At 41.7% G+C, this 288,358-nt stretch overlaps 2 protein-coding genes and 1 pseudogene across 8 annotated transcripts; 2 read left to right on the forward strand and 1 right to left on the reverse strand.

The window, feature by feature from the left end:
• The first annotated feature begins 8,052 nt into the window (after nucleotides 1-8,052).
• Nucleotides 8,053-8,403, forward strand: LOC307224405 (elongin-B pseudogene; annotated as a pseudogene). Its single transcript has one exon. The product of its transcript is annotated as an elongin-B pseudogene (transcript).
• Nucleotides 8,404-81,286: 72,883 nt separating this feature from the next.
• On the reverse strand, nucleotides 81,287-121,472 carry KIF18A (kinesin family member 18A). 3 transcript variants are annotated; one of them, XM_079965938.1, is made up of 17 exons: nucleotides 121,342-121,472; nucleotides 118,457-118,847; nucleotides 117,316-117,473; nucleotides 116,463-116,567; nucleotides 113,840-113,950; nucleotides 112,458-112,655; nucleotides 111,063-111,239; nucleotides 110,121-110,195; nucleotides 109,393-109,487; nucleotides 106,723-106,885; nucleotides 104,220-104,384; nucleotides 102,648-102,769; nucleotides 100,971-101,209; nucleotides 87,664-88,141; nucleotides 85,534-85,638; nucleotides 84,240-84,349; nucleotides 81,287-81,435 (listed from the first exon to the last, which is right to left on the reverse strand). In XM_079965938.1, the coding sequence occupies exons 2-17, from the start codon at nucleotides 118,782-118,784 to the stop codon at nucleotides 81,320-81,322; spliced, it is 2,745 nt and encodes a 914-aa protein (XP_079822064.1). In that variant the 5' UTR covers nucleotides 118,785-118,847; nucleotides 121,342-121,472; the 3' UTR covers nucleotides 81,287-81,319. The 3 variants fall into 3 exon arrangements, 2 of the variants coding, with proteins under 2 accessions (XP_079822064.1, XP_079822065.1); XM_079965939.1 differs by having other exon boundaries at nucleotides 118,457-118,844; nucleotides 121,342-121,446; XR_013835933.1 differs by lacking the exon at nucleotides 81,287-81,435 and having other exon boundaries at nucleotides 87,696-88,141.
• A 133-nt stretch (nucleotides 121,473-121,605) lies between these two features.
• Nucleotides 121,606-207,487, forward strand: METTL15 (methyltransferase 15, mitochondrial 12S rRNA N4-cytidine). 4 transcript variants are annotated; one of them, XM_079969567.1, is made up of 7 exons: nucleotides 121,606-122,032; nucleotides 130,610-130,929; nucleotides 131,171-131,254; nucleotides 164,650-164,786; nucleotides 192,216-192,407; nucleotides 194,581-194,759; nucleotides 205,585-206,443. In XM_079969567.1, the coding sequence occupies exons 2-7, from the start codon at nucleotides 130,669-130,671 to the stop codon at nucleotides 206,028-206,030; spliced, it is 1,299 nt and encodes a 432-aa protein (XP_079825693.1). In that variant the 5' UTR covers nucleotides 121,606-122,032; nucleotides 130,610-130,668; the 3' UTR covers nucleotides 206,031-206,443. The 4 variants fall into 4 exon arrangements, with proteins under 4 accessions (XP_079825693.1, XP_079825691.1, XP_079825694.1 ...); XM_079969565.1 differs by lacking the exon at nucleotides 121,606-122,032 and adding an exon at nucleotides 123,597-123,728 and having other exon boundaries at nucleotides 205,585-207,487; XM_079969566.1 differs by lacking the exon at nucleotides 121,606-122,032 and adding an exon at nucleotides 123,742-123,935.
• Nucleotides 207,488-288,358: the final 80,871 nt, after the last annotated feature.

Below are 288,358 nucleotides of genomic sequence, written 5' to 3' on the forward strand. Positions count from 1 at the left end.
GCTGTATCAGTTACTCAGTTGGATTAGAGCTGGATAAAAGCAACACAGAGAAGAAAAAAAATGTGTTGTGGTCTTTTCCCCATGTGATCTTCCCCTCAGTCCAATAAAGCACATCAACAACCATGTGTGGTGGTTTCTCCAGATGGTTCTGATAGCTGAGGAAGAAGAACCTACCTCAAAACAAGGCCTGGTTTCAGACTTGTAAAGTAGCCACATGGGTTCTCCAACTGTTGCCCAAAGAACATTGAAACCCGCACAGATATAATCACCTCACCAAGCAGCCTGGATACTTCTGTCAAAAACATTCCTGAAACTTCCAGTGATCCATTTGGGCCCTTGTCACCTATGAGATGCAACTTTAAGGCATTCACAGCATGTACACCTGTGCAAAGCATTGCTCCCAGTGACTTTTTAAACATGGAATGACTTCTCAGCGGTGGTAATCAGCCTCACATGTCAAAACTGTCTGTCATCTGTTGTTTACTAGATTCAAGTTTCACACCGATAGATAATCTTCAAAGGAAGATTACCCTTCTTTCCTTTCTATAAGTAATAAGCACTGATGAATTGGCCATTCTTTGCCTTTGATCCATCAGGGCCATATTCCATTGTCAGGAGGACTTTGAAGTGGCATTAAGCATACATTAGGAACTGCAGAAAAGATTGCAATGTATATGTTTATTACTGCATATATACACCAGGGAACAGATGGGGAAGGTAATATCCCTTCAATCCCAAACCAGTGAGATGTCCAGCTGAAAAGGCATCAGTCATTGCTGCTTCAGGATTATTATTATTTTTTTAAAAAGAACTGCCTTCTCTTTATTACAAAATACAACATAAGCTCCAAAGCGATTAAGGGATATGTACTTAAAATTCATTCCAGACTCAACTCGAGTCCATTCGACTCAGTTGCTTGTTTTGGGGAAAAATCATTAGCATCTAAAGTTTCAGTAACTTGGGAATGTTCCTTGGTTTTCTAAATGAATGTGTTTACCGCACAAGAGTCCATCATGAACAATTACTACAATTTTATATGAAGTTCCTATTAAATTGAAAAGCAAGATGTAAGGGTTCAGAATTCTTAATGGAATGAATGGTAATCAACAGTCTCTACGTTTGTCTTGTAATTGGACCTGCCAGAAAAGCTATCATGTTATTCAAACATTTGGGTGTTTCCCTCCCTCCGACATAATTTGATCCATAAGGATGTCTAGCTCAGTCAGCTTTCTGTACACAAAGGAACATTTAATAAATGGGCTAACTGAAGTGGACTGCAATGTGGGTTAGAGTCAGAATTACACATATTACGGCAATGTGCAGTTTCAGCACCTAGAATTACCAATAGGTGGCAGAAAGTCAAAAAAATGTAAAAATCCCAGATTTTAATAATGATCAAATATACAAGAATCCCCCTCTGTATCCCTTCCACATCTGCACAGAATTAGAAGGTAAGGGGAAAATATTTGTCAAACAGAGGGATTACTTGCTAGGATTTACCATATTTTTTAATAATTTCAGCAACTTCCCAGGAGCGTGTGAAAAACCCAGTAGTGCAAATGAACTGATCCTTGTTAGATTTCCCTCGCCTGACAGCCACCTACAAATATATATGAGATTAAGCATTTCCAAATCCTTATTGTTATCCTTTCCCTTGCTGTTCAAAGATAACACGATTTCCCACGGATTTAGTCACCTTTATCCTTCTTTAAACTTGGACAAAGCTATAAATTGAAAGCAATTAGCTGCACAGGGCTGCTTTTGATTCAAAATGGGATGATCAGATAACCAACACATTTTCTGAAGCAGTTGCTAAAGCCTGAGAGCAGAGCATGATAGAAACTGTTCCACTGTGAAGTGGTTCAAACTGAGTCCATCCAAAGTTATGTACTAGAGCGTGGGCCTCCAATAGGACTCCCAAAGGCACACAGGTGCCCACAGAGGCCTTCTCTGGCACATGCAGTGTCTCCTCACCTTGCTAATACTAGGTTTGAAATAAGCATTGTATTTTAGCTAATATAAATAAATAAGCTGTATTATTCTTGATGGTTCTCTCTCTCTCTCTCTCTCCCTCTCCCTCTCCCTCTCCCTCTCTCTCTCTCTCTCTCTCTCTCTCTCTGTGTGTGTGTGTGTGTGTGTTACCAACAACAATTCATCCACTTCGCAAATGTGCTGGTTGGTGACTCCCTACACGAGAAAAACGTGGAAAATGTTTATTGCATATTTACAGAAGCATTGTAAAGAAGTTAACACAATAGCAGGGGTCTGGTTCTTTTTAACCACTTATAATATTAAGGACAATGTTTGGAAATATTTAAAGATATTAAGAAAATTATAGACACATACAACATAAGAAAATATAAAAGAATCGGGTGAGGGAAAGGAGGGAAGTCAAGGGATCGGAGGAATCCCAAAATACAATGGTACCTCGGGTTAAGTATTTAATTCGTACCGGAGGTCCATTCTTAACCTGAACTGTTCTTAACGTGAAGCACCACTTTAGCTAATGGGGCCTCCTGCTGCTGCTGCTGCGTGATTTGTTTTCATCCTGAAGCAAAGTTCTTAACCCGAGGTACTATTTCTGGGTCAGTGGAGTCTGTAAGCTGAAGTGTATGTAACCTGAAGCATATTTAACCTGAGGTACCATTGTACGGATTTAATATGGTATGAAAATGTTTTATTTTCTATTTTTATTGTATTTGTTTATTATGGTATGTGAAGACAATGTCTGATTGTGAAAAATAATAAAAGAATTATAGAAAAAGAAACAACCCTCCCCCAACATTTTGGGAGGGCAATTCAGGGCACCCCACCACCACTCCGCTGACCTCGCCCCATCCCTATAGCCAACCCCTTCCTGATTTTCTTTCATTTTTTAAAAAAAGCTGTGTATGTTTGCTTGTTTTACTACTGTGAGAACAGTATGCTAGACTAGATAGCCCTTTGGCTTAATCCAGCCAAAAACTTTTACTGTGGTGATGGTACAACGTACTGTTTATACAAAGGATACCTCTCGTGCGATCACCCAATTAAATAAATACAGAGGTTCCTCTTTGGTGAGGCAGGTGTGCTCAGTGCATGATCGTGCCATTTATTTTTTGAGGCTTATAGTTACTAGAAATGTGTCTTCCATGAGGGGAGGCTGTAGTTTTCAGGTAGGAGGTGGCGATGCCAATCATTAAACCCCATAGGCTGCATCAGCCTTTGATTGGGTAGAATATTGTCTGCACTGTTAGCTAATTGGCAAGAGCATCCTTGTCTTCATGCCTTTAAAAAGCAAGCACACCACAATATCTGGAGACTTAACTTAAAGACCCTCCTCTCTGTTACTGGCTCATTATGTGGTGTTGGGAATGTTTTGCTGATATCCTTTCAACCAAAAGGGTAAGGTAGCTAGTCATGGCTTACAGCAGAAATGAAACAATAGTCAAGTACCATTTCAGAGACTAGCAAATGTATGATTGGATTGCGAAGAGTGATGCATCTGATTAGGTGGGCTTTAGTCCTCAAAAGCTTACGCCATGATAAATTTGTTAGTCTTTAAGATACTGGTGTTGTTCTTTTTGTTGTTTTGCTAACATTGCACCATAATTTACTTTATGGGGTTGTTGCGAGGATAAAAAGGCCATAAAACACTTTGGCAATGCTATTACAAAAAAGTAGAATGGCACAGAGGATGGTTCAGATGAGAACTCAGTGTGCAGAGCCTATATATAGTTCAGGATCATGGATTGCACTTTGCCTGCTCACCGCACCCAGGCAAACTTCTCTTAGCAGACAACCACACATTGGATTTGCGAATAACATGTGGGATCCAATGATTGTAGGCTGGAATATCCTGACTCTATCCGAAATACTTTTTTTATTTTTAGGTTAGGCTTTTTTAATGATTCTAAACCTGCCCCTAGGGACCACCCACCCCTCTGGATCTGTTCCTGAGGAAACTCAAGGGACAGGTCTAAGGTATTCCCCCCCCCCAATTTGATCATAATATAAGATTAGGGTTTAAAAGTATAGCCAGGAGGGGCACCAAGCATGACTGGACTCTTCTGTTTACCAGCTAGTAAGCTGAAGGATCTGATCCTGTGTGGTGTTTAGGAGCCAGTGTGGTGTAGTGGTTAAGAGGGGTAGTCTCGTAATCTGGTGAACCGGGTTCGCGTCTCCGCTCCTCCACATGCAGCTGCTGGGTGACCTTGGGCCAGTCACACTTCTCTGAAGTCTCTCAGGCCCACTTACCTCACAGAGTGTTTGTTGTGGGGGAGGAAGGTAAAGGAGAATGCTAGCCGCTTTGAGACTCCTTCGGGTAGTGATAAAGTGGGATATCAAATCCAAACTCTTCTTCTGCTCCTTTTCAAGGAGCACACAAGGGAAGCAAGCTGCTGACGAAGGAGCACATGATTTTCCTGCAAGAAAGCTGCTTGTGAAGCAGCACTGGCAGCCCACAGGAACAATGCCTCCACTCAGCGGCCGTTGAGCAAAGGAAGTGATCCTGCAGAGTGGGGCATAAGGCAGGAAGAAGAACCACGACGTCAGGCTTACTTCTTCCTAGGAAGAAGTAATCATTGGTTAGATAGGGCTTGGCCTATTTGTGTGGTTTCCCTGCTCTGCCTGCCTTGCTTTCCTGCCTGATGCCCCACCCACTAAGAGCCATGAATTACTCTGGGCTGTCCAACCTAACTTGCAGTCATCCATCGCTGTCCAACATCCGAAGCTCTCTGATTGGGCTCAGGCCTCAGTCAAATCCAGTGCACAACCCTAATGCACACCCTTGGCTGGCTCTGCCTGTCATTGGATGTGGTTGCACCTGCCAGTGACCCTGGCTGCACCTACAGTGTGTTTCCCTGCATTCCTCCCCACCAGTTACAAATGGGCACTATCTATCACTAGAGGTGGGGCAAGGAAGAAACAAATCTCTGTCGTGTCATTGGACAATCTGTGCGCTCATGGCTGCTGTATTCTTGTTCAGGGAAGAAACATGCTACAAATGTTTTTAAATGGCTTATTTGCTATATATATAATATTATTCATTGGTTTGCTTAGCTGTCTGTTTCCAGACCAGTGACCTCATTCTAGTATCTGAAATAAAACATATTTCATAAGGCAAACATTACACGAAGCACATTTATTTTTGTGCTACCCTGCATTTTTTTGTTGTTCAAACATGTGTGAAGTTTGTGAACTGTACCAAATTGAGCTACGTGAAAACCATAAATTTAAATGAATAAAACATTGGATTTTACATCTGGAGGACTGTGTTCTAAAAGCTGGAGCTGATTTAAAGTTGCATCAGGGCAGAAAGCAAACCAGATCTTTAAATTTTGTTTCATGTTAGCCAAAAATAATTTTTCAGTGCCCTTCTTTTGCGGGAGCTCTCAATGTAACACGAGCAATGGAGGGTATTAACAATTAAACAATAATCTTAAGCAATAATCTCAGCTGCTGTTGCCTGTGGCAAAAACACTGGAGACAAAACATAGATATTAAATGAGTTGAAGATGTTATGAGAGGGACATTTTCTGTGAAGGACACACACGTTTGTTCTATCCTGCTGTCTCTGTCCAAACAGGTTCACCAAGGTTCTGAAGCCCTACAGACCCCTCTACCATTTCTGAATTGTGCCAGTAGTGGCAGGTAGCAGTGCCTCTGTTTCCTGCTTCAGCTGGCACATAAGCAGAGCAGCAGAGACTTAGGAGCAGCAGTCCCAGAATTGGAACCTTACAGCAGCCCAGGGTCTGAATGAAGGAGGAGCCCAAGAAGCAAGGGCAAGAAGCAGTCCAAGGTCAAATCTCAAGAGCAACACAAGAAGTATGGTTTGCAAACATAGACCCAAATGCCCAACAAGGGTTTCTTTTTTCTAATGACCAGTTAGGTGATAGGAACCCACGAGTCAGAAATCTAGTGGGAAGATGCTCCAGCATACTGTCCCTCTATGTGTGTGTGGAGGGAGGGCATTCTTGTTTCCTTTGTTATTATGCCATGTTTTTTGGTGTTTTTATACCATAAACCATCCTGTGATCTTCCAGTGAAGGGCAGTGTATAAATATAATAAATAGTTCTACTACAAATACTGAATGATTTGCAACCTAAACCTTCAGTGTATCATGCAAAAGTTCACAGCTGCAAGCCATCCCTGTTGCTAGCAGATTTGCTCTGCATGTGATGACCAGCTTACTCATAAGTATTTATTTACTCTTGAGGAGCCCTTGCTCCTCTGTGTGATATTGATGGTGTTGGCAGCAATGCACCTCCCCTCTTGGCTTATTTTAAAAATAATTTAACATTTTTGTGAATTGTTCCCAATATATACATTTATGTATGCAATTTTGCCTAACATACATATTTTGCCATCTTTCTTAATAGAATGCATTTTTGTATATTATTTTAAACAATATGTTGATTTCTATGCACACTTTTTCATAATAAATGCATTTTTGTAGACACAACTTGGCTGGAAAAATGTACTACCAAATTCGGAGAAGTGTGAATTTTGGAGGATGGCAATATTTTGCTTTGTATATTGTTTCTGAAACTATGAATTAGGTGGCATTACCTTTAAATGTGAACTGAAGTGAAGTTGCCGCCCATCCCTAGTATCTGTGTGTAAAACATAGTGCTATTTTCTTCTTTGAACTGCACCACAGCTTTCTATGTTGCCAGGGAAAGTCTGGAGATCAGAGGAACTCTCCTGCCTGGCTGCTCTTTGTCTCTCTGCTGCAGCTCAGCCAGATACAACACAGAGATATATTTTCCTTTGTCAAACAGCTGTTTTGTGCAAAACTGGCAAATGGAAAAAACATGTATTTTGAAAATAAAATTAATTGGCAGCTTTACCCACTCGGAAACATGCTTGAAACATTTGCCTTTACGGAAGTTTTTTCTCGTTAAATTCCATAGATGACACAATTTTTATAAAGACGTGTGTACACAGGAAAACAAAGAACCATGTATGTGTCTGCAAAAGACCTTGTACTTCCAGGACTTTGTGAAGGGGAGGGGAAATAGTAACTGAAGGGAGAGGCATAAAATTGCAAGTGCTCATGTATGGATAAAAGTGCGCAAAAGCACACAGAGGAAAATCAACCCACATAAACATTAAAGGCTTAGCATAGCCCAACCTTTAAAATGACTCAGGTAATGTAAGCCTCTTGTTTTTTAACAACTATTTTAAATTTTGGAGGAGTGGCTCTTTTTGTTTTGTTTTGTGTAGCCTCCCTCCCACACCCCTTTAATGGATTTATGATTTACTCCATAAAGCTTTATGTTTTGGGGTGGCATACATTTATCATAGATAAATACATTAATAAATAAATAAATTAAACAAATACATTTATCATAGATAAATGAATCAAACAAATAACCACATTGCAAAGCCTAATTCTACACATATTGATGTGCCCTCCCGGATACCCCACCAAGATATATTTGTGCTTTTACTCTAGATCTTGGGACAGTTTCACCCATTCCTCTCTGTTCTGCTACTCAGCTTTACCCTTCTTCCCCTCTTCCTCTAGGACAAGAGCTCACATCATCCCTCCTCTTTGGGTTTTCTCCCTTTCCCTGTCAGTTCTTGGGTAATCTGTCTGTGCCTCTAGATGCCCTTGCTGCCCATACCTTTTGTGAAATGTATCCTGCCAAACTGCTTCCCTTCCATGGTGCTGTTTTTCCATGTACTTCAGTGGCCAGGCAGCTGGGTGATCTACTCCTACAAATTGGGACCCGGGGCAAATGTTCCAGTGAAAGGAATGGTTCTGTGCCTACACTATTAAGTGGTACTTGTTGAATGAAAAAAAAAAAGAAGGTTCTTCTTTTCACTGTATATTCCTTGTCATTTTGTTTTTAATGCAGTTACTTGTCATTGACTAGCCAGATATTATTCAACTGAAAATTTGCCAAAGCCCACCTCTTTCTCATCACATATTGCCTAGATTACAGAGAAAGAACAGGGGGGGGGGGACATTCAAAAGTGCCAGAAAGGAGGTGCATGTTGGGATACTGAGGATTCTGATGCTTTTTCCTCTCTGAGGGGTCTGGGCTGAGGTTGCAGCTACAGAGATGGATGCCTTTCTACTGATCCGACGTAGCAACACGACCATCTTCACAGACACCAAGTAGTCCAGTACGCTGTATGAACTGAAAAGAGTTGTTGAGGGGATTCTCAAGAGACCCCCCCAGAAGAACAAAGTCTATACAAGGATGGCCAGCTTTTGATGACAGCAGAGACCATGGCTTCACCAGCCAGCCAGAACGAGCTCAGGCCCCAGCAACAGTTGGCTTGGCCTTCAGAGCCAGTGGTGCCTTTGAACCCCTCCACATTGATCCCTTCTCCAGCCCACCCCCATGCTCCCAGACGTGATGAAGCCCCAGGACTCTGGCAGCAGCGCCAATGAGCAAGTGGTGCAGTGAGAGCCAGAGGGCGATGGAGCAAGCTGCTCCTCCCTTCCCCAACCCTCCAGTGTGGAGAGAGGTATCCAATCCAGGTTCCCCTTCTATTCTGCCCCTCTCCAAACAAGACCACACCTCCTTCCAAGCCCCTCCCCACTCATCAAACAGAGCAATGTTTTCATTTTTGGTTTTGGAAACAATAAAAGCTCAGCTGGTTTTTTTTTATAAAAAAAAAGTGCCAGAAAGGATATGATGAAGGTTATATTTCACTGCACTGTAGGTATGCCCTTGTATCAAATGAACAGGATCAACCATCTACCTAAGAGAAGATAGAGCCTATGTCAATCCAGCTGCTGCAAAACACTTTTTGCTTGGCTGAAGGCTCATTGCAAAAGTCCCATTTTTGACAAATGCAAGAACTCTCCCTGAGCATTACCTGCCACCGTCAAAGAGGGAAAGTGTTACCGATGATTTATTCATAGTGACACCGAGAAAATCCTGCACCCTCCAGCAGATTTTGTAGCCTACAGTAGCCTTCACAGCTAAATCCCAGTTTAGTCTTCTGCTTTCCTGGAAATAAATGCAGGGTATTCCCTCTTTGAACGCTGCAAAGGCGTTTATTTTTTTTTAGAAAAGAAAGAAAAGATGTGATATGGAAGAAATGAAAGAAAGATTTCCATGACTTCAAGCAAATAGAAGTCAAGGCAAATATTGTGGGGAAAATATTTGCATCTATGGATCTATGCATTTCCATGTCTATAGCCTATACTCTTGCCTTTGAAAATTGAAGGGTTGATTTTGGTGCCCTCCCTGCAATGTGTCGTGTAGATTATTGATTTAGAGGTTATGGGTAGGGTTGCTTTTATCATTTTTATTTATGTTTTCATTTGCTGTAACTTGCCCTGGGGCCTTGTGGTGAAGGGTGACAGGAAATACAATGATTGTCATCATCAATGGCAGAAGTTAAGCAGCAATTAAAACCACAGATCAAGAATTAAAAGTGTGGTATCCTTCTAGCACAAAAAAAGACTTTGCAGTCCCTAGGTGGGTTCACCTGGTGCTGACTTCATTCTGTGAGCAGGGCACCAAACAGCCATTGCTCCAGTGGCCAATGCCTGCCTTCACGGGCAGGATTGCAAAAACAACCCAAGCTTAGTACTGGGGAGTAGACTCTTGGAGAGACATTGTTTGTTGGCCAGGGATCTGTTTTATTTTGTTTTTAAAGAGTCTGTGATCACCTAATAAAATCTGAGTGAGTGACAAACCGGTTTAAAATAACTGTTCAAATATTTCAAGCCTCTTGTTATATATAATATGTGAAGCTTCCTTATATTTCACCAGTCATTAAAAAAAAAACTTTGATAAAAGAGGGTTTCCTCCCCACTTTGATATACATGCCTTTGCATGCTGCCATAATGCTGCACCTCAGGATGGTGGTTGTTTAGCTCTGACCCCTATTGCTAAGCTGGTGTAACACCCTGGGAGTGCAGTGATCCTAGCTTGCGCTTGAGATGGTTGGCAATGAAGTAGCTTAGGAGTTTGAAGGAAAGAAGCGTTAGTATGTTACAATACAGTAAGCAAACACAGTTCCACAGCAGGCCAGAGATCCTCACGATAAATGTCTAAAACACAAATTATTGTAATTCACCAAACACATTTGACTGCACTTTCTATTCATTTCCCTAGAGTCTACATAGACATTCTGTGTAAGGTGTATTGAAATTGATGGAAGCTGTACTTCAGCCACAGAGCTTAATTTGATTGTGCCCACAGTTGGACTGTGAACACAATGTGTTGGGTCCAGACTAACTTAGGTCCTACTGAAATCAATGCAACCAGTTATTTACAACTTAAGTCCCATTGATTTCAGTGGGGACTATGTTCAACTAGTCTGGGCTGCAATTTAACCCTGTTTACCTGGGAGTAAGCCCCATTAAATTCACTAGGGCTTACTTCTGAGTAGACATGGCTAGCGTTGCACTGCAGCCAGCCTATCATTTTCGCAGACAACAAAGAGCTGATTCGGATATTTCAGCCCGTTCACTCTTGCAAAACCAGAGTGAATACTGTCATAAGGCAACTCTAAGATGCAAATGATAAGAAATGTGATAGGAATTACTATTTTCTATATTATAACGTCCCACGCAGAAAAGAGTTATATACCCCAAATATCTTATCATAATTTTGTACACTTCAAAATAGGTTCCCTGTTGGACCGATATGAATACTTTCAGAACCAGTCTAATGAAATTCAAAGTAAGTCCATATAGCCAAAGATGGTGATTGGTTGGTGAGTGGCTGTGCTCCATCCTGATACGTTAAAAAGTCCCATGACTGAAAGTGGTGGGGCTTCTCATCTCCAAGAATTAAGGGTTGTTTTGTAGGCTGTATTGGGAAGGAGCAATTTTTCATTTGAGAGGCAACAGCTGTGAGGTGGAGGGCTTGACTGCCGCCCCCACCAGGCATAGGCAGATACAGAGATTGTGCTGGGTGTGTTCAGTCAACTCCTAACTTTAAAAAAAAACTACAACTGGGGGCCAAGGAATAAGGACATAAGGATTAAGGCGGAGGGGGGAAGAGCCAGTGTGGTGTAGTGTTTAAGAGCGGTGTACTCGTAATCTGATGAACCGGGTTCACATCCTCACTCCTCCACATGCAGCTGCTAGGTGACCCTGGGCTAGTCACACCTCTCTGAAGTTTCTCAGCCTCATTCACCTCACAGAGTGTTTGTTGTGGGAGAGGAAGGGAAAGGAGATTGTTAGCCACTTTGAGTCTCCTTAGGGTAGTGATAAAGCGGGATATCAAATCCAAACTACTACTACTACTACTACTACTACTACTACTCTTCTTCTTCTTCTTCTTCTTCTTCTTCTTCTTCTTCTTCTTCTTCTTCTTCACAGGCAGATGCTGCATGTCCATTCCAGCCTTTTTCTTCTGCCTGCATTGTGTCACTGTCTCACGGCTCTGCCTTCATCTGAGCTCTGTTCACTACTGTTTGTGGAGAGAACTGTGGGGGGTGAAAGGCCATGTTTCCTCTGGATCTGCCCTGCCTCTTGTTAGCTTGGTGCAGGTCTTTTTTCTCAGCAGGAAAAATTAGCCTGTTTAGGTTTCCTGACCATTCTTGTTGTGGTGGTTTTGTTGCCTTTTGGCCCCTTCCCCTCTTCCTTTTCCTCATCTGTCAGTCTTGTCATTTCTCCTCTTCCCTTTTTTCCTTGGTTGAAATAAACAAATAAGCAAAAAATCCCTGGCCACGCGCCCTAATAAAATGTGCTGCGCATGCCTATGGCCCCAGGGATTCCAGACCCATGTTTGTGACTTCTGTGCAGAACATGTGCTACAAATATGCAAAAATGTTGTGCATGATAGGAATCGCCTGGTAAATGTCAGAATTTTCTACTACGCTGCTAAATCATGGGTGGTCAATCCATGGCCTGCCAAGGCCTGGGGAGCAAACCTCTCAATTCACGAGCTATCTGACATTTATTATAGCAAACATATGGGGATGCATGATGCATGTTACAGGAAATATCAGAAGCACAACAACAATGAATGTCAGCATCTGTAGGTCATTCTTAAAATTTTAGAAGGCCAAGAGCAATTACTAGAAGATTCTAGTGTGTGCAGCATTCTCACTGAAGAACCTAATGCTAAATATGAAGAACAGTGCCCTGAAGTGTTCTTGAACAAAAAGCTTTATACATTTACTTTTTAAAATGCAGCCAGCTGTGTGCACCTGTGTCTGTTATAGACCTGACTCCATAGCTCTTGTGTATTCAAGCACACATTAATAAAAATCTATCATTATTTTAAGAGACTGGCAGTGGCAGGAGCAAGACAAATGAGCGTGCATATCACCATTGTGTGCATTGGGGGTTACCTTTACAGGAATTTCCTGCAACCCTTTCCTATGCAGAATTTATTGTAAGGTAGAGAAGTATGTTAATTATGATATAGCTGATAATTAATCATAGAAATCTATATTATACTAGAGCCATTCATTTTCAGGTAGTGCTAAAGGCTGGAAGCATTAGAAGCCAGCTGAAGTTTGAGAAATGCAAAGCTAATACACTCTGCTTTTCCCTTCAGACCTAGGCTTGGACAGAACTTTAAATTCAATTAATTTGCTGGATTCCATATTTTGATTGGAAGCAAAGTCCCACACTTGCCAAATTTATCACTAGGATTATGCTTCAGTATTTGGATCACAGGAAAGTGTTATTTTGAAAAATGGGTAACACCAAACTATTGGATCAAAGCACACCTGCAGATAAGCGTCTAAGGGCCATCCTGGATGTGTTAAAAGCAACAAAGAGTCTTGTGGCATTTTCAAGGCTGACCTTTTTTTTAAAGCAGGCTTTCATTGACTGCAGCCCACTTAATCAGATGTGTGGCGTATACAGTGGTACCTCGGGTTACAGACGCTTCAGGTTACAGACTCCGCTAACCCAGAAATAGTACCTCGGGTTAAGAACTTTGCTTCTGGGTGAGAATAGAAATTGCACGGCAGCAGCGCGCCAGGAGAAGGCCCCATCAGCTAAAGTGGTGCTTCAGGTTAAGAACAGTTTCAGGTTAAGAACAGACCTCCGGAACGAATTAAGTTCTTAACCCGAGGTACCACTGTACTATGATCTTCAGGTGCCAGGTATATATGGGTGCGGAGGATGTAAAGTACTGAGTTAAATGGGAATTGATTGCAAAAGTACAGTCTGTGACAATTCAATTAGAGCTTAAATGTATGCAAATTGACCCTTAAGTGCAGCAGTAATTGGTGATGATGTAACCAACTTAAAAGTGCTGGATAAACTAACACATGTCTGTAAAATGAGCACAGTGTCCATTCACAGCTGCAGTGCTTGATGATAATGATGCCATCCTAACTTTACCAAGTAAATGCTAGATGACCCTTGGGGTCCCTTCCAAGTCTGCGATTCTATGATTCCAGGACCTGTAATGGGACAGGAAACTATTGGCCTTATTCAAACCCATACAAACAGTTGCAATTCAATATTGTCATGCGGGTGTTACTATTTTAAAGTTCTTTTGTTCTGGAATGGCTATCTTAAGAGAAGGAACAGAGGGCCCTGATCAGTTTAAATGTTCTACTGTTGATATCTGAAGAGTGTCATTTCAAATGTCAGAGGTGTGTGCACATGTTCATTTGCCTGGAGATGGCCTGTTTGTCCTGTGCAGAATTCAGAAATGATCTCGCTTTTAAAAAGAAATGTTAATGGCAGGTATGTGTGTGTGTGCTGAGAGAGAATGGAAGGTAGGAGCTGTGGAACTGGAGGACTGGGAGATTAGAGGACGTGGTTTGCTAGTTGGTGTGGAGCCACTAGTTTAACTTCTCAGCAGGTGAGTCTCTGTTGCTCACTGAAAGGGTGAGGTGGCATGGTGCAGAAACGGCAGCAGAGCTGATCCAGGGCTTCTGCTGGTGCATTTGCACCATGCTGACCTCCCTGCCACCTTTTCCACTCTGTCCCAGTAAGCAATAGTAACTCCCCGGCTGGGAAGCTAGCATAGCAACCCTGCTCCAGATGGTGCCAGTGGGAACCCAAAAGCAGAGTGGGGCAGCCTCCTCAACAAATGGGGGGGGAGATTTTAAAAGGGTGGTAGCAGATTGTCAGTTACTCCATTTGTTGTTGTATTTTTACTGCCAGGAAGGGTGTGAGGTGCTTATGGGATCTTATTGCTCAAATAACTTGATAAGCTATGGGTACTCCGCACCTAGACTTGTGTTTGCTGCCTCACGTCAGGCAGCAAAATGTCTTGGGCTGGCTCGGCCTCTTTGCCAATGACCACAACTGGTTTTTGAGGATGCATAAGACAGCCCAGTATGATCCATTCACTCCCAGTGATTTTATTCCTGTTGCTATTGTTCTCTTATTACTTCTCATTCTCTTCTTCTCACCAAGATTGTGTACAGAGCAAATTGTCATTGTAATGTGATTGACGTGTTGATCTATACGCTCTGCATTCATATGTAATTTTTTAAAAACAACAACGAACAGATTCTGGCACTGTAGCAATACATTTGCTGTATTTCCACTGTAGTATTTATCCCATTAGAGTAGAATACATCTACTACCTACAGATGCATTAGCAGTATTGTTACCATGGGAATAAAGATGACCTACAACACCATACATGATTCATACCTGAATAGCAATATTGATACTACCTCAGGCTCCTGTTTTCTTGATTACAGTTTCAGTGGCACAAGTAAGTACATAATGACATGCCTGTAATTTTTATATTATTGAAGACTTTATCATGTCAGGAGTCATACTAACATTTACTCATGTGCTTCTAATGGGAAGATAACTGGCTGTAAGGCAGATTATCAGCCTTTTTTAAAAAAAAGCTTTCCTGTGACAGTCACTTTATTTCAGAAAAAGAGCCTTATGAAGGAGCAATTACCCGGAGTAAATGGATTTCTAAGTTGACAAAGATAACAGGCAGAGAGTGGTACATCTATGAAATAAACCTAAAATCAAATCAGGATCAGAGAATGTTGAATGATGTTCAAATAATGCAGTCTTGTTGCTGCCTAATTTAAAAAATGGTTTTCAGACTCCAGAGGCTGGATTGCACGACATCTTAGCTGTTGCCAATTGCAGCTCAGAACAGAAAAGTGGTTCTGGATTTCCTTGCAAAAATCTAGAACCTGTTAAACAGAGTTGTGAAAGATGCTTTTATGTTCTAAAACAACACACACAGAAATGGGAAATATGACATATTGGGTTGTATGCAACTAAGTCTTTTTCAGAATAATCCCAATGAAATCAAGTAATGATAACTAATATGTAAATCAGGTTTAAATAATTCAGACTTTAGTACACACTGGCTTTGGAAGTTTATATTCATATTGCAAGAAGTTTGCTAAATATTTCCCAGCGGGTTGCATTCCAATGAAGTCATACTCAGAGTAAACCCATTCAAATCAACTATCATTACCAAATGCTAGCTACAATTAGCTTTTAATCTACCATTCAAGATACATAACAAATTAACAGGTTTGTATGACAACATTCCAGTAGTGATGTACGGAAGTGAGAGCTGGACCATAAAGAAGGCTGATCGCCAAAGAATTGATGCTTTTGAATTATGGTGCTGGAGGAGACTCTTGAGAGTCCCATGGACTGCAAGAAGATCAAACCTCTCCATTCTTAAGGAAATCAGCCCTGGGTGCTCACTGGAAGGACAGATCCTGAAGCTGAGACTCCAGTACTTTGGCCACCTCATGAGAAGAGAAGACTCCCTGGAAAAGACCCTGATGTTGGGAAAGATGGAGGGCACAAGGAGAAGGGGACGACAGAGGACGAGATGGCTGGATAGTGTTCTCAAAGCTACCAGCATGAGTTTGACTAAACTGTGGGAGGCAGTGGAAGACAGAAGTGCCTGGTGTGCTCTGGTCCATGGGGTTACGAAGAGTCGGACATGACTAAACAACAACATGACAACATTATACTTATTCAAAGGGATCAGGGTTTTAAGATTTTATGTATAAGGAACCTGATGCTTACATTTTTTGTTGGGGTGGGGAGTGGATACTTTGAATGCAAACAGCTTTCTCAGTACAGCGGGGGGGGGGGGGGAATGCTCCTGCAGGGGCTTCAGATGGACTCCTTCTAATTGACTATGAGTTGAGCATCAGTTGAAAAGAGACTCTTTGATGGTGCTCTCCCAGTGCCAATGAGCTGATTGAAAGCAGGTTGTTCTAACTCACTATCATCTGATCACTGGTTACAGAAGGGGATTGAAAAATTCTGCCGATGAAGTTGGCCTATGAAGGCAGGTGAGATAAGGATCTGGCCCTTTATGGCTGCAACCTTTTACATTTCAGTGGGGCTTAAGAAGCCTAACGGAAAACAGGTTAGCAATTGTCCCTTACAGCTCTACTGCTCTTCAGTTCTAAGCATATGGATATTTATTTACAGTATCGTTTTTACTCAGTTTCTGAAAAGAAAAAAAAAATGCAATAAAAACAGTCAGATTGAGAATTATAATTGAAAAATGTAAAAATTTAAGGTTTTTTTACTGAAGTGAGAATTGAGTGATATAATGGGTGCAATGAGCTTGTTGAGTGACAATTGCATAAGTGGGGATGTGATTAGTTTTGTGTGTTATGTGTTCTCGTAACATTAGATTTTAAAGATGGTATCTTGCCATTATGTTGCATTTCGATGTATCTTAATGTTCTATATGTGGTTTTTTGTGTGGTTCTTAGTTGTTTTACTTAGGTACATTACAAGTAATATAATTACACTACCTAAAACATGGAATTATTAGTACTACCAGTAGTATGGATACGTGTTTGGTTTTGAATGTGGAATTTGAATTGCAATTCTTACATTGATTCCACTTGGGATTTGTACAAGACTGAAATCTGAAGCACTTTATAACTTAACTAAGAAAATTGAGACGAAATAAAATAAACCTCCCTAACAAATCAATTATTATGGCTTTCTTTAAGATTACAATAAAAGGTAAAGGTAAAGGTAAAGGTACCCCTGCCCGTACGGGCCAGTCTTGACAGACTCTAGGGTTGTGCGCTCATCTCACTCTAGAGGCTGGGAGCCAGCGCTGTGCGCAGACACTTCCAGGTCACGTGGCCAGCGTGACGAAGCTGCTCCGGCGAACCAGCACCAGAGCAGCACATGGAACGCTGTTTACCTTCCCACTAGAAGCGGTACCTATTTATCTACTTGCACTTAAGGGTGCTTTCGAACTGCTAGGTGGGCAGGAGCTGGGACCGAATGACAGGAGCTCACCCCGCCGCGGGGATTCGAACCACCAACCATGCAATCGGCAAGTCCTAGGTGCTGAGGTTTTACCCACAGCGCCACCCACGTCCCCTAAGATTACAATAGACTTTCAAATGTGCCGTGAGTAGAAACCGTTTGGGGATGAATGTCTCTGAGATACATGGTGGATATTTTTAGGCTTTTTTTTAAATGGATAATCTAGAGATGGACAATTGCAAAATCTAGGCTGACTGAGTATGCATATTTTAAGGAAACGCTTCAGTTTATATTGATAAATTAAGAACAGTGCCTTCTGTAATTTAGGCCCTCTTGTACTTTGACCAGCAGACAGACTGACATTCTATCCTCCTCATTAAGTTTGCATACAGTATATATTACCATAAGGGAGAGGGGGATGGGAAGCACCCAACAATAAAGGATGCAGTCATCCACATGTAAGCAACATACACTGCAGCTGAATGAGACATGCCCTATATAGGAATAGAATCATTTTGGCTGCTGAAACTCATCACCTGTGTTCTGTCCTTCAACTGCTTGGCCAAAGAATGCAGTGTGTATTTTTCATGTTCCAAATCAACTAGGCTCAAGAACTTACTGGTGTTTCTTTCCCTAACAAACATGTCTCGGTGACAGCAGACGGTGTGGTGGAGCGGCGCCACTCACCTGACCTTGGGTCAGTCGCATCACTGCTGCTTACTGGGAGGTAGAGAGGGAAGGAATGAGGTGGCAGCCAGGTCAACACGCAGCAAATGTACTGGCAGGAGCACTGGATTGGCTCTACCTGAGAATTTGTATTGCACCAATCTTGCTGCTGCCTCCCCACTTCCTGACTACCTCCCAGTAAGCAGCAGCAGCACAACCAATAGGAGGTCACGTGAGCTGTGGCGGCCACCACACCATCAGCTACAGTGTCTCGGGCTTCTTACGTAGAACTGGAGGTGTGCCTTTTTCTCTTTCAGCAATATTTATTGAACTCTATTAGCATAGCTGTCAACCTTCCCTTTTTTGCGGGAAATTCCCTTATTCCAGAGCTGATTCCCGCTGCTTCCCGCTGCTATCCCGGATTGTTAGATATCCCGCAGACTGTCCCTGGAACAGGTGAGGCTGCTGATCCCTTATTTTCGAGGCTGCTGATCCCTTATTTTCAAATCTGAAAGTTGACAGCTATGTCTATTAGCATGATATCCAATAGGGTTTTAATAACGTGTCGCTGGGGCTTTTTATGCAAAGATGTTGACGCCGACATGTTAGCTCTTAAAAAAAAGCTCCTTGCTTCTGTTTGACAAATTAAAAACTCATTGATCCCAAAAGACGCTGTTAGGTGAGGCTTAGGGCTCACAGTCACTGCCATTGATCCAAAGAAATGCCTATTAGGAACTTGCCTTTTTCCTATGATGATGATTCTCCCAGGCTACAACGGAGAGGGCATCTTGTAAAAATGGCAGATAAACGGACTCTTCCCTCTTCCCTCCCTACTCTATGTTCAGCCCTTTCTCAAATTCCATTTATAGTGTTGTTCACGTTTCTTAAATAAATAAATAAATGCTGCCATGTTTAGAGACGTCTTAGCACTATGCTCAGCACTATGTTAACTGATTGAACCTTTGGAAAGAAAGAAAGAAAGAAAGAAAGAAAGAAAGAAAGAAAGAAAGAAAGAAACTTATTTTGAGCACTAATTTCTCCATGTTTTACCATTTATCTTAGAGAACTTTCTCTAGTAATGAGTTATTGATTCATTGTGCTAGGATCACCTCCTGGTATCAGATGAAACATCTAGAAGCTGTTCTTCCCCTTACACCATTGGGGTTATAGTAGGTATCTATGAAATGAAAATTACCAGAAGCTTCATCATGTGCAACAATATGATTATTATTTTAATTCATTTACCCAGTTTTTATTTATTGAATTTCTTTACCACTGTTCAGTACAACTGTTACGAAGATAGTTTAAGGTAAATGCACAACATCATTCTGGTTCAATAAAAAGCACACAGATCATACATAAATATGATTATTAGAAGCAACATTATTATGATCATGATCACAGTCCATTAAAATAGAGCCATCCATGCGCATGGATTAACCAGTGCAAAAAAAGAGAAGTCTCTTCCTTGGAGGATTTTGCAGTCCAAATTCTGACAGTGGAGAAGATAACAGAGGGGGAGAAAGTATGAGGGAAACAGGAAATGCTTTATTTCTGCTGTGGGCATTTATATATTATTTTTTAAAAGCTTTATTATTTTTGCCTATCGTATTTCACATGCACTTTCAAAACTAGGTAAAATCTACTGAAAGACCTTTAAAACATCACTACATCATAATGTTCTGTTTATATCATGGGATTAGAACCACTATAATCCTGCATTAACAAAGCTACACAAGATCTTTCAAATGTTCATCAGTTTATCATGTGATACTTCTGCAATGGATTATCAAAAGAGCACCCATGTTACAGAATTAATTTGAAGATCCAGGTGGTGTTTAGAAACTGGTCTCTTTTTTGAAATGCCAGAACTAGTGAATATAATAGGATCATTCAATGCAGTAACCTGGATGGCTGGTAATAATATATTTATAGAGTCAAGCCCCACGAGATGATAAACAAGGATGAACCAGCAACTCAGATAAAACCGTCTATGACACAATTTTGCTAAACATGAGTTGAATTTGACAACAGCTGAAAGGAACCAAGATCCCCTAGCTCAGATTCAACCTATCTGTCTATCACTAGCTACTGTTGACAGGGTTAGGGATCTTCTCCCACACATCCTGATCTCGTTCTCCTGGTTTTATATCTAGAGCCTTGCTTCCGATTCCACCCCCACAGTAGGGATCCTGTGACTCAGAGCTTAAACAGACAATTAAAAGCTCCATGTGATGTATCTGCTGCTCAGACGTACCATTTCATTTTACAGGTGCGGGGACTGAATGTTTGAATGGTCTCTTTTGTAAAAATGCATTCCTTGCCACACGTACAAAACTAGTGAGGACAAGGTTCTAGGTTCGCCTTTTCTGTGGCATACTCTGTGTATGTGTGAGGGGAAGTTCTATGTGGAGGGGAGCATTCAGACATTTGATCCCCCACCTTCAATACGAAATGGTACAGCCCAGAAATGGATACATCACATGGAACATCTGCTCATAATTCTTAGGTAGACACATGCAGGACCTACCACAAAATGTTTGGCTAGCCACACCCTTCCCCAAGATACTCCATTCGTGGCTCAACCACACTTCATTTTGTGCCACGTTTCTAGGCACAAATTCAGGCTTTGCACATCTGTGTACAAGTGGTGGTTTTGGTACCAGTGTTTTCCCAGGAAATCCCATGTTCATTTGAAAGAGCAAATGGCACTTGGGTTTTCTGCAGACTACCAGTTGCTCTGTTTCAGCAGCAAAAGATATATGTCAAGGAACTGTCAAGCAAGCCCAGGTCAACAGAGGGCAGGGAAGCATGGGAGGCACAGAATGCAATTAGCCTTTTATTAACAGAAAATAAAAACATAGGTTCATCTTAATCCAGCTGAGACATTGCTGAAACTGACCACTACCCTGTCCTCACCCCTCCAGCCTCTCACTCTGGATCCCTCCCAAGCAGACAAGGGCTGTGTTAAGGGGGACGAGCTTCTCCTCTGGGCCTGTCTGGCCCATTGCTCAGCAACATGCAGGACTTTCCTTGACCTGGGAGTCAGAGGGGGAGGAGAGCCCCCTCTAAGACTGTCCTGCTATTGTGTAGCAGGGGCAACCTGTGACTCCTCTCCGTCGTGAGTCTGCACTCACACGGTGACTGTCAGCCTCTAGCCCTCCTGTCCTGGAAGGCCCTCCTTCTCCCGACCCTCCTTGATCGCTCAGCCCCCCTGCTTCTAGCACCTCCCAGCTCATCCCTTCTGCAGACTGCTCTTCTGTGTTCCGCTACCATGATGTGGGATCAAAGTCATTGTCTTCTGTGTTCCCACCACTCTTCCTCATCCAGCCAGCCCCTGAAAAAGGCTTTCTGGGGGAAAGCATTGGGGGGGGGAGCACTCAGACATGGACCTGGAAAGCCTGGAGCTGTGCCCAGAGTTGCTGTTGTTGCTTAGTCGTTTAGTCGTGTTTGACTCTTTGTGACCCCATGGACCAGAGCACGCCAGGCACTCCTGTCTTCCACTTCCTCCTGCAGTTTGGTCAAACTCATGCTGGTAGCTTCGAGAACACTGTCCAACCATCTCATCCTCTGTCGTCCCCTTCTCCTTGTGCCCTCCATCTTTCCCAGCATCAGGGTCTTTTCCAGGGAGTCTTCTCTTCTCATGAGGTGGCCAAAGTACTGGAGCCTCAGCTTCACGATCTGTCCTTCCAGTGAGCACTCAGGGCTGATTTCCTTCAGAATGGAGAGGTTTGATCTTCTTGCAGTCCATGGGACTCTCAAGAGTCTCCTCTAGCACCATAATTCAAAAGCATCAATTCTTTGGCGATCAGCCTTCTTTATGGTCCAGCTCTCACTTCCATACATTGCTACTGAGAAAACCATAGTTTTTACTATACGGACCTTTGTTGGCAAGGTGATGTCTCTGCTTTTTAAGATGCTGTCTAGGTTTGTCATTGCTTTTCTCCCAAGAAGCAGGCGTCTTTTAATTTCGTGACTGCTGTCACCATCTGCAGTGATCATGGAGCCCAAGAAAGTAAAATCTCTCGAGCAAAGGAAAGTGTGGCTGAGCCCTCAGTCCTCTTTCCTATCCAGTCTTCCTGCTCAAGGCAGTTAGCATTCCATGTCCACTAAGCATATAGAGAGAGATTCCACACTGGCTATTTATTGGGTATTCATACTGATATGATCACACAAAATTTTCACAAAAGATATAAGATGTTGCCTGTTTGTTGAGCACTCGGTGTGATGTATATGATGCTTTAAATGAATTCAAATCTCTGAGGCCTAATGAAATCTATCCAAGGGCACTGAAGGAGCTTGTGAACGTAATCTCAGAGCTGTCTATAATATTTGAGAATTATTGGAGAAACAAATGTTGTCACCATCTTCAAAAAGTTTTTTTTGTGGGGGAGGGCGCAAGCAAGTAGTGACCGGTCAGATTGACATTGACACCAGAACAGATAATAAACATTTGGTCTGTGAGCACTTGAAAAGGATGCTGTGATTACTAAGAGCTGGCATGGGTTTCTCAAAAATAAGTCATGCCAGACTGATCTTATTTATTTTTTAAATAGAGTTACAAGCTTGGAGGATCAGTGAATGTATAGTATCCTGATCTCAGTAAGGTTTTGACAAGATCCCCCTTTATATTCTCATGGAATAGAAAGCTGGCAAAATGTGGGCTAGACAATGTTACTGTTAGGTTTATTTTTAGCTGGTTGACTGACCAAACCCAAAGAGTGCTCACTAATGGCTTGTCACCATCCTTGAAAAAAGTGACAAGGGCTGTAAGGTTCTGACCTGGACCCAATGTTGTTCAACATCTGTATAAATGACTTGGATGAAGTAATTGAGGGACACTATACTTCTGTATAGACACTATACAGTGGTACCTCAGGTTACATATGCTTCAGGTTACATATGCTTCAGGTTACAGACTCCTCTAACCCAGAAATAGTACCTCGGGTTAAGAACTTTGCTTCAGAATGAGAACAGAAATCGTGCTCCGGCGGCGTGGCAGCAGTGGGAGGCCTCATTAGGTAAAGTGGTGCTTCAGGTTAAGAACAGTTTCAGGTTAAGAACAGACCTCCAGAACGAATTAAGTACTTAACCCAAGGTACCACTGTACAGAAGTATAATGTCCAGATGAAGCGAAGTAATTATTCTACTCTATTTTGCCTTGGTCAGACCACAGCTGGAGTACTGTGTCCAGTTCTGGGCACCACAATTTAAGAAGGATGTTGACAAGCTGAAACAGGTGCAGAGGACCCAAGATGATCAAGGGTCTGGAAACCAAATCTCCTGAGGAATGGTTGAAGGAGTTGGGTATGCTTAGCCCTGAGAAGAGATAAGAACCGTCTTTAGATCTCTAAAGGGCTATCACATGAAAGATGGAGCAAGCTTGTTTTGTCCTGCTTTGGTGGGTAGGATCTGAATCCATGATTTCAAGTTACAAGAAAGGAGATTCAGCAAACCATCGGGAAGAACTTTCTGATGGTTAAGGCAGTGGAATGGACTCCCTTGGAAGGTGGTGGACTCATTTCATTGGAGATTATGCAAACGAGGTTGGATGGCCATTGTCAAGGATTCTTTAGCTGAGATTCCTGCATTGCAGGGATTGGACCAGATGCCCCTTGGAGGTACCGTATCTTCTAACCCCACAGTTCTATGATTTTATGATTCCAAGATCTGGAAGGGTACAAGTTCCTCATCCCTGTGTTAGAATAACATAGACTGCATCCTAACCTAGCACAGCAGATTCTAGATGGCTGTAGAAAACTTGCTATGTCACTATGTGACACTTCATTTAATGTATAAGGCCCCCAAAGGGGGGTGGTATAGAGCTTTAATAGAACATTATGTATTATTTTTATGTAGGGGTATAAACTTGCTTAGGATTAAAGCAAAAGATATAACCTTTGGGGGCAGGCTATTGTATAATCCTGTTGCTGGGGAGAGACAATTAAAAGCCTTTTTAAATGAAGAGAGTGCTTTTTCTTCCGGCGTGTGTGCAAAGGCAAGTTTTAAAAGTGTGATTTGTTTCACTATGAGTCATCTCTTGAACATTTGATGGATATGAATCAGATGACCTTCCTCTGGCAGCATTTGCTGAAAAGAAACAAATGTTTCTGATTGTTTAGAAGTCTTCAAAGACAGTTCTTATAGGCAGCATGATCGTCTTTACCATTTATTGCTTTCACTTTGCTTCCCCATCAACTGCAGTGAAAAAGTAATACTCCCTTGTCTTATCCCTCTGGACTGGAGCAAGGTAGCTTCTTAGGAGGTTTTTGTTTTCATCCTGGCCTGCAAGTTGAAAAATGGAGAGAAAAATTCAGCTGAGTGGGTTGGTGGTTGGTGCAATGACAACTCTGATAAGAGAATAGGTAAAGGTAAAGGTACCCCTGCCCGTATGGGCCAGTCTTGACAGACTCTAGGGTTGTGCGCTCATCTCACTCTATAGGCCGGGAGCCAGCGCTGTCCGCAGACACTTCTGGGTCACGTGGCCAGCGTGACAAGCTGCATCTGGCGAGCCAGCGCAGCACACGGAACGCCGTTTACCTTCCCGCTAGTAAGCGGTCCCTATTTATCTACTTGCACCCGAGGGTGCTTTCGAACTGCTAGGTTGGCAGGCGCTGGGACCGAGTGACGGGAGCGCACCCTGCCGCGGGGATTCGAACCGCTGACCTTTCGATCGGCAAGTCCTACGCGCTGAGGCTTTAACCCAAGAGAATAGTTGGGAACAAAGAGTCGTTTTGAGCAAAGATACATGACCCAAGACCAAGTTGACTGAAGACCATCCAATGGCATGACCCAGCCATATCAACATGAAATTTTAGGCATTCAGGATTTGTCATCTGATGATAAAATGGAAAAAAAGCCCCAGATCTTCCAAATCCCAACATCTTAGGGTTGGAATAGGGCAACTTGAAGGCTTCAGCAAAAGGATTTTCAGACATCCAGCCACTTGAATCAGATTACTTCCATAGTGATAAAGTTGAATGACAAAGGTTAAATATATTTGCAGTTGATATAGCATTTATTGCTCTAAAGCCAGATAATACGTTTACCAGGTATTGAGAACAGTAGTTGAGTGTCCCAGGATAGCAGGTAATAAGAGGAATACTTTAAAACAGATTTCTTGTCTTTCCCCTTTTTAATAAAATAAAATGTTGAACAGTAAAAACAAATGGTGATTAGCAATGAGCCTGGACACTATCTGGGAATAAATTTTCAAACAAATAATGAAGATTTATATCAATTTTTGTTAAATTGAAAGGAGAATGCAAAGGTGGAATTAAGCAGATGAACAAAATTTAAATCATCATGGTATGGAAGAAATAGCTATAGAAATGAACACTTTGTCTAAAATCAACTCTCTCCTTCAAAATATTGCAACAACAATAATAGAGATAAAACCAGGAAGTGGAAATAATTGACGAACTCATTCCTTTGAGAAGAGAAGAAAGTGAAAGTTAGCTTTGATATAATGAGGAAAATGGAAACATGAAGATTATTAGATGTGTGTGTGTGTGTGTGTGCGCACACACACACACACACACACACTATTATATTATTAAATCTGGGATCAGGAGTTCCAGTTTTAGTTTTGAAATATTATGCAAACTGCCTCAACTGGATAATATGATAATCTGAAGAATGGACTCATGGAGTAAAAACTGTATATCAGGCTTGCAGTGTAACACCTTGAAGATGCTTTACCAAGGACAGAAAGATATTGGTGGAGGGTGAAGCACAATATTTCATGGAATATGGACTTCTTGGGAGAAATACAGGGAAGCTTTGTCTCCATTACAGTCATCTATATTCCCAGTTCTCTTTGACCCTACATTCAATAAATAATGGTATTTGGGATATTTTGATCAATGGGTATCTCATGGTTTAAAATTCTATAAAGGCTACATAAAAGGATAATGAAAATTCTCTCCACAGGCTCCGTGAGAATCTGCCACTATTTGAATATTTACAGTGAATTTTACAAGAAGCAACATTTAGAAGTAATGGGATAAAAGCAATGACTGAGGAGTAAACATGTTCTGACTACACCCTGCACAATAAGCAATGAAAGGACTTTCCCTATACAGTATATAAAAAAGAATAATCCAGTGTATGTGGAAAAGCTGGCAACAAAGTAATAAAGGAAAGTTTCAAGGGAAGAATGGGATTGTAGATTGGGAAATCTGACTGTGACAATGTTGATGTTCTAACAAAAATATGCATGTCACTCAAGTCAGCTTTGTTACCGGAAGATTGGAAGTAGCTGTTGCTGTTGTTTTATAAGGGGATACAGGAGACATAAGGAAACAATTGTCTTGCTTGGCTAAGTACCTTGCTGGGATGCAGTGGTGAGAAGACCCTCAGAGCAAAGGTTTTGATGGAAGCATTCCTTGCAATTGACCAAAAAGAAAGAAACTGAGGAAAGGTACAGGAAACACGTTCTCCTAAACACACCGGCATCGCATCTTCAGGGAAGAAATGGAATCACCACCACATGGGACTGTCAGGATGAAATTGGACAAAACGTATTGATGGTAACCATGCTGTACGGAACAATCGTGCATGTGTGTGCCTGAGAGAGGTGGACAAGAAAACAACGCTCATCTCTAAATGGGGAAGAAGGCAGAGATGCTTCAGGGGAAGAGACATGGGAGTGGTAACATTTACCCGAAATGCCAAGGAGTGAGAAATGCCAGCTCTAGTGTTATTGTAAGGAAATTGCCAGAAATGTTCATCTGCCTGCCGGACCTGCAAGGTAACATCATTGACTATTCATCGACGACAGCACTCTGGCAAATCCCATACTGCCACTCTGTTACTTTCCCTCCTCTCCTTTAAGACAGATTCTAGCAGAGTCCCAACATGTTCCTAGTCACTTATGAGGTCTCACAGGAAGCCAAGAAACTGAGCTCCACAAAGGAAAAGGGATGGGGAACGTATATACATAATTTATAGCCCAAATAACACAAAAGAGATCTCTTGGATTAAGATTCAGGAAATTCAGAAGAAACAATCTAGGCCATCAAGATAATAGATGAGACAATTGGCTTCATCCATGTTTCAGGCCCCTGAGTCCACTTTGCACATTGTTAGCCTCCTTCTCCCTCCCTTAGCAGCGTTGAATCACGCAGCACAAGAGACGAGCTTTTCTCATAACCACCACTTAAATCACAGCTATTGACTTCATAAATAACAGGATTTGTCCTGTTAAGAAGTATAAAGTGTGGTTTATATTAAACGGAAGCATCAATCTTTCCTGCAGAACTGACAGGATTGTTGGGGAATGTAGCATTTTCTTATTCCAATAATGTAAAACAAAACCACACTGACAGCAGGCCAAAGATAAATCTTCATCATCGTCAAAGAATGCCCAGTGTGGGCAAAATGGTGTTCCCTAAGACATGACTGTCAGGCAGGTGTGGGGAACTTTTGGCCCTTCTGGTGTTGCTGAACTACAACTTCTATCAGCCTCTGCCTCAGCAAGTGTGGAACTGCTATGCCTGGGAAAGACAGGAAGATTCATATCCTGTCAAACAGCTCATCCCCTTTTCCGGTCATCTGCTGCAGTCTTTATTTGGCTTCTTCTTCTTCTGTCATGACTCCAGTCAGTGTGGTGTAGTGGTTAAGAATGGTGTAACCACTGTGTGTTAAGAACACACAGTCTTTACCATTCCTCCTCAGTCCAGTCCCTGACACTAGCCTTGTTTACAAGGTAGCTTTATCTTCCATTTTAATGTGATGCTTAATCACTGTTGTACCAGTTGGGGGAGGACAGAGGATTGGAAGCACAAGGGGACGGAGGATGAGGGGATTCTTTAGCTGTGATTCCTGCACTGCAGGGGGCAGTGGCAAAGCTTGGGAGCCAGTGTGGTGTAGTGGTTAAGAGTGGTGGACTCGTAATCTGGGGAACCGGGTTCGCGTCCCCCCTCCTCCACATGCAGCTGCTGGGGGACCTTGGGCTAGTCACACTTCTTTGAAGTCTCTCAGCCCCACTCACCTCACAGAGTGTTTGTTGTGGGGGAGGAAAGGAAAGGAGAATGTTAGCCGCTTTGAGATGCCTTAGGGTAGTGATAAAGCGGGATATCAAATCCAAACTCCGCCGCCTCCTTCTTCTTCCAGCAGTGAATAAAACTCAAGGGTCAGAGGCTGCAGAGTTCCCAGCTAAAGAGCTGGACAAAGAGGCAGACCCAGATCAGGGCTCTGAGCCTTCTGATGGAGAATGGAGGCTGCGTAGACACCATTAAAGCACTCACCCCACACAAACTATCCTAGGAACTATAGCTTGTTAAAGGTGCAAGGATTTGTGAGGAATAAACTGCAGTTCCCAGGATTCTTTGGGAGAAAAAATGTGTTTTAAATGTATACTGTATAAGCAGCTTGAGCCTGATGGACAGAACCTTCTTGTTGGCCAGAGTCAGGACCCTCATGGAAACTGCCACCTGATGAACCAAATGCCTCCTATTGTACCTCACCAGTCCAGAGCCACAGGGAGCACACTTGGTAGGAGGCTATGGAACAAAGGTGGAGGCACCCAACTTCAGGCCCTTTCAGGTTGGCCCTTTAAGAACCTGAAGTGGGTGGAGCTTAGGAGCCAACAACAACAACAACAACAGCCTCTTTGGAACAAGGATCTCCCATGTAGAATAGCCTGGCTTAGAGTGCTTCACATTCTAAGAATGCAAGTCACTGGCAAGATAGTTAGGAAGTACAACAAATTTAACAAAATTTATATGCCACTTAGTTGGGGGGGGGGAGATCTCTAAGCTATTTTCAAAAATATAAAACAGAACATTAAAAATATTGTTAAAAACAGGTATTTAGAAATATTCAAAAGGTGACTGAAATCAACAATAAAAAGGTAAAGGGACCCCTGACCATTAGGTCCAGTCATGGCCGACTCTGGGGTTGTGGCGCTCATCTCGCTTTATTGGCCGAGGGAGCCGGCATGCAGCTTCTGGGTCATGAGGCCATCATGACTAAGCTGCTTCTGGCAAACCAGAGCAGCACACGGAAATGCCGTTTGCCTTCCCACTGGAGTGGTACCTATTCATCTACTTGCACTTTTGACATGCTTTCGAACTGCTAGGTTGGCAGGAGCAGGGACCAAGCAACGGGAGCTCACCCTGTCGCGGGAATTCGAACCGCCAACCTTCTGATTGGCAAGTCCTAGGCTCTGTGGTTTAGACCACAGCGCCACCCGTGTCCCTGAAATCAACAATACTTATGTATTTAATGCAGTGGTTTTTAACCAGGGTGCCATAGCACCCTGGGGTGCCTTCAATGATGATCAGGGGTGCTGCAGGCAATATTGGCCTCCACCCCTCTTTTCTTCCCTCCCTCCTCTGAAACCCTCTCGCATCTCTGCCTCCCAAAGGCTTGCACACCTGCTTGTTGCAGTAGCCCTGGCTACAAGCTCCAGGTGAATGGTGCCTCTTAGGCTGGCTAAGGAGTGCCAGTTGGCAGGAGCTCAGAGTAAGCAAGCAAGTGGGCGAGGGAGCCCAGCCAGCCGTTCCACCAGCCTTTTCTGTTGGGAATGAATGGACAAGTGGGAGGCTGGGCAGGCAGGCACTGTGCTGGCCTTCCTTTTACTTGGTGTGTTGCAATGCCTGTCTGGGAGCTGAGTGTCTGGCACCGAAGCGGAGCCTTCTGAGGCTCGGAGCACATTTCCCCACAGGGGAACCACAGAAAGAATGCAGTTGGTCAAGGGAGCCGTGGGCTCAAAAAGATTTAACGGTATTTCAGAAATCTGTATTTTTTATTTTCAAAAAATGTTTTGTATCTCTCTCTAAGCCACTAGTAAAGACCAAGTTGATTAAGTGGTGACCTAAGCAGTGAGTGAACTCCCTACATAGCATCTTACTTTGACGAAGCATTGCATTTTATGTGACATGATTCATGCTTCTACAGGATAAATCCATCCTTTTTTTTTATACATATTTATAAAAGTTTTTTGAATACAAATGCATAAATAATAAACAACATTACTTATATCATAACATAATTTCGTCACTTCTTTGGACTCCCTCACGTCTCCCGCTCGCACTTACATCGTTACAAAAAAAAATTTTCCAAGCAAATTACCCTCTTGTTTGCAATCTTATCTCCGCTCATTTAAATAAAAACCTAGCAATTCTCCAAAAAGTTTGTATTTTCCTTAATCTCACTTATCGTCAAATTCAGATCTAATTCAATGGTGGGCAATTATTTATGATCTAGCATCCTTCTTAACATTCAACCAAATTACAATATTTTTGTAAATAAATCTTGAATTTCCTCCAGTCTTCCTCAACCCTCTCCTGTCCCAGGTCTCGGATTCTGCCAGTCATCTCGGCCAGTTGCATATAGTCCATCAGCTGCTTCTGCCACTCTTCCAGTGTGGGTAGATCTTGAGTTTTCCAGCTCTTAGCGATGAGTATCCTTGCTGCCGTTGTTGCATACATAAAAAATGTTCGGTCCTCCTTTAACACCTTCTGGCCGACAATACCCAGAAGGAAGGCCTCTGGTTTCTTAGTGAAGGTATACTTAAATACCTTTTTCAACTCATTATATATCATTTCCCAGAAGGCCTTCACTTTAGGGCAGGTCCACCAGAGGTGAAAGAATGTTCCTTCATGTTCTTTACATTTCCAACATTTATTATCAGACAAATGGTATATTTTGGCAAGTTTAACTGGGGTCATGTACCATCTATATATCATTTTCATTACATTTTCCTTCAGAGCATTACATGCAGTGAAGTTCAGCCCAGTGGTCCACAACCTTTCCCAGTCCTCAAACATAATATTATACCCAATGTCCTGAGCCCACTTTATCATAACCGATTTAACCATTTCGTCTTGTGTATTCCATTTTGACAGCAAGTTATACATTCTTGATAATACCTTAGTCTTTGGTTCTAACAATTCTGTTTCCAACTTCGATTTCTCCACCTGGAACCCTACCTTTTTATCGTTTTTAAAGACTTCTTTAATCTGAGCGTAGTGTAACCAGTCTCACACTTTATCCTTCATTTTCTCCAAACTCTGCAATTTCCAATTGTCTCCGTCTTTTTCTAATATTTCCCAATATTTTGGCCATTTGGCCTCCATATTGGGTCTTTTTCGGGCCTTAGCTTCCAGAGGTGAAAGCCACCTCGGAGTTTTGTTTTCCAATAAGTCTTTGTACTTTGTCCAGACATTAAATACTGCTTTCCTGACAATATGGTTCTTAAAGACCTTATTGATCTTAACCTTGTCATACCATAAGTATGCATGCCAACCAAAAGCGTTGTTAAAACCTTCCAGGTCCAGTACATCAGTGTCTTCGAGAAGTAGCCAGTCTTTTAGCCAGCAGAAAGCTGCGGCTTCATAGTACAGCTTTAAGTCTGGCAGGGCAAAGCCCCCTCTTTCTTTCACATCAGTTAGTATCTTAAACCTAATTCTGGGCTTTTTGCCCTGCCAGACAAATTTAGATATATCTCTCTGCCACTTCCGGAAGCACTCCGTCTTGTCCACAATCTGCAATGTTTGGAACAAAAACAACATCCTTGGCAATACATTCATCTTAACAGCAGCAATTCGGCCTAACAAGGAAAGCTTCAATTTTGTCCAACTATCCAAGTCTCTCTTAATTTCAGACCAACATTTTTCATAGTTATCCTTAAATAGACTCAGATTCTTTGCTGTTATATTTACCCCTAGGTACTTTACTTTTTTAACCACAGTTAGTTCTGTTTCTCTCTGAAACCGTTCCGACTCTGTCAGATTTTTCCCCAGCACCTTAGTTTTCTGTTTATTTAGTTTGAATCCCGCCCCCCGACCAAAATCTTGAATCAATTGTAATACTCTTATTGTACTAGATTCTGGCTCCTGCAAAGTCAGAACTAGGTCACAGGATAAATCCATCCTTGAGGCTCACCCCATAAAGCAATCACTTAGCAACTTATGAATGGCTCTATCTGATGGGAAACCAGACTAGTAGATTCTAGCGTAGCTGTTTCCCTACAGAAAAGAAACCAATTTTAAGTGAAAACAGTTACAGTACCTGGCGTTTCCGCCTCTGAGCTAGATTAGTAGAACAGTTTTGACAGCTTTGGTACTCAGCATGGCTAAGCACACCAGCTTTATCAATTGACACAAGGGTTACAAGTGAATTAGTTCCCCACTCCTTCCAAGGATAAATCACCAGAAACACGGAGTGTGAAACCTCACCTTCCTACAGGCCTTGAGATTATGTGCCGTCCATGTTCTTATTTGGTGGTGAACTGACATTCCACTGGAGTCAAGTGATGAAAATTTAAGCAAGGCCAAAGGAAAAAGAGCAGGAAAGCCGAATGATTTCCCCACAGGCTCCCACTGGAAAAGTGAGAAAGTGGCCTGCTCCTTTTTTCAGCAGGCGGCAGAGATGACAATTACCACAAGAGAGTCACAAGGATCAGGAAGCTGGTCAGTTGCGTTGGTGTGTTTATTTGATTCACCTAATCAATTTTGAATTATCTAGGTGTAAAAAAGCTCTGAAGATGTCCTCAAGCTAATTTTGTGCCTGGTTAGTGAATACAATCGGAGTAGGAGAGTGAACCTATGAAAGCTTGTGGCAAAATCAACTAGTTTGCCTTTGTGGTGATGCGAGGACTTTTTTGTGGTTATTAACTTATGTAACATAAATCAAACAAGAGTTGTGTGGAACTCAACAATCTCAATCCATATTTTTTTTTTACCTACAGGTGGCCCATTAAAAAGGAGGACAGATCCACACCATACTTTTAAAGCACATTCAGCACACATTCAAAGCATATTTACCCCTAAATAATCATGGGAACTGTAGTTTGTTAAGAGTGATGGGAAATGTAGCTCTGTGAGGGGCAGACTGCAGCTCCCAGGCTTCTTTAAATATACTCTACATGTACATTGTATATACTTTAAGCATGTGGTGTGGATCTACATAGATAATCCATATAATAAATTCAGATTCACACATACCTCCTTACACAACATCCTATTCCCACAGTGGTATCTAAGGGGAGCCCACTAGCAGGGCTTGAGCACAACACTCATGATTGCCAGCCACTGGTAAACAGAGGTGTACTAGAGATACATGCAGCTTTCATGACTAGTAGACATTGTTACTATGGATGTGCCTAATTGCCTTTGGAAGCCGCCTGGGTTAGTGGTCATCATTACACCTTGTCATCATTACACCTTGTTATCTTTATTTATGTAATAAAATGTATCCACCATTTTATTACATAAAATTATGTAATAAAATGTATCCACTGTTTGATTGTATTGAAGAAGAGGAAATCCTCAAAGTCAGGCATCCCCAAACTCAGCCCTCCAGATGTTTTCCCATCATCCTTGACCACTGATGAGGTTCCCATCATCCCTGACCACTGGTCCTGTTAGCTAGGGATGATGGGAGTTGTAGTCCCAAAACATCTGGAGGGCCGAGTTTGGGGGTGCCTGCGCAAAGTGGTCTATAAAAAAGATAAAACAAGAAATCAAGAAACATTTAACATTTATCACGTGTAGGGTTTTTTTGTCAGCATCATGTGGATGAGTCCTTTATTTATACATTTATTTATTTAAGTTGGCATTTGTGAGAGAATGGAACGTCCAGAGCTTGGTTGGCTGTGTGAGCAGGGGTGGGGTGGAGGGGTTGTTGGGGCAAATTAGCCATTTGCAATAGAACAAAATATCAACGGAACTGTGAAAAAGATTCTATGAATTGAAAGTGGAGGTGCTATATGTACTTTTCTTTGTTTCTTTCTTTGTTTATTACACCAGAAAATCTTTACTAAAAACTAATTTATAAAACCTATATCCTGTGTGAAAAAGTGCTTCTTTTTGTCTGCCCTGAACCTCCCAACATCCAGCTTCATTGGATGACCTCTGCTTCTAGTATTATGTAAAAATGTCTTCAAGAATTCAAATTATTTTTTTAAAAAAGAAAAGGAGCTGAGTGAAGGGATTTTGAGCAAAGAGGTGGTGAAGGACAACACTTCATCTTCCCCCTGCCTATAGCTTCTCTACTTCAAATCACACTTTAGCATTTTTCTCTTATGTGAAGTGTCCCGCAATGCGGTTCCATCTTTAATGCTACTGAGGAGAAACCATATATGGACAGTATGTGTCTGTGTATGAGATGGAGCAAGAAATACCACCGGTATTAAATTTACTGCATGTAATGCCTTAAAAGAAAATATTATGAAAATGATCTACCGGTGGTACATGACCCCAGTCAAGCTCGCAAAAATTTATCATTTGCCTAATAATAAGTGTTGGAAATGTAATGAGACTGAAGGCACTTTCTACCACCTTTGGTGGACCTGCCCAAAGGTGAAAGCTTTCTGGGAAATGATCTATAATGAAATTAAGAAGGTCCTTAAGTGGACTTTTCCTAAGAAACCAGAGGCTTTCCTCTTGGGCATGGTGGGCCAAGTGGTGCTAAAGAAGGATAGGATTTTCTTTATGTATGCCACTACAGCAGCAAGAATTCTACTGGCAAAGTATTGGAAGACGCAAGAACTACCTACTCTGGAAGAATGGCAAACAAAGGTGATTGACTTTATGGGACTGGCTGAGATGACGGGCAGAATCCGGGACCAGGGGAAAGAGACAGTGGAAGAGGACTGGAAGAAATTCAAAATATATCTTAAAAGTAATTGCAAAATTGAGGAATGTTAAGATGTCAGGGGGTAAGAAGTAAAGAATTGCAGCAGTAAACAAAAAAACTTAAGAAATTTTTATGAAAGGGAATTAAGACAATGGACCTAAGGGTTGCTAAAGAATTATTAAACAAGGATGCAGGGATGGGGAGGTATGGGGGAGTCAAAGAAAAAAGGGTATGAACTGATGAGCTTGAAGTCATATTGTTTTATACTGTTCTTATTATTTGTTTGGAAAATTAATAAAAATTATTATAAAAAAAAATAAAAAAAAAGAGATGGAGCAAGAAATGGCAAGTGGAGAAAGGATTAACCCTCCCCACTGGTTTTGCTTCCCCACTCAAAATCCCCTCCTTAATGCTTCTTTCCTTGTACAAAAATCAGCATCACCATCACCATCCAATTACACAGTTTTAGACACAGTTGCTCCCTGAAACAATGGTGGTACTGATTCGTCAGATAATTTTACTTCCCTAGTGGCCTCTACTGCAGTGTGGATGCTAAGTTCCCAACACCTGTAGCACAACTTGATAAGAAGTGCCTCTGACAATAACAACCTCTCAAAATATGAACATCTGTACAAGTTGTAACCCACCTGGACTCTCAGGAACCAATGCTACAGAAGGAATAGTAAGGTGAACCTGTATGCAGTTTCTCAGACCCTCCAAATTTCCCTATTTTCTAAGCACTGTCCCGGATTTACAGAAACTGTACGACTTTTCCTTAAAGGTAAAGGTAAAGGTACCCCTGCCCGTACGGGCCAGTCTTGACAGACTGGGGTTGTGCGCCCATCTCACTTAAGAGGCCAGGGGCCAGCGCTGTCCGGAGACACTTCCGGGTCACGTGGCCAGCGTGACATCGCTGCTCTGGCCAGAGCCAGAGCCAGAGCCAGAGCCGCACACGGAAACGCCATTTACCTTCCCGCTGGTAAGCGGTCCCTATTTATCTACTTGCACCCGGAGGTGCTTTCGAACTGCTAGGTTGGCAGGCGCTGGGACCGAGCAGCAGGAGCGCACCCCGCCGCAGGGATTCAAACCGCCGACCTTTCGATCGGCAAGCCCTAGGCGCTGAGGCTTTAACCCACAGCGCCACCTGCGTCCCCACGACTTTTCCTTAGGAGGTCCTTATTTTCATTGGAGAAATGTTAGAGGGTATGGTTTCTGCATATATATTATCAACTGGAGATTGTACATAAAGTATACAAGGAGTCACGATCGTGAATGTTTCAAAACGTTCCGCCTATATATTATCCAACAGTTATATAAACCATTTTGTGTGACTAAAGCTCCTAAGTGCACTTCTCTCTGCATGTTTTAGTTTAGAAAAAAATATCGTTTCAATATATTGTTGAATCTGTCAAGCCAGGAATAGATTTCTATATGGCTTTCTTTTTCGTGCAATGAAGAGTTAACATCCAGAATGCAAACGGCCAAAAAGAAACATAATATAGAATACAGTGAAGGAAGCGACACTGGAGATTGTATCAAATGCACTTAAGAGAAGGTTAGATCAGAGGACCCATCATGTTCCACAGTGCTGAATGTTTAATAACGTGAGCCTGAAACTTTGAAAGCATGAAGCAATCACAGCAAGCATCTTCCGGAGGTCAAGTAGTCAATGTTTATGTCCTAGCTAGCTCTGGAGGGCTTTGGTCATCACTCTGCTCTTCAGGCCAAGGACCTGGTTTCTTGAGTCAATGACGTCTGTCAGGGACTCAGTGGGAGCGCAGGGAGGAGAAGAGATGGAGAGCGAGGGGGAGCAATCCGAGGGCAGCGTAGGAGAATATGACAGCAGCCCGAGAGATTCCATGAGCCTCTCCAGCGAATCGGAAGATTCACAGAAGGGGGCGCCGATGGGCAGGGCAAGGGGCGAGCCAAGGGGGACACCCCAGAAGCAAGGGGCCAGCGGGGACTCCCAGAGCAGCAGTTGGAAATCAGGACCAGCTTCCCCACCAGAGCGCAGTGGGGGGGAGGAGTTCCAGGTGTCAGAGCCCACATATGCACCACCAGCGAGAGAAGATGAGTCAGGGTTGACCACGCCTCCATCGGAGAGCGAGTTAACGGTCAAGAGGAAAGTTGCAGGCTGGGCGCGCGCGCCAAGTTCAAAGGTACAGGCGAGCGGCACAGAAGGTAGCCCGGATAGGGAACCAGGTCCTAAAGCCCGCCGGAAGGAGGGGCAAGAATCGTCAGGGTCAGCGTCAGAGGAGTCCAGGAAGGATGAGACCCTAGCGGGCAGGAGGGCCCAGAGGAGAAAGGAACTTAGAAAGAGGTGGAGCAAAGCGAGAGTCTTAAACTGGTGTGGAAGGGGAGGAGACTCAGACGGGACTTCACCGGTCTAAGGTCGAGACGTAGAGCTGCACGCTGCGGCTTTAAAATGGAAACTGAATCTCAATAATGACTTTTGTACATAACTACAGCCTAGCGTTGGTCCTCTGTGAGCTGGGACCTGGAGGCAGCTCTGACAACGTCTTTGAATTGTCCATGTTCTACAAACTAATGAGAAAATAGCGTTACAGATTCCCGTTCTTTTTCTTTGGAAAATGGCTGGCTCCTGTGGCTCTCATCCATTTCATTAGCTATAGAAAGCCAACTTCGAATGTGACTCTCTGAAGCAGAGATTCTGTTGCACTTGTGAAGACACACACACCCATTTTGGAACCCTGGAAGAACCCCACTTCATACTTGCCAACCAAGTCACGTGAATGACAGAGGGTGCAGCTAGCATACTCATCCCCATGCCTCTTCCCCAGGTAATTACTCTAACCGGCATCAGAACACCTATTATAATGCTGACAAGTGGGATCTGCAATAAAATATATTCCTGTTTAGAGTTCTAGCCAGCTATGCCCTCTCCCAAAACACTCCATTCCATTACTCTCCAGCCAGGTTTACATTCTGGCCCCACTGACCACAGTAGTAATCATTCAGTGCCCACTGAACATGCTCACTTCTCACTGAGCTGTTTTTGGAGTTTTTCAGCATTTAAGGTTTTTTACTAAAAATCTGTTGTGGTTCTGCATGCCTTGGGGCTCCCAATGGACTGTTATGTCTAGATGCTGCCATTTTGTTCACAGGCTCATCCAAACCTACCTTTGCTCTGCATTTCTAGACCCAGGTTCTAGACCTATTGTTTAAGTTTTCCAGGTCTGTGCCTGAATGGTTCCTCCACACCTTTTGGCCATTTCCCATGGATTGCCATATGCTTCGATTCAACAGTAAAATGTGGGTTTTCCTGGGGAAAGTGCCAGGCCAATAAACCCACATGCTCAGACCTGGAAAGCCCAGACCTGGGTCTAGAAAAAGGCAATGGACTTCGATGTGCAAATACCAAATGAGAAATGGATGTCTTTTTGGTCTGGGAGACCATTGAAATCAGTTTCTGCAAAAATAAGGTGGCATTATACACCAGTGAGGCTATCCTGAATATGTAAGGATGTCAATCCCAATTGTTGGAGGGGATGCACAGTCAAAGGTACATATTTCCATATGTGGTGGTGTTGTGACATCATCAAACCCTTCTGGAATGCTGTCTTCAAATGAATAGATTTGATATACAGTCATACATTGGAAGTCAAATGGAATTCATTCCGGAAGTCTGTTCGACTTCCAAAACATTCAGGAACCGAGGCGCGGCTTCCAATTGGCTGCAGCCAATTGGAAGCCGAGGAAGCTGTGACAGATGTTCGGGTTCCAAAGAACGTTTGCAAACCAGAACAATCAGGGAGCCAAAACGTTCATCTCACAAGGTGTTCGACTTCCAAGGTACAACTGTACAACAAGACAATTGAAACTTTCCCTGCACTAGCACTACTTGGGCTTAGGATCTCATTTGCTCATGATTATCCTAAAAATGACCTCCTAAGCTTTCTATTGACTTCTGCCTGTATGGAGATAGCCAGATGTTGGAAAACCAGTGTTGGGCTGAACATTGATTTGTAGTATAACACAGTATGGTCAATAGCATTGGCTGAGAAACTAACATGCCAGGTGAGAGGGGCAAAGGGCACACACAATCCATATTCCTTTTATAACGAATGGCAAATGTTTACTGAATACATAAATTGCTCAGACTGTGGCAGAAATCCACCCAGCACTCATGGGAAAATGTGGTGTGATCTTTCCGAGTAATCAAATTAAACTTTAAGACATGACATGATAAATGATCATGGTAAAAGTCTGTAATTTTATCAGGAAAAGTTATTTGTTGTTTACTCGTGTAATAATTGTTTTGTCAAAATTTATCTTCTTTACCCTGAAAATAAATAAAAACTTTATTTATTTATTTTTTCAAAAGGAAATGTGGATGATCCCAAAATGTTTTTTCAAAAGGAATATTTGAAGATATGATGTGGTGATTAACAGCATGATCTGTGATCCAAGAAGCCCCTGGTTCAATAATTTCAGTAAGAATGGAGTTGGGGCAATTTGGTTCATTTTGTATTCCCTAATTCGAACTTCCTGAAACAATGCACAAACTGAAACACAGCTATCTCTTGAAATTCATACTTTCCCAGCAAAAGCAATTTATACAAAAAAGTGTATATTGTGGGGAAATGTGCCTAGAAATGCCTGTATTCGTGAAAAGAGCATACAGAAATGCATTATAATTAGGGAAAACTGCATGCATAAATGTATCTGTGAGGCAAGCTTGCATTCAAATATGTGTATATTGGGATGAATGTGCATTAAAACGGTGAAGAATTTCCCTGGGGAATTTCTTTTACAAATTGCAAAGTGATGTAGAAATGTGCAAACTGATTTTCATACTGTAAAAATGAGAAACCAGGAACCCCTGGAATTTCACACTGCTCAAAGTTTGGGGTAGCCTGCAACAATATAAACATACTGAATCATGCATTTGTAGCTGAGTGCCACAACATTAAAGCAGCAATATGGCCATCTCTAAGGGATGACAACTCCTGGCAGACTGAAAATCATTTATTAAAGAATTATAATATATATTTTTTTGTCATGGCACTACCACGTGTGCATTTTTGCTTACACGGTGAACTATTTACGTATCTACAGACCATTTTGGCAGGTAGCCTGAAGAGGGCCATACAAAATGTTGTTGGAGCTCCCTCTTTTTTGCATCCTTGTCATTTATCACTATCTGTGCACATGCTACATTATAGCACAATATAGGACAAAGCCTTATGCTGCACAGCTTGCAGGACAAGGCCCTTATAGGTACCCTTGCAGGTGCTGGAAAAAACTGGCACAAAAAATCAGTGGCACCCCTTTTCTTTCTCCTACCCACGCATGGGGCTCCTGTGCATACAGGTTACGCACAAGTCAATGCTTTCAGTGTGAAGCCTGGCAGAAGAGAAACGTGTGTATATTTGAGGCAGGTGTGGACTTTCCATTGAAAGGAATGGCTGATATGTTACCGCATTCAGAGCTCTGGGCTCTGGGTGACTCTAAAACTAAAACTAATCCAGAATGCGGCAGCAAGACTGGTGACTGTGAGTGGCCGCTGGGGCCATATAACACCAGTCCTAAAGGATCTTCACTGGCTCCCAGTATGTTTCCAAGCACAATTCAAAGTGTTGGTGTTAACCTTGAAAGCCCTAAACAGCCTCGGCCCAGTATACCTGAAGGAGCATCTCCACCCCCATTGTTCAGCCTGGACACTGAGGTCCTTCTCTGAGGGTCTTCTGGTGGTTCCCTCACTGCAAGAAGTGAATTTACAGGGAACCAGGCAGAAGGCCTTCTCGGTAGTGGCACCTTCCTTTCAGGTGTCAAGGAGATAAAGAACTATATAACTTTTAGAAGACATCTGAAGGCAGCCCTGTATTGGGAAGTTTTTAATGTTAGATGTTTTCCTACATTTTATATATGCTGTAAGCCAACCAGAGTGGCTGCGGAAACCCAGCCACATGTGCAGAGTATAAATAATAAAATTATTATTATTAAATTATTATTAGTCATGTAAAGAGGAAAGATGTGTCCATTCATCCCTATGCTGATCACTTCCCTGTGCCCAAGAAGAAGTTCAGGCATTATAGGGAGGAGAAAGGCAATGCAAAAAGAGCTGACCAGTAGTTAATGCAGTAGCATTTTCACAATGGAATTGCTTAATGTAACATGGGAGGGGTGGTGTGTGGAAGGATAAAAGAGTTTTGACAAAGGCAATTTACTCCTGGTACCTGCAGTGTGGTTAAAGTGGCTACCCTGTGTGGCCTACATGGGACATATAACTCTCATAAAGTTAAACAAAAACGAACATTTAAAGAAGTGTTGCGCACCCAGTTGCTGCCCAGAAACGGTGTCCATTCCTGCCCAGACACACACACACAGGAGTATCAAGCGGTGATAACGTAACCAGATCCATTGCCCTGGCATTGTCCCACTCCGCTTGTGGCACTGCAGGGAGGCGCCGAGCCAAAAGCTAAAATCAAGAGCGGGGACAAGAGCAGCTTTTGAGAAAAAGGAAACAAACAAAAAGGCTGTAAGGTAAAACTGATCATACAGGCAAGGCTAGGCGAGTTGGGAACAGAAACACCCAAGAATGAAAGCCAGAGGGAGGGAGGGAGGAAGAAAAGGCAACGGCGAAGCAGCTGCCATGAAGAAGGGGGGAAAGGAAGTTAAGGAAACAAGTAACTGGAGAGGTGCTGAATGCGGTGTGATGACAGGCAAAGTGGTATTGCTTACTGTCACCCTGGTGCAGATTGCAGACCTAACAAGCAACTGTATACAGGGAGTACATACGGCTTTGTTCAGTAATCTTTGCCTTTTGAGGGCCTTGAAGGGAAGGTGCTAAAATACCTCAACCTATCTGGCAATTGCTACTCAAAGGGACGAGCTCCAGATTATAAGATTCACATTTTATTCATTTTCCTCCCTCCCTTCTTGACATGAAATTGCTTGGGGATGTTCTCTCAGGAAACAAGGGAGTCTCAAAGACTTCTGGTGTGGCCCAGTCTAGTGAATGGAACATCATAGGTCCGTCTGAGAGACCTGGGTTCAAATCTCTGCCTCTTTGATGGATTTGCTATGTGACGAGTCACTATTCCTCTGAGCTTCAGTCCCCAATTTGTAAAAGAGGAATAATGCTGGGTGATGGAATTCTGCTGAGCCTTTTGCAAATGGAAAGCAGTAATTAACTAGTGGTTGGTTGGCCTAGTTCTCACAGAGAAGAACCTGTATCTGAACTATACCACTTCTGATTGCATGATGTGTATGAATATTACTCCATACAAAATATTACCACCAATAAGTTACACGTCAGGGATAAGGCTAACCTGAAACCCATCTCTTTGACATGCTGGGTTTTGTTTTTTGATATGGAGGAAACAGAAAGAGTTAGCTCTCCTGTTTGTTGGTTATTGGAGGGGTTCTCTGCTTGCTGGTCATGCAACAGATGGACATTCATCCAGCACCTCCAGTTGTAGTGTGGCAGACAGAAGTAACAGAAAGCTCATCCCCCACCAGGCTTTCAATGTGTTTCCCCCTTTCTACAGATTCCCTTAGTGATTTCCATCACCATGTTCCAGGACTGTACTCCACTATAGAAATCAAGCAGGAGGGATTGTGCAGAACCAATGGAATACCAAAGGGGTTAAAACCAATATTCAGCCAGTATAGTGCCCATTAAAGTAAGGAAGCTGAAAGTCTCAATGGAAGTAGCTTAATAATAACAACACATATTTTTTGTAATTGAATGGTGCAGTGAAAAAGATTTTGACAAAAAGATTTATACACAACAAACAATAAACAATCAGTGTAGGGTGGTTTTTTCCTTTCATTTTTTCCCTTCTTATTTAATCAATTTATTGCATAATATCTATATCCTATAAGCAGTGTTTGTGTTCTGGACACTGGGTTGCAACGATCCAAAATAAAACCAAATAAAAATGTGGTAGACAGTCACTAAGAATCTGGAAGTAGTAAAAAGGGGGGGAAAGCAAACCCGTACACATAGCTTGGTTTTCATCGTCTAAAAATCAGCTACACAATGAAATCAAATTCTAACCTACATTGTATGCTCTTAGGGTCATAAAAACCTCACTGAGGCATCATAGGATTGTTAAACAAAGAGAAAATATGTTGGAAATGAGGATGGACATAAAGCACCAAATTCAAAGCTGAAGAAAGGAATCTGAGTTACATTATGATTGACTTGCTGTCTGGAAAATATAATGTGGAAAACTGCTCCAGTGTTAAAAGATACTGTGATGTGGGAAATTTTCTGAAATTTCTACAAGTTATGACATTAAATTTCAGCACAAAATGTTAAGGGGCAAATTTCATTTTGGTCCAACAAGAGCAACAGCGTGTGATGTTCTTTCACTTGCAATCATGTGGAGTATAATAAACCTGAAATATGTTGTTGCATAAACATATGCATCCGTATTTTGAGGAAACCCCAAGGTTCTCTATTGTTTTGTTAGTGGAATTGTAAGGTACCTACAGGTTCAATATTGAGAAAATAGAAGCAAGACTCAGGAGCTTGGGTCTCTGTCTCACCAGGACAGTTTACAGGTGGAGAGAACAGCTGGCCTGAGCCTTGCTGCTCCACCATTGACACCCTTGACAGTGACAGAGATACTGCAGCTGGCCAGCCCAGATTATCAGGGGACTTGGAGAGCCAATAGAGATCCTGCTGACCTTCTATAGCAACTGTCCTAAGCTTGCCTTCTTATCTGAGTAACTCAGATAAGCAGCCAGTATTTTACCACCTTATAGAATCTAACATTCTGCCCATATTAGTCTGTGGCCCTTATCTCTCTGGTTCATCTGCTCTTTGCCTGCTTGCCCTCATCTTCACCACTATCTATAGTTTCCAGCAGGTCTTGTTCTTGTGCCTAATCTCTACTTTTGTGTCAAGCCCACTCCCCATGTTACTTCTCAGTTGCCTTTTCATGCCTGGCCATCCTTTCCTCACACATTGGTTCCTTAGCTCTCTCAGCCTTAGCCTGGCCCTTCCTTGTTTCCGTCATCCTGCCTGCTAATGTTGGCATTGGACTAGCCCTTTTCAGACACCCTGTGAATTCCCTAACAATCTACCTGAAAAACTTGCAGCCAAAGTGTTGTAAAGGCACCTCTACACTACAGTTCTGAACCCGCTCAAAACCTTTCTCAATACTGTGGATTTGATCCAGACCCATTATGGGTAGAACTCTTCATTAAGGAGTGGCCACAGGTATTTTTCCTCCCCCTACAGACCCCTGAAAAGCTACTCTAGATAGTCATCTGAGTGTGCAGTGGTGCTAGTCACTGTAGGGGGAAGGAGAAATTGGCAAAAGTCACCTCTTCCCTTCCTGCAGCAAGAACCTCCCCTGTCCTTTTCAGCTTGTGGGCTTCCCCTATACATCTGGCTGTAAGAACAGGACGCTGGCTGAAATTGGCCTTTGGCAATCTTCTTACCCCCAGTTATCTTCTCAAAATGACAATGTTCTCCAATCCTTGACTGGGGTCATGACAGTTTGCAACTGATGTGTAGACAGCCTATTTAAAAAGTACCCACCCCTATGCTTTCAGGGTCTATTTTCTACTATTTTTCATCATGAAAAATGCAAGTCATTTGGAATAAAGGCCTATGTTTGCTCTGACCAAAGGAATATACTTCATCTTCTGGTTATTGACTGGGGAAATGACACGAAGCAAAAATCCCTTTCCCTAACAAAGATGAGGAAAGAAGGGAAAAATACTGAATATAAAAAATGAACTTTCCTGCTCTTCTGCTTGTTTAAATATTCACAGAGCTTTAAGAACACCTTTGGAGGACCAACATTTAAAGAGAAGATCTCTTAATACCTTACCAAAGGCAACAAAAGGGTTAAACTTACTGTGTTGTTTGCAATATGCAAGAAAATAAATTTGCGTTGGAGTGCTAACTGCAAAAGAAATGAGATAGTGCCTATTTAGCTATCTGGATGGTATCAAATGGTAAGGTGTAGTAACTGGCAATCAATACCTGTAATTTGATGAGTGTGTAACTGTATCTTCCAGTCTGAATCTGATCAATTTTTTTCAATGTAGTTTAGTGGATTTTTTTTCAACCCAAAGCAAAGTTTTCATGTCTGTACGAGTACAATGGATTAACCAGCTAATCAATAGAAAAGCATGCCACAGTTAATGAGTTTAGGCAGTGCAATTTGGAAAGAAATGAAGACTTTGAAAACATTTAAGTAACAGCTGAACAGCTCCAGATTGTTCCTTGTTTGTTGGTTTTTTACACGCTAGTTCCCTTCACCAAAAGGCAACTGAAAGCAATATGGAGACAGGGAAACTATGGCCCTGCAGATGTTGGTGGACTGCAACTCCCATCATGCCTAGCCATTGGTCAACTGGCTGGGCTGATAGGAATTTGAGTCCAACAGTCTTCAGAGGACCACAGGTGGCCCATCCATGGGAGAGACAGCTGGAGAACACAGAATTGCTATGAAATAGTAACACTACTTGCAACTTCATATATCCACCCAGCAGAGGACCACCTTTGCATGACAGAATAGCAGGTTTCTTGTGCAGTTAATGCAGGGCCAGCCACCCATGAGGCAGATTGAGGCAGCTGCCTCGGGTGGTGGAATCCCAAGGGACAGTACCCCCACAGGCACCCCTGCCACCGCCACCAGAGAAGCAAAGAGAAGCAGCTGTGGCTTCCAGGTTCTAGTGAGATCTCACAGAATTCAGCATGGTTCTTTCTTTCTTTCTTTCTTTCTTTCTTTCTTTCTCTCTCTCTCTCTCTCTCTCTCTCTCTCTCTTTCTGTCTTTTTGTCTTTCTTGATACAACACTCACATTTGTACAGCAGGCTACATCCCAACTAAGCAAGTGGTTTCTACATACACACCCTTCTCCATCCTCTAACTAAGCAAGCCAGAGGCATTACCACTGTTCAAGCATCCAGTACAGCCAGGCATAAGCATTCAAGAAGGGCTAGTAGTACTAAAAAGATAAAGGCAAATGACCCCTAGATGGTTAAGTCCAGTCAAAGGCGATTCTGGGGTTGCAGCACTCATCTCGCTTTCAGGCCGAGGGAGCCGGTGTTTGTCCACAGACAACTTTCCGGGTCATGTGGGGAGTATGACTAAACCGCTTCTGGTGCAACGGAACACCGTGACGGAAACCAGAGCGCACAGAAATGCCATTTGCCTTCCCGCCACAGCGGTAACTATTTATCTACTTACACTGACATGCTTTCGAACTGTTAGGTTGGCAGGAACTGGGACAGAGCAATGGGAGCTCACCCCGTTGAGAGGATTCGAACTGCCAACCTTCTGATCAGCAAGCCCAAGAGGCTCAGTGGTTTAGACCACAGCGCCACCTACGTCCCTGCCATGTGTGGCATACATTCATGTATGGCTTCATGAAGGAAAAGGGCACCATTGCTTACCAGTCAGTATTATTATTATTATTAAAATAAATTTCTATACTGCCCTTCTTTCAAAGTTCACAGGGTGGTTTACAATACAAAACCACAAAGGTACATGCCATAATAACAAACAATAGTTATCTACACCCAGCATCATGTGCAGTATCCCTGTGATCCAGTTGCTGTGGAACACAAATGAGGGCGTGTTATTGCGTTCATATCTGGCTTGTGGGCTTTCCGTAGACATCTGGTTGGCCACTCTTCAGTCTGATCAAAGAGGCTCATGTTCATTTGCTTTTTTTACCATGAGTAGAGGAATCTGACAGCCTCCATATATTTCAGCTGCAAATACAATTATTTGCAGCAGATTTTTTTTTCTTTTTAAAAATCATGCATTACGGTATGCACACATTCTAAAATTCTAATGTGTTTTGTACAATAAAATTGCTGTCTAACATGTAGCAATTGGCTTTGTTTTAATGTTGAATGCTGATGAATATTGGTATTTAAATAAATCTAGAATCTAGCCATAATTTATGGCATGACCCTTAAATTGCAAATGAAAGCATTTGCAACAATTACCTTTATATTCCATTATAGAAAAAGGAAAAAAAGAAAAACCCAAGGTGATGGCATGATGCCTAGTAACTAAAAACCACATTCCTTTCAATTACCATATATGTCCTTTCCAGAACAAAATCAATACAAATAATTCACCTCAGGCTAATAAGTTGCTTAATTTAGATGATCATTTATGCTATAATGAGAAAACCATTTGCAGTAAAATCTTTTACATTTCTCAACATTTACTTGCTCTGGGCCAGGCAGTCTTGACCTCTGAATCTTGACATTGCATGCATTATACCTCCCTTGCCAAGTCCCTTATTAGCACTGAAATACATGGTGGCTTCCCCTCTTTTTCGAGAACTGTTCTGATGTTACATTTGATGGTTGTAGAACATAGGAAGCTACCTCATACTGAGTCAGATCTTAGATCTATCTAACTCAGCATTATCTATTGGGGTAGCCAATAGGATGTGCTTCAGACGGATGTTGATAGATTACAACTTTCATCGTCCCTCTTCATTTGCCATGTTGGTTGGGGCTGATTTGAAGGGCACCATATTGGCTACCTTTCATCTTCAGACCGGAAGCGGATCTCCACCTTTCCCAGCAGGAGTGTTTCCCCACCCTATCTCGAGATGCTGGCGACCTTTTGCATGAAAAACAGGTGCTCTGCCATTCATCAAAGGCCTTTCCACATGTTCTAAACATCATGGGTACAATACCTAGATATGAGAATTGATACACCAATGGTTTAGAGCACGATATCCTCAGCTATCCCAGAATCCTCAAGCAAGCCACATCTTCAGTCTCCAGCACCTTGTATTTCATACAGAAATAACCTTTAAATACGTTAAAGGATAGCTGTAAGGCTTACCAGGGCAATGTAAGACATGCTTTGAGGACTCAGGAGGTTTCTATTACTACTAAGCATTAATTTTGTTAATTAATACATTTCTGAATAGTTGAAAGTGAATAAAGTACTTCTCTGCTCACAGATCTTATGCTTTCACATGTACATTCTGACGTGACATGAGTAGCAGGGTTTTGTTTTGGTTTCGCTTTTTACTAGAAGAGGGCTCGTCCACTCTTCTGCTTGCCGCATGCCTAGAAAACAGTGGTCTGAGCGGATTTCCCCTTTCCCTAAATTGTTGTTTGCTGTGACTGTGCACTAAAGAGATGTTTTCTTGGGGTGGGGTGGGAGCATGAGACAATAAGTGTGGGTGGGCCCAGATTTAAGGTTTCTGCCTTTTGTCTTCAGCAATTACAACTACCATCAACTCAAATGATCGGCATTAGTTCAGGTACCAGCCACTATGGCTATGTTCTGTCTCCACAATCAGAGGCAGTAACGCTTCTGAATACTAGTTGTAGGAAATCACAGGAGGAGAGAGGGCTCTCATGCAACAGCGTAGCTAGCCACTCAGGTGCCTGGTGCGGTGCACATGTCCTGCAGTCAGGGGCGGGGGGAGTTGCTCATGGGGGCGGGGCAAGCCACCCATGGGGGCGGGGTGCACTGCGTGGAGCCTCTCCAGCGCCTTCCCCTCAGCTGTAGGGTGGCTGAGGGAGAGGCGGTGAGCAGACGCAAGCCCCACACTGCCATTTCATGCAACGCAGAGCCTGCAGGCGCCCAAGCCACAACATCACTCCCAGGAGAAATGCATGGCTCAGGCACACTGCAGGCCCCGCAGTAAGTGCCAGCGCCCGCAGTGTGGCGCCCAGTGCCAGTCACATTCCATTGCGTTTGTTGACTGACCTAAACAGTTTCGTGAGCCCATTTGAAAACACACACCCACACCCACATTTGTTTCTCATTTTGTCACCCCCTCCCAGTGATGACACCCAGGACGGCCCACACACCCGCACCCCCTTCCTCCATGCTTGAGAGTTTCTGTAGGCATCTGGGTGGTCACTGTGAGAACAGAATGCTGGACTAAATGGGCCATTGGCTTGATCCAGCAGGCTTGTCTTATGTTCTTAGGAATCATACACACACACACACACACACACACACACACACACACAGTAGGTAGTATTCAACTAAGTTTTACCCAGAGTAGACCCATTAAAATAAATTGGTCTAACTTAGAGCATGTTCACTCTGAGAAAAAAACTTAGTTGAATATCACCCAATATAGATCTTTGAAAAACATGTCTGCCTTAACTGTATAATTTGTCTGGAAGTACGCCAGGCTCAGTTATATATTTTTGAGGTTTTTCCCCCCAACTGTACTTTTTTCACAGTATTTTTTAAAGGAAGAATGCTTCTGAGAACTCAGGTGCTGTGAATGTGAAAATACATAATTGGTGATTAAAATGTGGTTAAGAATTTCTGGGAAAAGCTACTTATTGGTCAGCAAGTGCAGATCCACACTACAACTTTTATTTTATTTATGCTTTCTTTATACTACCTACCTAGGGCCTTACTTCTAAGTAGATATTAACTTGCTTCCTGGCAGTGCTGCAGGTGTTTTCCCTCATCCCAATTCCAAACGTTCAGTACAGCTGACTTTATGAGCCTTCCTCTTGTGTCACCTCGAACTAGGACATTTAGATGCTTGTAATTCAGTCGCTGCACTGGGGGTCCCAAAGACTGTGAAAAAGAGTCACAAGAACATCTGCTCTGTGGGTTAGGTGAGCTTTCAGGTTCACAGGGGGCTCTTCTTCCGTTCTAGAAAAGCTGAGGCAAATTTCAAAGCAGTATCATGTTTAATGCATTTGTTATGGCACTGAAGACTTAAACATGGTAGAACCTCAGTGCTTCTATAGTAAGGTTAGAGAAGATGCAGGAATAAGGTACAAAGGATGTGGATGTGGTACAAGGCAACAGGAAAAAGTCTTGTGAGTCTTGTGCCACCTTTTAAGAGCCACCTATTTAGAGAGCAGTCATAATGCTGGCATCTGGTCGGTTGAAGAGTCAGAGTTTCCTGTGAGAGCAGATTGATTGTTAAACCACACTGGGAACTGTCACTCTGTGAGGGGACTAGGGGTCTCCTAACAACTTTCAGCACCCATAACAGTTCCCAGTACTCTTTGGAAGAAGTCATGACTGACCAAAGATGGTGCCTCTCTCTCTCCCCCATTCTGTTGTCTTGTCCATTATTAAAATTTAGGTTGCAAGACCCTTGAGATGGGGATATATCTTTGTTAAGTATATTGTTAAGGACCTTGATGGCTCTTTGGGTGGAAACCAATGTTGCCCTAGTGGATTTCCATCCATACAATAGGACTTCTGCTTCCTCTACTCCTCCCTACTGTACTCCCCTGCCTTGCATATCCCCAATATCTTCTCCAGAGGGTGACTGCCATGGGAAAGAGAGAGAGAAAAAGCCCAATTGCATGAGCAGAAGTCTGTTTTGCTTGTGCATGGGTAGCATTGGATACAATCCTATAACATGATCACTGTCATCATTATAATTTCAGTAAATAAATTTCATCAGTAAATAGGTGTTAAGCAACGAGCATAACTGTGACGATTCCTTTGATTTGTTTCATTGTCTTTCAAGGGATTAACTATTAGAATTAAAGCAGCCCTCTTCAAACCGCTTTGAATAACCTTACTTAGGTCAAATGCATTACTTGGAAGTAAATTGTTTCATTGCTCTGTTTTCTTCCCCTCTGACAAGTATAATAGCAGAGTCATGCAAAACATTCCATGAACAAGATAAGCAGCAATTTATATTTAAATAAATAATACAAACCACTACAGTGGTTCTTAGTGCCCAGATATTTAATTAAATTGAACAACCTGGGACTTCTACAGCATTAACAAGCCATTAATCACAAACACAGCATACATGCTGATTAGTATACGTATTATTTATGCAAATGCATTCAGCAGGAGAGAAGCCCTCGAAACAACGAGGTAATCTTAATTACTAGCATATTTGTAACTGGATGAATGTATTTAAGAAGAATGCTCCCTTTAAAACAAACACACACACACACACACACACACACACACACACTACCACATACATAAAAGATGCCAGGCAAGGAGATTCCAGGTTGGCCTAATTCCATGATACAGTCAGTCGGGTTCTTCTACTTTTCACCCTGAAATGGAAAACAGCAAGCCATCATGATTTGTAGACGAATATAATAATCAGAACTGTCTTCTGATTAAATAAATTTTACGTCATCAATCACTTGCCTTTTACCCAATTAATCATTTCAATTTGAATATATCTGCATCTCACCAAAATCTCACTAGAAGTGCAATTTTGGGGAAGTTATAATTCAATAAATAAAGCTAACTTAATTTTAGGCCCTTTTTAACCTTTTTCTTGCTCCCCAATAGAAGAAGAAGAAGAGTTTGGATTTGATACCCCGCCTTTCACTCCCTTTTAAGGAGTCTCAAAGCGGCTAACATTCTCCTTTCCCTTCCTCCCCCACAACAAACACTCTGTGAGGTGAGTGGGGCTGAGAGACTTCAAAGAAGTGTGACTGGCCCAAGGTCACCCAGCAGCTGCATGTGGAGGAGTGGAGACGCGAACCCGGTTCCCCAGATTAGGAGACTACCGCTCTTAACAACTACACCACACTGAGAACCAAAATTGTCTCATAAATAAGCACTAGCTCTCAGCTTCACCAATTAATCAACTCAAGCTTTGTGTTGATAAAGCTATCATCTAAACTGATTAAAATGTGAAGTCCTAACAAATAAGACAATTATGAATTATGAACCTGCTGTTATGGAAAAGCAATTACTGAGTGATGATTATCTCTAATTCTATATCACACACCCCATCTGTTGAGGGGGGAGAGACTTTGTGCCTCATATTGGACTTTATGATGGTCAGTTACTGCATCTTTTCCCCTTCATGCCTTCCTTCCGGATGGTCTTAAACTGGAAACCTTGTTGGATGCATTTGCTATAGCACACTCTCCAACATTTCACAGATGGAAACAAGCAATACCAAAATTCCCAAACCAAGAATTACTGATTGAGCCAACCCCACCACCCTGAAATTACACATTGCTATTCATTCGGTTACATATGCTGTATGCTTGTCATCTGTAATACATTAATTGTAAAGCTAAGAGGGTGTAGAATCATTTGTTGAAAGATATACCAGGAAAAGAAAATTGTCCTCCAATACCAACTGTTCAAAACCTACCTCTGCAGCTGCAGTAAATAAAACAACAGGCTTTGCACTGCGTAGTGCCTTTGTGTTGTAGCATGAAGCTGCATGGTTCAGAATATAGGGAGCTGCTTTATGCCGAATCAGGCTATTGATCCATTTAAGTCAATATTGTCCACACTGGCTGACAGCAGCTCTCCAGGATTTCAGACTGGAGTCCCTCCCAGCCCTAACTAGAGATGCCAGCAATTGAATCTGGGACCTTCTGTATGCAAAGCGTGTTCTCCTTCATGGAGAGCATGTGCTGCGGTGGGGGCCGCCAGGACACTCCAAAGTTGGGGGCGGGCTAATTGATCGTTGGCCACTGATGCGATTGGGGCTTCCCTTGCCGCTGGGAAGAAGTTAATGTTGCCATTTGTTGACTGACAGCCAGAAATGCTAAAACTCCCTGCACAAGGCGTAGAGCTTCCTCTTTTCGCTCCATGCATCGGATTGCCCATCCCCCCCCCCTAGAATTAGGGTTGTTCACTTTGACCTTGCTATGCCTGTCATGGGGTTGTCTGCTCTTGGGGCAGGGGCCTGGTAGGAATTTTGTCCATCTGGCTGATTGGCTGGGGTCATTTGGTTTTTGCCTACTACGTAGCAAATCGTCACAACTTGTAAGGTTGCGGATAGGCACTGGTTTATGGTTTGGTTGGTTGAGGGGCATGGAATGGCTGTGCCTGCCCCTCTAATGCTGCTGCTGCAAGGGATTCTGTTAAAGGAATCAGGGGCTAACTATTGCTTGTCCACTCTGTCAAGGGGGCTCGGGCCATAGCAATGAGCTCCTGTTTGCATTTGGGGAGGGCTGAGGGCAGGTTCCCTGCTCCATCGCTACCCCCAAGTGTATTCCCCTTTTCTGACTTTCGCATCGTGCAGAATGTCAGTCTGTCCCCCATGGTGGGGGCAGATAGTCGCAACCTAAGCAACCACTCACATATTTGTATTTTAATAAAGTTGTGACCAAAATTATGCCAAAAACCTTAAACAAAAATTCTGTGTGATGTGTGAGTTATTGGGGTGGCCCTGGGGACCTCGATATGCAAAGTCCATGCCCTATGATCAAGCATCGACCCTTCAGTGTTGAGTGCTGATGCCACAGAGAAACCATGCATCCATTCCCCAACCATTATGACTGAACACTCTAGCAGCTCATGACAAGAAAGGACCCCAAAAGGGACAAAATAGGGATCAGGCAGAAGTATGAGCAAATAAGGACTGTACCCAAATTCTGCAGTATGCTTTCTCCTGTCAGCAGTGCTGTGGTCTTAGAGAAGCAAATGCAAGCAAGCTGTACCAATGTACACACAAACATTCCCATACGAAATCAGGGGCTTCAGTTCCTTTGCATCAATTATTGCTGGAAGTTATACATTTATCACATTTTTCAAAAAAATCCTGCAAGACCCTGAAAGCCAGAAAAGTTCTAAGCTTTCTGTTGTTCCAAGGGAAGAAAAATAAAGTGGGGAAGTTTTGGATAAAAGCATACACAATTGATTCCTCCTTCCCTATTTACTGTTTTCCTATAATCATTCACAAAAGCTAGTCATTCAGTAATGCATTATTCCAAATGTCCAACAGCAGCGATAGCAATCTCTCAAGACTTAAGAGTTGAGATAGAAGAAAACATAATTACCATACTGTTTAGCAGGAAATGGTAGGGCTAAGAAGTTCAGACTGCAGTCCTAAACATATGTACCTTGGAGCAAATCTCATAATATTTAATGAAACTTATTCCTAAGTAGACACACTAAGAATTGTGCTTTAAGCATCTGCTAAATTTCTGCTATCTTAAAAAAATATATATAATAAAACTTTCCGTTATATCTGCTTTTTTTACAGGTAGAAAGGAATAATCCAAACTAGTAGTTTATTTATAATTTTAATGTGATTTACTATATAACTTCAATGCAATCTTATTCCAAATAATTAAAATCAGCTGGATATTGTGACTTAATTTCATCTATATGTGTTTGTGTATAAATTGTTTGATCATTGCAGGATAATGTCAAGATGACTCACTTTGAAAGTACACAGAAAGTAAGAGGAATCATCCACAACCCTAATGCCATTGTAAGTGAGAAATGAAAAATACACTGAAAAGTCGTTGAGAAGGTGAGGAAGTGAATGAAGTGAATCATTTGATTTTTTTTTGGGGGGGGGTTATATTTGGTTCCTCTTAACCTGATTTTATGACATCTTTCTATCTATATATCAATGAAGACTTCAGCCCAATTTATTTCTTCTGTTGTTCAAGGAACTGTGACTAAGGCCTAATGAGCTATTGTGAAGCAGCATGAATCTTCAACTCGCCCTCAGGTCACAATTAAACAAATGTTATGAAAACACCATTAATTGGAAGCAAATCAAGCACATCTCATTGCACATGTATGAAGGGAGGCTTTTTAAAACTCTCTGACGACAATTGGTAACGGATGTTGGTTTCCAAAATTGATGGAAGAAAACACCCCTTCACTCTCATGGGTCAACTACCAAGGCTACTTGAAGTTGTGTTGAAGGTCCAGTGAGGATGTCTTACTAGCTTCTGCAGACCATAGTTTGGAAACTGAGATTCAGCTTCACATGGACTTCCTTTTCCTCCCTCTTCTCCCATCCAGAGCAATTTCCCCATCCCCTTCCCTTCCCTACCCAACGCTAACCATAATTTCTTATTGCATGTCCATTATCATTATTTCAAAAACTAGAGCTTGTAATCATGGTTTGAAGTTGGTTTGCAAATTATGGCTATAAGAGAACCACTTGGAATAATGCACATGTAAGAACAAACCATGGTCTATCAAAGCCAGTCGTAAGACATTTTCTTCCCTGAGGCAGAACAGCAAATGCCAACCACCCACTCTCCTCAGTCAAGGTGCTTAGTACCAAAGGCTTATCAAGTTATTTTGGCATCTGAGACAGAAAATCTCACAGACGTCTTTCCTTGGGTTATAATAAATTAAACAATCGGCAATTTCCTTTCTTTTCCATGAGGCCCCCAAATCAGTTGCCCAAAGTAACTGACAAAGTAACTGACTCCGAATTTGGAAATGATGGTTTTCTAGAAGCCAGTGTCATAACTGCACTGGGCCGTTCAATTATTTGGGTTAGAGAACTGCAGGTTGTTGAGACTCCTGCACGATGATTTTTGCCATGTCCTATTCTTACTCTTAAGTCTGATCCAGAATGACAATGCTTATGTACGTAATTCTATGTGCTGTCCCTTTATGTCCCCTATTACAACTGTGAGGTCCATATGGCTGTGAAGAAAAACTTGAAAAAAGAAGGACAATCTTGGGGAGAAATCAGAACTGCTGGGTATTCAGTAGCCAGTGCTTCTGTGTGCTCATTAGGTCCTTGACCTTCTTGGTGGCTAGTAGAAGTAGATGTATGAATGGGGCAGCCACCTCCCTGTCACCCAGGGTCCTGTGCTGTATGAGGGAGGGGAGTTCCTGTTGCACACAGAGTGCGCCCTTCCCCCTTGAGGGACTTATTGCCCCCAGGCAAGAGGTTAATTATTTGCACAAAGCTGCCCCTTATCAGCCATTCTCCAAATTCCCCTGAGGTCTCCTTGAGCCTCTTAAGGTAGTGTGATGCCATATTTTAACTTCTAGTGTGAGGTCAGAAAAAATAATGTTATGCAATGCCAAAGTTACAGAAAACCAGTATATTCCCTTTGGAGCAAGCTGAAGCATATTAAAATGCCATCCACTTTCTCTGGACTAAACAGTCCCTCAACTTGCCTACCTCTCACAAGACTCTTACTCTCAAGTAGCAGCATTTTGCTTGCCTATTTTCCTAGGGTTGCCATATTTCAAAATGCCAAAAAAAGGGAATTTTTTGATTGACTTGTCTAAGATCCAGGGCAAAGCAGCGCCTTTGGGAAATTCCCCCCAGACATCAATCCCACCTTTGAAATCCCGGTAATGTCCGGGAAAATCCAAACGCATGGCAGCCCTAATTTTCCAGGTTTGCAAAGCTGGAAATTCACTTTGGGAAAAAAATTCACTTTGAATTTCCTCCCTCATTGCTGTCTACTTGTTCACACAGATCCCCCTGTTCCAGCACATGCTCCTCCCATTGGGTTACAAGGAAGTTTGGCTTTCTAACTTTCCTGCCATCCGACAGAAATGTGCCACGTAGGTTAATGGAGTTTCACTACCTTGATATTTGAGCCTCCGGGAATTTGCTAGGTCTCCAAGTGAAGGCTGTAATGGACAAACAACGGACAAACAAGATAGACATGTGAAAGACAGGGAAAAATATGGACGCCTCTAAGATATGCAACAGTCCACACAAGCAGCACAGGACAACAAAGTCCAATTCCTTCCCAATAAGAAATATATAAACACAAAAATACGCAATGTTGTATATGGAACTTTGCTTATACTGCTATGGAGTATGCACTCATGCAAAGGGTTTGGAGTTCGCTTCCAAATTATGGACTGAAATAATAAGTGTACTTTCATAGTAAACTTAATAGCCTCCTTTAGTTTGCTTTGGTCTCCTATACCGCACAGCTGAATGTGGGCAGGGGAGAGTCTACCATACACGCAGTGATGTAATTGTGCAGGGTTCTTTTCTAAAGAAATCTAATTGCATATAATTAAACTGATTGCATGAAATAGCTCATGATTTTATGGAACAGTTAAACAAACCTGTGAAAACAGCAGTTATAAAGTGAACTCACAAAACCTAACACAATCTGTAGTAAAAGACAAAATTGTATAAACATATTAGGTAGAATTCAACACTGCACTATCACAAAGGTTCTGTCTGCACAATAACTGCAGCTTGCCAGATGGAATGCTGGTCTGGGAGTTCACCCCTCAGCCAATTTCAGGGCAAGAGGGGAGCCTGAGGGAGGGGGGAGGGGGGAGGGGAGAAAGCCCCATTGCTCAAGCAGAAGCCTATGTGCAAGGCTTCTCGTGATGGAGTCTGTTAGGTGAATCCTGCCCATCATCTCAAATTTCTCACAACCCTCCTACAAACTGTAGATGCTGTTTGGCGGCACCTAGGGTTGTAGAGGGGTAAATGTAAGTCACTATTAGTAGCAGTAGTAGTAGCAGTATATATTTGTATGGTGACCTTCATCCAAAGCTCATTAAATGAGAACACATGATACATAATAAAACAAAAAACAAACAAACCAATAACCTTACGGCCATAGAATATTAATCAGCCCAAGTTCTCTCTGGTTGAAGAGAAATGTTATGATATATAATGAAGGTGCCAGGCAAGTCTCTCTGGGCAGCATATTCCACAAACAGAGAGCCACTGCAGAAAAGGCCCATTCTTGTGTTGCCACCCTCTGGACTTCTCATGGAGAAGAAGAAGAAGAAGAGTTTGGATTTGATATCCCGCCTTTCACTCCCTTTAAGGAGTCTCAAAGCGGCTAACATTCTCCTTTCCCTTCCTCCCCCACAACAAACACTCTGTGAGGTGAGTGAGGCTGAGAGACTTCAAAGAAGTGTGACTGGCCCAAGGTCACCCAGCAGCTGCATGTGGAGGAGTGGAGACGCGAACCTGGTTCCCCAGATTACGAGACTACCGCTCTTAACCACTACACCACACTGGCACCACACTGGAGGAGACACAGGAATAAGGGCCTCAGAGGATGACTGCAGGTTCCAGGTCAATTCATATGGGGAGAGGCAGTCTTTGAAGTATTGCAGTCTTGAGCCATTTAAGGCTTTATAGGTCAAAACCAGTGCTTTGAATTGGGCCCAAAACTATTGGCACCCAATGCAGCCAGAATCGGTGCAATATGCACAAACTGTCTTGCCCTAGTGAGCAACCTGGCTACTGAATTCTACACCAGCTGAAGTCAAATTGTCTTCAGAGGCAGCCCAACATATAACACTTTGCAGTAATCTAACTTAGAGGTTTCCAGAGCCTCCCATTACATTCTGGCCCAAAGGAGATGGTAGAACCGACAACATCCCACTGTGACATGTTTTGAAGCATTTTGAGGATAAAATTACTTGCTTCCACTGGGATCCTGACTCCACTGTTACAGCAGATGTCTCTCAAGGGGTGTCCAAAGCACAGTCTAGTCCTCTTGTGTTGGATGAATTTAAAATACTTTAAATGATGAATAGAAAATCTTGAAATAAATGTAAATGATCAAAAAGCAGCACCAACTTGAATGATGGCAACCAGGGAAAGCTTTTGTATATTAAAGCTCTTCATCAGCAGAAAGAAAACAAGGAAGTTACTAGACTGATTTTCTTGGGTTAGATGTTCCAAAGGTGAGAGCAAGGCGAAAAAAGGTTTTATCTTGCATTTCAATCAGTTTCATAAGAAGGTAACATGAACATTAAGTATAGGTTGTTTCAAATCAGGCTGAGAAGAAATGGTCATCCTACTCCCAAAGCAAGGTAGTGTGAATTGGCTTTTTGATATTGTGAGACTGTCCTAGAAATCCATCAACTTTGCAACCTGGACCTGCAATCCTGTATACACTTATCTAGGGAGTAACCCTTACTGAACTCAAGAGGACTAAATTTCCGAATACACATGCTGTGAATTGTAATGGATAAGTATTCCTAGCATGAAAAAGGATGGAAAATAGTCATAACAAACTATTCCTATAATTTAAACATTACAAGTTTATATCAGAAAGGAAATCTTGTATTCTCCCACCACTTTTTCTTTAAACAACAACACAGGAGGCATCAAGGAACATCAGTCCAGATAGTTCATCTATGGAAGGGTGTCTGTGTAAAATAGACCTGGGATACAAGTGCAGGGAAAGTGCAGAGATGCTGGGATGCTTTATTCCCCAGAAGCCTGGATAACACAGAGCTGCCATAAGCCTAGGTCTGCCTGTGTTACCAGGGAAACTAGCATACAGTCAATGGAAGTCAAGCAAGAGGAATGTTGAGCCCCAGAAGGTGAGAGTGGTCCACAAACAAGAGAGAATCCTGCTGCCTTCATACAGCCAATGGAGATGGACCAATTGCCCCACACCTTCTTCCAGGGGAACCTTCATCTAATTCTAGCAGTCAACCCCTGGCACATGATGAGTCAAGCAATATGCAGGCTGGGTTACATTCTCTAGACTTGAAAAACTAATCAAACTACATGGATGGTATTCAGGAAACTGAGAGTGGAACCACACATTAAGTAGGGCTTCTCTTCTTTCCCGGTGCACTGCCCTGAAAATAGGATTCTCAGGATTGAGGGACACAGGGTCTATAATGACATGGAACTGGGTGTAGGGGAGTTGGAGCCAGGGAGGGAGGCAATCAGGAGCTCCCTTGCATGAATGGAGATGCCTTCGATTCATACAGGAAGTTCACTTGTTCACTGTCAACGAGAATGGAAGGCAAGTGGAAATTACCATTTCGCTCTCAGTGCTGACATTTTCCCACCGTCATTGTCTTTGTGCCTATGGCAACTGCTCCCTTTCTGATGAAAGGGTTGGCCAATTTCTTTGTCACATGAAGAACCTACAGTTTTGAATACCACTAAGAGCCTCAACGGGACGCAGGTGGCGCTGTGGGTTAAAGCCTCAGCGCCTAGGGCTTGCCGATCGAAAGGTCGGCGGTTCGAATCCCTGCGGCGGGGTGCGCTCCCGCTGCTCAGTCCCAGCGCCTGCCAACCTAGCAGTTCGAAAGCACCTCCGGGTGCAAGTAGATAAATAGGGACCGCTTACCAGCGGGAAGATAAACGGCGTTTCCGTGTGCGGCTCTGGCTCTGGCTCTGGCTCTGGCTCTGGCCAGAGCAGCGATGTCATGCTGGCCACGTGACCCAGAAGTGTCTCCGGACAGCGCTGGCCCCTGGCCTCTTAAGTGAGATGGGCGCACAACCCCAGAGTCTGTCAAGACTGGCCCGTACGGGCAGGGGTACCTTTACCTTTACCTTAAGAGCCTCAACATCAGGTGAGTGGCTGAATGTTTTAGATTCAGGTTCTTCATGAACATGCCCAGCATTCACTGCAAGCTTGAGGTAACCACCATGGAGACAAGGGACCCATTTGTGTGCACTAGGTGTCACAAAAAAGGTTCACGTTAGCTACACCTTGGCACCACTGCAAAAGCTTCTGAACCCACTTCACCTCCTCTGAAAGTGCCTGACAATTGGTCGTGAGCATTTGCTCCCACTTATTTTTTTAAAGTGAATGTCCAAGGCCAATCAGCTTGCAACTGTTGCTATTTAGTGATTTTGAATCAGTTTTTTTTGGCATATAAAAGTGGCCTTAGTGGCCTTCAAGGATAAGATGGAAATCACTCTTGTTCTGAATAAACCGGAATCCCCATGGACTTTGGAAGTCTACTTCATTATTCGGACAATTTTTTCATTATGAATATCTGTCTAGACATAAGAGAACAGTACAAAACATTACTCATGGTCCAAAAAATACTCTCTATGAAAGAAAAGAAAGTAAATAATAGAGACTTCACCTAATCTTTAAAAATATGTATTCGTGTGTGTGTGTGTGTGTGTGTGTGTGTGAGAGAGAGAGAGAGAGAGAGAGAGAGATATTACAAAAATGGGGAAAATTCATAATGATTTCCAAGCAGGATAGTCATCATTAAATACACACGCATCCCTTTCTGTACAGTAAGCTTTGCTTGTGTGTCTTTTTAATGAAGAAGGTAGATTTTAACTCTTCTAATTAGTTCATCATTACAACAATTGATTTTCAAAGCAGGAAGAATCAGAACTAGGTGCCTTATTAGAGCAGTCAGCCAATCTCTGTTCTCAATCTGCTGGTGAACAATAAGTAATAAATTAGAGATAATGGTATATCATAAGTGGGAAATCATTATTACCTTCTTCAAGTGGTAACATCAGTCACGTTCATGCTTTTAGCATTCATCCTGTGCATTCTACAGGAATTGCAGTGTTGTTTGCCAGTAAGCCCTGCTCATGCAAACATTACAGAAATATTTTATAGAAACTGTTGTCAATATTTCTCATGATTCCCACTTCCATTATGCATGATAACATGTCAGAATGTACACCATAGTTGCATGTCTCTTTCTGCATACAAAAACCCAGCAAACTGTGTGTGTGTGTGTAAGAGAGAGAGAGAGAGAGATTGGCGATGTATCTAAAAAATATTAGGGGAACATAGTTGTAGATCAAGCCTACCAAACTTGGGATCCTCTAAATTGGTCAGCTGCACCTGCTGAAATTCCCTCTTCTTCACAACTGTTAAGGGTGCAGGAGAACTTTGTGTACTTTTTGAGTTTTACTTGGCCACCCACCAGGTTAGTCAGGCATGTCATGCAATTAACAGCCCTTCGACTTTTGCAGTTCAGAACAGGCAGTAGGAATGGGAAGCTAAATCAGCCTCTGGGAGCCTCCAGGAGGCTTAATGTGTGTAACATTAAGACTGAGTAGGCCCATCGTGGAGAATTTTTCTTAAGTTAAACCCCACCTGCTGTTCAGAGGAATGGATTATATCCTCATGACTAGTTTTCATGTCACTTGAGCTCACGCATTGTAAAAAGTTGACAGTTTGGGCAAGCATGTCCAACACTTTAATTTACCATAATATGAAAACACTTTTTTCCATAGTAGTATTTTAGCAACCTCACAGGAAAGGAGGGATAGAGAGTATATGGCCTTCCAGATGTTTTTGGACTCCAACTCCCATCAGCCCCAGCCAGCATGGCCAATGATGATGGGAGCAACACCTGGATGGTCATTGCTTCCCCATCCCTGTAGTAAAGGATCTCTGGATTAATTTTTTTGGCTTTGCTAGCCAGTTTAGCATGTTGCTTTCAGCTGTTCCTCTTCTGCACTTACAGTCCCTTGTCAGTGCTTTTCCAGATCTGAAGGAAAGTAATTCTTAAATGGTTTTCAGAGGAAATGAAAAAAGAATACACCATAAGTTTCTTATTGCTTTATGAATAAAAACACACACGGATATGCCCAAGGCAAAAACATCTGCTTAACTAGAGGGAAATATTTGGCAACGCTTCCCGTAATCACCCCTGATAATAATAGCTGGTAATATAGATACCTCCAGAGAACACAAGGATAAATCGGCAAGATCAAAGGGATACTTTAGTCATTAACTCTCCATTTCAATGACAGTGGCAATGAGAGAATAGCTTATCAGTGTAAAACAAAACATGGCTGCACCACAAAGTTATAGCAGCCAAGACTGCTGTTTAGGGGGGGTGTATCACTTGCAGAAAATATATGCTTTAGATGCACAGTTGTGAGTGCACAATGTGCATCAAGAATTAACAGGCTGACATAGTAAAAAACCATCCGACAGCACAACCCTCTGTATGTTTACTCAAAATCAGTCTCACTGAATTGAATGGGGGTTATTCCCAGGTCATAGGGTACTGTATAGGACTGCAGCCTAAATGTTTCCTTAGGCATGATTCTTTTCTTTCTTTAGCAGTATGGCACCCATGGGCCCCATGTACTCATAGAGGCCTTCCCTGATGCTCAACAGTCTTCCTCTTCCTGCTGAAGCTAGGCTTGAAAGTAGCCACTAGAATAGGTTGTGGTGTATAATATCTAGGATATTACAGAAGTGCCATGAATAGAGAACACATGGAGCCAAGGAGCATAGCACACCCACTGCCCTACAAGATCTCCAGAGGGAAGGTGCATTTGGACATGGAGATTATTCTGCTAGTTTTCCTGGTTATAATGCTAGTGCTTCTGCCCTGAATTCCAATGTTCCTTTTACAATGCATTACCTGTTGCATTGTGGAACTGTGGCTTTTGATCAATAGACCACCATGCCATGCTAACTTTCATTCACAACAGACATCATTGGACATGTGGCATGTTTCATGCACATGCACGCTTCTGTTTCCCCATAACTCATTCATGAGAACACCAGAAATAAATTTATGCCAGAATACTACCCCAAATTTCCTCATGTGAGCAGCAGTGATGTGATCCATGAAAAGTACAGCACAAAACTGCTATGATTTTCTGGGTTAGTGGGGTTCTCTCTCTCTCTCTCTCTCTCTCTCTCTCTCTCTCTCTCTCTCTCCCTGTGTGTGTGTGTGTGTGTGTGTGTAAGATGCCATAAAACAAAAATGAACTGGTAAGGAAATTTGGGGAAATGGAATAAAGTGCTGTCTCAATGCAGCCAGGGGCAGTCTCAAATGATCCTAGCCTTCCACAGCTGACTTCAGCTTAGAATTTAGTTTTCTCTCAAAACTGCCATTTTTCTTTTCTTCCTTTCTACGCACACACCCATGTCCAGCTATTTTGTATCCAGTCTGGATCATTTGACTGCAATTTCCTTAAAATGTGAGACTGACTGCTGACTCTTATGGAACTTTATGAAAATGTTGCCTCTTTCTTTGCTCCCCTGTCCAAGTTGGGCCTGGGGTTGGCATATCCATCATTTCACCCTAATATACCATTACTGCCAGTAACACCTGAAACAGGAAAGCAATGGGAGAAGGCTGGACAATTTGGCAAATTTTGCCAACAGCGGCCTCCAAACAGAGGCACGAGAAGTGACCACAACATCTGGTCTTCTGATATGCTGTGCTTGTCAGTCTTTAGGACCTGCTTCCTGCTGCATGTCCATACAAGCAGTAAACATTTCACACATCTAACAGATGGTAAAATGTGGACTGGACAGCAGTAAACATGTCATTAATATAACAGCTGGTCACATGTGGACTGGGTGAGATAAGTGTTAGGTGGATTTGTAGCTGGTTGACAGACCCAACCCCAAGAGCGCTCACTAATGGTTCCTCGTCATCCTGGGGGAAAGTGACAAGGTGAGTGCCACAGGGTTCTGTCCTGGGCCCATTGTTGTTCAATGCCTTTATAAATGACTTGGATGAAGGCATTGAGGGGATGCTCATCAAATTTGCAGATGACACCAAATTAGAGGGATAGCCAATGCCACAGAAGACAGAATTGGGATTCAATAGGACCTTAACAGATTGGAGAACTGGACAAAAACAAACAAAATGAATTTCAATAGGGACATATGCAAAGTTCTACACTTAGGTAGGAAGAACTAGCTGCACAAATATAAGATGGAGGACACTTGGCTTGCCAGTCAAAAGGATCTGAGGGTCTTAGTAGACCACAAACTTAATATGAGTCAACAGTGTGACACAGCAGCAAAAAATAAAGGGGGGGGGGGAGAAGGCTATGCGTGGCTGCATCAACAAAAGCATAGTGTCATGATCAAGGGAAGTCATAGTACCACCCTATTCTGTCACACCACACCTGGAATACTGTGTCCAGTTCTGGCCACCACAATTTAAGAAGGATATTTACAAGCTTGAATGTGCAGAGGAGGACAATCAAGATGAACAAAGATCTGGAAACCAAGCCTTATGAGGAACAATTGAGGGAGATGGGTATGCTTAACCTGGAAAAGAGAAGGCTGAGAGGAGATATGATAACCATCTTCAAATATCTAAAGGGCGTCACATGGAGGATGGAACGAGCCTGTTTTCTCCTGCTCAGAGGATAGAACCTGAACCAATGGCTTCAAGTTACAAGGAACAAGATTCCGACTAAACATCAGGAGGAACATTCTAATGCTAAGAGTTGTTTGACAGTGGAACAGAATCCCTTGGAAGGTTGTGGACTCTGCTTCCTGGGAGGTTTTTAAGCAGAGATTGGATGCCCATTTGTCATGGATAATCTACGTGAGATTCCTGTGTTTGCTCAGGGTTCCTTCCATCTCTACAATTCTATGATGCCTTGATTCTAGGGCAGGCATAGGCAAACTCCGGCCCTCCAGATGTTTGGAACTACAATTCCCGTCATCCCTGATCACTGGTCCTGTTAGCTAGGGATTATGGGAGTTGTAGTCCCAAACATCTGGAGGGCCGGAGTTTGCCTATGCCTGTTCTAGGGCCATAGTTACATTACTCAGAACAGGGCTTTACATGTCTAGTGTGTGTGTGCCTTATGAACGATGGATATTCCTGCTGTCACCATGGTTTCAGTAAGCAAGATTTTCCTGCTTATTCAAAGAATGATGATTGAAAAGTCCAGCACCGGATGTTTTGGCTGGAACTGTTAATTTCCCTTGGGCTGATTCATGCTACCAAACTGGCTTGTTGAGATCACGTAACTGCTTCATCACTGCACACACTTAGCACACACTGATCAGCCAGGTGTCAGCCCCATCACTAAGCAAAGTCAGGTGCCCGCCTCAGGTGATGGATTGGGAGTGCTATCACAGCAGGAAATTGTCAGCTTTGTGCCAGGTGTGAACCTACATGAAGGCAAAGTTTCAAATACAAAGGGACAAATCCCCCTAACTGGTCAGCGAAGGGGAACTACACATACAGAGAGCATTCTGAGTGGACCCAAGAAGTTTGTATAGTAATGCATGTACAGTGGTACCTCGGGTTACATACGCTTCAGGTTACAGACTCTGCTAACCCAGAAATAGTACCTCGGGTTAAGAACTTTGCTTCAGGATGAGAACAGAAATTGTGCAGTGGCGGCATGGCGACAGCAGGAGGCCCCATTAGCTAAAGTGGTGCTTCAGGTTAAGAACAGTTTTAGGTTAAGAACAGCCTCCAGAACGAATTAAGTTCTTAATCCAAGGTACCACTGTACAATATAATAAAATATAATCAAGCTTTCCTTTGCGCAACGAAACAAGAGATTCAGTTTTCTTTCCTGTTTTGACATCCTTTCCCTTAAATACATATTATGCTTCTCACCTAAATAAGGATTTATGTTTGGATTCAAAGAGTCGTTTATATTCCAGAAGGGTGCTAGTGCTTTCCCAGCCCAGGGGCATTTTTGGCTGTTCCTCCTTGATAAACTGACTCCCCTGAGATATTCCAAAGTGCTTTTGAAATTCTCCCGAAATTCCTCACAATTTGCAGCGCACCAAAGGAAGAAGGCTGTTTGAGGGTCAGTGGGGGGGGGGGGACACACCCAAGTATTTAAACTGTCTCCCAGTTTCATGGACTAGTTTTCTTGGATCCTAGCCTTAAATTTCGGGTCATAGGATGGGAACAGGATATGGATACTTCGTAACCTATTGTAAGTTTAGCCACCAGCTGTAGTTGACCACAAATGCAGGGGTTGTTGTTTGTGTGTGTTAGGTTGATTACATTTCATTTGGTATGCCAAAAATAAAATAAAATCAAAATAGTTAAGGATAATACAATTTAAAATATATCGAACATGGGTGGTTAGTACCTTGATTTTATTTTTTTTAATCACTTTGATCACTCAAGAGAAGTCATATTGATTTAGCTGCCTGGATAAAGAGGATGCTGTTGAAAAGCAATGAGTCAGAGGAAAAGCACAGAGGCTCTGTGTACAGAACAGGTCTCAAGCTGGTTTGCCACAAGATGCAGAAGAGTTAAAAGGAGCAAAAAGGATTACCCTGCATTTTAAAGCAAAATAAGCAAACTCCTCTCAAAGCCTGGGTTCGGCTGGAGTGAAGCAGGAAACAGAGATGAAAAGCTCTTCACTTGCAACAACAACAAGAAAATCATGACATATTGACGAACACCCACCCTTGTCTCACCCAGGTTTGGCTGCAGCAGAGCGCTTTGCTCCTTGCATAATTGGTAGCAGAGTTGAGCTGAAAAACCATAGCATGTTTGACATTTATTTGGTCGCCTTTGCCATTCTAAATCAAACACTGGAGGGAACATTACAAAAATTGGTGGAAAAACTGACTTTGGGAATAGCAACAGTCTGAAGAAGAATTGCAAGATGGCGCCTTAGTGGGAAAACCAATGCAGTTTGTAAAGGGTGCAGAGAGTTGTCGGGAAGCTGCTAATTCCCCTTACAGGACTACAATTCCAAGTGTTTCCTGTAAAGAGAGATTGGTCGTTAATCCACTCTGAGAATTGTAGCTCTGTGAGAATAGGGGTCTCCTAACAACTCTCAGCACCATTCACAAACTACAGTTCCCAGAATTCTTTGGGGGAAGTCATGAGTGTTTAAAGGGGTATCAAATTGCTTTAAATGTATGGTGTGAATGTGGCCTTAATCACATACCACCAAATGATCACATGCAATTAATGATCAGAGAACCAGTGGATTGGATTTAGAGGCGTCTTTCCAGCAGTAGAAGCCACCTTCCACAAGCATAAGGGCTTTCTATGGCTTAGCATAAGATAACTTTGTTTGCTGATGATACTAAGTTGTTCAGGGTCATTAAAACAAAAGGTGCTTGTGAAGAGCTCCATAAGGACCTCTTCAAACTGAGTGAATGAGTGGTAAGATGGCAAAGGCAAGTCAGTGTAAACAAGTGTAAAGTGATGCATGTCAGGGTATAAAACCACAACTTCACATATACTCTTATGGGGTCTAAACTGGCAGTGACCAACCAGGACCTTGGGGCTGCAGTAGGTAGATCGATGAAGATGTATGGCAGCTGTGAAAAGGGCATATTCCATGCTAGGGATCATTAGGAAAGATACTGAAAATAAAGTTACTGATATCGTAACACTGTTATACAAACTGATGGTGCAACCACATTCGGACTATTGTGTTCAGTTCTGGTTGATCATACATTCATCAATATCAATAAAAACAGAACAGTACAGAAAAACATTTTAATCCAGAATTAAATCCTGGATTATATCTGATATTGACCCAGTGTTTGGCAATTTTAATTCACCAAATGTGTGAAACAGATTGGATCTTTCCAACAGGGTTCCCAATACACAATAAATTTTATTTAACAAAAGTTTGCTGCATGTTTTTCAATAACTGCTGTTTCCACCTCCTGAAATGCACATGGAAGGGTGTTCCAGAAAGTGGGTGCCACCACGAAGAAGGCTTATTTCCTAGATGTCAGAAGATGGCATTCCACACACAAACAATGGTGTAGTTTAATGCCCCATGTGCTCCGTACATCTAAAGCACTACTATACCACCTTAAATAGGCCCCAAAGAATTCTGGGAACTGTAGTTTGTAAAGGTCAGAGGGTTGTTAGGAGACCCCCAATTCCCTTCACAGAGCTACCATTCCCAGAGTGGGTATGGTGGCTCTGTGAGCAGAATAGAGATGTTGTGACAAACCTCAGCACCCTCAACAAACTACAGTCCCCAGGATTCTTTGGGGAAACCATGGCTGTTTAAAGTGGTAGAATAGTGCTTTTAATGTATTGTGCAGATGGGGCCTAGCTCTTAGCTGGCATCTATTAAAACCGAAAAAGCAAGCGGTAAAGAGAGGAAGAAGCCACTGAAAATATCCATCGAGAGAAGCAGGCTCATCAATAACATCAGTAGATATTAATGTTCAGCTAAATTACCTGGCAATATAGTTTAGTTGATTGATACCATAGCTGGAGACGAACATAACCAAAGCGGTGACAGAACCTCCCAAACAACCAATGGCTTATTTATTGATTGTAGCACAATGAAGTTTGTGGTTTTTTAAAGAACTATTTGTCTTTGCAACTTTTGGTTTTGCCACCCACAAAGGGCTCCCACACAGCTCATTACATAACACCTAGACAGTATAAAGTAGGCACTGCTTATTTCTAAAGCGCATGAATCAAAATGCCAGCTCGAATCCCCACCTACAAACCCTGAGGGACAGTCACATCAGATGCTTTGCTTCCTTAGGAAATGTAATCAGCAGGGAAGCACAGGCGCTGAGGAGAATGTTCATTTCCCTCAAACTGTGAAAGAACAAAGAGGTGCCCACCACAAATGTTAGAAGTCCAGCAGAGGAAGGGGGGGGGGTTTAGTTTAATAAAAAAACAAGAGAGACACTTTACATCTCCTCTACACAGCTATAGAAAACAGCACATTTTTGAATGCATGGGAGAAGCTAGCCATCCTTTTGGCTGGAGGCTCAAGATTGAAGCATCTTAAGATTCAAGTTTCATGGAAGCAGGAAGGCAGAGATTCAAGGCAAGACTTTATTAAGTGAGATTCTCAAGGAGTAAGGAATGCCAAATACCAAGTGGAATGCCAAATACCAAGTGGGGAAACGTCTTGGGGGCTGCATCCCAAGGCTCAGCAGCGGGTGGAGCTGAAGGAATAAGTGTGCTGGGCCACCTATTTTCTCCCCCTCATCTCTCTCCTTCTCCCTTTCCACCAATCTCCCCCTGACTTGCAACAGTTACACAAGTGGAAGCTTCTTTTGTAAGCCTAATTGCGCTCTCTCTGTGTATGTGTGTGTGTAAAGTGGGGCTGAGGAGGGGAGGGTGCAAGCTGAATCCCAAGATGTTGGATGTGGTCCACTGGCTGGCACTTCTCCACCTCAGTTATAACAGCCTGGCATGTTTCCATTCTCCTGTTCTGGGTGTCCTGTGTCAGGCAGGAATGCTGAACAGCGGTAAGCACGGCAGCCACCATAAATCTGCTCCAACAAAGCTGGCTAATGCTACCATGATAGATAACAGGCAGTCAATTTAACTTAAATAGAAAATATTCATGCTACATTAACCTTAAAGTCTTCATAATTGTGGGGAAATTAAAGTCGAAGCAACCAATGTAATGGATATTTTCTCACGAAGCAGCATACCGCTGTGAAATAAAATGGATCATTTACCATTACAACCACATACATTCCCCATTAGATAGCCTACTGGGATATCCCGAAGGAGAGAGCCAATCTGTTTCATACATTTGGTGAATTAAAATTGCCAGACACGGGGTAGTTATCAGATCGGGATTGTAAGCAGTTCCTTGCGTGACGGTGAGTGCAGCAGGCATTGCTGTCAATCCTCAGCCATACAAATTAATCAGAGGTAGAGGAAGGGCTGGAGCAGAGAGGGCTGCATTTGATTTGAGTCCTCCCGGGCTTGTGCTTATGTAACCAAAACTGCATCACCCATGCATAAGCCACCTCGGTGTAACCCTGAGGTTTGCAGGTGTGGTCTGACCAAGACAGAATAGAGTGGTGCTATCACTTGCTGGGACAAAAGCAATGACAAACCTAGACAGCATCTTAAAAAACAGAGACATCACCTTGCCAACAAAGGTCCGTATAGTTAGAGCTATGGTTTTCCCAGTAGTGATGTATGGAAGTGAGAGCTGGACCATAAAGAAGGCTGATTGCCAAAGAATTGATGCTTTTGAATTATGGTGCTGGAGGAGACTCTTGAGAGTCCCATGCAAGAAGATCAAATGTATCCATTCTTAAGGAAATCAGCCCTGAGTGCTCACTGGAAGGACAGATCCTGAAGCTGAGACTCCATTACTTTGGCCACCTCATGAGAAGAGAAGACTCCCTGGAAAAGACCCTGATGTTGGGAAAGATGGAGGGCACAAGGAGAAGGGGACGACAGAGGACGAGATGGTTGGATAGTGTTCTCGAAGCTAGACAGCTCTGAGATTACGTTCACAAGCTCCTTCAGTGCCCTTGGATAGAATTCATTAGGCCTCAGAAATTTGAATTCATTTAAAGCATCATATACATCACACCGAGTGCTCAACAAACAGGCAACATCTTATATCTTTTGTGAAAATTTTGTGTGATCATATCAGTATGAATACCCAATAAATAGCCAGTGTGGAATCTCTCTCTATATGCTTAGTGGACATGGAATGCTAACTGCCTTGAGCAGGAAGACTGGATAGGAAAGAGGACTGAGGGCTCAGCCACACTTTCCTTTGCTCGAGAGATTTTACTTTCTTGGGCTCCATGATCACTGCAGATGGTGACAGCAGTCACGAAATTAAAAGACGCCTGCTTCTTGGGAGAAAAGCAATGACAAACCTAGACAGCATCTTAAAAAGCAGAGACATCACCTTGCCAACAAAGGTCCGTATAGTAAAAACTATGGTTTTCTCAGTAGCAATGTATGGAAGTGAGAGCTGGACCATAAAGAAGGCTGATCGCCAAAGAATTGATGCTTTTGAATTATGGTGCTGGAGGAGACTCTTGAGAGTCCCATGGACTGCAAGAAGATCAAACCTCTCCATTCTTAAGGAAATCTGCCCTGAGTGCTCACTGGAAGGACAGATCCTGAAGCTGAGACTCCATTACTTTGGCCACCTCATGAGAAGAGAAGACTCCCTGGAAAAGACCCTGATGTTGGGAAAGATGGAGGGCACAAGGAGAAGGGGACGACAGAGGATGAGATGGTTGGACAGTGTTCTCGAAGCTACCAGCATGCGTTTGACCAAACTGCGGGAGGCAGTGGAAGACAGAGTTGCCTGATGTGCTCTGGTCCATGGGGTCACGAAGAGTCGGACACGACTAAACGACTAAACAACAACAACATCACTTGCTGGATACTATACTATCCTGGATACTTGCTGAATACTATACTATACTGGATATTATACTTTTGTTGGTGCAGCCTAGAGTAGCATTCTCTCCGTTTTTGGTGCTGCCTCAGACTGTTGACTCATGCTAAGCTTGCAGTCTACTAAGACCCCTAGATTCTCTTAACATATACTACTGGCGAGCCAGGCGTCCCCCATCTTACGTTTGTTCAGCTGGTTATTCCTGCCTAAGTGCTGAACCCTACATTTGTGTCTGTTGAAATTCATTTTGTTAGGTTTGACCCAGTTCCCCAGTATGTTAAGGTCAGTGCTTTTTTTCTAAAACAATGTTTAGGGGTACTCTCATTTTGACTAAAGAAAACCACCATTTTATAGTTCAAATCAGGAAAAATAAATATAGTAAATGGACAAAATTACAAAGATTAACAAAATGTTTAGGGGTATGCGTACCCCTGCATACTCCCCCCAGAAAACCCCCACTAATTAAGGTCATCTTGAGTCCCAATTCTGTCTTCTGTGGCATTAGATGCCCCTCCCAGTTTCCTCCTCCTCTAGGGAGTGCCAGGAGTCGTTCTATACACTGTACCTTCCACAGCCACCTTGGTGTGTTCTGAGGTTTGCAACTGCTGTCCTTGCTCCTCTGACCCAAAATTGGTGTCCAAGGTGAGGGAATCAATTTTGCAGTTCCATTGATACAGCATGGCTCCTGACAGTACCGTTTGTGTGTCTCATGTTTCTTCAGGAGTTCATCTCCTGCAATTCTCCCTAGGGACACCCCACCTGCCTTGCTGTTCCAGGAAAGGCCACTCTGCTCCAACAAGAAATTCCTCATCTTGCCTAGTAGCTCCAAGTGTGGATAAGTGGGCCGCAAGTTGCTGCACCTGCTCTTCCAGAAAGGCAACCAGCTTGCACTTCCTCCAGGTGTATTTTTGCACATTCTCACGTACCAAGACAAATGAGGCAAAGGTGTTGCAGCTCACTGCAGCAGCTCACTCGCTGTCCATGCCTGTTGGTTCTACATATACCATGAGACGCTTTTCAGACTTCACTCTCAAAATGCCCTCACAAATGCCCCTGTTTACAAGCCCTGGTCACAAGCTCCCAAAGGCTGCATTCAGTTAAACAGAACTGCTCCTGACTGCTAACTCATCTGCCAACTTATGAAGGGTGCTGAAAGTTGTTGTTGTTATTATTTATTTAATTTATATACCACCCTATACCTGGAGGTCTCAGGGCGGTTCACAGAAAAGATCACAATATATAAAATAAAAACAATAAGGCAATAGGTAAAGGTAAAGGGACCCCTGACCATTAAGTCCAGTCGCGGATGACTCTGGGGTTGCAATGCTCATCTCACTTTACTGGCCAAGGGAGCCGGTGTTTGTTAGATGTATTTGCATAGGTGAACACAGTTCAAGAAGGACACGGAAAAACTGGAACGTGTCCAGAGGAGGGCAACCAAAATGGTCAAAGGCCTGGAAACGATGCCTTATGAAGAACGGCTAAGGGAGCTGGGCATGTTTAGCCTGGAGAAGAGGAGGTTAAGGGGTGATAATAATAATAATAATAATTTATTATTTGTACCCCGCCCATCTGGCTGGGTCTCCCCAGCCACTCTGGGCGGCTTCCATAAAAACCAAAAATACACTAAAATATCACAGATTAAAAACTTCCCTGAACAGGGCTGCCTTAAGATGTCTTCTGAATGTCAGGTAGTTATTTATTGCTTTGACATCTGCTGGAAGGGCGTTCCACAGGGCAGGCGCCACGACCGAGAAGGCCCTCTGCCTGGTTCCCTGTAGCTTTGCTTCTCGCAATGAGGGAACCGCCAGAAGGCCCTCGGCACTGGACCTCAGCGTCCGGGCAGAACGATGGAGGTGGAGACGCTCCTTCAGGTATACTGGGCCGAGGCCGTTTAGGGCTTTAAAGGTCAACACCAGCACTTTGAATTGTGCTCGGAAACGTACTGGGAGCCAATGTAGGTCTTTCAAGACTGGTGTTATGTGGTCTCGGCGGCCGCCCCCAGTCACCAGTCTAGCTGCCGCATTCTGGATTAGTTGTAGTTTCCGAGTCACCTTCAAAGGTAGCCCCACGTAGAGCGCATTGCAGTAGTCCAAGCGGGAGATAACTAGAGCATGCACCACTCTGGCGAGACAGTCCGCAGGCAGGTAGGGTCTCAGCCTGCGTACCAGGTGGAGTTGGTAGACAGCTGCCCTGGATACAGAATTGACCTGCGCCTCCATGGACAGCTGTGAGTCCAAAATGACTCCCAGGCTGCGCACCTGGTCCTTCAGGGGCACAGTTACCCTATTCAGGACCAGGGAGTCCTCCACACCAGCCCGCCCCCTGTCCCCCAAAAACAGTACTTCTGTCTTGTCAGGATTCAACCTCAATCCATTAGCCGCCATCCATCCTCCAACCGCCTCCAGGCACTCACACAGGACCTTCACCGCCTTCACTGGTTCTGATTTGAAAGAGAGGTAGAGCTGGGTATCATCTGCATATTGATGAACACCCAGTCCAAACCCCCTGATGATCTCTCCCAGCGGCTTCATATAGATGTTAAAAAGCATGGGGGAGAGGACGGAACCCTGAGGCACCCCACAAGTGAGGGCCCAGGGGTCTGAACACTCATCCCCCACCACCACTTTCTGAACACGGCCCAGGAGGAAGGAGCGAAACCACTGTATAACAGTGCCCCCAGCTCCCAGCCCCTCTAGACGGTCCAGAAGGATGTTATGGTCGATTGTATCAAAGGCCGCTGAGAGATCCAGCAGAACTAGGAAACAACTCTCACCTTTGTCCCTAGCTCGCCGGAGATCATCAACCAGCGCGACCAAGGCAGTTTCAGTCCCATGATGAGGCCTGAATCCCGATTGGAAGGGATCCAAATGGTCCGCATCCTCCAGGCGTGCCTGGAGTTGTTCAGCAACCACGCGCTCAATCACCTTGCCCAAGAAAGGAAGATTTGAGACTGGGCGATAGTTGGCCATACTGGCCGGGTCTAAAGATGGTTTTTTAAGAAGCGGTTTAATGACCGCCTCTTTCAGCGGATCTGGGAATGTTCCCTTACAGAGGGAAGCATTCACCACCCCGCAGAGCCCATCGCCCAGCCCTTCCCGGCTTGCTTTTATTAGCCAGGATGGGCAAGGATCCAGGAGACAGGTGGTTGGTTTCACGCGTCCAAGCAGCCTGTCCACATCCTCGGGGGTAACGGATTGAAATTGATTCCATGCAACTTGACCAGACAGAGCTCTAGCACTCTCCCGCCCCGGCACTGCTCCCACGGTGGTGTCTAGCTCCTTCCGAATATGAGTGATTTTATCTGCAAAAAACTTTGCAAAATCGTTGCAGGAGATCTTGGGGTCTTTACAAGGCCCCGGTGGTAAAGGTGGTTCCGTTAAATTACGAACCACCTGAAAGAGTCTCCTGCTACTATTTTCTGCAGATGCAATAGAGGCGGTGAAGAAAGTCTTCTTCGCCGTCGCTATCGCCACTTGGTAGGCTCGACGTTGAGCTCTAACCTGTGTCCGGTCAGATTCGGAGTGAGTTTTTTGCCACCGACGCTCTAGCCGTCTCAGCGATTGTTTCATCGCCCTCAGCTCCGAAGAAAACCACGGAGCTGTCCGGGCTCCATGCAATCGGAGAGGGCGCTTCGGAGCCAGACAGTCGATAGCCCTGGTTAACTCCGCATTCCAGCGGGCCACCAGGGAATCAGCTGAAAGGCCATCAACATGGGATAAAGCATCCCCTACCACTCTCTGGAAACCATTTGGATCCATTAAGTGGCGGGGGCGGACCATCCGAATTGGTCCCACCTCCCTGCAGAGGGGAAGGGTCGCGGAGAAGTCCAGTTGCACCAGGAAGTGATCTGACCATGGCACTTCTTGATATGATAGCCTTGTTCAAATATATAAAAGGATGTCACATAGAGGAGGGAGAAAGGTTGTTTTCTGCTGCTCCAGAGAAGCGGACACGGAGCAATGGTTCCAAACTACAAGAAAGAAGATTCCACCTAAACATTAGGAAGAACTTCCTGACAGTAAGAGCTGTTCGACAGTGGAATTTGCTGCCTAGGAGTGTGGTGGAGTCTCCTTCTTTGGAGGTCTTTAAGCAGAGGCTTGACAACCATATGTCAGGAGTGCTCTGATGGTGTTTCCTGCTTGGCAGGGGGTTGGACTCGATGGCCCTTGTGGTCTCTTCCAACTCTATGATTCTATGATTCTGCTGACAGCTTCCGGGTCATGTGACCAGCATGACTAAGCCGCTTCTGGCGAACCAGAAGCAGTGCACAGAAACACCGTTTACCTTCCTGCCGGAGCAGTACCTTTTTATCTACTTGCACTTTGACTTGCTTTCAAACTGCTAGGTGGCAGGAGCTGGGACCAAGCAATGGGAGCTCACCCTGTCGCGGGGATTTGAACCGCAGACCTTCCGATCGGCAAGCCCTAGGCTCAGTTGTTTAGACCACAGCGCCACCCGTGTCCCACATAACCCAATAACACTCCCCAAAAAGAGACACATTTTAAAAGGGTATATGTATAGGATGTCAATCAGGTCAACCAAAGGCCTGGTTAAAAAGGAATATTTTTGCCTGGCACCTAAAGGTGTATAATGAAGGCACCAGGCGAACTTCCCTCGGGAGAGCATTCCATAGATGGGGAGCTACTGTAGAGAAGGTTCCTATTCCTCTCACAGAGCTACAATTCCAAGAGTGGTTAAAAAACTAGTGACTTTTCTCATGAAAGTCATTGAGCCTTCATCTCACAAATGGCTTGAGCTTAATAAGAATTCTGTGTGAGAGATGCTAAGCAAGCTCCAGTCTGGAATTCCAGGAATTCTAATCTAGGACTTGCAGCTGAAGTTCAGAAGTCAAGTATCTTTCAATAGTCAATGCAAATGCCAGATCTGTAAAGATCAGATTGGATAACACACCAGCAACCCACACATTAGAACACTTTGCTGTACTTTCTTCTCACACAGCTAAGAAAGATGAGTCACTCATTACCCATGAACATTCAGGTAGGTACGGCATTATAATCAAAACTACCTGAGACCAGCATAGGGCTATTTATTCTAACATCTCCAAAAGAAAAGAAGACATTAGAAGATTCCAGGTAATTGTCATACACTTCACATTTCTTCCCATGTAACCTTGGTACATGCTGCTAAAAGTGATTAAGTGTATATGTGTCACAGTTGTTCACCTATGCAAATACATCTAACAAAAGACAGAAACAAAGAGTCTATCTTTAGAACAAACCGAGCAAATATGCATAACTTCTGTAAACTAGGTATTTTGCAAAAGAGTGGTTTATGGTCAAGGGCAGTGAAATAGGAATGTGTTAGCTGCAAAGCCACTGAAAATAATCCTTTAGCTTGGGGAAAACCAAATGCTGCAGAGCATGGAAAGTATGTCTGTAGATATATGCTCTGGACCTCAAAACTTGCAATTGTTGATCACCTCTTGCTTGCCAGTTGGTTGGAAGCCTTCTCCAGTCCCTGGCTGAGCTGCTGCGACATCATGGAGTGTTCACAGCTATGAGGAGAATGTGAAGTGGTGCTATGTTTATGGGTTTCTTCCTCCCAGGAGACCTTGACTACCCTGACGCCTGCATAACACCCACAGAGCCTCATTTGAATTTCTCCTTTTCGTCTTCTTACCAGATGCAGACACTTTAACACCAGCCAATTTCTTTAACACCAGCCAATTTCTCTCTCCATCCCGCTGTTTATTTTCTTTACCATGTGTCCTGATAAAGTGTTGAGATAACATTTTGGTCGAACTGATAAAGTTATTGTCCCAATATGATTTTGTACACTGACCACTGTGCTAAGTAGACAATCATGATGCTTCCAGGTAGCATACCTCATGCAAAGAACTCAGCATCCTTCATTCCTGGTGGAAAAATTCCCCACAAAATGGTTGCTGCTTCCAAATTTCCTTTTACATCCATGAACCATGGCCTTTCTTGGTAAACAAGTCTTTTGCACTGATCAAACCTTTTCCTGATATTCTGAGGTCTGGAAAGTACTATTTATTAATTTAAAAACACATTTCTTCATAATTCAGTGCCAAATTGCATTGCACATCTCACTTCCATCCTTGTGCACACAGCCAAAAGTGTGTATTCTTTGTTTCCGCTATGCAGTTGTCTAATGAACTCAGAGATGACCTGATAACATGCACAAATGTAAATCTGTGTACTATATTTTTTCCTCCTCCAAATGCTACTTTCTCTCTCTCTCTTTGCGAAGAGGAAGAAAAAGGACATTGGCATTAAAGTAAAGAATTCATTACATTTTTAACATTTCTGTATCAGCTAGTTCTTGGAACGTGTTGTAAAGCGGGCTGCCTTGTAAAGGTCCGTGAAACATATCAACAGCAAAAATGTGTTTACACTTTGTAAAAGCTTTTAAATCTTGCCATTGAAAGTGTGCAGCTTTAAATACAGATGTCAAACATTAAATAAGAGTCCATTTTTGTTTATTGCAGCAGTTATTGAGAACAGTCTTAATAGATCATACTTTCCCAGCTTACTTATGGTAGCCGGCTGTAAGGGGGCTTAGGAAGCACGTCTCTTAAATACATCAAAGTTTGTCATGTTTCCTTCAATAATGCTTGCTCTGTATCTAAGAGATCCTCCAGTACTTAAAATGCTTAATAAATTCCATTTAACTAATTGGTCACAAATGCCTTCTCTTGGTTATGAGCAGGGCTGTGGACATTCTGTGATTCTGAAACAATTCTGTGCTAGCATGGAACCAGCTGCAGAAAATCCTCAGAGAAGCTGAACTTTCATTTCGTTTTTAAAAGCAAGGCTCCAACCTTTATGGCTGCAAAGAAAGACCTGAAAATATTGAGGCAATGACTGCTGAAATCTGAGAAACTGGCCAGGATCACACACAGCTGCTGGCCCTTCAGAATCACCAATAAAAAACCCCGCAATCAATATATACAAATTTGTATAGTTTATTCAGGTTGTATAATTTAGTTTTCCTGTGGTTTGTCTTTGCGGGGGGTGAGGGGAGGGAAAAGAGCTTCCAGATTAATGTTATTAAACAAAACTCAATATTTATATTTAAAAAAAATGAAATGATTGTCACTTCTGAGAAATCTTGTTCATATTCCGTTTTCAAGGATATTTTTCAATGAATAGTTTTCTAAAGCACCTGCTACTGCCTTTCCACAAAAGCATCTTGGTTTTTTGTCAATGGCCTTCTTGCAACATTTGCTTTGAATTCTAACCCTCCTACTCCACCTTCGCAATGTTACTTCCCTTTACAATATTTCATTGAAGCTCTCTGAATGAAGTTAGTCACAAAGGAATAAGTTGTCTCTAATGACCTTGTGGCAAAAATAAAGTTGTTATTGTTGATGGGGGGAAAATGCTTGCATAAGATTTGTGCTACATTGCCGAAACTGAGTCATCCTGCCTCCATGTCCATGTGGCATGCTCATCATGTACAATGACGAGAGCGCATAGGGGCTGAGATGTAGATGGAAGCCACTTAAGTGTCCCCATTTTTGTATGCAATCAAAATGTATCATCCTGTCAAATAATTATGCAAACACCTTTCCAACTAGTATTGTGCCCCCTTTTGCGCATTAGCTTTCAAGGCTGAACTTATTCATTCTCATGCATATTGGGTAGGATGTCACAAGAACTGAATAATCTCTTTTGTACATAGAGATGTTTTCCACTAGTGAGAGTGACTTCGTTTTGCATGTGCACCATCATTCTCACAGATGTACTTTAAGCAGCTAGTTTTACAGCAATCAGGTGCATGGTTTGATTTGGGAATCTCCTACCATATTGGACTAAACATTTTGCCCTGAAAAATGCTTAAACTAGTGCAGTGTTTAAGAGATGAGATTTTATTTATAAGTCTAAATTGACATCGTGTTTTCTGGTGAGCTTTGCTTTGAGGAGTCAGAAACTGCAGCCTAGCTGACATAAGTGTCAAGCCACTTGGCTCTGTGCTGCTTGGATCTTCATTAGGACAGTTACAGTGTAATTGGGAATCTCCATGGGTGCACTGATATGCCCATTTAACTTCTTCGTTTGTTAATAAGGTATCATTGCCTACTGAGATATAAATAAGTGGGGAAATGGTGGCACTCTCCTTGATGTCAGTGTAAAGGCTGGAGCAAGATGTCAGTCCACTTTGCTTCCCGAGTAGTGCATGCTACAACTGTGTTGAGAATTGTTTTCATTATTGAGCAATTCTTTGAAATGAGATAATATGCAGTTATTTAAGTTTGTGTATCCATCTTGTGCTCTCCAAGGGAGGCCCCCATACACGGCGAGGCCCCCATCATATCTTCCACTCAGAAAAAGTGGGAAAAGATTTGTCCTACCACTCACATACCAGGAGTATCACATATTTGTTTAACCTATGAAAAATGTAAAACATTTGAGTACCAAGATCAATCCTTTACTTTAGCAAAAACCATTCCACTTGGATCTGCAAGCAATTCCCCAGCTTTTGCTCATGATTCTTAAGAAACATATTAAGTTTTCAAAAGCCATCTTCAGGCATTATGAAAACAGAGTGAACACACAAGGAGGGAAGTGTTGGGATAAGCAATTTAGTCTTCTTATTTTTGTCATCTTCTCATGGAAGGCGACCATCTAGCAGTGAGCCTCTTGAATCCACAAAGGCTCCATACCCATTTTGGAACCAGATTACAGCAATGCAGATATGTGGGGCTGTCCTTTCAGGCTGTCCGAATACTGCCACAAGGCTGCCAACAGGGACTAGGTGTTGCCATCACATCCCACCAGTGTTTTAAAAGCTGTGCTGTCTCCTGGTCTGTCACCAGGCTCAAGTCAAAGTGGTGGTGTTTTCCTCGAAAGTCCTGCATGGCCTAGAACTAAGGTATCTGAAGGGCTGCTCGAGTCCATATCAGCCTCGTTAGTTAGGATAATCATCAAAGGTCATTCTGTTCCTCAAGCTCCACATATCTGAGGTGCAGTTGGAAGCAATGGCAGGGCCATCTGGTGGTACCCTGAACACGCTCTGTAGCTGCCTTGCCCAGCACTCTTCTCTTTTTGATATCAGGCCCTTTAATCAGTCTCTCTTAATCTTATGCAAATTTACAGCAGTGATGGGGAACCTGTGGTTTTTGCAGGGCCAAGGTGACACGGGCTGAGGGGAGATACAGCCCAACAACAACTGGAGGACCGATTTCCCTACCCCTGATCTAGTCTGTCTTAATTTTTCTTTACTGTTAGTTTTTATTTAAAGGAGTGGAAATGTATTAACCATGTTAGAACTTTGGGAAAAGAGGCAGACTTCAGCATAGTTGAAAGTTCTGTGCAGTACTCAGGCCTCAGTTGAATTTTAGGAGTGGTTCTGTATAAATTTTGTTGTTGTTGTTCACAGAGTTCTTGACTGGAGGGCAACGTTACCCTTGCCACTGCCACCACAAGAAAATACAGAAATAGATGATGGAGGAAAGGGGACAGATTCTGGAAAGTTTCTGGATCCTTTCTGTTGAGCTGGGCATTAACATGCTTCCATTAAAATCAAGGACTTTTTAATCCTCAGGAGCAGCATGCCACGTATGTCATATCAACCTATGAGTAAAGCAAACTAATTGTAAGAGCCAGAGAGTTTCAAAGGAGGAACAGGTGTGTGACACAGACTTTGGTTTTACAAAAAAAAATTTAATTCACAAGCAACACAAGAGTTAATCTAAGACACACAGATACAGACTAAAAATACAAGGACATTTTTACATTCAAGTTGTTAGAAGGTTTAGTTTCAAACACCAGTTTGAAAAAGGAAATGTTGCCATGTGCAGGAATTTCACTAAAAGAGCACCTAAAAACCAATGGTGGGAAACCTTTGTTCCTCCAGAAGCTGCTAAACTACAGCTTCCATCACCCCTGGGCCCCTGACTATGCTGGCTGGGGCTGATGGGAGTTGGAGCCCAACAGGACTTGGAGGACGACAGGTATATTGGCTTACTAGGTAAATTTTTAAAAACTAAAGTTCTTACATTCATTCCCTACGAGTCCCACTGAGTCATGAAATCCATGGATACATTCCACCCCTACTCCAAATTCAGCACAGGGAAGGACATACGATATTCCTGAGTCCACTGCCTCCATACCAGGCACAAGTAAGCATTATGATGCATGCACTGTAATTTAGCCAGCAATGCGAGGCAAAAGACATTAAGGCGCATCGCTTAAGATCCGTTTTGCACCTTCCTCGCTGGAATACAGCAGAGCTGTTTCTCCAAAGGTCCACAGTATGTAAGGTGTTTGCACCCTGCATTGGGCAGGCATGCAGGGATGAGAGCTCAATGCTACCTGTCATTTATGAAGAGCTGCATTAGCAGGAGGAGGGGAATTTTGTAACATTTCCTTCTTAAACTTTATGATGCTTCATGTACCAACAAAGTACCAACTATGTACCAGCTAAACACACTATAGAGGAGCCCCACCCATCTTTCTGACTGTATTCTCACTGCAAGAGATTATTTCACTGAAATATGGCAAAGGGCAGAGATGTCAAAAGCAGCCATTTGTGAAGTACAATGCAGCTTCTAATTACATGTTAAGAGCGAGTGAAGGATGCACCAAAGCACAGATGCGAGCGTTCGAAAAATACAGTATAATGAATAACTACTACCACAGGTAAGTGAGAAACAGTGCAGAGAGCAGATGGAAAGTTCACCTTTCCTGTCTTGCTAATAAATTAAAATCTGTATAAAGCAAGGATTTATTTCAACGTAGGTAATTTAAAATGCTTTTTTGGATGTCTTGAGTTTCGTGTCTAAGGTTGCATTTTCCTTGCCGTTGTTTCTGACACGTTTTCTAAGCACTTCATTTTGCTTCCAGCTTCTTGTTCTAGTTTCTATGGAACAAAAAAATTAGCCATGTTAAAGAGAGACACAGATACTACTGCTTTGATTATGTTTATTATTTCCCTAAATGTTAAGGTTAAGGTTAACAGAACAGGGCAGACGTAGGACTACTATTACTATATCATCATCGTTGTTATTGTTATTTAAATGACATTAACTATATGCTTGAACTGTTAACTTCTCATTTTTTAATATTGCTATAAATGCTGGCTGCATCTGATAAGTGTCCAAAAAATGCTGCTAACATATTGTTTTACTTACTGTATTTTTGTTTTACTCCATAAACCACTCAGAGAACTGTGAATGGCTAATCAGTGTCTTAGCCAAGCAATAACTTGTAGTATCCTGTGGCTCAGAAAGTTTTCAAAACTTACCACACACAACTAATATGAGGCTCAGCTCCACCTAATGAATAGTTTGAGTCACACCTTTCTCAGACTGAAGCACTAAGTTCAGATAAGGGATTTTTTATATCTGACGTCAGCATCAAGCAACATAGTGTTAAGGTTCAAAGAGAAGCGTTTGCTCAACAGTAAAAGGCAACAGAAGAGGCTGATTCCTGATCCTGGCACTGTGCTCCTCTGCCTGTTCCCTTTGAAGCCTGACATTTTAATCACCTGATGCCACATGACAGTCAAGTGGGAGACCCTGCCCACTTTTCAAAAACGGCTCCTGGCAAGTGGGCCAGTTCTGGATCTGTGCTCCCAGGCTGAAAGAGGTTCACCACCCCTGCACACAGAACAAGCACAAGCATATGCCTTGGAATATTGATAGGGTGGTTTTTTTTTTGTGTGTGTTTTTTTGAGATTCTAAGCATGTCGAATGCGCTCCCAGCTTCTAAATTAGGAATTCAATTACATGATTCTTTAACAATACAATTACAGTAATTGATGCTGGTATCCTTTATTACCTAACATTTGGTACAAATAATTAACACGAAGATAGCATTGTGCAAAGTACTGATAACACTGTATTCGGCTTCTATTAGCTCCGGGGAACGCTACGTGCAGCACTTCACCAGCTGCATAACAGAAAGAGAACATTAATTTTGCCTGGAGGAAGGGTGGTTAAAAGGACAAGAGGTAGCAAAAAGGCAATTGTTTGGGGACCTCTAGAGTATGTGAGCCAGAGAGCTGATATTGCCCAAATCAAGCTTTCATTGTAAATGCACAGATGCAATTGGAACCATGATGGAGGCAAAGGCAACCTGTGGCATGCATAGCCCCACATCAGCAAAACTCATGATATCCTTGGCTAATTTAAAACTGGCTTCCCTGCCATAACCATGCTGCCCAGGGAAATGTCCTGCCTCTGCATTCCCCACCACACAAAAAGGTGTCCAAAGAAGTCACTGTTACTGCTGGCAGGAGTGGCTGGGGCCGTGCACCAAAGCAATGATTCTTAAACATCAACTTCATTGGACATGTTGTGCGGATGCCTGCTTATCGTCTTCCAAAGCAACTACTCTATTCTGAACTTAAAAATGGAAAGCATAATGCTGGTGGTCAACAAAAGAGATTTAAAGACTCTCTCAAGGCAAATTTTAAAAAATGTAGTATAAACACCAGCAACTGGAAAACACTGGTCTGTGAGCGCTCCAGTTGGAGAACAGCCTTTACCAAAGGTGTCATGGGCTTTGAAGACAGTCAAACTCAGGAGAGGGAGAAACATGCTAAGGGAGAAACATGCTAAGAGGAAGACACGCTTGGCAAATCCACACCATGATCAACTCCCACCCAGAAACCAATGTCTCCACTGTGGAAGGAAGAGTGGATCCAGAATTGGCCTCCACAGTCACTTACGGACTCATTGTTAAAACCGTGTTTATGGAAGATAATCTTACTTGGCTACGAGTGATCACTAAAGAAGAAGGTGCGTCCACCCACTCTTGACCTTACCACCGCCCTGCCCCGTGCTGGTAAGCTACAATGCCACCACTGTCAGAGAGTGGCAGCATGGCACTGCCCCTCTGCTCCTGCCTATCACTGCTCTGGATTCAAAAAATATATGGGTCATGGCTATGATGGTTAGCACCAAGGAGGCGGAGAGATCACAGAAAAGAGGTGACGGAAGCTAGGAAAGAACCTGCCAGAAGGATCTAATGAGACACTGAAAAATTGTGGAAGGGTGTGGCAAAGAATTTGGCAGCTCCACCTTTTGCCACAGCTATGATGGGAACTGCCCACAAGCCACTGCATGGTGAGGAAGACAACAAACAGCTCCAGGGTTTATGCTCTTCCAAACAGATGGATGAACTACTAGAAAACATCCAGGCTGTTTAGTGTCACAGGTAGGGGTAGGTAAAAGTGGGAAGATGTACATACAGTCCTGAAGTAAGGGAGAATATGTAATTCTGAGAATACTGTCAAACCCCTTTTGGGCTATTTGGCTCCTTTCCCTATACAGTTGACCCTCCGGATATGAACTTAATTGGTTCTGGGGGTCCTGAAAAGTCCGCATCTAGGGGCACCACTTCTGCACACGGCGAAACCTGGAAGTACACACTTCCGGGTTTGCCACGTTCGCAACCTGAAAGTTACATTACCCGAAGGTAATGTAACCCAAGGGTCCACTGTATTAAAACATGGAACCGACTAAGAGTTTCTTAAGGAGTAACTTTTTCACTCAATTTAACTGAGTAGCTAAAGTATATCGAACCAGCTGTACATCTAAATCACCACAGCAAAAGACTAAGAAAAATGGTAAATATCAGCCCACAATCTTGGCGCTCCTCCATAGCCACCTACTGCTCAAATTTGGATATAATCACTGAAAATTGTAATTTGATACTTACCTGTTGATTTAGGGACTCTTAGAGCTTTATAACTTAACATGCTGTCTTGTTTAATACGCTTTGCAGTTGTATGACCGTGGTGATTTGTAATGTCGCTGTTCGATACTGAACTGTAAGAAAAAGTTATAACAAGTTTGCTTTTAGCGCAGTGAAGCTGGCATGCTTAGTTTTTGTTTTTGGAACACAACATCTAAAAGTATATTAGATCGAGGACCACATGTGTGACTAATTTACTACAAGAAAGATCCACCACAGATATACTTGTATGGATTGTGGCTATTTCTTCTCCTGGTCCTAAGAAAAGCTGAACAAGTATGATTCAAATTATATTTCTGGTTTGTGTCTGTGCATTTGTTTCCCAGTGTGATGGAATAGGAATTTCAGCTATTCTGTGCTGGGTTTTTGGTTGTAAAACCGGAGTTGTAATAATGGTTGTGCTTTGCTTTAAAGCTCCCGTATAGGAAGGTCAATAGTTCGCAGGTAGGCTCAAAGAAAATAGGAAATGTTCAGCTCAGGAAGTTCTGCACAGGAGCATTGAAAATTCAGCGTAGGAACCTGGCAATGAAAGGTTAGTCAAAAACTAATCAGGAGTTTACTCCTGGGAGTCTATTCTCCTGATTCATTAAAGGTTTAGGAGAGGGGAAAGGATCAAGAAATGATGCTTAACCTTATAACTGCTGTTAAGATTGTTGTTGTTGTTTAGTCGTGTCCGACTCTTCGTGACCCCATGGACCATGTGGTTTTTTAAAAATGTGGGCATTGTACCTCCTGCAAATATGCTCTGCAGGTAAAAGAGTTTAACAACCAAGCAGGCTTTAAGTTCATTTTACAGGCATTTGCCACATGTGCTACTCCACGTGTAATTTACGTGATTAGATATCCCTGTGGATTGTTGTATGTAGGTCATACTCTCAGACCTATCAAAGTAAGACTATCAGAACACCGATCTAGGATCAGGAACAATGTAATAGATGCTCCTTTAGTGCAACATTTTATTGAAGCATCTCATTCCGATGAGGATTTGACATTTTTTGTAATTTGGACGTATTCAGGTCCTGTAAGGTAAAGGTAAAGGGACCCCTGACCATTAGGTCCAGTTGTGACCGACTCTGGGATTGCGGCGTTCATCTCACTTTCTTGGGATATATGGGGTGGGGTGTCCATCAGAAGATCAAGTCATGAGGACTACTGGATTGGGGTAATGTTCCTGCCTCCTACTAAACCACAGAACTGACACACCAGGAACCCATTTCACAGATGGGGAAAACAGCAATGAACCTGAAGCATGACTTACCTTAATAACTTCCTTTTCCTCTCAGCGGCAGATGTCATTGCCATATAAGATGGCTTATTATGTATGGGGTCTGGCTGCCTATTTAACGATGGAGCGACAGCAAGTCTGAAATAACAGCAAAGGGGGGGGGGGAGTAGGTGTGAAAAATCCAGAATATTTATTTAAAACAAAAGCCACAAATTCTACAAATAATCTTGCATTCCAAAAAGTGTCGGTATTAAAACAAAATATGCAATGGAAGGATATTTTGTTTGCATAGCTTTTAAAAATCCAGAAATTGCCAGTATTGACGCTTGAATGTGTGTTTTCACTGGAGGATCTGTTCTGCAATACTTTCAATGGAAATACCCTGGTTTCACCTGGAATTGGGCCAGGATGAGAAATTTGCACAGGAATCAGCAGTTGACACTGCTGGGTACCTGCAAAGGCCGATGCTCCAACAGGTGCCCTACTGCCAACTTCTGGAACCCTATGACCTTGCTAATGCTGAACATTTTCTTACAGCAGTGCCCTGAAACTCTGTGGTTTACACCCAGGGTCCACTCTAGTACAGTAACCTGATTAGCCAGCCAGATGCTTCCAGGAAGCCCACAAGCAGCCCTTGAAGGCAACAGAACTGTTCTGTTAACATCCTTGCCTACAAGAAATGAAAATTTAGAGGCCTACTGCTGCTGAACCTACAGGCTCCATTTTGTCATCATGGTTTCTTTTTTTTGCGACTGATGAGACACAACTGTCATGGGTTTATCTCATCCCCTTTCAAAGCCATCAGTGCCAGTGGTGAGCACTACATCTTACAAAAATGAATTTCATCTTGTGCATTGGTCTGCACTTTTTACAGTTGTACCTTTGATTTATTTAAAGGCATCCTAATACAGGCAGATGTACCGTATTTTTCGCCCCATAGGACACACCTAGTTTTTTGGGGGGGGCGGGGGAGAAAAATAAAGAAAAAAAAAATATTTCCCCCCCCCCCCCAGGCACGGGGCTGGCGTGGGGGAAGCCCGAGCTTCCCCCGACCCCAGAACAGCCTGCTATCCGCAAGCCTAGGGAGCCGCGCCCGTCTCCCCAGGCTTGCGGACACCTGTGCGAAGCCCGGGCGCGCTATTCAGCGCGCCCGAGGCTTCGGAATGCAGGCAGCTCTGCGCAAGTCTTCGGAGCCCGGCGCGGCTTGGCGCCGGGCTTTGGAGGGTTCGCGCAGTGCTGCGCGGACCTCGGGAGGGCAGGCAGCTCTGCGCGACCCTCCGGAGGCTGGTGCGGCTTGGCGCCGGGCTCCGGAGGCTTGCGCAGAGCTTCCTGAAGCCTGGAGAGCGAGAGCCTTTCACTCTCCAGGCTTCAGCAAAAGCCTGTATTTGCCCCATAGGACGCACCCACATTTCCCCTTCATTTTTGGAGGGGAAAAAGTGCATACTATAGGGCGAAAAATACAGTTTTTTTCAATCCTTAGCACATTTCCCATTCTCACCACCAACATTTTCAGAGCTGTTTAGAACAACCCCAAGATCTCTTTCCTGAGTACTTACCAGTTCAGAGAGACCACATCAATGAATACGTTGCCATGATTTTTTTATTTTGATTTTTTGCCCCAATGTGATTTTGAAATTGAGCCTCACTTGCCATTTTGTTGCCCACCCACTTTGAAGAGATGCTTTTGGAGCAATTCACAGCCTGCTTCGACTTTCACCAACCTGAATAATTTGGTGTTACCTGCAAGTCTGCCTACAATCCCTGACTCCAGTACCACAGATCCCAAAATAGATCACTGGAGGAACCCAATGCTTCCTTCTCTCCATTGTGAAAACAGCTCGGTATTCTACCCTTGCTTCTTCACTTGCCTTATTGTCGTGTTTCGCCAGACTTTGTGTTCATGGACTGCAGTCCATGAAAGAAAGGAAAAAGGGATCAGCAGGAGGAAACAGCAACACGATCTTTTGGACAAGGCCATACATATTTTAACAATTCAGGCACGTCTTTCAGAGGCTTTAAATGCCAGTTATCTGACATGAGAATGTGAAACAACTGAGGTCACACTAATTGTGCAAAAAGGAAAGAAAGCAGATAAACCAATATCAGGATTAAAGTGGCGAGGAAGGAGAGAGGATATTATACCTCCTCTTCCACAGAAAATACCTTTGTAAACTATTGTTGCTGCTGTCGGTCACCTGCAATTTGCTTTCAGATTCATTGGGAAAGTAGTCTGTACTGCCCATGTTGCTTTCATATAGAGTAACTGTCGAGTTCATGAGGCGCTCTGGAGTCACGATGCATATGTTATGCCCATGGCTCTCTTGCTTTAATGGCTCCTGAGCCTGTGCAGTGTGACTGTTCATTTCTTGAAGGCCTGCTTCTGCATTTAACACTTCCTTTACCACAGTCTCAGTATGCAGGTTCTCCGCAGGCTTCTGGCAGCCCTTGGGTGTATACAGAATGGGGTGGAATTCTTTGCTGATGGAATCCACTAGGTGATTGGGGCTTGGCCGACTGGATTGCTGAGGACTTTGCGCTGCCATGGGAGACTCCATCAATTTCCGCCTTATTCTTTTGTTAGGAGGTACTCCGTATTCTGCCTCAAGTTCCACATGGGTCTTCACTTTCTCTGATGTCATACCTAAGTTGAAACACAGGCAAGAAGAATCACTTAGGTGTGTGTTCTAGGCTTTGCAGAGAAGAGTAAGAACAGTTCTGTAGAGCTGGATCTAGACCAAGGTAGCTGAGCTTAGGTTTCACTGAAATCAATGGGACAAGTTAGTAGTGACTTAACTTTTTTTTTTTTTTAAAAAAGTTTTAATGTAATTGTATTACTTTAAGTCACCCTGGTCTCCCTTTGGATTCAAGTACAGTGGTACCCCGGGTTACAGACACTTCAGGTTACAGACTCCGCTAACCCAGAAACATTACTTTGGCTTAAGAACTTTGCTTCAGGATGAGAACAGAAATTGGGCGGCGGCAGCGGGAGGCCCCCTTAGCTAAAGTGGTACCTCAGGTTAAGAACCGTTTCAGGTTAAGAACGGACCTCCAGAACGAATTAAGTTCTTAACCCGAGGTACCACTGTACCTTAGTCTGGATCATTTTAAGCCCTCTCCAAGCTTTCATTTTTATTTTTTTTTGAAATTTGCATTTTATTTATTTGTTAACATTCTTATATTAGATCGGTAAATGTTGTCATATTACATTACAGGACTTACTATAATATAATTTCCTACATGTATACAAAAATTATATACAAATACCTATAAGTGCACCAGCAGCAGTGTGGGAGAGAAGGAAACAGGGAACTAATATAATAATTTATCAACACATAACTGTACAGTTGCTGAGGATAGCAGCTTATAAGCCATAATTAAAAGTAGCTGAGCCAGTACAGAACCATTGTAATAATGGCTGATTGACAGAAAGTATCACACAGTGAAGGAGGCGAGGGCAGTGAGGAATAAGTAGGAGAACTTAAGAAGGAAGCATAAGAGACCACGGAAAACGGAAGGCGGATTATAACAGTGGTGGTCTTAATTTCTTGCAGCTCATACACCATAGGCAATGCAAAGCAATACTCGTTTCTGTCAGATTGGTCTCCATGGATATCAGGCTATGTCTGATACAACATGAAAAAACATCCTTAGAGTGCATTGGAACCCACAATGCATTTTCCAAAAAATATATGTAAAACACAGAACAGTGCTGGCATTGTGCTCCCCCCTCCAATAACATAGTGCCATATGATATGATCCTGCCTCAAAGTGATGACATTTTGATCAGAGGTAACCATAAATATGGTCTTAAACAGATTCCTGAGATGTAAAGAGGTTAGTGTTTTGCTGTATTATTTACTAGTCCTTTGGAACCAGAGAGAGGGAAAACATAACTGGCTAATGAAGGTACTCATGGTGGCCAAACACTTGACACTTCAATATTGGAAGGAGAGATCTTCTTCCCGTATAGTACAAGGGATGGAAGACATGAGCCAACAAGACACTTATGAGAAAGCAACTTTACCTAAGCAGAGGAAGGGTGGGAAATTATTAGACAGATGGATACATGGATATGTTTGCATAAATAACAAACATCTGGCAAGTTGGGATCTCCAACTGAAGCCCTTACCTCTCTACTGTTTGTTGTTGTTGTTTAGTTGTTTAGTCGTGTCCGACTCTTCGTGACCCCATGGACCAGAGCACGCCAGGCACTTCTGTCTTCCACTGCCTCCCACAGTTTAGTCAAACTCATGCTGGTAGCTTCGAGAACACTATCCAACCATCTCGTCCTCTGTCGTCCCCTTCTCCTTGTGCCCTCCATCTTTCCCAACATCAGGGTCTTTTCAAGGGAGTCTTCTCTTCTCATGAGGTGGCCAAAGTATTGGAGCCTCAGCTTCAGGATCTGTCCTTCCAGTGAGCACTCAGGGCTGATTTCCTTAAGAATGGAGTGATTTGATCTTCTTGCAGTCCATGGGACTCTCAAGAGTCTCCTCCAGCACCATAATAATTCAAAAGCATCAATTTTTCGGCGATCAGCCTCCTTTATGGTCCAGCTTTCACTTCCATACATCACTACTGGGAAAACCATAGCTTTTACTATACGGACCTTTGTTGGCAAGATAATGTCTCTGCTTTTTAAGATGCTGTCTAGGTTTGCCATCGCCTTTCTCCCAAGGAGCAGGCGTCTTTTAATTTCGTGGCTGCTGTCACCATCTGCAGTGATCATGGAGCCCAAGAAAGTAAAATCTCTCACTGCCTCCATTTCTTCCCCTTCTATTTGCCGGGAGGTGATGGGACCAGTGGTCATGATCTTCGTTTTTTTGATGTTGAGCTTCAGACCATATTTTGCGCTCTCCTCTTTCACCCTCATTAAAAGGTTCTTTAATTCCGCCTCACTTTCTGCCATCAAGGTTGTGTCATCTGCATATCTGAGGTTGTTGATATTTCTTCCGGCAATCTTAATTCCGGCTAGGGATTCATCCAGCCCAGCCTTTCGCATGATGAATTCTGCATATAAGTTAAATAAGCAGGGAGACAATATACAGCCTTGTCGTACTCCTTTCCCAATGTTGAACCAATCAGTTGTTCCATATCCAGTTCTAACTGTAGCTTCTTGTCTCACATAGAGATTTCTCAGGAGACAGATGAGGTGATCAGGCACTCCCATTTCTTTAAGAACTTGCCATAGTTTGCTGTGGTCGACACAGTCAAAGGCTTTTGCATAGTCAATGAAGCAGAAGTAGATGTCTTTCTGGAACTCTCTAGCTTTCTCCATAATCCAGCGCATGTTTGCAATTTGGTCTCTGGTTCCTCTGCCCTTTCGGAATCCAGCTTGCACTCCTGGGAGTTCCCGTCCACATACTGCTTAAGCCTGTCTTGTAGAATTTTAAGCATAACCTTGCTAGCGTGTGAAATGAGTGCAATTGTGCGGTAGTTGGAGCATTCTTTGGCACTGCCCTTCTTTGGGATTGGGATGTAGACTGATCTTCTCCAATCCTCTGGCCACTGCTGAGTTTTCCAAACTTGCTGGCATATTGAGTGTAGCACCTTAACAGCATCATCTTTTAAAATTTTAAATAGTTCAGCTGGAATACCATCACTTCCACTGGCCTTGTTATTTGCAGTGCTTTCTAAGGCCCGTTTGACTTCACTCTCCAGGATGTCTGGCTCAAGGTCAGCAACCACACTACCTGGGGTGTACGAGCCATCCATATCTTTCTGGTATAATTCCTCTGTGTATTCTTGCCACCTCTTCTTGATGTCTTCTGCTTCTGTTAGGTCCTTACCATTTCTGTCCTTTATTATGGTAATCTTTGTACGAAATGTTCCTTTCATATCTCCAATTTTCTTGAACAGATCTCTGGTTTTCCCCATTCTGTTGTTTTCCTCTATTTCTTTGCATTGCTCGTTTAAGAAGGCCTTCTTGTCTCTCCTTGCTATTTTTTGGAAATCTGCATTCAATTTCCTGTATCTTTCACTATCTCCCTCACATTTTGCTTGCCTTCTCTCTCCCGCTATTTGTAAGGCCTCATTGGACAGCCACTTTGCTTTCTTGCATTTCTTTTTCATAGTTGCTACCTCCTGTATAATGTTGCGAGCCTCCATCCATAGTTCTTCAGGCACTCTGTCGAGCAAATCTAAATCCTTAAACCTGTTCCTCACTTCCACTGTGTATTCATAAGGGATTTGGTTTAGATTGTATCTTACCGGCCCAGTGGTTTTTCCTACTTTCTTGAATTTTGCTATAAGAAGCTGATGATCTGAGCCACAGTCAGCTCCAGGTCTTGTTTTTGCTGACTGTATAGAGCTTCTCCATCTTTGGCTGCAGAGAATATAATCAATCTGATTTCGATGCTGCCCATCTAGTGATGTCCATGTGTAGAGTCGTCTCCTGTGCTGTTGGAAGAGTGTTTGTGATGACCAGCGTGTTCTCTTGACAGAACTCTATTAGCCTTTGCCCTGTTTCGTTTTGATCTCCAAGGCCAAACTTGCCAGTTGTTCCTTTTATCTCTTGATTCCCTACTTTAGCATTCCAGTCCCCTATAATGTGAAGAACATCCTTCTTTGTTGTCACTTCTATAAGGTCGTGTGTCTTCATAAAACTGGTCAGTTTCAGTTTCTTCAGCACCAGTAGTTGGTGCATAAACTTGGATTACTGTGATGTTAAAAGGTCTGCCTTGGATTCGAATCGAGATCATTCTATCATTTTTGAGATTGCATCCCAGTACAGCTTTCGCCACTCTTTTGTTGACTATGAGGGCCACTCCATTTCTTTTACGGGTTTCTTGCCCACAGTAGTAGATATGATAGTCATCCGAACTAAATTCGCCCATTCCTGTCCATTTTAGTTCACTGATGCCCAGGATGTCAATATTTATTCTTGCCATCTCATTTTTGACCACATCCAACTTACCCAGGTTCATGGTTCTTACATTCCAGGTTCCTATGCAATATTTTTCTTTACAGCATTGGACTTTCCTTTCGCTTCCAGGCATATCCGCAACTGAGCGTCCTTTCGGCTTTGGCCCAGCCGCTTCATCAGCTCTGGATCTACTTGAACTTGTCCTCTGCTCTTCCCCAGTAGCATGTTGGACGCCTTCCGACCTGAGGGGCTCATCTTCCAGCGTCATAACTTTTATATGCCTGTTGTCTTTGTCCATGGAGTTTTCTTGGCAGGGATACTGGAGTGGCTTGCCAGTTCCTCCTCCAGGTGGATCACGTTTGGTCAAAACTCTCCACTATGACCTGTTCATCTTGAGTGTCCTGCTTGGCATAGTTCATAGCTTCTCTGAGTTATTCAAGCCCCTTCACCACGGCAAGGCAGTGATCCATGAAGGGGCTCTACTGTTACACAATTGTTTTATTATTCTTCACTAGTACTGTATTTTCTTTGTACTTTGCTTCTTCCTTCTGTATGCAATATTTTAAACCTGCTTTCCCTTCCATGCATAGACTAAGCAGATGGAGGGAAAACTATGAAAGGGGCTTAAGAAATTTTATTACAGCATGTGACTTGATTTCCCCCCTCTGTTCTGCCTGCTGAAATAGTTAGAAACCAAAACACAGAAGTTTAGTACTGCCTTTAGAATATAGTAGTGCATTTAGCTTGCTTATCTGCATAAAACAAACACTTTGCATTTATTTCCACCTCTGTCAGGCAATGAGCTTCGTAAGACATTTATTCAAAATCTACCACTGCTTAATTTTGATAGAATAAGTTCGGAAACCACATGTCATCAAGCCACTTCAAAAAAGGAATGTCACCCTAACTGACATGTTAAGTCCAAAACCAATGAAAGATGAACTACTGGGGTGGTGGAGGGGAGATCTTCAGCAATTTAGAAAGCATTGCACCACCATTTTAGATCATTCACCCAAACAAGGTGCAACTAGACATAGCCATGATTCTAACCATAAGCTAAAGGTGTTTAGAAGGAAATATTTAGGGTTGGCTTACAAGTAGCAGATCTTTAAGCTGAAAAATAGTACATAGAAGGTCAGGAAAAAGTGTATCAGAACATCCTAGGTTTTGATGTAGAACATACAAAGTATAGCTATGTATTATACTTATGATGGTGAAGGGTTGACATGCTCTGCATAGCAGCTGGACTAAGTGAGACCATTCCTGTGAATATGTAGTAGTTAACTGTTTAATTTCTGTTCTTGGTCCTACCCTCACAGGAAAATAACAAGAGAATCCTACCTACACACTTGCTTCAAATTCAATGGCTCAGAGGCATTCTCTCCCCCCCGCCCTCTGGTTAAAAATTCAGATTGGTGTTTGGCTAGATACAATTCCAGTACTTCCTCGTTCATAAATTTTAGTCTGAAGTATTCCACATTGCATTTCTAGACAATAAACAAACTCTGTGTGCTCAAAATATTTATCTTCCAACATCCTATGGCCGAGAAACCCGATTATATGAATAGTGATGCAGGGCTCCAATCATAACATTTTGAATAGCCACTTTGCTGAATATCAACAATATGCTCTGCCCAGAGAATCCAATTATAATCTTTCAAACAGCTATCCATTAAACATTTTAGGCAACATTTTAAAATATTAATTTATGAGGCGTTGCTCTAGCTTATGCATCTGAAAGTATGTGTTTCGGGGAAAAGTAGTGGTTGGCGGACCGTTGGTCTGTGTTTATACATTATAGCACTGACGTTCCTCTTTCCAAAGAAGAAGAAAAAAAGTTTTGTTTACTGTAAGGCACTGGGTTTTTTCAAAATGTCCTAAGAGAAACTGGGAACGAAGTCTTGGGGGAGAGAAACATTTTGGTGAGAGTGCCAAGTTTTAGAAGCTTCTCCCAGTACTGAAAACACTTTTAAATTACCCGTAAATGTAAGCATTTAAACTGTAAACCAGATAGGTAGAGAACACAAAAAGTATTGCCAACATTAATAATTTGTTGAACTTCAACACAATGAGCCATATTTCATACTGCATTGCAAGCTCATTAATAAAAAGCTGGTTGCTGGGGTTCCATGAAGCACAAATGCAAGCCATTAGGAAAAAGGAAACCCCGTATAGCTACTTAATGTCATCAGAATGAAAGAAATCCTTAGCAAAACAATCGTTTCAAACAACTTGGGCCCAAAGTACCTCCTGATTCCTTCTGCTCCACCTCAGTCACTGAGATCTTCCTGCCCCTGATGTGCCCCCTGGAACTCCTTGCCTGTAAAGATCAGGCAAGAGTCACCCCTGCCATATTTTAGAGGTCTTTTGAAAACAGTATTGTTCAGACGGGTCTTGAATGGAACATGAATGGATATTATTGTGGATATTATAATGTTGTACACCAACTTGCTATTATTATTTAATGAAAGTACTGTATATTTAAAAGAGCGATTGTCCTTGTTTATCCTGCCCTTAAAAGTGGCCGGCATGGGCAATGGTCACGGATAATGGGATTTGTAGTTCAGCAATGTTTGGAGCGCCACAGGCTGCCCAACCCTGGTTTACTGCTATGAGGACAAGCTTAGGTGTGCCTTGAACCCTTCTCTTCCAGTGAAGTCGTGAAGAGGAGATGATCAGAGGTTGACGATCCTGGCTTCTTTGGACAAACCATAGTTAAAGCTCACCACTGCAAACCCCCTCCCCTACTTTCAACAAACTATGGTGTGCTGAAAATGGAGGCAAATGCTTGCAGCCATGCTGGAAAAGTGAGCCCGCATATATCTCTCCAGTCTCATAAATTAAGATAAATTGGATACAATACTTAAGGATTAATTTAGGATGCAAAATCGACCCCCCCCCAACTTATTACCATGTGTGTTATGGGGAAAGCAAATACACCTTATATTAAAGCTGCGTTCCTTTGCACAGTTACCTAGAAGTAAGCCCTATGGCAAGCAGTGCAACTTACTTCTGAGTAAACTTTCACAGGTTTGAGCTGCACCTGCCAAAATATATTCTTGCCGTGCTTTAGAATCGACATGAAAAACGGGAGTTGAACATGAAGGTATTCAAATGAATGATTTCTCTCCCTTTCAATTAAAATTTTTTGGACAGCCTTGGCTATGCCATGTCATGCCTCCAGAAATCTCTGCCAATAAAGGAACTCATTTATCAAGAAGTGAGTATACAAAGACAAGACTTAGCATGGTATCAAGTAATGTGAAAAGCATGAGGGAAGTATTTAGCAAACATGAGTCACAGTCCACAAAAGTCGAGTTCATGTCAAAAAGACATTGATGAATGGGACAAGTTCTAACTGGGTTTGGGACAAAATAACGGGTTGGGATTTTTTTATTCTTCCAGAATACATTTTTATTCTTCATACATGCATGATAAGGTATTTCTGGAATCTGTGCTAAATTAAGTCTGCTCGGTTGTTCAGCTAAAGTGAAATCAAATATTAATGTATTCATTTCAATAAACATTTCTGGGCTTCCAGTGATTGATCCAATTACTCTACTAATCATAAATTTTGATTCTTTCAACAGCTTTCTGACTCATGGAATTCCGAGTTGCAAATGTTGCCTAGTGAATGAATTTTAGCTATTTAATATTCATGTGACCCCAACACGTTATTATGCCAAGCAATTTAAAGATATTCTGGAAGCAATAAATGCAATGTGGGTGTGTGGGAGCTACCAGAACCCCAGCTTGCATCCAAAAGAATGGCAACATTAGTGTGATGCTATTACTTAAGATGGCAGTTGTAACAGGGCAGCTTGAATGGGAAGAAGCTCTCCAGTACGTATTGAAGCTTACAGGTGGGAGAATGAATGAGGATGCAATCCTGCATCTCAAGTCAATGTTTTGACTAACATAAGAATTCACCGCAATTAGCTCTTCCCAGTAATAAATTGGCTTTGCTTCTGGTCACAGGAGGAAGTAATGGGCACTTCCCCCTGCATTTAAAAATGGACCCCAACCCCCTCTCTACTAATGCACAGCTACGCTTAAAGAAATGGGATATCTGAAACAAAGCCAGAAATATTGGCAAGTGCCTGGCTGTGAATGGAGCTCGCGTTCACATCTCACACACAGAGAGAACATGGATCACGCCATCAATCAAAATCCTACTGCGCAAGCCTTAAGAATGCTACTCTTAACTTAGAGCTTGTGTTTTTACTTGACTGGTATAATAATTTATGTTGCACTTCAATGGCAGGAGTTAAAATATCACAGCTGCCTATGATTTTGCAGTCTGCTATAAACTGCAGCTAAAAGGTAAGCCCCTCACTCTTTTTTTGAGGCAACAGTATATTTGAAATTAAAGTTGTTTCAAGAGCAAAGGATGATGTTGTTATTCTGCTGCCAAGTCTCATTTCTTACTCTCATCCAAGTGCTACTGAAAGCATATAATAACAAGGCTTTGAAGTTGCCAAGCGAGGTAGAAAAGCCAAGAGTGATGGGTTCAATCAAACAGCAACCCCACCCTACTCTACCGGGAGAGAGAAATCTCTAACCAACCTTACAAGTTTTTGGAAGTGCGCTACCAAGTTAAGTTCTGGAACTGAAAACTGCCCAGAGATCTTTGTCATTAAAGTTTGCTATAAGCAGCCTATCACCAAAGCACGTCTGTCTGTCTGTCTATAGCAAACACAGGGGCACTGTATACTTTGGGCATACACATCCCAAGAACTGAGTTTTGCAAAATATGGAGATTTTTTTTTTACCAGAAGAACCCTTAAACTGATTCCTTCACCTTTTATAGCCCTCTTCACCAATACAGTGAGAAAACAGTTAGAAATATGGAGGGAAATGAATGGGATTTACTGCTAAAGCTCATCACTCTCAGCTTACTCTCATGTAAAATTTTTGAAATCTTGCTGACTTCTTTGTCTTTGGTCAATGCTGATTAAGATTGCCTTGCCCCTTGATTGCTTTCTGTGCCAACTTTACATTGCTAGTTCTCACAATGCCCCACTCCTTTAAAGCACAACCGTTGCCTTTGCTCTTTTTCTGCTCCTGTCTTTAACTACCTTGACTAGAATATCAGAGAATCAACTTTGCTCTAACTTCTGATACCAGCCGACTCTTCTTTGTGTTTCTCACAGTCCATTTATAAAGCCCTGCCTACTCTTTCTCCAAGTTAAAATACTGTACTATACTATATTTCCATCATATGCAAACCAGAAAAGTTGAGGTGTGACCAGAAACAAAGGACTGGTTTAGACTGGACAAATGTCTAAGCCTGTTCGTTATCTTTTTTATGCATTACTAGTGTGCTGAACAGATGCAAAACACCAATACAGTGGTACCTCGGGTTACAGATGCTTCAGGTTACAGACTCCGCTAACCCAAATAGTACCTCGGGTTAAGAATTTTGCTTCAGGATGAGAACAGAAATCGCGCAGCAGTGGCACAGCGGCAGCAGGGGGCCTCATTAGCTAAAGTGGTACCTCAGGTTAAGAACAGACTTCCAGAATGAATTAAGTTCTTAAGCCGAGGTACCACTGTAAATATTATAAATATGCTGAGACGTAAGCTATCATCCACTGATAATTCACAGTAGATGGCATTATTGGTACTAGACAACATAGCTGGCATTGATGGGCATTGCTACACTTAACATCTAAAGGAAGACATTTAGGGAAAAAGAATTTCCAAACTACACTTTCCTAGTAATCAATCCACATTTAAGGGCGAAACAGTAAACTACATATGCTAGCAAGCTGGGCTCACACATCCCTTCCTGTTTAATTCCCGAGATGCCCATTATTTTATTAAAATTATACTGCATACATACTTCAGCGTAAATGAAACATTATGATGACCAATTTATCCAAATATAGAGAATTTTGGAAAACCCTCTGAAATATTCCCACGGGAACATATATGTCTCTAAATTCAAAAATGGATTGGAATCCAAGAGTCTGGTGCCCCCAAAATGGAACAGCTTTACTGTTATGTTGACAAGTAAAGCCTATGCAATTATGCTGCAAGTAAAATATGGATTTTTAAATAAGGAATAATGACCACTGTGTAACAGGTGGCCAATGTTTTTTCAGCCTCTGTGCAAAACCCCATTTCCTGCCTAACATCTTGAATAGATTGCGCACCAAAATAAATAAATAAATAAAACCAACGAACCAAAAATGGTGCAATGGGATCTGTATGAATTGTCGTTTTAAAAATTTCCTAACTAAAGATAAGTCAGGGCTTCCTAACAACATGGGAACTCCCTGCTCCCCATGACTTTTCTAAGGAATAATTTCTGCTGCTGGTGTTTTTTGTGTGTTGGATCTTTAAACAAAACAGAAATGTTCCATCCTAACTTATAAGTACCATTTTGTTTATCCAAGTTTAGATGGTAAGAGCTCTAGAAGACTTATAAAATATCCAGTGTTTCATGAAGTCTTGTTCTTAAGCATAGCTCTCCATATCATATTTTGTTTCTGAAAATATTAGCATTTTGTTTAGGAAGGTTGGTTTCCTTTCTGCCTTGAAGGAACCTTTCCCACATCAAACTAACTGTTGAAGAGCACGTGTATTGTAGGTTGGCGGATCCAGAGTGCACCACAGGCTCACATGGTGTAGTGACAAGATCTATTGGGCCTCATCATTTCCTACGGAAGCTGAGGGTGCATTCAGACTAGGGAAGATCAGGAATGGAAGTCTTTCAGTGAAGTTTGCCAATACTGATCTTCTAATTGTAGAAGAAATACCCAGGATCACCTTGGACTCTCTAAAACCATAGGCTTGGGAAGACCAACAGCAATTCTCCCCCTTGTGTTTGTGCATAAATCAAATTATTTTCACTAGAGAGCTTGCAACTTTCCCCGCAATTCCTATCTGCATCGCTGCTTGCTCTGAAATGTCTCTAGGGAAGGGAGCGCCCAGGAAGTTGTAGAGGTACAGTAAATGCAGAAAATTACTGCATTAAGGAGGAGTCAGTACAAACATTAGCGCTCACATTTCCAGCAGAAAGCCACAGACAGGAAACAATGTTTGCTAAACCGATTGAAAGGTGCCTCACTTCATTTTATGACCAATAATACTGTTCATGGCATAAATTGGCCGGAACGTACAAACGCCCAGACTATCTACCGATAAGGATACCTGCAAAAGATGAATGCACTGCACTAGGAAAAGCAGCACAAAGCTAACAAACGTCTTTAATCTGTCGAATCACCCTTATTTGTCAGGTGTACAGTGGGTATTTTCCTTATCTTAACAAAACAGCCCGCCTCCCAAATGAAACATCACAAGCGCTGTGGAGGAATTCAGAAAGGTTACAAAACAGGAAGGAAAAGGTCTTGCTGTACACAGGTATCTTTAAATAATTATCTGGATCAAGGCTTATATCAACATTTTCTACTTTCTTCGGTGAACTGGAGAAAAGCTACATGCAGACTCATTTCAATGCCCACCCTAGAACTGATATTTTCGCAAGGCTGTAACTGCTACATTAGGAAGAGTTGAGTGATATAGGCAGATATTCCTGAGGGGATGAAGCACACCATTTCCAAGAAAGGGCTTCTTTTGCTATCTTACACTTTAGCTGCTACACTAAAGTTAGGTTTAGTCACATTTGGCTGGATTCAGAATTCAGGCGAGCAGAACTTGTAATAATTACTGGCATGTCTTTTATCTGTAAGCTGTCTTGAGTCTCAACAGAGAAAAAGGTTGGGTATGTATAAATAAATAAATAAATAAATAAATAAATAAATAAAATCTTCATAATAACCATTGTCCTATATTGAAAGATTTTTGGCAGAAGGTAACTGAAACCATCAACAGAACTGTATAGAACAACCTTACATTTACAGAGCAAAATATCCTCTTGAATTATTATATAACCAGCACATGGAACCTTACAAAAAGACAATGTGAGTGGACTCTCTGTGCCCTTACCACAAAAAGACTGATACTGATGAACTGGAAAAATAAAAATGCGGCACCTTTCTACGATTGGATTGAAGACTTATACAAACTCGCAACATATGAACAACTTGCATATAAACACAGACTTGCCATGGACAAATTCAATGATATTTGGAGTCCATTCTTACAAATACCATAAACTGTAATAGGTTAAGATTTGGTGAAGTACAATAACAACCTTGTAAAATATACAGTTTTGGGTCCCCCCCCCTTTGTTTTCCCTTCTGCACAGGCTCTGTTTCTCTTTTTTGTTTGAGTTCACCATGTCTGGTGTACATATAGTTAGGTGCTTTTTGAACTTTCAATAAAAAGATCACCATCACCATCATTCTGCCTGCAAGGCACTCCTGCTAGAGAAAGTGGGTAGAGAGGCTGCTCTCCAGACCCCCCAAAAGCTGTTCTGGACAGTTCAGTGACCCTCCAAGGACTGGGAGCTGCAGGGGGTGAAGCCCACCTCCCAGTCCCTTTCTCCAGCAGCTGCTTCTGCAGGAATTCCAGTCTTTCAGTTCAAGGAAGGGGCATTCTAGATCCAACTCACTGTAAATCTACCTTCAAATTTGACCTTTTTTTCCTTAGGGAAGGTGCAACACCTTAAAAACAGAAAGAGAGACAATTGTCTACTTACGGCAAGGCGTATTCTGGTAACTCACAAGTTGTGGAAAGGCCATGATAGCAGACATCACTGGTGAATCATTTTGTTTTGGTTCTTTTTCAGTCATCTGGTCAGCCCAGACAACGGCTTTCTCTCTGTGAATCAGCTGCTCAAAAGCCTTGAAGTCATCCTCAACAGCACTGTTTGCTAACCCTGCTGTTTTCAAAGCTTCGTACTGCTTTCTTATAACAGAAAGCAAAGCACTTAGTATTCTGTTAAAAAATGAAAGTTTCATGGTAAATAAGCAACAAACATCTCAGAGATAGCACTGCATGCTGCTTTCATGTAAATTGTATTTAAGGAACATTATATATATGCAGACATTCTACTTAGAAAGTATACACAAGCTTTTAAACACCAGTTGCGCAGTGAGAGAAGACTATTGTCAGCAAGTCCTGTTTGAATTTTAACACTCTGACCATATTCCCATTAACCTAGTGTTTATATTTGTAGAGTTTCTTTCTGGGGTTAAATGTTGCAGAGTGCCTTCACAATTCTAGATTTGATTTTATGGTCATTAATCCTTAGGTGCCAACCTACATTTTCAACAGGATTCCTATACCATAAATATTTGAGTTGATCCTTCTGCATTCTGGATTAATTGCAGTTTCAGAATGCGGCTGCCGATACCATGTAACACCGGTCCTGAAAGACCTACATTGGCTCCCAATTGGCTTTCCGAGGACAATTTAAAGTGTTGGTGCTAACCCTTAAAGCAAAAAAGAGATCTTGGTATAGGTCATCAACCAGGTCCCTCAAACCAGATAGGTAGCCAGACTAGAAATTTATCATCTCACTGTTAGGCACCACTGAGCCAACAAAGAACTCATTCATCGGTATCTATTCTATAGGCTTCTCTAAGGGGAAAATTCCCAGGAAGGGAAATGCTATTAAGATCAGCTGTTTTAAAAGAGGGGTTATAGGCGTTCCAAAGGGAGCCAGTAATCTGGATTCTGTATTTTGGACCTGTTGAAGTATCAGAGATGTCTTCAAGGACAGTCCCAAGCCCTTGGCCAAGTCACTGTTTGGTGAAGGGGCGGAGGTGAAAACCCCCCATTCCCCCATTTATAATCAGCTGAAGAGAAGGGCTGGGCTGGGTACCTGTGGTGAATGAGATACCCACCACTGGCATGTGCCCCTGAATCACTGGCCAAGAGTGAATTTGGCCTTCAGGCCAGAAAAAAAGGTTGGCTACCCACAGAATGGAACTAGGCACATTCTCCTGCCTACATCTTCCACACTGCAGGGCTGCCTTATTCCTGGTTCTAGAGGCAAGACAAGAGGCAAAGCTATGAAGTCACAGCAGTCTGCCTACAGACTACAATGGATTCCAAAATGGCACCCTCATGCTCTGGATTTGATTTGCTGCACACCTTCCAAAGAGATTGGCCACCACTGAGCTTAAAAGGTCAAAGTATTCCTACTAAGATATTCTGAAAGAACTAGAGAGCAATCTGTTCAGCTTTGTGGAACAGGACAGAAAAAGAAACATTGTCGTTGTCCCTTTCAGACCTCTTGTTCAAAAGCAGTCCAACGAAAGTTTAATCAAATGTACCACAATTTTCGTGTAAAATTAGCCTATTTTTGACATACGTCAAAAGCTTTAAATAGGGAAGGTGTTCAAAATATGGCATTTCAAAATTGACTTACTTTTCTGTCTGTTTATATTGCTGTTCTTGGAGGGATGCAAGAGTCCTCATGTATTCAGCCTGAGTTCTCAAATCCTTCACTTCCAACTTCAAATGGAAGTACTGCAGATCTCTGTTAAGCTCCTGGAAAAGGGAGCCATGTTGAAGCCAAGCTCATAGGCAGCCAACCCAGTAATGACAGGAATGCTACTACTTTGAAAAACAACAGTTCTACTTCTAGAGCGGAAGTCTTGCCATGTGGTGGGGAATAGGTCAAGAGTCAAGAGGGTGGCATCCAATTGTGGCAACAGCCATTCCGTTAACTAACTGTTGGCTTGGGCCAAGGGAAATCTCGTGCAATTTTTGCCTACCATACACTGATTTGTACTATCATGCTATGTCCCCTTGCGTTAACAATAGCTAACAATGCTTCTTGAATTAATGTTATACCTGTATATATTGAATCTCACTCGGAGCTGATAGCCGTCAACCAAGGTACTTCAAGTTAAAACCAAACCGGAATGACCTAGGAGACCTCTTATTAAAGCCCCTTAAGTCTGGGGCTGTTTGGGAAGCAAAGTATCAAACCCTGCCTGCATGATGGTGCTTTGAAAGCTTCCAGGCTGGAGGAGGAGGGTGCAGGAACCCCCCCAACCCCCCCCCCAACTGAGGTAAAGTCCTTAAAAATGACCAGTGCCATATCTGGTACTAAACTTCAGTGACAGTGGGGGCATACTAGCATCCATCAAGCATGGCTCTCATCCTTGCGACTCCCAGTTATTATCACATTTTTACATGCTAATAACTTCCATTTTCAGCAGTGGCTAAGATGGATAAGGTATTATTTCAGCGGCAGAGGTTGCGGGAAGAATGCAGCAGACACCAGGTCAATTTTGTTTATAGGCTTGTTTGAAAAATGGAAGGCAGGTGCTTTGTTCGCTTCCTGGTTTTCTTCTTTTCTTTCGTATGAGGACAGTATCTACTCTTACGCTACGTGAACAACAAGAAACGACAATAGTCTATTGTAGATACACTACTATTCAGGTAAGTACAGCAATTTGAGACTTTTTTTAAAAAGAAGGGGGGGAAATCAATCTATTTTCATTGAAAGCAGTGAAAAAACATGCACATTTAAAAGAGAAAATTGCAACAGAAAACATCTGTCTTCTACCACGTTACAAAGCAGCTATCTGAAAATGGGAAAGCCTTATAGTTACAGTTAGCAAGCACTATTTTTAAGTAACTGAGGAAGGACACATGAAGCAAGATGGTAAGTGATTTAGCCTGAAGGGTTAGCTCAAAACCAATTCCCCGCTCACCCTCACTGACCCATCATCTTCCTTCAGTTCTGCCTTTCCAAGCAAATTCCTGGGTCTCTCTCTCTCTCTCTCTCTCTGTGTGTATTTATATATGATAGATAGCCCTTTGCTTACTGCTATAGTAGAATAAAGAACAATCCCTCTCACTTGAACATCCAAAATATTTCCCAGGAGCCAAAGTGAACATGAGAACAGTACTACTGGATTAAGCCAGCGACCCATCTAAGTCCAGCATCCTGTTCTCACAGTGGCCAACCATAGGCAAAGGAGCTTACCTGAGGAATATGGCCATCTTGACCTAGGAGGCGCATTTCGTTTTCGACCCGGTGCAACCAATTAGTGTTGTCCTCTAAGCGTTTAGTCTCTTCCGCTTCTCTCTGCTCTATTTGCAAGCGCCGGGTTTTAAGTAACGCAAGCCGGTGGTCGTGCTTGTCAGTTGCCTGTAACAAAACAAACCTAAGTTTCAAACTAAAGGACAGAACTGGATACTATGGTGAACTACATACTACCAAAGCAACAGCCCAGCATCTCATGATGCAATATTATTCAGTTTCCTCAACTGTGCTGGAGTTCACAGGCTGTTGTCGTCAGTGAAGCCCAGTGTGATGCCATCTGTTTTAATTTTTGTGTGGTTTTAATTGTATTATATTTGTTGTAAACCACTTGTGAAAGCGTGGCATGCAAATATTTTTATCAAAAAATAAATACACACATTTTTTAAAAAAACCTTAAGATTTTACCTGAGGGAAAGCTGACTGCTGTTGCAAGCCGTTCCCTCTCTGTATCAGCTAGTTCAGCCCACACTCTCCCAAATCATAAGTAACAGAGTTGGTCCAAATAATTCATTTAGGTTTTTTTGCCTGAACCCAAAAGGAGTGGGGTGGGTGCTTGAATGTTCTGCATGTGAACCCAATATTTTCCCCAGTGTGATTTCTGAAGAATGCGGCCTCCAAATGCTCTTTGAACTCCCGAATTTAAGACATGGTTTTGACTATTAAGAGCAAGAAAGAAAAAAAAAAGAAAAAGCTGCCAGTATATGTACCCTGCATTTCAGTGTTCAAAATATTTCCTGCTTTGTTCAACAGAAGAAATTTATATCACCTTCCATTTCAGACAGCTATCACTATGCTCAATTGAAAGCAGATGTCTGAGAAAACCTAACACACAAAATTATTTTGCAACAGAACTTCAAAGATTGTCACTTACGGTTAACTGCTATGTGAGGGAAGTTTTATACATTTAAGTATTAGCCACTTGAGCCACATTATATGGGAGAGGCAATAGATGAACAATGTATGATTAAAAAATCAGAAGTAAAAAGCCTATCCGTAAAATGCAGAGCCAGGAGTACAAAGTTCCTTCTTACACCACACAGAATAAAAACTGGCGGCTCAGGCTCAAGCCCTCTTTCCTGTCGTTCTTAAAGAAATGTCACAAAATGGAGTAACAGCCGAGGTGGTTCAGTTTGTGTCTTGGCGGAAAGCAAAGTAAGAGTAGAGAAAAAACGCTATGATCAGCAAACCTCGAGGTGCAAGAAGAGTTCTAATAGATACAGTGAAAGTGGGTTGAACAAGTTGTATTTCAAGGACTGTGGTTGGATGAAGAGATGGTGAGGGGCTGGGGTGGCAGAAGGTGATTCAGTTAGAGACAAACTGACAAACTGGAAGGTGTCCAGAGGAGGGCAACCAAAATGGTCAAAGGCCTGGAAACGATGCCTTATGAAGAACGGCTAAGGGAGCTGGGCATGTTTAGCCTGGAGAAGAGGAGGTTAAGGGGTGATATGATAGCCATGTTCAAATATATAAAAGGATGTCACATAGAGGAGGGAGAAAGGTTGTTTTCTGCTGCTCCAGAGAAGCGGACACGGAGCAATGGATCCAAACTACAAGAAAGAAGATTCCACCTAAACATTAGGAAGAACTTCCTGACAGTAAGAGCTGTTCGACAGTGGAATTTGCTGCCAAGGAGTGTGGTGGAGTCTCCTTCTTTGGAGGTCTTTAAGCAGAGGCTTGACAACCATATGTCAGGAGTGCTCTGATGGTGTTTCCTGCTTGGCAGGGGGTTGGACTCGATGGCCCTTGTGGTCTCTTCCAACTCTATGATTCTGTGATCCTATGATTCTATGATTCTACGATTCTATGATTCTAGAGGAGAAGCAGCTAAGATGATGTACACCTCGCCTATTTATAAAGCTCTGGTAGACTCTTTGAACTTTGTTCGATAATGCTTTACTAAATCAAGTCAGACCAATTGAGAATTTGGTATGAGCCTCTGCACTTGAATCCCCAAGGGAAATTTCCTGCACAGGTGGTGGGACGGGGCGGGGCGGGGGGAACCTGGACAGGAGGACAAGGTGAATTCTAATTAGAAACCACGTTAAGAGGATTCACACAAACCCACATACACCAAAAGCACATGAAAAGATGGTGTCAGCTAGTGCTGCTAATATGTGTGCTGGGGGCTGAATGCTTTGTAGCCATGTGAAGTAGCTCCACATTCTTCTAAATGAATGTGCATAGTGCTGCTTCAAATGACTGCTGGCACATGTATTGCCAGTGGGGAAGGTGGAGGTTAGCCAGTGCAACCTTGCAACACTCTCGTGCATGCTTTCAATAGGAGAGGGTTCAGGTGAACCCCCCAAAGATCTAACCCTTGTAATTCGTTTCAAGAAGCCCTGGATAACTGCAGTAAGGAGACACACAGGATCAGAACCACGTTCTTTTCATTAGCCTAACAGCTTGGCATAAGCATGGCAGAACTGTCATACTAATAGCTTACCCTCTCCATTCTCTCCGGAGCGCACATCATTTCAATTTGTTCATGGCAATTTTTTTGATAATGGGTTTTCAGGATGTTTTCTTTGTGGCGCAGTTCCAGCTTCAGAAACTCTTGCCTGATTTCCTCTCGATTTGCGAACACGCACTTCAATATTTCTCTAAACCTGCCCCAAACATTTATATAGAAAAAGGACCAAGTTACACAAAACACAGCTTTGTGGCAGTTTGAAAGCACGTCAGAGGGCAAGGAGATAAATAGGTACTGCTCCAGTGGGAAGGTAAACGGCGTTTCCGTGAGCTGCTCTGGTTTGCCAGAAGTGGCTTAGTCATGCTGGCCACATGACCCGGAAGCTGTATGCTGGCTCTCTCGGCCAATAAAGCGAGATGAGTGTCGCAACCCCAGTGTTGTCTATGAATGGTCAGGGGTCCCTTTACCTTTAGATACAGTACGTTTTCAAGTGGCTTACTAAGCAGTACCTGGTGAAAAAGGAGCGCCAGTGTGCAGAAAACTGACTTTAGCGCATATGAAAAAAAGGAATAGGCAAAAGGGGAAATGCTGTATTGACAAAGCAATGCTAGAGATTTTCTGGAAAGCTGTCTCCTGAAACATTGGTCATCAGCTGGTGGGCAGGTAGGTGGATTGAGCCTGCAGTAGCACCATCTGCATAGTTTTCTTGGAGGTTGCCCCCCCCCCCGAATAATAGAATTGTAGAGTTGGAAGAGACCCCTGCGATAGCTGCTGCTCTAAAGGATCTAAAATGGCTCTGTCTCCAAGCATAAAAATGTTTTATCTTATAAATTCAGGTTGTCAATACAGCTGTAAATTATTAGAACTTAGATTACAGGTGTGCCTTTTTTGACAGCTTTTAGTAGCTTAAAAACCTCTTAATTGGAGCATTAAAATGTGGGTTACCATGGGAAAGTTCGACTGTAAAAATCTGTAATGTAACAAACAGTGATTAGCACCTATGATCCTTCCCTGGGGGTATTTGTCTATATATGGAGTTATAGCAGCTTTAGTTTATGTCAAAGATTTAAAAGAGTAAAATTGCTTAATGTGTTTATTATACAGAAAAAGGTCATTAAAAAGTTGTCTCGCTATATACACAGTTCTGCAAAACATAATTTTCCAGATTATTTTTAACCAAGTAGGCAGCGATTCTCTCTTAACAGAAGATTCTTTTTTTTAAACACACCCCTGTAATAGTATTTTTGAATTCCTGTTTTTGAAATAAATGGTATTTCGAACGAAAACGGAGCTGCCGATAATTTGCTCTTAACACAAGATCTAGGGGCTCAAATTCTCGTGATTATCTTGATGTTACATGGAATATATTCCCACATTCTCAGTGGCTAGTGCTTGCTTCCCAGTTCCTGGAATCCTAATTTTGCCACATTGGATAAGGACCCACTGTCTCAAACATGCACAAGTTACACAGCTGCACTTTTAACCCTTCCACTGCCCCTGTCAGTATTAGGTTATTTCACAGCACCAGGCAGCGTTAGAACTTCGAAAGAGAGATTTTACTGGGCATAATTTTTTTCCTTATGCCTAACTGAATTTCTAGAGCTTAGACAAAAAATATAGCTGTAAACAGCAGTTATATTTATTTATTGAAAACATTTATATTGCCCATTTTACTAAGAGAGCCCAAGACAGCTAAAACAATATAAAAAAGTTATAATACAAATGCTTAAAAAATACAAAAAGGGAAATGGTAAAAATAGAGTAAAAACGAAAGTATCCATTGAAAACCATTTCCAGCACAAAATTTAACAAATTTTGCCCCAGCTTAAAAACACACTTGAAGAGCCTTTCTAAAAAAGGAAATTCAACAGCATGGCAAATAAAAGAAACCAGTAACAAGGAGGTAAGGTGAATGTTTCTTGAAAGGGGGTTCCAGAGCTTGGGTGCAGCAACTGAGAAGGTCCTATCCCTGGTTCTGACTAAACATAATTCTGGGGAGTACAGTCCTGACATGGGTTGTGGGTTCAAGACCAAGTTTGGAAAATTATTCCTGCATTGCAGAGGGTTGGACTAGATGACCCTTGTGGTCATTTCCAACTCTACAATTCTCCAATTCCATGATGTAACTATGAGACGTGCTACAACGGCCAGATCTTCAGTCTCCAGGAACAAGTGCACCAACTTAAGCTGGGCAAAGGCATATCTGGCTACATCTGGCACCTGAGCATTCAAGGTTAAGGACAGGTACCCTTAAAACTAGGAACCTGCATTTTCAGGTGTTGAATCCTTATCCCAGGAGAACATTAAAGGCAATACCATCAAGAAAAGAAGAATGGCTGTTTTATAGGCACAATAAGATAATGAAATGTTCCCTCCTTTGTGCATGGGAGTGGACCATATATGGGAGTTTGCTCATTGACCAGGTGTTAAACTCGACTTCCCTATAGATCCCCAGGAGCTTGTACATTAAATTTTGGCAAGGGAGGAGGCTACTGGATAGCGATATGAAAGTATGGATGAGCCTCTCTGTTGTAAGGAGTGACCAGGTGCATTATGGTACATTGGCTGACAGGTACCATTGACCAACTAAGGCTGACAAGAGAGAAGGTATTAGAAGTATTTTGTCATCTTATACACACAAGTAGTTGTGGATCATGTCATAACTTTGTACAAGACAACACAATAAGTAAGCATTTTTTTTACCTTGAAATTTCCACCTGTTGTTGATCTGTGGCATGTCTGTCAGGAGATGTTTTTTCCAACTCAAGGACTCGTAGTTTCTCTTTCAGCATTATGATCTGAAACAGCATAGTGTATTTTGAAAGAAAGGGGTGCATGTGCAGTTTGTATCTCATTTTTAGTATTCCATGAGTTTCTTTAAACAGCTTTTTCAAAACCAATTTTAAAGCCATACTAATGATCTACATTACACCTAATATGACACAGAAACACCAGGTTTTCTGGAAATCTGGGGTATCTGAATGCACAATTAATGCCTTCTTTTAATTATGCTGTTATCTTTTTTGTGTAACTAAAGCAACATTGGGACGCGGGTGGCACTGTGGGTAAAACCTCAGCGCCTAGGACTTGCCGATCGCATGGTCAGCAGTTCGAATCCCCGCAGCGGGGTGAGCTCCCGTCGTTCGGTCCCAGCTCCTGCCCACCTAGCAGTTCGAAAGCACCCTTAAGTGCAAGTAGATAAATAAGTACCACTTTATAGCGGGAAGGTAAACGGCGTTTCCGTGTGCTGCTCTGGTGCCGGTTCGCCAGAGCAGCTTCGTCACGCTGGCCACGTGACCCGGAAGTGTCTGCGGACAGCGCTGGCTCCCGGCCTCTAGAGTGAGATGAGCGCACAACCCTAGAGTCTGCCCGTACGGGCAGGGGTACCTTTATCTTTAAAGCAACATTAACTATTCTAGTAACTGACATACCTCTTTCTTTTGTTCTTCACAAATCTTAACGTATTGACTTATATGGCTATCCAAGCTTACGACATTGCTCTTCAGCTGTGAAGAGAAGACAAAGTTCAGCTTCATAAACATCAGAAGACAGTATATTCTTCCTTTGCTAAGGAAAACATACTATGTGATCATCATATCAAGCAACATAAACAACAGTCACAAAACCCCCTGATTAAATAAAGGTAACAAAAAGGTAATGGGATGGATCCAGACATGCCTAAACATAATAAAAGTCATGGCTTGCATTCAGACTTCCACTCCACGATTATCACCAATTACTCTTTCCTCCTGCTGCTCCCACATTGTTCTGGAGTTTTCCCCAACCCTCCAGAACAGCTTTTCCCAGGGCCAGAGAGGAGAATGAATTGGTGACAATCACCACCTGCCGTTTTTCGCCAGTGCCAGATAAACTTTGCTTGGTTTAGTTGAGTTTCAACCCAATGGGCAGGATCCAAAGTTGTGCTCATCCCAGGGGGGAATTCCCCACTCCTTTCTGCAGATTACAACACCCAGTAACCACAACCACTCTCAGGATCTCCTTTAAGTAAGGATACCCTTGAGAAAGGCCTAAGATATGCATTGAGGAGCTACAGATGGAGAAGGAAAATACGGAAGGGAGAAGGGAAATTGGATGTAGGTCAAGTGTATCAAGGAATTGTTTTCCCCTTTGAAATAATGCCATGAAACAGAGGGAATGGTAGATAAGAAAGTACAAGCAGCAAAGTTGTGACACTGCTTGCGTAAAAAGAAAAAGTGCTCAGTAAGATTGCCACAATATTTAAAAATATGAAGCAAAAAAAGAGAGAGGGCAATATCTTTTCCCTGTTGCAATTATCCACTCAATCAGAACAAACAAACATCATTTTATAATTTGAAAGCAACAGCGCAGAACTTAAAAAGAAGTTTACTTACAGAGGATTTGATGTCCTTGGCTCGATTGGCATATTTAAGAGTGTTATATGTGTCATCATAGAACAGAGAAGAAGGACTAACAGCAGCTATAATTATCGTGCGACAATTTCCTCCTAGAGAATCCTTCAGTAAACGAGTAAGCTTGCTGTTCCGATAAGGAATGTGCTGGTTCTTCTTCTGGAAGAACAAAAAAACCCACACACAACCCCACACAGAAAAGGGTGAGTGTTTAATGGAGTGCTGAGATTACTTTAGCATCAGACCATGACTTACTATGAAGAGCTGTTTCACAATGCACATAAATGACAGGGGATAAAAACCTTGAATTTTCCCCCCACTAGAAAGCCTCTTGCAACACCTAGCCAATCCCTTAACATGTCCTCCTATATGAGAAAGGGTACCAGAGGTTAGCAATTTAGATTCTGCAATTAATGCAAAGAAAGAAGGTTGGGTGCTACATTCTCTCCACCCGCAGATCCCTGTACATACAAGGAGTCAGCAGTCTAGTGAAAACCCAGATTCCCTCCCAAATTCAGCAGCAGCAGTTCTGTGTTCCCAGCACAATAAATCCTGAAGCTCAGTGTATGCCAAGCACTGTTTATAGATTTCTAGAGGAACCGCAAGAGGGGAACACAAAGGGAAACCTGCAGTAGATTCAACCCACATCCTATATTTAGTTACTTCTTTTAAGTCCTGTAAGTGATTTGATGGGCTTTGCTCAACCTGCTACTGCTAATCATCTCTACTTTTACCAGGGCAAATCCTGCATGCAAGTCCCTGCTGACATAGGCTTCCTGCTCCAAACACCAAGAGAATCAGCTGGAACGGCTAGCAGCAGCAAAGTGGTCACTGTACTTTTGATTTGTTGGGCCACCATACCAAAATGTTTGGGAACAACTACCCTGTTGGCCTGAATATAAGATGCACCTGAATATAAGCCGCACCTTTAAAATTGGAGGGCGGGGGTGGAGAAAAAATATCTGAATATAAGCCGCCCCCTTCCTTGCTGCTCCTGGCTGCATAGGGGGGGGGGGGAGGGAGAGAGAGAGAGAGCCACGCTGTGTTGCTGACGGCCTTTCCCCTTTCTTGCTCTCTCTCCCTTCCTGGCCTTGGGGGAGAGGATGGCGGACTACATGCAAGGCGGGCGCTGCTTTGCCACACTCCTGGCTGCATACCGTAAGGTTGCAAATATAAGCTGTGCTTATCTTTTCACGGTTGAAATTTGGGGGGAAAGTGCTGCTTATATTCAGGCCAATACGGTACTTTAGCACATTCCAAACTGCTTCACATACTCTATTTCATGGGTAGGCAAACTAAGGCCTGGGGACCGAATCCGACCCAATTGCTTTCTAAATCCGGCCCGCGGACAGTGGTGAGAAGAAAATGGGTACCTACTTTTGGGTCTGCCAGAGCATTAATGATATTGCCAAGGGCTAGCAGTGAGCGATTAATATTTGCCCCTTCCCTAAAACGAGCTCCCTTGGTCTTTGTGGCGCTGGCACGTTCTGAGCCTGCCAAGTCAATGAGGCACATTTTGGCAATACGGACATTTTGATTGATACATGCTGTCCTGTCTTGTTGTCTCAAATAGATCTGAAACAGAGGAGTACAGAACAAGGAAATGAGGAAAGAATCCAGATACAACAATCACTCTTCCATGCCTATAAGTTGGGCAATGCAGGGAAGGAAACATGCACAAACCTAAGCTTTCTGTAATACAGACTTTCTGGCAGTCATGCAGAGAGTGCAAAATTGAATCGGACAAGGAAATTAAAAATGAAGATTAGATGCTCCTCCTTAGATGAACACAGTGTTTCCCAAACTTGGGTCAACAGTTGTTTTTGGACTATAACTCCCATTATCCCTAGCTAGCAGGACAAGTGGTCAGGGATGATGGGAACTGTAGTCTAAAAAACAGCAGGAGACCCAGGTTTGGATTAACACACTTCAGAAAGGATTGTTTATTTTATATTCCCAACATTTTCATCCCACTTTCCACCCGCAATTCTCAAAGTGCCGTATAAACAATGCAATAAAGGATACACAATCACAGCTGTCAACTTTTCCCTTTTCTTGCGAGGAATCCTATTTGGAATAAGGGAATTTCCCTTAAAAAAAGGAAAACCTTGGCAGCTATGTACACAATGAAACCACCAATCTAAAAGCACACAATCTGAAAGCTTGCTATTCCAACAACACTCTCTTTGGGATCTTAAAACGTTTACTCAGAAATAAGTTTGCCTGAACTCAGCAAGACTTTACTCTCCAGCAACTGTGCATAGGATTATACTTTTGGTTTGCAATCCCAGCCACATTTCCCTGGGACCAAGCACCACTGAACTCAGCAGGACTTCCGTATAAACATGCATAGGCTCAGGCTGCTATATACTAAGTCAGCTGCTTTAGTGGGAATCACTTTTTGATATATTTTTATGTATAAAAATAAATAAATGCACAGAAGCAGTTACGCATGAAAAAAATATTGCCATTTATATGAGCATGAAGTACATTTATTCCTCACAAGCAGCTATGACACCTCAATAGATTCCTCATCTGAAGTTGAGTGACGGCAGAGACCATGAGAGCTCCCCTCCTGAATGCTATTTAGCACAAAGGATTTAATGCAGACAAGAGTGCGAGCTGGATCTCTCTTCCCAAGACCAAAGCTATTATAGCTGGTGTGCCATAGACCGAGGATTCTTTCTCTCTCTCTTTTTAAACAAAGCTTCAAAGGTTATCTAAGATCCTCAGACACCTTATCTGCTGTATCATCTTACCTGAAAGACAGCATGGGACCGAGATGAGGAGGCATTCACATCGGTGGGATGCTGTGTTCTGTTTTTGTTTCCATAGTCCAATATTTGCAAGATCTCCATGGCAGACTTCGGCTACAAAAGGTGGAGGGGGGGGGGAAATAGTCGAATGAAACTAGTAAATCTTTTTGCTAGATTTTAATCTGGGAGTTTCATTGTCATGGGATTTCAGTCATAATGTTAACATCGTAGCTTTGGCTTTTGTTGCCATCTTGGTCCCAGAGGATGACACACACAAAGCAGGTAAGAAGATACCTTTTATCAAACCAGCTTCTGTAGGTGAGCATAAGCTTCAGCACCTGCCCAAAGAAGATTATGTTCAAGATTAACTTGTGCCTAGTGTCGCCTCGAGAAGTTGGGTCAGCTAAAAGGCATCATTTCACTTATTCCAATACCGCTAGCCGTCAGGTTGTGCTAGGCACATTCTTTGAGTAGGTGGTGATGCCACTGAAAAGTTCATCTTACAGCCGTTAGGAAGGGAAAGGCATTCACAAACACAGTATTAAACAAACCCAAATCAATTCATTGAGTAAGTAGATCTCACAGTAAGACTTACACATTCATTAAAATTTAAAAAATAAGATACAATATCCAATAACTCCAGTGACAGATAGAAAAATGTGGTTATACCCTATTTGTTTCAAAAGGAACTGAATATTTATAAAGGAGCAGTCCTATGAAAATGGACTCGGACCATTAATGGCAATGTTTGTTATAGGGAATAGTCCTCAAACAATCATCTCCAAGGGCTATCTTGGTTTGCTTTCTTGGCAGTTTGCTTCCATGTTCAGCCTTCCCAGAAAGCCTTCAAATATCTGACGTGAAGAGAAAATTATCCAGTAGGCTGAAGTACAAGCTGGGAAGGTGAAGCCAAACATGACTCCATTATCCTTGTTTGGGGCCAGCCACTTTACAACGCTAACCCAAACAGATGAAAATAATCCTGGACTGGGTGAATGGAGGGGGCGCGGGGAACCTGAGCTGGGGATACGTTGAGGGTGACAAAGTACACACATCTGTGGCCCCAATTCCCTCCAAAATTCTCCCATACACCACAGGGAAGCAATAATAGTCGCCCCTGCACCGTGTTATTCCAGTTCAGAGCCACATGAGCACGGCCATTGTAGAGTGCCAAGCGTCAGGGCTTAGCAAGAAGAGGACTACCCAGCTGGTCCCCAAGCTCAGCAGCTTCACGCTGATACACTTTTAGGGTTGGGGGATAGAATATTCTAATAGCCCCCCCATTTTCTTTTCACAGGCCGTCAGCTAATTCTGCAGGGACCATATCGGTTCACTGTTTAGTTTGCTGCTGCTGACATTAAAGGCATTAAGCAGTAGTAGTACCACCACCGTCAGCTCCTGATCTTTTCGGCCCTTTGATAGCTGTACAAATGGAAATGGCATAGGTAGAAGAAGACTGCCTGGAAGCAGACTCTCTCTCTCTCTCCGCGCCCCCCCCCCCTGCCAGCTTCCCTCCAAGCCTTGACCGAAGAAGCCAAGGTGCACTATGGGTGACAATAGCAGAAAGAGACATAGCATAGAGGAGGAGGGGAAAGTGGAGAAATGATAAGGAAGAAATGAGACAACAGACTGGGAGAAATTAGGTGCATGTGTAGCAGATATAAAAAATTAAGAATATGAGTTAGGATACAAAGAGGTTTTTGTGTTTGGTCAAATGCTTCAGCCCCCAAGCCACTTTATTCAAAAGAACTGTTTCAATTTTGACAGCGCAACTTTGAGATAAAGGGGTTGAAGATTGCTACCACGTTTGATTTAAACAGTTGTTTCATAGCAACTGCCTTCGCAAACAGGTCACTTAGAGCGGCCCGCTAGTATTTCAAGTGTCTTGATAAAGTAATGGTTTTGCACTGTGTTTTCTTCCCAGAAATAAAGCTTGTAAATCTTCACATCAAGATGGATAGGATTGAACAGATAGCATTCGTGTAAAGGACTTGATTTGTCCATAGTATATGAATCATGGCTTGGGAGGGCAGTCTGATCTGTTCTGCTTCTTTTGATAGAATAGTGCCTGTAGTGGGTTGAAATGACTCTGAAAACTTTTCAAGGTATCCCAGTTAAAACCGATTTAGGGGGGAAAATGGAATTTTGGAAATGAAGCTGCAGACAGGCATGCTTATCTATTGGGTTAAACTTCATAACTCTGGCATGCATGTAATACTAAACCATGGTTTAACATGATGTGGACAAGACAAATTTGGTCAACAGGGAGAATCAATCAGAATATTGTGAAAGTAAAAACAAAACAAATAACCTTCTAACTCACACAAAGCCTTACAATACCGGGAGATTTAATGCAAATATTTCCCACGTTCCCCGTCTGCCAACTTTCTGGCAACTTAAAGAAAAACAACTTAGGTGACAAACTAGGTACCTCAAACTTAAGATTTCCCTCTTAGGTGAAGCCTTAAAGACTCAAAAACTGCTTTGAGAATTTGTTATAGAATTTCAATTGCTTTGTGAGCTACTCTGAGAACTGTGTTATAGGACTGCCTGTAAATACTGCAAGCAGGCAAATAGATAAATAAGCAGTTAATGAATAACATGGATAATATAAATACGTGCAAACCTGATGCATTGTTAACCCATGAACCAGCACTCCTTTTTGAGGATCTTCTCGAACAGCTAGTGGTCCTGAACTTACAAGCAAATCATGTATCTTCTCATTGTAGACCTTGGGAGGGAAAGGCATTGGAAAAGGCAGATATTAAGATACACAAAGGTAAGCAGCTAATCATACAGAAGGTATCTGGATTTGGTAGGTGTAGTCCCATTTTAAAAGATGAAAAATGCACCTATGCGAGATGGCATGCGTTTTATCCCTAAGTTTTAAACTCAGTTAAGAGTCCTAATTTTCTGTCCAAATATCCAAATTGCCATTTTAACTTTCCAGCGCAAAGGAGGCAGAGTGGCAATTTGACAGGAGGAAAAGCACCAATACATTTGAAACTAGACAAGCAGAAAACTCTCAATTGTGCATGCTGTCATGAGACCTAATCCTAGGCTTGGCTACTGGGAAGTTATGTTGTATTCTGTTCTCTGGCAGCTGGGAGCAAAGCCCTTGGTTGGTTTGCTTGTTTGTTTCCTTTCTTGAATCCCAAGACGCTCCCTGAGATCAGAGCAGGGGAGCAGTTTTAAATCCTCCAATATCAGGTCAGGGAGGAATTCAAAACACTTTCTTTCCAATTCTACCGGCTCCTCTGGTGCTGTAATGCCATGAGTCGGGAATATTGGTATGTATTCCTCAGAAACATGGGACCGCACCGTAGGAGAACATCTCTCAAGCTGGCTGGAAGACAGAATGTTTGGCTGGAAGATAGACAATGTTTTCTCAGCCTCTGACTAAGCTGGTTTGGGTCCCTTTCACCCTATTCCGTATACAAAAACAACTGTTATTGTGCAAAATTATTCCGCCTGCTTACCTCAAGGTAAGAAACGGCAATAGCGCAATGCTTCTCCTCTTTCATCCGCTCTATGGCATTGTAGAGCTCCAACATGGTCCGGTACATTACTCCAGGGTCTTCCTGGGAGCCCAGCATTGTATGAGTCTTCCCAGCTCCAGTTGCGCCATAAGCAAGCACTAAATTGAAAGCAGGCGATCACTTTTAGCAATTTTCAGCCATTTTCAGAAGGTTGTTTTACACAGTTTTTAGAAGTCTGATTGCGTTAGGGTTGATACCTTTGCTGCCACGGGCTTCTTTGGAGGAAGGTGTGAGATACAAACAGCAAGATTGGGTGTAGGAAGGGGCACGTTTAATTAGTGAATCCATTAAGTAGCTCAACATTCAAAAACAGGAGAATCCGGCTTCACCTGATATATATATTTGCTCATTTTGGGGTGGGGGGGAGAATGAGGAAAGAGGAAGAAACATGGCAGCCCTTCAACCAAGGCGATCAACTTATCATTCGACTTGTGAGAAGGTGCAAGTGAAATATGGATGCAGAACGCTGTACCATGTATCTGTGATAGCTAGTAACTGCTCAGAACCAGCAGTGTGACAGGGAGGGTCAAGAGAGCTGCCTTCTGATCATGGCTCTGCTGCTGCTTATCTGAATGGGGCTGGGAGGGCTGCATGCTTGCACTGACAGGAGCGCCGGATTGGAAGCGGTGGTTCCACTGGTGCAACCATGAATCCCTCCCCCAACATTGCAACTGTTCTGGTAAGCAGCAGCGCCACCAATGTTGGTCCGCTCCACCACACACACTGCTACTGCTCAGTACCAAAGCTAGAAGTAACCGTTAGAATCAGAACTACCAGGAAGTAATGGCGAGGAAAGCTATTCTTCATGCTCTTCACTACTGCAATATCTATTTTTTTTGCAAATGGGATGCAGGGGGTTTTGGCTATCTTTTGCAGGAAGAGAGAGTTACTAGATGTGAAGCAAAGGACAAGAAACCAAACGTCCCCAACAGCTTGGAAAATAGCAACAACCAAGTTTTAAAGCTTATAAATAGAATAGGGGGCAGAAGGACACCCTCCTGCCCCGGCTCAAATTAGAACTGACTACTGATACAGGATTACTTCCATAACTAACAAAGGGAGAAATACAGCAGAAAGTTACCTGTGCAATTATATCCATTCAAAAAGCCATCCAGCATGGTCAGGGTAGTATCTTCAAAGACCTCCAGCTGAGAAGAATGTTCGTCAAATACAGCATCAAACACAAATTTGAGGTCCTTGTTTTGCCTCTTGTTAAGATCACGGCATGGAACTTTTTTCCCATGAAAGAAACTGACTTCCTCCACTTTGGGATCAAAGACCAACATATGCTTATCGACAACTTGGAGCACTTTCCTGAAGTTGCCATCTCTCTCTTTCTGACTTTCTGGACGAACACGGACCACTACCTTCACGTGATTGCAGACATCTTCTTGAACAGTAGTAGACATTACGAAAGGCAGTTATGGTGTCTGGGGAAGATTTGTCATATAAAGTAAATCCAGTTTCTTCTGCTGGTGGAAGAAGATGAAAGTAGATTAAACAACAGCACCTGCACTCCTATACTTGTTTACCTGGGAGTAAACTTCTCTGAATGAGTTACGTTTCTATTCTGACTAAACATGCATATAATTGTGCTGCTAAACCAACCAAGCAAATGAATTTAGGTTAGGTCCAGGGTTGATAATTTGACTGGCCAAAAATGTAAACTGACCGGTTATATTTTTAAAGCAGTAATTTAAGAAAATGCAACAAGAGGTTTATGCAAATGACAAAAAAATATGCATGTGAGAAGACACACTGCTCTATGGGTTCCACGTATACTGGGATGTACAATTAAACCCACCAAAATGTAATTTTGTAAGTGCTATTTTTGGTTTTACAAGCAGCAGTTGATCTGCAAAGCTTATATGTAGTGTTTACACAAGCTTAGATGTAACTCAATATTCTCCTGCCATTTGTTTGCCAATGACTGGAGTCCAGTAAAATAGGCTGCTTTGTTTGCTCCAATTGTCCAGCTGACCACCACAGATCCCATACAACTATTTTAGATATAGTATTCTACCAAAATGGGTTTCTCAACTTAACGTCTGAAGAGTGCAAATACTCTTGTGTGGAGGGAGGATGAGGCTATGAAAGACTCACAAACTTAACAGAAAATAATATCTGCAAGTTTAACTCCTGAAGAAACAACATGATTCAAAACACACTACAAACACTCATAGTCCAAAGAAACTCTCCTACCACATAGAGAAATTTCAATGTGCACAGGTTCAGAATATGTATTTTCTAGACTGACGTAAGATCTAGTTTAAGACCTTGGTTCTTTCTTTACTGTTAATAATGATCTAGAAGACATGACTCGGTGCTTGCTCACATTGTCATTTTTCAGTTAGCATATTCATATGCATTAGGTTTCACTCACGCTATACAATAATTACTCTGTCAATGCCAACAGCAGTTAGTTAGAGGAATAAGGTATGGTAAACTCCATTTGTTGAGAGGAAGTCCTTTGTATTCCACTTTGCTACTCCAAATGTTCCCATACAGCACAAGATAATAACCATGTTTGGTCTCATAAATACAGCCAATTGAATGTTAATGGATTCTAGAGTCTTGTACCACCTTAGAAAATAATGAAGTGGATGCTAATCCACACACAAAAACCCCCATAATATATGTGGGAGGTTGCTTCTAGTCTGCCAGCGCTTTCAATCACTATCATAAACCACTCTCAATGAAGTGAATACATTGTTACAAATAAGAACAGTGGTGCACTATCTCTTCAAAACAAGACTTTATGCTGTAAGAAAAGTAATGGGAAATGGTTCTGGTAAGTGTGGGGTAACTATCATGACAACCTAAGGGGCCTCACCTAGTCCTGTATCCTGTTCTCAGGGTGGCCAAGCAGATGCCTATGGGAAGCCCAAAAGCAGGACATGAACCCAACTGTCCCCCTTGTGATTCTCAGCAACTGGTACGCAGAGGCATACCACCTCCGATACTGGAGCTAGTACATAGTCATCCTGGTTAATAGACTTGCCTTCCATTTAATTTGTCTAAACCACTTTAAAAGCCATTCAGATTGCTGACCATTGCTGCATATTACATTCATGAATTCCACAACTTAACTATGGAGTTTTTCCTTTTGTCTCCTCTCTATATTCCATTGTTAAGCTTCACCACATGGCCCTGGGTTCTAGAGTCATGACTCATTTCACGCATAGTTTTCTACACCTCTCTCACATTTTTCCTAAACCTCAAACCCCATAGTTGCAAGCTTTCCTCATAGGAGAGTTGCTCCAGCCCCAGGGTCATTGTCACTGCACCAAATTTGTAGAGATGATCTCAAGGGCTAAGACTCACAAAAGGGCAAACAAATCAGGACGCATGCTCAGCAACAGGTCATCTGGAGGCGACCAGTCTTGAAGGCGTTTACAAAACTCTTTACGCCGTTTCCATGAGATGCTATTGGTTCAATGTTGCCACCAACCGCGCGGCATAGATATGCATTCACCCATGCTATCTTTCACAGCGTAGTCCTATAAATGTCAGCTTGGAAGCCGTGCCCACTGATTTCAACGGGACTTCATACCGGGTAAGTATGCAGAAGACCGTACCCCCACTCCCTAATAAATACGCCGGATCCTAACCACATTCTAACTCGAAGCCAGCCAGAATTTCCATCCAACCGTGCGCAGGGGTGTAGACTTAAAAGGCAATTTGGGGCGGAGAACTTCCCGATCCATCTTAACTTTCTTTCGATGCGGTACTATAAAGTCCCTGCAGGGACCTGGGCGAACGAATGGAATAAGGTCGCGCGGCTAATAAGCAGCGACCCTCCTATGCGGTTGCGCTGCAAAAAGAAAGGCAAGCACAAGAGCGCAAAACTCCGCCGGAAAGTGTAAGCAGCCATGGGCCACCCTCGCTAATGCAGCGAGCTGATCGGGACCCTCTTCCAGCTGAACCGAGCTAGACACCCTAGTAGGCGCAAATGGAGATACTCACCCAGGCATTAGGGACCCTCCTTGCTGATCAGCAGCCCGCGCCGCTTCTTCGGGCGTCGCCACCGCCGCCGCCTCCACGCTCGCTCGCTAGCTTCAGCGAGCCACCAAATTCAAACCCAAGCAGCCTCTCGTTCCACGGCTTCGGATTGGTTGAGGGCCCCACAACGTCATAAGAGCCGCCACGCTTACGACGCGCCCTCGGATGTATTTTGGTCCAAAGGAGGACCCATCCCTCCGCCTTCAGCCGTCTCCTAAGCGAGGGCGTAATGCTGGGATTGTGGACGTTCTGCTCGGTTTGGTGGCGCGCATGGAAATAAGGGGGGCGGATATTGTCAGTGAGCGAATGAATGGAGGGCGGGACTCGCGCGAGCGGGTTGGAGGGGAGAGACGCGTATTCAAAGTAGGGGAAAGTCGGGGTTCGACTGTTTCTGTGCCGAACTGGGATGATAAGAAAGGGATAGTGTCTTTGCAGGAATTGATGAGCACAAACAAGCAGGGAGGTTGCATTTTGCAGGAATAAAGCAACAACGAAAGTTCCGTGGAGCAACATTTCGTCGTCCCAGTTCAAGTTTCGAATAGAAATAAGCTGTCGCGTAGTAGTCGGCGGTCATCTTAAGACATGAACTTGGCTTTAATTGGTTCAATCGCTGATTTTACAGCGCTATCCTAAACAGTTACGCAGTGACTCAAAAGTAAGCTCAATAGAAATGATTTTCCCCCACGCCGACGCGCGGTCAGGTGCCTCTTCTAGCTCAAGCGAGTGACTTGAATTTAAATTTTATTTCAGCCATGAGCTGAAATAGCTCTCAACGCCACAGAGATTAACCGTACACGCGTTTTTTTAGGTGCGCGAGCACTTGAGCCCAGCGCGCAAAGTTTCTGTGCAAGTCTTTAAAAGCGCACGTCCTTGAGGTTGTATGGCTGCAATTGCAGTGCGGAGTGAGGGGTAAATTGGACAGGAGACACCAACAGTTCGCTTGAAAGTTTTTTTTAACTAAAAAGCAAAACTAGGAGCCTGAGATTGGGAGTTAAGGAATGCTCAGGGAAGGGTTTAACTTTTTCCAGCTCAACTGGCTGGAAACTGACACCACCCCCAGCTGCTTTTATGCGGGGCGGGCGATACTGTTTTAGACTAGAAAGACATACGCCAGCCTTTCTCAAACTGGTGCGCTGTGAGCTGGTTCGAGAAATTAGTTTTGCCGCTGAAGCACTGAATGGGATCAAGAAAAGTGAACCTCGCGATTCCTTAGTTTGTTCCATAAATTGCAGTTACTCTGAGGAGTTGTGGGTGCTTGTTAAATGTGAAATGAGAAAACAGTAATTCAGACGAGAGATTTGTTTGTAGCTGTGCTCGTGCGCGTAACTGTACAAATACTGAATGAAAAGCGAGCGCCCGTTCTGGGCGGGATGTTCTACTGGCAGATGTCAGAGGAACCTGTGCGCCTTCGGGAAGATGCTTTTAAGATGTTCTTAAAATAGAGCATTTGATGAGAGTATCTGCTGGTGGCTTAAGGTTTGCGGATTGCAACAGATGTGTGTGGTAGAGAAGGACGTATGTTAATGCAAGCGGGTGATTAATGCAAGCGGGACGTATGTTAATACAAGCGAGCACAGCATATCCTATAGCAACTCCGTTGGGAAAACGGTCTCTGTTAGGATTATATGGGCTGCAGGAGGTTGTGTGGCGGCCAGCCTGATCGCAAACGGGTTACCTCTTACTACGTAACAAGGCACGCATCGAAGTATTGTCGCACCGCAGCATCCCTTGGAACAAACCTGCCCCTTTATCCCTGATTGAGTTCTCATAAAAACATAGCCGCGGTTCTGCCGATGGTGTCTTAATTATTTTGCTTTGGTTCTGACAACCGCGTTGCAAAAATCGGGGATGTCCACCGGGAGGATAGGAAATACGGGGCTTTGTGGAAAGAGGCAGGAAAAGTCTGCGTAGAGATAATGGAGGGGGCGGTGGAAATCCCGCCAGTCTCGCTGGTGAACCTGCGCATCCCTGCAGTGCATTTGTTGAGTCAGCCCCGCCGCGTTCATCGAGGCCGATTCCGAATCCGTGCGCGCTGTGCACACGACCGCCGCCTTGCAACCCCCGAGCCCGCTTGAAATGAAGGCACTGCAGGCAGGCAATGATCGAGCAGCTTTCGAGAGGGGGGCGGATGCCCAGTCCCGTATTTGTGGGGGGTGGGGAGAAGGAAGTGGGTGGGATAGGAGAAGCCCTGCGTAGCCCTCTCACCGCGTTGCTGCAAAGGAGGAGCGGGCTCTGAAGGCGGAACTGAACTCCGCAGCACCTTGTTGCAGGGAGGAAGCCTTTTGGCAGCGCTCCTGGCGCTGTAGGCTGTGCGAGGAGGAGCGTGGGGGGCAGCGGCCTCGTCGAGCGCTGTGAGTAGCACGGTTACGCCGCAGAGCGAGTGTCCTCAGGCGCCGGGACGGGGGTGGAGAGGCGGGCTGCGAGGGAGGGGAAGGCTCGTGCTGTTCTCCGGATGCGCACACTTCAGAAGCCTTGGTTTTTTCCACCTTCCTAGGTCCACAGTGGACCCCCACCTTCCGTGTCTCTCCCACCCACAAGGGAGCTCACCCGTTGCTAAGGTAATAGAGGTGGTGGTCAGACATTCCTCCTCGTCCCCACTCTCCCTCCACCTCTTGCAGTGAGTAACGTCGGACATGTACCTCCCCTCCACGTGTAAGCGAATGACTCCTCGTCTGGAGCCTGCGAAGAGCAATCGCGACATTAAACGCTCCTTTAAAAATAACGCGAGGTGTAGAAGAACGAATGATTGTGCCAACATGGCTCTTGAGGCGAGAATGAAGCACTCGCTCCCCCAGTTGCCCCCTGTTTGCGCTAGCTTTTTATGCATTGTGTGGCATTTCTTAAGTGCTAATACACACCGTTCTCAACTATGTGTGAGGTAAAGCAGGTTGGTAGTCCATCTTGAGTAAAATAAATATGAAAAAAACAACAACATTTACACTGTGGGTTAAAAAAGGTTAACACAATCAACTCTTGTGACAAGTAGCGCAAACAACTAATAATTATTGAATAATTCCCATACACCCATACTTAAATATAACCCAGTCCTAACCAGTTGAATACATGGTATGGTGCCAGTTAACATTTGCTAGTCAAATAGTAGATTGTGATAGTTCTCTCAGTTTGTCATTTCCTGTTGTTTTGAATTCATTTTTCCACTTCTCTCTGATGTCTTGTCTGTCCACTTTCTTTTTTTTCCTGTTCTGCCCCTTAAGTGAAACTCAATTTTCAAAACCCAAATTTTCCCACTTGCTGTTTTCAAACAATCTGTGTGCCCGACAAATCTCATTTCTTATTTGATAGTTAGAAGCTTGGTGGGTCAGAAGAATGCTGTAGACGTAGTGTATCTTGACTTCAGTAAGACTTTTGACTAAGTCTCCCATGGTATTGTGCAGAAGCTGGTAAAATGTAGGCTGGATGAGGTAACTGTTAGGTGGATTTGTAGTTGGTTGACCGAACCCAGAGAGTGCTCATTAATAGTTCCTCGTCATCCTGCAAAAAAGTGCTAAGTTGAGTTCTACAGTGTTCTGTCCTGGGTCTGTTGTTGTTCAACATCTTTATAAATCACTTGGATGAAGGAATTGAGGACACGCTCATCAAATTTGCTGATGACACCAAACTGGGAGGGATAGCCAGTGCCACAGAAGACAAAATCAGGGATTCAAGATGGCCTTAATAGATTGGAGAACTGGGCCAAACCTAACAAAATGAATTTCACTAGGGACATATGTAAGGTTCTGCACTTAGGCAGGAAGAACCAGCTACACTAATAAAACATTGCCAGTAGTATATGTGAAAAGAATCTAGGGGTCTTAGTGGACCACAAGCTTAACAAGAGTCAACAGTGATGCAGCACCAAAAAACCCTAAGGCTATTCTAGGCTGCATCAACAGAAGTATCACAACCAGGGGTAGTAATAGTACCACTTTATTATGCCTTGGTCAGACCACACCTAGAATTCTGTGTTCAATTCTGGGTGCCACAATTTAAGAAGGATATTGACAAGCTGGAACATGTGCAGAGAGGGTGACCAAGATGATCAAGGGTCTGAAAACCAAGCCTTATAAGGAATTGTTGATGAAGTTGGATACTGTACGTTTACCCTGGTACAGAGGAGACTGCTTTCACTGTTTTCTCTGACAATAGGATCTTGCATTACATACTACTACCCCCTTGTTGGATTCAAATCTGGTTCTGACTCAAGGTTAGCCACATTTTAGTGTTTATCCTCAAATAAAGTTCAGAACCACTGATGTCACTTTCATTTGGAGGGCTCTCACACTCCTTAATTGTTCATGCTCCCTATATTTGTCATCCTTGCTTCTGTGCTACTCTTTGATGCCAAGGACTTTTCCTCATTGGCTGCAGGTATAGACAAAGTCAACTAGTCCCCAAAGGATACTTTTATCAACCTGTGCTAGAGATTCTGTGCCAAATCCTTCAAGTGTGTTATCTCTGCCTGCAGTGTTTTGTTAGCATCTCTTTTCTTCCGAGCTAAGTAGCCTACTGGTGATGAGCTTCCATTAGGGTATGCACACCTGATACTTCAGAGAGCAGGTTTGGAAAGCCTGGAAGCTGTTGATCAGGGGTCAGTAAGGTTTATCTGGGCCGGACTGGTCCTGCGGAGATCCCTCTGTGGGCCAGATCGCACATGCATGGGAGCCTGCGATTTCTGGCGTCTGCGCAGACACAATTTCCGGTGCCACGGAAGCGAGTCCCTGCGCCGCGCCGGTTTAGCACAGCATGTGAGCGGGCAGCTCAGTTCAGGGGTGGCTCGTGGGCCGCTCAAATGACCTCCGCAGGTCACTTCTGGCCCATGGGCCTTAGGTTGCTAACCCCTGCTGTAGATGATGCTTCCTGAGCATTTTCTGTATGCACCCCTGGGCTCTCCAATGTCTGCATCCTGTTCTCAGACTCCTTGTCCAAAGGCATAATATAATTCTCCAATCTACATCTTCTTGCTATGTGCCCCACAATACTATATTTTCTCCAAATAGATGTGAGCTTGTGTTCTCCAACTCACTTCCTCCTTCAGCTTCTCACAGTACCCTGGTACATGACCAAACATACAAACACGCAAGCAAGCTTCCAGACAGCTCAGAGAAACAACCAGCCTTAATCCTAAAGACATAAGCTGACTCTTTTAAATATTAGCAATCGGTGCAGTTGTTTGAGCATAGGTGTAACATTCATATGGTTGGCTGCATCACTCAGCAACCCAACTTCTGCATTAACTACAGTTTCCAGACCTTCCTTAAGAGAAGCCTCACACAGAGTGCATAATAGCATAGCCATATGATATGAATTTATCAACACAGATATTGTCCAATGAAGTAAAGCCAAGCTTTATGTGAGTTGATTTCGTCTCTGCTGTTCTGTGGGATTCCAGCTTATTTGCATGTATTGCCAGAGTTATACTTCTGTAAGCCTCAAAACATATTTTCAAGCGTAAAGACCTCTGTTCAAAAGGAAGGAACCTGCTGTATTCCAGTTATAATATACTGTCTGACCTCTAGCTTTTCCCAACTACAGTGGTACCTCTGGTTACGAACTTAATTCGTTCTGGAGGTCCGTTCTTAAGATGAAACCGTTCTTATCCTGAGGCGTGCTTTCGCTAATGGGGCTTCCCGCTGTGCGCACACGCCTCCTGTTTGCATCCTGGGGCAAAGTTCGCAACCAGGAGCAGCTACTTTCAGGTTAGCAGAGCTCGTAACCTGAAGTGTTCGTAACCAGAAGCATTTGTAACCAGAGGTACCACTGTATATATTTTGATTCTAAGACTGCAGTTGTGTATACATACTTGAGAGTATGCTCTACTAAACTTAATGGAACTCATTTTGCCCTGCATTCTATGATCTCATAGCAGTCAGCATTGTATTGAATTGTGCTTCCGGATAGCGGGATAGCCGCTGAGGGGGAAATCCTTGCAAGCTGCAAAGAAGAAGGATACAAGAGATGCTATGAGGTCTGACACTGCTGTGACAAATGTATTGGAGAACTGGAAGGAAATTATTTCCTTGCACCTGCAGCAGAAATGTGGACAATCCATCCGTTTTCCCCAAGGCCTCTTCAGCAGTCACTGGGCTGTCATGCCATTGTCTTTTCAGCAGCCCTCTATTAGTGTGCCTGATCTCCATAGGTTCCTTGTAGCTATTCCTGCACTTTTCTTGCTACCTCCTTATTTTAACATTTTCAACAGACATTTGTTCTTTTTCCATTCAGCTTCTGTATTCTTGCACACTCTTGCGTTCCCTTGAGGGTTTTACTGTCGGGGAAGCTGTAGACTGCAATCCAACAATTCAGTCAATTTAAGCCCATTATTTATTCTAATTGTTGATATACTGCCTTTAAAAATATTTCTCTCTAAGGTGGCTCACGGAATAAAAATAACAGAAACAGTAACAAAACCACCAAACAACATTGCAAAAGCAAAAAAAAAGATACTCAGAAAAATCCTTGTACAATAAAAAAAACCTTCCAAAGATTGCTTGTGATGAGAAAGAGTCGGAAGGCAGTTGCACATTTGGAAGACCCTGCCAATGTAATCTTTACTAATTGGGGGGGGGGGGCAGAAAGCAGAGGACTGCAGATGCTGATCTTAGGGCTCAGTTAGTTTAATATGGATGGACGTGGCCCTTCAGATAACCTGGTACTAGATCATTTAACGCTTTAGAGTTTGACACCAGCACTTTAAATTGAGTCTGGAAACAAATTGCAAACTGTTACTCATAATCCTCCTCCTACAAACATTTTGGCAGTCTCATTTTTCACCAGTTAGTTTCCAAATTGCATTTAAAGGCAGCTTTGTGTAGACAGCATTATATAGTCCAGCCTAGATCTAACTAGTGCATGGATGACTGAGGCTAGCTGGGCTGTAGCTGGTGAACCATCTGAAGCTGGTAAAAGTGTTCATAGTTACTTATGTAACCTGGCCATTCAGTGATAATGTTGGATCCGGTTGGACTTTTATATATACGGTACTTGATTCTTAAGAACATAAGAAGAGCCTGCTGGGTCTCGCCTACTCTATGAGAGTGTTAACTCCATCCAAAACCGATTGCATATCTATGTCCAGAGCCACAAAACTTCTAGTCACTGGATTTTCACCTGCATCTACACTAGAACTGTCCCTAGACACTGATTCGGGGTTTCCATAGTATCCCCCCTGGGGTTAGCTGGTGGAAGCAAGAGATAAAGTTGAGTATTTTCAGAGTACTGAATGGATGATCTTTCCCAGTAGTATGATGTCAAAGTGAAATAACATGGGTGACAATATAATCGGAAGGCATTGTATTGGACAGCAGTTGTCATGAGTCCCTTGGCGCTTTCAGTGTCAGACCTGGGGTGGCAGATTCTGGAGAAAGACTTGGAGGGAGATGACAAATGGGAGTCTAATGATGTGGCTCAGAAAAGTATCATAGCTGATGGTATTGAAAAACACAAGATAATCAGTAGGATTGTGACGAGAACCCGCTCGCCATCCGTAAATAATCAGTCTCACACCAAAATGGGTTGTAGAAATCTGGCCACAGCTCTCCTTAGAAGCTGCTGGAGCACAGCCTTTATTGTGTGTTCACGAAAAGATACAAATTCAAGGAGAGAGCTTTGCCTCAGTCAGCAGATAAAAGACAATACAATACATCGGTCTCATGTTCTCACACCAGACCACGCAGTTGATCATGTTATACTACGTGGACCAATCATTGGATGGCATGAGCTCTCCACGCGTTGATCATGCTCCCAAGCAATGCTTTCTGCTATGAAATCATCCTTGTAATAATGAACTTTTGCCCATGCTCTTATGGACAAATGACCATATTCCCACAGGATTGTGTTTCACCCTCCTGGTGCATGTCATTATCAGGGTGAACAAGGTCCTGAAATTAGGTTGAAACCAGCCTGGAATAATCTAAATAATCAGCATCATCCTGAGTTGAGCTGCTACTAACCACTCTAAAACTTTTCCCCAAAGTGGCATGTTTTACAGTGGGCAATATTGCTCAAATCCACCAGATTAGGATAGATTCCTCTGAGGCAAATATGCCTTAAAAAAACAAACAAAAACTGCACTTCAGAGGGCATTATTATTATTATTATTATATTAATTGAATTTATATACTGCCCTCTACCCGGAGGTCTCAGGGCAGCATCTCATCATCTGAAGCATAGCCACCTCATAAACCCATTTAATATGTTGCATAGATCAGCAGGCCAGGTACAGCCATACCTTGGTTCTCGAACGCCTTGTGACTCGAACGTTTTGGCTCCCAAATGCCACAAACCCAGAAGTGAGTGTTCTGGTTTGCAAATGTTCTTTGGAACCCAAAAGTCCGACACGGCTTCCACTTGAGTGCAGGAAGCTCCTGCAGCCAATCAGAAGCCATGGCTTTGTTTTCGAATGTCGAACGGACTTCTAGAACGGATTCCATTCAAGAACCAAAGTATGACTGTAGTATGTTTCAAATGTTGAAGCAGACAGTTCATATTCTCAAGCTGCATAAAGAATCCCATCTCTAAAAGAACATTCATGTATTGCTACCATGATGTAGATTGAGAACAAGAATGTACAATGAAATGTTTATGTAGCACACAGGCAATCCTATGAGGTTGCAAACATAGGATATGCTCCATATTTTTCTCTATGATAATGTCTGCCTTCTATTTATAAGCTTCATCCTGGAAAGGGATTATATACGTAATAGTATTTTGCAGAGTAAATTCTTAGCTCGTTTTTGCTAACACCAACTCTGAGATGGAATATAGACTAAGAGGCAGTGATTTTCCCAGAGCAAGTCAGTGAACTTCATGACTGAATCAGACTGCAAAGCAGGGTTTCTGTTATCCAAGCATCATGTTCTGGCTACTGCTCAATACTGACCCAATTATGCTTGAATCTTTTTGAACTAGGAGCAGTTTGGGCATCCCCAATCTACACTGTGTTAAATGAGGCATATATGTCAATATGGTTTATATTTGAATAGATCTGTGATTCAGAACAGTTGAATTTGTAACAGATGCTCAGGTTGTAAAGTTATGCTAGTGGAGTACTTGCAAGTACTAGAGTTGGCCAAATACAATAGCATCATTAGTGGCATATGTTAAATAGCATCTTGCAACATTTACTGGCACTGAAATCTTTTTGTGCTGATTAGTAAAACAAATTGCTATTGCTTTTATACAGTTAGCCATTTTAAAAATGTGAATTTTGACTTCTAATATGTTTTCCCCCCAGGTTGGCTTCTTTGTTTTATTATTTTTATACCCTGCCCTTCAATCAAACTTACCTACAATATGCACCAGCTGCTGTATTTATGCAAGACCTGCAACCGATTTCCTTTTCACAGTTTAGTTAGATCTAGCCCAAATTGCTTAGGTACATGGGTAAAAAATATACACTCTTCATTAACCCGTAAATGTGAAACTGAAGAAAAATTGCATTTGCATGGTGATGAATACTTAAATGGCGGAGTAGACAATGAAGACTATCAACAACGGCATATACCAGTTATGGTTCAGGAAGTTGTGAATTTTTTAGCACCACGTAAAGGACAGGTAAGTTGAAATTTCTTTTCAAAGTAGATTGAATAATAATAAAGAATTGCAAGCTTTATTTTACAGCTAGAGTAAGTTATAGATGAAATTGTTCTGTAATTTATGTCCTTGAAGATTCTCTATTGTACTGAACTGATTTGTGATTGACTTGAATGTATTTTGCTTACTACAACAATGTTGTTGTTGATAATGATGATGATCGTGGTAAGATAATACAGTACTTCTCTATTTCTATATGAAGCTGACTGGAGGGGAGGCCACAGGATCTAGCGTGAGATGCAAGTTAAAAGTTGTCAGAAAGTCCAACATAGAAGTCATAGAAAGGGTGAGCAAGATCAATAGGGAAACATTTCCCATGTATATTTCAGAATAGAGATCTACCAGAGCTGTCAAAACTGTATCCATCCCATATCCAGGTTGGAAACCAGATGGACAGAGATCAAGGAAGGATTTTTTAAATCCAGGAATGCCTATAGCTGTTCAGCCCCCACATGTTGCACAACTTTTTTCCAAAAGAAATGTTGTATGTGAACTTAAACCTGGCCAGGCTATCTCTGTCTAAAGGTTTAAAAAGTGGGCAGATCATCACCTCTTAGTACAGGAGAAATCCTACCCTCATCAAGAGAGGCATTAATTTTTGTGGCTCACTATGTTCTTCCTTGCTGACCTTCACCACCAGAGATGGCCAGGCTCCACATTACCTTTGGTGGATCTCACAGAACCCTATCTACATCCTTGAGGATGACCAGGGCATATTCCTTGAAGAACTTTCAACAATTGATTCTGACACCTCCGTATATAATGTCATCCAATTTGGACTCCCCCTGCCCTGCCCAGCATTCCAGGTTCTTACAAGATTCATAAGCCTTCAGCTGGCCAACGAGACAAAAATAAAGTGTGGAAGGATTTCTGAAGCAAGAGGAAGCTTTCAGTGAAGCTGAACAAACTTTGTGTTGGTCTTTAATGAGGTAGACGTGGCATAGTTGGGCTTCCAAAAGGCTTTTGAACATTAAACACACACACACTGAAAAGTCCTGTGATAATCTGTGTATTAACATACCATCTCTAACTATACAGAGATATAAGAAAATCTATTTCTTAAGATATTCCCATATGAATTTTTGATTATTATTATTTTGTTGTATGTTGCATTCGATGCTACCGGTTCCAGTGAGACTTCTGAGAGCTATGACAATTCAGAATTGTGCAGCTTGTTTATTGTTCCTAATAATGAAATCCTGTGCATGCCTGCTTATAAGAAAGTCTTGGGATGCGGGTGGCTGTGGTCTAAACCACTGAGCTTCTTGGGCTTGTCGATCAGAAGTTTGGCAGTTCGAATCCCCACAGTGGTGGTGAGCTCTTGTTGCTCTGTCCCAGCTTCTGCCAACCTACCCATTCAAAAGCATACTAGTGCAAATAGATAAATAGGTACCCCTGCAGTGGAAAGGTAAATGGTATTTCCATGTGCCCTGGCACTCATCACAGTGTTCCATTGCTCCAGAAGCAGTGTAGTTGTGCTGGCCACATGACCCGAAAAGCTGTCTGTAGACAAAACACCGCCTCCCTTGGCTTGAAAAGCGAGATGACTGCCGCATCCCATTGTTGCCTCTGACTGGACTTAACCACCCAGGGGTTCTTTACCTTTACCTTTTTTTACCTATAAGAAAGTAAAGTTCAGTGGTACTTACTCCCAGGTAAATGTGTATAGATTTCAGGCAAAGTCAACTGCAAGTTTCAGAGTGAAAACACGAATGATTAGAAATACTTGCACCATATGGCTTTTAAATAATAATAATAATAACAACAATACGGGATTAGAAAAAATTCATATTTGTTTTCACATTCAGTGGTAAATGATACTGTAAGCCACAAAAGTGTGCTTCACAAAGATTTATGTGTTAGTGAAGCAAAATGTGAGGCTCCATTTGGCAGAGGATCATCAATGTTTTCTCCTTTAAGCACCAAAACTGTAATTATTAAAAAATAACCAATGTTTTATACTTTGTGTTACTCTATTGTCTGATATTGTCTGCAGAAATTGTGATTTTATTCATATATATATATATATATATGGGATATGTGAATTTCTGGTCTGTCTAATCTGTAACTTCAAGCTTCAGCAGCCACTTTCTATTCTCAGGATTGCCCCTCTGGAAGAATTTTGTGGTCATTTTGTGCTATGGCTTCAGTCTCAGTGTTGGCTAGGGACGCTGCTACTTCAGAACTTTAAATGCTGTTTCATAACCATGAATGGCTGCCACTTATATGCTTCTGTAAATGATAGTATCTTCAAAGTACCTTTATTACACACCAGTGGATTTTTCTTATGCCTCTTTAGAGTATAGCTATGCAGTTACGATGATGTAGAATGAAAGCAGGTACTATTTTTCTGTATTTTTGTTTATATCCTCCTATCTTAGGGGATGGCAAGTATTCTGATTCTGACATGGAGGGTAGTGTATGAGTGCCAGCCAAGTTTGTTGGGCAAAATATTGCACAAAGAGTTAATATTATTTGGCCAGTTTCTTCATTAAAGTTGAGGTCAGTAATCAAGGCCAAAACTTGCTTGCCTTATGGTTGCTTATAAAATGTAGGCTGCTTCTGTGATAGACAGAAACTACGTTTTCCAATTCCTTCCATCTCTTGACCTACTCTAATGCAGTTTTAGCACATTGTTCCTTTTGCAGGCTTGACGGCACAAATTGTAACTATCTCATAGGTACTGAATATATTTGACAAAATATGTATCATAGCAGAAAATGAAGAAAGAGCATACTGGTTTGTTTGGGTGATGGGATCAGAGCTCTTTGAAATAGGTTTGAACTCTTTGCTCTTGCCTGTGGGAAAACTTTCACTTAATGCAAGGGATTGGATTTCCAGGCAAACTCTTAAATATCTACCCATTGCTTTAGAACCCTTTCCTCCCAAATCCCTTTTGTGCAGTATTCTCTGAAGTACACTGTATGAATGAGTCACTCCCTTTTTAGTTCATTTTCTTCTCAATGGAACGCCTACTGCAGTAAGCCTGCTGAAACATACTTCCTGTAAAACTTGCTATATTAACTATTATTTTAGGGTATTTTTGTTCTAGTTCCCCAAAGGTTCTGTGCTAGTATGTACAGAGCTGTAGTGAATAATACAAAAGGTCAAATCAACACAACCTTTTTATAGGCACATCTGGTTGTGGAGCCAAAACCACCCATAATACTTCTTACCTTAACTAGTGCCTGTCCTTCATCTTCTGTGATTTGGAGGGTCCTGTAGCTAAATGGCTGGAGGACATTTGTTTTTCTTCTTGTTCTTTTTTTTTTTTTTTTTGCTTGCGATAACAGCCAGTAATGGGCAAAGCAAATAAGTGTGGGAGGGCTGCAAAATAATAGATGAAGTGTAGGCGTGCTGGAGCTGAGAAGGGACTGGCAGCATTGGTCTTAAAATGTACAGGCTGTACAATGAGATGCCCACATTGATGTCTCTTTACCATTGTTTATTTCAGCCTCTGTGTTGATGTTAAGTGTATCTAGCTTCTCTGGGAGCCGGGGGCCAAAATATGCATGGCACTAAATCACATGCAGCTTTTCCTGGACTCTTTTTTCCTCCTACAAAATGAAGATGCAGTCCTCCATGGAAGAAGACCAGAGCTGGAGGCATCTTAAACCTTTCCCCTAATGGCTCTTTTTTTTTGGCTAGAAATTGCTCCTGCTCCAGAACTGCTTTTCACTGTGCCAGGGAAAAAATGCAGGTAACTTCACACACCCCTTTGTGGGACGGAAGGTAGATAGCTTACGAGAGAAGAATTCTTAGTATAAAAGGCTTCGGAGAAGAAAGGAAGCCTTTTCCCATAGGTCTTCCATGGATGTTGGAGCTGCATTTTGTAAAATAAAAAATGGCGAGGGGGAACTAAGTGAAATCTGTTTTTGTAAAATTCTCTTGTGTCATAATTTTGAATTGTGCAATGGCTTGTGCAGAGTAGTGGGAGCAGCTGTCAATTTTAGGTTTTCTCGGCCATCGAAAACATTTGTTTATTTGGGTTGCTTTGCCATTGGTTGACCAACAGTTCACCATCATCAGGTTTCCTGAGAACTAAATCCCATTGAGTGTGATGGGGCTTGCTTCCAGATAAGTGTGCATAAATAAGATTGCAGCGTGATATAGTAAGCTATGCCATAACTGCTTTACGATGTTACAGTTTCAGCTAAATATTAAAGACAACTTGGGTTGCAATCCTATACTCGCTTGGAGCTTGCTTTTGAGTAGACGTGTATCAGATTGTGCTGTTGCTAACTCATACAGGTTCTGCCTGAATTGAAGTGATTTGTATAGGTTATTTAAAAAAGCAGCCTCTACTTAAACTACATATTGCAAGCCAGCAAATAAGGATGATTGGCCATAATTCAAAGATAAGCATTTTTAGTCCCATTGATTTCAGTGGGAGACAGTTGAGCAGATTTCTCTCTGAAATTTGGGACTTAAAGTGGGACTTTCTTGATAGGACATTTAGGTATACATTCCATTCCTATGGTTCATGGCCTCACCATCCAGGCACATCATATTATCTGTTATGTATCTGTGAAGCTTGCATCTCAGCCTCCAAATAGGGGACAGTATATGAGGATGAAATGTTAGATTATATTTGCTCACATCTTACTACCTCAGAAATTCTGGTCTTCTTAACTGAAGTATGAAGTTTTGATATGTTGTGCGGAAATAGCTGCTTGATAGCAAATAAAGCAGCAGGCTTAGGATATGCAGCCGTATGAAGGAATTTTCAGGGATCATTTCAGTTTATCTTTTACTATAGCATATGTACACATGGTGATATGCTGGGATTTATTTGTTATACCTAGTATAAAATGCTTCAGAAGCATAACTGCTCAATACAGTCTTTTTGTTATGAAGACATGAATGTAGTTGCAACATTTTATAGAATAAAATATCATGGCCCTGAACCTGTGATGTGCCTGCCAAGATTGGGTTGGTGGGCAGGCATCTACTGTAGTTTTAGGTGCAAAAACCAACGGTTGCATCTAGCAACTTAGATTCATGTGATTTTTTTCCTCCCTTGCTCTTGCCTACCAGGCAACGAGTTCAGCTTTTCTGATAGCACCAATAATCAGTGAGATAGAACAGGAGAATGGAAGGCTTCACAAATGCAATGGCCTGCACCGAGCCTTCTGCTGTTCTTGGTGTTGTGAATTTTTGCACGAATTCAAAGATAGCGGTACCATTGTTTTAGGGTGTTGGCTTTATTGCAAATGTGGTTCACAAAGTGTGTTCCCAAATACCAATAAGTGGCAAAAAAAGCCTGATAAAATATTAAAATTATTATTTGATGGATCTGTGCAGGTGTTCACATACATTGCAGTGTGCAAAATGAGTTCAGAGTTTCAGCTTGATACACAGAAGTTTTGGGCAGTTTGAGCTACGCAGATCCTGCTATAGTGTTTCATAACCTGTCTAGACTTTGTACTTGTACTTTGGTTCTCAGCAGTTAGACCTTCTTGGTACCATCGTCATTGCAGTTAACCACCAACTCTCTTCCTATGTACATTTCTACTGAAGGAGAACCTGTAGCTTCTACCAAGAAAGGAAACAGCAAGGCACTTGGTCTGCCCACTGAGAGCTGTGCTGTGTATACACTTGATCTCATTTTCCTGTGATACTAAGTTAGCTTGCTGCTATCACTATATATCACGTAACAAATGATAGTATTTCAGGAGCCTATTTAAGGCACTATGTTATAATAAAAAAGATGCAGTGCTGTGGGATGACTCAGCTCGTAAATGACGCTGTGTACGCTTTCCCTCTGTGCTACAGCATTAGTCTTAGCACTTCTTTGGCAAAACTACTCACAAGAAAGTAATCTTAAGTCTTTTGAATGAGACACCGGTCCCAGAAGTAGTGATAGGAATAAGTGGTTCTATACTCTTCCCAGGATTGGCTAGCTTTTAAATATTTGAGGACCAGTTTACACACAGTGATTTAGATTTTCAGTTTTCTATCGCACCAGATAGTCCTAGGAGAACTTTAACACTTTATGCCATGAAAGTTAGTGACACAAATGCCACTGAAACCACCCGTATTATAAAAAAATGCTGGAATTAAAGTCCCAGGGACAGGCAATTTTTTAACCATACATAACTTCACTGGAAGCTAATTCTGAGCTGGAAGAGTGGTAGTTATGCATATAGAATCAGGACAACGTTTCTCAATATTTGTTCAATCATATTTTTACATGTTTCTTATTTCTCAGTATTCTTCTGCATAGTTTTAAATCAATATATGAAATTTCAAGAGTCAAATAATGATTGGGCTTAAGAACTGTGACATGAAAAACCTGATAAAATTCTGGTATCTTCTTATGTAGCTTCTACTTTTGTGTGAGTAGACTGTACCTGAAATAATTGATAAATAGAATGTGTTTGAAACATTATATCCTAAAGTGCTGTTTTGAGATAACAGTAGTTATTGTAGCATAACTATTATTTGGGCATAAGCCATTTCATATGAGAGACAAAGTTATTAAATCCAGCAAGTAATGTATAATTTAAGGTACATAAGATGCATCTTTTTATAATTTTTCCCTTAATAAAATAATTATTTTTTAAATTCTGATTGATGCAGTGAATATTCATAATCAGTATATATCTGTACCTTTCAAAGCTGGTTAATAATATGACACCTCCCCACCATGCGCCACATTTTTATATCTGGAGGGAGTAGCAAATTCAAAAGAAAAAAGCAATCTTGTTATGAAAATCATCTTAGCACAATCAAGTTTATGTAGAATATTATGGTACAGTACATCATATTTATCATGCAACAAAACAGTTAGATTTAGGCTGCAGATCTATAAACCCTTAACTGAAAGTAAATTTTATTAAACTGTGGGATGTTTACATTTGAGTAAGCCTGCTTAGGAAAGTGGTATCGGTCACATGAACAGTTTAGGCTGCAATCTAACACTGCTTAACTGAGAGAGAGCCCCACTGAATTCAATATGACTTACAATCATAGAAACATAGAATCATTGCTTCTGAATAGACCTGGTTCGGATTGGACAGTTGAAGTTTAAGGATAGGGGTGTAATTATAGTTCTGTATGGAGGAAGGAAATCTATTTCTCAATTGGCATATGCGCTTGACTCATGTATGTATCAGAAAAGTTACCCTTTAATTAGCACTTGGTAAAAATACATATTTTTAAAAAGTCAAACAACTACCAACTGCTTAAAATTTTCAGGGTCTAGAAAGCATCTTGACAATTTCACAGGGGAATTACGTTGAGGAAATAATATCAGTAGGTACATGGATGGTTGATTGTGGTCCTTTCTGTTGAACCTGAAATGTCATGCATTAGTATCTTCAACAATTTAATTCTCACATTTGAGCATATGAGGAACAATGAGCATTTGCCTCTGCAGAAGATTCATTTAACTTCTATTTCTATTAATATGGTTGCACCAATCATCTAGCATGATTCATAGCAGCTCTTTATTGCTATTAGTACTCTTACTGTAAAATTTAAACAGTGTAAATGTATTTCTCGTCTCCTAAATGCCTCTGATACAGGAAATGATGTAAATATGTAATGTAGAAAAAGACAAAGATGATTACCAGATTGTTCTAATTTTTCCAAATTTACTTTTATATACTTTTTTCTAAATAAACCTGAAAATCTGAAAACTACTGCCTGAAATGTCACCTGTGAAAATGAGCAGATGCGAACATAACATTTAGGAGTTTGTGGCATTTTCGTTTAGTAAAAAGGAGCAAGGGGACATTGCATAGAGAAAAAAGTGAAGAGAGACATGTTCCCTCTACTCTCAATGCTAGAATTCGGGGTTATCCAGTGAAATTGTTTGGTGGTAGATGCATGACGGACACATGGAAGTACTGAAGTACTTCTTCACTCCGTTCATAGTCAAACTATGGAATTTGCTACCTTAAGATGGGATGGCCAATAGCTTTGATGCCTTCCAATGGAAATTAGACAGATCCACAGAAAGTAAGTCTATCAAAAACTGCTTTTCGTGATGTGCATATGTAATCTTCCAGTTCTGAGAATGTGTGCCACTGAATACAAGTTGTTGAGAGCAAGAAAAGGAAGGAGGGGTATTGCTTTCAAGTCCTGATTGTGAGCTTCCCGGTGGCATCCATTTGGCAATCAGACGGGCTGTTGCTCTGATGCAGGAGGGCTCGTCTTATGTAACAGTTTGGGGAAGACATGATACACGCTTTCCTTCAGATTGAAGCTATGAAAATAATATAATAAGACTTTGGCTAAATCGTTTAGGATGGGGCAAGGTCAGGGATAGAGAACGTTGCTCAGTGGGTGTGATTAAAGGGGCATGCAAGCCATTTGCTGTAATACAGTACTTGGCATCTCTGGAAAATGTTAGGAAATAAATGAAGATACAGAAAAGTAGAAGAACAACTCCTTTTCCTATTAAATGGGATTTGGAACTGAAAACAAAATACCTTTAATATAAAAGAACAATTAAAACAAGTTTCCTAAAAAACAAAATACTTCTGTAGGATTGTCAGTCAGTAATCTGAGCTGACAACTGTGCTTTAATTAAATTTGAGACTGTTACCAATTAGTCTATAGCACTACAGGCTTCAAGCTGCCTATGACTCAGTGCACTGACTCATCCAGCAAAACTTTTCTTACTAAAGAAATATCCAAGCACCCGCAAGGATGAAAGATCAAAAGGAAAGCAGGTTCACCGACCTCCTTTGCAAAACCTTTCTATTAAATTTCAATTATCAGAACTGTACAATGTGCCCCATATCCAGTTTAGTTTAGTGGTCAAAGCAATTTCAGAAGCACGACATTATTATTACTAAAAAGTAAATAATTCATCTTGAGTATATGTTATCCTAAGAATTCCAATTATGGTTAATATTTGAACTAGTACAAAATGAAGCTCAGTGGCTCATAAATGTGGCATATATAGCTTGCTAATATTTTCAATTACTTAACCATAACTTTTTACTCATTTGGTAATTTTCATTTTATTATTATCCTTGAGGAAGGTTTAAGAGATTCCAAATGCCATTAATATATTTCTCTTTCACACTGAAACCATCTCACTGCCTCTTCCGTATGATTCAGCTACCCCTCACCACAAAATATATAGAAAAAGGTGAGACAAAAGGTTGAGAACAAAGAATATTAAGCTGAACCTGTATTGCATTAGACCAGGCATAGGCAAACTCGGCCCTTTAGATGTTTTGGGACTACAACTCCCATCATCCGTAGCTAACAGGACCAGTCGTCAGGGATGATGGGAGTTGTAGTCCCAAAACATCTAAAGGGCCGAGTTTGCCTATGCCTGCATTAGACTATAACTATTTTTACTCATTACAATTTCAGTAAAGATCAGGTGCTATTTTGCCTAAACAGTGGCACCCCATTAATGGAACCCCCTGTTACTGGAGGTATGATTGGCCCCTCAGAATTGTCTTTAGGTGCCTTTGTAAAAACACTTTTTAAACTTGGGCTACATATGTTTGAATCTTTGAGATTGCTTCCGCTGTTACTTTATCTTAAATTTTATGGTATTTTAAGATTCCTCCTTTTTGTGGTATGGGTTTGTATTATCTTGTATGCCACCCTGCAGTCTTCAGATGAAGGGTGGGCCAGAAATAAATTAATAAAAATAAATGAGTAGAGGAATATTCAGAGTTGCTCTGTCAGAAGTGCTTACTTCCTGGAAAGCACATGGCCAAAGTATTCAAACAGCTGTATTGAACTACTACTCTAGCCCTGTACAGATAATAGACTTAACCCTGGTTTGTTTTCCTTAAAGCTGGCTTACATCATGTCTAAATGCCTAAACCAGGATGTGAAGCTGATGGCTAACCATGTGTGGGCTTGCATTGCCATGGAATCCATGTTTGGATGAAGGTGTGGTTTTGAATTTTTCTAAATAAATAAATAAAATAGGTTGTTTCCCCACCTCTCCAGCCTCTTTCTTTGCAGGGGTTTTTCCAGTATATAGTCTCTGGGACCAGCATTTCTCTGTGAGATCAGAAATTTCTAGTGTTCAGGCAGTAACTTTAGGTTAGTGCTAAGGTTGGTTATGTATTTACATCTCCAATGGATCTAAGTGCTTATCACTAACCACTGTTTTAAATGATCACTTTGGGGCAGTTTTGCCGTATGTCAGGCATAGGCAAACTCAGCCCTCAAGATGTTTTGGGACTACAGTTCCCATCATCCCTGACCACTGATCCTGTTAGCTAGGGATGATGGGAGTTGTAGTCCCAAAGCATCTGGAGGGCCGAGTTTGCCTATGCCTGCTGTATGTGTTTTTGTGAAGTTAATTTTGGTATTTCTTCATAGCATCTAAGAGTTCATTTATTGAAATACCTATGCTGAATTTCATAGATTTCTGCCTTAAAAGGTCCTTTTACGCTGCTACATTTATTACCAAGATTACCATGGAATGACACAGAAATGCCTTTAGTCTCCATTTTTCCTTGTTGAATGATGGTGAAATGATCAACCAGGATTTGCTTACTTGGAACATTATCCAGCTCTGTTAAAATCATTAGAAGTTTCACCAATGACATGTGGACTATGTGCTTGTGTTAAATTTTGATGAGAGACAACTTGAAATTGCATGAAATTGGTCATAGTCTTCCCCACTATGATGAGGTGTATTTCTTCTTAGTAATTATTTATTAAATTTACATCCAAATCTGCATCATGTTTTTGGGCAATGTGTAAATGGTGAGTCTAATTCCATTACATCACAGCAGCTGAGCCAATTGCTGTCAAAGGATTCCCCATAAATAAGTGACATGTTTGTGTTATGTACCATATTAGATTTCAAGGAGCGTTGAACTTTCATGTACAGTGAAGTATGTAATTGATCTAAAAGTCTCTTTTTTTGCCAGCGGTCAGAGTTTGCAGTAGGTCCCAAACGCTAAAAGCAGGACCTAGTCAACGTTACACAACATAAAGAGATTTCAGCTGTAGTCACCAGGACTCTGCCTCTCCCATTATTGGTGCTATACCTTTCTTGAACTCAGGACAACCCCATGTTCGCCTGTCCAGCTCCAACTGTGGAGCTTGAAAGAATGGCAGGGACTTGCTGGTTTGGTCCTGTGGAACCGAGTCATTCCAGATTCCTTGGCAATACTCTTGTAAAAAAAACAAACCATGCCTATATTGCCCCCAACTCTGAGCTAGAGCATTGGAGTGTGGGTTGGAGATCACTACCTATTTAAACTGAAAAGGTAAAAAGTTTAATGTGTGTTTGTTTTATCACCAGACATAAACAGAATTATAAACGAAAGATAAGGTTTTCAAGATACAGAAAGACCACAAAATCTTCTGCCAAGGTGCTTTTGAGAAAGCTTTCCTGTAATCCTAAGTACACAAATACCAAATTATCCTTTGTTTGCACAAGTTCTTATCCATTGAAGGTGTGCACAAATCTACAGATGTCACTCCTGGCTACAGTGTGATGGAAAAGAATTTGCCGTACATTGTTAGTTTCAACTGAAAGGAAGAGACATCTTTATTGCCACGGTGTAGTTTTTGAATTTGTGGTTGAAAATGTTTCCTGTGTTATTTGTATAATTATATTCCGGAATATCACTTTCACAAAGCAGTTTATCCCACAAGGTGGGACTCTTTCAGGAAATCAGACTGGTGTTTTCAATTGATAGGAGTGGTTTGTTTGTTTGTTTGTTTGTTTGTTTTAATTGACAACAGCAAGTACAATTTAAAAACATCCATCAAAATGAGTATTGCAGTCCTCAGTATTCCAAATATTCCAAATATTCAGCGGCCAAAAATGTATACCAGGGTGGGTGGGTGGTGGATTTCTCTGTCTCTTGCTCTGAACAATCAATGCAGAAATGGGAAAATCGCGGCCCTCCATAGAATACCTGCACAAATACTGCCACTGAAGCAATGGGACATATCTCCCTTCATTCCCTGTACCCCGCCTCCAATTTGACTCTGGGGGATCAAGAGTAATCCTCAGAACAGTGCATGGGGCAGGGAAGGGAGAACTTCTGTCTGGCAAGCTGATATGCTAGTGCAGATGGAACACTTGGAAGAGTGTGATGTTGAATTCTACCCATAGCTTTTAATTGATTGATTTCTCGCTGCCCCCCCCCCTTCACAAGTTTCTTACAAATATTATCAGAATTAAATTGAGTTTGAATAATTGTTGGGAAAATTTGCTCAAATAATTGGCTTATAGTTTATTAACTGATAGTTTCTTAACTAATTATTAAGCTCTTAATAATTGGAATGATTCTAAATAATGTGACAAACCACTTAAAATACAATTTAACATAAGCCTACTTAAGTGCGCAGTAGTGTATGTCGAATCAATTTTATATAATTTAGATATGTTTTTAATCAATAGATTTGTGAATTATATAAAGATATACAGTATTTCTTTCTGTCTTCAAGGTGACTAAGTCTAGTGATGACTAACATGCCCCTCAAGGTGGTTTTGCTCATTAGTTTGTAATGCCAAGCTCAGTTTGCAGACTTTTGCCTGCTAATTTGAAGTTTATGAAACTGCATTTGAAAGACTAATTGGAAGCATGCAATTTACCTTTTAAATTTTGTGTGAGGAGCAAGCAGAGTTGTAAAACTGTCTTGCAAATGGACTGTAATTGCTGTGCATTTTTAATTATGTTAGGTGTGAAGTTGATTATCTGCAATATTAAAACTAGCTAAACACCTGTACACAGTAGGGCGATATAGCTCTTTCTATGTATATTCACAATTTTTTACTTATAATCACCTGAAGTGGTAGAATAAATATATATATATATAAGTCCTACTGTTTTATTGGGTATAACTTAAAGAACAGGAGTCCACTTTCCAAGTAATTTTTATGTAAGGAATCCTAGTTGTAGTAAGATGCCAAATTGCTTACAGTTTTCTACAGGTTTAGTTTGATCTTACACTTAATGTGCCTTGAAAGCACAGAATCCAGCTTAACTAAATAGTGAGCCTGCTTATTATCAGGACATTTTAAGAACTGTAAATGACACATGACTTTGTGCAAATGAGAGGGTTTCTGAAGAGGAGATTTCACCTCTTGCGCTCTTCCCAAGATCCTCCTTGGCTATTGTAAGCCAAGCCATTATTTAGCTCACAGTATGCAAAGCACCTGAGCTCATGGTTTTCCTGGTTACAGTCTGTGGTTTGTCTGGAGACCAACCATGACAGTGGCTGCAGATGACACGTTAACCCAAACCATGGTTTAGTTTACAAGCAATGCCTGCAATCTGTCTGGAAGCCTATTTACTAGCCTGTTCTTGCTAAACTATTCTTTGGCTTTGTGTTATATGAAAACCAGCTCATTGTGTGCCTAACACATAATGTAGATTGCTGGGATCATCTGGGTATTTCCCATTGCAGCCTTAAAGGATAAACGACACTCGTTTGGGAAACACCATATACTGTCTGAGTAACTTGTATGATACAGAAATCCAGATACTACTTCTATGACATGGAAGTGGACCATGGGAAACAGTGTTGTCACTTAATCAGAATTCACATTTCTCTTTAGAGGCAAACAGGATTTTCATTCATGCAGAGAAATGGAAAAAAGTTCAGTTATTTCAGCAAGTCTACAACCCAGCAGTCCTCAACCATTATGTTGATCTCTTCCTATTCAACGTGGAACACTACATTGTAAGAGTTTTTTTTTTTTATTCTCTCTGTGTGTATTATTTATTGATTTATTTTATGGCTGTGTTCCTGTCATACTTGGCCTTGGAAATGGATGAAAGCGGTGAAGAACATGTTGAACTTCAGATGCTTGCATGCTCTTGTTTGAGTGGGTCTAGAAACATATATTGCCATCCTGGCTTAATTGAACTTTTGGATCACATTTCATTTTACTTGGCTGCATTGGGGGACTTTAAGTGGATAAAAAAGCATGCTGTTTGCATAAATAAACTTTATTACATGTCTGAAATATGGTTGGCAGTTTCACATTTAATCTTTTGAAATCTTTGCAGGAAATTATGGCGTTCCCACAATGGGAAAGTATAGCTGGCTAATTCTGAAATGGATATTTTAAACCTTTTTCTCCACGGAAGCGTGAAATGATTTCCAAACTAAACAAACACAATAATAGTTGATATGTTTGGAACAACAGACCACTCCAACACTTTCTAGTAAACACTTACTATTCAAATTTTAGTTTTGTAGTTTTTCTGCTTCACTGTTTCCATTGCTGTAACCTACTTTGCCCATTTTAATCCAGAAAAATGGAATAAAGGTCAGTTATTGCAGCAATTCTGAAGCACAATTCTGAAACACAACCATCTCCTCTAAGTGTGTTTGTTCACACACAGAAATAGACGTGTATATTAAACGCAGTCAACTTTAATTTTCGATTTCCCATATTTTAAATTTCTCAAAATAGAACTCATTTGCTAAATATACTCCTTCTGAAGAAGAAACTGAGACCCTATAGAGGTTCTCATTGGAGGCTGGCAATTCTTGTCTATTCCCCCTCCAGTTCATCCCCACATCTCCCTCCACACTGTTCCCAGTCCTCTGGAGCAGCTTTTCAGGCAGGCACAGAAGGAAGGAGGAGTTTAAATACCTCCCCACTCCACTTCTTTCATGAACCAAATCCCATTCATGGGAATTCTGGACTGTGTTTTCATGGTTCAGTTTTACTGCTGTTTGCTTTATCAGATTTGTTTTTAGTTTTGGCTGTTGCATATATTTTATCTTTGTAAGTCACCTTGAATCTGATTGTATCGTAGAATGCGGTAAATTCCAAAATTCTGTACTATGAAATAGCAGGATTAATATGCATTCTGAATTCATCTTGCACTTCATAAAATTAATAAAGGAACAGCTGCAATAAGTAAAAACAATTGCTGCCATATATGGCTGAGGAACTGTAGGCCTTGTGCATTTACCACTGTCTTAAGAAGATAATACAAGTCAATGGCACCTTTGTTCAGACGCATAACTATGAATCTTCCAAAACAACATTTCATCTGCCTTGGGAAAGGTGGCTTATAAATCTATACAAATAAAAAAAGCATTGTTGGAATGCAAAGCAATAAAGGTTTCAGGTTGAATCTGACAGCATTTGTGTGCTTCTGCATGAGCAGTTTACTTCCTCCTTGCAGCCTCTTGTACACTCCTTAAATCTAATTAAGCAAATTTGAGGGGTGCACAGAGGGCTGTTGGGGAGAGGAAGAGGAAGAAGTCTCATTGCATAAGTAGAAGTTTGGTTGTGCAACACTGACTTCCACTTTACATTCTTGAGAATTCATTCCTCCTTTTATATAAGGAATCTATAGAGTTCAAGTTTATACTGGCTCAATTAGAGTCCATAGCTGTAAGCTGATAAAAGTGTTTGTCTGGGCATAAGTAATTGTTCATGGACCAAATGATTACTTAGGCTATAAAACACCAGAGTGGCTGCTTGTATCAGCAGGCGATAAACATTCTCTTGTGATGTCATGAGACAAAATTATATCTTTGTTTTTTTTCTTTTTACTTCTAAGCCTTATGATCTGGTTATTTTCCAAACGCAGTGAAATTTTGTTCTGTCCTGACTGTACTTAAGCAAAACCAACAAAGAGTCTTGTGACTGTTTGAAAATCAGTTGCAGCTTGTTGTTCGTATCTGTCTGCATATAGATCCTCTCGCCTACATGCACTGTATCATAGGACATTGTGGAGGGGTTACCTGGATATGAATTAACCTGTGGATTGTGTTGCTTGGTCATCATGGTATTAAAACAGGAAAACATACTTTGCGTTTGTATGTTCATGTTCATGTACATTGTTTAAAAGCTTTAATAATTACATTTGAGGGGGAGGGACAACTGCCCTTTAAGGGAGGTTAGGCCAAGCAATTGGGTGTGGAGGTTGTAAATTGCTTGGAGTGCAGTTCAATTTTATATTTACCTGGGATTAAGCCCAAGTAAGCTTGGTGGAGCTTGCTTTTGAACAGACATCTATAGAATTGTGCTGATCTTTGTGGTAGAGCATAGATTTGAATCTAGTAGGCATACCAAGTCGAAGTGTGACACTCCAAAAGCTTCACCAGGCTGGTTATTGGATATAAAGTTCAGATTTTATGAACATGAAATTAAATAATTGATTGATTATGCAAGAAAACGAACAAATTTTACTACTTGAGAACTGGGAAGTTGTATAATTTAAGAAGATTCGATTTTAAGTTAAAGATAAAGTCTGTTGCAGGTGGGAGGTTAGGGAGCCTGAAAATCCTATATTAAGAAAAGCTCAGGCAAACCCTGACAATCCTTGAAGATGAGTAATATGGCATCTCCATGGACCTCAGCCATACTAAAAAGATTCCCATTAAATAAGGAGGCCTATATCTCAGGATTACTTCTTGAGTGTGAGTGATGTCATGTTTGGAGTTCTGCTGCTGGGAAAATGCTGATAAAAGAGGGACTTTGTTTTTCTACACAAGGGCTGACAAATTAGATGGTGTAAAATTAGCATCAAATGTTCCTGTGTGTTGCTCTGAGGTGCTGTCACAGAAACCCTGGAGTACCAGGCCTTTGCACTGAGAAGATTCTGATATGGAAAGTGAAACAGGACTCGTCCCATTTGCCTTTCTTAAAATAGCTCAGTTTATTTGTTTTAAATGAAGGGTCGGCACAAAGTAACTTCTAAGCATGTATTGTAAGGAGAATAAGGACGTGCACGATATTACCTTTAGAGATCTTTTAGAACTATTTCAGAGTTTGGTTCTGTGTCTAAGATTGCATCCTATTCTTTCCAAATACGCAACTACAAATGAGTGAGAATTTTCTTCTGGGATGATTTTGTTGTTGTTGTTTAGTCGTTTAGTCGTGTCCGACTCTTCATGACCCTATGGACCAGAGCACACCAGGCACTCCTGTCTTCCACTGCCTCCCGCAGTTTGGTCAAACTCATGTTTGTAGCTTCGAGAACACTGTCCAACCATCTCGTCCTCTGTCATTCCCTTCTTGTGCCCTCCATCTTTCCCAACATCAGGGTCTTTTCCAGGGAATCTTCTCTTCTCATGAGGTGGCCAAACCCTATTCTTACCCTTACCTTATTATTTTAGGTAATGAGGGAGGACTGAAAGAATTAGATGTGTTTATACTACTGGAAATATTGATAAAAATAGAACAATACAGGTAGTAAACTTACACCTAACTGTGCCGTTTTGTTCATCTCTCTCACTCACTTACATTCTTTGTTTTTAAAACTGGTACTCCCAAAACAATGAATGGACAGTATCCAACAAAGTAGTTACGTTACTATAAGAACTTCAGGCTGCTTGATGGAACTTCCCTTCCCTCTTCCTTAATAAATAGAGTCGAGAATGTAAATTGTGGCTGAAGCATACCTGAAGTTAAAAAAAAATCCACATAATTCAATATAGTGTGTTGATATGCACTTAATTTCAAACATGTTTGATAAATGACTGTTAGAAACTGCTGACTACTGCCCCAAATGGCAAGCTCAGGGAAATTTGGGGAGCTGCTAAGCAGTGTCACATGTGGTCACTTACGGTTCTCAGTCCTAACTTCACCCAAGCTAGCTGCTGGTTCTGGCATATCTTGTGTTTCTAGTTACGGTATTCTCCTTGGTCATGACTCCTGACGTTTTTCTCCAATTCTGTCTTTTGGTTTATGCTCTGTTCCTAATTGCTCTTCATTTCTGACTCCTGGCTTGTTCTCTAGCTCTGCCTTCTTCATTAGCTTCTGATTCATTATTCTTCAATCCTGACTGTAGTTTCTGGTTTATTCAGACTATTGCTGACAGTTCATAATTTGATGTGATTTTCCTCAGAGACTATTTCAAAACAAGTCACCAAAATTATATTGAGAACAACACTTTTCTGTTTCATGTATTTTAGTTTTTTGAAAACCACTGCTCAATTGTGAACATTTTTTATAAGTTATTCCCATTACTGTATATTAGTTTGGAAAAACATGTGGCATGCCATCAGTATTTAATATACATTGTATGCATGCTATATTGTAGGATTTTAAACAGATTAATTTTTCATCGGACAGTTAGTTTGTGGATTTAATTTTTCCCAGTAGGTAGTATGCTGGTAGTTGTGTTATAATAATATACTGGTGAGAAATTTGAGCTTCAATAGTAAGAAATTAATCTGGGGTAAGAAATTAAAATAAGATTAATTTCCCTATGAGCTTGAAATACTCTCCATTTTGTAAAACCGACCTCACATAAATATAAATCACAATAACTTCATGTTCTTTAATTATGTATTGGTGTATTGTACCTGCATCCTAAATGAGAATATGAGCATCTCGAATTTCAGTGTATCAGAGGTCATTAAATCCTCTCTTCCTCAGAAGCATTGTATTTCTAATTACTGAAAAATGTAGTATATATGTAGTGTTCACTTCATAGTAGCTTTTCTCCTCTCAAGAGACATGGTTGCCTCAGTTTAAATCTGCACACACATTTCTGAAATGTACAATAACAAAAACATGTATTGAGAAAACTAGAAGATAAAACAAGGTAGTAGTTATGTTTTGATGGCCTAATCTGATGATCCTGCCAAGTTAGGTTTTCTGTGGTAGTCTGTTTTGTGGACATCAAATGTTAACTGATTTTTGCAGGTGTTCCTTTTTAATTGTTATTTGAAGCGTGGTATGTAGTTGTTTTGAGTTAAACATATTTTTTTGTGCATTTTATTTTCCCAGTGCAACATCTTGTGTTTGACAAGGTGCTGAGTAATCTGAGCAATTTGCTTTTGCCTCCAACGCGCCCACTAAATGTATTGTACTGCTGTAAAGCAGGGTAGCTGTGCAGATGCTAATACAGCAATCAACCACATTGCATGTTAACGCAGGCAGATGTATATGTGATCTTCTCCCCTTCTTGCTATAGTAGGGTTAATCGCGTTGGGCTTCTGAACCAGCCAACTGTGTTTAGCGGCCCCAGTGCAGGGCTTCCCCAGACAGAAGTGGAAGACAGGCTCTGCTTTCACCAGATAGAAGAGGGAGCCTCTTGTCTGCTTCAAGAGACTGTTGGTCTCTTTGATCAGCATCTGGGCCTATTCGTTTGCCTGTTTTTATATATTCTGCACCTTATCAGTGTCTAGGCACCCTGTCAGAGAAGCAGGAAGGGAGGCAGAAAGAATTCTGTGTGGGAGCGGCATGTTGCTTCATGGGACGAGATGAAGTGCTTCTGCGTGTAAGACGCTGAAATTCAGTGCGAGTTGTTTGAACTAAGAAAGCTGTTGATGACTTCTTTGGTGGTGGTGTAGAACTGCCTCTAACAGGCCATTGTTCCGACCCATCTCAACTATTTCAAAAACCCATTAGAGCAGTACCTTTATAAGCCCAAACAGAATGTCGCTAAATAGCTTTTGAGTTACCCAGAGCTCTTCATGAGGCTAGATGGTTAAACACATGCGCACCAGGATGGAGAGAGAGAGAGAGAGAGAGAGAGAGAAGTTTGCAGATGATGAAGCTCTTGTACAGGCTGAAGATGGACTGTGTAACAGACATTCAAATCAGGCTCTGTTAGGAGCTGTGCTGGTCGTGCCTATGGCTGCTGAGAAGAGGGAACCAAATGATGGTCGGTACCCTATATGTGAAAATAACAAACCCAGTTGTTATCCAAGTTTGTCTGCATCCTAAGGAAAAACATGCAGTTTGGAGCGAGCCCGACTTTTACTGTTAGATTTGAGCTTGCCTGTACATTTTCACTGTACAGGGGTACCTCGGGTTACATACGCTTCAGGTTTCAGACTCCGCCAACCCAGAAATAGTACCTCAGGTTTGCTTCAGGATGAGAACAGAAATCGTGCTCCGGCGGCGCGGCAGCAGCAGGAGGCCCCATTAGCTAAAGTAGTGCTTCAGGTTAAGAACAGTTTCAGGTTAAGAACGGACCTCCGGAACGAATTAAGTACTTAACCCGAGGTACCACTGTATTGGGTACATTTTCACTGTTTTGATGCAACAAACCTCTGCTTGTTCAGTGGAATTTTCCCCTCCAGAGCAGATTTGGGGGAGGAGAAGAAGAAGAGGAAGTCTTGCTGGAAAACTCCTTTCCATTCCCGAAAAACATGGCTAAAAATAAAAACCATATTTTCATGCTAAAATCTTCCATTCAATCCATTTTTAAAATTATTCAAGTTTACCTGATTAATTAACCAAATGTCTGGTGGCTTATGAAATAAAATGCCCTACTGCAGACCTGGGGTACAACCCTAACCTCTCTTGCCATGCAGTAAGTCCCATTGAATTCAACAGGGCTTACTTCTGCATAGACATAGAATTGCATTACGAGTACACTTTATTCAACTGTGTGCATGTGCAGAATAGGTAGTAGGGGTGAGAGGGAACCAGGTGGCTAAGAAGAGGAGGAGTAAACCATAATTGTCAAGTCCCACCCACTGCTATGATTGCTGTGAAATGTTTTTTTTTTTTTGAGGTCATCGCAATGGAAGATCACACACGGTGTGAATACAGTGTTGAAACCAACTAACTAAAAAATCTGGGAAACTCTTGCAACAAGGTTGTGTCTGAATACACCACTATGCTGCAGTGAGCTATATATTTTACTGATGTATAATGCTGAGAATTTATTATTATTATTATTATTATTATTATTATTAATTATACCCCACCCATCTGGCTGGGTTTCCCCAGCCACTCTGGGCAGCTTCCAACAGGAGATTAAAAATACATTAAAACATCAGTCATTAAAAAAAAACCAAAAAAACTTCCCTACATTTATTAGTAGAGTTCAGCCTGAGATCAGTGCTATTTATTTAAGAGTCTTCATTTCTACCAAGTGCTTTTTGCTTTTACAAAAGCAAAATCCTTGAATCTGGGTAGCTTGCCTGATTATTTCCACAATCTTGCTCAATGTAAATCACTTGAGTCTTAGCTTGAAGTTATTGTTAATTTAGCATCTTCCTGCCTTGTGTCCTCCTATGCCCTCTTCACTGTGAATTACCATGATGATATGATGTGGGGTAGAAAGCAGAGGCTATTTGTGTTGCTCTACAGCAGAGCTATCTGCATTTCTGAAGTGGTACCATTGGAATTTGGGAATAGACAACCAATCTTTGTTGTCAGATTAAATTTGTTTGCATTAATGGGGTCAAATTACCCAAGCCAGAGGAGTGGGGATATCTATGTGCACCACAGGCTGTCTTAGAATTTTCTGAAGCACCTATTCCCACTTTTTATAATATTAGTTAATGTGTTATTAAAGTAGTTTTTAAAAGTGGAGTGCATAAAGACATGATTTCAGCAGTGATGAAACTGCTGTGGAAGTGTTTTCCTTCCCTTGCTGTAACAGTTTTCAAAATCTAAAAAACAAAGAGGACACCCCCCTTTAAAAAGAATAGCAACAATAAAACATGTCTAAATATATAAATAACAGCTCTAAATATAGGGCACAAGGAGAAGGGGACGACAGGACGAGATGGTTGGACAGTGTTCTCGAAGCTACAAACATGAGTCTGACCAAACTGCGGGAGGCAGTGGAAGACAGGAGTGCCTGGCGTGCTCTGGTCCATGGGGTCACAAAGTCGGACACGACTAAACAACAAAATATATGTTTAAGCAGATAACTATTCCAAGCAGTGGATAAACAGAAGCAAAGTGCACAACTCACTTGAAGCCCAATGTCTGGAGCACAATGTTTGCTCTAGAGCAGAGGTAGTCAACCTTTTTATACCTACCGCCCACTAATGCATCTTTCTTGAAGGTAAAATTTCCCTACGGCCCACCAGTGCTCGATGGAAGGAGGATTCAGCTTGTGCTGTAGAGTCCCCTACTGCCCACCGATAACCCTGAAATGCCCACTGGTGGGCAGTAGGGATGAGGTTGACAACCCCTGCATGCAGGTTAGTATAGCAGCAAAGGTGTAAAGAAGCAGAACACATCCTGGTGCTTCAGGTACATCTGCACGCAACCTCAAAATGCTGCTTGAGAAGCAGCATATAGAAATGAGAACCCGATCCTTGCTGATGCTGCAATCCTATGCCCACTTATCTGGAGGAAGCTGTATTGAACTACATGTAATATATAGTCATATATAGAACTGCACTGTGAAAAGGTTTAAAACATGCTAATCATCTGTGTGCCCCTTGTCCTTGTAGAAATGTATTATTTTGTAGTCATTAAGTGTTACTGTATTTGATGCAAGCAACCCATCAACAATTTTCCCCTAGATTTATTATTTTTGGACAGAAAGAGAACTGTTGTGTTTAATAATCTCTGAGAATAAGCATAGCATTCGGAGTTTGCTTATTGCTGGGACAGTGACAGCACTAGATTGTCCCATGCTATTGTTTGGCTTTCTCATAGATGGTGGCAATCTGTTGCAGGTATAAAGGTATAATGCCTGAGATCGTATATTTGTAGCAGTGTTTCCTTTGTGGTAGTCAAATTCTTCTACAAATACTGTTTATACAAAATGACTACTGTGCAATGACTTAAACTGGGTTTCTTTTAAAATTTCCCCATATATTCAAGCTATTTCACTTTGTATTGCATGTCATAACTCCTAACATAATAATCTAATCTGCTCCCCTGCTACTTTAATTTGGATCATAATATACAGTGGTACCTCGGGTTATATACGCTTCAGGTTACATATGCTTCAGGTTACAGACTCCGCTAACCCAGAAATAGTACCTCGGGTTAAGAACTTTGCTTCAGGATGAGAACAGAAATCGCGCGGCAGCAGCGGGAGGCCCCATTAGCTAAAGTGGTGCTTCAGGTTAAGAACAGTTTCAGGTTAAGAACAGACCTCCGGAACAAATTAAGTACGTAACCAGAGGTACCACTGTAGTTGAATCAATAGCCTGACTGTAATCTGATGATTTCATTCAGTTTTGGCAAAAAAACTTTTGTAAATATTTTGAAAAGATAATTCATGTTTTGAACAATGTATATTAAATTATCATCCTAATTACTGTGCTTGTAGCTGACTATGACAATATTGCTTTAAAGTGCAGATTAAAGAAGAACATATATTGGTTCTAGTCTGTTTTCCTTAATGTTGTATTTATCGTTCAACAGAGAGCCTACTATTTACAATCATGATTTGAGTGTTCCAAAGCAATACATTATCATAGGCTGATGAGATTTATGCCATGATAGCTTTGTGTATGTTGTACTCGGCTGAGTTGTAAATTGAGTCCAAGCTTGAACTTGTGTTGACAGGAAAAAGACTCCATGTGTGTGTCAGACGAAAAGTGATACTGCTTCCATTAGTCTCCTTTAAATAGATTGATTGTTGCCATAATAAGCCATTCTACAGTTGACACTGATATTTTGGATTGCTCCCTGAAATTAAACTGGTGTAAGCAATTTTGTTAATTTTTGGGTGCAGAATAGCAAAACAACCTGCAGAGAACAGCAGGAACAAATCAATTAAGGTTTTCATCAAAAATAGATAAATATAGAATATAGTTCTTTTTAAATAAAACTGCGCATCATGACATGTTAATTTAAGGGTATGTTTGTTGATTATTTCTGCTGCATTCTCTTTGCAATATGCTGAAGTCAATTGTAAAAGTGGCTAATGATGGATAGAAAATGAGGGGAATTCATTAATAGGACGGGGATGTGAGATGACTTTTTGACGATTGCGTTGTATAATTCTGTAGCACCTTTTCAATTATTTAGACTTAAATTTTATCTTACAGGTTTTGTTACCGTATTCTGGGGTATGTTGTTGCTCAGGACCACTATTAGTGTAAGGATGTCTTCTCATCTGACTTGGGCTTCTTCTACCTTTTCAGAATGTTAGGTCAGATTTTAATGCCCTCTCACATGTTTTCCATGAGGTATTGGGATTATGAAGCTCCTGTTAGAACAAAGTAATTAGTTACAAAGAGAAGGTGGTAGATCGTTGTCTGTGGTGGTGGGCTTTTGGGGGTGTTTGGGTTTTTTTGCCTGTATCTCAGGTAACAAAATATGATGAGCTTCTTTAAGAGGAGAAATGTTTGTGAATAGGACCAGATCTAGGTATTTGTGAGCCCTTCCCACCCGCCCCTCCCTTGAACTTGCGCCTCACATTACACTCCTCCCTCTTCAGATCTTACTTTAGAACTACTCCACTTACCAGATGAAACAACAGACTTCAGACTTGTGGGATCTACTTTGGGTTTGTTTGTTTGTTTGTTTGTTTGTTTGTTTGTTTTACTAGGGTCTTGAAATCCACCAAGCAGAAGCTGTTGAAAAGATCATATTCTTACAATTAGTGAAATTTAATCCCAAGATTTATTTATTTTTCGTATCAGCACTTGATATGGGTTCATAATCCTCCCACACACAATTTCCCCTCTGGTTACCCCAACCTTTCTTCATTCAGCAGTGTAATTTGGGACCTGGGAGGAAAGGGAGTTGTAGGTTCATTGCTGCTATTGTTAAGCAGCTGGGAGTCAGAAATCTTTGGTGATGTTCTGAAAGTCACTCAGAGATCTACCAGTTGTCCAGAGCTACATTATGCTCAACTCTGACTTAACATGTAAAGTGTGTGTGTGTGTGTGTTTCTTTTTGAAATCTAACTTTAACTAAGATGTGCATTCTGTTTTCCTGGGTGAGAGGAGCACATTGCAAGCAAGCATTCAAAGAAATATATAGAAATTACATTGCAAATTACTGATAAGAATCATAGAATTGTAGAGTTGTAGTAATCCTGGTTTATCTTCATGTGCCTGTGTGGTGCTGCTTCGTCTGTGGAGCCACGCCCATTCCCACCCACTTCAAGTTAGTGATGTTTTCTGTACATTTTTACAGCATGGAAGTCCCTTGTATTTGGCAGGTACCTTTCTTGCTTCAGCCTTCTGCTTGCAGTGGTTGATGTTTGGAGATGTGGGACCAAGCATAGAAGGCTCTGTCTTAGGGACAGATGATTGAACAAATCTCTCATACTAGTATTTCAAAATTGTGGGAGTTTGCAGTCAATACAGCTATCAAACATGAGGCTGGTTAGTTAGTGCATGAAGTGTTAAGGACCACAACGCTGAATTGCTAGATGGACTCAATTAAGTCATGCTCCCTCTTCTTCTGGATAGTAAGTGAAGCTTCTCTCCCCCCCCCCCCTTCTGCATCATGTAACCATCATGTTCCTGAGCTTACAACACATGCTTGGAACTATATTCTGTATTTTCTACCCAGGAATATTCTCCCTGTGTTTCTCCTTGCAGATGCATGGAATAATGCATGTATCAGACCTGTGAATCTGTAAGTAAAGTGTTCTAACTTTGTTAGCAGTATGTGGTCTGTTCCTTAAAAGGGGTAGAAAGAAATGGAATAAGAAAAGTCTAAAAACCTATATTCCTAACATTGCACTGCTGCACAAGTTGTGATTTTGAGAGTTTAATATCAGCTACTGGAAATCTCTCCCTGCAGGAGAGTGTGCAAAGCCCCACTTTTTGAATCCAGGCCATTTCTTTTTGTTGTTCACCGACATGTGGGTCCACGGGGATTCATATATTTAATTCCCCACAAAAATGCATTGTGACTGCTTCATAATTAGTTGATCACATTTTTGTACAGCAAGTTTCCTGCACTTTCTGGATCTGATGAGGTCGACTCTAGTGCACAAATGCTTCTCACTTTATAAATGTGATGGTCTTTTAGAGAATGAGTATAGTAGAAATATATTTTACCCACAACCGGGCTGTGGGGATGGAGCAGAACTACAGGTTCTTTAGAATTTTGTTCCCTTTTATTTCTAATGTAACAGATGTTGTGTGGGAGAATAGAGACCTTCTTTTAAAAAAGAAAAAAAAGCTCAAGCTGGATTTAACCAAAAGCCATAAATATGAAGCCAATTTGATGTGTGTATGTGGAGATTCCCATGGCAGACAGATTTGTTGGGCACATCAAACAATGTCGTTTCTAGCTTTTTATATTTTACTTGTCAATATGTCTAGATAACATAAACTGATAACTGTGTATGTGTGTGTGTATTGGCCATATAAAATGATATATGAGTTGTGACTACATAGAATGAGAAAGCCACAACAAGTCGTGGCTCTCAGTGCACCGTCAGTCATGAAAAAGGTAGACTACTTCAATCTTTTAATTTTCATGTACTTAGAGTTTATGGTCTAAAGCTGACTAAAAACAAGTTCGTTGCAGCAAGAGGCGATTTCTGCTGTGAAGAAGTAGGATTTTGAACAGTAAGACTAAATAGTAAGACCAAACATTTGCAGAGTTTAGATAGGATGACTCATCCTAGTAACACCAATGATCTTTGTAAAATGGAGGGAAAATGAAATATATAGCATTGCATTGATTTGTTTGGTTTGTCTTTATAGCTTTTCCCTTCCTGTGGATTTTCTCCTTACATAAGTATATAGCATAGATATATACAAGAAGAATGAGTTCTTTGTAGGCAGCTGCCCAACAGTGTCTGACAATGAGATGGAAAATGTTTGGTCTGACTTCTGACCTGGTTTAAGAACCAGGCTGATTACCTATACCAGGAAATGGACCCTGTTGCCTGGCTTTTGACCATCGTAGCTTCCTGCTCTGCTTGGAGGAGCTGTTTTGTGCTACTCAACATCTGCATAAAACTGCTATAAGAGGTTGCTCAGAGATTTGGAATATGGACACTATAGTGGCATTGAGATGTAGTGGGAGATTTTCTGAAATGGGGCTTTAGATCATTAATGGTGGGTTAGGGTAAACATCCCAAAGCACAACCCACATAAGGTCATGAGAACTTGGAGTGGGTAATATTCTTATTCCTTGTGGAGGATAATAGGATCATGCCTGCAGTTTGCTCCTAGAGTTGCCTGTGCTCCTGCAGACTCAGGTGGCCCATAACCAGAAGGGCCTGTACGAGTTTGGGTTGATATGACAGCGGCACCATATTCTGAGAAATGCTGTTCTGACCACGGGCATATGTATGCTGGTATTACTATAGTGAGCTGAACATGGGTCTGTATTTGAAGACTATTCAAAATCTGCTGGCACAGCTACTAAATGTGAAACACATTATGCCTCTTGAAAGAATTGCATTGGATCACAGCTTTAAAGATACCAAACTGGAGCTCCTGCTGTTCTTAATTCTGACAGATCCTCTAAACAAACTTTCCATCAGTACTTCAGACCCTTGGGATCCTTTGCTGGGTTCACAAAAATATTGTGCTTATAGTGGGGAAGCCCCCGGCACTGATTAGCTGCTATGGAGTGGTGGCAAAGAATGTTCATTTGCAATTGTCTGGGATTCAGACCAAATGCAAGGACTTGGAAGATATCCAGAAATGGACAGAAACTTAAGGAACCGGAAGACCATGGATAAAGGTTCACAAGGATGGTGCATAATAATCAGTGGAGTAAGAGAAGAATTTGAAGAAATGGTAGGTGGTAAAGGAGGCTTGAGAAAATTGAAATAAGGGAAGTAAGTCGGTACAAGTGGCTGAAGGAAGTGGCACAATGTAGGTACCTGAAAGGTGGGAGGGAACAGGTGGTGACATAGAGCTGAAGAAAGGAGGAGTCAAGTAGGAATGGGGCGAACTTTCCAAGTTGTACACATCAAGGATAGGGAGGGCAAATTGGTAATCACTCTGGAATCCGGGGGGTGGGGTGGTTACATATAGTTAAAAATGGATTACATTGTTTACTAATAACAATGCATAAACAATAAGAAAATATGAATCTCATCCCCATCCACCACTGATTATGTATCATGGTGCCAATTAACTGTTGCTAGTGAAATAGCAATTTCTGTCACAGTCCATTCATTATGTTACTTTTGCTCACTCTTTGTTTCTTTTTCCTTCTCTTGGCTTCTCTGCTCAGTTGCTTCTCCCCTCTTCAATCTTCAGCCCTTCCTCACTGCATGTACCTTTTCAGCTACTCTCTTGCATTAACTCCCCACCATTGCCCTCCTCTTTCTTACTATATCCGTATATTATATTTCTCTCTTTGCAAATCTAGCACTATTACACCTTGCTGGGGTAGGCATTACACTGGGACTCTGCATTATTGACAGGAGGGAACTGAGCAGGCAAGGGAGGTTTGATGAGCTGGAAACCCATGTTATGTGGGTGTGAGATGCCAGAAGGGATAGGCTTACCCTGAGAGAGCTTTTGTTGTCACTGCAGTATTGTGAGCTGTAATCCTAATGGGGCAGTGAATGTCAAGAACTTGTGTATATATGTAGGTGAGTTTCCTATTGATTGGAACCAGCCAGCCATTTATTGGACTGCAGATGTCTAGGCTATGAAATATTATACCATTAATATATAAGGTGATCAATAGGTTTGTAAACATTTGCACCCACACACATTTTGTTGGATCCAGAGTTGTGTAGACTGGTTGAAAATGGAAGAGGAGCAAACACGTTTCACTAGTTTCCCCTATGCTCCCCATTCACCTGTTCTAGAGGATTGGGAGACCCCTTGAAACAGTGGGAGGGTGTAGTAGGAACTTTGGGTGAGCTGATGATGATTGGTGAAAATAGACTCCCCTCTCCCTGTCTGCCTGCAGGAAGCCAGTGGAGCAGGAAATTCTGCTTGATCCAGTTCTCTTCCATGAATGGAGAAGACTTTCCATTCAAAGAACAGCAGGTCTGCATCACACCCTTTGCATTTTGCGAGGTGGAAAAGCAAAGGCCCCAAAGCGATGACAGAGAAATATAAGCTTCTCAGGCGGCATCTTGTAATGTGTGATCAATGAAAGGAAGTGGGCAAAGCAATCCTAATGAGAGGCTGGAGAGACATGGAACGGTATCAGAAGTCCTACTGGTTCTTGCTAGCAAGGCAGAAGGTCTGTGGGGTTTTATTTCACTATTCCAACTCCAGGCTGGCATAGGTGAAAGATTGAAACATTGTGGGGCTTTAGGATCCAGTGCATTCAAGTCCTCTGGCATCTTGTGGCCCACCTAGCTACATTCATTCTGGGGGCCTTTCCACTGGTTACTGCAGCAATAGCTTAGAACAAGCTGGGACCTCCACTGCAGTGGTGCCCTCCCAAGCCCAGTGGCTCTCCTTTCCACCAGCAGTGAGTGTGGCACATAAGCGCCTAACCCCACTCCCCATCCATCCATCCACATCCAGGGTGTGTGTAGGACTATAGCCTAATCCATCATTGCAGACCTCACCGAAAAATAAAATTAAAAAATCCTACTACACTGTAAGAACAAAATTCATTAATAAGAATGATTATCTCAAGATCAGTTTTAATACTCTTGCCTTGTGCGATTTATGCTTTTATTCAGTACAGCCAGAGATCTAATGGAACAAAATATTTTTCTGTATTTTTTTCTATCTAATCTTGTTAAAAGGTGAAAAAAATAGTGACAAGAATACATTAATTATAGAAAAGTAAATATTGAGACATACTGTTGAAAAACATGACAAAGTGATTTAAACCAGTAATATAATTTCAAAGTGAAGATCATTATCTCTTCTTTAAATGCAAACTTAAGGTGATGGACTTCCATAGATGTATCACTAAATTTGGGGTGGGGGGTAGCAGCATTGGAATGCTTTATTTTTCTGTGGCTATCATGAGAAACTTGAATACTTTCAAAAATGTACAGTCACAAACTGATTATAAAATTCCTATGAGAAACTGTAGCAGGGCATCATAACTTAACTATAGAAGTGTGACTCATTGCAGGAAGTGCTCGTATAATAATCTTTTCTGGTATTTACAGGACCATGGGGATAAAATGTCATCTAGTTGTACAGAATTACCCCCCCCCCCTCCAAAAAAAAGGGGGAAACGGGGGGGGGGGCAGGCAAGGTGTGTGAAGTATGCCCAAACTAATGATCTGTTTTCTGTGCTCTTGAATGTTGAATGAATTCTGTAATTAATGTATTACGAAGTGTTGGGAATATGCTTAAGCTATTAGTACAGTGCAGCCCTATATGTCTGCTTAGAAGTAAATCCAATTGAATTCTGTCGGGCTTACTCCTAGGAAACTGGGTATAGGATTGCAGCCCTAATCTTCCAAAGGGAAGATTAGTTATATATGACACAATATATTTTCTTTAAAAATGTGTTGAAATCAGCCTTTCAAATACTGTCTCTGGGTTGGCCAGGGAAGCACAGGATAAAGCATACATGTTCTTCCTATTTGTATGTACTTCTGTCAAGTTCTAGTGCAAACCAGGAACTTTAATTATGGCATTTTATTTGGAAGTTCCATCTTACCTACTCTTAAATTTTAAAGTGACTAAAAATGATCTGTGTGTGAGCAGTCCTGCTGTTCTGTCCATCTTACTTGGAACATAGCTGTAAACGCCCTACAAGTCTGGGATGCTGGTCCGAACTTTTGCTTTGTTACCTGCCACCGCTTCCATTTTTTATGCATGACATGACCTTTTGGGTTTTTCGCTTTTGTCCAGCCATGTTGGCCTCTTCAGAGCGCTCTGATTTTTATTTTGTTGGAATTGTTTATAGTTGCAACTTAGGCACTCGTACATAGAAACTCCCACCCATCTTGGGCTCCTTTTCCCATTACTGTAGCTAGCCATAGAATACTGTTCCTCCGGGCTTTCCTGAAATCCAAGGTACATATTTAACTTTAGATACCTTCTATTAAGAACAGACAAAATGATCTTTCTTTTCCAATCTTAGCGCTAAGCAGCGGAGAGATAATGCCTGCCTGTTCTTTAAGAGTAAAAGGCAGCATTTCCACTTGCCCCCGCTCTGAAGTAGGGGTGTGGAGAAACGCTGCCTTTGCTTTTCACAGATCATAATGTTCAAAGTAAAAAGGCAGTGCTCCCACCCACCTTCACCTCCGGGCTCAAGTGGGAAGGGCTGGTTGTATGTATGCATGTGCACCTGTGTTTACATATGTTTGTGTGTGACAGTGTATGCATGTATGTGTGATTGTGTGTGAGAGAGTGCTGTGGGCCTGGTTGTCTCGTGTGTGTTTGTGCTGTATGTGTGAGGTCACTACGTGTAATGTTTACGTAGCATATGTGTACATGCACACATACACCCACCACATCTACCACAGACCTGTAGCCTCAAAGGTATACCTGACCATCTTTAGGGTCAAAAGAGTTTAGCCACCCTTGCTCTGAGGAGATGTGCCTGTTCTTAAGCTTCACGTACTAGGGGCTCCTGCCCCTGCTCTCATGCCACCCTCACCTCTTTGCCACCCCCTCCCTTAAAGGTAAAGGTAAAGGGACCCCTGACCATTCGGTCCAGTCGTTACCGACTCCGGGGTTGCGGCACTCATCTCGCTTTACTGGCCTAGGGAGCCGACGTACAGCTTCCGGGTCATGTGGCCAGCATGACTAAGCCGCTTCTGGCGAACAAGAGCAGCACATGGAAATGCCGTTTACCTTCCTGCCGGAGCAGTACCTATTTATCTACTTGCATTTCGTGCTTTCAAACTGCTAGGTTGGCAGGAGCAGGGACAGAGCAACGGGAGCTCACCCATGGCGGGGATTTGAACTGCCGACCTTCCAATCGGCAAGCCCTAGGCTCTGTGGTTTAACCCACAGCGCCACCCGCATCCCTACCCCCTCCCTTAATCTTACCCAACTCCCCTCCATCCCTTCACAGATCCTTAAACCCTGCCTTGGTGGACAGATGGGGGGGGGCATGGGAAGATCTGCACAGGCCTCCCACTTGTCCACTCACTGCCAGCCAGCTCACGAGTTGTCTCCCATAAGCAATCAGCAATGGTAGCAACAGGGAGAGTGCTTGCCTGTCATGGCATCTCCCCACTGTCCTGCCTTGTTGTCACTTTCTTCATTCTTGGCCTCTGATGCTGCTGTGGCCAAAGCAGCAGCGACACAATGACAACAGATCAGGATTGTTGATGGGGAACTACCCTGCCCTGCCCTGGCTGTTCCTCTGCAGTTCATCTGGGTCACCCACGCTGCTTGCTTACCTACCTACCTGTCTCTGCCTCCTGCCTGCTGTTCCGTCATCACACTGAAGTTGGCATGGCCACCTATCAGTCGCCATTCAAACTGCAGCATGATGACATATTGTGTTACAAAAACATAGTAAGAAAATGGGAAAACGGGTTTGATAAGATTGAATAGCAGAGCATAAAAGCCATACAAATATGTGATCCACGTGAGAACAACTCTGTTTTTCAGTATAGTGAATCTATTTTCTGTATCTATATTCTGCTGGGGTTTTCTTTTAGCAAATTACCTTTCAGCTGTTTCTTCAATTATGCTATATTAAAACAAAGCATCAGGCCAGTCGAACAGAGCTGTTGATAAATGGCAGAGCATGTGAAATTACCAAAGCAAAACATCTCCATATGCAGTATTGGTATCACTTAGTGAAGTAATAGCTGGAAAAAAGAAGTGCAAAACCGGATATTATTCAGCAATTGCAACTTGAAGATTGCTTCTCTTGAGTTGTTTTTAGCACAAGTTGACTTTTTTAAGTCAGTCTTTTCAGAAATACATGCGCATTATGGCATTGTGAGCAACTCAATTCCATGTCTCCAGGTCAGTTCATGTTCCTTAATTGCCTAGTTTGTGAAATACATTTTAAAAATACAGTTAATATGCATGTACTATTGGATTGGCAGTCCTAGGAAAATGCTTAAATTAATATATGTAATCTGGACACAGGAACTTGTTAATAATTAACTTTTCATAGTAGCATCTAGGAGTGTTCTATAAAGTTATCTACTTACTCTTTTATACAATATATATTCTACTTACTCTTTTATACAATGTATATTAAGTTCTTTATAAGTATCCCTCACAAGGCAATGCACAAGTAGAACTATAGAACTGCAGGAAATGTATAACATATTATCTTAAGGAAGCACAATATTACAAAGCTAAGTTTATAAGGCCATCTTGAATCCTAGTACTGTAGAGACCAAATGAATGTTAATTAGAAGAGAATTCCTCAGCTGCAGTGTGACCACTGAGAAGACCCTGTCTTGGATGCTCAGCATCTTGACCTATTACATGGATGGAAACCTGAGCAGGATACAGTACAGGTGATTCTAAAATTCAAGAAAAGGGAACTTCTGGTTTGTGGACCAAACTAAACCTGCCAGCAATCCTAATTTGACATGTGAGACTGGTTTTCCCCAGTCACACCCACTTACCCCACACCAGATGTCATAATGATATCAAGCGACTGACAGGTAGGCAGCCCCACTTACCTGTCAAAAGTGGACCACAGAGGGTGGACCAGTTCTGCATCTCGCTTGGCAGCCAAATCCAGTTGCCCACCCTTTCTTAAGGTAATTGTGTTCCACACTGTTTAATGCCTTGAAGATTAATACCAGTGCTTTGTGTAACCACCATAGTTGTCAGTGCAAAAATATTATCGTGCTCAAACCTTCTGGTCTCATTAGCATCCTGACAGCTGCATTTTGCATCAGTCGAAGTTTCCAAGCCTCATTCAGACGACACTCCACATAGAGCAGATTGCAGTGGTCCTGTTGGGACTATTGTGGCCAAGTTGTACCACTGCAGATAGCTTGACCTATCACAGCTATCAAACATGACCTCTGAATGGTGAAGTTTCTTTTCCACTTCTTTTGGAAGTTAAGACATCTTCAAGGGTGTGGACTGATGGCAAATGGTTTTTCTGTGAGTTACGTTTTCCATTTAGGAACCTAAGGACTGCTGATGTTGATCTCAAAATGCAAATATACGCATAATGTTTGGGTAAATAATACGATCAACAATTTAAAGGTTAATAAGCAGAGATGGATGCTAAACTTTAATTCCCCCCTGCACTATTAAGTAAAATAACAAGGTTATTATTTTTCTACCTCTCAGTGTATTCTTGATATGACATTTGGAGCAGGAGGCCATACCAAGGCGCTTATGCAAGAGGCAGCAGATATTAAAATATATGCTCTTGACAGAGATCCCACAGCCTATCACCTAGCTCAGCGGCTTTCTGAATCTCACCCGTGAGTACAATTCATTTCAGGTCTAATATGTTAATAGCATAAGAGTGTGCACACACATGCATGTGTTTGCATGACCCCTGGGGTCCTTTCCAACTCTGAAACTCTTTGGTTCTATGATAATAAAATAAAATTAATGATACAGATTTACACCAGATAGTTTGCTCTGGTAGAATATATATACGTTACAGGTAGAATTTTGAAAGCAGAATAACATGCCGCAACTTGCATGTGTGTGTGCGCGCACACTTTTATGTGTGTGTGCGCGTGCGTATATACAGTATAATTTGAATTTAGTGCCTTGAGTTACTGTTGTTACAGCCATGTATACTTCAGCTAATCACCACCATGGGAGTCTTTAGGTTGAAGGTCAATTTTAAAAATGCAATAAATAATTTATAAGTTTTGTAAAATAAGTATATTACTTTTATTATTTATTGATTTATTAATCACCTCTACAACTGTCTCAAGGCAGTGTACACTGGAAACAACATAAACAAAGCAAAAAAAACCCTAGCAAATGCAATTAAAACAAAAAGGGAACCAAGCAAAATAGATGTTCATGGCAAAGTTCCATGTATCCAGTTGGGAAAGCCTGTAAATATGTATTTGGTTGTTTCTGGAATGTTCAGACAGTGGCCGCCAGTTGTGTCTCAACAGGAATGCTATTCCACAAAACAAGGGCAGCCACGCTAAAAGCCCTGCTCCAAGTTGCTGCAGTGTGAGCTTCTGAGGTCTTTGGAAGCTACAGGAGGAGCTCTCCTTCAAAATGAAGAGCGACTCCACAAAAGTTCTTTCTTTCCCTTCTGTTGTACTGGAAATATAAGGGATAACTTGTTGTCTTAAGTAACCTGTTCCTGATTTTCTAGAGGGCCCCATGTGTTATTACCAACACTTTGAATTTGGCCTGGTAGCAGATTGGCAGCCACTGCAAATCCTGCAAGTAGGGTATTATATACTGGCAGTGTCAGAAACTGAGATATGAAAGCTAGGAGCTAAATGGCACCTTAAACCTAGGTTATGGGCATAACAACGGAATGTCTAGGCTCACTTTTTTATAACAAAATTACAAAGCTGAAAATGAATGAACTGCAGCTAAAATATTACGTTAATTTTTTCACATGGTCTAGTCCTTCCCCTGCCCACCCCACTAATATTCTTAAGAGGGTCTCTTCTCCAGTCTTCAGAGAATAGTTGGAAGTGAGGAGGCAGAAAAAGGTCCTCCTTTCCTTCTACTCCACAGTTTTAATCTGAAGTCTTAAGCACAGTACTGTGCCCAGAGCTCAGAAACTGCTCGCGCTAATGAAATTCCCAGTCGCAAAATGCGCCTAGAACAATGGGAGTTTCGAACACTGTATACTAGCAGTAGTTTGTCCCCAGAGGCAACCTTGCCACCGCGTTCTACACTAGCTGCAGCCCCTGGACCAGATCCAAAGATAATCCCACATAGAGCACATTGCAATAATCCAGTCAGGAGGTTACCAATGCATGGGCAACCATGGTCAAGCTATCCTGATCCAGGAATGGCCATAAAAGACACTCCTAACCATTAAGGATACCTGAGCCTCCAGTGACAGCTGGAGCCAAGAATAACCTCAAACGATGCACTTGCACCTTCAGAGAGAGTATAACCCCATCCAGGGAAGGCAATTTACTGACTTCCTAGACCTAGGAATCACTCACCCGCAGAGCCTCTGTCTTGCTAGGATTCATCCACTCCACCCCACCACTGATTCCAGGCACTGGTTCAGGGTCTTCTAAGTCAGTCCCAGTTCCGATGTTTCAGAAAAAAGAGAGTTGGATATCATCAGCATACCTTAAGGATCATATGTATGGCCCTCCACATCTCGCTGTTCCCCAAAGTATTACATAATACATACATAATGCTATTTGTATGCTGCCTTTCCATAGTTAAACCATGCTTAAGCTGCCTTGCAACATGAAAAAAATGGAAAATTGCAACATAACAAAATTCATAAACAAAAAATAAAAACATCAAAAAGTACACAACCAAACCAAACAATTTCCACATAATCCATAATAAGATCTAAAATAAAGATACAAACAAGTAATATCAAAAACTGCAACAACCCCGCCCCCAACGAAAACCCCTAAACAATTCCCCAACCCAAGTGTTTCTTCAGTAGCCTCAGGTTTATATGGAGTCAGTCAGGGCCTGCAAGGTAGGAATCAGGTCTTCCAGGTCTCACAGCCAAAATCAGTTAGAGACCATAAGTCTCCAGGGAAGGACCACCCTAATGAGTCCCCACCCCTAAAGGGGAAGCTCACACTATCAGAGGCAAGTCATTAATCTAGTACAGGGGTCAGCAACCTTTTTCAGCCGTGGGCCAGTCCACCGTCCCTCAGACCATGTGGTGGGCCGAATGAATTCCTGTGCCCCACAAATAACCCAGAGATGCATTTTAAATAAAATTACACATTCTACTTATGTAAAAACATGCTGATTCCCAGACCGTCCACGGGCCGGATTGAGAAGGTGATTGGGCCTCATCTGGCCCACGGGCCTTAGGTTGCCTACCCCTGATCTAGTACAGCTGTACCTTGGTTGATGAACACCTTAGCAGTCAAACGCTTTGGCTCCCGAACGCCGCAAACCCAGAAGTGAGTGTTCCGGTTTGCAAACGTTCTTTTGGAAGCCAAACATCTGGCCGGGCTTCTGCAGCTTCCAATTGGCTGTATATGTCAGGACCCACCTGTACCCAAACTCTGAACACAAGATTTCCCTTGAAGAGAAGTAGTAGGACCTTACTCCCACAATCCGGAGAAATGAGTCAGCATTCCCTGAGGGACAACCTAAGGTTACCCTCTTCCACCCCATATGACCCTTGCCCAAGCTTCAGGCCAGCTGATCCAGGCCTCTAGTCGGTGTCTGCTCTCACTGCTCAGATTCTGTCTAGTCTTGGACTTCTTGCTCAAAAACCTGTGTTAGCTATTGATTTTCCCATCTTTTGAGAATGGCAGAGTCATATAGCATACTGTTTACAACCAAATTGGATATTAATGCTGTATGTGGATTTGTTATGGCATGGAATGCTTTGTGTTTTTCCTTTGAGTTTAAAGACTCATAATTTTTGAGCAAGCTTAGCCCTTCTTCTTTTTCTAGCTGTGGTCTTCATTAAAGATGCAGTGCTGTTTTAATAAGAAAAGGAAATGGGTCAGGCCCTATTAGGTATTCAGTGTGTGGGTAGGAATCCTTTGACGTGCATTCGGGGGAAGCCTACAAGTTTGGAATTGCTGCAAAGATTCCAGAGCAAAATAGAATTCTGTCAGTTGCAATATATATTACAAATAAACCCTCTTACAGCCACTGAAAGTGAAAGGTTACCAAAGGTGCCTGCAATCTAGCACTTATGTTAGTATCATTGCAAACTTGAAAGGATGAGAAACCTACGCAGATCCTACACAGTGGAGTCAAGTTGTTATAATATACTGAGTTGGAAATGAAATCATACCTTAGATGAAGGAGGAAATAAATTCATCATATATATTGACTGCCTAAAATGTGTGTGCTTTGGTTCAAGGTGAAATTAAGTTTACTGCAACAAAATGAATTCTGATTTGTGTGTGTGTAATATTTAGAATACAAACCCAGACACGCAAGAGGGAACACCTACATTTCAACTTTCTGCCTCTCTATGTGCATGTTCAGTGCATTGGCTTTTGTAATGTTTATGTGGCCTCAGTTTGGAAGAAATAATTGCAGGCCAAATGTCTACATTGTGCAGAACTGTCTCTTCAGCTTGTCGCCTAGTAATACTTGTCTTTCAAAACTGGTTTGTGTAGTTGACCTTACAAATCATTGTGTGAATAACCAGGAAGAAAGCCTTGAGGGGTGCATCGCAATTTTAATCATTTCTAAAAGAAAGGGCCATAGGTCAGTGGTGGTGTAAAATGTGTGTGGAACCTTTTCCAGTCCATGTTTCATGTGCCTTTCTGAGTAACCTTGTGGCAACCACCAGTAGTGATCAGGGCCAGAGGCAAAAGTGAGTATTACCTCGGTCTTTCAACCAAGCAGGCAAGAAACTTTATCTGAGTTCAAGGACATATTCCAACCAGGCAGAAACATGCAAGGGGGTACAAAGCAGGGCCAGTAAGGGGCATGGCCTGGGGTGAGTCCAAAAAGCAGGATAGGGAAGCCTGGAAGGTTGCATTTGGCCTTGCATCTGTTCCTCATCCATGGTGTACATCATGTCTCTAGTTCAGGGCTGGACTACAACTCCCATCATCCTTAGTTGGCAGGACCAGTGGTCATGGATATTGTGGTCCAAAAACAGCTGGAGACCCAAGTTTGAGAAACCCTGAACTAGTTCAATAAATAATATATGCAACCTTTTCCCCACCCCCATGCAATCCAAATTAGGAAGGACTAGGATGCATGCACTTTTTGCTGGGCACCTATCCCCTGCCCCCAAAATAGTGGCTGTACCAAAGTTTAGAATTTGTTTATATTATGGAAGTAACTCTGCATATAATGTTAGTTTAGTTGCAGGGCTGTTCAAGGTTTTCCCCTCATCATCTTGAAATTGTTTTTTTTTCTTTCCTTCTTTGAGTAACTCATGTATTCTTGGAGAAACACTGCAAAATGACTATATAGTACTGCGTTGTGAATCATGCAAGCCTCTTTAAAAAATCAAATTTATATCAAATTTTCCTGTTGGTTGTAGTAGTGGAATTTGACAGCGATTTATGCTGCCATCAGCCAGAACTTAAAAGACTGAGGTTTAATGTAATCAGATCTGCCTCTCTCTTGCTAGAGGTCCCCTATAGAACCCTGAGAATGCTGAATTACTTTGTAAGAGGTCCTATAGCTCTGTATCAGAACATGGTTTCCCAGTTTCTGAAGATAAGAGGCGGAATTACCGTATTTTTCGCTCTATAGGACGCACTTTTCCCCCTCCAAAAATGAAGGGGAAATGAAGCCTGGAGAGCGAGAGGGGTCGGTGCACACCGACCCCTCTCACTCTCCAGGCTTCAGGCTGCTATCCGCAAGCCTTGGGAGCCCGCGGGAGTTCCCGACGGGCTCCCCAGGCTTGCAGATAGCAGCCTGTTCTGGGGGCGGGGGAAGCTCGGGCTTCCCCGCCCCAGCCCTGTGCCTGGGAGGGGGGAAATATTTTTTTTCTTTATCCCCCCCCCCAAAAAAAAACCCTAGGTGCGCCCTATGGGCCGGTGCACCCTATAGGGCGAAAAATACGGTACCTCAACTAGTATAGATACTCATGACCAAACATATATATTGCACTTTGTGATACTTTGTTTCTTAGTGCTAGTTTTCAAATTATTTATTTGTTTGGAGCTCTTTGCAAGTCAGAGAATTATAACATATCAGCTTTAAAAATAATTGGCTTACTAGGTTCTAGTCCTGCTAAACAATTATATCTCAGCTTAATAAACTGAGATACGAACACACCTTTTTTTCCATGCACACATCCCCTTTGTTCTTTCCTTCAAACCAGGAAGTCTTTAATTAACCATAAGTTTCTGTTTTGTCTCAACTGGGAAACTGTGGTTATCAGCTTCTGAACAAGCTAGGGTATTAATCACAGTATGAAGCTCTTTTAATATCTTTCCTTGTTCCAAAGCTGGTCTTTGCAGTGGTGGCTTATTGACAGTGTAGTAGTAGTAGTAGTATTTATTAATACCTTGCCTTTTCCCCTGACAGGACTGAAGGCAGCTTACAAATAAAAATGAGAATTGCTAAAAAACATAGACAAAACAATAATTTAAAAAACAATTGAACTGCGATAGAATTAAAACTATATACACATATAAAATCTGTTTTAAACATACAAATGATTACATTAAAAACAGCATGATACTAACCTTTCCATTAAAAGCAGTCGGTTCCCAAAAGCCTGTTGGAACAAGAAGGCCTTTTACTTGCAAATGGACATTACATAGCATGGATGTTCAACGGTCCATAATAGGGAACAGATGTCTTAAAGAAGGGGTGCTCATAATAAAAATGGGGCTCCAGAATATATGAAAACCCATTTAGAGCTTATTTCCAGTGTCAGGCCTCATACCTGGAATGTGTGTATGAAGTAGTGTTAGGGAATGTTTCTGAGCATATGTAGAGTGGGCATATTTCCCTCATCTCTGGACAACCACAACTGTTCCACACATCTGCCCATAAGAGGTACGTCTTTTGCACTAGACTTCCTTGTAGGTACAAAGCCTTGCACTTCAGAAAGACAGAGAGAAAGAGAGAAAGAGAGAAAGAGAGAAAGAGAGAAAGAAAGAAAGAAAGAAAGAAAGAAAGAAAGAAAGAGAAAAGGTCTTTAACCGCTTAACATATGCCCCCTTTAATACTTGCCATTCCCTCCTACCTAATGACTCTAATACCGTTTTTGTTTAAAAACTTCCTCAACCATATGTGGGGAAGACTCCTGAGTTAGTACTATGAAAATCTACTAAGTGAGAAGCCAAATATATGATGACTTTCTCCTTAAGCACTATGCAAGTAGTTAAGCAATTTCCTACCATTCGTTTAAAGTGAAGTTTGGCCATTATTCCCCTTTTCCTTTTTGTCAGGTATTATATGTTATGTGCTTCACACTGAATCAGTCCTGAACTTGTTCTTCCTTCATTTCCATTCATAACATCGAATGAACCAGTTCTGGCCTTAGTATTGTCTTCAGCTGATGAGTCACCAAGCCCTTGACTGTGTTGGATTTCAGAATGTGCTAGTTAGTACCCTCTTGAAATCAGAAAAATACTGAAGAAATATTCTTGCACTTTCCTTCAGATAGGGAGATCTCAAAAGCTTCTTAAACTTTGCCAAGATTTCAAGTATGGCTATTTAATTCTGCCTGGAAGAAAATAATTTCACTGTAGCTTCCTCAGTGCTTCATGTTGTGTTGTCTTAAATTTTCAGTATAATTATCCAAGGTTCTTACCACTGTATATGTAATTAAAGTTATGCCTGTTTCCATATATTTTCCAATTGGAGAATGTGTTTCACACATGATAATAAATGGGAGCAGATAGGTGGTTTATAAAAGTCTAGATGTGTGGGGAAAGGCCCTGGAATTAGAACTCTGTTTACACTGATTTGGCGTTTTGGTATGTTTTCGCTTCAGCGAGGCTCCTTTGCCCTAGCCATCATTTCATGAATGCAACTCTCTTTGCTGCCTGGGATTAGTTGTACCTGCTGAGGTTAAAAGGTAAAGGTAAAGGTACCCCTGCCCGTACGGGCCAGTCTTGACAGACTCTGGGGTTGTGCGCCCATCTCACTTAAGAGGCCAGGGGCCAGCGCTGTCCGGAGACACTTCCGGGTCACGTGGCCAGCGTGACAAAGCTGCATCTGGCGAGCCAGAGCCGCACACGGAAACGCCGTTTACCTTCCCGCTGGTAAGCGGTCCCTATTTATCTACTTGCACCCGGAGGTGCTTTCGAACTGCTAGGTTGGCAGGCGCTGGGACCGAGCAGCGGGAGCGCACCCCGCCGCAGGGATTCGAACCGCCGACCTTTCGATCGGCAAGGCCTAGGCGCTGAGGCTTTAACCCACAGCGCCACCTGCGTCCCCCTGCTGAGGTTACTGCAGTATCAATTAGAGATTAGACATAAATAAAACTAGAACTGTTGATACTGTAATGCTGCTATACAAATCTATGGTGCGACTGTGTACTTTTCTGGCTACTTCACCTCAAAAAGGATATTGTAGAGCTTGAAAGGGTTCAGAAAAGGGCAACCAAAATGATCAAGGGGATGTAGCGATGCCCCATGAGGAATGTTTGCAGCGTTCACAACTTTTTCAGTTTAGGGAAAAGGCACATAAGAGGTTACATGACATTGCATGGAGAATATTGACAGAGAAAGGTTGTTCTCCCTCTCAGTACTGGAAGTCCAATGAAGTTGAATGTTGGAAGATTTAGGACAGATCAAAGAAAGTACTTCTTCACACGGTACATCAACTGTGGAACTTGCTCCCACGTGAGGCAGTGGTGCACATCAACTTAGATAGCATTAAAAGAGGATTGCACACTTTAAAATCCTTGTCTGATGATGTTTTTTTGTGTTGTTGTTTTTTAAAATGTACATTGCAATCGTATACATCATAGACTTGGAATGTCCTACTGGCTTCAACCAGATTCGTATTGGACTATAAGATGCAATGAATTGGGCTGGAATACTGAACCCAAGTAACTGTTACTTTAAATTCATCCATTGCATTTTTCATGCCCATTTTTATAATAAGAGTTCTGGGGGGTATATATATGGCCACATACTTTCGCTTAAGGCTTTCTTTGCCCTGTACAATAAAAGGTACATATAAATTAGTTTGAATTCCAAGGTTCTTAAAGCTTTTAGTCATTGCAGGCAATGTTTCTGTTCTCTGGCCCTAATGCTATATACACAGTATAAGCAAATGACAGCAAACAGAGAAACAGGTAACTTCACAAGTAAGAATAAGTAATACTGTTTCTCATATAAATGTGTGTTTCAGTGTGATCTTGACTTCTGTGAATCAGAAATGTCAATTGTCAAGCGATTATTCAGAAGACTGACTAGATTCTGTCTATAGGAAGCTAACTGAATTTAGAGTATGGGATATAACAAACCATTGATAGAATGCTTTATATACAACCACTTCCATCCATCCTTATACTTTCCCCTCCCAATATGATCTGGGAAACACCCACCCCAGAGCCAGCCCTGAATCAAATTGGGGTCAGGACTAATGTTTAAATAGGGTTTATAAACCCTTAATTAAAGATACCATCAGGAGGTGGTGGGCGATACTGTGTCTGCTGACCTCAGAGAGTGGGAGATTCAATCCTGCTAGGGCTGCTTCCACAACAATTTCCATGTGAAGCAGACCCCTGTAGCCAGCAGAATTGCACTCTCCACTCATCTATTGGTGAGGGAGGGTTTAGCCCTGCTCAGTTTAACTGTGTGTGTGTGTGTGTGTGTGTGTGTGTGTGTGTGTGTCCCTCCTAGGAACAGGCACCTGCATTCAAAGAAAGTGCTTTTAGTCCTAGGCTATTTGAAAGCCCTCTTGCAAACTGACCTACCCTTTGTACGGCTTCAGTTTGCCCTAGGCAGCCCAATCTTGGGTTGGCTTTGCCCAACTTGGCTGAAGCCTGTAGCCTATAAAATAATGATGAGACTTGAATGTTACCTTAGCTATGAGTTCCTGATTATTCCTGCTGTTACAATCCATTTATCAACAGGAGAGGTTTTCAGCAAACCATGGCTAGCTGTAAGGTAGTAATCCCATTTATAGACTGATAGTAAGTGAGGGCTTGTTTGATGCAAACACATAAATTGAAAGCACAGGAGGGGCGGGATACCCATTCCGTTTAATCTTTGGGGAATCAACCGTACAGTGGTACCTCTGGTTACGTACTTAATTTGTTCCGGAGGTCTGTTCTTAACCTGAAACTGTTCTTAACCTGAAGCACCACTTTAGCGAATGGGGCCTCCCGCTGCCGCCGCGCGATTTCTGTTCTCATCCTGAAGCAAAGTTCTTAACCCGAGGTATTATTTCTGGGTTAGCAGAGTCTGTAACCTGAAGCGTATGTAACCTGAAACGTATGTAACCCGAGGTACCACTGTATACCTAATCTGAATGAATACGTTCTAGAGAATTATATAAAGTAGAAGTTATTTAACAAAACTCAAGCCTGGGTATATCCAGTGGGAGCTCTGCACCCAACACTCGGAAATTCCCTGCCAACTTCTAACATAATTTCTACATACTGTATTGTAAAACTTCAAAAGGAACAAGTTGTAAAACATTGTAACAAGTTGTATACCGTAATTGTTTTGAATTTGTTTTCAATGGCTGCTACAAATTTAAACTAATATGTGGAGAAGAATTTGAGGAAAATATAGTTAGTGGAGTAAACACAATAACATCAATAACTAAAGGCAGCTCAGTGTTTCAGAAACATTGTTGCATTTTTCTATTCTTTGGTGCAGAATCACTAAGGGTTGGTCTGCCCATCTGCCTGCAGTTGCATCGACACTCATTCTGTGGCTTCCCCACTTTCCATGCACATAGTGGAACTTACTTTCAAGTAGACAAAATGCTTGATTGAATTAATTCATTTTTAAGAAGCGCAGATTCCCCAGGAAAAAACACCCACCTGGCTTATGATTTTTGGTACAAATCTACTTCGGAGCACTACATTTTATTTTACATATGCGGATATTATTAATTTACAAATGAAAGCAGAAGCTGATCCTGGCTTTGGTTTCATATTTTTATGTGGGTGGACTTTGTTTCGGTTTTGTAAAAAAAAGTTTAGTAATTTAAAAAATAATAATTTGATAACCATGAGTGTTGTCTTTTTCTTTGCTTTAACTTAAAAAAACAATCCTGCAAAATAAAGTTGGTTATTCAAGCTCTTTTTAACAACCGAACAGCTGGCATTTAAAAATAAGACACAATATATTTTTGAGTTTCTTCTCTTTGCTATAAATGATCAACTAATTGCCAGGGTTTGTTTTTTTGTTTTTGTTTTTTTGCAGAACTGACGCACTTCTTAAATTCTAAGGTCAGATCCTGTGAACATTTGAAGCTTGAATGACAATTCAGATAGTATCTTGGGGTGAAATGCTTGATGCAGCCAGTACTAAAACAAACCTTCTTGAGCTTTCTGACGTCTTTTTGCCCCATAATCAACTTAGGAGCTACAGCAGGTGGCTTGGAGGTAGAAGTAAGTTAACGATTAATAAGGCGTTTGCACATCTTTTGCGTCACTTTTTATTTCCAAAGCATCTTGCTAACAAGTCACCCAAGGGCTTGAGATCGATCAGGAAAATAACCAAAGGGATCCTGTGGTGCAGCTGATACTGATGATTAGAAAACAGAAAAACCCAGAACAACAAATAAGAATAGTTCATTATTTACCTAGCTACAGTTTTTGCTGATTGATCAGGGTTTTCTTAAGTAGAAGGAATATGACTGTTGGCATTTGAAATACAACTGCTGCATATTTTATATGTATGTCACTGTTATCAGTGCTTTGTAGAATATTGTTGCTTGCAATTTAATAATTTCAAAGGTAATAATGTGAAACTTAAAAAGAAAAAAAGCTTTACAAGAAACATGCCCTGCAAAATGTCCCAAGTAGGACATTATTATTTGGGGGTAGAATTGCTGGGCCATGAGAGTTCAACCCACTCTGAGCTCGCAATCCTTAATTAAAAAATATGCCATGCTGTTTAAAGATGAGTTGCATGAATAGTTAATAGGGTGCATGGTGGCTAATGAATATACTAAATAAATTAGGCAACGTGTATTAGTATTTGCATATTGCTTTTAAAAATTGCTGTGAAGCCTCTGTAAGCTGTAGCTGAATTTTCTTGATCAGAATAATTCTGGTCGTGTCTCATGATGAATGAAAATTGATGCGTGGGTCCTTTCAGACTTGGAAGAGGGCAGAGCAGGGGTGAAGCAGAACGGGCTGGGTGTGCTTATGCATGCTCAGCTGACACGCATAGGGGCGGGAACAGAACCCCTGCACAAAGCCGCGTGTACATTTTAAAATAAAACTTAATTGGTCACTTGCAATCTCATACTATGCACTTAACTATCTAAGATAGCACGCGAGTGTGCAAGCAAGAGAACAGCTGATGAAGCACTTCAGCCTCACTGACAAAGCTTCAAGGTAACAAAAGTTCTGAAAGAACTCAAATATGAAATTTCTGGTCTTCCAACTTCTAACCAAAATACAGTGGTAAGAACTTAATTCGTTCTGGAGGTCTGTTCTTAACCTGAAACTGTTCTTAACCTGAAGCACCACTTTAGCTAATGGGGCCTCCTGCTGCTGCTGCGCTGCCTCTGCACGATTTCTGTTCTCATCCTGAAGCAAAGTTCTTAACCCGAGGTAATATTTCTGGGTTAACGGAGTCTGTAACCTGAAGTGTATGTAACCTGAAGTGTATGTAACCCGAGGTACCACTGTATCTAACTTGCCCTCAGGAGCAGATGCTGTTCCAAGAGACAGAAAAGTGGCCAATGTTACACCAGTTTTTAAAAGGGGATGCAGACAATTACTGTGTCTTAATGTCTATTCCAGAGAAATTGGTGGAAAGCATTCAAGAGAGAATTGCCAAACATATAGAACAACAAGCCCTGCTGAAGCAGAATCAGCAAGGCTTCTGCAAGAGTAAATACTGTCCTACTAACCTTTTATAGTGCCTCATTGCCAAATCCAAAGGTATCTTTACAGTTCTTATCTACAGGTGTCCAGTCAATATTTCTACTTTGATTCTTTGTAATCATCTCAAGCTCAATATTCTCAAGACTGAACTTCCAATCTTTCTTCCCATTGTCACCTATCTACCCTGTTCACCAGGCACAATGTCTTAGTTTTCTCTTCTTTTCTTCCCACCTCAATTAGTATGTCATCAAATTATTCTGCTTCTTCCTTTACAACATTACAGAAAACAGCCTTTCCTCTCTGTTGTCGAAGAGAAATCTTTGAAGCATCCGCAATCCTCCCCCACCTTGACTACTGCAGTCTTCTTCTTTGTGCTCTTCCACTGACGTACCTCAGTCTGCTCATGTCCCCTCAACAATCTGTCCCAAATAGTCTTACAGAAAGTTACATTAATGTCTTTGCAATTGCGCCGGAGCAAGCCACCACTGCATTGTCACCTAAGAGTAGGCTTGCAAAACTCTCTTCCTAACTAGGAGAAGAGTCTGCTGTTATCTCATGGTAAATATGCATGTGTGTGATGTCTTGTGAATAGGTTAGCATATGTCCCAACTTCAGAGCCAACCGGTTTTAGAGACTGTACATAGGTCATTGCACAAATGGAACAAGCATTGAATCATTCATGCACATATGCGATATCAGGTGACAGAATATTCCTTTTGATCTATTTGCCTGAATATGCAAATCAGTGCTCTCATTGGAGATCACTGTATTTCAGTGTACTGCTGCATTATTTTCTACACTTATGACTTAAAGCTATAATATTGGTGTTGTTGCATAATAGCTTATTTTGTCTCCTAATTTAGTGTGCTTATAAGAGTAATGCATTCATGCCAATGGAACTGGCTGGACATACACTGCTGATTTAATATACTTTGGAAGCACACTGTTTCGGAAACTGCCTAGTACGGTTGTACTCTGGAAAAAGTAGTGCCTAGTGGTGTGGTTCTTCTCCCCTGGCTTCCCATTGCTGCTGATTACTGAAAGGGGGGAAGGCAGTGGGGGTACAGTGTAGGCACAGCAGTGGAATCAATCCATCGTTCCTGCCACTGCACTTGTGTCAAGCTCCCCATTTTGCTCCTCCTTCTTGGTAACTGGCAGTAGTGCAAAGCATCAGGATGCCTGGTGAGCAATGCTTGTGCTGCCCCGCCAGCCATTACTGATTGGAAGGATCCTGTTTCCCCTTGTCTAGAAACCTGCCTCTGCCCCTGTTGACTTTGGGTTTGCTTAATGCAGTGTAGCTGGCCAGTTTTGTGGGGCCAGCTGGGTGAGAAACTCGCTGAAGGGAGACACAAGGAAGTTTTTTGTAACTCTCTACTCCATACATTGCAAATTATTGTGGATCCACATTTACACTTACTCCCTCATATGTGCACATACACAATCACACATGCAAAACCGTTAGTTAGAGGCATGATGTGGTTTTCAGTTTGGGTAGGAAACCGGTTCAAAACTATTCTAGTTTACCAATATACTTCTTGTTCCATTTTTGCTGAGACCCTTAAATGTAAAATGCAACAGTATAACCTTTGAGGGAGTGGAGTAATCTCAAAGCAAAAAACTCAACATGAGGAGAGGGGCTTCATGAGCCTGAAAATATTATTTTTATGTTATCTGCCTCCTTTCCAAACCATTTATTGGCCACAAATTGTATAGTGTCAGGTGGCATAATGACAGTGTGGTTTGCCATGCATTCTATTTTTATATCTTTATTTAAAACTGACATGTAACTCGCTGTACCTGAAACCCCAAGTGAGACAGTTATTGGAGTGTAACAAAGTTTTGACGTCAGAACTGCTATTTATTCCACTGGAAACCATTAGTGATGCATTACCCCTTGGCACTTGTGTTTTCAGAAACAGAGTTAAATTTTTATGACTGGTTTTGGCCAATTAGAGTTCTTTCTCAATATAGAAAGGAGAGGGGCCTTCTATAGAGTTTTAAAGATGTGGCATCTCAGCAATAGAATCACTGTAAATTCTCAATCATGATAGAATTAATTCAGTTGCCTTTACATACTTCTATTTCTATATTTAAACTGATCATGTGTATGCTTTGAAGTAGAGACTTGGTGGGGGGGACAACTTAAAATAATGCAGTAGGGTGAAATAGAATATGGAATTCCACACTCAGTTTTGTTTATCAGTGAGGACTATATTAGCCTGCATGAAAAGATATATAGTTCTATATTTTTATTTTAAAATAAATAATAGGGCATGATGCAACCGTAAATTTAAAACTCTTTAAAATCCACAAATCTAAGTGAGATACTTGTGTGCACCTATTACTTCCACTAAACCTATGTGACTTCAAAACAGATGTGGCTAACCTGTGGCCCTCCAGATATTGCTGAACTACTGCTGCCATCATGCCATCATATTCACCAAGGAGACCCTCATGTCTGCACCACCACGACCTCCTTGACCACTCTGCCCTACCAAGTACAGGGTCCACTAGTCACTACTGGTGACTAGGCTGCCACTATCCAAAAACTGCCCACCTCTGCTATAGGGTTTTTAAAACCTGGCTCACAGGAAAGGGAAATAAGTCTTCTTTGTTTTGCCTCATTCCATAATAGGTGAATAGTGTTAAAAAATTAAGTATGATGCTTATGCCTTGCTAGTTTAAACGCACACACTAGGAAACAGATAATTTGGGACTGTAGACGGTGTGTGAATTCCATTCAGTGTGAGGTTGGGGTGCTATCTGCTTATCAAGGTGTGAAGGAAAGAGAGATCGCTCTTAAGTGTTTGTTTACCACTGTCAGTCTGTTTGTATTTAGAAAATGAAGGATAATGCCATTGTTTCCAAATGTAACATCAGCTGCAACAGACAGATTTTCCTGCTGCCTGGTTTTCAGTATCTCATGGGGATTTTGAAATATGCACGTTGCATATATGCATGATGCTCAAATCCCGTCTCTCAGGCCTATGTAGCACCGTCTTTCATATAATGCTCTGCCAGCACAGCTGATACGATCTGAAGGCGTCGGTCTTGGTTACAAAAATGAGCTATTTCAGTTTCTCTCTTTAAGGTATAAAATGCTATGTTTAGTTCCAAGTTGTATCATTGATGAATTTACCATGACGCACCAATCTTACCATGATATAATACGTTTATCTTCTTTAAAGGGCCACAATCTAAATTTGTTCTGCTGTTTGCCTGTTTGAAAGGGATAATCAAGGAAAATTGGGACTCCTTAGCCAGTCTCAGCACACCATGTTCTCATCTGTTGGCTTTCAGCCCCACATTCACAGCCCTTATGTTTCCCACTTCCCTTTTTGGAGAACCACTGATGTAAATAAGTGCTTGCATTCAACGTCCCGCTGCACCACTGGTTCCACCAGTACAAGGTTTTCTCCCTGTGCAAGAGAACAATCTCCCCCTCCCCCTGTGCACCCTCTAAAATCTGTTCCTGGGGTTCTCCTAACCCTCCAGCAAAGTACTGGAAAGAGAAGAGGCAAAGTCCTGTTGTGCTAGTGCTAAACTTTGTGCTAGCCACAATTATTTCATTGAATACTGCCCATTGATAATACATAAAAGAAAATATTCAGAAGAAAGATGTTTTGTCCACGAGAAATTAATGCTACTTTTGGTTCCATCAAACTCTTGGAAGGAAGAGTTGTGTCCATTTAATGTTGAATGTCAAGGATTTCAGACACAGGTTTAAAGATCCCTCTTACAAAAGCAAAAGTGAGGATCAGTGCTTGACACCCATCTTAACATGAGCACAACTCTTCCTTCCTCTTACTTAAAATTTATCTTCTGGAATTGTGTTTCATGTTTCATGTTTCATGCTTCTGATTTTATTTTTAAAATCGCACACCCTTTGTCTTTCATATGGACATCACAGAGTTCATAATGTTTCACGTTTAAAATATCCCCGTGGCTTCTGTTGACCTGACTAATAAAGATACATTATGGTAGATCAGCAGTCATTTTTTCTGTGCAGTAGGATTCCTGTCCTGCCTCTTTTGGAATCCAGGAGGCAAAAAGACTTTGCTGTGCGGTTTCAAAAACCTTCCTCTGCATATAAAAGAAAGGAGGGGAGCATATTAGAATACAGAGTTCCATATGCACTTTAGAACTGCTGGTTCCTAATCCAGCTCAGAATAATGGACAATGCCTTTTCTGGCAGATAATAGTAACCCCCCCCCCTTTTGTATCAGTTACATTCTGCCAGAGAAGCAGGTTTGCCATGTTTGCGAAAGCCAATATGCAAGGGATTGTCAGTAAAAAAAATTCTCCTGGACACCAGCTTGGAGAGATGTTGTATAATAACTACATTAGCCATGTTTTACCATTGGAAAATTTGGAATTGTTTTATGCCAAAGCAGAGAACCTACCTGCTGCCAGATGAAAATGGAAAGACAGGGCAGTTTTCCTCGCACTTAGAGGCTACTGAATTGTTAAGGACCTCATGAGAAAGGCTGCATCCTGTTCAGTCACCATGTTTTGTGTCGAGGTATAAAATAAATAATGTTGTGTATCAGGTTTTAAAATGTCTTGAACAGTGGGCAAGGCAGTGACCTTTTCCCTCTTCCTGTTGCACCTGTATGCCTGGCAGCCTTACAGAGAATGACATCCTTAACACAGTGACATGCTTATTCCAAGAGAGATGGCAGAAGTGACTGTTCACTGTAATTCCCTAGGTAGCTGATTTCTCTGTAAGTTTTTCCAGTTCACGCATCACTTCCTAATGAACTCATCTGACTACAGCTTTTTATTTATTTAAAATCTTGTTGGAAAGTCATCAAAACAAAAAGGGTTTTTGTAAGGAACAAAATGGGAAGCCCGCAATAATATGTGGAATTCTCATCAAATTTAATCACCTCCCCTATTTGCATTTCAGAGACTTTAGATTTTAAAAAGTTAGGTTATTATTCCTTTTCACACATGTGGTTTTATTTTCTGAAAAAATGGCTTAGATTGCTATTTAAAAAGGGAGCCTTACTCTCAGTGCCCCCATCTCCAGCTGTTTTGGACTACACTTCCCATCATCCCTGACCACTGCTCCTGCTAGTTAGGGATGATGAGAGCTGTGGTCCAACAACAGCTGGAGACCCAAGTCTGGGAAACCCTGCTGTAGAAGCATTTTATATTTTTACAGAGTTTGTAAAGAAGAGATTGAAAAGTAGTATTTTGTATATATTTCACCTTCATTTTAAGTGTGTATGTGTGTATAGTGCATTTGGTTTGCCAGAAATGGCTTTGTTGTGGATACAACTAAAACCTTGCTAACAAATCTATTGATAAAGGGGAAGAGAGAGATACTGTAAGTGCTTTCTAGATGTTCCTATGTAGGTACACAAATAATAATGCCTGTTCTCAGTAGTCAGTCTACCCTACCACAAACTTCCAGTTGAAATGACATGATTTCTATTGAAAACCTTGCACAATGATATCATTAACTAGTCTCATTTAAAGAGAATCGGATTTTACTTTTACTAAAAATGAATTGCACCATGTTTTTATGCACTAGTTAAAGGTGAATTGGGGAACTTGTTTTCTTTGATCAAACTTAGGTTGAAAGGAGTAGACTGGAAGATCTGAGAGTGCACTGTCTATGCTTGTGTTTCACTGTAGATTCCCATAGCCAAAAATATTCACCATCTTGTGTTGTAAGGATTTAATTTAACTTGGAATTTACTGTGGCAACTTAGGCAGCTCTTGCAATTACTAAAGACCTTGTAAGAGGCATAGTCCTTTTATCATTCATTGATTCATCCAGCACTACCATTAACTATGCTAAGGGTATGCATATGTAGCAACAGAACTGTTTTGACAGTCCATTTTCATCTACTTTCTGAACCCTTAATATTTCTGTCTGTTTTAAAAATCAGAATTAGTTTTTACACCCTGATGAATACACAGATGCATTTTAAATTAGCACAAATGTAAGGAACATTTAGCAATATTAAATTGAATTGATATGATTAAATAAAAATGGGACTTAACTATGCAGGAGACTTGTAGTTCATGGCCAAAATGTTTCCAGAATGATGTGTAAATTTATGGAGATTGAATAATACCGCATTACTGCTTGGTAATAAATCCCATATCTTTGAAAAAGTGAAGGCTACAATCCTAAAACCACTTACTAGTGAGTAACCTCCATTGAATACATTGAACCTGTCTCAAAATAAACATGCTTAGGATTGCACTTGTGAGTTGGGAGAAATGAGTAAGAATGTATTCATCAACTGGAGATCTGAAGTTTTGGAATTGCTTGATTCTATGTAATGACCAATACTTAGCTGCATTTTGCAAAGAAGAGTTGGTTGATTGGTTGAAGTTATTGTGCAGTTGATACTTGTTGTTGTTTAGTCGTTTAGTCGTGTCCGACTCTTCGTGACCCCATGGACCAGAGCACGCCAGGCACTCCTGTCTTCCACTGCCTCCCGCAGTTTGGTCAAACGCAGTTGATACTACAGTATAGCATTTTGCTGGGTCAAAGCAGATGGTTCAGAGTGTTCAAGTGAAACTGAGTAATAGAAAGCACATTCATGCCTCTTTAAAATATGGCTGCATTTGCATTCAGAAGTACTGGTTTATGTCATCACACAAGTGGTATTATAGCACATGTAAAATTATATTATGGTACATACATTGAAACTGACCACATTGCATCTCTCTTCTGAATGTAGACCAGTGCTAGTCATTTTCCTAATTTCCCCCCGGCAATATACTATTCCAGATTTTTTTCGTCTTAAATGCACATTGATATACTTATTTAATATCATAAACAATTGTTACAATTTGTGATGTTCTATGAATATTTAAAACTCTTACTGGGACTCTCGCTCAAGCAAAAGGCTCTCCCTCTCAGTCAAGGAGACTACAACCTTTCCATTGTTTGTGTGATGGTGTCATGCCCAAGGCTGGTTTTATTGATCACTCAGCTGCTTCAAACCTATGGTCACTAAATTAAGCCAGTGTTAAAAGGTAAAGGGACCCCTGACCATTAGGTCCAGTCGTGTCCGACTCTGTGGTTGTGGCGCTCATCTCGCTTTATTGGCCAAGGGAGCCGGCGTACAGCTTCCGGGTCATGTGGCCAGCATGACTAAGCCGCATCCCAAGCCAGTGTTAGTGGTCAGTAAATTTCTCCACACCAGTATGTTATCTTTTGTTCTATTATTTATTACTATTTTTTAATTTGCAACCATAAACAGAACAACTTACACATAAGCAGGAGAAGTGTCAGTATACTATTAACCCGTTCTTTTTTTCATGTTTAATTGGGCGACCAGAGATGAAGCAAAGTCTTGTTCAGTCTGTAGCTGTAGCCCTCGTGGTGTGAACCAGCCAGGAAAATTGTGTAAATCCATAAGCAACTTGTCAAGGGTAATCTTGTGTCTGTTTCCAAAATTATAATTTCTTGTGTGGTATGATGGTATACCTCTATTATGCCATTTAGCTACAAGATTACTCGTCTGAATTAAATAAGTGGAGAAATGAACTGAGGGGTGTCTTTTATTAGACGCTAGTAATCAGGTGTTAATTTATAATTTGCCAATTGCTTTAAATAACCCTCTGATACTTTCTTATGATAAATGAACACCAAAACTGAGGTTTGTGTTAACATGATTTTTTTTTTAAAAAAAAGGTAAGGTGTCAAAAAGGTAAAGGATTCCCAATCTTGTAGGTATTACAGTGGTGCCCCGCAAGACGAATGCCTCGCAAGACGAAAAACCCGCTAAACGAAAGGGTTTTCCGTTTTTCGAGGCGCTTCGCAAAACGAATTTCCCTATGGTCTTGCGAGTCTTGCGAGTTTTTTCCCTCCCCCCCACTTTTTCTAAGCCGCTAATAGCCGCTAAGCCGCTAATAGCGCTAAGCCGCTAATAGGGATGCTTCACAAGACGAAAAAACCGCTAGACGAAGAGACTCGCGGAACGGATTATTTTCGTCTTGCGAGGCACCACTGTATATATTTGAGACTAATTTTGCTCCTTGTGCAACCCCATATATCTCAACAACCTGCTTCTGGAATAAAAGTGTGCTTTTCATTATGTCCTTCTGGTGTACATCTGTTGGAGGAAAATTTGGTGAGGAAGAAAACCAATAGATCATTTTCTTCATCAGGCACTAGTGGGATTGTCCTTTCTTCCAGTTTCTCTACACAATATGTTTTGTATCCTAAATATGACCGTTTAGCTATAGAGCCCTTTAACCCATTGTGGGTTTTTGACCATAAATTCCAAATATCAGGACTTTTGAATATGTCATTTGGAGTTTGTAGTGTAATTAAATTGTACAGTACAGTCTATAGGTGCTTGAAATTAACATTTCTGTGGTTTTTCATTTGCAGTAGGAAGCCATGAATGACAGTTGTTAAATTTGAGAATATGAGCTTTGCTTGCAGTGTATATTAAAAGAAATTGGATTTTTTTCCCCCATCCTGCCATTTTTCATTTTCTTTACGTTCGGAGATTGATGGCTGCTGACAGAACCTGGAACAACAAAAAGCTTAACCTGGCCATAGTTGAAGCATGTAATTCTTTCCTAAAATTGCTCAGTGTCCTGAGGTCTCAATATAAATTTGAGGTTCCTGTGATTTGTGGATAGATGTAGCATATTCTGCCTACTGAGACACAATATTTTTCCATTCAAATAATTTTATGTTATTTTTAATTTGAGAACTTGTGCCAGACACAGGCTTTGTTTTTGTGTGTGTATGCATTCGTTTATTTAACACCTGGCCTTTCCCCGTACAGAATCCAAAATGGCTCACAGCATAGATTAAAACAGATGCAGCTAAAAACACACAATCATTAGAAATATTTTTTTAAACAAATCAACTAAGTAACTCTATTAAAACAGCACTAGAAACACTCAAAACCATTTAAAAGCACATACAAAAAGAAGAAAAACAGAGTGGTGGGGCAGGGAATAAAATATACAATACCTGGTGGCCAAAGGGCTGTAAACTGAAAAGTCTTTGCTTGCCAGCAAAAAGATTGAAAGCACAAGGGGTCCAGCTCTGGTATGCCATGGAAGAGAGTTCCACTTGTTGTTTCATTCTTTGTTGCTTTTGTATGTCATCTTGGGAATTTAGGCATAACGTGATTAGCATTTAAACATCATTTGCAGAGAGCTGGTTCACAATATACAATCTTGGTGGTTAGAGTTTAGCTGTTGGGCTCATCTCAACCTCCCAAAAATACAGAAAACGTTGTTAACGTTTCGTACCTGCACTTTCCATGAAACCCCATATCGTCAAGATCCTAATTGACAGAAATAGGAACTGCATTGTCTGAAGTTTGAAAGTCTGAAAACAACCATCTTTAACAGAAGGTCCGTCACATTCAGATTTAAAATTCTATTATTTTGGATTTGATTTGCATCACTACCTATAGACGAACAATGAATATTTGGTGCCTAAATACATTGTGGGCTAGGTTGTGTGAGAAGTTGTGCTGTCTTGCTTAGAATTGAGAGGCCTTTGGATTACACATAAGGAAGCTGCAACTACACACAAATAATGGTAAACACTAATATTTTTTCATGTTTCTTCATCATTTAACTTCTTAAAAAAAATTGGGGTATGTGTGTGTTAGAAACTGCCATAAAAAAGAAATCTTCATATTTTTGACCTGTTTTTTGGTTACACTCCCACTGTTTGCCTTGGGGCAGAGAACTATAATGTGGATTTAAAGATGTAGATAAAAGTTATCATTAAAGCAATATCTGCAGTTATCTCTAACCACTAAATGTGGGTTTTAAAAAACAATTAAACCTTCATAGGCTTCGAAGAATTCCAAATATTACTGTTTTGTAATCTTTCGTTTTGTTTGCTTGCTTGCTGTTACTGTCCTGTATATTTGCTGTCCACAATCTTTGCATTATCTCCATACAGACATACTTATTCCTCCTGAGACATCAAATGAGTTTAAAGATAAAATAAAACTCTCCTGTGGGGGTGGGGAATTCTAAATCCTTTGGGAGAAGCCATGCCCTTGAGACAGGAGGCAGAGACAAAACTAAATTGACTCCGGCAAAGGGAGGAACCTCCCTTGTCACATAGTGGCTTTGAAGCACATAGTATGCAGAGATCAGTCAGAGTTGCTCTTTAGTTATATATCTTCTCTTCACACCCTGGTCTATTATCTGTTTCCTGCTTGGCAGGGGGTTGGACTCGATGGCCCTTGTGGTCTCTTCCAACTCTATGATTCTATGATTCTATCTCTTTCCTTATCCTAACGTAGCTAGTAGTTGTGGGTATTGGATTTGGTGAAGGTGAAGTGGAATTGCCTCCAGGGTATTTGGGGCTTGTCAAAAGGTGAAGCATGAGCAGGGATCCCTGAAGCACTTCACAATGACATGGTGACCCAGACATCTAAATAATGCTGCAGGCAAGCAATAGGGCCCAAACAGAAGGGTTCCAATTGCAAGATAAAGGATTAAGAGTAAATATTAGAAAGAATTTCCTAGTGGTATGGGTTATTCAACCGTCGAACAGGCTATCCTGGTAGGTGGTGGCCTCATCTTCATTATATGTTTTTAAGCACAAAATAGATGCCCAGCAATGGATTTCCTGCTTTGGAAAGTGGTTGGACTTTTAAGATCTTTGTGATCCTTTCCAACTCTGGTTCTGTGACCTGTGGAGGTGTATCTACACATTCAGATCAGACACAGCTGTTGTTTGTTGCGAAGAAGATAGTTGATTGTCCACGTAGTTGTCAGGAAGAGAAAGAACTGTTTCCTCATCCTCCATTTCTTGGCGAGTGGTCCTCAACACATACCTGTACAAGCTTCTGTCTGTCAGAGGAGTATCAGCAGAAGATCTTGAGTAGGTTGCAACAGTTTAGAAATTAGACTGAGTATATCTCATTCAAATATCCTGCCAGGACCTGAGTCTGTTCTTGGGTACTCTAGATGGTGCTGTATGTAGAGTGACCAGGGAACGCAGTCAGTCTCTGAACTATAGCTGCTGGCTTCAGAACAACTGTCCTAGGGAACGAGACTGTTTATGCTGGACAGGATTCTGATTACAATGCCAGCCTATTGAGTTACAACGCTCACCTGGAGGACCTGCTGACACAAGAGACATTGACTCCTCATTGTCAGACTGATATTCTTAGCATTCTTGAACTGGGTGTTATTTATTTATAGGATTTATATTCTGCCTTTCATTCCAGGTGGTTTCAAGGTAGCTTCAAACAAAGTAAAAAGAATCCATTCCCATAAAATACATGAAACAGCAATAAAAACACAAAATAAAGGTGGCAGAGCCAACAGATAAAACAGCCAAAAGGGATTTGAAGGATCTAAAATATTTTTAAAAGGATGAACATTGTCTTAGCAAAACGTTTACATCAACAGGCAGAGTGAATCACCTTCCATCTATTCATTGGGAAACAAGTGCCATATTGGTCAGAGTGAAGTTTCCTTTCTCCTCCCTTAAGGCAGAGCATCTTGTGTATGATTCCAACATGGCAGTAATTATTGTACACACATCCTGCTGAGGTAATTGGAACAGTGTGTTCATCAGCAAGACCTCTGAATGACCATTAGTTGCTTTGGGTTGCTGGCATCAGGTCTATATGTTGTCACCAGAAATCTCTCAGCTGGTGTTTATGGCATAACACCAGTGCAAAAATCCCCTATATAAAAACAAACACTTTCGATGCTGGGTAGCAAAGTGGGGCAGGGGAGGTACTGATGTGTGTCTTTCTGTCCAAATCTCTCTCTCTCTCTCTCTCTCTCTCTCTCTCTCTCTCTCACACACACACACACACACAGAGAGAGAGAGAGAGAGAGAGAGCTCTTGAGATTTTTTAAAAATTGGCCAAGAAAGATGTAGTTTTGTTCAAGAAGTCAATGCAGCTTCCCTGAAAGTTTCCCAGATAAATGGGAAACTTAACGTCTGCAACCAGATCTGTTCCAGCTGACAGCTTAAAAGCTCAGCAGTAGTGACAATTGGATTACTTGGTACCTTGAATAGTATCGCAGGGTGTCCTAAATACAGTTCTCTTTCTGGTCATCCCCATATCCATAGTATCAAGCAATGTTTTGGTTAAGTCTCTTTTCTATTGGCTACTTGAACTGAGTTCTGACAAGCCTGGATGAGAATTCTCTTGAACCTTCTTTCAATGTTCCCTTAACAATGCTGAATCTAAAGACCATGTTTTCTGGTGCCTGTTAATACCTTCTTCTGTGAACATCAGTAACAATGGAAAACCAATTGAAGTGAATGCACCTAGAGGAACATTCCACTTGAGTGTTTCTTTGGTGCTAGAACTACAAGTTATGAGGGCCCCATTATAACATTAAACTGGAATGGCTGCTGCTTTGGGGTGAAGAAGGGGCATTTGCAGTTGGGAAGTGGTGGGCCTGTCCCTCCCTAACACTTTTTTTTAATTATTTGCTTTGCAACATAGCCTTCCCAAATAATTTTGCACAATTTAGATTCTAGCCCCATCACAGACATGGGTTTAAAACTGGCTGTGGAGAAAACATTGGGCAGGGAAGAAAGGGTTAACTCCCCCTCAGTTCTCTGCAAATCATCCCCTACTGACACCATTTATCCGGAAATAAGTGGCTGGTTGCTTGTGCACTATCACTAGAAGACAAACCCCCTACACACACACACACACATGCATCACTGAAAATCAGCCCAGTTGCTTTCCCCCCATTTGTTGTTGTTTAGTCGTTTAGTTGTGTCTGACTCTTTGTGACCCCATGGACCAGAGCACGCCAGGCACTTCTGTCTTCCACTGCCTCCCACAGTTTGGTCAGACTCATGCTGGTAGCTTTGAGAACACTGTCCAACCATCTCGTCCTCTGTCGTCCCCTTCTCCTTGTGCCCTCCATCTTCCCAACATCAGGGTCTTTTCCAGGGAGTCTTCTCTTCTCATGAGGTGGCCAAAGTATTGGAGTCTCAGCTTCAGGATCTATCCTTCCAGTGAGCACTCAGGGCTGATTTCCTTAAGAATGGAGAGGTTGGATCTTCTTGCAGTCGATGGGACTCTTCCCCCCCCAAAAAACCCCCCAAACTATGTACTCTTAGCTTTCTTTCTATGCCAGTTTCTCCTCCCAATTTTTAAAAACATTCCCCGCCCCACCCCCAAGGGTTTGGTCTTTATTCAATAAAAATAATAATTGGAGCTGCTCTGTCAGAAAGTCAATGGCTGTAGAAGTTTTAGCCCTGTTCAAACCCATCCTGAATTGCTAGCTTTTGAGAGTAATCACTGTATAACAGTTGACTGAGCCCCTTTCCAAGCTAGTGTCCATGCAAATTGTCACTTGTAGGCATACATGTTAACTATCTCACGGAAAAAAGCTGAATCTGTAAATAGACCTTTCTGTTTGAAGTTTGGAAATAAGCTTCTTTTCGAAAGCATTGACTTTTGGCATGTTCCTTACATTAAGCGAAACACTTTGGGTTGCTAGTGTTTACAGGCGGCAGTTAACTGCTAAGATTAAGCAGCAAGTGACATGAATAGAATGCTGTGATTTGGGAATTACCTACCCTTGCTATGAATTGCCGAACAATAGCTGTGAAAGTGATCGTAGGTGCAAAGACCTGTCCCCACCCCCACTTTATTTCTGTGGCTTTTACACAACAGGCAGTATTATTGTTAAAGCAGGAGCAACAGACATTTTAGCAGCAATTTGTTTAAAATATTTCTTTAAAATGAAGAAGCCCTAATGTAAAGGAATTAGGAACAAAGGCAAAGAAAAGGAATGCAAAAGAATCAGTTGAATATTTCAGATAGTATTTAGACTGCCATTCAAGTGTGGATGCTATGCAAAATGGAGGGAAAAAGTGGCGAGGGCCAAAAGAATTGTGTGTGTGTGTGTGTGTGTGGATATCTAAGATGGTTATGATAAAGTCAATGTTTGAAGTTATAAACCCTTGGGTTGTGAATTTCCTAAATGCCAATCCAATTTTATCATCATTACTATTCATCCTTGGACAGCTCACTTAAAATTGCATCCTTTGTCTCATACAGTTTCCCATTTGAAAAGTAGAAATACTACTACTCAAGGATTTTATGAGTCTTCTGGGGAAAGAGGTGAATTATGGAAAAATAATAATGTGCTAAGGACCTTGAATTGCTGCACATCCATTTTACTTTCTTCAGAGCTTAGATGTCATCAGATTTTCTTAACCAGACACAGATCAGTCTAGTTTCCCTCTGGGTGGGGTGGAACATAGTCTTTTAAAACTAAATAAATGGGAAATGATAACAAGACACCTTGAGAATGAAAAGTTGTGCTCTATTTCTGTTGGACATACCTTTCACTTGCTTGTCCATCCCTAATTGACACTTGTACCCCCTGACACATTCTGACAGGCCCCTGAACACCACATCATTCAATCCAATTTCCTTCCCACACACCCAACTCCTCAATTAACCAGTTGAAAAATGCCTCCACGTAGCCTCATTCAGGTATTGATCTGGCAGCAGTAGCAAGGCTGTTAATTTATGAGTAGACCTTTGGTGGTTAGGTTCATTGTGTACCTCTGGGAGTTATTTCATTCACCTTGGTGATCTTGACAAAATGTGTGCACCAGTTGAGGAAGCAATGTTTTCGCTTGGGACAATCACTGTTTCTCTTGATGTTGCAAGAGCTATGCTTTGAATAAAGCAACAGTGTGGATTTAAGAGATCAAACAGCAACTCTGAGTTTAATTTCCTTCTTTAGAACTAAAAAAGTTACACACCCATGTATTTTGACACATAAAGCAGCCATCTGTGATCTTATTTTATATCAGGAGTCAGCAAACTTTTTCAGCAGGGGGCCGGTCCACTGTCCCTCAGACCTTGCGGTGGGGGGCAGACTATATTTTGAAGAGAGAGAAAAATGAACGAATTCCTATGCCCTGCAAATAACCCAGAGATGCATTTTAAATAAAAGCACACATTCTACTCATGTAAAAACATGCTGATTCCCGGACGGTCCGCAGGCCGGATTTAGAAGGCGATTGGGCCGGATACGGCCCCCGGGCCTTAGTTTGCCTACCCATGTTTTATATCATAGGGCACTAGTGTTGCATTTTAATTTTTTCATAGGTAGAACAAAGACTTAAACGGTTTTTGAACTTCTGTTAGGTTCTTATCCAAGTAAGCATACCAGATTGCAATGAGAATAGACATTCCAGTCACAATGCTACTGACTTCGGATGAAGGAGTTGCTGATTATATGCATAGGGATCCAGGAGGAAATTAAGTTAAGCATTGCTATCCTTCTGCTAACTATATATATATTATTTTCTCTTCTTTTTTTCTTGTAGGCAACAAATCCAAGCTCTTCTTGGACAGTTTAGTCAAGCAGAAGCCTTGTTAACCTTGGCTGGAGTGCAGCCAGGGAGTCTGGATGGAGTTCTTTTGGATGCTGGTTGCTCTTCGATGCAACTTGATACTCCAGAAAGAGGTTTTTCCCTAAGAAAAGATGGTCCTTTGGACATGAGGATGGATGGTGGCAGGTACATATTGATAAAACATTTCTTTCTTCAACAAGAAATCAATTTTTCACTAGCATGCTGAATTTAATTTCCTTTTCATGTTGCAGAGCTGTGATCAAATCCCCATATTTACCTCTGCATATGCACCATAAATCATCTCCCCGCCCCCCATGGCAGAATACTTTCCCTAATGTTCAGTGTGTAGGCCTTAGTGCCAGTGTTTGTTTTGCTTATTGGCTTGTTACAAATGTTTGCAAACGCGTGGATTTTAAGTCTGGCATTTAAAATAGAAACTATGGTTGATGACAGCAACAGCAAACCATATGGAACACAGAACTGAAATGTATGTAAAAGATTCGCTGGAGTATGACCAATGAGGCAATTCCTATATATGCATCTTTCCTCTCCTTTTGATTAGATCAATTATGCTTTTCTTCCAGGTGGTTTCTTGGAATTGTAAACAATAAAAACAAAAACTCCTTAAGCTTCTGAATTAAAACTGACTTCAAGGCATTGCCCATTTTGAAATGGCCCCACATAGATAACTGTTGCCTACTAGTGTCAGTGTGGAAAACTGGAGTATTACATTGTGTGGCTGTACATTTTACTGAATGTATAGCAGCTGTGTATAACCTGCCAAGTGTCTTCAACAATAAATACACTTCATTAAAAAGTATTCTAGAATCAGTATTGCATTGAGCCTACTGTTAGATGAGCCAAGTGGAACATCTATAGTTTACAATGGCAATGAGCTAGTACAATTCCGATGGCTTCAGTAGTGGCAGAACTTTGGTGTCTGATGCACAGATTGATAGAACAGATAGAATGAATGAATACATTAGAGACCACTTTTAAAGATTTTAGTAAAAAAATATTTCCAGAAGCTCTGTATATAAAAATCATCAGAGTGTCCGTGGTATTAAAAATGCAAATTAATATAGCCAGGAAAAGCATAACCTAAGCCAAGATCCGTATAAATTACACTTGAAATCAGTCATGTATATTTCTCTTAAGAATGATTAACCATTAAATGAGATTGCTAAGGGGCTTGACAGATTTCCTGTCACTCAAAGCACAATCAACCCCTGACCTTTAAAAGAAAGAAAGAAATATACTTTAGTCCTGTTGAAATTTGATAACACAGTGTGTGTATGTGTGGTTGGTTTTTTTTTAATGAGGTAAAATGAAATAATCCAAATAAAGAAGCAATACAAATAATAATTTTTGATTCAATGGTCTCCTAACTTTGCAGTTTCTGGGAGATCTATAATTCTGAAGATCCTCCCTGCCCCCTGCATTTTGGAACAGTGCTGGGGGGAAATCTTAAAGCACACAAACTTCTTTGCCTCACAACGTTTTTCTGGTGTCTAAATTGTCACATTGGTTCAGGTCAATAAATCTCGCTTAAGTTTGTACTATTGTACAACCTGATTGTACTGTTTCTTGTGGATTTGGGTGGTCTAATGTTTATAACAAAATCCCTTGCCTGTGATGAGCACACAGGACTCTGAATCAGTCTCTGCTGCTGCTGCTGCTGATACATAAAATCCCTCACATCATTCCAAAAAGGCAAATGAAAGAAATGCTGGTTTCTCCCTTATGTTCTGGGAGTGTTATCCAGGCTGATCATTTCTACTACCTTTCTTCTAAAAGAGAGACCATTTCTGAATTGAGAGACCTTTAAGTGATCATTAAATACCTCACAGAAGATCATTTTTCATAACACCAGATGTGAGGGAAAAGGTCACAGAGATTAAGGTTCTCTCTTTTTTTTATCAGGAAATAGATCAAGCAATGTGATGTCTTGGAAAAATATCTGCTTGTAAAATGAGTTCATCTCCTGGCATTATACAAGCCAAGGCAGCCTTAGCAGTGTTTTGTCTTTCAAATTTTATTTGAGCTACTGCTATAATGTTAAAGTTTATGATAAAAGGCATCTCAACTACTCTTTATAGCTAATTAATATTAGGAGGTAGGGTTGGAGGGAGAAAGCCTCCATGTGAATTAATAAGAGGTGATTTACAAGATAGGAGTTATTTCTGCTTTAAAATGATCTCTGCCTCTTATTGAGAAATCTCAGAAGCACTTGCATGCAGTGAATGTGTGTTTGACTTTATGTCTCAATGCTGTGAAGCTTCACCCCTTGTCAATGAAAGCTGACGTCAGTGAACTAATTGGCTGTTCTTGTGCGTAGGTATCCTGACATGCCCACCGCTGCTGATGTTGTGAATGCTTTAGATCAACAGGCACTTGCGTCCATCCTGAGAACATACGGGGAGGAGAGGCACGCCAAGAAAATAGCTTCAGCAGTTGTTCAGGCACGCAGCATCTACCCCATCACCAGGACTCAGCAGCTTGCCAGCATTGTTGCAGGTACCCTCATTAATTCCGAGCAGTGTCTGAGAGAGAGAAAATATTAATCCACTAAGTCCCAGAGGGATCTATTTGTACTTGAAATCATGCAAGATCTAATCCTGTCTATCCTGCTCTGATGTCAGCTATTTTTCCATATGCTCTATCTTTTTTATATTGTTGGATGCTGATTAGTTTAATAATAGACTTTACACGAAGACGTTTTTAATTTTGCCTACCAAGGTGAAACCCTGGATGACAAAAACAAAGGATCTGTTTTATCGCTATTGTTGAGAAGCGTCCAGTTACCCGAAACAACAAAGCTTCTGTCTTAATTTAACACAATTGGATGTAGTTGCGAAGGAAGAAGAAGCAATTGCCCACCTAGTAAAATAACGGTCTACTAACTGATTTCTCTTTTCGGTAGAAATAGGGTGCGGTCCAACATGGCATAATCACTGAGTCTTCCCCATTCTCTGCTCCCCACTGCAGCCATCTGCACACCCAAAAATATACCCTGAAGGATTGGATGACCCAGCAGAGCAGATTTGGGGGGAGGGGTATGAGAGGCTGGAGAGGGGAGAAAACAGAAATCCTGTTGCCCAAGTGGATTTCCATTGCATACACAGGTAGACATTATTGATTTTAAAAAGTAAAGGACCCCTGGACAATTAAGTCCAGTCAAAAGTGACTATGGGGTTTCGACACTCATCTTGTTTTTCAGACTGAGGGAGCCGGCATTTGTGCACAGACAGCTTTCTAGGTCATGTGACCAGCATGACTGAACCGCTTCTGGCACAACAGAACACCGTGGCGGAAACCAGAGCGCACAGAATGCCGTTTACCTTCCCACCACAGTGATGCCTGTTTATCTACTTGCACTAGTGTGCTTTCAAACTGCTAGGTTGACTGGTACTGCTCAGAGTAATGAAATATTTCACCGATGCTAACAAGGTGAATTTGGGAGGGCTTATTGAGGCATACAATCTTGGCAGCTGTTTCCAGAAACCTTCCAGATTTCAAAAGGGCCATCTGATCCTCCTTAAATCTGCCTGGACTTTTAAGGTGGGTCTCAGAGTACTTATTCAAAGTCCCTCCACTATCTTAAGTAAAGTGGCTGTTGATGAAAGACAAGTCCTTTTCAGTTCTGGTACCTTGCCTTGGAATTATTTTCCCAGAGAGGTTTGCCTGGAGCCATCTTTGTTTTTCATGGTGCCACATGAAAAACCTTTAACCAAGACTTTTTGTTTTTTAATATCTTGCTGCATTTAAAAAAAATTAACTTCTCATTTATGCTGATTTTTTAATTTACTCTGTAAGACTTTCTGAAAACTTCAGCTGAAAAACAGCTTCCAAATAAGTTGTGGTCCATTTCTTATGGATTCTTGAGCAAACGGTGATTCCTGCCTCTGTCTGGGTGCATGGAGAATGTACAGTACACAACAATGCCATCTTTCAACTATTTCACTGTGCAAGTTTTTAATGAGTTGAGTGAGTGAACACTCTCATTTTTGTATCATTTGGCCAAAGAAGGCATCACATGAATACGTGACTGTTTGCTAAATTCAGCCGTCATCATGTTCCTAGGAGTGTTGTGAATGAATATAGGAAGCTGCTTTTTACTGAATCAGACCTTTGATCCATCAAGCCCAGTCTACACTGACTGGCAACAGCTTTCTAGGGTTTCTGGCAGTAACTTTCTCACCTGTGCTAGTTCAGGTTCTTGTAAGTGAAGGTGCCAACGGTAGATTTTTTGCACACAGCACATGTATGCCACTGCACTTTGGCTCCTAGAGAAAGCTGTTTTATCTTTGTATCCCAGGATAGAAGTTTTTCGCTGTAGTTTCTATCAGGTGGTCAATACAGTTTTATCTGGAAGGTTACACATTGCAGTGAGCAAACCAAAGTGAGTAATTAGAATTGTTAAATTTTGAGGATGCTTGGTATAGATGATCTGTCAGACGGTATAGATTGCCTTTAAGCCTTTTCCTAAGTCCACAGTTACATGACTGTGACAACTCTGATACAGCAAGAACAATGATTCACAAGATTCAGTAAAAGACCTCTTACATTTTACAGGGGCCATGTTTGCAGTGCTACCCTTACTATAACTCATCCACCGTTTCAGGAATGGCCATAGAGACTTCATAAATTTCAATTGTAATGTGTTCAAACCATCCTGGTAAACTGTAATGTTTACCTCTCCCCTTTGATATGTTATTCTGCCTGGTCATTAAGGTCTTTGGAGGAGTCATTGTTAGTGGCCTCCGATGGCTCAAATGCACAACTGGTGCCCATTAGGAGCTGTGCATTCAGGTATTATGGGCCTCATCCTGTTGAACTTCAAGTGCCTACTTTTTTATTCCAGTAGGCATTTTAACTGTATTGCGATTTTATAGTTTTAATTTATTTTTTGTCTGTACTGAGTACACCACTTAGTGACAACTGTAGTTCAGCAGTATATAAATTGTCAATATAAATAAATTCTCTGCAAAGAAGCAGGAAAAAGTTCCACCAGTATAAGATCAAACTTTTTGGCCAGATAGCTAAAACATTTTCTGAACCTTTTCATCATCCCTGGGGCAGAACAATACAGAGCAGGGGCCATTTGCAAAATACTTTGGATATATGCCACTTTACACTGAGGGCATTCTAAAGGTTTTGCATTGAAATATAAATGTAATACATAAAATACATTTCCTCTTCCCAATCAGCAACCCTGCATTCTCAGAGCACAAAGTACCTGTCCAGACAAATACCTTTACAGTTACCCTTGATGGGTTATGTTTGCCCCAACAATGGTCTGAGGAGCTAGCTGTGATGAAATGGCAGGGATGATGCCTAGAGTAAACCTTTTATTGGCTGTCAAGGTGCAGAGACTATAGGAACTTGAGCAATCCAAAACTGCTGAAGAATGGACATTGCCATCTGCTGGTTGATCATTTATCGCAGAATAGGAGGTGACTTGTCCCTTAAACTTTTAATACTTGATTCTGTGCTTATACATGAAGCAAACTCTCTTGTAAAACTTTAACTCAACTTTACATTCAAAGGGCTAATGGAAAGACTTGTGCTGTTGCTGTGTATTATTATTAAATAGATTTGTACGCCACCTTTTCAGAATTGTTTGAAGTGGCTTTGAAAAAATGACAGTAGAAACCCACGCACACATACATAACTGCAAAAGCTAAAGACTGCACAGAGAAGGTAAAACAGTTGCAGTAAAGTTCCAGTACTGAAAACAGCAATACAGTCATACCTTGGAAGTCGAACAGAATCTGTTCCGGAAGTCCGTTCGACTTCCAAAACGTTTGGAAACCAAATTGCAGCTTCTGATTGCCCCACTGGACGTTCGGGTTCCAAAAGAACGTTTGCAAACTGGAACAATCACTTCTGGGTTTGTAGCGTCTGGGAGCCAAAACGTCCGAGTTCCAGGGTATTCAACAACCAAGATACAACTGTATACAGAATTATAAAATGCCTGGTTGGATAAAAAGTTTTTACCTGTCTCTGAGAGGTAATGGCTGTAGGCATCAGGCATTGTAAAGGGAGGAAGGGAGCATTCCAGTTACTCCCCAAGCAGGAGGACTCAGTGAAGAATCCTACCATATACAGTGGTACCTTGGGTTAAGTACTTTATTTGTTCCAGAGGTCCGTTCTTAACCTGAAACTGTTCTTAACCTGAAGCACCACTTTAGCTAATGGGACCTCCTGTTGCTGCCGTGCCGCCGGAGCACGATTTCTGTTCTCATCCTGAAGCAAAGTTCTTACCCCGAGGTAATATTTCTGGGTTAGGGGAGTCTGTAACCTGAAGCGTATGTAACCTGAAGCGTATGTAACCCGAGGTACCACTGTACATTCAAAGCACAAACAGGGCTTGTGCTCTCTCTCCCAAATACAGGGCTATCTAGGTAAAAGCCAGCACTCTGAATTGCACTCAAAACACACAGGAATTCATTGACGTCATTTCAGAATTGGGATGAAATTGTTTCACGTAACCCATGCCACTCCGCTGCCGAGCAGATGCATTTTTATTTTTGAACCAACTGAAGGCTCTGACTGGTCTTCAGGAGCAGCCCCCTATACAGTGCATGCTAGTAGTCAATCCCAGATGTTATGAGTTGCCAGGCCCCCTTTGCCTGGGTAGTGCCGCCGCCGCTTTGGGCAGTACAGTAAGGGCGAGGTGTGACAGCACTCCAAACCTACATCGAAAACAAGGGCAGATGGGCCTTTTACAAAGGCAGAAATCTCAGCACTGCAGGCCCTCCAGGATTTCTTTATCTTTATTGCTGTTGCTCACTTGTTTTGCATTTTGTTTTTCTTTGTTCCTGTGGAAGGGAAGGTTGTCCCTTTTTAAGCATTAGTCAGATTATATAAGATGGGTAGTAGTCACTATTAAACTACTGTGCTGGACTAGTGACACAGTCTTTTATCTTACTCATTCGCAAGTCGTAGTCATGAGCCCTGATACATCTGCTAACATCTAGGTGTTGTCTAATGATACAAAAAGATTGGACATCTCTGTGTACCTATTGTATTCTTCCCCAGGGCCAAACCAAGACATTTTACTGCCTAAGGCAAAGGGCAAAATAGTCTCCTCATTCCATGTACAGAAGCTGACTGGACTAGCAGTTGAATCTTACTTCACTTCTGACAATGAAATATGTCTGCCAGTATATCTGAGTGCAGCAGGCTAGTTTAGGGGTGTATGATGCCACAGTGACACAGAGGGAAATGGCCAGGGGGCTCAGGAGGAGTGACTAAAGGGTGGCGGGCAACCACCATTGCCCCCTAGTAACTGCTGCCTGAGGCAATTTTCTCACTCCGCCTAATGGTAGGACTGGCCCTGTTCTTCCCTCCTTCTGTTCTTTCCTTTTGGTGGCTGGTGTTCCTTGTTACCTGATAGCTTTCGTGACTTTTTTCCACTTGCTTTCATTTAGATTTGTGACTTGTTCACAGACAAGTAAGATTATGTAAGCCTTTAAGATTCTCTTGATGAGAACATAAGTTTATGGGCCAAAAAGGCAATTAAAAAGAATCTTGGTAGGTAAATCTAGTTTATCCAGATCTATCCAAGTTCACAGACACTTAACTAATGTCTTGAAATATGTAATATTGCTTGAGTTTCAGATGGATATATGATATACATCCACATTTATTAAGAAAGCCTAGACAAAAGGACATAAGCTGCGTCATTGAAACTTATTAAATGTGATTCAGATCCAACAGGAAATTCCTGTAAACAGGTGCCCGCTCAGAATTAATTTTTGAAGTCTGCCACACACTCTGTCTCACAGGGGACTTGAATGCCACCCATTGGCAGGCACTGCACGTTGCTAATTTCATTCTGAAGCTTAAAGTTTCAATGCATTTTAACATGTGAATCTATTAGATTTTCAATAGTGTAAGCAACATCAGGGTATCCCAAAACTAAAAAAGGATAATTTCTCTCCTTGGGATTTTAAATCATTCATCTTGCCAGAAGCATGTTTTTTTTTATGAATGAAATCTATTTTGCATTCTTCCCATACAAATTTTGTTCTATTATTATCCGTAGTAAAGCCTGTTACCAAGCAAGATTTTTCTTCCATTGGCAATTCTTTTTTGTGGAAAGGTCAGAACATGATGGATTCCCCCCACCCCCCGGATCCACAAATGTTCCTCCGTTTAAATGATTAAGAATGAAATAACATACATCTCTTCCTGGCTGGGCTAGTCCAATTAAAAGAGGATAGAAGGAATACACTACTAAATTCTTTCTGTTGTTTTTTCTCCTGGCAGACCCCAGCAGAGATAAACATATTTATTTAAAATTTTTGTACCTACTTTTCCTACAGCTTACAACATCATTATTAAAACAATGAAACATTAAACAAACATTACAAAACTTAAGGGGCATAAAACAGTGAGCTAAAGCATAATCTATAAAAACGTCCTTGTAAAAGCAGCAGCAGATGATGATTACAACCGACACTACATCTTTGTAGCATAAAAAGCATCTTAGCCAGAGGCTTTTCTAAGAAGGATGATCTTTGCCAGCCACCAAAATGCCAAGACAAGGTTTCCTAGGAAGGGAATTCTGGAACCTTGACATGACTACAATGAGGTCTCCCTGGTCACAGTCAGAAGGATAATATGTATAGGGTATGAGAACCTATGATGATGATCTTAATAAAGCAAGTAGGTTCATACAAGAAAAAGTAGTTCTTCGGATATACTGGCCCAAATCATAACATGGCTTTACAGGTCATTAATAGAATTTTGAATTGGGGACCAAAACAAACTAGAAGCCAGTGCAGATCCTTGTGATAGGTAGCTCCCATTAACAAATGCGGCTGTCATATTCTGGACCAGTTGTAAGTTTATGGATATTTTTTCAAAGGCAACCTAGATAGGCTGCATTCCAGTAGTCTAGATATGATGTAACTAAGAAAGATATTCCCATAGCCAATCTACAATCTCCAGGAATGGCAATATTTGGTGCAGCAACCTAAGGTGAGCAAAAGCATTCTATTGAGAACATTTTGTGTTCTTAAGGGAAGTAAAATCCCAACGAACACTAATTAAATCATGGATCAACAGTCTTATGGACCCATGAGACCTGTCTTGTCTAGACTAGGCTTCAGTTTGGTAGCCCACATCCAGTCCATTACTGTCCCGGGCACTTATTTACAATGGCAATAGTATCTATAGATGGAAAGAAGAGAGAACTGTGCATCATCTGCATATTGGTGACACTTTTCTCTAAATCTCTGAATGGTTTCATGTAAGATGGAACCCTGAGGGGAAGCCAGAGGCCAATGGGTAATGTGTTGAGAAGAGTTCTCCCACCACCACCCTTTGCAGTCAACTGTCCCGGACCTGAATAACATTTTAAAGCAAAGTCCCACTTTTGCTAAGCAATTCAGATGGATATCATGGTATTTAAAGCTGCTGACAGATCTAGTACAACTGATAGGTATGTACTTCTTGGCAAAGGTCATCAGTCATTGAGACTGGGGCTGTTTCCATTCCAATATTAGGCCTAAGTATAGAAAATCCACATCTAGAACTGAAAGCCCTAAATATAGAAAATATAGAAAGGCCTCCTAAAACCTGAGCACCTTTCTCAGGGATGGAATGTTTGAGTCCAGCTGGAATTTATCCTACATGGTAGAACCAAGAGGGAGCTGCTTCAGAAGTGTTTGAAGAAGCCTGTTTTAAGTTTACAGGAACCACATCATTAAACACCCTTCCACTCACTCAGCTAGTCTGCCTCTAGCTGTTCATGAAAACTTGGAAGGACAAGGGTTGAGTATGCACATGATCAGCTTCTTTTGTATACCTCCCCAGGCTACATAAATATTGAGAAATATCCAACAAAACTAAACAAGACAATGTGAGAGGTACATCTATGGACTCTTCCTAAGCTCTGGTGTTTAAGTTGAAACAAGCATGAGCAGTTCAATCCACTAAGCGCCTGGTAGATTGGTAACAGCAAGCCACCGAGTGGTCATCATCTCGTCCTTGATGGTCCAGATGACTACCTGAGAAAGATCTAATTTTTCATGAGCTTTCTGCCACAGTCACTCTGTTCGTTCATAAGAATAAATTGTACCTTGACTTTTCATTTGCTTGCTCAGGGTGGCTAATCTAGATGTCATCCCCATCAGCTCTGCAGACCACCATGGGGCAAGCATTGCTCAATTAGCTGCGAAAAAGCTTCAGTGACAACCATTTGTAGAACAGCTATTCTGGATCCAAGATATAGAGCATGTTCTTTCCTTGTAGATGTTTTATCTGTTGTTGGACCTGCCAGTTCAGTAATTCAAATTTAAAGGCAAATGAAATTCAATACTGATTATGTTCTTGATGAGAGGTAATGTTAACTTTGTTGTTATTGTTTAGTCATTTAGTCATGTCCAACTCTTTGTGAGCCCATGGACCAGAGCACACCAGGCACTCCTGTCTTCCACAGCCTCCCGCAGTTTGGTCAAACTCATGCTGGTAGCTTCAAGAACACTGTCCAACCATCTCGTCCTCTGTCGTCCCCTTCTCCTTGTGCCCTCCATCTTTCCCATCACCAGCGTCTTTTCCAGGGAATCTTCTCTTCTCATGATGTGGCCAAAGTATTGGAGCCTCAGCTTCAGGATCTGTCCTTCCAGTGAGCACTCAGGGCTGATTTCCTTCAGAATGGATATTTTTGATGTTAACTAGGCTGCCCCAGAGGAGGTGAGAGGAAGCAATTCCTTCTCTATGGGAATTGCCAAGCCGGGCAAAATGCATAAGACCCCTGATGGATCAAACCAAGGATCCATCTAGTTTAGTATTCTGTTTATATGAGTAGTTTACATGAGTAGTCAGCTGGTTGTTTCTAGGGAGGCCACAAGTAGAGAGAGACCCAGGAGTGGTTCCTTGTTTGTGAGGGCATGACTTTCTTCTTAAGGAACAAGGGACGTGCACAAAGGAGAGATTTCCCTTCATATTCAGGTTTTAAGCACATTGTTTCATCTTTATCAAAGAATACCGTAAGAGCATTGACCACACTGATACTGTTTATAGTTACTCATTTAAGTGCTTACCACAGTGAGCTTTACAGTATATGGAAGAATTGCTTTTTTCATTAAGATGAAGGATTTAACCTATAAATGAAGGTATATTTTTAGATTTATTGGACATAAGGAGACATATGTCTTGCCATATATATTTTTTCCCAGATCTCTTTGCTTGGCTCAGGTGTCGGCCTTCTATACACAGTGTGCTGAATTTTCCTTTTGTCTGTTTCTTTATTCTATCCAAGTACATAAAATAAGAGACTGGATGCCATAAATACATCAAAGATCATAAATAATATGTGTTAACCAAAAAAAAAAGTTCCTAGCTGATTCTTCCATTTGCTTTTAACTTGTAGGCAAGTGGAAGATGACAATACATGCTTTCATGTAAATGCCTAGGATCCGTTCTGTGGAGCCAAAGGGGCAGAGAGGATAGTCTGGAAGGCAGAGTGACTGAAGATCCATCATTCCCCTGATTTCAAAGTGGTGTGTGATGTGGTGGGTGGGATGGGTTGCTTTGCCAAAAAAGAAGAAGAAAGCAATCCCTCTGTTTGTGCAGATGTGGTTCATTTGCTCTGCTGGATTACAGCCACCACCTTCGGTGAATACGTAACCCGTGGATCAGGGGACATCATTTTATAGCTCCTTTAACCAATTTAAACATTATTTCAGATTCATGGCTACCATTGGAATTGGTTTCTGCGGGATTGTGGCTTTACAGCTGCAGTGATGTTCAAGTCTGCTTCCATTATGGGTTGGTTAGACTGCATTTCAAGCAGCCATGCTGCAGCCCTGCTGGTTCCAAAGATTGAGGCGTCAGTGTGGATGCTTAACAGGCAATGTGGCAGAACAATGTAGGAAGCAGATTCAAATGTTGCAGCAACTGGAATTAGATGAATAGCAGTGAGAAGAGCAGGGAGTGCTAACAGGGAGTACTTGCTATGTTTTCTCTTACATCCAAACATGGCATTATTATTATTGAAATTAATACACTATTGCAGTGCAAAAACTTGGATTGCCACAGCCTGATGCAATATGGGTCCTAAATATTTTGCCTCACAGATATTGAAAATTTAAAAATTGTCCAGTAGCACCTTAGAGACCAACTTAAGTTTGTTCTGGGTATAAGCCTTCGTGTGCATGCACACCTGTTGATGAATGACCTGGTCTGAATAGAGATATTGGATTCTTGTCTCACTACACATGCTGAAGCAGTGTTTAGTCATCTGCATACTATCCCTTGCTTTTTCCTGTAGGACTAATTGCAGTCGTTAACAGTCGTCCACAGGTTTACCATACCCATTGAGTCAATCACCCATCTCCTACTACCCTTCTGAGAAAAACCCCACCCCACCCTCCCACTATATATAAGCGTCTGGTGACTTCTGTTTCAGTGTATCTGAAGATGTGTGCATGCACACAAAAGCTTATACCCAGAACAAACCTAGTTGGTCTCTAAGGTGCTATTGGATAATGTTTTTTATTTTTTAAATTTATTTCGACTGTGTCAGACCAACACGGCTACCTACCTGAATCTAGATTTTGAAAATGTTACCATACTTGTCAGTTTAGACAAATCAAAATACCTGATTTTTTGTCAATTGAACCATGATGATGGGAAGCAAGTGATAGTTTAAAGATGAACAAAGATAAATGTGGCAGTATTTAGGGGGAATATTTGTATGCAGACAGAGCATCTGTTTATATTTCACTTACGAATAGATTATGATATCCATTCTCCATATTCATACATAAGAAAACTTGAACATCAGCTGACACTGAATAGACTCTGTAGGATGCCAGATAGGACAGAGGAGGCTGCCTAACAGCCTGATGAGGCCAAAAAATATTGAATTAGGTCCTTCTAACTCATGTATGTATAGAAATATAAGAAAAACATTTTGATGTTGATGATTATTTATTGACATTGCTATGTGGGAATAAGTAAAGTTATTAGTATACCTCCTAATTCTATATATTAAGAAAATCCCCCCCCCAAAAAAAAATCTTCACAGTTCTGACCACTTCTCAGTTTGCCCCAGTAACGCTAACATTGATTAGAAATGATGGAAATAAGGATGGCATTTTTATATTGGCCAAAGACATTTGATTAACCTGCGGGATTCAGAGGCTGCTAACTTCTGGCCACGAGACTTCTAAAATGTTGAAAAGTACCATTAAATATCAGCATTTACAAATTCTAGCACTAATATAGTTAAGAGTAAAAATAAAGGGGAGTAGAGAAGGATCATTTGGGAGTTCATTGCTACCGAAGAGTAATCATTTAATTCATTCTCTTTTATTCATAACAGGTGCTTTCCCAGACGCAGCTTTGTATGCTCGAAAAGACTTGCTTCACAGACCAACACATGTTGCTACCAAAACGTTCCAAGCCTTGCGCATATTTGTCAACAATGAGCTGCACGAACTATTTGCAGGGCTAAAGGCAGCCGAGAAGTTTCTAAAACCAGGGGGGCGACTTGTAGCAATTTCTTTCCATTCATTAGAAGATCGTATCATCAAGCGGTTTCTTCATGGAATAGATATATCAGAAAAATTCAATCTCAGTGTCAGGCAGAAGATCAGGCAAGTGGAGAAGAATTCTTCAGAGAACAAGGAGGAGGATGAATTGTCCAGTGGAACTTCTAACTCAAGATGGACCTCAATACAGAAGAAAGTGGTCACTCCCCAAGCTAAGGATATTAAAGACAATCCAAGAGGACGCTCAGCAAAGCTAAGAGCAGCTATTAAGATGTAAACATTTTTTTAAACAGCAAATTTTTAGCATTTTTAAAAAGTTAGCCACACATTGTTCCTACTTCATTAATTAAATCAGAATGCCAAAGAAGGGAACGCCACATGACTAAACAACCTTTTTTCTGCATTGCTACAGAAAAATATCTTCCACATATACAGATTAAAGGACAAGAATTATGTTAGTTTCTATATAACTCACCATGATAATATTCAATAATATCTAAAATACAGGTACATATATTTTAAATATGCCTACTTTCCCCTATAACAACAAATGCACAGCCATGTGCTATGTAGCTGCATTCGTTTTTATATATGTTTTTATTGTAAATTGCATTTATAATCTATGAGAAGGGGTTAATAAACAAACAAATTAGGGTTAATGAGTCGGCTCAGATTCAGAGTGTTAAACAAGTCATGCTGTGGTTTTTTGATGCATCCAAATGGACCAATAGGCAATGGCATGGGCTGAACCAGAAACCTAGCAATATGATTCTAAAAGAATCCACTGCAAATCCTAAAATGATGTATTGTGGCTCGGAGCTGCATGTGAATATTGATTCCATACCTAACAAAAAAGCAAGACTCATTGTGCAATGAAAATCAGGCCAAATTGCCTTCCTCTTTTACTAGAGTAAAACTTCGATGGATTGCTGTTGAGCTGCATGCACTCTCTATAAGATCTGCCAGTTGGAATTTCTAAGCAACCTCAGGGAACCATATAGTGTATCCCATTACTTTAATTGGCTTACCATGGTATTCCATGCAATTTGCAGTTATGATCTATAAGCCTGAATATCACATGCTCTGAAGAATATATGTTCAGTTGTGTTTCCTGTTCTCCATTGTGCTGTTAAAGATCAGTCACAAGCACCTCCTTAATCATGGTGCAGCAAATGCATGTTGTTGTTTTTTAAAAGCACTCTTAATTGTTACTTCCCCCATCTGTGCAACTTCCCTGTGAGTTAGTGAAAATCTCAAATGTGCCATCTTCCAGCATCTTGGTATTAGTATGCAATTCCAAAGGATGACAACTATGGGCACTCTTGGCTGGGTTCCAAGTCAGTAGAGAGCTTACTGCCCTAAACAGTGCTTTTGTTTCCACTTTGCATGGAGTATCCAGGAAAATCAGATGCCACCTAAGAGAATTATCAACTTGCATGTCCTGTTTTTTTCCAGGTTAGGGGGCCTACAGGTTAGCAGGTCCATGCCTGAGTCGCTGAAGGCACACACTGCCATACATTTTTCAGGGATGGTTATCCCAAAGTGACATGCTTGTAATAAGCAGCATAGCTTTCCCACCTAAAATGATTAGTGGTGTGTTCCAAAACACAGCAGATATTTCTGATTGATTTTGCCTGATGATCTGATCTCTTCCCTCTGCCCCTGGACAAATACAATAAAAATGAAAAATCATTATTTTTACTTCGCCCTTTTGTAATAGTCAAGTTATTCCCATTTTTCCTAGTAAGGAATGTGTAGGATCTGTTGTGAACTTAGTCTAAATTAATAACGTTTTTCACCGAAAATGAATAGATAGGCAATTTCTAGGATGGAGTTTTCAGGAGGATCCAAGAATCCGCAGTAGGAGTGGTGTTGTTTAACTTATTAATGGTCGAGGAAAGGAGCTCTACTTCTTCCACGTGGAGTGATAATTTCATCAGAATGCCAGTACACGTTATGAGAGCTAATTTGAAGAATTGCATTGATCAGTCTTTCTCTGACTGGGAGTGTAAGCATCTTTCATGAAGGAGCGCACTCGAGAGATTTAAGCAATTTATCATGTTGTGTCTATAAGCAGACAAGATTCATGCTTTTCTAAAGGATGGGTAGTGGATCCTATTGCAGCTTCCAAGAGGAAGGAGGGCAAATCCTTGACCATTTGTATAGATAATATGATAGTAGGAATGCAGGTGTGCCAAAACTTCAGGGGGGAAAGTGAAAAGCAGACAAGGATTGTAGGAGCTGGGTAAGTAGGAAAGGCTTATGGAACAAAGAATATAGAGAAAGGGGTGATTCAGTGATTGGGAGACGATGGAATATCCTAGATAATTACCTCCCCCCACCCCAATCAATTTTTTGACGTTTGAGCACAATATAGCATAGCACGTTTACAAGAAGAAAATCAATAAAATACGTCACTATCTAGCACAGTAAGGCTAGTGGGATGCATACTGATCAGAAACAGGCATATCTCTCTCAGCACTTGACATGCCAGGGTTGAACTTGTGATGGACTCCCAATCCTATAAATCTCTTGCAGCGTGCTTTGTTATTGGGCTCAGAGGGCCCTTATATCCTGATGGCTCACTCCATGTTGTCTTCTTCCTTTCCATATCTAGCTTGATCAAATGATCCCTCTGGATTCTTGGCCCTTTTTCTTATATGACTCAGAGAGTGACACAGAAAGTGACTCTTTTGGCCTGTTTCCCAGCTACTACTTGATAGAGCTCCAAGCCATTCAAATGCTATTCTTTGCCTTCGAGAGGAGAGTCTAGCATTCTTCTACATTTCTTCCAGAAAAGCCCTAATCTTTTAAGTTTTTACTTTATTCTACAGATATGTTGGGTGTAAAAAGGTCAATCGTAGACATAATACATAGGCAATAGGATCAACATTGTGGGGGATTTTTGATCATACTGCTCTTTTATGCTGTAAGCCGCCCAGAGCGACTGTGGAAACTGAGCCGGGGTATAAATAAAATGATGACGATGATGATGATGCTTTGTTGGAAGCCGCCCAGAGTGGCTGGAGCAACCCAGTCAGATGGTTAGGATACAAGAAATAAATTATTATTATTATTATTATTATTATTATTATTATTATTATTAGAGTGGCAAAGTAGGCTTCTTCCTAGGATTCCTTCCTCATGCTAGAAGGAGGGAGGAATAATTTCTGCTCCATTGTGTATGTCCTGTCCTCAGGTAGCCATAGATGCACTGGACGAAGGGGAAGAACTAGGAAGGTGGGGTGACTTACTGTGCTATTCCTGGCAAAGGTCTGGTCCATAGCTGTCAACGTTTCCCTTTTTAAAAGGGAAATTCCCTTATTCCGAATAGGATTCCTCGCAAGGAAAGGGAAAAGTTGACAGCTATGGTCTGGTCTTCCCATCCTCAGTAAAGTGCAATATGGCTTATATACACAAGGGAACAAGATATGAGTACCAATCCCAAATATACGCTCTCATTGTAATGGCTGTTGGTTATCCCCATCTACTAGGAGTATTGTTATCATAGGCAGTTACTATTACATTAGCAGAGTTATTTGTATTCATAATATTTAGTTGTTTATTTAGTTATTTAAACCATACTACTTCATTTAAAAAACCTCAGCTACATTGTGACTTTGTAAAAAACCTCAGCTACATTGTGACTTTGTAAAACTCAAACTTTTCCTGTGGATTATCTAGAAGATCACAATGACATTGTTGTTTCTATTATTATTTAAATGACTTTTAGGAGAACCCGGAAGACAAAGCAAATAATGTTGTTTCATTGAATTATGAGAGAAGGCAGTAATTGACTATCATGGCACACTAAGTCATCTACTCTTGAAGAAAATTGGTAATAATCTGCTTTATCTTGACAGACCTTTTGGTTATGGCTATCACTCGCTCATTTAAGCAAGTTAACATTTGCACTATTAATACATAATAAAAATTTCTGTCAAATAGGTTATTAAAATATCACAACCCTTTAAAATTTATTAATTTGGCTGTCGTAAATCCATTTCTTCAAAGTGCAAGAACTAATATGACTCACAGTATCTTTGCTTGAACCTGCTCAATGAATGTCAATTAATTCTTCTTATGACAGTAATTTTGAAATATTCTGGGGGCTGCATGTCTCAATTCTAGATCTGTACTGTGACTCAGAGCTGACTCAAACATGCAGAACATACAGTAGAGCTCTAGACTATACCACTTCAGATATCAGAGTGACTTCATTACAGTAATAATATTTTGGCTTAACAAGCCAAGATATAAGCTGCTTCACAGCACAAGGAAGCAAAACAGAAAGTCTTCCATTAGCCACAGTTTACTATTTTGCATGAGCTGGGAAACTGTGGCTAACAACTTCAGAACAAGGCAGGCCATTAAACCATAGTTTGAAACCAATTTAAGATTCTGGCTTGTTCTGAACATTGTAGCCATAGTTTCTTGATTTGGACCAAATGGGAAACTGGTTTATTATAGGCTTCCTTCTTCGTGCAAAGGGCCTTAATGTGCAGGGTGAGGAACTCATTCATATCTTGTTTTATAAAGTCAAGATCTTGTAAACTACCCCATTGTCTTCCCAAGTAAAAGACTTTGCCAAACATTGAAAGCTGTATCTAGAGAAAGACATTTCCCAGTGGGTCACTCACTCTTCTTCCTCTACCTACTCTCACATCCTCTGTTTCACTCGCAACCTCTACTGTATGCTTTTTTTGCACTCGATGTGTCAACGAGTCCCTGTGTTTCCTGTTCTCGATGCTTCCCAATACCAGTACCTTGAAATAAAATTTTCACATCTTCCCACCCAAGTGAGGTGCACTGAAGCGTGGAAACAACTTGTACATTTCACTGGTAAGTTAGCATCACCAAAAAGAGATTTCCATGCAGCTTTCATATGTTAATTTTATATGAACTGATGCAAATTTAGAAGTTATTATTGTGATTTAAATAGATACACATCTCACCATGACCTGCTGTCCCGGTGTTAAAAGTATCTGGGCAAATTGAAGGCCTCTGCTCTCCCTTTTTTTGCTTCTTTATCTTGGGCCAGATAGTCTTTCACATACAGGACACTTTCAAATACAGGATTATCCTCATGGCCACCCTACCCATTGGAGGGATGAGGTTTGAAAGCTCTTATTTCAGTAATGATGGCTAAGAGCTAGGAAACACAATTGAAGGTCCCTGTGTTCCAAAATATCCAGGTACGGTCCCAGGCACAGTATGCCCTAGGAACATATGAGAAGGTGAGGCGACAATCATTGAACAAAATGTCACTTGGGATTGAAATTTGCCACAACTTTATGGATTACAGCTGTAGGTTGGCTTTGGTTTGGCATTGGGTTTGCTTCCTGATTAATACTACTGTTGGCTGGATCATGCCTGGGAAGGGCCACCTCAAGATATGGGTCAATTAAGCCACCTGGGCCACCATCTGTAAGTTCTGTAGCCCAACTGTTCCCTTCCAGGCTTCAAGAAAGAACTATCCAGGCCCTTTTACCGGGGTACCCAGAGATATTGCACCTACCAGAGGGAAATGGGGTGATGTGCCACTTCCAGAAAATGGACTACAAGATTCAACCCAATACCTTATCTGTCACACAAGCCAGCCGTCACTTCCCCAGCTCACCATCAAATCTGTCCACGGCTGCAACTAACTCTGCAGGCCCCAATATATGTCTAGCAACAATTTTTCATTGCAGGCAGGTGATAAGTGCAAACCATCTGGGCGATACGAGTCCTTTTTGTCAAAAAGAATGACGCTGCTGCTCAGGCACACAGCTTGCTTTTTAAGCTGCAGCAGTGGACCAGAGTGAAGACTTGCTCCCTCTGGTTCACCGGTGAATCCCTTCCACCCAAAAGGCTGTGACTGACCAATTCAAACTAGAGATTTTGGCAGGCAATCCCAGGTTTCTTCACGGCCAGCCTCAAAGGAGGGAGGGATTGCCCTCCCCACATCCTGCGGGGCTGCAACCATCACCCGACAAGGGGTAAGTGATCATCTCTGCTCTTTGTGGGCACACCTCCCAATCTACTTAGTTATATATTTGTGTACATGGCTCTTCACAGAGTCACATATACAAAATAGATGCCTCTTTCCTGATGAATCTAAACTTCACCTGTGAGGGAAACAGGCAGAAGAAGGGGAGAAAGGGGTGATGACTGCAAAGAGACTTGAATTTCCCAAAGTGACGTCTTCATGCAGAAAATCATGAGTATTCCCATGTTCATCCATTTCTTTTTTTTACTATCTAAATATAACATGCTATTCCATGTTATTAGACCACATGCAACATACGAGAATAGTTTTCAGAGTGCTATTTCATTGCATCGCAGCATATCAAATAGACTCTCAGACGGTTTTTTAAAAAAGTGTTTTCACATTTAATAAATTTACTTGTTACATGCTAATTAATTACCTTTTAAGTTAATTAATTAATTAGGAAAATTTCTGGAGTGAATCTACATGTGATTTACCTGTGGTGGAAATAGTTTTACACTTAACCAAGGTTACTGGCTGCAGGCCATCACCCTTATTTGCTTTTTTTTTTTTGTATTTGGCCAATAAATTGCTTTGCATAGATGCAAAAAGACTGATAAAAATAGGAATGCTTGCAAAAGTGTTTACGTACTTTGCTGTACACAGAACTACTGCTGAGGCACTCCTTTTCTTCTTGTTTTTCTTCCTACTTATTCAGTAGACTCTCTGAAGGTATTCTTTGTGGTGGAATTTTAGTCATTCTGGTTGCTGTTTCCTGTTCCAGATAATGCAACTTGCTTGTATATGTAACTTGCAAAGCAATAATAATAATAATAATTATTATTGCAAAGCATGACATTGTACCATAAGCAACTATCCGTGTTTACTGAGGTAAGCCCTATATACATATTGAGAGAGAGAGAGAGAGAGAGAACACTAAGACCTATTAAATATAGTTGGACCTACCTCCAGATAAGTTTATATAGGACTAGAGTCTAAGACTGCATTCCTATACATGCTTACACGGGAGTAAGTCCCAGTGAACCTAATGGGGCTTACTTACATTGGAGTTGACATGCCTAAGATTGGGCTGTAAGGCAGCAATCCTATGCACACGATAAAAAAAGTTCCATTTAATTCAATAGGATTTCCAAGTAACATGCATAGGGTTGAGACTTAAAAGTAAAGGGACCCCTGACCATTAGGTCCAGTCGTGACCAACTCTGGGGTTGCGGCGCTCATCTCGCTTTATTGGCCAAGGGAACCGGCGTACAGTTTCCGGGTCATGTGGCCAGCATGACTAAGCTGCTTCTGGAGAACCAGAGCAGTACACGGAAACACCGTTTCCCTTCCCACAGGAGCGGTACCTATTTATCTACTTGCACTTTGATGTGCTTTCGAACTGCTAGGTTGGCAGGAGCAGGGACCGAGCAACGGGAGCTCACCCCGTCACGGAGATTCGAACCGCCTACCTTCTGATCGGCAAGTCCTAGGCTCTTTGGTTTAACCCACAGCGCCACCCGCGTCCCTTAGGGTTGAGACTTACTTAGTAAATATGCATAGCACTATGCTGCCCCTGTCTTACTATGAATTTGTTCCATGCAGCAGATTATACTGCCAGACTGTAATAGCAAAAAGACAAAGATCTGAGGAGCACCCTTGAGACCAAGGTCACCCCACTTCAAAAGGGATATTGTAGAGTTGGAAAAGGTAATTCATGGAGGAGAAGGCTATCAATGGCTACTAACCACAATAGCTGTCTTCTGCCTCTACTGTCAGAGGCATTATGCCTCTGAACACCAGATGGTCAAAGTGCTATTGTCCTCATGTCCAGCCTGTAGGCTTCCCACAGGCATCTGGTTGGCCGCTGTGAGCAAAGGATGCTGGACTGGATAAGCCATTGGCCTGACCCAGCAAGCTGTTCATACGTCTTATGTTCTTAACTGGCATGTTGTGGCAGTTATTATTATTTTCTTTTTTAGGTATCAGCTTGGCTATGAAATACCCATGCCTGAGAAAGCCATAAAGTGCCAGCTATTCAGATTAAACCTCAACATATTTGTCAGGCATTTTCTTATACTGCACCTGGAGCCCCCGTACCCACTCACCAGGTCATCAGTGGCAGCTGCAAATTTAATTTTGCCACCACATTCCAGTGCATACAGTGCTACCTCGGGTTAAGTACTTTATTTGTTCCGGAGGTCCGTTCTTAACCTGAAACGGTTCTTAACTTGAAGCACCACTTTAGCTAATGGGGTCTCCTGCTGCTGCTGCTGCGCCGCCGGAGCCCGATTTCTGTTCTCATCCTGAAGCAAAGTTCTTAACCTGGAGCACTATTTCTGGGTTAGCAGAGTATGTAACCTAAAGCGTATGCAACCTGAGGTACCACTGTATTTTGTCCTTGTGTTTTCCATTATTAGGAGCAGCTGCCAAAGTGGGAGGTTGTTCCTCAGATGCTCACCCCTTTTCTTTTGTGAATGACAAGTGTGGCCATTTATATCTGTTTGTTTGTTTGCTTGTTTGCTTCTCTGAAACATGTGGAGTTGAAGCCACAGTTGCCTGCCAAGCTTTTATTAATGTCCAAGCTTGTGAGGAAGAAAGCGGGTTATGCTACACAGAGTACTGCAAACAGGTCAAACAAAGGTGTTCTCCATCAACTAGCTAGACTTTGTGACCTTCACAGGTGTATTTCGCTGCTTGCTAACCACAAAAATCTGAAAAGGCATGAGATCCATGCCTCCCTAAACAAGTCTCACTCACCCAACAACTAAAAATACTTGAGTGGTGTAATTTATGTGAAAGGTTTTCAAATTGTGTACTTTCACTGGAGCACGGTAGATTTAAGTCTGTGCACTGAATAAAAAAAATGAACCCATTGAACAGCTGTCAAGGAGACACTATGAACTCCCCCCCCCCCAAAAAAAGAGCTAAAATATTTTCATTGTGGCCAAACTCAATTTTATGTTCGTATATTAATGATTTCCCTTTTACGCAGAAGCTTGCACCTCCCTGATATGCAAGTGTCTGTGTGTTCTTTCTCCATTTTAGTATTAACAGCAGCCTTGTGGTTTATTCTTTAAACAATAAGGCAGCACCATAATTCCCTTTCATCCCTGTTAGGAGCAGAGATTCCTTGTTTGACATTTGGCTGGTTTTACCATGCTTCCATACACAACCATTGTTCCCTTTTGTCATCTTGACAGAGAACAAAATCCAGCCGTGTTTTTACTCATTATAACATTCCAACACTTTGCCTCGGGCCCCAAGAATGATCTGCTACCACCTGGATCAGCAGAATAATGCTTAAAGTCTTCATTCAAAATGCACTTTTGTCATCCCTCTAGATGCACAAATAATCCCGAGCTAATCTGTCTCCTGTATACTTCTAAGAACCTCATTCATTTCAGGATCTGTTTGCTGTGTGTTAACAAAAAGCACGAGAGTACTCCCATTCAACCAAGTCTAGTTCTGCTGCAATAATGTATGAAAAAGGAACATTATGTCCCCCCTCCCCATCTCTTATTTTCAAGGATAGCATTATCAGGCACATTATTTACTGTGCATTATTCTGTTAGGGTTTTTTTGGTTGGGGGGAGGCAGATACTCAGCCAGTTAAAGTGAGCCAGTTAGAACATTGTAAATACAATGCCAACCACTATGAAAATAAACACAGGTTAATGAGGTAAACAAACTAGAGGAACTTTACATTTCTCAAATCAGACTCTTAAGGGTTGAGTGCTGGATTCTGTTTGTACTGTAGTCTAATTTAGTATCTACAAGGATGGCCACAGGCTATTATTTTGAAAGCTTTGTGACCTAAACCAATATTAAAACTTTATTTAGCAGCCTTGTGAAACAGATCTCTCACTCGCTTAATCTCTTTAATCTGTTGTGTCTGAGATAATATAGATTCATTCTGGGCTTTTAACATACACCCCACATCTCAAGTTGTCCTTAGAGCATCCACAGAATTTTGTTTATTTATTACATTTTATTCTCCGCCTTTCACCTCAAGGTGGTATACATGTATTTCCCCTTCCCAATTTTGTCCTCACAAGAACCCTGTGAGGTAGGTTAGGCTGAGGGACAGCGACTAGTCCAAGGTCATCCAATGAGCTTCATAAATGAGTGGTGATTCCAACTCTAGTCTCCCAGGTGGACAGCCCCAATGTTCTAACCATTGCACCATACTGTTTGCAATCCCCTTACCTAATAACCCTGTATTAAGGATCCAAAACACTTTACACTGGCATGGCATACAAAAGACACCTGACCAATCAAGAAAAGAAAACGTGAGCCTTGCAAGTTTCCCCATTTGAGAACATATGAAATTGTCTTAAACCATTCAAAGTGGTCTTCAAGCCCAGTATAGTCTAAGTTCTGTGGCAGAGGTCTTGTTTAACCTTACTATCTGGATGTGTTGGGAGTTTGAACCAATACTACTACTAATAATAATATACCCTGCCCATCTGGCTGGGTGTCCCCAGCCACTCTGGGTGGCTCCCAACAGAATATTAAAAATGCGATAAAACATCAAACATTAAAAATTTCCCTAAAGAGGGTTGCCTTTGGATGTCTTCTAAAAGTCAGATTTCTTTGACATCTGATGGGAGAGGATTTCACAGGGTGGATGCCACTACCGAGAAGGCTATCTGCCTGGTTCCCCGTAGATTCATTTCTTGCAGTGAAGGAACCACTAGAAGGCCCTCAGAACTGGACTTCAACTCAGTGATGGGGGTGGAGATGCTCCTTCAGGTATACTGGGCCAAGACCGTTTAGGGCTTTAAAGGTTAGCACCAACACTGAATTGTGCTGGGAGTCACCAGTTTAGCTGCCACATTCTGGATTCATTGTACTTTCCTGATCACCTTCAAAGGTAGCCCCACGCAGAGCGCATTGCAGTAGTCCAAGTGGGAGATAACTAGAGCATGTACCACTGGCGAGACAGTCTGCGGGCAGGTAGGATCTCAGCCTGCATATCAGATGGAGCTGGTAGACAGCTGCCCTGGACACTGCTGACCTGCGCCTCCATGGACAGCGGTGAGTCCAAAATGACTCCCAGGCTGCGCACCTGGTCCGTCAGGGGCACAGTTACCCCATTCAGGACCAGGGAGTCCTCCACACCTGCCCACCCCCTGTCCTCCAAAACAAGCACTCTACAGTGAAGGGTGCCCTCAAACTGGTCAAGTTGAGTTGTCCAACCTTCCAATCCATAATTCAGCTGAGTAATATGGTCCTGTCCTGTCCCTTCTATCATCCAACACTTAATGCTGCCTCTGGGACATGTGAGTAATGCTGAAGTTACCCCTTTCTCAACCACCTCACTATGTCCCTGCCATACATACAGTGTGCATTGTGTTGTGATAGAACATAACAAAAATACTTGGAAATGTTTGCTTTGTTTCCTCTTGGCGCATCATTTTCTCAGTGAGCAGGAAACAAGTTATTACAAACAACATAATGGCTGCCCCATCCACCTTCCATCCATTCAGTTTTTCCACTCAGTCTGGGAAACAGAGAAAGCTCTTATCCGTTACCGCAACTAGGACCACCACTTACATAAAACCTAACACAGTTTTCTCCCTAGCTCTGCTATTTTGCTTAAATAATAATAGTGAAGTGATAGTAATAAATCATTTAACGTCCTTTTTTTTCCCACTGTTGTGTCATGCACCTCTGCTGTAGGAACTTCTGTGTGCGCCGAGGGCTTTGTGAAGAGCGAAAGAGGGAAAAACTGTTCAAGATTAATGGACTAAGGTTAGCCTCAGGAACATGCCAGCAGGAAATGTGTCTTGTTTTGTACTGCTTGTTTGTGGGAGCATGAAAGAGTACCCTAGCAGTTCTTTTAGAAATTGTTCCTCTCCTATTTTGCTTTGTCAAAGCTTTTCAGCCCAACTGCTGGAGGGTTGGGGAGGACCTCCAAAGATAAGTGTGTGTGTGTGTGTGTGTGTGTGAGAGAGAGAGAGAGAGAGAGTGCACTTCAGTTTAAAGAATAACAAGAATGGGGAAAGGGAGGATTGCCTGATAGATACAAGATAGTATTGGAATCTGTGGACATGCTAGATGTTGTTATTTATTTTTATTTCTTTATTAAATTTCTATACTGCCCTTCATCCGAAGATCACTGGACAGTTTACAATTTTAAAATACAAAAGTACATACCATAGTCACAAAAAATGTAATAACCTACCAACCCACAAATGTTGCTGGACTACAGTACCCATCATCCTTGAACGTTGGTCATGTAGGCTGACACTGAGGGGCGATGGAGTCCAACAACACCTGGAGGCCCACAAGTTCCCCATTCCTAGCTTTTTAAAAAACTTTGTGTGGCTTTTCAAGCAGCAGAGGGCCCCTAATGAAAAGAAAAAATGCAATTAAGGAAGTCTAATTACAACCCTCTGCCTCCTGGTGTTTTACCAGGTAAGCCTTCCTCCATTTTGCAGAAGGCTTGATATGTGTGAAAGAAAGTGGGTATTTTATGCTTTTGGTCGACGCATCTGCATCTGCTTAGGCTGCTGCAAATTCTGCTTTGCAGCTTGCCTTGAGAAGCTGCTGGGGTGGGACAAATAGGCTTCACTTTGAAGTGGACAAGAAAGCCCTTGTCTGTGCACAGCTTTTTGGCTCTTGGGTACACTCTAGAATATTTTCCAGGTATATCTATACAAGGACGATTTATTGCCCTTGTATCTTGTAGTAGTTTATAGCACAATAATCCTGATTGTACCTACTTAGAAGAAAGTCCTATATGATTCAGTAGGACTCACTCCTAGGTATGTGAGGTTAGGATAGCAGCTTTATTGTAGGTGTGTTTTTCCTTTAATTAAGCCGCAGAGTCGAGAACTATAAGATTATTTTATAAGAGTCTTTCTAAGCCAATGACTAATAAACAAAAAGAAACCTCAAACTACGATAAAATCATTAAAACTTCACAACGTTACAAAATCATAAAATACAGAACAAATAGCTAACACTGAATCAGATGAAATTCTTAAAAACACTTGACAAAACAAGGAATGTTTTCAGCAGAGCTGCTGAAGGGCAAGAGTGTTTGCAATCAAACCAGCACCTCCTTCATCTGATTTGCAATCCATGTGGTTGAAAATGGCCCCTCGCTCCAATTTCACCTTTCAAGATCCCCTCGTGTGGTTGCTTCTTGACTCTTGTGGTTGCTGATCTGTGCAAACTGAGCAATCCGACCGGATAGATTTCTACCTCCCTACCACAGAGAATAAATTAAGAGCTGGCTCTTTTCCAAGTTGAATATCTCTGAATATTATGCGAGAGCTAATACCGTAGCTGTGCAAACACCATTATAACATAACTGAGCAGCGATTTAGAAGTATCGTAGACATTACCACTCCCCACAAAAGCAAAACCATTCCTGAAGGAAAGTGGTGAAAAGGTGTGCTTAGAAATGAAGCTTCACCTTAGTAATCAACCAGAAAAAGACAAATTGGTTGGATAAATTCAGTTTTATTGAAGTCAGTGGGGGAGATGTTGGCTTAAATCCAAATATTCTGTCTTAATTGATTTGTGGACAGAGTTAAAAAGATTTACCTGAAGTTTAAGGGACATGGATGAAGAATCTAGGTTCTCTGCCCCCACAGGATTTATTTATTGAATATAATATATGTAAAAATAATGACCCCGAGAATAAGAGATGGAAGTATTTATCATGTCAATATTCAGTTCAAGTTTTTCAACTTGATAATGCATAATTCCATCACTAAAGCGAGATGAAGGCTGCAACCCCAGAGTCGTTCGCGACTGGACTTAACTGTCAGGAATCCTTTACCTTTTTTTATATATACTGTGGAGTTGATCTCCAAACATCTCTTATGCACCGCATCTGTAATATCGGATAAACTATAAGCTCAACCAGAATAAATATGCCATGGGTAGTTTTTTACCCTTCAGTTTTACCTTGTGTAGAATTTGCCTCCCAGCATTTGGCAAAAGTTAATCTTATTTATTTACCTTTTTTTAAAAAAAGACAGCACTTCCATATAACATATCACATGACAGAATGCAACCTTAAAGCGATAAAAATGCCAAACACATTAGTAAAAGCTGGTTAGCAAAGAATATCAGATTCAAAAGGCCTGTCTGAAAATTGCAGTTTATAAAAGATGTCTGAAAGTGACCAGGGAGGATTCCTACAGAGCCTATATTGGCAAAATGTTCTTGTAGCAGTAGGGTATATAATACAGCTTCTTGAAAACTTTCTTCACCTAATTCAGCAAGGAAATAAAAGGATCTAAAGATAGATACATATTTATCATTTCCATCATTGTTTCCTTTCCCCTTTTCCAGAAAGGGATGCGGGATGCTGGGGCATAATATGAGTGAAATCACCTGTAGTGCAGGCACACAAATCACCATTTATCATTATCAATTTTATATGTTTTGGACAATTTCAATGGCGTTCAGTGTCATTTCATGATAATATTTAAAAAGCTTTTCTCTGTTATTCATGTGATTTTAAGAAGACACTCCCCGCCACAAAAAACCCCCAGTGGCAGCTATCTCCTTCCCCTATGTCACAATGCTCAAGAATTGCTTAACCTCTGAGGCATTTGAGGCAAATCTAAGATGGCAGATCTAAGAAGCCACCTTGGAACTAAGAAAATATTCAATGGAATCCAGGACTAGCATTAGTGGTGAGCCCTTGCAGCAGCTTGAGTATGTTTTGTGGTGGCATGGAGCAGGGGGAAGCTGTAGAAGGAACTGGTTTTGCAGGTTGGCGGCTTCCAAGTGAGGGAAGGATGGTGTAGGAGTGGAGACTTGCATTTGGTGGGGCTTGCAGGAGATAGGCAGGGAGAGTGATCCTAAGTCAAGGAGTGGGTGTTAACTGCCTGCCGAGCTGTGGTGCCATAAAGTCACAATTTGCAACACTGAGGCTAAAATATATGAATAAGATTACACTCGCCAGCAATTCTTGACTTTCTGAATGTCACACAGGAGACTTGGAGAAGTTTATGAAGAGTCTTATTTGAAGAAATTATACTACAAGGTACTTTCATATTAGCTTCCATCTTTAGTCTTGCTATTTAATTAAGAGTGTGGGGGGAAAGGGGAGAGACATCTTTAGACTGTGTGTTTTAAAATCATTCATGAAATGAAAATCTCCAAAATAATCAAGTTTTAGCATAGAAAGGCAGCCCAAAGTGCTCCAAAGATTTGGGGGTGTAACTGAATTGAAGCCAGGGCTGCTGCAAATCCATTGGTTCAGATTTGCTATGAACTAGGGTTAGATGGATCTGTCAGATTCATTTCTCCACACTTCTGCATCAGGTTGTGATTTTTTTAAAAAAAATACTCATGAAAATTCATTGGCATTTCAGTGCAAAATGCTCTTAATACATACACTTTTGGTATGCAATCTTGCCTAATATACAAGTTTTTGAAAGCATTTCCCCCCTAATATAACACACTGTTAGGTTATTTTCACAAATATAGGCATTTTCATGCACACTTTAGTCTAGCATATGCATTTCTGTACACATAACTTGTGTCAAGTGTACAGAACTGCCTTGCACAATTCAGCCAAGTGCAAATTTCAAAGGATGGCTGTGTTTTAGCTCATGCATTGTTTCACGAAGTGTGCACTGAATCCAATAACTTCACCCATCCCAGCCATGAACCTAGAAGTGTTTATAAAGGTTTCCATAAGGCCTGCTCAGCTTTGAGGGTCTTCTGCCAATTCTTATATTAAGGTGTGTGGTATGTGAGCTTCCTGTTTGGGCAAGTGACCCTCCTTCAGCCTCAGCTCCTCACATGACACTAAAAATCAGAGGAACATGGGAACAGCCCTGCTGGATCAAGCCAGTGGCCTGTCTAGTCCAGCACCCTGTTCTCACAGTGGCCAGTCAGATGCCTATGGGAAGTCCACAAGCAACGTAATTTTGAAGTTCCTCAGATCATCTCCTCTCATGTGGTTTCCAGCAACTGGTATTCAGAAGTGTACTGCCTCCAACAGTATAAGGCTTGTTGTAAGGACCACACAATGGTGATGATCTGAGGAACTTCAAAATTACGTTTATCCACACAACAAGGCCTTTAGTGTATGTTTCTCAAAGCAGTAGTTCCCCAGCCTAGGCTGCAGTGCAAGCTCCTTTCCAACCATATAGATGGAGCAAGCAAAAAACATTTTGCCATGAGATCTGTTCAAATTTGTGTGTATAACCCCACTCACCAAACTAATAAGCAAAAGCCCTTGAGCTTTGGATCCTAGTCAAGAGACTATAGATAATAGGAATATAGAAACCAAGGGTAATATAAATAACTACTAGAAAGCTACAATGAATGTTACAGTGCAGCTCAGGGTTCAGCCACCCCATTCTATTCACTGCCCCCCTGTTTTTATCTCCCCAATTCAGCATTCCATGTCCACTGAGCGTGATTCGGGCTTTCTTGGGGGGGGGTACCCTCCATTTTTGTTGTTGTTTAGTCATTTAGTCGTGTCCAACTCTTCGTGACCCCATGGACCAGAGCATGCGAAGCACTCCTGTCTTCCACTGCCTCCCACAGTTTGGTCAAACTCATGTTCGTAGCTTCGAGAACACTGTCCAACCATCTCGTCCTCTGTCAACCCCTTCTCCTTGTGCCCTCAATCTTTCCCAACAGCAGGGCCTTTTCCAGGGAGTCTTCTCTTCTCATGAGGTGGCCAAAGTATTGGAGCCTCAGCTTCACGATCTTTCCTTTCAGTGAGCACTCAGGGCTGATTTCATTAAGAATGGATAGGTTTGATCTTCTTGCAGTCCATGGGACTCTCAAGAGTCTCCTCCAGCACCATAATTCAAAAGCATCAATTCTTCGGCGATTAGCCTTCTTTATGGTCCAGCTCTCACTTCCATACATCACTACTAGGAAAACCATAGCTTTGACTATACGGACCTTTGTCGGCAAGGTGATGTCTCTGCTTTTTAAGATGTTGTCTAGGTTTGTCACTGCTTTTCTCCCAAGAAGCAGGCCCGAATTTTGTATTTTTAAAAATTCTTTAATTTCTCCACTGATGTCTGTGAGCAGCTCTCTCTTCTGTCCCTGGGTGCAGTTAAAAATGGCTTCTCAGAGTGAACCAGAAAGCATCCAATCCTGGCAAGAGATGTTTTTTTTCTATATACAATCTGATCTGTCCTCCTGCTCCAACTGCTCCTGTCTAGTAATAAATACTACCATAATAGAGTTTAAACAGAAAATGTGATTCTCCCTAATATTATGACAGTTGTTAATTGAAATTAGTTGTATACTGTATACCAGGTAACCCTAGCTAACAGGACCAGTAGTAAGGGATGATGGGAATTGTAGTCCCAAACATCTGGAGGGCCAGAGTTTGCCTATGCCTGCTATATACCATCCTCTCCGAGGAAGTCCACTGTTAACAGAGACCACTGTCAGTAACACTATGACAAGTTCCAAAGAACTGTACACTCAAAGGTCTCCTGCCCGAAACAGGGAAGGGGAAAATCAAATTGGGCATACCTAAACTTTTGAGCCTAACCTCTAAAGTATATCTTTTGATTCTGGCAAGTGGTTAAAATAGCACAGCTACTTCATAACTTGATGGCACTCTATATGTTGTGTGAGAATAATGCTGAAGATAAAATTGGTGAGCCAAAATCCAACAATGCAATATATATATAATTAAAAACTTCACTGCAACAGTCTGAGAAAGTATTGCAATAATTCTGTGTTACTTATACTTACTTTCTATGTAGATATTTGGCTCATGGAGCTATTGTTGGCTCTGAGTCCATAATGTTTCCTACTGGGATGCTAAATATCCACAAGGTAGTGTTGTTTTCTCTCTGCATGCCACAGAAGTTGATGATGCCAGCTTGATTTGTACTGCTCATTTTCTGCAGACAATATGTATACTTAATAAGACTATTAAGTTGCTGGCTCCCTTTGGATTTGGGGTGCCTTAGGTTACTCTGAGATACTCTGGAAACCTACTCAATACAAGAGCAAATAAGGAATTACATATATGAAGTCTAATCTGTATTCGTTTCTGGACTGTAATATAGAGTTTGGGATTTTCCCCCCTGCTGGAATATGAATATTGTGATCCACCCTGAATTTGTTTCTATGATGAAGGGTGGAATTTAAACTCTATACATAAATAAATAAAGATTCAGTGAAGTTTTATTTCTACTGCCTGATGTGCAAATATAGTCTGATTTGTAAGTATGTTTGGAATAGAACATGTTTGTGACTACAAAAATACTACGTGGTGATCCAAAAACTGGGGGTGGGATGGGAAATCTGTGTTTACAGATGATGGACACATTGTCAGTGCGTATCACTGCATGCTGAAAGTGGTGTAGCATTTTATGTCATGCAAAATTTACAAATGATCAGGCATCCAATTAGGAAGCATGATGAAACCCTGTCCAGCAAGGGAGATCTGCATGTGGAAGCAAACTTTTATGTGCACAGAAAAGAAAACCTTACCTGAGAAGCTGCCCTATGGTTCGCTACTAAACTAATTATGTACTACGCACACACATTCAATAGCACATTTGCCAAGAACAAAGATCGCAACTTGCAAACATTTCCCATGTAATGGAACATGTGGGACTTCCTTCAAAATAAATTCATCACATCCAAATCCCAATGCAGGTTTGTTTTTTGTTTTTTAAAAACTTCCTTTTCAACAGTAATTACTGACCTGAGGTGTGTGATTGCCTTTGCAAGAGGTTATTCAACCCTGCATGATGTTTACTCTAATGACACTTTGGCAAGCAGCCCATCCCATTTTGATGGAATTTAGTAAATAGTATCACATTAGTTTACAGGTTTACTCCATATGATATTTATTGGCTGTCAGTCAGAGAATGACACTCAGCCAACACTCTGTTCAGTGGAGTTTTCCATCCATCTGTTTATCCATCTGTAACTGGGAAGATATATTAATCCCATCCCCCTAAAATAATCCTATCTCCCAAAATGATTGTTAGAGGAACATATTTAATTCTTACACTCTGTGCAAGTATATTATTGAAACCACAGTCAATTTATTGATCTTGAGATATCACTATAAATTCATGGGCACTAGTAGAAGCAAAGTAGCAATAGCAGCCAAGGCCACTATTCACATAGCCAACTATTAGTCTCTTTCTCTGTGTGTTTGTGTGTTACTTTGTCCTCTCTGAACTTTGATTCTAGAGCCTACAATCAACTTTAAAGTACATAGAATGTCATGCAATTGCCTTTCTGCTCCTGCCTCCAAGGAGGAGAAGTTGTGTGTTCTGGGGTCTGAGCCCCACAGAAATGTAGAGTACAAATTGAGGGTAACACTATAACCGTGTTGTTTATACCTGGGTCTGATCATCTGCAGGGTTCTATAATCATAACAGATCATTGCTGTGTGTGTGTGTTTTTTTTTTTCAGGTAGTTACCTTACAAGCAGCAACCCAGAGGGAAGGTGATAAACCTTTCACAGGATGCTTACAATTTGCATCAAGTGTGTAAACATGGATGTGCTCCGGTATGAAGAGCCGGGAAGACTCTGTGTAAGAGCATTTTTAAAAAAGAAGGTCTGTGGGAGCTGAGTATAGTCAGTTCACACAGTGGCAAGCCACATGGATCAGCTTAGATGCAGTTCTGTTCCCAAAGGCCACCCACCAGGTTGGTTCTGTAGGTGGCTCAGGCCGGAGACCCTGGGAAGCAGATGATGGAACACAGGCAATACACCTGGCATCCTGGCCCTGACTACATTTCCTTGGAAGCCTCTGCTAGAACATCCTGTACACTCTGATAATCATTTACGACAAACCAGTTAACTCTTAACTTGGTTTGGCATTGCCTCTGTTTTGTTTATATCGTAGATAAATTCTGGTCTTGATAGTTTGTTGCATCCTTCATTTGTGTGCAGAATACGGCAATTGCCACAGTGTCCCATGAATCCCAGTATTAGCTTTGAAAAAAGACACACGTCACTCCTGTGGTGGTGAATATTGTAGTGGACAGCACAAAAACAAAGTGTCTGCAAAGGCAGGAGTGTTGGGGTAGGGGAGGGTGCTTTTGTTGCCTTTTGGGTGAACTCCTCCTTCCTTATGCCCCCCCCCTCGCTTTCCAAAAATGTAGCCATTTTTTAAATGTTGGGAAAATAAATTGGAAAGAGCTGCATAAATCACACAAAATGAAATAAGGAAAATGTTGATTTGTAGTTACACAAAACTCTTTGGTTTTGGTACTAGCACCTGTACTGCTGTACTTGGTATGTGAGCTTTTTGTTTGCTTTAGTATAATATACAGCACATTATTTGGTTTATAGTTATTATTTAGGGCTACTTCATGTGATAGCCCCTACTGTGCTTGTTTTTAGTTTTTGTTATTTATTAATTAACGTTTATACCATTTTAGAGTCCATAAGAAAGCTCTAAACAGTTCACATACCCCCCCCCCAATATCAACACCATGTTCAATACTAAACAATATTATTGCTGCTGCTACTACAACAGTGGCTCCCCATTTGTGGAGTGCTCTCACCATTGAGTTCTGTGTGGTGCCTTCATTGCCATCTTCCTGGCACCAAGTAAAGACTGAGGGCTTATCCACACTTCCTCCTGTTGTGCTGCAAACAGCAGTTCGAGTTTTCTCCAGGTTGATGTTTGCTCTGATTTAGAGCTAAAGAGTGGGGTTTTGTTGGGAAAGCAGCGGGTCAAGGGGAAAACCACTCCGACCTGTTCTTTTTTTCAAGCCTTTGATGGACTGAGCTGATTCTGATCTACTGTTTGTGCACTGTCCAAGCTTTCTATGACTGTTATGGTGGTGGGTTGTTGTAGGATGGAAATATTAATGTTTTATGTTAATGTTTTATATGAATTTCTCCCCCCTGGTAATATCTTCATGTTTATTTATGCATTTCTGTTCTTGTTTTTTAAGTGTAAGTCGCTTTGCAACCTTTTAGGTAACACACAACTGAGTAAGTAATCACCCACATTTTCAGTAACATAATTGAACAATAAATATCTCAGAATAAATACCACAGAAGCAAATCATATACCAAACATCAAAATGCAATATAATTACCCATCATAGTTAGAAAATCTCATGACCGATACAAAAAAGCCCTCGTGTAATAACAAAGTCATCAATATCACATGCACATTTGCACGACAGGAGGTTGGATCAGATGGGTCATTGACCCAACCCTGCAGAGATATTCTTAGGCCTCATAACCTGCTGAAAAATGAGTTTGAGGTTTATGGCAACTATTCTGTATTCCTACCAAGTCTTCTCCAAGAAGGTGGAAAAGCAACTGTTGTTTAACTGAAAGTGTCCCTTCACCAATAATTGCTTTAGAATGATGTTTCATAATCTGTATGTGGCTTTTACTGGTAATTTTACAAAAACTGTGAAGAGAGTGTCCACAGATTTACTTGTTCATAATGCCTTAAATGCTTACGAACAATTGCAAATTTAAAAATGTGTGTCAGGCTGTCTTATCCTCCATTTATGTTGATGCTATGATACGTTGATTGGTTAAGCTGGAAAAGATGGCAATTGCCAGAAGAGAAATGCAGAGCTGCAACTTTACTCTTTGTGTGGGAGAGAGAATGATTCTTCAGTTCAGGACTGAGAGGCAAAGCAATTACAAAATGGAGATGACAGCAAAGCTTTCCCATTCAGACAGATGACACCATCAGAAATGTTTTATAATTTAATTTTTGAATGCATTAGTAATCACTCAGTATTAAATTTAATCCAGTCCCCTAGGGAGCATATTTATAGACCTGACCAATATAAATAACTTGGTTGGGGGACTGAAAGATACAGTACACATCGGGATCTGGGTGGTGGTTTTTTTGGTTTTTTTTTTTTTTTGTTCCTCTATCTCTTCCTGAGACAGAAGAAGTCTTGCTTTAATGTATTGTGTGGCATAGTCTACAAGGATGCACTCAGAATCTGTGGTGTGTTGCTTAATGAATATGAAAAATGTGTCAGATCATCTGGAAGCACTCTAGATGGAATGGAGTTGGCTCCTTTGGGTCCAGACTTGCTCTGACTGCTGGTGAGACCAGAGGAGCAGACTTCAATTTTGTGTTGGTTTAGTCTGTTTGGAAAACTGAAAGATCATGTGGTTCCTGCATATACCTGTAAGTAGCCAAAGTAGGCCAGGAAGCAGCAGATCCACGCAGGTTTTCCCACTGCACCCTCTGGTACAACTGCTCTCTGCCTAGTCTGGACTGCCTTGCTAGACTATTCTGAGGGCACCTGGACTCATCTTGTGTGACATATGTTTATGATTTATATACTTACATGTTTGTGGGGCTGTGGGGGAGGGTTTTAGATCAGTGGTGTACTATCTGCTATGTATGCCTACGATTTAGCCTCTCCAGGAAGACCTGAGGAAGACTCCCTGTCTAAAAATCCTGGACAGCTGTTGCCATTCAGTGTAGAAAATACTGAGTTAGATAGACCAATGGCTGAACTCTGTATAAGGTACTTTCTCGGGATGCCATGTTTGTATGTAATATATTGTTTGTGTGAGAGAGGATGGGGAAGGTAATTGGGTGATGGAGGAAAAGGAAGAAGAGTGGGTGAACGGAAATGTATTATCTTTTTTAAAGAATGTATACCCCACTTTCAACTCTATGGCTGCAAGCTCGCAGTAAGTTATTGAATTTCTAACCCACTCTTCATCGAAGAATGATCCCCGTGAAGACCACATAATGAATTATTTGTTCACGTAGAAAATCAATACAAAGTAAATCTTATTTGATACTGCTATTGGTATATATACAGAATTTTCAATATGATGATAATAGGGTTTTCCCTGATAAATGAAAGTAAATATTAATTTTAATTGGTTCTGAGATGCAATTTAAAGATTGGGATAATTTGAGGAATGAATAGTCTTTTAGGCCTGCCTCTACTTATATGAGCGAAAATTCATTAAAATGGACTCATCACTGGTATCAATGGTATATTTTCCTCTTGGTTACCTTTTTTTAAAACAAAACAAAACATGGGATTTTCAGTATTTATTGCCATTTATAGTGGAAATGCATTTATATGAAAAAATCTGAACTTTGGTTTCATGAGGAAAGGCTTCTTGTTACTAACAAGAAAATATAGTGTAGGCCAAAAATTGTTGTTACTGAATATTTTTGTCTGTGATAAGAAGGCTATATTCTCAAAATAACTTAGCATTTATGTGACTGGCAGCAAAACTGGTAATAGTTTCACAATGGAAAGTGGCTCTAAATCTGTCTTCAGAACACTGGTACTCTTCACTTTGGAATATAGTCATTATGGAAGAGGTGACTGATCAGAGAAGGTAAAGGAAAACCAGACTCTTTCCACTTGATTTCACCTTGAAACCTGGATTATTATAGAAACCGTCCATTCAGGCTTGGGAAATAGGGCAGCATATATAAATAACTCCTTAGTCTTGTATATTTTTTTATTACCACTTTACTGTTTTTGTTGTCTTTGCTACAGAGTGAAATTAGGTGATGTGCTATCTATAACTCCTCTGCATGCGATGCACACCTAAAGGCTCCTTTGTTCTGTCTTTTTGTTGTGCTTTCTGTATTGTATCCCAATGCTGCCTCAGATCCCCCCCCAAAAAAAATTACACTCCTTGTGCTTGAGAGACTCTGCAAAAAGGAAAATGGTAATGAGACTATATATATATATATATATATATATATATATATATATATATATATATCCAGTTGTTACATTCCAGTAGATAACTACCAACAAAAGCACTTGAAGTACAATGTAGGCTGAGCAACTTTTTATAAAGTAGTTGTGATTACCATTCAGCCAGGTAAAAGATGAAATAAAGGAGGAGAAAGGGGGATAGCTACTTTTCCCTGCCCATCTAAGTTTTTTCCCCCTTGAACCATTGATGGGCTGTAGTTTTTAAAGGCCTCATCCATGCCTGGTACCGTTTCTTTCCTAGGAATTTACTAATCAGGAAAGCTCAGGCCTGAGTTTCAGGGCCCATCGTGCTTAATTCCCTCAAGCCGCATCCTATGAGGCCCTTCGTTGTGGTTTGTTGTAAGTAGCAAAGTACCGAGCAGGCATCAATAGCCATATTTTAGGACATCCTTCCTGGCAGCGTGTAAGAACAGTTACTGGGAATGCTGCTGCGGCAGAACCACAAGTGCTCTACTTCCTGGAAGGACATCTCAGTTTACAGATGATAAGCAATAATAAGGCAGCTGCAAACATGTTTCCTTCCAGAAAAAAAAAAAAAAATGAGGTTGGCACTGAAGCATTTCAATAAAATATCAAAAGCTCTGCTTTGGGATGATTACCCTGATGACCACTGTATCATGGTTGCCTTGTGAAGCAACACTGCCAATGTATTATTTAGAATCCAGATTGTAGAGTTTGTCTTCCTAATATATTGGATACATATACAAAGGCAAATAACTTGTATTATTTTTTAAAAAACTGTTTATAAGGAACGTAGGAAGCTGCCTGATACTGAGTCTGTTCCTTCATGTAGCTCAGTATTAGCTGTACACACTAGCAGGGACTCGCTGTGTTTTCAGACAGGGGCTTTCCCCGACCCTGCCTGGAGATGTTGCGGATTGAACAGGGAATGTTTTGTGATCAAAATATTTCCATCTTTTTCTGTGGGCAAAACAGCTGATGCTGCAAACCAAACAATCTCAAACGACTAACTGGCCGGCCTGCCAGACAACCAAAAGACTTCCTATTTCTCCTTCCCTTCTCAAATGTCACATGTTTCAACTATAGATGACGATAAAGGAAAAAAGAGAAGTGCAGCAGAATTGAAAGGAGGAAGGGAATAAAGGAGGGGTTTAGGGCAGTGATTCTCAAAGTGGGGGGGGCACCCCCTGGAGGTAGTGGAATTACCTAGGGCAGTGGTTTTCAGCTAGTATGCCATGGCACCTTGGGGTGCCTTGAATGATGGAAGGGGTGGCGTGGGCAATAATAATATTATAATAATAATTTATTATTTATATCCCGCCCATCTGGCTGGGTTTCACCAGCCACTCTGGGCAGCTTCCAACAGAATATTAAAATACAATAGTCTATTAAACATTAAAAGCTTCCCTAAATAGGGCTGCCTTCAGATGTCTTCTAAAAGTCTGGTAGTTGTTTTTCTCTTTGACATCTGGTGGGAGGGTGTTCCACAGGGCAGGTGCCACTACCGAGAAGGCCCTCTGCCTGGTTCCCTGTAACTTAGCTTCTCGCATGGAGGGAACCGCCAGAAGGCCCTCGGCACTGGACCTCAGTGTCTGGGCAGAATGATGGGGGTGGAGACGCTCCTTCAGGTATACTGGACCGAGGCCATTTAGGCAACACTGGCCTCTGTCCCTCTTTCCTTCCACCCCTTCCTCTGATGCCCTCTCACGTCTCTGCCACCCAAAGGCTTGTGCAGCTGTTTGTTGCAGCAGCCAAGGCTACAAGCTTCCCAGGTGAATGGTGCCTCTGGGACTGGCCAGGTAGTGCTTCCCAGGCCCCTGTGGGACAGTGTGAAGAGGCACCTCTCTTTGAGTCAAGGGGGGGAGCAGCTCAGCTGCCCAGAGGACTCCCAAGGAGAGGGGAGAAGAGAGGAGGCTGAGGGTGCTCAAAAAAGGGTGAGAGGCTGCTGGCTCTGCAGGCAAGGGCTAATTGGGCTCCACAGGGGGGCTGCAGAAAGAAGGTAGTTGGTCAAGGAAGCCATGGACCCAAAAAGGTTGAAAAAGGTTGACCCTAGCAGGCTCTAAAATGTAAGAGGGGTGTTAGGGGGAACTGGAGACGTTAAAAGCTGTCATCAATGGATCAAGTCCATCAATTTTATAATTTAACTAAATAGTTTTATTTGGATTTTGAATAATTATGCAATTAATTATTACTGTTTTGAATTTTATTGTGTTATTATCTTTCTTAGTGGGTTGAGATAGTGGGTAGTCTATATTTCATCATGGGCAAATTTAATTCTCTGTTCCACTATTGGAAAAGTTCTCTTGTGATTGGAGTATCTCTTGGTTTCTTCCATGGCGCATAGTGCCTTTAACATAGCACCTTTAGAAAAAATTAATGATAGATGAAGAGTCAGATGTTTGCTTCTTGACCAATACTTTTCACTGCCAAGAGGAATGTAATGAAACACACTGTGGCTGTTTACATAAGATTATATTAAATGTTATACAAGATTTATAAAGAGTATAATTTATGGCTATTACAGTCTTAACTGTAAGAATCTACAGTTTGGGATTATTGATTTTTGGATAGGATGATTCCGGCTCCTTTTCCCTCATTTGCTGTTTATGTGTGCTGTTGTTCAAGAGATCTGGATTCTACAACAATGACCATTCCCAGAGGAAGAAACAGGGCGGGATGGGGAAAAATCTGTAAGGATCTTTTCCAGTAAGAGCATCTGTGGTAACATTATGCCAGTTACAGAAGCGAGATGTTCTCAAGAAATACGAAAATTCAATCAGTCAGCATTTGGGCTATTTAAAACTTGTCAATCTGACTAATTTAGCAACTATCCCATTATTGTTCGTCATAATGGGAGCTTTATTGAGTCAGGCTTAGTGAGTACACCAAACTGGAACATTAATAAACCTGTGAAGAATTCTATTTATATGCAAAATATAGACACCCAATATAAGACATACACACAAGGTTTTATTAAAATCACCACACCGAGCCTTATTCTCCTTGGGATGAGAACAATTTGCTTAGAGGACAGTGCAAGGAAGAATACTTCTCAACTGCAGAATCTAAATCTCGACATGTCAAAACCTAAGGCTCTCCCTACTGTTGATGGGCATGTAATTGTACAGGACAACCTAATGGTTTGTTGTGCCATTTGGTGATATGGGAGAATAATACAATTCTATGAACTAATTCACACCAAAAGCAAATGAGCTGCTCCATAAGAGTCATGCTGGATCACATGAAGGATCCCTGTAGGTTAGCCTGTTGCATTCACAGGGCATTAAGCAGAAGTGGGGTCCTTTTTCCAGCCCAAGATCCACTAAAGGCCAGTGTAGCGTAATGGTTAGAGAGTTGGAATCCCCATTCACCCATGAAACTCATTGGGTGACCTTGGGCCAGTCATTAACTCTAAGACTAACCTACTTCACAGGGTGGTTGTGAGGATAAAAGCTGTACATAGAACCCCTTGGAAGAAAAGTGGGATATTATATAAATAAATAAATAAATAAATAAATAAATAAATAATCTAATATCATACACAAAGGAGCACTACTTGGAGGTATAAACCAAAGCTGCGACTTGGGGATCCAAATCTTATTTTACCTTCCTGGGTAGTTTTAAAAAAAGAGAAAAGATAAGGCCTCCTTTAAAAAAAAAAAAGATTAAAATGATGAGTAAATTAGTATATGAAAAGGAAATGAGAGTGCTGATTGGTCACAGACTGTCTAAAAGAGATGCGGAGGAAATGCAGTCCCACAGAGGTAAGACTTGCTAATTCAGCTGTGTGAGTCAGAGCTGCAATGTTCTTTTAGAGCAGCCACACTATCCCCTGGCAAAGATAGAATTATTATTTTTTTGCTTCCCAGCATTTTGTTTAGCCTGGCTTCAAGTGTCCCAGGTGGTGACAATTCTTCAGAAGTCTTTGAAACTGACCTCACTGTCAGAAAAGTTGCTGCTGCTATTAGCTGAATTGACCCTAGCCTCTCCGTATCTTGTGTATCTGTCCTCCTTTATTTCATTTCATTTCATTCCTTATGTGCCCTTTGCTTCTGAAATATTTCCAAGGAAGATGTTTAGAATTCACAAGTGCATGTGGTCTTCACCTGATGGCTGTGACATCAAGTGCATAAAACATCCACTGGGCCTCTTTCAAAAAGAGATGCTGGTATGGCATCATTGCTATGGTTGTTGTGAGGGCTTTTTAAAAGCAACAACAACGAGTCTCTCTTTGAGTTAACTTTGAGTGGCACCAAGCAGGCCTTTGGATTTTGCAAATTGTTTCACATTTTATGCACAAAAAGTGCAGAAGTCTCAAATAGAGCCCAGGTCCCAAGCTTGGAGGTGGTGTTGAATTTCCCAAATGATGCTGATCACTTTAGGTGTGCTTAGCAAATCTGGAAACACTGGCAAGTGTGACTGATGACCAAGGACATTCCAACATTTTCTGCCTCACTTTCGATGTCTTCATGAACTGCAAGGAGCTTGTAGCGTTTTCAAGCAGGCATGTTTGAAATGTCTGCATTTCACATTATTACATTTTATGACAACAATACATTTTGCATCATAATATCTTTATGCCAGTTATAATGCCCATCTTTTGGTTGCAGCATTACTCTTCCTGTGATTCTCTCCCCACCCTTCCTCCATTTCAACCCTGTTTATTTATTTATTTTCTATTTGGAGCCAGAATGCAATCCTGGAAAACAAGAAGCCACAAATAGAAGAAAATAGTTTGATCAATTTTATCAGCTGCCTGCTTGGCGGAAGCTGTGAAGCTGTGACTCCAATTTTAAAGTGGATTCAGCTTTCCACAGTGAAGTTATGATGATTCATTGTTTCTAAAGGGCCTATTTTTAGTTGGCCTGAATTATTGGGAGATTAGAGAGGCTTATTAGCATAATTGTCACCTTGATAAAAGTCCCAAGAACATAGTATACAATAAGCTCTCAGAAATAGATACAATCCCTCCATCCTGGGTACATTTCCAAGCAATTCCAGAGTGAATGCAAAAGACAAATCTTTGACCATGGAAACATATTAGTTTAGTGATACTTTCTGCTGAATGCAATGCATTGCAATGCTTTTCTTTTTTGAAGGGCTGTTTTCCTAGGGTTATTCACAACACCAGAGAACCAGAGCACCCTCTGTAGGGCCATCTCAAGGTTTGTATATGTCCCAGTGCAAGCGACTAACATTAGATTTCCCCTAATGTAAAATGGTGCATGCTAATTTTGAGAGCTCTTTATTGGGTCTTACTGTTTTCTGACTTCTGTTTATGTATACCAAGCCAGAGAGTGCAGAAAGGATAGCCAGAACATATTGTAGTTGGTGGGTCACTCTACTGCCACACCAACATCATGAAGCAGACCCTACAGTTATCATAAGGGAGGCTTCTGCTAGTTTTGGAAGAAGCTGAGGCAATAGTGGCAATGCTCATCTCAACATCGCCTGGCTGTGAGTCATGAAGGCCGCTCCCTGCAAGGCCCTTTCCACCTGGCCTAGGGGGCAGAGCCCAGACTCACCAGCTCTAATAACGAGGTTCCTGGTGAGACCAGAGGGACATTAAAACCTACTATTGGATTCTTTTGCCCCATCTTTTTGTGCCTGCCGAACAGCCATTTCATGCTTATGATAATATTTTATTCTTTTGTTAATTATGCTGTTTAAAATGTGTATTTTATATTTGACTTCATTTAGCTTTTTTTTTTTTTTTTTTTTGCTTTTAGAAATGTTTAAGGTTTTTTTTGTTAACTTTGTTTTAAATATGTATTCTGTAGTTGACCCTCGTGGTAATGTTTTATTTTGAAATCTTTAAGATAATGTTTGAGTTTTCTGTCAGTTATGTTGCTTTGACTGTATAATCTACATTTGACTTTCTTCAGAAATGTTTGATTCTGGATTGTTTTATTGATGTTTTAATATGCTGTAAACCACTTTGAGATTTTTTCTTTAAAATATAAAGCGGTATAGAAGTGAAATGAAATAAAATAAAATAAATAATACAGTTCTGGAGGGGAAGAGTACTGATGCAGCAAATCCCTCAAGTCTCAATTTGGCAATTCTGGAACATTCTGGTTGTGTAGATTGGTTGTAGAATAGTATTGTGTGGATAAAGCTCCACCTCTTTTCTGACTGAACTCTCCGGTTCCTAGACCCATGGCTTCTTTGAGGAGGGGGGTCCTTTAGATCTCCATGGAGAGAGGGCACCTGTCCATTTCATCTTTACATTTAGTTTCTCCCATCATTATAGCAGTGAACATTTCTGGCAGAATAGCTCATACATCAACAAGAATAAGAAACAGGTTATGGCATGTGAGTGGGGCTGAAGCATGAATCAAATCAGAGAAAACAAGCAACTCTTTAGATCCTGCCTTCAGGGTCCTCTAGAAGCACAGCACCAGCATTCTGATCAGTTTCTGCTAGGCTTACTCATTAAAATGTGTCTCGTCAATCAATCACTCTTCAACTTGTTTCCTGTTCTGTTCCACTTGGATGGTACCTTCTTTTTTAAAATGTAGGGAAGGATATTCAAGTGAAGTGAGACTCTCAAATGGAAGATAAAGGGTTAGGCAAAGAGGACCTGAGACCCAAGTCCTCAGACTTTTCTCAGAGAAAGACTGAAGTATTAACAATCAACAGTTTCGTTCCTCAAAGAGGAAGCATTGAAGGTCAAGCTAACCTTGAGCTTAGTCTACCCTCTGCCATGAAATTCCTTCACCAGCCTTGAGGGAAAGGCACACCTCTACATGCTCAGGTGAGCGTATTTAATTATGAGTCTTGTCATGAGTTCATAGCTAAGCTTTTATGAACTGATGTTCAAATAGACACCTGCAATGAATTCCATCATATTAGGAATCATTTTTTCTGTTGTTATTACATTATTATCTGCTCTATTATCTTTAGACCTCAAAGAAAAGAGGTTGCCCAGCCCTAGTTTAGCTGATGGTCAAGGGTTATTTCTCTGTGTCATTTAGTAATGCTGTAATCTTAGACAAATTTACCTGGGAGTAGTTTTCATTGAACTCAATGGAACTTGCTTCAAAGTACATTGCACTCCATATGCCTTTCTTTACTGAAACAATATGCCTTAGAATATGAAATTCAATGACTTGACAATAATGTTTCCTTTTATATTACCATGTCATTGAAGCTGAAGTTATGCAACCTTATCCTTTTGAATTGGATCTCTGGATTTTTATGCAGCCTCTGTATTTTGGATCAAGGTTTATTTTCTTTTTCTTAAAAAAAGTTCCTATTTATTTTTGGTGTCAAATACCTTCTTGCTGTTGCCTTTTAGAAAAAAAAAGGTTTACAGCTGCAATGTTTGAAAGCTTGCTGTTACAGGTAAAACATGTCCTTGATTTTTTTTTAATGAAGAGCTGTCTGGATACTATGCTAATTGAACAACAGAGTTCATTCTGTGTGCAGAAGAAGAAAGATTTCTCAATGAACCACTTTGAGATGGAAGTTATTTGAATTATTTTTCTGAATGACGCAAGGCTGAGCTCAAGAGAGGCAGATCAAAACCAGTTGAAGAAAAGAAGATGTTGAGAGGGAATGAGAGTCCAGCTGGGATTCCTGCTATTCACAGACTCACAATAAAAACTTTGATAAAACATGATCCTTCTGAAGTCCAGGCTCTCTAGGGGAGGTAAAGCAATTTAAACTGAGACAATGAATATGTGAAACATTTCCCTCTATTAAAGCTTGCTGGTTATAACCAAAGTCTTGTAATAGTTTTATGATTTCAGAGTTGATTATTTACGTAATAAATTCATACAATGTCACTGATTGGTTTTTACAGTTCAGCATTGCTGTGATACATAAGATTGTGGTATGATTGCTTATTAATCTTATTACAGAATACCTTCTCGTTGTACTTGGGTACGCTGTTGTTAACAGCTGGCTCTGGATGAGCTTATGAAAAATAGCACATCAATCTTAGAAGTGGAATGGATTTCATCAGTCTTTCTTCTCATGTCTTGGCCTTCAGATTTTTGGAAGTAATTCAGTAAATTTTGTTTATTTGCCAACTGTCATCATCAACCATTCATTACCAACACAAAGGAGAATGAGAAAAATACTGAGCTGAACTTTGTGGAGTTTTCTTTAAATGATGGTAGAATAGTTTATTCTGGGGAAGCTTGAGGTGAAGTGGGCAATCTCTGTTCCAAGTGAAGTGCAAGCAGATAGCAGGGAAGAACAGGACCTTGGACAGCTCCAGGGGGCCTGCAGGCTGAAGGGTTCTCCTCCTGAGACAGCTACAGTAGATACTGTCTCTGCAGGGAGCTAGAGCCAGCTGAAGCCTTTTGTAAGGTGACCTTGCTCCCCCCCCCCCGTAGTATTGAACTTCTGAGAGACTGGGGAAAGAAAGGTATTGCAGGGGGTAGATCTGCTGAGTCTGAGGATGGTAGGGCCTTGAATACTGAAAGTTCATCTCTCAAGGGATCATCCTGAGCTTTGTCCTCATTAGAATCTTCTGCTATGTAGTGTCAGGTTCGAAAGTCATGACAAATACAAGTGTTGAGATATTGAACTTGGACCAGGGAGTCCTGTGTTCAAATCCTTACTCTTCCATGAAACTCATTTGGTGACATTGCATTGGTGACTATCTCTCAGCCTATCCTACTTTACAGAGTAGGCATCACTGAAAACTGGTGGGATAAGTCCCACGACTGGAATGTAATAATGGAGGGATACAATCTATTTCAGAGAAACAGACCAGACAAGAAAGGAGGAGGAGTGGCGTTATATGTCAGGGATGTGTATACCTGTGAAGAGATCCAAGATTTAGAACCTCAAAGCCAAAGTGAGAGCATTTGGGTCAAAATTAAGGGAGAGAAGAATAACAGTGACCTCATTGTGGGAGTTTACTATAGATCCCCAAGCCAAACGGAGGACATAGATGATGCCTTCCTGGAACAGATGGCCAAGCATGCAAAAGAAAGGGAGATAGTAGTAATGGGGGACTTCAATTACCCGGATATTTGCTGGATGTCAAACTCAGCCAAGAGCATAAGGTCAAACAGATTCCTCACTGGCCTTGCAGACAACTTCATTGTCCAGAAAGTGGGAGAAGCAACAAGAGGAACAGCCATTTTAGATCTGGTCCTAACCAATGTTGATGACCTGGTTAGTGGGGTAGAAGTGGAAGGATCATTAGGCGCGAGTGATCATGCTCTTCTGAAGTTTACTATACAGCGGAAAGGAGCAGCCAAGCATACTAGGACTCAATTTCTTGACTTTAAGAAAGCCGACTTCATAAAACTTAGGGAAGTGCTGGGTGAGATCCCATGGACAGTAATACTAAAAGGAAAGGGAGTTCATGATGGCTGGGAGTTTGTTAAGAGGGAGATAGTAAAAGCACAACTTCAGGCAATACCAATGAGACGGAAACATGGAAGGTGCCTAAAGAAGCCAGGGTGGCTATCTAAAGAACTTTTAACCGAGTTAAGATTAAAAAAGGATGTGTACAAAAAATGGAAAAGGGGGGAAACCACCAAAGAGGAATTCAAACAAATAGCCAGCACGTGTAGACACAAAGTCAGAAAAGCTAAAGCACAGAATGAACTCAGGCTTGCTAGAGAAGTTAAAAGCAAAAAAAAAAGCTTTTATGGGTATGTTCATAGCAAAAGGAAGAACAAAGAAACAGTGGGGTCACTCAGAGGAGAAGCTGGTGAAATGCAAACAGGGGACACAGAAAGGGCTGAACTCCTCAATGCCTTCTTTGCCTCAGTCTTCTCCGATAAAGAAAACAATGCCCGACCTGAAGAATTTGGAGCAAATGATTCAGTAGAGGAAACACAGCCCAGAATAACTAAGGAGATAGTACAAGAATACTTGGCTAGTTTAGATGTATTCAAGTCTCCAGGGCCAGATGAACTGCATCCAAGAGTATTAAAAGAACTGGCAGATGTGATCTCAGAACCACTGGCAGTCATCTTTGAGAATTCCTGGAGAACAGGTGAAGTCCCGGCAGACTGGAGGAGGGCAAATGTTGTCCCTATTTTCAAAAAGGGGAAAAGAGAGGACCCAAATAATTACCGCCCAGTCAGTCTGACATCAATACCAAGGAAGATTCTGGAGCAGATCATTAAGCAAACAGTCTGTGAGCACCTAGAAAGGAATACTGTGATCACCAATAGTCAGCATGGATTTCTGAAAAATAAGTCATGTCAGACTAACCTGATCTTGTTTTTTGACAGAATTACAAGCCTGGTAGATGAAGGGAACACAGTGGATGTAGCCTACCTTGATTTCAGCAAGGCATTTGACAAGGTGCCCCATGATATTCTTGTAAAGAAGCTGGTAAAATGCGGACTTGACTATGCTACCACTCAGTGGATTTGTAACTGGCTGACTGACCGAACCCAAAGGGTGCTCATCAATGGTTCCTCTTCATCCTGGAGAAGAGTGACTATTGGGGTGCCACAGGGTTCTGTCTTGGGCCCAGTCTTATTCAACATCTTTATCAACGACTTGGATGATGGACTCAAGGGCATCCTGATCAAATTTGCAGATGACACCAAACTGGGAGGGGTGGCTAACACCCCAGAGGACAGGATCACACTTCAAAACGACCTTGACAGATTAGAGAACTGGGCCAAAACAAACAAGATGAATTTTAACAGGGAGAAATGTAAAGTATTGCACTTGGGCAAAAAAAAATGAGAGGCACAAATACAAGATGGGTAACACCTGGCTTGAGAGCAGTACATGTGAAAAGGATCTAGGAGTCTTGGTTGACCACAAACTTGACATGAGCCAACAGTGTGCCGCGGCAGCTAAAAAAGCCAATGCAATTCTGGGCTGCATCAATAGGAGTAGAGCATCTAGATCAAGGGAAGTAATAGTGCCACTGTATTCTGCTCTGGTCAGACCTCACCTGGAGTACTGTGTCCAGTTCTGGGCACCACAGTTCAAGAAGGACACTGACAAACTGGAACGTGTCCAGAGGAGGGCAACCAAAATGGTCAAAGGCCTGGAAATGATGCCTTATGAGGAACGGCTAAGGGAGCTGGGCATGTTTAGCCTGGAGAAGAGGAGGTTAAGGGGTGATATGATAGCCATGTTCAAATATATAAAAGGATGTCTAGAAAGTAAGACCCCGAGATGGTTATCACCAATGGAGGCTAAGGCCCGGAAGAGACTCAATATGGAGGCCGGCTGGCCGAAATACTGGGAATTAATAGAAAAAATTGGAGACAAATGGAGATTGCAGAGCTTGGAGAAATTAAAGAATAAGGTGCAAGATTGGTTACATTATGCCCAAATTCAAGAGGTTTTTAAATTGGACAAAAAGATAGGATTCCAGGTGGAGAAGTCGAAATTAGAGACAGAACTGTTGGAACCAAAGACCAAGGTATTGTCGAGAATGTATAACTTGCTGCTTAAATGGAATACACAGGACGAGACTGTTAAATCAGCCATGATAAAATGGGCTCAGGATATAGGGTATAACATTATGTTTGAGGACTGGGAAAGGTTATGGACCACCGGAATAAAATTCACGGCATGTAATGCCTTGAAGGAGAATATTATGAAAATGATATATAGGTGGTACATGACCCCAGTCAAGCTTGCAAAAATATATCACCTGTCTGATAATAAATGTTGGAAATGTAGAGAGGCTGAGGGGACATTCTTTCACCTCTGGTGGACATGCCCTAAAGTGAAAGCCTTCTGGGAAATGATCTATAATGAACTAAAAAAGGTATTTAAGCATACCTTTGTTAAGAAACCGGAGGCCTTCCTTTTGGGCATTGTCGGCCAGAAAGTGTTAAAGAAGGACAGAAGCTTTTTTATGTACGCGACAACAGCAGCAAGAATACTCATTGCAAAGTACTGGAAGACACAAGACTTGCCCACACTGGAAGAGTGGCAGACGCAATTGATAGTCTATATGGAACTGGTTGAAATGACTGGCAGAATCCGAGACTTGGGAGAAGAAACAATGGAAGAGGACTGGAAGAAGTTTAAGGATTATCTACAAAAATATTATAAGTTGTATGAATGTTAAGTATTTGCACGATTTAGGCTTTGTAAAATAGAAAACTAAGTTATAAGTAAGAAAAGGTCAAAATTTAAGGCAATATTTTGTTTAATTTTAAGGTATGAGCAATTGGTAAAAATTATTTTAAATTTAGAAGTATAATATTTGGAAAGTACAAAATAAGGTATGAAATAAGGTAATAATTTGCTGATATTCTGATTATAAATAATGCAGGGTAAGGAGATGCGAGGAAGTCCAGTTAGTTATATCTTTGGAAATTGATTCTCTTGGCTGGTATGGCCTGCTATGACTGGACACCATGTAATTGCCTAGATCTTGACTTTGTCAAACTCCTGGATTTGTAAACTCACCCTGGTTCAGCAACCTCCTCCCTTAGACAAAAAAACAACCTGGCACTAACTAACTTTGATATCCAATGTTAGTCATACTCAGAGTTGTTTTTTGACTAGTAAAATTGGCTCCATGCTGCAAGGGAGTTACCAGAAGTATTGTACTGTGGGCACATATAGTCAGGTGAGAATCTGCTCAGTCCTCTCAGAGAACTAGCCCCTCCCCATAATAATTTCAGGTTTCCACCTCAAAGAAATGGTGGCAGCCTACTCATAAATGACAAGAAATCTGGTCTAGCTAGGTCCTGCATTCCAAGGCAGGGAGAAGGTACACTCTGAAAGAAACCTGTGCTGTACAACACCCAAGGCCAGGCAAACTCCAGGCAAAATCCTCACCACATCTTCTAAAGGTGTGACTTAAGGAGTAAGTCCCGCTTCTTCTTTTTTTAAAAAAATAATATTTATTAAAGTTTTAAATGTTACAAAAGGAAAAAGAGATAATTCCAAGTTAAACAGAAACTTAACAACACATTACAATAAAAAAGAGGAGAATTATATATATATATATATACACCAGAAAAACAGAGAAATAGAAACAATTAAAAAACACAACGAACCTTCCCATAACGTATCTTTCATTTACTTGTTTCCTTGACCTCCTCGCACCTCCCTTTTTTTGTATTCTAGTTTGGTTAGCTATTTCAGCAAATCCTTTCCAACTTTCCCAATTTTTATCCTATAATTTATCTTAATATAATGTAACTTTACCTTTCCTCCTTTCATCCATTAACAATCTATTTTTACTTAATCCTTTATAATATTTCCGCTAAAGCCACATAACTTCATTCCAGCCTCTTTCTAACATTCCTTAATTTTACAATGTTTCTGTAAATAAACTTTAAATTTCTTCCAATCTTCTTCCACTGAGTCTTCTCCCTGGTCTCGAATTCTGCCAGTCATTTCTGCCAGTTCCATGAAGTCCATCACCTTCATCTGCCATTCTTCCCGGGTGGGTAGATCTTGTGTTTTCCAATACTTTGCAATAAGTATTCTTGCTGCTGTTGTAGCATACATAAAGAAAGTTCTATCCTTCTTTGGCACCAATTGGCCCACCATGCCCAGGAGAAAGGCCTCTGGTTTCTTCAGAAAAGTATATTTAAATACCTTTTTCATTTCATTATACATCATTTCCCAGAAAGTCTTAATCCTTGGGCATGTCCACCAAAGGTGAAAGAATGTGCCTTCAGTCTCTTTACATTTCCAACATTTATTATCGGGCAAATGGTAAATTTTTGCAAGCTTGACTGGTGTCATGTACCAAGGAGTAAGCCCCGCTTCTTGACCTGTGGTCTTTTCAGACTTCAGAATGAGTTACTTCCTTCTCTAAGATGAGCAAGGGTCTGGAAACCAAGACTTTTGAGGAATGCTTGAGGGAGTTGGGTATGTTTCACCTGGGAAAGAGGAGACTGAGAGGAGATATGATAGCCATCTTCAAATATCTAAAGAGCTAACACATGGAAGGTGGCACCAACTTGTTTTCTCCTGCTCTGGAGGGTAGAACCCAAACCAATGGCTTCAAGTTACAATGAGGTTGGACGGCCATCTGTCATGGATGCTTTAGCTGAGATTCCTGCATTGCAGAGAGTTGGACTAGATGACCCTTGGGTTCCCTTCCAACTCTATAATTATAATATTCTACAATTTTGTATCCCTCCACATCCCTTTTAATTAATTGCTGCTGGCTACTCTTGATGGAGAACAGCTTCTCATTTGGGAGTTTCATGGGAAGGTCTACTCTTTTGTGGCTTTGAATTTGATTTATTTATCCCAAATGCTCCCCTTGTAACACTCGAAGTGTGCCTTAAGCCCACATCTTGTGCCGATTGTCTTGTTATGCTACAAATGGAATTTCCCTGCTTGTAATAGCTGTGCACAGATCATGGCAACCACAAATGACAACATCCCCCAAACATTTTTTTCCCTTTTCTGCTCAGCCATTTTCCCCACAGCCACCTAGACAATATTATGTTTCGTGCACCACCACGAAAAGAAAATATTTTCCACCAGACATTATGCATAAGTGAGGTTTTAAAGCCTTTATTTACTACCACTTGGGCTCTTGAATGCACAGCACCAGAGTTTTGAAAACCATTATACTTATTAGACACAGTGCTTGAGCTTCATTCTCCTTGCAATTTGAAGGCAAATCTGTTTGAAGTTACTGCCTACTCACATTCTGGCTTTTCAAGCTCCCCTTCTCCATGCCAGAATCTAGCCTACAACTAGAAGCAGCAAATGTCTATTGTATACAAATATACGATATTCTTCCTGAGCCAAAATCTCCATATGCAGTCTCACTGCAACCTGCTCTTTTCTGTTACCGCATGAGCCTGAAATCTGAGTATCGCTAACAAGGGTGTGCTGAACTTTGCTCCCAATTGGGCAGAAGAAAATATTTTCAGTGTGGTGCTTTATAACCCATTTCATGGGAATATTAGAACAATTGCTTACATCTGCTTTGCATTAGCACTCTAAATGCAAAGAGGTGGGAGGTTATTTTGTAAGCAGCGATGCGCTTGTGAAATACTAGGCACATGCAAAGTGTGGTAGAAGGCTACAGGATGAAGGCTGGGGAAAGCAAAATGCTGAAAGAAACCAATGAAAAGTTATTGGACATGGTGGTCTATTTTATACATCTACTGATAATAAATCTCTAGTAACCTGAACTCAAAGATTTGGCTGCTAATTTCAAATCAAAAGCAATATGTGAATTTCAGGTTCCTTCTTTTCCTTACCCTCTCAAACCAGCCTCTTTCCACCTCAGTCTTCTGGATCAGCCTGCTGCTTTCTTGGACCCTGAACTCCTCCTTCTGCATCCCTCTTCCCTGGTTGCTTCTCCTAAGGTCTCAATTCCATGCTTGCTCTAGTGGCATGTATCAAGTATCTTCTCACAAATATGTAGGGTGGCGTTTTCATCTTGGATGATTCCACTCACGGCAATCCAAGAGGAGAATGCTCTGATTCATGGCCTCTTCTGCTGTTGCCAAAGGTTAATGGCTAATCTTCCTTTATGTACATGACAAGCTCCTCCCACTGGTACAATGGCTACGTCTGATTGGTTGACCCTCATTTCCCCTTGTTAAGCCTGTCTATTTGAAAAGATGAGGCTAATGCTGTTTTAATCATCTCTCTTTTTTTAAAAAAAATAATATTTATTAACATTTTAAAGACTGCAAAAGAAAGACAAAGAATTAAACAAAACAAAACAATACGATACAAAATCAAAAACACCACACAACACCAACCCCCAAACATTAAATTAACAAAACCAAACAAACACAATTTAAAACACATCTAATAAGTTCAGTATCTTAACTTTCATTTACTTGTTTCAACGACCTCCTCACACCTCCCTTTTTGTATTCCACTTTAATTAACTGTTTCAGCAATTCCTTTCCATCTTCCTCTGTTTTCTGTCCTGTAATTTATCTTAACATATTCTAACCTTATTTTTCCCTTTAATATATAATTGTCTTAACATATTTTAACTTTATTTTCCCTTTAATACTCTAATAATCTATTTGTACTTAATTCCTTGTAACATTTCTACTAAAGCCATATAGCTCCTTTCCAACATTTTTCTAACACTCATTAATTTTACAATATTTTTATAAATAGTCTTTAAACTTTTTCCAATCTTCTTCCACCGACTCTTCTCCCTGGTCCCGGGTTCTGCCAGTCATATCCACCAATTCCCTATAGTCCATCAACCTGGTGATCTTTTGTCCGATGCTCTTAACTCTTTTCCAAGTCCCTTCTGCGAGTCTTCTTCATATTTATACTTGAACTTTACTTTGTCTTCCACTGATTTTATTTTCATTTACCTTCCTTTGAGGCTAAAGAGTAGATCTCGGGGAAACTCCCACCTAAAGATGATTTTATACCTTCTCGACAGGGCAACCAAATCTCCGTAGTTAAATCTAAGATCCGAAAGGTATTTCAGGACATCTTTCAAAATTTCCACTCTTGACTGTTCTTCTTCTAAGTTCCTCTGGTAGTTCCAACAGTCTCTTATTTTGTTCTTCTCTTTTCCCCCTCCTCTTCCAAGTCGAAGAGCCCTCACAGTTTTAATCTCTTCTTGACCTAAGTCCCGGTCCCAAAAGTCATCAAATTCCTGTGTAAGGAAATCTATCAAACTTTCTTTCTCCAGTTCAGGTAGGGCTCTAATCCTCGAAATCTGATTTTCTTTAAATTCAATCATAGCAGGCATCAACTAACTCAGAGAAGCTATGAACTATGCCGAGCAGGGCACCCAAGATGAACAGGTCATAGTGGAGTTTTTTGACCAAACGTGATCCACCTGGAGGAGGAACCGGCAAGCCACTCCAGTATCCCTGCCAAGAAAACTCCATGGACAAAGACAACAGGCATATAAAAGTTATGACGCTGGAAGATGAGCCCCTCAGGTCGGAAGGCGTCCAACATGCTACTGGGGAAGAGCGGAGGGCAAGTACAAGTAGATCCAGAGCTGATGAAGCGGCTGGGCCAAAGCCGAAAGGACGCTCAGTTGCGGATATGCCTGGAAGCGAAAGGAAAGTCCAATGCTGTAAAGAAAAATATTGCATAGGAACCTGGAATGTAAGAACCATGAACATGGGTAAGTTGGAGGTGGTCAAAAATGAGATGGCAAGAATAAATATTGACATCCTGGGCATCAGTGAACTAAAATGGATGGGAATGGGTGAATTCAGTTCGGATGACCATCATATCTACTACTGTGGGCAAGAAACCCGTAAAAGAAATGGAGTGGCCCTCATAGTCAACAAAAGAGTGGCGAAAGCTGTACTGGGATGCAATCTCAAAAATGATAGAATGATCTCGATACGAATCCAAGGCAGACCTTTTAACATCACAGTAATCCAAGTTTATGCACCAACTACTGGTGCTGAAGAAACTGAAATTGACCAATTCTATGAAGACTTACAACACCTTATAGAAGTGACACCAAAGAAGGATGTTCTTCTCATTATAGGGGATTGGAATGCTAAAGTAGGGAGTCAAGAGATAAAAGGAACAACTGGCAAGTTTGGCCTTGGAGATCAAAATGAAGCAGGGCAAAGGCTAATAGAGTTCTGTCAAGAGAACAAGCTGGTCATCACAAACACGCTTTTCCAGCAACACAAGAGACGACTCTACACATGGACATCACCAGATGGGCAGCATCGAAATCAGATTGATTATATTCTCTGCAGCCAAAGATGGAGAAGCTCTATACACAAGACCTGGAGCTGACTGTGGCTCAGATCATCAGCTTCTTATAGCAAAATTCAAGCTTAAACTGAAGAAAGTAGGAAAAACCACTGGGCCGGTAAGATACAATCTAAGTCAAATCCCTTATGAATACACAGTGGAAGTGAGGAACAGGTTTAAGGATTTAGATTTGGTGGACAGAGTGCCTGAAGAACTATGGATGGAGGCTCGTAACATTATACAGGAGGCAGCAACGAAAACCATCCCAATGAAAAGGAAATGCAAGAAAGCAAAGTGGCTGTCCAATGAGGCCTTACAAATAGCGGGGGAGAGAAGGCAAGCAAAATGCAAGGGAGATCGTGAAACATACAGGAAATTGAATGCAGATTTCCAAAGAATAGCAAGGAGAGACAAGAAGACCTTCTTAAACAAGCAATGCAAAGAAATAGAAGAAAGCAATAGAATGGGAAGAACCAGAGATCTGTTCAAGAAAATTGGAGATATGAAAGGAACATTTCGTACAAAGATTTCCATAATAAAGGACAAAAGTGGAAAGGACCTAACAGAAGCAGAAGACATCAAGAAGAGGTGGCAAGAATACACAGAGGAATTATACCAGAAAGAAACGGATGTCTCATATACCCCAGGTAGTGTGGTTGCTGACCTTGAGCCAGACATCCTGGAGAGTGAAGTCAAATGGGCCTTAGAAAGCACTGCAAATAACAAGGCCAGTGGAAGTGATGGTATTCCAGCTGAACTATTTAAAATTTTAAAAGATGATGCTGTTAAGTTGCTACACTCAATATGCCAGCAAGTTTGGAAAACTCATCAGTGGCCAGAAGATTGGAGAAGATCAGTCTACATCCCAATCCCAAAGAAGGGCAGTGCCAAAGAATGCTCCAACTATCGCACAATTGCACTAATTTCTCACGCTAGCAAGGTTATGCTTAAAATTCTACAAGGAAGGCTCAAGCAGTATGTGGACCGAGAACTCCCAGAAGTGCAAGCTGGATTTAGAAGAGGCAGAGGAACCAGAGACCAAATTGCAAACATGCGCTGGATTATGGAGAAAGCTAGAGAGTTCCAGAAAGACATTTACTTCTGCTTCATTGACTATGCAAAAGCCTTTGACTGTGTCGACCATGGCAAACTATGGCAAGTTCTTAAAGAAATGGGAGTGCCTGATCACCTCATCTGTCTCCTGAGAAATCTCTATGTGGGACAAGAAGCTACAGTTAGAACTGGGTATGGAACAACTGACTGGTTCAAAATTGGGAAGGAGTACGACAAGGCTGCATTTTGTCTCCCTGCTTATTTAACTTATATGCAGAATTCATCATGCGAAAGGCTGGGCTGGATGAATCCCTAGCCGGAATTAAGATTGCCGGAAGAAATATCAACAACCTCAGATATGCAGATGACACAACCTTGATGGCAGAAAGTGAGGAGGAATTAAAGAACCTTTTATTGAGGGTGAAAGAGGAGAGTGCAAAATATGGTCTGAAGCTCAACATCAAAAAAACGAAGATCATGGCTACTGGTCCCATCACCTCCTGGCAAATAGAAGGGGAAGAAATGGAGGCAGTGAGAGATTTTACTTTCTTGGGCTCCATGATCACTGCAGATGGTGACAGCAGCCACGAAATTAAAAGACGCCTGCTTCTTGGGAGAAGGGCAATGACAGGCCTAGACAGCATCTTGTGAAGTAGAGACATCACCTTGCCAACAAAGGTCCATATAGTTAAAGCTATGGTTTTCCCAGTAGTGATGTATGGAAGTGAGAGCTGGACCATAAAGAAGGCTGATCGCCGAAGAATTGATGCTTTTGAATTATGGTGCTGGAGGAGACTCTTGAGAGTCCCATGGACTGCAAGAAGATCAAACCTATCCATTCTGAAGGAAATCAGCCCTGAGTGCTCACTGGAAGGACAGATTGTGAAGCTGAGGCTCCAGTACTTTGGCCACCTCATGAGAAGAGAGGACTCCCTGGAGAAGACCCTGATGTTGGGAAAGATGGAGGGCACAAGGAGAAGGGGGCGACAGAGGACGAGATGGCTGGATAGTGTTTTCGAGGTTACCAGCATGAGTCTGACCAAGCTGCGGGGGGCAGTGGAGGACAGGAGTGCCTGGCGTTCTCTGGTCCATGGGGTCACGAAGAGTCGGACACGACTAAAAGAGTCGGACACGACTATTCCTCTTATTTAACTAACTGTCAGTGAACGTTCTAATCACGGTCAGTCCTGTTGGCAGCCCGTTTCCAGGATCGGAGCGGTGGTATATTTACTCTGTTCGCTCTCTCCTGCAGGTATACTCAGTCCAAAACTTTCCCCCCTCTTCTCCTGCCACCAAGGGGGGTTTAGTATTTTTTACTGATGGAAATTTAGTCCTTTACAATAGGCTTTCCGAGACTTCAGCTTGCATCCTCATTGCTTCAATCTATTTACAAAAGGGGAAGCTGGACTTCCTGTTTTAGACCTCCCCATTTCGACACCAAATTAAGACGTTTAAAAATCCAATTCTCCGCTCTACTCACGGGTAGTTACTTTAAGATCAAATTCTCCACAGGAAAAAGTCAGCGCTCTCTGGCAACAGCTATGCGGCTTCGCTCCGTGGAAGAAGCAGTAATTCGAAGCACCGCGCCGCTCACCCCACGTCGCTCCGGATCCCTGAAACCGGGTTTCCCCACAAGTAGGGGAGGCACAAAAGGTGCCAGCCGAATCCCACGTTCACAGGCTTCACCCGCCTGTGATTTCTAGTGGGTCTCCGCCTTCGCCGTGGCGGCCAGACCCGGATTCCTACGAAGCAAATTCCTCCCGATCAGAGGAATTCCGCCATTACCGGAGGCGCTAACCTGGAAGTCTGTTTTAATCATCTCTCAAGGAACTCTCCAGGAAAGAACCTGACTGGTATGATATCAATTATGTAAGTCTTTATGTTGGCATCCATCTGTCTCAGGAGACAATGGAAGAGTCAACCTTTGGGGGTGTAGTCAAATTGTTGGATAGTTACAATACCTGCTATGGCTGTAGAGACCAATATGCAAGAGACATATTTTGTTGCAGCTGGGGTAGATGAAGTCTCTATAAGGATGGGGGGTATTGTTTTTAGAATTATTTTTAATCTCCTCTTGCTCCCTTTTCTCTCTCCTATCATATTGTAGCAGGACTTTCCCTTCCTCTCATCCCCCACATGCACCCCAAAAGCTGCTCTGGAGAGTCTCCTAACTCTGGAGCAAATTTTGAGTGATGGGGGCAGCAGGTGGCAGCAGTGGAAGGGGATTTTTTGTTGCATGTGGGCAAATGTGTTGTACGGACAGAAGTGCAGCACTGAATAGAACTCAGTGCTTTGTTTTGCCAAACAAAGCACTGAGAATATTCGCTGAGAATAGAGGGTCACAAGAAAAGAACTTTTGGATAACCTCGGGTACCAATATGGCCAAGGCTGTATAATGAGCTATAATACCACCTCCCCTCTACCCATCCTTGGCCCAAATAGAAGAATGAGTGTAGAAGTTCATGGCCTTAATTGATTTGTCCCAGCATGGGCAGGAATTGTTTGTACTAGGAGTATCATGTGCTCCCATATTTCCCTGCAAGAAGGGGAAGTAATCATTGAATTTCCTGCTGGATTTAAGTGTCTTCCAATCAGCAGCTTATTCTTTCCTCAGGGCTGAAAATGACCCTTTCCTCCTTCCAAATATTTCAGTAATGACAGAGGTACTCTATGCCACGAGGCTGTAAATATTTATCGCCTTTGTCAGCATGTGAAATTCAGGCACCATTTCTTGCCACCAAAACCCACCAAGGGAGGTGGCACGGGGTCTGGGGGACAATTGTGATCAAGCGGAGTCAATTTCATTGCTAAGAGATGAAAATTGGCTGGTGTATTTTAGCAAATCAAAGCAAATTCTCTCAGCCCAGATGTAGTCAAAGAGCTGTGTCTATGTGACAGCTAAATTACAGGAGTGCTTTACACATACATTATCTTGTCACAACATAAGAGCTGCCTACTGTGCTAAAGTACCACTTTCAGAAATAACATGTAATTTTCTCTTATTGCCGAGGAGGAAGACAAGGCGGTCGGGTCTTTTCTGCTTATGGTTCCTTGCAGTGCTTTCCTTAAGGCAGGTAAAACATTGATGCTCTGTGTAGTTAAGGAAACTGGGTTTTTGAAGAAGCATTAGTTTGTTGTTGGTTTTTAATCAACTGTTTAATGATATCTCTGTGGCGATCCAGTCGATGCGGAAATTGCTGTACAAATTTCATACGTGTTTTTTTAAATCGTAAACATATATAAGATGCATAAGGATTTCTGCTGGTATTGAAATGTGCATAAGAGGTTGACATAGGACAATTCCGATGTCACATACCTGGGACTCAAACACTCCCCCTCCCCTTTGCTTGTGAGGAGTAGAGTATTCCTATTTCTTCCTCTCAGTTCTCTTTCCCTGCCCCTATATAAGCAGGAATGTGTTGAGTGTCCCCCCCATTTTTATTGTAGAATACCTAGTAAAATATGTGTTGAATAAATATTAAGATATTGAAAAAGAATCAGTTCCACCCTCAATAGTATGAAAAGGCTGTACATGTCAATTTTTCACAAACTTTCCACATATATCCTTTGATTTTGGACATCTACACTGGTCTTGCCTTGAATTTCCTCTAGTTTGTTGATATTCTTTATTTATTACACTACAGTGGTACCTTGGTTCTCAAACTTAATCCATTCCAGAAGTCCGGTCCAAAACCAAAGCGTTCCAAAATCAAGGCGGGCTTTCCCATAGAAAGTAATGCAAAACGGATTGATACGTTTAAAAACAACCCCCAAAACAGCAATTTAACATGTATTGTACTATCTAACGAGACCACTGATCCATAAAATGAAAGCAATAATCAATGTACTGTACTATATAATAAATAAAACAGTATTGTAGGTTAATAAAATTAAAATTATTTTTCTGCACCGATTGATCCATAAAATGAAAGCAATAATCAATGTACTGTACTATACAATAAATAAAACAGTATTGTAGGTTAATAAAATTAAAATTATTTCTCTGCACCGATGATAGTCATTGTTTGGATGGGGGGCTTTTATCCATTTCTGCAGTCACACAATCAATCAATCAGTCAGTCACAAAAACAAATTAACCCAAAATAGCCTGAAAAACAAAAATGCAAAATAAATAGCAAAAAGAAAAGCGCCAAACTTAATCCAATCTGGAAGTACGTTTGGCTTTCGAAATGGGGGTTCTGCTGAGGATGGCAAAAGTACCATGTCGAGCTGCATTCCACAACACCCCACCCCACCCACTGGATTCTGGAACGTCTTTGGGGCATAACTAGGATTCATTCAAAGTGTACAGCTGCATCAACAGCACTGCACTGGACAATGATGAAATCAGTTTGCATCACCACATGATATATCTTATGCCTTCCATACATCACACAGTGACAATGATGCTTGATTGGGTTGGTGATACTGCAGACGCACAGGATGTGCTAGATGTGTGTTCAGTGAAACCATCTTCATAGATTTCCTCGGGCTTCAGTAGGCCCTTGCCATACATACACCAGCCTCCATAACTGCATTGCCTGAAAAAGACAAAAAAGTGTCCTATTTTTTATTGATCTGATGCTTATGTATGTAAATATGAAATTGGTCCACTTCCAGGCAGCAGGAATCAAAGCACTGATAATGTACCACTTGATTTGTCTCTTAGTGTTATCTTTTGATGCCTAGCAAGAGTTCTCTTTCATATACTTTGGTCTTAACGTTATCAGTACTTTCATGTTTAGAAGATACTGTAACTGTTAATGTTTCCATTCATTTGTTCATTAAATAAGTTAACAACTGGGGCACGTGTGTCTCATTTTTTTTTTTTAGCTCTAGTGCAGGAGCTGCCAGTTACTCTATGTGTGCTACTGCCCTCTACTGCATGGAATTTGAACTAGGGGATGCTAATTGTGCTGAGCTGTGCTGAATTGGATAGTTACCACTTATCAAAAGCTGGAAAGGGCATTCATAAGAATTCAGTTTAATTGCAAGATAAATTCTCTATTTATTGCTGTTTCGGGGGTTTTAGTAGAACAGCAACTGAATTGGAAATATGTTATCAAGAGCAATTTGTTTTCCTTTAAAAAACAATTTCACAGCCACAGAATATCGGAGAGTTGTGCTCTTAAATGTTGCCATCCAAAAGAGAAGTAATGTATTTGGAATCAAATTCACCAAGTCTATTAAGTCTTTACAGGGCTTTATTCTCAGAGACACAACAAGAAGCTCTTTAGCCTAGACAAATAAGCAAATGGTCTTTATTTAGCGGCATAGAAAGCATTTTTTTAATATAAAGAAATAGTCTCTAGTTTTGCTGACATAAAGACTGTCCCCTCTCTCTACCATTCCCTGGGGTCAAAGGAGCCTCGTAAGTCATTTTTAAAGTCTCTTTGAGCTCTCTTTTCTGAAAAAACCAAGAAGAAGAAGAAGAAGAAGAAGAAGAAGAAGAAGAAGAAGAAGAAGAAGAAGAAGCAGAAGAAGCAGAAGCAGCAGCAGCAGAAGCAGCAGAAGCAGCAGAAGCAGCATTCAACGGGAAGACTGGACATAAATTACTAATGATATATTTTTTATTTTTAAGGGTTTTTATTTTAATTTACTACTTTGTCCCTCAAAGACTCTTTGATAACATGAAATTTGAGCAGGGGTCATGTTGCACACCTGATCTGCTCTAGCCCATTTCCTTAATCTTGCAGGATGTAGTGCCAGGTAAGTTCAACATCCATTCCCCTTTTTCCTTCTCTTGAACATAAGCCTGAAAAAGAATCCTGTAGCATTTCAAAGGTTATATTCTGGCATATTGGACATTATCCAAGAGCACAGTCCAAGCTCCCACCCAATGGCTGTGTGTCTGGGGTGGATGGCACATTGCCAGCAGAGAGGAGTGTCACAGGTGTAGGAAATGGACCTGCCATGGCAGGGGTTTGACTTATGCTCTAGTAGGCAGAAAGCTAACAGTAGGAATTATCTTGCTTTGGAATGGGACTCTCAGGTCCTGGTTCAATATAGCCATGAAAGGCATGGGACATTCCCACAAGGCCTTCAAGTATGTCAGCCTGGAGCTGGTGCTGCAAAATGGAAGGCATACCCTCCACCAACAACACACACCTTGTAAGCCAGCAGAGCTTCGTTCTCAGTGCTGGAGAGAGAGAGAGAGAGAGAGAGAGAGAGAGAGAGAGAGAGAGAGATGCTTCGCTTTGTTGCTGCTGCAACTGATCTTCCATTCTGCCTACTAATGACATGTTTTAATGAACTTTAGCAGCAGAGCAGTCAGAACTGCATGTCTCCCAGCTGATGCTGTGAATTTCCAAGAGTTGATGGTGTTGAAGCTTTAATGACAACTGTGAGAACTGATGTAAATAAAGAGGGAATGAAATCAAACTGTTAAAGACAGGGTACGAGATGATATTTTTAAAGTGCAGAAAGGTGCGTATCAGCTTGTTGGAGTTGATATACTATATGTCCACAATTGGTAGTAACCATGTTTGTGTTATTATTTAATGAGGTAGCATTTTTGATATGCACACAGTAGTGAGACATAGGTTCACCTAAATGGGCCACCCTGATGGACATAGATGGACATAGGTTTTAGTTCCACATAAAGATTGATTCCCCCCATCCCATTTCATAGTCATCTACACCACCCACAAAGATTTTGGACTGGATGTGATTTTTTTTAAAAAAGTGAAAGATTTAAATATAACATTTGCATGTAAAGATAAATAAGTACCTGATCCTTCCCCTTTTCTTTTTATCCTAACTACAACCCTCTAGGGTAGGTTAGTCGAAGAGTTGATGACTGGCCCAGGGTCACCCAGTGAGCTTCATGGCTCAGTGGGGATTTGAACCCTGGTCTCTCAGGTCCTGGTTCAATATAGCCATGAAAGGCATGGGTGACCTTTCCTTGCCTTTGGTCACCCTGAGAAGGGGCCCAAGGATTGGGAACCTACCTTGGCTTGAAATTTGAACCTTAGACACTTTGGAAGTTCCTAATTTTGGCAAAACAACTCTTCCCTCTTCTAGTATGTTTCTTACCATTCCTTCATACCCCTTTGCAGATCACACATGGCAAGCAGATGGGAGGCAGGCATAATCTAGGTTTTACTGTAAGCACCTACACAGACCTTCTAAATGAAATACTGATGAGAGAAGACTCTGAAATGTTGCAGTCCTGATGTGGACACTTGAGTTTATCACAGACACCATCTTTGATCCTTACAGGAATTAATTAAGTTGTCTCTTTTATTCCATACCAATAGTATTAATCTGATTTTTCTCTTTCTGACAGTAGGATTATTAGTAACTTGGGGATTTGGTTTTCTATTCAGGAAAGGTCTCTAGCTTATGCAAATCAAAACTCTCTGGCTGAGAGTTTGTCCTTCAGGCTCTGTGGCATCTTTGTGACTTGAATAACTGAATGCACCCAGATTGCTGCAAGTGTTTGCCTAGCATAGTTGGAAGCCCTGCTAGAGAAGTGGGAGATCTAGCAATATTTTGGATCTAGCAGCATTTTGGTGGTTCAGCCGTGCCCTTATCTGGACAGGGAGACCCTAGCTATACTTGTTTATGTTCTGGTAACCCCTAGGTTAGATTACTGCAACACATTATATGTAGGGCTGCTTATGAAGATGGTTCAGAAAATTCAGTTAGTGCAGAATTCAGTGGCCAGGTTGCTCACTGAGGCAAGACGGTTTGAGCATACTACACTGAAACTGGTCTGATGGCACTGGCTACTAATTAGTTTCCGGGCCCAATTGAAAGTGCTGATTTTGACCTACAGCATAAAACCTTAAAGGGCTCAGGACTGCAGTACCTCAAAGACAGCCTCTCTTCATAGGAACTCACCCAGACCCTGCAATCATCATCTGAGGCCATTCTCCATGTGCAAAGACATTCTTGTTTAACCAGGCCTTTGGCTGATTGACATCTAGTGCCATTTTAAAAGTGTTGTGGGAGGATGAATTATTGTCTTGTCTTTGTTTTTACTTCTATTATCTATTTTTTATATATTGTAATTTATATTGTAATTTTATGTTGTGAACCGCCCTGAGATCTACTGATATAGGGCAGGATACAAATTTAATCAATAATCAAAATATTATGCACCTCCTCAGCTTGGCTCCCTGTGTGTGGAGGACCTGACCGCCCAGTCCTAAATCCAGCACTGTTCTCTTAGCTCAACTAGCACAGTGTACAAGAAGAAGACAACCAATGACTCTCTCTCTCTAGTGCAATGGGGCTTCTCCCCCTCCTCCTCCAAATCTGCTCTGATTATGACAGAGCCACAGTCTTAGTACAACACTGAATTCCACCAGGGTCTGGGTTAAGTTTGACAAGCATTTTCTCACCCCTGTTCACAGCAGCCAATACTGGGAAGTAGGGCTGAGGATACAACACAGCCATGTCAGCACTTAGGCTAAGTTGTACTAGAACTTATGGAAAGGGAGGTGGGGGAAATGCTCATGGTACCCCACAATGCAGGGACAAATTTTGCAATGTCAGGAAGTACCTGACAATTCTGTTTCTCTTTGTGTCATCTATTAACAAGTTAGGCATAAAAAGAGACAGCTTTATCATTCTGCAGCAAAAAAATATTTTTGCTGCATCACATTTGTGTATCTCTTCCTCATTCCTAACAAAATAGATTGCATTTGCTTTTTTTATTAAGTCCCCCCCCCCACCAACATTTTCGACTCTACTGCCCCCTTGCCATTGCTCTCACATGTATCCAGTGTGAAGATCAGTTGCCATGGAAAGAATTGTGATGCTTTAAGGATGAGTGTGTTACCATGAGTGAAAACTGCAAGCATGAGAAAGACAGGCCAAATATGGGTTTGAAAGCGTTTCTCTCTCATACCGACACAATAAGACTCTGGCCCATCCGCTCATCTCATTTAAATCAATGTGACTAGCCAGCGGTCATGGGTATTCCATTTCCTCACTGCTTTATGTATTCTTTGCTAACACTGGATGTTGACAGTAGGGCTGTGGGTGTGGCTTTGAATAAAATTTGAATCAGTGTAGTCTTCACCGATTCAGATGCTGGATCCAAAGCTAAAAATGATAAAAGTTAAAATGTGCCAATGAGGCGGTTATGCTAAATCAGGTGGCAGAGGGTGGCTCTTGATGTTACATTTCCCACAAATGATTGTCAGTGCTTAATTATAAGAAATGTCCAAAGACAAGTTGCACAAGCTATACAGTGGTACCTCGGGTTACAAATGCTTCAGGTTATAAACGCTTCGGGTTACAAACTCCACTAACCCGGAAGTAGTTGCTCTGGGTTGCAAACTTTGCCCCAGGATGAGAATGGAAATTGCATGGGGGTGGCGCGGTGGCAGCGGAAGGCCCCATTAGCGAAAGCGTGCATCAGGTTAAGAACGGTTTCGGATTAAGAATGGACCTCCAGAACGAATTAAGTTCGTAACCTGAGGTACCACTGTATTTCCATCTATACAATTTTCCTCCCTACAGATACCATAAAGAAGCACTGAACCACCAGCCCTATGTATACTAGAGGTTACACAGATGCAGGGGTCTCCAGCTCTTTTTGGGGACCCCCAAATATTTTTGGGGTAGGGGCCATGTCCAAAAAGCAAAGAAGTGAAATGCAGAGCAGAGTGCAGCCTGGCTCCAGTGGCCGGCTCCTTCTCCTTCTCCTTCTCCAGGGGTGTTTGACTCTGCTCCCAGCTCCTCCTGATGTCCTGACATCATGTGAGGACATCATGTGCATGATGTCAGGGCACCAGAATCACGTGTAATGTCACATGTGCGATGTTGGTCCCCTCAATTTCCCTCACAACCTGGCGCCTCTGAACAAGTGGTCGGTGAACCTTGTGTGTAATGGCAAGGGACATTCAGAGACCCGCAGGAGCTTTGGAAAGCTCCCAGGATCCTGCTGTTCTCTTTGCAAGCCCCTAGCACTAACTGAAGCCAGGACCTGCAGTATAGTAAGCCCTCCATCATGATGACAAGGGTGGTTTTTTTGGGGGGGGGGGGTTGGGGTTTTTTTTTTGCCAATGAGAACTTTTTTTCTAAGCTGCATCTCCTAGCTGCATCTGTGATGGTGGAGGAGATTCCCATCCTAATTTCAGCTTGGGGAAACTTCTCTCTGCACATAATAATTGCCTCATACATACATTATGAAATCTGAATGGGAATACCAAACCTGGAAATGTAGCTGCAGGCTGGTACCCATTTGGCCCTCAGCTGCATTTTGCTAGTTTGGCCCTCGAATGATCATCTTTCCACACGCTACTACATCTGTTCAAATGACAAGATGCCTTGTCCTTCTCCAGTCTCTCTTTTTCTCCAACACACATTTACAGTCAGAGGTCCCAGCAAAGTTCTTTGATGGCAGAAATGGGAAATCGTGCCTTTTCCAATGTTTATAGCTTTGTAAGAGGCATACCAGGAAACACACAAGTGTTGCTTAATATTCTTTTTTTTCTTTTTAAAAACCTTCTTGCTGGAATGCATCCCTTCTGTTTCCTGACACGTTTTATTTTGGCCGAGAGATTTTGAAGACTAGGAAATATCCATCAATAATTAAATGTACAACCGCAGCTGAATATTCAGGTAGCTCTTCCCTCACTCCCTCTTCCTTACTGACATTTGATGAATCACAAAGCCAATGACATCAATATGGGGGAGGTTTTCTTTTCTTTCTTTCTTTTTAGCACTTTCTCAAGCTCAGCACACTAGCTCTTAAGTTAAACAGTGACACGAAGTACGATATTTCTCTCAGATTGCAGTGGTGTGGCTGGTCAGGAAAACATTATTTTCTTCATTATCCACAGTCGCCTTCATAAAGTTCCCCACAGATGTTCTTGCATAGAAGGTAGGAACATTAATTATTTTTTCATCTCAATTTCATGGCTATATAGAGTTGGTTTTGTTATTTGTTTGTATCACAGGAACATGTTGGGCATTTCCAACAGAGTTGGGCCACCCATTGAGATATGGTTCATCGTTGCATCACAGACAGAGAACATAATCTGAAACTTGGTATAAAAATAAATAAAAATCAACCCCAAACCATATTTCTTGAATGTGTGAGTGCAAATCTACATGGGGAGAATAGTATGGCACAGGATGTTGACTCACTGAAATTCCTTGGGCAACTGAAGGTCATTAATGAAAATATTGTATAAAATGCTCTTTTGCTAGGTTTTTAAGGAATGTGGTCTTTTGAGTTTTTACTATGTGGGGCCCCCTCCATAAGATCACCTTACCCTGGAGCAGAATGCATGAAAATACAGTGTGATGACTGTGGGAGAATTTATTTATTTACTTTTTATTTGGATTATATTTCTATGCCACTTTTCATTCAAGCGAATCCCAAAGCGGCTTACAAACAGCAAATAGCAATAACATGATAGAACATTATAGAGCATCACAAATACAGCATAAATCATGTAGAATAATTTACAGATCATCCGTGAAACAATTGCAATCTGTAAAATGCAGCTAACATGGCAACAACTAAAAAACCAAGCTATTTCCCTTTGGGGGTTCAATTTGGAGGCTCAAACCAGCTTCCTAATAAGTCAGACTTTATTCAGGACAGAGCCCCAAAGAGTCTGTGAGAACATAGCCATTAGTACATCCCCTATGTAGGCACAATATGTGACCTTGGCTGTTTATTCTATAGCCAGATGCCTTCTGCCATCCCAGCACCTCACCATCTCTTCATCCAACCATAGTCCTCAACCTCACTTATTCAACCCAAGTTTTTTGCTGTATGTGCAGAGCCCTTTCTGGGCGTCTTCCTGATGAAGCACAGCCCGGGACGTTCATAAATCTTCAGTCCTGGTGCACACCAGCAAAACATATCTGGAGATATGTGCACACTCTATCAGCAGAGTATAGCAGAAATGATGTGGAGCTTAGGTGTGTGCATTCTAAGTAATTTATTTAGCAATATATACAGGACAAAGCAATTATGGCGTCCCCTCACATCTTCTCCAAGATGTGGAGATGTTTTCCATTCTAGCAGTCTGCGTTTGGCTGCTCCCAAACTTGTTCTTGCCAGTTTTGTGGTCAGTCCACAGTCTCACATAGTGACATTGGCCTTACGAATAATGGATTTTGCAGAATTTCTACCTCATGATTCTACTTCAACTAACCCCAAATAGTTGTATGTGGTTGTGCTGGCCGTTAGTGAAGAGAGAAGCTTCTAGGTGAAGACATTGATAAGTATGGCTGCTTGTCTTTGAGCTCCACAGTCTGTTCAAGTTTTAATTTGTTTTTATCTTGAATAGTTTTAACGTTTTAAAGTCAATTGGCTCAGCAGTTAATGTTAATTGCTTCACGCAGGCAAGGAACATGTCTGTATTATTTCTGTGTGGCCTTAAAAGCTGTATATTTTAATTGGAGGACAGAAACTGGGAGAGCAACTGTTTTGGCTCAGTGTTTTTAACCGATAAAAAATGCTTAGAAGACCATCTCGACCAAAGGATACTCTGATGTTTTAACAGTTTTAACATGGATATTACACGAGTGCAGACCCACAGTGCTTCAGTTAAAGCATCCAGGACTCCATTGCCAAATTTAGTCCAGAAATCTATGCTGGACTACTGTGACTCAGCAAGGGAGGCAGAGGTAACTGCAAAACAATTGCTGCAATATGAAATTAATATGTCTTACCTGGACAGCCCTAGCCCTTTACATTGTGAGTGTGCAAGTAATGGGGCTGGAGAAGCCTTATCCCAAGTAAGAGATTTTGCTATATATATTTCCCCTAATGAAAGCTTAGCTAACTGGTCAATTGACCCAGACTTGTTAGGAGCAAATATATATGCTCCAGGCAACCTCTGCTTCCTCCATTTAACAAAACCTCAACCAGACATAACAACAATCTTGGCATAATAGACTGGGATGCAACAGAGATTGAAACTCACTCACTGTGGGAACTTTTCCACAACCAGTGCCTTCTGTCTAAACAAACAGCAGAGGAAATCTTTAGCAGAACTGACACACTGGAAAAGGAAGTTTTGGGTTTGAATGCCATAACTGGTCCACTGGTTGGGTTAGTGGAGACAGGAATTCTGATTGTAGCCCTGCATATAAGACCTACCAGCAAAGAAGTTAGTGACAGTTTGAAGCTAGCTCAAGATGGGGGTTGATCTGAGTTTGCTAAATCCCTATCAGTCTGAATTTGCTAAATCCCTATAAGATTTTTGTATCATGGATGCATGTTCTATATTATTTTATTAATACTATTGCCTAGTACAAGTTGGTCATGGCCTTTGGCTAGAACAATCAACTTATGAACTTGGTGAAGAGAGAGCTTAAAAGTAAGTGCGGGTTTGGACATCATGCTAAGCTAAACCATGGTCTAAAATCATGCTAAGCTAAACCCTAGTCTAAAAAAAAAGACTAGGGAGCTTTGAGATCCAGGTGAGCCATGGTTTGGATTGCCTTGTAATGCGAATGAGGAGTCATGCTTTCTTGCACTTCTCTTGCCTGTCCACTCATGTTTTCTACTCTCTCAGTTCTCACATTCTCAGTTGGGAAGATTAGAAGTTAGGACTAGGAGGGCACACACTGGTCAGTGGAAAAAAGAATGTCCATTGACGGCTGTAATTCAAAAGATGGCTTCTGGTGTTCACTTCAAACTAGAGTGCACTTGCATAGTTTGAAAGGGCATACAACCAGCCTGTCGTATGAAGAATCCTACACATATGGGCTTTCAGCAATTGCCCATACAGTGAAATATGTGTGTAGAAGAGATGTCACTTTGGAATTTAGTCTTCATAAAAATGTACAAGAATAAGATGCAGCAATCAAGAAAGCAGCTTAGTAAGAGTGTGACTATTGTATGAATGATAGAAAGGTCTTCTGAAGCAGAGGTTGTGTGGTTTGAAAATGTCAGGGGCAAGGCCAAGGGATTCTCCACATAGGAGTGATTGTGCCTGCTGTATTGTTGGGGCCCGCAGTCCGTCTCCCCAGACGCCCATGTATTTGTCCACTGCTTAAATGAAACTCAGAGAAACTGAGAAACGACCTGTTAAATACGCAGTCCCAGATTCTTTTTGTTCTCTCTGCTCGCCCTGATGTTCAACCTCTGTCTTGGAAACCTGTACTCTGAGTCACTTGAACTTTAATATAAAAGTTTGCTTTTAGTTGGGGTGGTGGTAGAGGAAGGGAAGCTATTATAATTGGTCTTGCATTTAGTTGAGGGCGGGAAATGGAAAGAAAAAGGATTCTGCGTGAGAATATACTGAGAGCCACAATGAAAACTTCTTAGACTCAAAAGCTGTTTCTAAAAAAGAGAGCTCAGCAAAAGGGCAGGGCAACAATAGGTTAGCTTAGTAGGTGTTCTCTGTGGGTTCTGACAACATCCTCTAGTAAACCCTCCGACCTTGCCCCACTTCAAGCAACAGCAATGTCGCACAAGCCAGAGTTTTCCACAGACTCTAAATTGGTTATAGCTTGAAATTCTAAGGTTGCATGAATCACAACAGGGCAAGGTTGTGAAAAGGTGCCTGATCTGCAATGCCCGGAAACAGGAAGAAAAGAAACAGCAAATGAGGTTTGGGCATAGCACACAGACCAAATGTCAGAGCAGCATTTGAAAGGTGCAAAATGTTAGCAGACTGCAGCTCAGACATCTGTTCTCATACAGTGCTGGGGGAAGCTCCCTTCCTCTGCCTGCCTCCAGTGTATGCCCCAATTATTATTATTTATGAAAAATCTAGGTAGCTTTTTTCCTGGCCAGTGGTGCTACATGGACTTCACAGGTTCTAATTTGTATAGTATATTACTTGCTTATATGGTGAAATGGAAAGGTTGTTTATAAAAGTACACATAATGACTTTGTTTTAGACAAGATATTTTTTTTTGGGGGGGGGGTCTAGGTGCCAAGTAGTCATGGCCTGGCAACTAGGCTGCTGAGGAGGAAACAGGAAACAGGTGACTCCTGTTCTCCTCTGTGTTGCTGTTTGTAGGGCCTGGCCTCTGCCTCCTCTAAATCCCTCAGTCTAGGCATGGGAAACCTGTGCCCTGCCCCCAGCTGTTGTTGGACTCCAGCTTCTATCAACCCCAGCCAGCATAGCCAACAGTCATTACCAAGGATGATGGGAGTTGTAGTTCAGTCACATTTGGAGGGCTGCAGGTTCCCTATTCCTGTCTTTGATTGTTTTTCCAGCTCAACCAGTTCCCTCAGGTCTACTAGAGTGGTGCAGAATGGATTGCAGTACACTCTCAGCTGAGGCTGAGGTAAGGTGCTCTATATCCTACCTTTTTACCGTGACAAAATTCAAGGTGGTGTATGTGGGATTCCTGAGCCATCTCCCATTCAGACACTAACCAGATGCAGATCTGCCTATTGGCAGCAATACTCCCACCTTGTGTGCTCAACCTATCCCTTGTTAAGTCATGACAGGCAAGCGTAGTTGTCTATCATTTGCCTTTGCAAGAGGGGGAACAATAATAGCTTAGGAAAAGAAGAGCCCAGGTTCAGCTTCTGCCATCTCCACTTAAAAGGAACAGATAGCAAGTAGTGTGAACAACCTCTGCCAGTGATCCAGGAGAGCTGCTGTCAGTCAGAATATACTGGATTAGATGGGGAGGGATAGTCTGATTTAGGTATCCATGTACTGCATCTCCCTCCTTCCCTCTCCCTTTCTCCTTTTATAGAGATAAAACAACAACAGCAACAGTTTTGTTATTTATTCCTTGCCCATCTGGCTGGGTTTCCCCAGCCACTCTGGGTGACTTACAGCACATATAAATACATAATAAAGCATCAAACATTGAAAACATCCCAATTCAGGGGTGCCTTCAGATGTCTTCTAAAAGTTGTACAGTTCTTTATCTCCTTGACATCTGAAGGGAGGGCATTCCACAGGGAGGGTGCCACTACTGAGAAGGCCCTCTGCCTTATTCCTAGGTATGGATTTGGCCTGCTCCTTGGGAGAAAGGCGATGGCAAACCTAGACAGGATCATTAAAAGCAGAGATATCACCTTACCAACAAAGGTCCGTGTAGTTAAAGCCATGGTTTTCCCAGTAGTGATATATGGAAGTGAGAGCTGGACCATAAAGAAGGCTGATCGCCGAAGAATGGATGCTTTTGAATTATGGTGCTGGAGGAGACTCTTGAGAGTCCCATGGACTGCAAGAAGATCAAACCTATCCATTCTGAAGGAAATCAGCCCTGAGTGCTCCTTGGAAGGACAGATCCTGAAGCTGAGGCTCCAATACTTTGGCCACCTCATGAGAAGAGAAGACTCCCTGGAAAAGACCCTGATGCTGGGAAAGATGGAGGGCACAAGGAGAAGGGGACGACAGAGGATGAGATGGTTGGACAGTGTTCTCGAAGCTACAAACATGAGTCTGACCAAACTGCGGGAGGTAGTGGAAGATAGGAGTGCCTGGCATGCTCTGGTCCATGGGGTCACGAAGAGTCGGACACGACTAAATGACTAAACATAGAATCACATGACACCTGCCTAGGGAGTTTAGAGCTGTGTGTTGCAAAGACTACAATTAACTTAAGTTTTTACAAGCTCATTGTGACACCACATTAACTGAAGCGTTTAAACTCTTTAATCATACAGTGGGAGCCATTCCACACCCCCACCCCGTATCTTTAGTTTTCAGTTGCGTCATCCTTGTTATATAATTAATACAGCAAAATGTTATTAATCACCCCTATGCTACAGCTTTTTCTCAGTATTTTTCAGCTGGTACACAGGGTGATATAGGGAGATGTGGTTTCTCAGTAATGAGCACCATATTTTGCCCCCGAAGCAAATTGTTGCAAGTGTAGTTACGCAATATTGGTTGGATATGTTGGCAACTTTCCCTACTTGTTAAATGACTGACAGCAGGATTCTGCAGCAGCTCCAGAGTCCTTTTTAAGAGTAGCCACACATAAGTGCATTGTAGTAGCCAAGCCTAGAGTTGCCAAAGCATGGATTAACATAGCACTATTTTTTTTCCTTCTAAACGGGCCAGAGCCTAAGCAGTAGATGTAAATCAGGGGTGGGTAACCTGCAAGCCTCCAGGTATTGCTGGAATTCAGCTCCATATCCCTGACCATTGGCCATGTTGGCTGGGGCTGATGGGAATTGGAGTCCAACAACATCTGGGGGACTAGAGGTTCTTCACCCTGATGTAAATAACAAAATGTACTAGCCATGACTGCAACCTGCTTTTCACAGTTCAACCTCAGCCTGAGACCACCCCAGGGCTCTTAACTTGATCAGATGGATCCACTCTACATCAAGAAGAACATTTAGGTAACATGTGTGTCTGGGGTATGGAATCTATGTCCATCTTTTTCTTTTTCAACAGAAGGCATTCCCACTCCCCTGAAACAAGGAACCAAGAGGTTAGAAGCTTATATATCAGCGCTTTGGCTAAAGTTATTGCAGGAAAGAAGTAAAAGGAGCATAAAACCAGAAATAGCACAATACTGCTGCCACAGCTTAAATGACATGGGCATGATTCTTAGCTACCATGTCATTTACCCTCACTCTCCCATGAAGCTGCCCTTGGTTACTGAAATTACTTGAAAAGTTAAAATGGGAGTGTATTTGCAGAACAAAAGTTTAGTCACTTGGCAATCATTTGGCTCATGTGCTGTTTGTGCATCGCTGGGGTGGACCCATACTGGATCTCAGTCTGGCTTGAGCTGTGCTACTGGAAACATTCCCTGGAGGAAGCAAGGAAGATTCCCATGTGTTTCATCACTGCTTGCTTGATGGGAAGAGCATGTGTGTGACAGCCTTCTAGGTCACTGGTGGCTTGAGGCTGGTTATTTTTACCCCTGCAATACAATTCCCCTAGCTGGATTGTGAGAGCGAGCATGTGCAAAACACTTCAAGCCAAAAAGGAAAAGGAGTAATATTTCTTCACGTGTTTAATAATGACACCATTTGCAATCCAATTACGATTCAAGCCAAAGGGAGTCCATTACACCAATCAGCCAGGACAGTGAATGTGAAATCTATCTAAATCACTTCTGAACAAACAAAAATGACCATTGGATCTAGCATGCTGAAAGCTGGCTTTGGGTGTAGGAAGTTGCGCCTTGGGTCATGAAGGACACAAAAATTAATATGCAGAATCTAGTGGCAAATTGGGCACGATGAATGTGTGCATGTATTATGGTGTATACATATTTTTTATATCGTCTTACCTCAATGTCACCTGTGAGGTCACTCTAACTTAATTTGAAAGGTGTGGATACAGGCTAGAACACAATTTTCAGTCACCCTAGAGTAGCTAAATTAGATGACTCTCTGCAATGTTTGTATGCTTGCTCCCCATGAAGAGACAACTAATTTGCCCAGTAACTTCTTCACCTTTGCTGATGTTTTGAGCAAGTAATTATGGAGGGTCAATGTTCGGTCAAATGAAAAACCAAGATAAACAGGACTAACATCATGGCTCACCCTCAGGCAATTTTAAGATGGCATTTAATTCTTAACTAGCGCTAGCATTGCAGGGATGGAACTCGCCTGAGACTGTTTTTGACAAACCAGTGTTGTCAATAATCAGTTATAATAACTATGTGCAAAATGTTTTCCTAGTCAGGAAAGGGTCAGGAACAGGAGGGAGAAGAGACCCAATCTTTTGTTTTGTACCATGATGTATGTGATAATGACGCCTTAAGGCTTACTGCTCCAAATTAGTTGGTTGCACCTTTGATTGCATCCCTCTTAGTCATGAAACCTCTAGGTCTATTTTATAGAAATAAAACCAGCCAGTTTTGCTGAGTGTGATGATGCAATTTTAGATAAACTGTAGAAAGTAGCTGGAATGAGTGAAACAAATGTTCCCTACATCTGGGTATTTTCTTCGCGTTTGGAGAGTTGGATGTAACAAGATGAAAAGTGCTATTAGTTATAGGCCAATACTGTCTGGTTTTCTGCAGGGGACAACTTAATGGCAACACACTTCCTCTGAACCTGTAAGAAAGTTCAGCATCTTGCAGTTAAGTGCTAAATCTTTTTCTTTGTGGGAAAATCTTGGTGGAGGAACTTTAGTTTCAGGAAGCTTTTTTAAAAAAAGTTGTTGGCATCCATCTGTCTTGAGAGACAATGGAAGAGTGTTCCATCAGGGGTAAAGGTAAACCATTGGAAAGTTATAGCACCTGCTGTCGATGAAACCAGTATGGAAGGTACAGGTTTCATTGCAGCTGGGGCAGATGAAGGTGTCCACTTTCACTGTTACAGATGCACCATGGCGTTTCTTTTCTCTGAACTCCTCCCAGTGGTAATTTCTTTTCTGGTCACTGCTGTGGATACATGATCTGACTCAGTTTCAGAATTTTTTTTTTTAAATAGTGCTGACCTAGGATATGCACAGACAGATAGAAATAGACAACATTTGTTACTCACCCCCCACGTGACAAGGTAGCATGTGGCCTGTGAGTTCAGTTAATAATAATAATAATAATAATAATAATAATAATAATTTATTATTTATACCCCACCCATTTGGCTGGGTTTCCGCAGCCACTCTGGGCAGCTCCCAACAGAATATTAAAAACATGATCAAACATCAAACATTAAAAACGTCCCTAAACAGGGTTGCCTTCAGATGTCTTCTAAAAGTCAGATAGTTGTTTATTTCCTTGACATCTGATGGGAGGGTGTTCCACAGAGTGGACGAGAAGGCCCTCTACCAAGAAGGCCCTCTGCCTGGTTCCCTGTAACCTCATTTTTCACAGTGAGGGAACTCCCAGAAGGCCCTTGGCGCTGGACCTCAGTGTCTGGGCTGAATGATGGGGGTGGAGACGCTCCTTCAGGTATACTGAGCTGAGGCTGTTTGAAGTACTCTTGCAGCCCACTTGGTATGAAAAGGTTTGGCTGCCCTAATCCAAAGGACTGTCACATGGAAGATGGGGCAAGCTTTTTTTTCTTGAGCTCTGGTGGCCAGGACCTGAACCAATGGCTTCAAGTTACAAGAAAGGAGATTCTAACTAAATATCAGGAGAAACCTTCTGACGGTAAGAGCTGTTTGACAGTGGAACAGCCTCGCATAGAAGGTGGTGGATTCTCCTTCCTTGGAAGTTTTTATGCAGAGGTTGGATGGCCTCCTGTCATGTATGATCAAGTTGAGATTTCTGAATAGGAGGTGGTTGGACTAGATGATCCTCGTATTCCCTTCCAACTCTACAGTTCTATGGTTCTATATGATGAGGCAATCTGTGGATGAGATCCAAAGGCTAGCAACCCCGTCATATGCATATTTACTCAAAAATATGTCCCAATGTGTTCAGTGGAACTTACTGCCAGGTATGTATGCAGAGCGCTGTAGTCTTAATCAAACAGCTCTGACCTGATGTGGTCCTTACCTGCTGAAAAACCAGGGAACATTTCTTTTCTTTTTTAAACCATATGATATATTTTGGATGTATTTTTCTCTTTGTTTCCTCAAGTTAAACCAGCTCACTTCATTCAAACAGCATGTTCCAGATGTCCTCCAGTTCATCCCTTAAAATAGTTTCTAAGGTATTACACACAACTGACGTCAACTCAACTGTTTTGTGATTCCTGAGCATTTCCTGGGGCCCATTCTTGAATAACAGCATTACATTCATTTCTTCTTGATTCTCAAGTGGTCCCTTCTGAGCTGAAGTGAACCTGTAAAAACCTTCATTTTAAACCTCTCCAATTTCTGTCTTAGCACACTTGTGAATACCGCATTTCAATAGCAAATGCTGTTTGTCAATGCTCTTAATAATTTCAAAGGTTATTTGTGATCCATCTAGCTCATGACTTTCTGTTCATGAAGAAGTGTTCCTGTAAAACAGACAAATTGAATTGTCCTGGAAGCACTAAAGCTTCCTTGTATCTGACAATGGTTTAGTCATACATTTTAGAAAGCCTTCAAAGTCTTAACATTTTGCAAACAGCACAACTTCAAGGTACCTGCAATGCACATATTGGTGAAAATACAAATGCACTCACTATATGAGGCAAAATGACAGACAAAAATGTGTATATTCAGAGAAATTCATACTAAAATGTTGATGATTTTTGTGATGACTTTTTCAAAAAGTGCTGATGTTTTTGGCATCACCGTTTGCTTGCAGCTAATATTTTCACAAAAGTCAAGAAGTTCCCCGTCGTTTCTTGTAGGCTGGCCTCATCCACATAATCTAACCACCTAGATCCATAGCTTCAGTGCATTACCAAATTAATCTGATAAATTTTATTTTATCATAATACTGCAATATTTTATTCTTTTGTTGTCAGCCACTTTGAGGTCCCCTATGATTGAAAAGGTGGCCAAACAATAAAATACAAAAGTAAATGTAAAATAAAACATTGGATAATGATTTATCTTTGTCATCTATTTTCAAATGTAGCATCAAATGTTACCGCCATTCTGGAGCTACTACTAAAAAAAAACATCCATGCTATCCAAACTTGTGTCCTGGTCCTGTTTAATAGATGGAAGCTTCTCAGTGGGTCTACAGAAGTTTTCAATCAGTTTTGATTGTGGTTTTGTGCACTGATCTGTTAGAGGACACATGAGAACATCTATGAGCCACAAACACCCGCTCCTTCCTCAAGCTTTGGAAAATTGTGAGACCACAGCTCTGATGAATATACTTAAATTACGGAAGGATGGTCCGGTTTCATAATTTTTGCCTCAGTGAAGTAGATTCTCCTTGCAAGAATAGTGTTCACCTGTTTCCACCAATCTGCAGCATGAAGGTCATTATTACGTCTGAATTAAATGCAGCAGATTGACACAAACAATATTATCCACGGGGCAAGGGTCCTTACTGTGTACAAACTGGACACAGATGTGAATGGCAAGAAGCTGGCCAGCTTTCCCCTCAATTTTGGCAGGCTATTTGTGGAAAGTCATACAGTAGCTGGCAAATTTGGGGGCTGCTTAAAAGGTCAGCTCTACTTTTATTGCAGAAACGTGTATAATGATATCCTCTAATAAGGTTGTACATCCTTCCAAGAACCATTTTTAACAAGAAGAACACTCATGTGCTTCTCCTCCTTTCCCTTTTCTTTCCATAAAATGTGTCCTTAAGTAACAGTTCTTGGATATGTGAAATTAAGAAGGGGAAACATTATGCAGGCATATTGGATTTTGTTGTCATTGGTGTTGTTGGTTATACAACACAAATGAAAACTTCTGCAGGAAGTAAAAGACAGGAATCTGGGCAAGATTAATATAGATGTAAAATAGACAAAGCAGAAAAGGAAGTCCAAAGGGACAGCAGAATTTGAGCCACAATGGAATTAGATGGCTATCGCAGATGTGCGATGCAGTAAAATGTTCCATAGAAATTAGATATGCACAGTCGAGACTGTTGACTATAATAAGTCAGCATCCCTTTGAATAATTCCTTGAATTTGCAAAGGGCAGCAATTGGCACTTGGAGGTGGCATTTTCTTTTCTTCCGAGGACTTATTAGGGGAAAGGGTAGACGGTGGGCTGATTGTGAGCAACATTATACACTGCAAGAGGCCCTGCCTTCAAAATCAATATACAGCACTTTCCCTTAAACCAGTCACGATCTACATCCATGTTTTAGAAATTACATGTTGGCGGTGGTTTGGTCAGAGGCTGGAAAAACTTGTGGCTTGAAGTCTGTCAGCAGATCCACCGCTTTTGGATTGGTTGCTGATTTGCATGCTTTTTATATTTACAAATTTAAGCTGACAAGCTCTTGGAGGGGGGGGGGAGGAGAGAAGTAGTGGGCCATTTTTTTGTGCTTTGCAGATGAAGAAACGTCCTTTGTGATAACTACGTGCATGTTCATTACTCAGCGAGGCAGGGATGTCCCAAGACATTTTGCTGCCTGAGGAGAAAGACAAAATGTTGACACCCCCCTCCCAAACACACATACAGATGATGACTGGACTGGCAGCCGAATCTTACTTCAAGACTGGCAACAGGATAGCATCCTCCACCCCACCTGAGGCAGCAGGCTGGGGGGGGTGTGAGTTTGGACAGACCATGTGGCCTACAAATAAGAGGAGGAAGTGAAATGGGGAGGCAGGAGGCACTGGTAATGCTACATGCAGACAGTTTGTGTCTCTGCACATCACCTCAAACACACCACACCTGGAATTCCTATGAGGCACCCTCCCATGGGCCTTCCAGAAACTGTATACAGCCTGGGGAAATGGCAAAGAATAGTACACAAAGATCTGTGTGTGTTTTTTTAAAAAAAGAAAGTTAAAAGGAAGAACACTCCTGATCTTATTTCTTATTAGTAAGTACAATCCTGCTTAAATTTAACCAAAAGGCTCCTGAATGTTGTGGTGGTTTGTTTCCACTCCACAAACTGCCTCTAAAAGCTGGACCAGCTATATTTCCAAGAAGCATCCACCCCTACACACATATCAAAAGACTTGTGGGGTCCTTGGTTCTTTGTAAAAGGATGAGGGACCTTGATTTTGTTCTTCTGCAAAACTTGGGCTTCCCCCAACACCTTCTTGTTGTGGATGTCCCATTTTGACTACATAAGGATCCCCAGTGAAGGGGTTCTCTACAGGGTTGGCCAACTCCCAAGAGACTGTGATCTGCCTCACAGAGTTAAAAACTGGCAGGGTTCAGGTTGCATGTGCCTGGTATATAAGATTATGTTCTTGGTGGTGTCAAATAAACGATTAGTCAACCCCCCCCCCTAATATTTTGCACTTCTCCAACCCTGTTTATTTCCTCCCTTATCCTTATGCTAAACTTCTCGTTGTAGCTGATTTGTGTCTTCAAAGCTTTATTTTCTGTAGCCCTCAGGTCCTTAGCTTTTCAAGATCAAGGGTGTCAGTGGTAGGGGAGAGAAGACATGGTAATAGCTTATAAATATTTCAGCAGTGTAGATGCTATTTATTAGACTATGTGAGGCTATAGCTAAAGAGTTCTGAGATGAAATTAAGTCCATAATGTGATCAGGAAAAGTTCTTTGAGATTGTGATCTGTAAACTGTAAAATCAGCATCGCGACTAAATACTCTTAAGTGTAATGGCTAAAGGTCTGGCTCTTTGTTTTCTGGAAGCCTTCCCCAACCTGATGCTTGAACCCCACACGAGCCATTGGTCAGGGATGATGGAAGTTGTAGTCCCAAGCTTTTGAAGGATTTTAACTATAGGGAAAAATAAGGGCCTATGGAGGCCTTGGTTTATTTTAGCTGAAATTATGGAACTTACTATGTAAAGAAGACAAGCCAATAAGTGGCCAGAAAGAATTCTCAGCAGACGTGGCACAAGTGTGAAGTTTTTACAATTTCTATACATTGGCTCTGTCATGGATGCTTTAACTGAGATTCCTGCACTGCAGGGGGTTGGACTAGATGACCCTTGGGGCCCCATCTAACTCTACAATTCTATGATTCTATGCTCCTATATATACACATACAAAATAGGAATTGAATGTAGCACTATGGCAATCAATCCATCAGTGTAAACATTTCAACTTGCCAGTCATCATGATCCCCCCTCTCCTCATCCTGCAGGCTGTACTGGGTGTTCTCCTGACTCTTGTGAGACTGTAGTAATTTTTCTTGTATTGTTTTATATACTGCATTTATTACTTCACGATAATAGTGAAATGTTTTCATTGTCTTTGCTCTTCAGTTAGCTGTTCTGGAACTGGAAGGCAGATATATTGATAGTATTGCTGTATTCATAGATGCACACACACACACACACAGAGAGAGAGAGAGAGAGAAAGAGAGACAGACAGACAGACAGACAGACAGACAGAGGGTGATATCCATATTAGAATTGCTTCATTCCTTATGTTTTTATGCAATTTATTTATTTTATATCACTGCTCTTAATAAATCTTTATGTTTCTCCATTTCTCTGTTATTTTAATACATTTATTTTTTTCTTTTTGGTTTGGTTCTGGCCCTTTGGCCACTAGCCATTTGCTTGCTGGAGCAAATGAATAGAGAGAGAATTGAGAATCTGATTTATCAAAGGGCCTCAGGCTGGAAGGCTAGCAGACAGCAGACTGCCTTATACTGGCCATAGGTCCATCTAGCTCAACGTTGAGCCCCCAATATGTAGAGTTCATTGGGAATGGGCAAGGAGGGCATGGCAGAGGGAGCAGAGCCCCTCCCCCCTCCCACCATTCTGAACAATTTAATATGTTCTAGTGTTCACCGAATGTTCTACAATCTGGGTTTGGGAAGCGAAGATGGCAACCATGTCAGAATAATGCCCACTCTGGGAAAACTAGAGTAAAATATGTGTTATTTTCAGAATTGAGTCCTACAGAATTAAATGGGAGATATTTAAGAGATATTTAAGACCCAATGAAATAATCGGAGAGTTGATTCTCATTCCACTGTGCCCCACAATCAATAATAACTTAAATATGAACGTTAATTATGTTTTCCTTACATACTAAGCTCATGTTTTACAAAGGCAAAAAGGTACTCTCCATCATGTATATCACATTTATTCTCGTGTTACAGATAGATGTGTGTGCATGTGCACACGTACACAGGCTTTTGTAAGTCTCTACATATTTGTCATATATAAGAGAACATTATGAGCTCCCTCTTGTGGTTAAATTTTCATTTCTATGTGTGCCATGAAGTTCATCATACTGCACCATGCACCAAGTGGTAAATCAATGATTTTTATTTATTTATTGTAAACCCTCTAGTCTGAGTCTGGCATTCTTTCAATCATAACTTCCTGTCCCAGATATTTATGGCAAGAAGCACTGTCATTCATCAGCAGCCTGTCATGAGTCCCATGAAGGTGACATGGATGGGATAGTTGGATCATGAGGAGGAATGGGATGATCTCAGAGAGTTGGAGCTGTGGGGGCCCTAGGGGAGGGTCTTAATAGGATGGGGGAGGAGGATTGGGACCCCAAGAAGTGTCTGTTCCTGGGAGTCTGTTCAGAAGCCTGGGAGATGGAAGTTAGGAAGAAGAAGAAGAAGAAGAAGAAGAAGAAGAAGAAGAGTTTGGATTTGATATCCCGCCTTTCACTCCCTTTAAGGAGTCTCAAAGCGGCTAACATTCTCCTTTCCCTTCCTCCCCCACAACAAACACTCTGTGAGGTGAGTGGGGCTGAGAGACTTCAGAGAAGTGTGACTGGCCCAAGGTCACCCAGCAGCTGCATGTGGAGGAGCAGAGACGCGAACCCAGTTCCCCAGATTACGAGACTACCGCTCTTAACCACTACACCACACTGGAGCCCTGGGGAGGGGTTAAGTGGGTTCTCAGAGGAGCATCCATTGCTATGCAAGTGGAATTCCTCTTGCCAATGGGACTTTGCCTTCATCTTCTCTCCCTGTACAGCCTCCCCCCTCTATGGATCCCTTAAATCTGTTCCAGAGAGTCCCCCACCCCTCTGGAACTGATTTTGTGCAGAGGACTGCAGGGGAGAGGAGAGGAAGGGGAAGTCCTGTTGCAGACAACTTCATCACCCTCTGTGTGATGCTATGCTAGTAGACAGCTACTAGCATAGTAGCATCAGTAGACAGATGTGCCTTTGCTCCTCTTGCACAAGCACCCTCTGCCTCCGATGCATTCCGGGAGCTATGGGAAGACTAAGCTGGTAGCCATTTGTAGACAGAGATGGAGAAATTGAGCTTGGTTCACATTTCAGTGTGACGCTACCTAATTTGCACTTCTGGAAAGGCCACAAACTGAAGCAACCCATGTTTCAACGTTTTCACTTCTCCAGATTTTGCAATTCAGTCCCCCAGTGTACTAAAATGCACATGTTAGTGAAAATAACATAAAAGTGCATTTTAGTAGAAGAAACTGCTTGCAAAAATGGTTGCATGAAACAAAAGGGCCCTTAAGCACTAGGGGAAATGCATGCTAAAACTTTCATGAGAGTTTTTTTTAAAAAACCACAAACTGGTGCAGAAATGTGGCAACCAAACTTAAGACTGGGAAATGAGAACTTGAAATGGACAGATAACATCCGTCTTTATTTGTGGGTAAGGCTGGAGAAAGCTGTGATTTGTTCCAAACAGCTGGCACACTAGGAAAGCAGAAAGTTAAAATACTTTCCTAGACTTAGTCTTGTCATATTTTCCCACCTGTATTTGGGTTTGGGGAAAATCCTAACACTTTCTTTTAGTCCCATGACAAAGTTTCTAAAAGACTCTTGCGGGGCAATCCTATGCATTTTTACTGATATATCTACCCTGTGTTCAGTACAGCTTATCCCCTATGAAGTGTGTTTGGGTGCAATCCTAAGAATACTTTCTAAGGCAGGCATCCCCAAACTCAGCCCTCCAGATGTTTTGGGACTACAATTCCCATCATCCCTGACCACTGGTCCTGTTAGCAAGGGATGATGGGAGTTGTAGGCCAAAAACATCTGGAGGGCTGAGTTTGGGGATGCCTGTTCTAAGGGGTAAGTCCCACTGAACTTAGATTCTGAGTAATCATGCTTTGGGATTGTGTTATTCAATATGCCGGGGTGTGTGTGTGTGTCTACTTATTTACTCATCGCCACTCTGGAAATGATCAGCATTGCTCTATGAGACTTAAAGGTGGCACAGAAACCCAGAACACCTTTTACTCTTGATTCTTCAAATAGTATTCAACAGTGAACCGCTTGCTTCTTTTCCCTGCCTTTGCTAGGTGCTCTGCAAGGTAGCAGTCTCTTCTGCGAGCTGTCCAGAAATCAATCACATTGCAAGCTGTCACAAAAAAAGGCAGCTACGCAAGTGTTACTCCTTGACTTGGCATCCTATTACTCGTGCTGACATAAAATAACTGCTAACTAGCCATATTGCCTTGTTGCCATACGGCACCATATGCCTCCTAGTTCTTATGGCACTTATGCTTACCTCAATTAAATTAGCACATTTCATGCATGGAATTATTGTCCATAACAAAGAGATGAAATGTATTCCCACAATGATGACTATAGTAAATGAGTAATTTGCTGGAGTCATGTTCCTTCTGTCAGCTGACAGAACTGTTCACTTCAGCCTAATTAATGTTCCAAAGATTCCCAACACATTAACTATGGTTGTTGGCATGGTTTTCGATGACCATTTTTGGACGCTGTACAGTTGCCTGCAGTAATCTTGAAGTGATGTCACTACAACATGGCTACATAAGTATGTTAGAAAGATGATTATCTTTAGAATGATCATAACCCTAATTTAAAAAAAAAGAGAGAGAAGCTACTCTTCTAGCCTTTCCAACAATTGCACATAAATCACAAATTTGCTCCTGCCCCCATGTTCTCCAAACTAATCATCAACCTGTCGCATTGTCTACCCTGTCAAGAGCCGATCCAAGCTTTCTTTGGCACATACTATTAGTCAATGTGGTGTGGTGGTTAGAGTGTCAGATTAGGACCTAAGAGTGACCTTGGACCAGTCACAGTTCTCAGTCTAACCCAGTGGTTCCCAACCTTGGGTCTCCAGCTGTTTTTGCACTACAACTCCCATCATCCCTAGCTAGCAAGACCAGTGGTCAGGAATGATGGGAACTGTAGTCCAAAAGCAGCTGGAGACCCAGGGTTGGGAAACACTGGTCTAACCTACCTCACAGGGATGGTGTGAGGATAAAATGAAGGGAGGGAAAACTTTTTATGCCACCCTGACCTCCCTGGAGGAAAAGTGAGGTAAAAGGGTAATAACAAACAAACAAACAAACAAACAGCAGCATGAGTTTGTTAGAGGTGCACGCTGACATCACAATGGATTGTCTGAAAAATGCAGATATTTTTTCAGGGTGGTATATGAATGAATGAATGAATGAATGAATGAATGAATGAATGAATTTTGTACACAAGCAGAGCAATCCTACACTTACATAATTCCACAAGCAGAAGAAGAAGAAGAAGAAGAGTTTGGATTTGATACCCCGCTTTATCACTACCCGAAGGAGTCTCAAAGCGGCTAACATTCTCCTTTCCCTTCCTCCCCCACAACAAACACTCTGTGAGGTGAGTGAGGCTGAGAGACTTCAGAGAAGTATGACTAGCCCAAGGTCACCCAGCAGCTGCATGTGGAGGAGCGGAGACGCGAACCCGGTTCCTCAGATTACAGCTCTTAACCACTACACCACACTGGCTCAGAGATATGTTCAGTGCACTGAAGGAGAAGTACAGTGGTACCTCAGGCTACATATGCTTCAGGTTACATATGCTTCAAGTTACAGACTCCGCTAGCTCAGAAATAGTACCTCGGGTTAAGAACTTTGCTTCAGGATGAGAACAGAAATTATGCTCCAGCGGTGCGGCGGCAGCAGGAGGCCCCGTTAGCTAAAGTGGTGCTTCAGGTTAAGAACAGTTTCAGGCTAAGAACAGACCTCTGGAACGAATTAGGTATGTAACCAGTGGTACCACTGTACACATATAATCTGAAAGACAAAAATTGTGTTAAAATGACAGGCATGCCCAGTGTGACCCTTGAAACATTGCCACAGTTCATCAGTCAAGGACTATGCTGGCAACGACAATCACATACCACACACCAGCACAGAGGAAGCCAATGAACTCACAGTGATGAGGATACTCCCCCAGCACACACTTCTGCATCAACACATGGACAATACACAAGACTGCTCTGTTGCGTAGTTTCCCACCCCAGAGTTCCCCTTTGTGAGTGTGCACAACATGAAGCCACACATGCCCCATCATCTGAGTTGTGGTTTCCCTGTGAAGTTGTGTACTGTGATTGGGTGTCGAGTTATACCACATCCTGTGCTCCGCCATGGTGACGTAGTGGGGCAGTTGTTGACACGCAAAGGAATCTTCCATTTTTAAACTGAAGTCAGCTGGAGGAAAATGTTTTGTGCCTGGTATTGGGCTGTTGCTGCTGTCAAGGGATGGGGCATGGGGTGGCAGCAGCTGTGGATCGAAGGGGACTAGAATACATCATAAGGGTGCTTCTCCCCTGTGTTGTCCACATCCTGCCCACTGGCACAGCTCTGCATCTGATGTATCTGAGGGGTTTTACCATTGTATTTATGGCTGTTTCCACCATATCCTATAGCCCCCAGCCACTATATTTTCAGTATAGTACTGGATACTAAGGAGAATAATCTGATGACTGTTACTCTCTACAAGACAAAACTGCAAGTATTATACTCAGTGCTTTTTTTCTTTAAAAAAAATGTTTAGGGGGACTCGCATTTCCCTGCTCATATTGAAATACTGCCCCTCAATGAGGCCAAACTTAGATTCACAAAATGTTTAGGGATACCCCTGCATCCGTGTCCCCCCCTAGAAAAAAGCACTGATTATACTATTATTGCTCCTGGCCACCCTGATCTCGACTGAGCAGTGCATGGGATTCCAAGGGGTCTTGGAACTCAACCAGGGCCTGTATTCCTTTTGGGAAAATAGGCATGACAGAGTCTGCAGGGTCCTTGAAATATGATGCATTTGCACGTATTTACATTGGAAGCTTTCAGCGGAGAGAGTTTTCACAGCATTCACATCTCAGGAGGAACCCATGGTTCCTAACAGCCCAGCACTGGATTTGCAGACATCTCCGTGCCTCTCTCCCAGTCTGCCTTCAGCCACCTGCCAAGATGGCTCTGGCCTTCATCAAGCTCTCCCTCTTCTTCCCTAATTTCTAAATTTCAAAAGGACGCATTTTCCTGTGTGACATCACAGCTCCCGTAACTTCCCGCTCCCAACTCTGCTATTTATCTAGAACTCAGGCAAAGGGTCAATGACTGTAATTACACCTTCATGAACCTTCTCCTCAGGCAATTTCCTGGTTTAGCCTGCATTTTAAATCTAACATTTAGCATCTTCAATACTTCAGATATTATCTAAATTCTACCATTTATTGATTTCTAACATGCCCTAACTGTAGCAGTTATGGGTGCACTTGCACCCCCAAACTCTGTTACCTCAGATCTGTAACATTTTAATTAACAGGAATAATTGTGCTGCTTGTGCTCATATCCTTCTAGTGGACATCTAATTGCTCATTGTGGGTACAGGGTACTGATCCTTTAGTCTGATCCTAAGTTACCGTTACTAAAACTCATAAAAGCACACTTCCTATGCAGGGTTTCGTTGTTGCTGCTGTTTGTTCCACAGCGAGTCCCAAGGATTTGTATTCCACAATAGGCTGGATTTCAGAATTAGAGAAGACAAGAGAGTTCTTTGCTTCAGTTTAAGGGATTCAGCTTACGAAAACTTACCCAAATTGATTCTCAAAAGAAATTGGATCTGTGCTGAGAAACTGAAAAGGTCATGACAGCGATTTAACTAATTTCTGCTCTGCAGCCAAAAAATTCTGCCTGTGATGAATGTGAAATGTTAAGCTGGACAAATCCGAGGAGTGCTAAGTTTCAGTGAACTCATTAGGAACAGATTTAAAGGTGTCTGTGCAGGCTAAAGGCACATGCTAGTGAGTCTCCATCTGGACTTTTAAATATTACTAATAAAATATATTATTATATATGTCAGTGACTATCATGCTGGGAAGGCCTGTAGTTCAGTGTCAGAGCGTCTGCCTTACACACATAAGACCCCAAGTCCCTGGCATCTTCAGAGAGGACCAGGGATTGTCCCCTGTGTGAAACCCTGGAGTGTTGCTGCCAGTCGATTCCAGCGGTTCTCAACCTGTGGGTCCCCAGATGTTGTTGGACTACAACTCCCATCATCCCTGAGCTCTGGCCTTGCTAGCTAGGAGTGATGGCAGTTGTAGTTCAACAACATCTGGGGACCCACAGGTTGAGAAAGGCTGGTTTAGATAATATTGGGCTAGGTGGACCTGTCTTGATTCACTATAAGGCACTTCTTATGTGTTCTGATTATCTGGCCTTTTTCTATATCCTAGCAATTTCAGTTGGATAGGTGTTTGATTTTTAAGTTGTCCCTTTTGCCTTTATGTTTGCTCATCTGTTCCGATATTACTTTTGTTTCTGATTTATTTATTTACTGGCCCATCTTCCCTTCGCTCTTTTGTTCTAACTATCATACCCTTTAGAGGCAGCAAGAAACCCCTTTAGAGATGCAGTGTTGCTTAGCAATGTCATGCATCCCTTTTTGTCACCGTTAGAACTATGGTAACCCGGTTTGCATTGCTAAGATCACCCCTTTTTGCTACATGCTTATGATAAGGAATGATAAGGCTGGAGAGTGCACTAAGAATATGACTGAGTGATGCAATTTGATTAAATCTTTATCTCTGTACCAGAGCCCACCAATACCTTGCCTCTGAAAGTTCAACAGCTTTTATTTTATCTCTTGCTTTCCCAGATAAGCTCTTTACTTTGGGCTTCAAATGCAGCATGGCGACTCCTGATAGGAGTTTGGAAAGAAAACCTCTCCTGCTGTTATCTCATTCAACTTTTGACAGTGAGACATTTTAATTTCATGAATCATTCCTTTGTGCTAGCTTTGGTGTTTGAGAGCAAGGACAGTGATCTTCGTAAGAACTCAGTTTGTTAGACTACACAGTATTTTCATGTAGGGGAAGTGTCATAGCTCAGTGGCAGAGAGAGGATAATAACCTGTCATAAGAAGCCAGTGGTGGACTTTGTGCTCTCAAATTTCAATGGTGCCCTGTGCAATGCTAAAATCTGGCACACCGCCCTGCCACTCTCGCTCAGCTGAAGCAGTGATACAAAGTCTGTAAAAATACCAGTTATGGGTTGCTAATCAGTTTGTGTCATTATCAGGCTTTTTGATGATATACTGTAAGCCTGCCTGGAAAGATTGCAGAAGTTCATTCTCAGTTGTCCCTACCCACTGACCCTGATCACTTGGCAATGTGAACAGCTCTTCCAGGGCTTCCCCTTCTAGCCCTTTATGCACTGCATTTTTTCCAGTAGATTTACATGTTTCTAAAACATGGCACCCTTCAGATAATTGCTAGACTACAACACCCATTTTCCCCATCATTGGCTATGCTGTCGGGGGCTGATGGGAGTTGGAATTCAACAACACCAGCGGAGGGTGAGGGGCCATGTTGGCTGTCCATGTTGGGGACCTGCTGTTTAAAGTGTTTTGGGGGGTAGGAATTATCTTGGTGTGTCTGTACTCTGCTAGTAAAAGTCCCCATAGCATGTGACTGGCTGCAGTTGGAGAGAGTATGTGGGACTAAATGAAACATCTCTCTTAACCCCCGAGGCATGCCTAAAATAGCTATTTTGGATCCCACTCATCAGCATTATACCTCGTTAGAATGACAACATTCTGATCTCTTGTCGGCTTCAGCCTTCAAGGTGTAAATCTCTCCACTCAACAATGATGGAAGAGAAATATAAATAGAACAACAAAACTTGCATCGCTATCCTGCCCATTAAATGAGCCCAAGACCATATGCTATATTCTCTCTGCTTAACCCCCCCCCCCCCTTTTCTATCTTGCTTGTCTGGTGTTAATTACTCCCAGCAGCTTGTCTTTTCAGATTTCTGCCATGGACTGTGAAATGATCACTGCACAGTGCTTGGGGAAACCATCCTAATCCAAGGGCTTCCCTCTATATTACAATGGGATAATACATCTGGCCTTCACTTGCCCTAACCAACACAGTCATTTTCTGATCTCCTACTGCAATAGTAGGAGAAAACAAACGCTGGTGAATTCTAATTGTTACCAGTAGTAGTAAAGTTGCTACCAACCCAACCCACAACTTGGGTGGACAGGAAGAGACACGCACACACACAGAGAGAGAGAGAATAAGCCAATATATTTTATACGAAGACATCTGTTTTATGAGACATGCCAATAAATATTAGATCATGTGCTCTCCATGCTATTTGTGAAGATGACATAGAGCAACTCTTGAATAGGAACTCTTCAATTCTCACTGGCTGGGTTTTGTTGCTGCTGATAATCTTCTCAAATACACCAACATGCGTTTGTATTTCCTTCCCCTGAAATACTTGCTCAAGGCCTTTTAACTGATTTGCTTCAGCGCTTTCTTGTTACACTCAGCACTCCCCCCCCTCCAAAAAATCTTGTTGCAACCACACTGGGTGTTAATTTGCCTGTGTCAAACTGCTTTGGGTTAATTAGCACTGTCAGGCACACTTACCCATCTCAGATGCAGGCTTTTGTCCTTCCGTATTGTGCAGTCAGCCTCATCATAGAGTCCTTGCCCTCCAGCCAACAATGAATCAGTAACCTAACATAGCACAACTGTTGTTCCAACTGTGCAAGCTCAATAAGGAAACAATTGGATTTTCTGATTTAAATTGCTCGCATTTGTTACCCTCTTTTTTTTCTACTGTTGCGAAGGTTGGTTATTTTAATTTTCAAGTGATTGTAAGGAACTATGGACCACCCAGACTTTTTGGACCTCTGATGTACATTTTGGAGTACTGGAGGAACAATACAGAGTCCTTAATTGTTAGCTAACCAGTGAGCTAACTAGAAATCTCCTGTTGGTGGCTTTTCTTCCCCTTTCGTTTCTCCCAAGTACAGCAGAATCATTAGCTGTCCTGGTTATCAATAGAAGTAAAAGTAAACCTAAACACTTTGCATTAAGTATAGAATGCATCTAGTAAAAAACCAACAACAATGGCAACACAACTCAATTATGGATATGATTTTATCTCTGATTCATCTCATCTAGCCTCAAGGAAGCTTACAAAAAAAAGAGAGGAAAAACAGCAATGGTGGGTTGATTTCGAATTGTGCAAACGGAAGGCTGCTCAAGTAATGGAGTTTGATTGTGCCTTCCTTTCCATCTGCAGCCCCCATACCTCCAAAAAGCTTATTGGGAAGGAGGTAGAATGCTCTTGGACTCATACAAAGTGCCAGCCCCTGACACATGCACTCTGTTGACTGGTGGTTGTCTGTATATCTGACAACAGCATTCCCTGAGGCAGGGAGGTACAGGAATTTTATCCACAGGTTCTTCTGGGTCTTTTGCTCCAGATGGAGCTGAGGTTGATTCTCTGGAAATGCTGGAGGTGTCCTAAAGGTGTATTTAGATTTTGTGTCATCAGGATCTTCATGGCACTAAATAGCTGGTTTAGCAATTGATCAACACCTTTCATTCCATTAAGATTTTGGTGAGTTCCAGGGCTTTTTTTTAGCTGGAACTCAGCTCCAGCACCTCTTAGGTGGGTGCCATTGCCATTCTAAGAAAATAAGGGAGGCGTGAGTTCCAGCACCTCCTTTTCTAGAAAAATAGCACTAACTTAGCTCTTATTAAAGGAGTTCATACCTAATTTATATTTTGGAATGATGGTATCTGGATTTTAAAAATAATATTGCTGGATCCCTTCCAGTCAGGATTCAGGCCTCATCATGGGACTGAAACTGCCTTGGTCGCACTGGTTGATGATCTCTGGCGGGCTAGGGACAAAGGTGAGAGCTGTTTCCTAGTTCTGCTGGATCTCTCAGCGGCGTTTGATACCATCGACCATGACATCCTTCTGGACCGTCTTGAGGGGCTGGGAGCTGGGGGCACTGTCATACAGTGGTTCCGCTCCTTCCTCCTGGGCCGTGTTCAGAAAGTGGTGGTGGGGGATGAGTGTTCAGACCCCTGGGCTCTCACTTGTGGGGTGCCTCAGGGTTCTGTCCTCTCCCCCATGCTTTTCAACATCTACATGCAGCCGCTGGGAGGGATCATCAGGAGGTTTGGGCTGGGTGTTCATCAGTATGCAGATGATACCCAGCTCTACCTCTCTTTTAAATCAGAACCAGTGAAGGCGGTAAAGGTCCTGTGTGAGTGTCTGGAAGCGGTTGGAGGATGGATGGCGGCTAACAGATTGAGGTTGAATCCTGACAAGACAGAAGTACTGTTTTTGGGGGACAGGAGGCCGGCAGGTGTGGAGGATTCCCTGGTCCTGAATGGGGTAACTGTGCCCCTGAAGGACCAGGTGCGCAGCCTGGGAGTCATTTTGGACTCACAGCTGTCCATGGAGGCACAGGTCAAATCTGTATCCAGGGCAGCTGTTTACCAGCTCCATCTGGTACGTAGGCTGAGACCCTATCTGCCTGCAGACTGTCTCGCCAGAGTGGTACATGCTCTGGTTATCTCCCGCTTGGACTACTGCAATGCGCTCTACGTGGGGCTACCTTTGAAGGTGACCCGGAAACTACAACTAATCCAGAATGCGGCAGCTAGACTGGTGACTGGGAGCGGCCGCCGAGACCATATAACACCGGTCTTGAAAGACCTACATTGGCTCCCAGTACGTTTCCGAGCACAATTCAAAGTGTTGGTGCTGACCTTTAAAGCCCTAAATGGCCTCGGTCCAGTATATCTGAAGGAGCGTCTCCTCCCCCATCGGTCTGCCCGGACACTGAGGTCCAGCTCCGAGGGCCTTCTGGCGGTTCCCTCACTGCGAGAGGCCAAGTTGCAGGGAACCAGGCAGAGGGCCTTCTCAGTGGTGGCGCCCGCCCTGTGGAATGCCCTCCCATCGGATGTCAAGGCGATGGACAACTACCTGACATTCAGAAAACATCTGAAGGCAGCCCTGTTCAGGGAAGTTTTTAATATGTGACATTTTAGTGTATTTTTCATCTCTGTTGGAAGCCGCCCAGAGTGGCTGGGGAGACCCAGCCAGATGGGCGGGGTACAAATAATAAATTATTATTATTATTATTATTATTATTATTATTAACCTTTAGATCCATTTATTTTTTTAATGTATGCTTTTGTACTTTGTATCACAAACTGCTATAGGTATTTTCTGTTGACAATGATTAGGAATAAATAAGTAAATCCTTTTTGAAGCAAGACAGTAGCTTTTTTGAGGGGTGGGGGAATCAAGCATAATAAAATAATTTGCAAGCCAGAAATAGAAAGATGTTTAAATGAAAGAAGAAAAATATGTAGAATGCACTTCAACTTTAAGTTTCAGAAGGTAGGTCCTGTTCTTTAGCTATTTTTGGATAGTCTGACAGTCTTTTTTCCATGAACTTTCTGAATGGCACAGAAGTGACTGTTTGAGTTCAGTATTGTGATGTCCGAAAGGATAGGGCTTCTACTTTTGGGAAGGGGAGGGAATACGGGGATTGGACATCTGGTTCAATACAAGAACTCCTTCTGTAGTTTTAGAGGAGTGAATAGAGTTAGAAATCTTGAAGTTAACCTAGGATTTTCATTACAAATGATAGCTACAGTCCAAGTAAACATTTTTATTTGGAAGAATGTTCTATTAAGTGTGATTTATTTCCAAATAAGCATATTCTGGATCATTGAGAAATGACCAGTTAAATGAGGTTTTGGGGTCTCTTTGAACAATGAAAGGAACTATAGCTAAAAGGTTCCCGGTCAGATGCTGCTTCATGCATAAGGTGTTCTTCCTACAGATAAATTTATTTACTGATAATATGATTTAGATGCTGCTTTTAAAAAGAGGGACCTGACAATGGATCTCATGGAAATTAAACAATAAAAACAATTTAAAATAAAAAACCCAAGAAAAGAACAAAGCACAATAGCATAACCAGCAAGAAGAGACAGACATTTCTTACACATATAAAAGCTAGGCAAAATTATCAGCATTGTGAAGAGACTGCGAAGAACTTTGAAAGGACCTATCCAAACTTAGCTGGTGGTAAAACTGCATATGCAATTCAATGTAAACAAGCGTCAAGTGATGCGCGTCAGTGCAAATAACCTTATTACACATATACGTTCATGGTGTCTGAACTGGCAATAACTGATCAGGAACAAGACCTTGGAGTCATAGTGGATCATTTGATGAATATGTCAGCCCAGTGTGTGGCAGATGCAAAAAAAGGCAAATTTCATGCTAGGGATCATGAGGAAAGACATGGAACATAAAACTGCCAATATCATGCCATTATACAAATCTATGGTGTGGTAAAGGTAAAGATAAAGGACTTTGGATGGTTAAGTCCAATCAAAGGTGACTATGGGGTTGCGGCACTCATCTCACTTTCAGGCCAAGGGAGCTGGCATTTGTCCACAGACAGCTTTCCAGGTCATGTGGTCAGCATGACTAAACCACTTCCGGTGCAATGGGATATTGTGATGGAAGCCAGAGCACACAGAAATGCCGTCTACCTTCCCGCCGCTGTGGTACCTATTTATCTACTTGCACTGGTGATCTTTCAAACTGCTAGGTTGGCAGGAGCTGGGACTGAGCAACAGGAGCTCACCCCATTATAGGGATTCGAACCACCGACCTTTTGATTGGCAAGCCCAAGAGGCTCGGTGGTTTAGACCACAGCACCACCAGCATTCTGACCACATTTCAAATACTTAGTAAAGTTTTGGTTGCCTCACCCCTAGAAGCGTGTTGTAGAACTGGGACAACTGAAATGGACAACTGAAATGGTCAAAGGGATGGAGCAACTCCCCTATGAGGGAAAGATGCAGAATTGGGGGATTTTTAGCTCAGAGAAAATGTGACATGATAGGAGTTTATAAAATTGTACATGGCATGGAGAACATGGATAGAGAAAAGTCCCCCCCTCTAATAGCACTGGAAATTGTGGACATCCAATGAAGCTGAATGTTGGAAGATTCAGGACAGACTAAAAAAAGTACTGTGCTAGCTATGATGGCTAAGTTCTGCTTCCGTGATCAGAGACATTTAAACTTCTGAACACCACAGGAAGGCAGAGTGGTCTTGGGCCTCGCTTGCAGATTTCACACAGGTGTCCGGTTGGCCATTGAGAATGTTGGACTAGATGGGCCATTGGCTTAATCCAGCACTCTCTTCTTATATTTTTATTATCATCTAGTACCACCACCATCTTAATCCATTTGCCTAAAGCTAGAGGGATCCAACAGTACAGTACTTCTCTAGGGTGAAAGTTCCATAGCAGTAATAGAAAAGATTCTGTCTTGCGTCCCAGTCAGCTGGACCGCCCTAGATGGTGGATACAGAGCAAAGCCTCTAATGCTGAACAAAGCAGGTGGGCAGGATTGCATGGGAGGAAGTGACCCTTCAGAAATCCTGGGTTCAAATGACTTAGGTCAGGAGTCACCTTCAAATGAGTTCTGTAATTGCACTCATAAACAAGTTAGTTATATAAAATAATATCTGTAAATGCAATATCTATATCATCTAAGTGAACCATTACTTGTGAAGTGCAACAGCAGTCTTTATTTTGCCACAAATATACAGGTCAGAAAGTGGTAGCGTTCCACACACCCCTTAATGTTAATTTGTGTGTATGTGCTGTGTCTGGAGGAATCGTGTGTGAAGCCGTGCTCACACAATGGTGTCAGATTTCTGATTAGCAGAGAATGTCAGAGGCTGGATGAATCATTTGACTGTTATCTGACGAAAAGTGAAAGAGAATGTAAAGCATAGGACAAATATTTTTAGATGTGTTCCCCCTCCCCGCCCACTGAAGAATTGCACCTCTCTCCAAAACCTGTGATAAAAACATACTTGTGTAGTTTCAGAATCAACCCCCCCTCCTTTAATGTTTATTTTATAAAGGAGAAGTGTCACAAATGTTGAAAATGGGAAGGAGGGAAACAAAAATATATCAGAGAGATCATGTGAAACATGGAGTGTGAAAACATACCAACTTGTCATTCCAAAGGCTTTAGTCATGACACCTGAAAGTGTGCTTTCTGTAAGATGCACACTATTTTAGGGCCATTGCTACCACCAAGCACTAGTGTCAGGATCCAAAGAAGTAACACATGTACCCAGGGAAAAGTTGCAGTCTTCATTTGTTGTTTTCACTGCAGCAGATCCCACCCATCTCTTTGAGGGAACCAGTTCACTTTTTCTGTCTGTGCACACCCTCCTTGGATGCCCATGTGTACAAACTTAGGATTGAAGCTGAAATGTGGTACACAGTTACCAGGGAGTAAGCCTCCTTGAACTCAATGTATTATACTCAGACATGGATAGGATTTTACTGGAAGTCTCTCTGGACCAATTTGTTTGCCTCAGCATCTGCCCAAAGACTGCAGGATTCCTGTTTGCTGCACATACAATGGACCAGTTCATGTGCTTATTGAACAAGAGAGCAACAGTACAAGCTAATTCCTTCCTTCTTCCATTCATATGCTGTAATGTGTGATATGGATAGTCATGTGGACATGCATATGTCATATTTTCCTCTCTAAGAATGGAGAGACATGTAAACACAGTTCTTAATGAGAAGGACTGTGTCTGTAGATGAACCTAGTCTGGCTGTTACACCTGTATGACTTAGCCTCATTTTGTATTGTTGTTCCTACAATTTATCAATATGCATTACATGTCAATTCTTATGCTATGGTAGCTCTGAAGCACTTATTAAGGACTTCCAATCAAAGTCCAGAGGCTCATGAACCAAAATGGATTTTGGAGTCAAAAGGTAGAGATCTTTTAATAATATAAAGTAAATATATTTTCAAATAAATTATTTGGTTTGTTATACGACATCACAATGTTTAATTTATTTCTGATAGAATCCTAACCCTTCTTAATAATGCTCTCTCAAAGCCAATTATCCCTGCATTACATCTGCATATTTTGGAGTTGTCTCCATTCACCTTATGCT

Source organism: Podarcis cretensis (assembly GCF_951804945.1).
Source record: "Podarcis cretensis genome assembly, chromosome: 1".
NCBI classification, from domain to species: Eukaryota; Metazoa; Chordata; class Lepidosauria; order Squamata; family Lacertidae; genus Podarcis; species Podarcis cretensis.

Excerpts from the sequence above, each read along its gene's own strand:
- KIF18A (XM_079965938.1), bottom strand. The coding sequence starts at position 118,784 with ATGTCTACTACTGTTCAAGAAGATGTCTGCAATCACGTGAAGGTAGTG. Across the intron at positions 116,568-117,315 it reads TTGCCGTTTCTTACCTTGAG|GTCTACAATGAGAAGATACA; the intron begins GTAAGCAGGCGG and ends TTCCCTCCCAAG. Across the intron at positions 81,436-84,239 it reads AAGAGTCCCTAAATCAACAG|AAACTAGAACAAGAAGCTGG; the intron begins GTAAGTATCAAA and ends TTTGTTCCATAG.
- METTL15 (XM_079969567.1), top strand. The coding sequence starts at position 130,669 with ATGCACCAGCTGCTGTATTTATGCAAGACCTGCAACCGATTTCCTTTT. Across the intron at positions 130,930-131,170 it reads TAGCACCACGTAAAGGACAG|CTGACTGGAGGGGAGGCCAC; the intron begins GTAAGTTGAAAT and ends TTCTATATGAAG. Across the intron at positions 164,787-192,215 it reads CGGCTTTCTGAATCTCACCC|GCAACAAATCCAAGCTCTTC; the intron begins GTGAGTACAATT and ends TTTTTCTTGTAG.